The sequence below is a fragment of the Pseudonaja textilis genome, chromosome 3 (genome assembly GCF_049901715.1).
Source record: "Pseudonaja textilis isolate UNSWEBS1 chromosome 3, rPseTex1.2, whole genome shotgun sequence".
Lineage (NCBI taxonomy): Eukaryota > Metazoa > Chordata > Lepidosauria > Squamata > Elapidae > Pseudonaja > Pseudonaja textilis.
In genome coordinates, this window is record NC_141992.1 from 101,642,623 (window position 1) to 101,907,693 (window position 265,071).

The 265,071-nt window shown below is 38.7% G+C and overlaps 5 protein-coding genes across 11 annotated transcripts; 3 read left to right on the forward strand and 2 right to left on the reverse strand.

Annotated features, from left to right (window-relative positions):
- The first annotated feature begins 34,297 nt into the window (after positions 1–34,297).
- LOC113438027 (P-selectin-like) lies at positions 34,298–70,000 on the forward strand. 3 transcript variants are annotated; one of them, XM_087930487.1, is made up of 20 exons: positions 34,298–34,404; positions 36,767–36,836; positions 38,775–39,158; positions 43,589–43,696; positions 44,796–44,984; positions 46,829–47,014; positions 49,417–49,602; positions 50,706–50,891; positions 52,193–52,378; positions 53,008–53,193; positions 53,469–53,654; positions 55,728–55,913; positions 56,151–56,336; positions 59,030–59,215; positions 61,233–61,418; positions 62,737–62,922; positions 63,746–63,868; positions 65,175–65,205; positions 66,364–66,419; positions 68,187–70,000. In XM_087930487.1, exons 1-19 carry the CDS (start codon positions 34,402–34,404, stop codon positions 66,416–66,418), a joined length of 3,009 nt encoding a protein of 1,002 aa, XP_087786613.1. In that variant the 5' UTR covers positions 34,298–34,401; the 3' UTR covers position 66,419; positions 68,187–70,000. The 3 variants fall into 3 exon arrangements, with proteins under 3 accessions (XP_087786613.1, XP_087786614.1, XP_087786615.1); XM_087930488.1 differs by lacking the exon at positions 55,728–55,913; XM_087930489.1 differs by lacking the exons at positions 55,728–55,913; positions 56,151–56,336.
- Positions 70,001–85,875: 15,875 nt separating this feature from the next.
- ATF6 (activating transcription factor 6) lies at positions 85,876–171,306 on the forward strand. 2 transcript variants are annotated; one of them, XM_026703372.2, is made up of 16 exons: positions 85,876–85,960; positions 88,980–89,056; positions 91,551–91,638; positions 93,794–93,888; positions 94,666–94,792; positions 95,803–96,003; positions 97,638–97,858; positions 99,749–99,934; positions 104,704–104,795; positions 113,363–113,482; positions 120,491–120,604; positions 121,795–121,897; positions 123,961–124,019; positions 124,819–124,933; positions 136,953–137,037; positions 167,289–171,306. In XM_026703372.2, the coding sequence occupies exons 1-16, from the start codon at positions 85,897–85,899 to the stop codon at positions 167,495–167,497; spliced, it is 1,956 nt and encodes a 651-aa protein (XP_026559157.1). In that variant the 5' UTR covers positions 85,876–85,896; the 3' UTR covers positions 167,498–171,306. The 2 variants fall into 2 exon arrangements, with proteins under 2 accessions (XP_026559157.1, XP_026559158.1); XM_026703373.2 differs by having other exon boundaries at positions 124,822–124,933.
- A 2,899-nt stretch (positions 171,307–174,205) lies between these two features.
- Positions 174,206–203,689, reverse strand: OLFML2B (olfactomedin like 2B). Of its 3 annotated transcripts, none has more exons than XM_026703376.2 (8): positions 203,082–203,689; positions 200,580–200,843; positions 191,291–191,398; positions 187,050–187,214; positions 183,915–184,140; positions 181,596–182,189; positions 176,458–176,634; positions 174,206–175,167 (listed from the first exon to the last, which is right to left on the reverse strand). In XM_026703376.2, exons 1-8 carry the CDS (start codon positions 203,226–203,228, stop codon positions 174,566–174,568), a joined length of 2,283 nt encoding a protein of 760 aa, XP_026559161.2. In that variant the 5' UTR covers positions 203,229–203,689; the 3' UTR covers positions 174,206–174,565. The 3 variants fall into 3 exon arrangements, with proteins under 3 accessions (XP_026559161.2, XP_087786616.1, XP_026559160.2); XM_087930490.1 differs by having other exon boundaries at positions 181,596–182,186; positions 203,082–203,550; XM_026703375.2 differs by having other exon boundaries at positions 181,596–182,192; positions 203,082–203,550.
- A 22,932-nt stretch (positions 203,690–226,621) lies between these two features.
- Positions 226,622–236,033, forward strand: CCDC190 (coiled-coil domain containing 190). 2 transcript variants are annotated; one of them, XM_026703379.2, is made up of 4 exons: positions 226,624–226,972; positions 229,690–229,906; positions 231,784–231,901; positions 233,371–236,033. In XM_026703379.2, the coding sequence occupies exons 2-4, from the start codon at positions 229,732–229,734 to the stop codon at positions 233,960–233,962; spliced, it is 885 nt and encodes a 294-aa protein (XP_026559164.1). In that variant the 5' UTR covers positions 226,624–226,972; positions 229,690–229,731; the 3' UTR covers positions 233,963–236,033. The 2 variants fall into 2 exon arrangements, with proteins under 2 accessions (XP_087786618.1, XP_026559164.1); XM_087930492.1 differs by lacking the exon at positions 229,690–229,906 and having other exon boundaries at positions 226,622–226,972.
- Positions 236,034–238,614: 2,581 nt separating this feature from the next.
- Positions 238,615–254,905, reverse strand: HSD17B7 (hydroxysteroid 17-beta dehydrogenase 7). Its single transcript, XM_026703377.2, has 9 exons — positions 254,614–254,905; positions 251,439–251,642; positions 246,932–247,024; positions 244,716–244,830; positions 244,372–244,566; positions 243,187–243,291; positions 242,479–242,535; positions 241,312–241,410; positions 238,615–239,378 (listed from the first exon to the last, which is right to left on the reverse strand). The coding sequence occupies exons 1-9, from the start codon at positions 254,646–254,648 to the stop codon at positions 239,286–239,288; spliced, it is 996 nt and encodes a 331-aa protein (XP_026559162.2). The 5' UTR covers positions 254,649–254,905; the 3' UTR covers positions 238,615–239,285.
- Positions 254,906–265,071: the final 10,166 nt, after the last annotated feature.

Below are 265,071 nucleotides of genomic sequence, written 5' to 3' on the forward strand. Positions count from 1 at the left end.
CCCTGACCCCACAGACAATCTGATCCAAGAGCATGTCTTCTAGGTAGTCTCTGAACCCACACTGTAAGGCAGCTGACCTCAGGGCTGCCATATACTCACTAATTGACTCCCCCTCAGCCTGCCTTCTGGTTCTGAAGGCATGCCTCCTAGCTATCTGGGAGGGTTTAGGTGAGTAGTGATTGGAAAGAATCTCTTGGAGCTCTTCCCAAGGGATGGCTCTTACAGAGCGAGGGGCAACTAGTGCTGTAGCGGTGTCAAAAACCGCAGCCCCACAGTAACTGAAGAAAAAAGATTTTTTCCTATGCTCAGCAGCGTCTGTGAGGTCGATAGCATCCAGGAAGTAGATAAACCAGTTTTTGTATGACTCCCACGTTTCTTCGGCTGGCTTGAAGGGTGGGAATGTCGGGTTGGTGTTAATCTTGAGGCGGCAGTGCCTGTCACCTCAGCTGCTGCGGCTTCGAAAATCGCACTCTTAGAAGAGCGTTTCGTGGCTGCGCCTGTCAGGCGGCGTCTGTCTCCTCGGCTGAGGAGGCTTTAAATTTCGCGCTCTTGGTGAGCGTTGGCGGTTGTGGCTTCAGCGCCCAGTGGCTTCGCTCTTTTTTCAGTGACCAGCTCTGCGATCAGACGTCTGGTAGCCTCTTATTGTATCCCGCCCTCGTCGCCAGTGTTGTGGAGCGGCGGAGATACGAGGCTGAGCCAAAGCGTCGTTTGAAAAGGCTTTATTCAGATGAATAAAGGGTTGCCGCATCTGCCAGGCTAACTCGGCAGATCAGCTGGCGGCAACAGCTGATGCCGTTTGACAGCTCCCTTTTATAGCCGGCTGTCAAACGGCATCAGCCAATGGGAGCGGTCGGCGCTCCCACTCGAACGGCGGACCTGGTTGGGAACTCCAGCCAGTTCTATAGACACAACAGAATATATTGAAAATATTGGGTTACCAATGTAATTTTGACCCACTTAACCATGAAAACCATATTTTATAGAAAACATTATTTTAAAATGGATGTTCTGAGGGCACAAGCTGAGCCTCTCAGAATATTACTACTTTGGATCAGCTGTGTTATGAGGGAGCCATTTTAAAAACATTGTCGCAGAATTAAAGTATGGGTTTGATTAATTACAGAGTGCATTCTGTCTGTTTACAAGACTTGGCTTATATCTGCTCCAGACGTTATTTCTATTTTTGGAGTCTAAAAATGGGTGGAAGTTTTAAAGACTTGCTGTGGCTCCTAATAGTAACATTTTTTTTAAAAAAAGGAAGTAAATAAAGCTGATATTAGTTATTAACATAATCTTTTGATTAATTGGATTGAATGTCCTTTGATTAAGGCAGAATTAATTTCCTATGCTCTTAAAATGAGGTTAACACAACAACCACAGTTGGGGTGGGTTGCAATCATACAGTGTGAGACATGATTTATAAGTTGGAATATTCATTTATGTATCTTATTTAATTATTATTACTACTAGAAGAGAATATTTTCAGCTTAGGTTGAACTGTGTGGTTCTTGGTGCTCTCTGAACTTGGCTATTTTCTTGCAGATGTTTCATTATCCAATTAGGTAATATCAGTGCTAGAAGCGAGTATATATACTAATTAGTATATACCAGTGGCTTCCCCTGTCAATGTTGGGGGAATGTTCTTGGTGGTTTCTTGCTCAAACTGTTGTTTATGGTTAGCTTGTTTGTCTGCAAGAAAAAAACCAAGATGAGAGTACACCAAGGACTCCACAATTATTGTTGTCCTTTGGCTTGACATCAACAGAATTGTCATTAGGATTCTGACTGATTGCTGTGCACTAAAAGTCCCCAGGAATAGGAGCCTATCAGGCTATAGAAATAGGGGTGGCTAGAGTGGGGATAAACTGTAGATGTTTAACTGTGGAGTTTTAAAGTTGTGTGGAGTCACTGTGTGTGAGTTGGGAAGCTATATAAATCTGTTTAATAAATTTTTAAAAAGAAAGAGTTGTGGATTTTTAAAATTTAGAGACTATGAAACTACTCTGAAAAAAATTACTCCTGATTTATAGTAATAGAGTGTTGATATCTGTTGTTTGGCAACATATATAATACGTTTTTTAAAAAATAGCATAAAATGGCTACGATTTATTTTCCTTTTCCCCCTTTTTATCATCGTTATTAATTCTGGAGTTTTATTGTTAAATTTTCGCATGAATTTATACTTTCCCTGTTAATCTGTTTAACAATTAAAAAAACCTAAACCTAGAACTTCCTAATGTATCTGAGGGAGGTGGGTGGTTTAGAAATAGGGAAAAGAAATAAAATAAAATGAATGAATAAACAAACAAATAAACAAACAATGACCTAATTCTCATTACCATTCAATGCCCCATCACACTAGCTTAATGGTTGTTTACCTAAACATAACACAGTACTGAAAAAGCTGCTGGATTAAACTGTGTAGCTCAGCTGATCTAGTTATGAAACTATGCATAGCCAATTAAAATTGGGCTTTGCAAAAAGGATAAATAATTAGTGATGAGATTTCAAATTCTTTTCAGCTATGCATAATGGTTACTGTTCTATGACTTTCCTCACGTACAGTAGCTCTGTTGAAATTTAATGATGTCATGGCCTTTGCTGGGAAGCAGTTTGATTTTAAATCGTGTCTTATTCCCTAAAAATTAGCATTTACTTTGCTATGCACTGATAATAGTCTAACCTAATGAGGAAACATTCGTTTTACATTTGCTTTATTCATATATTGTTTTATTATAGAATTAATTTCATTTTCTTTCCTCAAGACAAAAGCCTTTCAACATTCCAATTAAGTGATGAGAACTAGGCAGATCCTTGATGATCACAGTCTAATTTCTTCATCACAAAAATAGAAAAACTGAAAGAGACAAATGTCTGACTCTGGATTACAAAGGACGTTCAGAAGAAAGTAGTTTATTCTAATGGGCAGTTGGCTGCTTTTTTCATTGTTGGAAAAAATATGCAATAGGAATTTCACAGAAAAACAAAAAAGAAAAACCATAGAAAATTAGTATTTTTTTCCTTCCAATCATATTATATTATTTCATTATTGCATAACATATGATTTTTTATTCTTTTGAGTTAGCAGTATTTTGGTATCCAATTACTTAACTGGTTAAATGGACTGATGCTTGAATTGTGTATAAATAAGACGTTACTATTTTACAGCTATATAGTGTAAAGTTAAAGAAACCTACCATAGTACCATTGCCATGTTTCTTCTAATGTTACATTGAACATGTCCGTTTTTCTTTTGTTTCAAGATGGTTGGTGTATCTCCATTTGAAACTTGTTGGGAGCTTGGAAGACTCACTAAATTCTTTGAAACCTTATTGGCACTCTTGTTTCTACAGCATCCTTGGTTCTATGGTCTTATTTTGTCATGCCAGGAATACTGATATCTAGGAAACTGTTGAGTGAGACACTATGATACTGTATTGTTTTTTCCGATTCAGTTGAAATTCTTTTTTAGTTATGGATTTCAATATGACCAATGCACCAATGCAGCATTCAAGACTATGAGGCTTAGCTGTTATGAGATGAACCATGATGTTCTCACATTCTTGTATTTATTGTGTATTCCAAGAAAATGGTTTAAAATTAAGCTGAGCAATCTTCTAATATTCTAGAGAATGTTCTGTCAGTTTAATGTTTGTCCTTAGCATCCTGTACACTATTTCCAGACTTATTCAAAGTGGCAAAGGTTTCGTCATCAGATCATTATTAATTGAATTCCTTTCAACATCATTGTTTCATTTGGGTTTGTTACAGTTTCATCCTTGAAAGCCACCCTGCTAAATCATTCATTTTCTTTCAGTGCCAACAGCTTTGATTTTTCTACCCTGTCATCTTCTCTATATCATGGCTGGTAATCCTGTCTCTATACCGATTCTGGTACTAAGAATGTTGAACAGAACATTGTCAAAAAAGCAGAGAAAAGTTTATCTTTGTTAAAGACAAATGTAAGAAGCTTTCTTTAGATTTCTTCATAATGAAGACACTGGAATTTAATGCATGAATGACAAAGGAAATTATTTTTACAGATAGTCCTCAACTTACAGCCATTTCTTTAGTGACCATTCAAAGTTACGGTGACACTGAAAACTTATGACCATTTTTCACATTTATAATCATTGCAGCATCCCATTGGTCACATGATCCACATTCAGACACTTGACAACTGACTCATATTTATGATGCCTGGAGTGTCCCGTGTTCTTGTGATCACCTTTAATGGTCTTCTGACAAGCAAAGCCAATCAGGAAACCAGATTCACTTTGCAGCCAGATTCTTAACTTAACAATGAAGTGATTCACTTAACTGTGGCGAGAAGGTTCATAAAATGTGGCAAAATTCACTTAACAACTGTATTGCTTAACTACCAAAATTTTGGGCTCAATTGTGATCATAAGTCAAGGACTACCTGTATCTCAAATGTATTTTATGGAAGGAAAGTTGTCTTATCCATTATTTCCAAGACACCGGTGTTTTCCTTCCTTGCCAATGTCTTCCCTCCTTCTCATCTTCTTTTCCCCTGTAATTTAAATATTTGCTTGTTATTTATGCCTTTGTTCTCTTTTTCATTTTGAAACCACTTGGAAGGTATCTGGGAATTGTACTGAGAAGGAGAACTATACTATCTATGTGTGTGTCTGTGTGTGTGTGTGAGAGAGAGAGAGAGAGAGAGAAAGAGGGAGGGAGGGAGGGAGAGAGGGAGGGAGAGAGAATAAAAAATCCACCAAAGTTTAGGTCCAATAGACTTTAACGGATAAATTGAATTGTTCATTTATTTACTAGGCAAAATAGTCAGATGCTTTGGTTCTCTGCATATTAAAATGATAGAGGTAAAGTATTATTCTGTACTAGTAATCTATAATAATAAAGAAGATGACTAGAAGGTTTACCATAATAGAAACACAATACAATACGTAAGAGTTATGCTAAATCTGTTTCATTCTTAATAGCAGTCAACTTCTGCCAAAATTTACAAGCTGCTTTGCAAAATGTAGTAACATGTTAGGTTACACTGTGATTACAGTCAGAGGGCCAACTACCAAGACATCATGCTGGGAAGATGAGGAATCTCCCAATGCTTCAAAGGTTTCCATCAGGGAGGAAGAGCATTCTACTATGCTAAGATGAAGGCTCATGCTGGGGAATTTCTAGCTGCCCAACATAAGCTGAGGGGCTATGTTCCTTTTCCAATTGGTAAAAGGTGAACTGAAAGCCTTCTTACAACATTTTCATGCTCTACATCCTTTATTTGCTGTTTTTAAAGAGATCTACTCATCTTCCTACTCCTAAACAGATAGGAAGAAAATGTGATAATGTTGATAGTGATGGCTTCCAGGAAGCCAACTCTAGTGTTAAAGGAGCTAAGCCTGTTGGGAAAAATATTTAACTAGAACCACTAGATTTGGTCCATCAAACTCTATCCTCCACCATTGGTCAGATCCAGCCTCATAAATGGGCAGTAAGAAACAGGGGGAATGATAGGACAAAGCCAAATTAACTATCCCTAGTCTACCTTCTTACTTGTCCTGGGCCAAAACTCCTGCCTCCTGCCTATAACCTTCCTGGGAAAGAGCCGCAGAAACTGGGGTTTTCCCACCTTGCTCTGTTTCTCTGGCTTTTCCGGAATGTTGGCAAGTTCTGATGAAAGTATGGCTTCAAGTTAAGTTTCTTAAATTTGTTTATCAAAATATAAAACTGCCCATCTCCCTCACAGAGGGAATCTGTACTATATATATAGTACTTTAGTCGATGGCATTTAAAAATGTTATGTTACATGCGATAAAAATCTTTTTTATGGATCAACTGGGATTACTTGTGAATTACATAAAGTTACATCTGCAAAATATAATGAATCTCTTCTAGAATATTGAAAGAAGCATTTCAGTCAGAACGTCTCCTTAGGCACTGGAGTTCAGATAAAGTAAAATAAAATTAGCAACTCATGCATTGGCTTATTTGCTCACATAATCCTGCTGCTTGTCAGATTAATGCAGACACCATTGTTAATAAGATTACCTCTCATTTGCTAGGCTCTTTTGATTTAGTTCTTCAGGGAAAAAGCAGTTAATGTAATAAAAGAAGAGTAAACCAAGTTTGCCTTACCAGCCTCTTCTTGACAATCAAAAACCTCACAAATACAAAACAAAACAAATAACAAAATGGACATCCATAAAACCAGTCAGTTGAATTTTGTTTTTTTGCTATCTAGTGGTAAGCATAAATGAGAAGCAATTAATTCCCACTTTGCTGATGTAATTTCCTGTATTTTTTCCTGTCTATTTTCCTCCCACCTCGTTGTCTGCCTGGCTTTTTAAACCAAATAATGATACAAAATGCACCTACTTATAAGAATAAAATATAAAAAATAGTAAAAGGACAATTATATATAAAAATTAAACACAAATACAGTCTCATTCAGTTGAATAGCTAGACCAGCATGTTCTCAAAAAAACCAACCCATAAAGTTGAAAAAAAGGTGATAAGAATCTGCTTAACTTGCCTTGCTGGGAATTTTCAGAGCCAGAGAGCAGCTATTAAAAATATTACGTTTTGTTCCCTCCAAATAACTTTTTCAGAAAACATAGGGCACTATAGACAGACTCTCAAGTATCCAGATCCCATCCCTTTTACGAATTGATAAATATTAATAGTACCTCTGATAGGATGAAACTAATCTAGTCTGGGCAAACATATCAACTAAATAAGGATTTGTATGTTTGTTTATTAGTTTCTTTCTTTAAATAAGACTAAATAAGAGAGGCGCATTACCTTCGGCTGTGCAATTTCGTACTTGGCCGTCATCAACTAAGAGAAGCAGAAAACATTGCTGAGTTTAGCAGATCACAAATCTGAATCTTCAAAAAGTGTTTAACATACTTCGTATTATTGATGCAACCCTATTGTGTGTGTCTTTGTTGAACCAGGAACATCTTGGACTTATCTGGATTTTTTTGTTTGCCTTTCACAACTCATCCACATCCAATATGAGACAGTGATTTAAAATTTGAATTCTGATTTTGATGGAAGGAAACAAGATTTGGGCATCAACCATCCCAGCAGTTATGTGTATCTATTAAAAAGCATGAAGGACGCTATAGGCTTGTAATAGAGAATGGAACAAGATGCCCCTCAGAATCTTTTTTTGATATTGCATTTCAGGAAGAGCGCTATAAAAGAGTGTTCAAGTCCAATCTCATAGATAACTCAGACCTGATTTCTTATAATTCACAGGTTTATTTGCAAAGTACAATGTGACATACATGTATATTGTTGTGCATGGCTTACTGCATATCAACCACATATGAATTCTACAAGCTACATATGTAAATTTTGCATCAGCAAAGCTATCTAAATGTATCAACAACCTAAAAAGAATGAAGGTACATATAGGAGGTTCTGTGGGAGATCATTGCAAGGTCATGCAAAGAAGAGATTCAATGGAAGAGCACAGATAGCACATATATATGGGAAATTCCATGGGGAGTTCCAAGAAAGATCAATCCTTTACTGTCTGTCAACTCAAAGAAATAGACAGCAAATATTTCCTGAAAGAGCTAGAGAAAGGGACTGGGAAGAGCTTCCAAAAGAAACTGACTAAACAGTAGAACATCAAGCATCTTCCCCCCCCCCCAATTATTCTTTAGAAATACTACCTCACTGACATTTTTGCTGTTTCACCTCCCCCCACCCCCATAGAATCCTAGGGGGATTCTAGGTCCTAGAATTTAACACTGTTAGTGCATGTGAAATGTACTGGTATTTCTTTTTCTGATCACTTTTTTTTCCTATTTTGAATTTCCCAGAGTGCCTCTACATCAAGATACAGTTCTGGAATAACTACACCCCAGATTGATATGCCACATTCATATCCTAAACAATTACCATTCTTTTTTAATTGCAACAGATTATATGCAGATATTGCCTTATGTTCTAAGTATACAAGGTACAGCTGCAAGGCTGTATATGGTCCATCAAAAATTTGGGTATGGTTTCCTAAACCTTTCAAAAGTTGCTGATTAATTTTGTTCAATGTGGCAGAAGAATAATAATCATGTGAACTATTTATGCAATGTAATTAAGTGCCAATTTAAATAAAACCATTTTTATTTCTGTAATGCAATCCTTGGTATACCGTCAAGGCAAGTGCAGCTCTTGCCCTAAAATAAAAAGCTAATCTCTTTAAAAACCTTACATTAACTCTTGATGATGTCCTGATTCAGAGTAACCTGATTGGTTATGTGCCATCAAGTCAGTTTGGACTCCTGGTGACCACATAGAGTACATTTTCTTCATGATGATTTATCCCTAACCTATTCTTTCAAGTGTCCCAGTGATGTACTCATTGCCACTGTAGCTGAGCCAGTCCACCTTGCTGCTGATTGTCCTCTTCCTCTTTTCCCCCACACCTTCCCTGTAGAGTCTTTGGCAGAGAGACGGATCTTCACATAATGTGTCCAAAGTAGGACAATTTGAGCCTGATCATTTGTGCCTCAAGTGAGAACTCTGGACTGATTTCTTTGATGATCTCTTGGCTTGTTTTTTGGCTGTCCATGATGTTCTCCAGAGTCTTCACAAAGATATTTTACTTTTTTCACTGAGAAGAAGTTCCTTGTGGATTAGAGCCTCCTTAAAGATTGCTGAACACCTGTATCTGAAAAATGGTGTACTTTTATCTGGAATATCTCGTGCCACATACACGGTATCAAATATACTTTCCCAACAATCAGTAGCTTTGCTACCATTATTACTCCTAAAAATAGAGTAGGAAATGAAAAGTTTAAGGTGATAAGATAGCAGTGATTCCTGACATACTCTTGTATGAGTAGCAGATTTATTTTCTCCTTACATGGTCTTTGAATGCACTGCAATGTGTTGGTTAAAGTACGCAACCTTGTAAGGAGGGTGGTATGCAGGAACTCATAAAAACATCAAAACACCAGCAAGTAGGTTCCCTGCACTGACAGCGTAATGGAAATTCTTCACTCTGTTCTATTAATTATTCTCTCTTGTAAACACTTTGAGAAATAGGATTTGTTTTGGCAGTGGAAAATAGTCTGGAACGTGTTTCTATATATAATTGTAAGTTTCATTTTCAGCTGTTAGGAGGAAAACCCAGCTCATATTTCAAAGGTCTATTTTTCGCAGCTTTAGTTCCTATCCGTAGTTTGTTAATTTTTTAAATTTATATTACACTTTTACCAAAGAGAATCAAACAGCTACAAAAAGAAATAAATTAGCAAAATTAAACTATTGGTATAAATCTTTAAAACTTCATTAATATATTCAACAGACTTTGAACAGATGAGAGTTAAATCTTTCTCTGAAGACAGAATCCATGCAAATACAATTACTTTTTAAAAGAATTATATTAAAGTTACCATAGTGTACAATACAAATGAAAATAAAGATGATAGGGAAATAGGAAAGGGGAGAAAATGGAGAAGAGATTTGTAGATAAAAGAGGAAAGAAAAGTATTGATTTCCAACTTTTTTAGCACAATAAGGTACAATTTCAGCTGTTTACTTTACTAACTTAATAAACACTAGCCACTTCTAGGACAACAAACCATATTAATCAGCAAAACCCAACATCAAAAAGTTCATTTTTTTCTATGTCAAGCACGAAGTCCAAAAGCAGTTTCCAAGTAGAAACAAAGCTTAATACAGTCTTTTTTTCTAATTAAAACAGTCAATTTTGCCACTTCTGCTAGCTCCTTCACTTTTTCCGTCCATTTCTCTGTTGCGGGGATTGAAGTATTTTTCCATTTCTGTACCTGCAGAACTCTTGCCACAGTCAACATGCAGACTAACAAAGTTCCAAATCTTTTTGCCAACCCTTTATCTAGTTGTCCTTAAAAAACCCTTCGGGTTTCAATTTTAGGTTAATCTTAAGAATCTTCTGCACTATTACCTGAATCTGAGCCCAATACTTCTTTACTTTGTCACAAGTCCATTAAAAATAATAACAATTACTTTCTTTAGGAAACAAGTGGAAATGCAATTTCCAAGAGAGTATATTCTAATAAATAGGAGCAGTGCCTTTTCAAAAATTAGAAACAGCAGGAATACTTGGACATGTAACTCACTTGGTCTGTAGTCATGATTGAAATGCACAAGTAATGCAACTTGGAGAATTTTAGACTCGATGAAATGTGCTCAGGTTATTATTACTGAGTTATTATCTTAAAAATGAGTTAATAAATGCCCAAACAAAAACAATACCACAGAGAAAGAAAAAAAAGAGACTCCCAGACAAAACCAGTGTGGTTGAATGAAGAATTCTCTGACAAACCAAGACAAATACAAAAAAATGGAACGAGTTTACAATATGTTCCTTTCCTTTTGGTGTAGGTTGGCTGAAGAGATTTTGAAGTTGAAGTTCATGTATGGAGTGTCCTTTGTTTTTGTACTTTCACACTGGTCAGCTGGAAAAAAACACCAAGTGATTCATGGTGTTCTCAATCTAAGGTTAACAAAAGTGAATTAGACTGGGATTTTCTGAGGGATTAGAGAGCTTAATTTTCTCAGCTTAATTTTCCTCTTGGTTCTTTCTCTCTATATTTGATTTGTGATAGCAGCAAGTATGATGCAGCCCAGATCTTAGCAGTCAATTCCACCTATCTGCAAGCTGCTACCTCAGAACAAGGTGTTGATTGAGCACTGTCATCAGAATCCATACACTCTACATTCCAGATTTTCAAAAGCTGCATGACTGGAAAGCCACTAAACCCAAAATTATCCACTTCCATGTTCACTGCAAAATAACATTTAAGATCAAGTTTGCCAATAATTTGGTCAGGGCAACAAAAAATTGATCCTCTGTGCCCTTATTATGGCCAAAAGACTGATACTGCAGGATTGGAAAGATAAATGTATGACCCAGTGGTGGGATTCAAATTTTTTTACTACTGATTTTGTGGGTGTGGCTTGGCAGGCGTGACCTGGCCTGGCAGACGTGGCAGAGGAAAGATACTGTAAAATCTTCATTCCTACCCCACTTCCAACTCTGTTCTCCTGAGCAAGGCAACAAAAGAAGACCCAGCTAATCAGCTGGGACTCGGAAGGCAGAGAATAGATGCGGGCAGGGGCAGTCAGAGGTAGTATTTGCTGGTTCTCCAAACTACCCAAAATTTCCACTATTGGTTCTCCAGAACTGGTCAGAACCTGCTGAATACCACCTATAATATTGTCCCTTTTACTCAATGGGTTGAGAACCTGACTGATTTTTCCACCTATGAACAGATTGCCAATAGACTTATGGATAAATATAATGAAATATGATACAGAGTACAGTAGGTTAAAAAACAAGTTCGTTATATAAATATACTAGTTATATATGCATATATAATAAATTATACTTATATAAAATACATTAGATTAAAACATGATAATTATATAAAGATTATGTACTGTATTTGAATAATAATATAAATCTGTAACTATTTTACAGCTAAAATACTATATCTTTTTTCTTTTACTGTATTTTGCACTTTTTAAAAATAATGACAGCTTTCTTTTTTTCCTCTCTTTTCTTTGCAATGTATTTATTTTTATTTTGGGGGTTTGCTCCCCCCCTCTATTTCTCTGTCATTACTTTAAAAACAATTGAAGAAAAAATTAAAAAGTCTGTTGTTGATCATTTTAGGGACTATATACCATGAGGCTTATATAGTTCAGTTTCATTCCATTATTCATTCACCACAAGTTTTTATAGGGGATCCAGATAAGGTTGAGAAATGCTGGTCCAACCATTTAAAACTTTTCTGTGTTTCCCAGGTTTTTCCTTTCCTCACCACTTAGCAAAGAACAAAAATCAGAGGGTTAAGACATGATGGCTGATCCGTGGAACTAAGAGCACACTATTTAGAATTACTCTTAAAGAGCTCTCATCTCACATGAGGAGCCTGCATCTCGCCCTCACCCATACTCTCCTTATGCAAAATTAATTAAAATTAATTAATTGCCACCCCCCTTTATTGGGATGTTAACTGATGTAGTATTTTTATGAGTACAGTACCTTACCAAATTCAATCATCAAACTCAAGATAAATCACATCCATCATCTTACTTATGTTTTTTTATTTATTTCTGGAATAAATTCAGTTGCAACCATCTGTAATAAATTTATATTGCAAAATCCTAGCTGTTAACTTTTCTCCTAGAGTAAATAAAGGTAAACAACTAATTGAAATAATCCCATTGCTAGCATTTCTACCATTGATGTTTACTAATTATTTATGTCCCCTAAATCTAATTGGTTGGTTAAGAGAAAAATGATGCACCCTGAAGCAGCATTTTAATTGGATTTTAACAAACAGGAAACATGTAAATAGCAGAGAGAAAAATGATAGTATCAACCAATGGCCAGAATTATACCTTCATAAATAGCATTTATGGTTTTTGAGAGGGGTAGCTTCTACTTGTGACTGCAGGCAGAAACAAAAGGTTAAACTCTGCAGTAGCAACTCATCAGCTCATAACTGCAAACTAACAAAGTGCTATCAGGGTTTGTTTTTTTTCAAAATAAAACATGTCTAGTTATAAAATGTCAGTTTAGATGGATTAGATTGCAGCTGTTCAATGAAACCAGACATTTTATTTTCTCTCTCTGTGTGTGGGGGCTACATTTTATCTTTCTGTAGTGTGAGAACTGAATATTCAAAAAGTAAGCGAAGATAGGTCATGAAATACTCTGGGATCAGGAGGAAACTATATTTGTTTTGAATTATTCTTAATTAAAATTAGATACTACTACTATGGTTAATCCATTATTAGTAGGAAAGAGTAAAATAACATAGCAGAAACAGTGAGATGGATTTGGATCAGATGGAGATGTTATGAGAATATGTTACTGAAATAAAGTAAAGTAACTTCACTGAGATATTTTTAAAATTCTGATTTACTGGGGAAACGTTTAGAATTACTGTATTTAGGCCACCATTGTGAATGATTGTGAATAATTATTTGACTTCTAGTCCATCTGATTTTATCTTGTCTGTCTTGGACTGGTTTTATATCATAAATGTTTATGTGTGCATACAGTATATATAGAGCTTGATTTATTGTGTGTATTGATTTATATTAGAATTTTATCTAACTGATCTTTAGCTATAATAAGAAATTTTCATTTCATATATTTATATGTTTAATTGATATGGTATTAAGTAGATTTCAGTTTGTGTGAATAGCTTGGTCCTACAGTATATGCATCATACTTTGCAATTAAATTGCACATATCCTATGCTACACACTCTGCATTTATGATTGTATAATTCTGCAATTATTTATTCCTAAATTTTAGTATTTCTATTTTACAAGCTATTTAAATCAATTCCCAGGCTTATTGTGAAATGGCTATTTGGGGAAAACAACTGACAGCAATTCTGGTTCATGGCTGCTCTTCCACCACGGTAACCTACTATGTAACAAGTATTTTACAATATTCATGGAACACTCCTGCACAGTTTGTACTCTCCCAACTGGGTATACCCTGTAAATCGAATCTATTAATTCAACAGAAAGGAGAGCAGAGTTAGCAATGGTGCCACTTAATATTTAAAGAACTTTATTAATGGCAAAGTTTATTTAAGTGCTAGTCCTGGACTTAATGACCAGAAATTCAAATCAAGGGAAGAGGAGCAATACCAAAGTATCTTCCACAGGTACAACTACTTTATTTTGTTATTTCCCTCCTTTCCATATCTCAGTTTTGTCCCAGGTGTCTCTGTCCGAAAACAACATTATTGATACTTGAAGTCACCCATTGTGCCGTGTTTCAAAATTCGAAATACTCTGATTTTCCAACAGCCCAAAACAGTTTTATGTTGAACTTTCACATTAATGGCGTTCTCATTAATCCATCCTACATTTATGGGTTTTTCATTTCCCAAGGACTTTCCACCCCTCAACTGTGTTTCAGTTAGCAGAGCCTGGGGATAAGCATCATAAAGCGGCTCTGCTAGCATGAAGTTTGAGTTTGTAGCTATGGAGGACATACCACCCCTGTATCTGTGATCTGGTACCATGAAAACGATGGCTTCCCAGCTTCCACCACCAATCTTTCTTGTCACTATCCTGTTTATAGCTTAATGTACAGTTGGGTGTTATGCTGATTTGCCTCTTTCCTTCAGGGCTGAATTCAGTCAGTGATGATTGAGGGGAGGTCCCATCCTTGGGTCCTATTAAGTCCACCGGGTTAGATATCATTGGTATGCTAATGATAGCCAATGTACATCTCTACCCCCAGTGAATTAAGCATTGTCATGAACATCTTATCCCAGGGAAGGCTGTAAGGGTCTGGATGGGGGACAACAGACTTCAGCTGACCCCTGTCATAACTAAATGGTTTTGGCTTTGGGAGCCTACTGATTGAGGACTATGCCATCTTTGAGGCTGCATGGGGTTGCACTACTCCAGTTACATCCGATGCAGAATTTGGGGGTCTTTTAGACTCACAACTCCTATTCAAGGAGCAGGTGGCAGTTGTGGCTACAAGGGCTTTTCCACAGATTTGTCATGTGTGCCAGTTGTGCTCATTCTTGGATCAGCAGATCCTGTTTATAGTCACTCATGTCCTAGTGACTTCCAGATTGGACTACTGCAATGGACTACCCTTGAAAAGTATCTGAAAGCTTCAGATGGTCCAGAATGCAACAGTATGAATAGTTATGTGCACTCATAAGGTAACACATATTAGATCTCAGTACTGGGAGTTGCATTGGTTGCCAGTTGCCTTGGGGTCCAATTCAAGGTGCATCTGGTAGGTCTCAGGAAACATGCCTGCCTTGCTGTGATGCCTGCCTTATGAAATATTCTTCAACCTCAAATTATATTGTCCTCATTGATTTTGATATTCTGGAAGGCTCTTAACACTTCATTATGTGATAAGGTTTGGGGCTCCCATGGAATCAGAGACCTATGTAGATTGGCTCCATTGTTGAAGGGACCATTTTTATTTCCTTCAACGATGGGATTTCCAGTTTTTGTAGGATATTTATTATTATATCTGTTAAATTTGTGTTTGCTATTTTTATGTTCACACTTTTTATTTATTGCTGTGTATTGCCCAGAATTGCCTTGGTTAAGATGGGCAGCTACTTGATTAATAATAGCAATATTGGGAGGAATATTGTGCAAATGATAAGGCAATTGTACACGCGCACAAATGCATTGACTGGGAAAAGGAATGAAGGAAGAATTAGAATCATATTTGCTTCTCATTCTACAAAGGATGAAGAAGGGCTGCTGTTATTGCAGGGGGCTCTGGAAACCAACTGGAGATCAGTCAACTCAATAATTGACTCCATGGCTGGCTGAAAATGTTTTCTGCAAATTCCAGAATCACAAGGTTTCACATTAATTGCTCAGTGCAATTCTGATGGCTACATATGATGAAGACAAAGATAAAGTACTGGACATTTTAAAGTCTACTAGGAATGATATGTAGGTAGAATGATATGAGATATGCTGGCAGTCCAGTATGAAAATGTTCTTGCTGAGAAAGAAGATAGGAAAACCATTATAGTTTTTACAACTTGATGAAGAAGTCTATGGAATTTCTGTAAAAGTCCTGAAGGAAGCAGAACAATAATTCTATGGAAACCTTGCCTGGAAGTTTTCTCTGTAGCACTTATCTATCTCAGAGCATAAGCAAATAAAAGGATATTAATAAATTACATAGAAGTGCTATGTGAGAGAAGCAAGCAGTGGTGTGCAGTTGCTGAACTTAACTTCACCACTAGATGGCAAAGAAGAAACAACTTGGCTCATACTTCATTTAGAGAAGTATGTTAAAGGTAGAGACAAAAAACAGGATCCTCATCTACAATGTGAAATGAACTTCCTTCCAGCTTATAAAGTGAATGATACAAATTGTATTAATAAAATAAATGTTAGATCTTCTCATGGCTTAGTTGACACTTTTTCTCTAACAAGCGAAAGGGACCACATATACATTTAGTGTTCATGTATATTGCTCATTGAAATTTTTTGAGATGGCTTCTATAAAGTCCATTAACTGCTCCAAAGATTTCAGCCCAGGTTAAAGGCAGCACAAGTTTGCATTACTAACATGTATGTAATCGTCTTTCACAATTTAATTTGCACAACTCTTTCCCATCTTCAGTCTGCAAGAGTACATTTAGATGTTCTTCCAAATCATGTTATCCTTGTGAAAGTGTTACATCCACTTTTTCTCTTATTCTAATTCTGTTCTATGTTTCTGCAATATACAGTTATCATGGTGCCATCTTGTTATACAACAGCAGATACAGTTGTCACTGAAATTCAGTAACATATTCCTATTTTGGGTGATATAGATTCAAAACTCTAAGTCAGTAATAATGGACTGCTCTTCTGATAACCTTTTCCAGCTTTTTTGAAAGACTATATAGACAAAATAAATAATTACAAACTAGTTGGAATTTAACTCTGTACATCATTGCATTTGTTTGGGGCTAAATTTAATTCCATGGGATTGGTGAACTAAATCAACTGATCTACACTTGGTGTTCCCAGAATACCCACCCACCCCCATATCACCCCATGTTAACCATTTTTAAGAACAGGTCCATTATGTTGCTTGTTAAAATGCAGCTGTTTTTCTAAGGCAAACCACTATTGCATAAATTACTTCAAGTGCAATTAAAATTAAAAACAGGTCTACTGTTTTCTAGAAATATGAAGTGTGAGACAGTAACATCTGACCACCATTTAGGAAATTTATGGACTTCATGTTTCATATGCACACCCTATAACATAGATCAGGGATGTTAAATTGGTGGCCCACAGCCTGGATGTGTTATGTACAGGCCACGCCCACCCCAGTTCCGCAAAGGGGAAAAACATCATGATACATCACATGATGGCAACGTGATGCTGTGAGTTTGACACCTGTGACATAGATGATATCAATGCCTTTTCTATGATAAAGATTTTAGTCCTTCCATTAATATTTATATCACACATTTATTTCCCTGCATGAACAATGGATCCTATCCAACAAAATAAAATGTAATGTAGAGAAAAGCAAGGTTTTACACCTGAGCAGGAAAAACCAAAGGTACAAACACAGATTAAGCAAAACCTGGCTCAAAAACAGTAACTGTGAGAGGGACCTTGGAGTCATAGTGGACAATCACTTAAACATGAGTTAGCAGTGTGCGGCAGCAGCCAAAAAAGCTAATACAATCCTTGGTGGTATAAACAGAGGCACAGAATCAAAATGGCATGAAGCATTAGTACCGCTTTATACATCCTTAGCAAGGCCACACCTGGAATACTATGTCTAAATGTCAGATGATGCTCCATTCAAAATCCAAGAAAGAAATACTTGGACTCCATTAATTAGAGAATATATCTTTTACTGGAAGTCAAGTGGTAGCAACAAAAGAATTCGGAATCTGGGAAAATGAGCACATAAATCACATATACAAAGTGATGGCAACGTTCCCACCCACAATAGTTCAATTGGTTCATCCAATAAAAAGTTATGTACGACATCTTGTGGGCATCTCTAGGTGGTGATGAGGCCTCTGTCCATTGACCTTGACATATTTTGATAAAGAGCTACAGCTGTGCCTAGCATAGAATAGAAGCCTAAGCAAGAAACCCCCCCCAAACTTATACAGTTCTGTTTTGTATAACCTCCAGCTTGCTTCCCATAACCATGTCCCTCCTCCTTCCCCTGTTACTTATGACAGCCAAAAGATGCAAAGCAAAGGAAGAAAATATTGAAAATCTTGAAGGCTGACACTAGTTTTGGTCACCACATTACAAAATAGATATTGAGACTTTGGAATAAGTTCAAGGAAGAGCAATTAAGATGATTGAAGATCTGGAGACTTAAAACATATGAAGAATGGATGCAGGATTTGGCTAGTCTAGAAAAAAAGGACTGGGGGTGCATGATAGCAATATTCCAGTATTTGAGGGGCTGCCACAAAGAAGAGGGGGTCAAAGCACCAGAAAGCAAGACAAGAAACAATGGATAGAAACTAATCAAGGAGAGAAGCAACCTGGAATTAAGGAGAAACTTCCAAACAGTGAGGACAATTAACCAGTGGAATAGTTTGATGTCAGAAGTTGTAGGTGCTTCATCACTGGAGGCTTTTAAGAAGAGACTGGACAGTCACCTGTCTGAAATGGTATATGGCAGAGGTGATATTCATCAGGCTCTGACCAGTTCTGGAGAACCGGTAGTGGAAATTTTGAGTAGTTTGGAGAACCGGCAAATCCCACCTCTGACTGGCCATTTTACAGTATCCTTCCCCTGCCACGCCCACCAAACCATGCCCACAGAACTGGTAGTAAAAAAAAATTGAATCCCACCACTGGTATAAGGTCTCCTGCTTGACAGGGCGGGGGATTGGACTAGAAGACCTCCAAGGTTCCTTCCAGCTCTGTTCTGATTGATTGATTGACTTACCCACTTCACAGGCCCAGTGTTCATAAAAATTACTACCTACTGCCTGTTTGATTTAGTTTCACAGATACACATCATCTCTCCTTTTGGTAATTTACATTTTTCATCTTTTACCCAGTTTACATCTGAAATCACAAACTTCCAAGTTGCTCATAAATATTGGCCTTCACTGCTAGTGAGTCAGTGATTAGGAAGTCAAGCAGAGACTGTTATTAAAGTTGCTTATATTTGTTCATAACAGATTTTAAATGCACTTCTCTCAGGATGTCAGATAATAAGTTGCAAAGATGCTTTCAATTTCCTGCTTGTTCACCACAATCACTGGGCTTAAAACCTATCATAGAAGCATATACTGTAATTATACTGTTAGAAGGAATCTTGGAAGTCTTCTTATCCAACCTGCTGGTCAAGACAGGAGTCTTCATATATCTGGGACAGATGTTTGCCAGATCTTTACTTGAAAATCTCCAGTGTTAGAGCAGCCACAACTCTAGGAGCCAAGTTGTCCCACTGCTTAATAGTTCTATCAGGAAATTCCTCCTTCCTTTCAGATTGGATCTCTCTCTGATGAGCTTCCACCCATTGCTTCTTGTCATATCCTCAGGTGCTTTGGAGAATAAATTGACACCCTCTTTCCTGTGACAGTCTCTGAAGTACTGGAAGACAGCTATCACATCTCCTTTCAGGCTTCTATTAATTAATCTAAACGCACTTCGTTCCTTTAGCCCTTCTTTACAGGGTTCAGCCTACAGACCTCTTATCATATTTATTGTTTTTCTCTGCACTTGTTTTAGGGCCTCAGCATCTTTTACTGTGATGATGAGAACTGGACACAGTATTCCAAATGTGACCTCACCAGTGCACTGTAGAGCAGTACAATTACTACTCGTGACCTTGGTGCTATCCCTTTTATTGATAGTGCCGAGGACTGGTTGGTTTTGGGCAGATGCATAATACTGCTGACTCATACTTAAATGATGGTCAACCGGGACACCTAGATAGAATAGAATAGTATATTCTTTATTGACTAAATATTATTGGATACACAAGGAATGAGTAGTACCATACTACTAATGAGATCTTTCTCATGAGTACCACTGTTGAGCCAGGTACCGCCTATTCTATACCTGTGCATTTGGTTTTTCCTGCCTAAGTGCAGAACGTACTTTTCTCACCACTGAATTGCACCTTGTTGGATAAGACCCAAGGCTCAAGTCTGTCCAGTGTCAACTCATAAATCATTCCTATGCCTGTTCCGAGTTGACATCCAGATCCTTCTGAATTTTGAGTCTACCTTCCAAAATGTGAGCAATTTCCCCCAACTTTATGGCAACTGTAAATTTGGTGAGCACCCCTTTAATCCCCTCATCTATATCATTTATGAAGATGAAGATCTGGGCCCAAGGCAGAAATGTAAGCAATCTGCATACTTTCATTCACTTAGATGTAGTTCAATTAAGGAAAATCCACCTGGCTGCAGTACAATCTACCTTGCATTATCCTATCTTACCAGGAAGTGGTCTGAAATCTAAGTATACAATATCCGCATAATTTCCTTAGTCCATTATTTTTCCAAGGAGACAAAGTCCATTTCACTATTGCTTGTGGTGAACTCTTTACTCTTCCAGAATTCTCTAATGGTGTACAACATGTAGTTTGATCCAATGAGACAAAGTCCCACTTCTCTGTTGTTGTTCACGGTGAGTTCCTCTCCCAGAATCCTCCAGTGGTATGCAAGCACCCCTAGTGAGGCAGTTCCTGGACCACTAGCTACTTCTGATGAGATGAAGAAGTCTTGCTTCTTTTTTGCTTGCAGTAAGCAAAAGAATAGCACCCCGAGAATAAGCATACACTCCTCTGGTAATATGCAAATGCTTCCAGATGCAGTACTGCGCCCTACAAAAAAAGAAAAGAAAGAAAAGAAAAAGACAGGAGCTCTCAGACTGCACAACACCATGCTGGAAGCTATTCCTTAGATTCTGTGAGCTCGTTCTGGCATATATCTGGCCAACAGATCTCTTTAATCAAATGAAACAACTGAATGGTTTAAACTAAGGAAAGGAAAAGAAATAGGCAACACTGGCCCACAGTGCAGCAAGGGAAGTTCTAGAAAACATGAAAAGAAGTTACCATAGAAGCTCCAGTCCCTTTTGAGGTAAACGTACAATTATGCTAAGAATTTATGCCAGAAAACAGAAAAGAAAAATTGTAACCAGAGATTTTACAGGCTTTGAAAGAAGGAATGGAAAGGATTGGCCAGGCAAGAGCAACCCCTTATTCTGTTTGGAGAATTGAAAGGAAAGTGTCCAGCCAGTGTATGGTAAGGTTGGGGGAGGTTTTCCTCACTCTTGGCTGAACTCATGAACTCGTGGTAACTCTTCTACTTCTATTGCTACAACATGAGGGAAAAAGGATAGAAGATAAATCATCTTTTTACCTACAAGACAGATATGCAAAGGATTGGTCATTAAAGAAGAACTTTGTCACAAATGTGAGATATGAGGATACCTGATGAACCAATAAAAGTACTTTGTTATGGATGTTTTGTGGAGTTATCTATCAGCATCATCTGTACAGGATACAGAATAGAAAGTCTTTGATTGTTTACCATGCTTGGAAGTGGACTTGTTTCAGAACTGCTTTGTTTTCCTGGCTAACGTGCAATAGTGATGAAATTGTACTAATGCATCAAAGTACCATATCTGACTTTAGCAGAAAAAAATATAGGTACTGGGTTATGAGAAAATAATTTTATCAACTCTTGTTTTCAGTATCACACAAGCCTTGCCCAATTACTAAGCCAGGGTGACTGGCTTCCTGTGCGGTTTGCTACACCCTGTTTTGCCTTGTTTTGCTATATGGCATTTGTTTCATTTCCTCCTTTTTGTAGGATCTTTCCATTTCTATTAGCCTATGACTGCTACTTCACCATACGTAAGTTCTCCTAGAATTTTCTATAGCCTAAATAGGAAGAGGAATATTTGAATTCAGGTATTTTTCATTCCCTTTGGTCCTTTATAACAAAGAAAGAGAAGGAGAAGGGCTTTCACAATCAAAAACTATAAGAACCAAATAGATCACATTACACCAAACTTTTCAGCACTGTTAAAAAAAAAAGCATTGCTTTGTTGTCCTGCTTTTTTCTGCAGGACCACATGAGAAGTTTTTGCCCTGAATTTCTCCTTTTAATACAGATGTCAAAGTTCTGACTGACAAACCCAACCAAGCCAGCATGTTCGGACGACCAGATCTCTTTAAGCATAACTTTATTGAGTACATCATTTTGGCACGCATGAAACAAAACCAACTCTAGCTAGTTGCTGTGATGTTCATCTCATTAAAGAATCAATTATTTCCTCCCCTCCGTTGGCCAAATCACATTGTCCAATTAGGCATTATGGTGTCTCTATGGCAACTCCAAGTCCTTGCCAAACATCTATTGAGATGACCTTGGCTCCCATGTGATGATTTCTTGTTTTTGTCTGGGCTAGCATTCCAAATCTTTCCCTCCCCGCATAGTCTGTGGCAAGCTGAGAAACGAAAAGATGGCTGCGACAGCATAGGCACATTTCAAAGTTGACAACAAATATGTAGACAATATTTTCAGACAAGGAGCCACACAGAGGTGGTATTCAGCAGGTTCTGACCCGTTCTGGAGAACCGGTAGCAGAAATTTTGAGTAGTTCAGAGAACTGACAAATACCATCTCTGACTGGCCCCTCCCCTATCTATTCTCTGCCTCCCGAGTCCCAGCTGATTGGCTGGGTCTTCTTTTGTTGCCCTGCACAGGAGAATGGAGCTGGAAAGCAGGTTAGTGGGGTGGGGAGGGAATGGGATTTTGCAGTAACCTTCCTCCAGGAGTGGGGAGGGAATGGGGATTTTACAGTATCCTTCCTCTGCCATGCCCACCAAGCCACACCACGCCCACCAAACCACACCCATAGAACCAGTGGTATTTTTGTTTTAATCCTACCTTGGAGCCACATGTAGATAGACCTGCTTTTCTCTTGCTTTGACCACCAATCTCCCTTGCCAAGGCCCCTCTCTCAGGCCGTTCTTAATTCTCCCCCCCCCCGCAGTGGGAATTTCAAATGGAAAGAAAATATTCTGGGTAAAAAAATAGATATATTACTTTTTTTTTCTGAGCTGGCTTGGATTTTCTGAGTTTTCATCAAACTTAAAGCAGGTTTCAATGCAACCCTTTAAAACTATTTACATGCTTTTCAATGTCAAAACTTACAAAACAAAAAGCAAAGTATAAAACAGATAATGGAGTAAATATATTGGTAATCATTTGATATTCCAGGTGGCTCTATTTATGGGGTTGATAATAGTGAAAAATAATTTGATGACACATAATCTACCCACCCATCCATCCATCTATGGGACATAGCTGGGACCTGTTCCTGTTTTACATCCTATGAAGAAGGGCAGCCCGCGTTTTGAGACCTTCATTACCAATACATTACCCAAATGTGTGCTTAGGGCAGTTGTGAGTGGCAGCAGGGTTCCCTAGAGTGGAGGCGAGACTATGGCAATCCTCTTTAGTCATGAGGAACCTGGTTATGTCCAAGCCGATTTTTCTAATAATACATAATAATTTAGGTATACAGGCAGGGGTGGGTTTCTACCAGTTCGCACCTATTCACTAGAACCGGTTGTTAACATTCTAAGCAGTTTGGAGAGCTGGTTGTTAGAAGAAATTACTGGCCTAATCCTGTAAGGAAGGCAGGAAGGAAGCATTCTGGTGTTGCTTACAGAAACTGCCTCTCCGTTAACCCTTTTTACATTCTTGGCAGGACTAGACTTCCTGTCTCAGGAATGTCTCTGGAGTTTTTCCCCCCTCCTTTGCTGGTACTTTGCTTGTGTGGAGTGACCATTCAAAGTTACAATGGCACAGAAAAAGTGACTTATTACCATTTTACACACGTACGACTTTGTTACAGCATCCCACAGTCATGAGAGGCCAGGTGAGGAGTTGCATGCCTCGATGTGAGTGATATTGAGTTGGCAACACCCAGCCAATAACATGACTATCAAGCCACGTCCACCCAGTCACATGACCACCAAGCCATGCCCACCACCTAAGCCACGCCCACAGAACCGGTTGTTAAAAAATTTGAATCCCACCCCTGTATATAGGGCTGATGTACAGAAGTAAAATGTACCTAACTTTCTGCTAGGGACTTCCTTTGCCACCTTGGAGAGCAGATTCCCCCAAGAAATCAGTATTACAGTGGCAATGCCCATGTAGATCATATTGGGGTGTGATTTTTAAAATGTGTCTTTTACTCTTTTTACTCTCTTACTGCAGCCTTTATGAAAGAAATTTGGCATTATACTTTTACAAGAGTTACCTTATATCTGATAGGAATCCTAAGATCGCTTAAGTTGTGGCAATATTTGTTGGGAAATTGCTGTGTGTGATTTCTAGTTGCAAAAGTTGTAGTTGGGTGAGCTCACTCCCAATTATTCCTTATATCCAGATCAGAGCAAGCACACATGCCTCTCACCTCTGTTGTGGAGCGGCGGAATAACCTGAGGCAAACATGGAGCGAACTTCAGCTTTTACTTTATTGTAGCAATAAAGGGTTGCCACAGCTGCTGCACTAACAAGGTAGCCAGCCGGCAGACAACAGCTGATGCCGTTTGACAGCTCCCTTTTATAGCCGGCTGTCAAACGGCATCAACCAATAGGAACGGTCCGTGTTCCCGCTGGAAACACGGACCGGAGTGAAGACTTCAGCTCAGTCTTTTCTGAACGCCACAACCTCAGTGAGCAAAAATGTAGCTTAACACTTAATTATTACAAATCAGCAAACATCAAAATAGTTAACTGGCAAAATGGGACAAAAGACAGACAAAACCAATGAGAGAAAGAGAAATGAATGCCAAGCAACAATTTACATTATCAAAAGGCACCCTGGGACCACTGCAAGCAACAATTGGCATGGACAATCGCAAAGTGGTGAAATGACATCAAGAGTTGCAAGTTTGAAGAAAGATGTAGATAAAATGAGGAGCAAGGAGCACTTCTATAATATCTAAGTGGGAGGTGGGACTATTGTAACTGTGGAAAAGAAGGTCATAAGTCATATTTCATAACTTTATTTTCTTTTGATTTGTCTATCTGTGTAGGCCTTTTAAAAATAAAATAAACATTTTTTAAAAGAGAGCGAGTCCCAAAGTGGGCCTTAACCTTTTTATGTATGAAAGAGCAGCAGTATAAAGATGGAAAATAGAATATCAGATGAATATCAGATGAAAGAAACAGTTCTGTGAATGGAAGTGATGTACAGGTAAACTTTGTCTTATAACCAGAATTGAGACCAGAATTTCTACCACTAAGCAATGCGATCCCTGAGATCCTGCCAATTTTATGGCCTTTTTTTTTGCTGTAGTTGCACTGCAGTCATTAAGTGAATTTGGCTTTCCCAACTCTTGTTTGTTACACAAAGAGAGAGAGTATGAGCAGGCAAGGTAAATAGTCAGCTTTCATTTAGAACCTAAATTTACAGAAAAGAGCAAAAGTTCATTTCCTCAAATTGTGAGATAGCACTGACAGTTCTAAAATAGATGGGTGCCACCTTCTTTTGTCCTGTGCAATCGTTTTTATGCAATTTTTTAAACTTCCTCTCTGCCAATTCCAGGTTTCTTGGCAACTCTTGCTAATTCCACCCCCTCCCAACCATTGCATGTATGTGTTCATACTCTATAGTTTAAATGGCTCTCTATAGAAATTTTTGAGTAGGCAAGTGTTAGCTGATAGCAAACTATCAGCATTACATATTGGAAGCAAAGCAAAGACTTGGAACTGCCTCTCTGCGTTGAAGAAACTTTCATTCGTAGTTGCTTACAAATAAAAAGATATTACAGCAAAGTCATAGAAGAGATTGCAAACAGCTTCTCCAAGCCATCTAGCAATTGGGCAAGAGGAGAAAAACAAAATGCAGTTTAGCAGAGGATTTTTTTTTTTTTTTAAATGACTTTGTTGCTGTCCAGCTCCAAACTGACTCTGGAGAGCAAACAAAATTAAAATAAACAAGACAAAAGCCCAATAATGAAAATAAAAATGTATTTTCTTATAAAGAAAATAAAGAAGTTGGGAAATCTGGGCAGCCAAGTCCGTGATACATGCAACAGACGTCAAACATATCTAACAAGGGTTCCACTCACTCTACCCCAAGGCCATCAGGGTCAGCATTTCGGAGGGGACCCTGTTCTGGAAGGCAGAGGCTGCAGAAGAGGAGGAGTGCTTCCCAGGTTGCGAAAGATGATGGTTTTTAACTGAGGGGACTTGCAGCACCCTGATTCTATCAGCTTGTACCCGATCAGCAGAAATTACAGGAGATAAAGTGGACCCTTAAACAAATAGGCCCATGTGGCAACTAGTGCAGCTTGTATTCTTCATTCTGAAGCATGTAAAAAAAAAAGTCAAACTACAGAAATATGTTTGCAAATGTTTACTTCAGTTATAAAGTTTAGCTCTATTTAATGAGACTTACTCCGAAGAAAGATTACATTGAATTTGAAGCTTTTTTTTTGCATGTCTCTATACACTAGGTCTCCCCAGGTAGTACCTTTTGAGTAAGGCTGATTTCAACTCCTATCATTTCCAGCAGATCTATGTGTTCTGTACTTCTTGAAATGCAAAGACTAATTGCATGCATAGTAGCTATTTTTAAAGAAAACTAAGGATAATTTGAATGCTGCCCAGGACTTTATATTTATGTGGCTATTACTTCTGATCAAGTACAGTTTGAGGTTTTATAACAATAAAGATGTACATACAGTACATTCAATACAGTACAATAGAAGACTAAATAAGTGTATTAACTTACATACCTAATTTATAGATTAACAAACTCATGGCAGTTTCAAGCATTAAAAAAAACCATCAAATAGAAATAAATTATCCCAAATATAAAGCTATATCCTAGTGTCTGAAATATGGACATCAAAGGCACTACAAAATGTTTGAGCTTTCTTTACTGCTTTCTAGAATGAAATTTGGGATCTAAGCAGCATCTTGTTTCATACATGTGGGCATAACACAAAACCCAGTGTACTCTACCCACCCACGCTTCCTCCAGGCTTCTTAGCATCTCCTTGTAACTGGATCACACCAGACAGCATGGTTGTCCCTGAAGAGGCAGTAGTCAAGCAGATACCTAAGCCATAACTTTAAAGAGAGTCTCTACTATCTCCATCCCTTCCTTCTTCTCTGTAATCCCAGCCTACTCAGATATAAAAAACGAACCAGTGTGAAAAAAGTCCCTGAACTGATAGACTTCAGGAGATGAGAATTCAAAGGCCTTCAACCATACTCATCCTGAGCATTACAAAATATTTCACATTTGTTGCATCACATTTTGATTCCTTATCACATATAATATGCTGCTGGAAACAACTGAGTGTATAATTCCCAAATCCATTTGAATGCCCCCATCACTTATAACTGTTTGTTTTCATTCTCTGTCTTTCATCCGCTTTTTTTTTTCTGTTCTTGTTGGGGGGGGGGGGGGGGGGCTTTTTTTTTCTTTTGCTTCTTATACTTTTTTTTTTTTTTTTCTTTTTTTTTTTTTTTTTTTTTTTTTTTTTTTTTTTTTTTTTTTGTTTTTTTTTTTTTGCTTTATTTTTTTTTTTTTTTTTTTTTTTACTTTTTTTTTTTTTTTGCTTTTTGCCCTTTTTTTTTTTTTTTTTTTTTTTTTTTTTTTTTTTTTTTTTTTTTTTTTTTTTTTTTTTTTTTTTTTTTTTTTTTTTTTTTTTTTTTTTTTTTTTTTTTTTTTTTTTTTTTTTTTTTTTTTTTTGGCCAGCTATAAAAGCAGGCTGCGGGGTCCAACTGGCTTTTTGATTGCTGCGAGCCAGTTCCAGGCTTGGCAAGCACGGTCAGCCCTTTATTTGTAAATAAAGTACTGTTGCACTCATGCTCTGGTTCAGCCTCTCATTGCTCAAACTTAACACTGGCGGCGAGGATGGGATGGCTACCAGAAGCACCTTGCAACCGCTGAGTCACTAGCCACCGATCTACAGCCCAGAGAGAGCGATCGGCTGGCAACAGGGAAACGCTGATCCGCAGCCAGAGAGAGCGGTCAGCTAAGCGAAGCAGCGATCAAAAAGAGCAAACGCAGATCCGCAGCCAGAGAAAGCGGTCTGAGTCAAATAGTTAGAAAGCGTCTGTGGCCGCTTGTTAGCCTCGCTACGGGGAAAGTGAGCGCTGCGAGCTGCAGCCGCTCTGCATTTGGGCGCGAAATTCAAGCGGGTGTCATTTGAATTTCGGGCCAGTAGGAATCACAGCACAGCGCTGTGAGAGTCACTAACGCCCACTTTTTTGGCGCGAATCAAGACACCTCCAACGGCTAGCAGCCAACGTGGTAACCCAGAGAGAGAGAAAGAGAGGGTAGCAAAAACCTCTCCAGAGCTGATATCACTAGTAACTCACGGCGTTCGTAGTCCCAGAGAGATTTCTCGCATGGTAGCCCAGCCGTTCCAGCACCATGAGTTCCAATCCAGTATTCCCGGCGTTTAAACCAGACGAAGAGAAGTGGGAATCGTATAAGAACCGTTTCAATCATTACATCGATGCGGTCGGCCTGTCGGATGCGGAGAGCATCGGAAAAAATCCTATTTCCTAATCTACTGCGGAGCCACCATTTACTGATACCGCTGCAGCACTCGTGGTGCCGAGAGAATTAAAAAAGCGTTCCGTGGTCCGAGTTGCTTGAGATCCTCACAAACCACTACGCTCCCAGGCCTTCACAAATCGCCAGGAGGTTCACGTTCCGAATGAGGAAGCAATCAAGTAAGGAGACCATCAGCAATATATGGCCGCCCTCAGAACAGCAGCCCTGCACTGCGGGTTTTGGAACATACCTGGAGGACATGCTCCTCGATCAATTGGTTTGTGGGGTCAAGGATCTCAACCTACAGAGCGACTGCTAGCTAAAAAGACCTCAACCTCGCGCAAGCGTAGAGAGAGCCCTAGCAGCCGAGCTAGCTACGAACTCAGCCACCGAAATTCAGGGCCCAAGCGCCAAGCTAGCAGCGTTCCCAGTCCATTCCGAAGAGGTGGAAGCGGAGGAAGGCCACAACGATGAGCGATGTCCATCGCCTCACCAATGACAGACGGTCGCAGGTAGGGGCCAAACAAGAATACACGGTCCACCCAAGCACATCACCCTGTGCCTAGCCTGTGGGGATCACATCAAAGGGCCACCTGCAAGTTTAAAGGAGCCGTTTGCAACAACTGCCATAAGAGGGGCACATTGCGAGAGTCTGCCAAGCCCCCAAAGCGCTGCACAAAGACCCCGTCCTCGCACTCCGGGACCACAGAGGCAAGTATTAAACTGTCGCACGCACCGCCTTGCCAGGCGTACTTGCCACTCTGTTAGTAAAATTTCTCTCTCCGTTTCCCTAGAAGGTAAACCGTGCCACATGGAGGTTGACACAGGGTCAGCGCTCTCAATAATCTCGTGGAACACCCTCAAGAGACTCCACCCCAGCCTATCTACTACCCGGCTTCAGAGATGCCAGTTCGGTCTGAAGGACTACCAGGGAAGGCCATTCCCGTGATCGGCAGAGGCAAGTTCTTTGTCAGTTTTAGAGCTTTTAAGGCCACCTACCTCTAGTGGTAGTTAACGGCAATCTACCCACCTTATTGGGGCTCGATTGGTTTCCCCACCTCGGCCTAGGGTTAACAGGAGTCCATGCTGTCTCAACCTCAGACACTGACTCCTTATTAGCTGACTACGCAGATGTGTTCAGCGAGGAGCTGGGTGTTATAATGGAACCCCCATCTCGTTCACCGTTGACCCCAGGCAGTCCCAATCAGATTAAAACCACGTAGAGTTCCATTTGCTATTAGAGCCAAAACTAGACGCTGAATTGGATAAACTACTAAAACAAGGGGTCATTGAGCCAACAGATTTAGCCAAGTGGGAGACGCCCATTGTCACACCCCTCAAAAAAGATGGTAGCCTGAGAATTTGCTTGGACTACAAGACAACAATCAATAAATATTTACAAGTTAGCGCCTACCCCGTGCCCGTCATTCAGCACTTATTGCACACATTCGAACCGGGCAGTATTTTTGCTAAATTGGACATGTCTCAAGCATATCAACAGTTCCCTGTTGATAACCAAACAGCGGAACTTCAGACCATCGTCACTCACAGGGGTGCCTTCCGATGCAAGCGTCTCCAATTTGGCGTAAGTGTTGCCCGGGCATTTTCAATCCCTCATGGGCGGATTTTACAGGGCCTCCCTGGTGTAGTACCCTACTTCGACGACATCTTGGTCTCGGCCAGGGACAGACCCCAACTCTTCCAGAGAGTGCGAGCAGTGTTAGAGAGGTTCAGACAGCATGGCCTCAAGTTAAAAAAAAAAGAAAAATGCGCCATTGCCACTAGACAGGTGGACTTTCTGGGTTATAAAATTAGCGCCTCTGGCATTCACCCCCTGGAGTCCAAGGTCAGGGCGATCCACGAAGCTCCCACCAACCTCCAAAGCGGAGCTACAAGCTTTCTTGGGACTCCTAAACTTTTATGCATCCTTCTTGCCCCATAAAGCCTCAGTAGCCGAACCCCTACACAGATTACTAGACAAAAAGTCACCGTGGCACTGGGGGCACAAAGAAGACCAGGCGTTTAACGCCGTCAAATCACTACTTACGTCAGAGGCAGTGCTCATCCAATTCGACCCCAACCTTCCTTTAGTACTGGCAGCAGACGCATCCCCTTTTGGAATTGGGGCGGTCCTTAGTCACCGACTCGCCAATGGCGCCGAGGCCCCCATCGCTTTTTCTCCAGGGACGCTCTCGGCCACGGGCGAAATACAGCCAAATAGACAAGGAAGCCCTAGCAGCTGTTGCAGCCGTGAAAAAGTTTCACGAATTCCTTTTGGCCACTTCTTGAACTGGTCACCGACCATAAGCCCCTCCTGGGCCTACTGGCCGGCGACAAACAGACACCTCAAGTCCTCTCCCCTCGGATGACACGGTGGACGCTTTTTAGCAGCCTACTCATACAAACTTATCCACCGCCCGGGCAAAACTCTATCACGCTGGCGCACTCAGTCGCTGCCCCTTACCCGCTCCGGCTGAAGACCCAGCTCCTGTCAATGCCATTTTGAAATCACCCAGTTGGACCTGCCCATCACCGCCCTTGACATCGCCGCCAAAACCAAGGCAGACCAAACACTCGCCCAGGTGCTCGACTGGGTGAGGAGGGGTGGCCGGGAGGCAATGTTGATAACAAATTCGCACCCTTTAAGACTCGCATGCAGGAGCTGTCCAGTTTGCAGGGTTGTCTACTGTGGGGCACTCGGTGATCATTCCGACCTCGCTGCGTACCCAAGTCCTGGAGGCGTTGCACGAGGACACCCGGCATTGTGAGAATGAAGGTGTTGGCACGCAGCTCGTATGGTGGCGGGTCTAGGCGAGGACATTGTCAATTGGGTAAGTTCCTGCAGCATTTGCCAGGAATCCCGTCCTGCTCCCCCCATCGCCACCCCTACCAGATGGGAGCGCCAGCGCCCCTTGGTCTAGAATCCATATCGATCTGGCCGGCCCGTGCATGGAAAGATGTTCCTGGTGGTCGTGGATGCTTATTCCAAGTGGATAGGCGTGGCGCAGCTATCCACGACAACCACACTAGCAATCACCAACGTGTTAACGCGCCTGTTGTTACCATGGACTACCCGACTCCTTGGTCTCCGATAATGGCCCACAGTTCGCATCAGTAGAATTCAGCCGTTTTGCAGCCAACCTAGGCATTCGCCACATTTTAACAGCCCCATTCCACCCTGCGAGTAATGGGTTGGCTGAAAGGGCCGTCAGGACCACCAAAGAGGCCCTCGCTAGGTTTGGCAGAGATGACTGGCACCACAAACTCTCACGGTTCCTGATGAGCCAGCACTCAACCCCTGTGCAGTCACCAATAAGTCCCCAGCGGAACTTCTGATGGGCCGCGCCTGAGGACTGTATTAGATAGACTGCACCCACAATACTGCCCTGACTCTCCCCTCGCTTCCCTTCGGGGTTAGACATTTTATGTTACAGGAGCCGATATTCGCCAGGAATTTCGCTGGGGACCCACTTTGGATTCCGGGCGAGTCATCGCCGTCACCGGGCCGAGATCATATAGAGTCAGGCTGGAGGATGGTCGCGTCTGGAGGAGACACATAGACCAACTCAGAAGGCGCCTCAGCAACCTCGCAAACAAGGATCCAGAGTCTCCAGTCGAAGGGGAACCGTCCCATCCGCCACCCAGCCACATCGCACCCAGTGACCAGTCTGCGCCAGCGGTCGTCCCGGTCAGCCCAAACCGGACAACAGCGCCCAGAGGTTGATCAACCGGATCCAACCCACGAGAGTTTGACTCCAGAAACCAACCCGGTGGTTTCCGAGGATGCCAGTCAGAGAGAGTGTTGGTGACACTATGCCAGCTCGACCGTCACAGACTGATGCCGAACAGTCAGACAATGTTCCCGAGTTGCGCCGCTCCGAGCGCCAACACAAACCCCCATCTACCTCAAGGACTATGCGTGTTCACATCTGGGGGAAGGGGTGTTATGTCCTGAGGACTCAAGGAGTTCTCACTCAGGTCCACTCACTTGTGTGGGCGTTATTCCCCCCATTCCCATTGCAGTCAGTTCTCCCCAGCAGCCAGCTATAAAAGCAGGCTGCGGGGTCCACACTGAACTGCTGTTTTTTCCCCCTTCCCTTTTTTTTTTTCTTTTTTTTTTTTTTTTTTTTTTTTCTTTTTTTTTTTTTTTTTTTTTTTTTTCTTTTTCTTTCTGTCTCTAGTGTAGTCCAGCACTCTTCTTCCTCTTGTCTTTGGATCATTAGGTCTTCTTAAGTCTTAGTTCTTCTTGCTGAAGGTTGGGGGGAAAGGTTCGTGGTGTAGATCAGAATCAGCTGGATCCCAGTGCATGTATGCATATTGTTACAGTCTGCTGAATCAATGGCAGGGACAACAGGCCTGCTTCCTGGTTTGTATAATGTGGCAGTGCAGCGTCCAAATTCTTGCAGTGAATCTTTCTGTTTCTCTTCTTCATCAGAGGAGATCCCTTGAGATCAGCCCATTAGACATTAAAAGAGATTGCCACCATATTAGAAAGAAAGGAAAGTAAGAAGAGGTTGACCTATCTAAGTCATCTATTAGGTCTTGCCAGAATCACAGAAATTGCAAAACCATTTGCCAAAGCTGTACCAATATGACTCAGAGGAATTTTTTTGGTAATGTCTTTGGCTTATGCTGTATTGGATTTTGTTTCTATTTTAATCCTGTTTTATGTGTATGTGTGTATGGGGGGGTGTTGTATGCATGTATAATATATATTGATGTTTCCTATGGGTTGCAATAGCATAATAGTTTGCAAAGAAGTACAAGTGATCAGATCTAATTTGCAGAAATCTCAATCAAATACAGATACAGATTAACAGAGTTGAAAGGGACCTTGTAGGTCATCTAGTCCAACCTTCCCACCCAAACAGGAGACCCTACACCATTTTTGACAGATGGCAGTCCAATCTCTTCTTGAAAACTGTTGATGAAGCTCCCACAACTTCTGAAGGCAAGTGGTTCCATTAGTTGATCTCACTGTCAGAAAATTTCTCGTTATTTCTAGGTTGGATCTCTACATGCTCAGTTTCCATCCATTATTCCTTGTCTGGCCTTCAGGTGCTTTGGAAAAAAATTTGATCTCCTCCTCTCTGTGGCAGCCCCTCAAATATTGGAATACCGCTATCATGTCTCCCCTGGTCCTTCTCTTCACTAGACTAGCCATGCCGAGTTCCTGCAACCGTTCATCGAAGGTTTTAGCTTCCAGTCCCCTAATCATCCTGGTTGCCCTTCTCTGCACTTTTTCTAGAGTCTCAACATCTTTTTTATATGTGGTGACCAAAACTGGATGCAGTACTCTCGGTGTGGTTTTACTAAGGCTTTATAGAATGGTATTAGTACCTCCCTTGATCTTGATTGTATCCCTCTGATAGGTAGTGAAGAGTTTGTTTCCTCTATGCCTTTACTGTCCTCTAAGCGTCAGTCAGATGTATGCAATCTATATATGTAAGCTGTAACAAATGTAGGAATCAAACACAATATAGAATGGAAGATTTGTAAAATAGTATTGAATTAAAGATCTTAGTATGAGAACATTTAGCACAGTTTCAAGGTGACAAATGCAAGCCAAAATAAAGTGACATTGTTGCACTCTTAGTTTTTTTAATCAGAATATTTTCTGATAAATATTTTCTTCCTACAGCAGTTGTAAAAGTCTGTACCATCCTTATCACAACATGGAACTGTAGGTCAATATAGAATTATATTTAATTTAGGTCTGGGCCTAACATTCAAAGCATATTTAGGATTGATTGCATGCCTTGATATAGCTGATATTTAAGCATAGAATAATGAAGAATGCAAGGCAGTGGTGGGATTCACATTTTTTTACTACCGGTTCTGTGGGCGTAGCTTGGTGGACATGGCAGGGGAAGGATACTGTAAACTCTCCAGTCAGAGGTGGCACTTGCTGGTTCTCTGAACTACTCAAAATTTCCGCTACCGGTTCTCCAGAACTGGTCAGAACCTGCTGAATATCACCACTGGTGCAAGGTCCAGATTGAGAAAAACAAAATTTATTTACAAACATACAAGCATACTAACTCAGCATTTAGTTCTAGAAACGGCAAAGAGCCCTAATAAAAATATTACTTTGAAAAACAAGTTTGAAGTATATTACCATGTAGCTGGATTTATGCCCCACTCTGAGAAAAGCAGGGCTTAAATATTCAGACCAATAGCTGGCAAGGAGTTAACTGCATGTGGCTGTGGCAGGGCGGTCCAGTGAAGAAGGCAATAGGAAAAGGATGCAATCAGCTTCTAGGCACTTTTGGAGGAAGTGCTGGTATAAGAAGCTGCATAAGGAAAAGTGTGTAAGAAGAAATCAAAATAATTTCCATTGAAATGGTAAGTACTCTTTTTTCCTAGCTATGTGACATAGCCCAAAGACTATGGTTAAATAGTCAAGGGATGGTGTAAGCTCCTCTCTGCAATAGCACTGCAATTGGGAAAAATCAGTGTATCCACTTTAAAGGACTCATTGTTCTCATTAGAAGAATGCATTAAAGCATTTTGTCTAGATCTAGGGTCTTCAAACTTGGCAAATTTAAGACTTGTGGACTTCAACTCCCAGAATTCCTGAGCTAACATGATTGGAGGAGGAGTTCTGGGAGTTGAAGTCCACAAGTCATAAAGCTGTCAAGTTTGAAGACCCCTGGTCTAGATACATGCAGTCAATTCTGCAGCTATGATTCTAAGTATGTGAAATAGGGGCTGGGGAGAAATGTGACTGAACTAGGACTATCCTGAACAGCACAGAATACAATTATAATTAGACAGATGTGTATTGTTATGCACCTCTAGGTTATACAGTTGGATGGTAATCAATATGACTTATGTATTTATATGCATAACCAAATTGGAATGATCTGATCCAACTGGAAAATATTATATTAGATTTAACTCTGATTTAAGTTTAAAAACCATATTCAAATTCATTAATAACAAATATAGGAGTAGTAACTAGAAAAGCCTGAAAATTTGGCTCTGCTGCTGCCTTGCCTGTGACATTGGGGATGGCTGATGGTGTAGAAAAGTTCCTCACAGATCTGCAGAAGGAAAACAGCAAGTTCTCAGAGAGAACTAAAACGTTTAACAATCTGGATTATGAATGCCAGATACCATAGATAGTACAAAGATCAGTATAACAATACATGAGATACTGACTCAACCTTTATATTGGAGCAAACATATGATTACTTTATAGGAAATACATAGCCTACCATCTTCATAATATGGATCAAGTTGAGCTAGAATAAACAAATTTTTTTCTTAAACTTGATTCTATAACTTAAGATACTATAAACTATGAATTGTCCATGATGAACCTGCAATCACACAATAATAAGGTGGGTTATTCTGGTCCTATAATTTTAATCCCGAATCCTCTAAGTTATATTAATGATCTAGCTGGGTTAGGTGATGATGTTGCAAGAAACACAAAGCTATAAGAAACCAGAGTGGAGTCAATCTTTTGAGAGATGGGAAAATTTATCCAGCAGATTAAAGTGAACAAGGGGCTCAGTGTGCAAAATTTGTTTCAGTCAAAATCTGAGCTAGCAGTGCTTCAGGCAGGCCTTAGGAGAGATGTGGCTAAGATGTTAACTGAATATGGACTTTTGAAGTTGATTGAGGCACACTAAGTATGACTTCTTGAGATCTAATAGAACTCACTCAATGTATTATTCCAAGAGATATTAGAAGTCAGTGCTTAGATACTTTAAGTCCTTAACAGACTCTGCATCACAGAGGTTTGATATAATGAAATTATCAAGCTGAGAAGATCAATGGACTTGGTCAATAGATATTCTGGCTAATTTATTGCAGAACCTGCCATGAGGGATGGAGTGAAAGACCACCTTTAAATCAATAAAGGCAACATAGGCCACTTTAGAAGTGCTAAAGTATTTTTCAGCTAAATAGTATAGAATTGGACATTGCTCCTTGGCAGTGGTGGGATTCAAATTTTTTTACTGCTGGTTCTGTGGGCGTGGCCATGTGACTGAGTGGACATGGGGTGTATTTTTTTGCTATTTGCTTTTTGCAGCACCATCATCACCCCAGTTTTTTGGGGCTTCTGGGCCTCAGAGAAGCCTCCTGGGAGGGAGCGTTTTTGCTCCCAGAAGGCTTCCCTTGGGCTCAGGAAGGCAGAAAATGGAGCATGGGGGAGCACAGCATCCCCCGATTCATTTTGGGGCCTCCCTGGGCCTCAGGGAGCCTCACGCTTCGTTTTTGCCTTCCTATGCTTCAGGGAAGCCTCCTGGGCAAAGCAGTAAGTAAGTGAGGGGAATCCTGACACAGTTGATCTTAGGAACAGCTGATTGTCAGGAGAGAGAAAAAAAGAAATACCTTAAGGAGTGACTAGGCGGGCGAGCATCAGGCGGATGAGGCAGGGTGAGCAAACATCGGGTGGGTGGGGCAAGTGAACAAGCATGATTGAGTGACCGGCTTGGGGGCATGGCCAGCCAGAAGTTACTACCCGTTCAGCAACCCAGTGCAAACCGGCTGAATACCACCACTGCTCCTCGGTAAAGCATCCTGATCTAAAGCTTGTTTGTTCAGTAGTCAAGATATTCTCTGAGTGTATCTAATCAATGAATGTTGTAGAAATCTATAATTTATTAATAAAAACGGAGGCTGCTGGACTTCCATTAATTTATTTGGACCTAAAGAACATGACTGAATAGTAATGTTTATTTTTCATCCACAGTCTTTGGTCAATGGGCAGTTCTGGTACAGATGGGGAAATGACTGCTTTTTGCTTACTATTATTAGTTGGGGTAAGTAAGTTATCTTTAAACTTAGAGAAAATAACATTTTCATTTTATGCAACGAAATGTACAAACTATGCAGTAAAAAGAGAACCAACTCTAGGTTAGAAGTTGTGTAACCAAAATGTATTTGTGGCTGGCTTGATTATGATATGGGCACCATTCCAGAAAAAAATAGTATATTGCGCTGGAAATCATTTTAAACCAGATGTTTTACTTCTTATTATCAGGGACAATTTCCTGAAATGGTCACAAGTAGCATGCAATCTTTTAGAAAGCAAAGTCTTCTTTCCCATAATTATCAGAAAAAAATTCATTAATACAAAATCTTATGTGCTATTTTCTGAGTTCAAAGTGGTTTTGATCAGAATAAAATGATATTTAAATTTTAAAAATTAAAAGTTTACAAAGAAGTAGCTGTTACTGTTTTGATTTTAAAAAATCAAATATAAGGCTCCTTGGTGCTCTCTGAGCTTGGTGGCTTTCTTGCAGGTATTTCATTACCCGAACTATCTAACATCATCAGTGCAAATAAAGCATTTTTTAAAAAATGCTAATGCCTAACAGTGGTTTCATAGGAGTGTTAAAAATCTATACACTAATTTAAAAAAAACCTTTCCTATAACTTTTAAGTGGGAAAAAAAATGCAACACAGGGCAAAACATTTTGAATCAAGGGATGTCAAATGAGCTAACTTACAGAATGCCAAAATGTCAAAAATGTCAAAAATCTGAGTTCGGGGATTCCTGTGGAATTGAAATCTGACAAATACAGAAAACATTTTATGACATAAAAATGATCCTAAAACAGTTTTTGATGTAATACAAGATGTCATAAAAGATTTTCCTGCACTGATGTTTTACTGTGTGCTGTATAATTCAACATGGGATATTTTAAAGGCAGCTACACCTCTAAATGTCTCGTAGCTTTTCCAGTGGTTCCCAGTACATTGAAGGCATTGAGGAGAGAGGAAATATATCTGAAAGGATGACCCAAAGAATGGATCACGGTTGTCTAGTTGAATAATAAAAATAGAATGCTTATTTATTTTATTCAGAGACAAATTGATCTCTGTTTTCTAATAAACTAAGGATAGTCATTTTACTTTATTAAAATAATATTTAAAACCAGGGGTGGGATTCAAATTTTTTAACAACGGGTTCTGTGGGCATGGCTTAGGTGGTGGGCATGGCTTGGTGGTCATGTGACTGGGTGGATGTGGCTTGGTGGTCATGTTATTGGCTAGGTGTGGCCAATTCATTATCACTCACGTTGAGGCACGCTTCTCCTCGCCTGGCCTCTCATGACTGTGGGGATTAACAGAGAGGCAGTTTCTGTAAGCAACACCAGAATGCTTCCTTCCTGCCTTCCTTACAGGAGTAGGCCAGTAATTTCTTCTAACAACCAGTTCTCCAAACTGCTTAGAATGTTAACAACCGGTTCTAACGAATAGGTGCAAACTGGTAGAATCCCACTCTTGTTTAAAATCATATAAAACAATTGATTGTAGATTTCATAGATTTTGACTTGCCTAGTTACATACATTGCATACTAGATTTTTTTCAAATCTAAGGAAGGTTATGAAGAACAGATATAAGGCACGAAACTGAAACATTACACAAGTCTGATCTATTCACATTTGAGTAAAGAATTGTTAATTAGAGATAATTCCTTTGTAAGTGATGTGTTCCTCCCTTAAGAAGTTTTAATTGCCAGAAACTATTAACAGCAATTGTTTTATATTATTTCAGAAAAATTTCACTTGTTGAACTCCTGTCATTTAGCAATTATTAGGATCAAAAAAGTACTAAATCGCTCTGCGCTTTTCAGGGTAAAGATAGCCTTGCGGTCTTTAAATGGCCTGGTATATTATTATTTTCAATAATATTAATACAGTTGTATTAAAAGAAGCTTCTTCTTTCCTGATGCTATTTATTCCTCTGGCAGGACTCCTCTTTCATGTGGATGCCTGGACTTACCACTATGGGGCTGAATCAGACCTATCCTGGAAAGACGCTCGGACATTTTGCCAGACCTGGTATACTGACCTGGTAGCAATCCAGAACAAAGAAGAAATTGCCTATCTCAATGACAACTTACCAAAACATTCAAAGTACTACTGGATTGGGATCCGGAAAATAAACAATATCTGGACATGGGTAGGAACCAGAAAAGCCCTGACCAAAGAGGCAGAAAACTGGGCTTATCGGGAACCTAACAACAGGCTGTCCAACCAAGACTGTGTTGAGATTTATATTAAGAGGGACTTCGAAGCTGGAAAATGGAATGATGAGCCTTGTGGGAAGAAGAAACGGGCACTCTGCTATAAAGGTAGTGAAATATTCCTTATCGAGTAGTTATAAGAGTTTCTATATACTCCTCGCAACTGGCTGACAAACCATACTCAACAAATAGTCCTTAATGAGTCTAAGTCTACATGGAGGGAAGTAAGCAGTAGAGTGCCACAAGGTTCTGTCTTAGGCCCAGTAGTCTTCAATACCTTCATTAATGATTTAGATGAGGGAATAGAAGGGGAACTTACCAAATTTGCAGATGATACTAAGCTGGCAGGGATAGCTAACACCCAAGAAGATAGGTTTAAGATCCAGATGGATCTTGAGAGACTAGAACACTGGGCCGTATCTAACAAAATGAAATTCAATGTAGAGAAAAGTAAAGTCCTACACTTAGGCAAGAAAGTACCCATATAGACTGGGTGAAACCAGGCTCAATAGCAGTAACTGTGAGAGGGATCTTGGAGTCTTAGTGAACAACCAGCTAAATATGAGCCAGCAGTGTGCAGCAGCAGCAGCCAAAAAAGCTAATGCAATCCTAAGTTTATTAACAGAGGGATACAATCAAGATCAAGGGAGGTACGAATACCACTCTATAAAGCCTTAGTACACCTAGAGTACTGCATCCAGTTTTGGTTACTACACTATAAAAAAGATGCTGAGACTCTAGAAAAGGTGCAGAGAAGAGCAACCAGGATGATTAGGGAACTGGAGACTAAGGCATATAAAGAACAGTTACAGGAACTGGGCTTGGCTAGTCTAGTGAAGAGAAGGACCAGGGGAGACATGATAGCTGTCTTCCAATATTTGAGGGGCTGCTGCAGAGAGGAGCGGGGCGTCAAGCTATTTTCTAAAGCACCCTAAGACCAGACAAGGAATAATGGATTGAAACTGAGCAAGGAGAGATTTAACCTGGAAATAAGGAGAAACTTTCTGACAGTGAGAACAATCAACCATTGGAACAGCTTGCCCTTGAAAGTTGTGGGAGCGCCATCACTTGAGACTTTCAAGAAGAGATTGGACTGCCATTTGTCAGAAATGGTGTAGTGTCTCCCGCTTGGGCAGGGGGTTGGACTAGATGACCTATAAGACCCCTTCCAACTCTGATTATCTGTTATATGTTATCCGTTTGCCTGATGTACTAGCTTGGGATTAGTTTGGGCATGATTGACCCAAGTCAGTTTTCTGGGATTGTTTGATGTGTTGAACTATAAATTGACAGCATAAGCTGAGTTCCCCAAAATGCTAGGTCAACATTTGTTTGGGTAAATTTGTGGTGCACTGTCTTGCATGAATATAATCTTAGCTAATGTTAGGCACAGGGAGATAGACTGCAATGAAATTTAAAGTATTTTGATTTTAAGTTTGTCCATAGTTGGAACTGCAGCTTCAAATAATCCACCAAGATAAGATTAAACAGATATGATCTTAGAACATTACAATTGTTCATATCCAAGTAACTTTTTTTTTCAATGAAAGAGATGCAGAGTTTCCTGCTATCAGAATTATAATGAGTCCCATGCTTGTCCGGTTCCTCATGGTGCAGAAAATCCAATTACAGGCAACAAGATAATAACTGGGAAATTAGAATTTGCACCTCTAAAGTCATAGAACCCTGGGGAAAAAATACTAGGGATCCAGAAATCAACTTTGCATTCTCTTAAACTATAAAAATGATCATATGAAGATAATCCATAATTATTATACACCTTTGCTCTTAGGGCATATTTGCATTTATGATTGAAGTTATTCCTGTGTTGTGCTTATGGCTACTTAAATTTAAGCTGGATCAAGAAACTTGTCAAGACTAAAAGGCTCTAAAACAGCTTGCAAACCATTCAGACCAGTTGCAGGCTGTCACATCCTTCTAAAGGGCAATTCTTTGGCTGCTGTGTTATCTTCCTTTCGTTTCAGGAAAATATTCCTTTCTGGGCATATTTTTATGTGTTCATAAATATCAATCGAAAAAGATGCACAGATATAAAATGTATATGCCTGAATATATAAAAATTCAAAATTAAAAGGTAGTGCTGAGTTTCAAAACAGCAACTTTTTCATACTAGGCAATGCTCTTAGCTATTGTGCTATTTTAATAGTGATTGTGAAGGTGAGAATACTCCTTGATTAGGCAGGGGTATCAAACTCAATCCCAACTCAATGTGGGCTGTATCAGGATTTTGTTTGCTCTTGGGGGCTGGGGTGGGCGTGGCCTGGTCATTGCAGCTGACTTGCCATGATGGCCCCACGGGACAACTCTGAGCCTATCGTTGGCTGGGCCGCCTGTTTGTCATGTCTGGATTAGAGCAACTATTGCTTCAGTTGAAGGAGCCTTTCTTCCTCTGGAAGGGCACTAGCCAATGGACTATTGAATTTAACCTGTAAGGAAGAAAAAGTCTCCACTAAAGAGAACAAAAGCAATCAAGGGGACCTTACGAGGAAAAGACTACTTTTCAGAGGAAAAGTTTGCTTGGTATGAAATTTGAAGTGGGAGATAGGTAATCCCTGGCACTGTTCATTTCTGCCCTCAAAAAATGGTCATTGTCTTTTCTGGGAAGAGCACAACTAGACAATGTAGATAGTATTCTGGTAACTCTGGTAACTAATAGAATGGTAACTCTGCCCATTAACAATCAAAACAAACAATTCATAAGGGTCATAAGAAAATCAATATCAAAATCAATATCAAAATCAATCACAACCAAACTACGTTGAACTTTCTTTTGTGGTTACTTCCAGATAAATATTGCAATCTCTACAGAAATGCTAGCAACACTATCTCATCACCAGCCATTCCATCTTCAAATAATTCCTGAATATATTTTGTCTAGTAGTTTTCGAAGCATTCTTTTTGATGTGGTTACATGGAATAGTTTGCAAGGGAAGAGTGATATTTGAAACTGTTACCAACTGTTAACACATTGACAATTCAACTTCTAAAAGGCTAGATTGGGATTGTGGGCAGGCTCTGTTATTCAAATCTGCAAACCCATTGAAGATTTTGCACGAAATTTATTTCAGGGTTTCTTCTACAATAGGCCAATAGAGATGGATCTGGAGGTGATGAGAAATGGAAAGTACTCTTCCAAAGAGAAAACAAATGTTCATGAGCATAGGTTAGGCTACTGGAATCCAATATACATATAGAACTGAAGTGAGGGAAGAAAAAAATACAGATTTATGAACTTTGGATTTACTTGGATTTAGTTGTTATAATGCAATCAAAAGAAAAAAGAGGAAATGATCCATCAAAGGACTCTAATATTCTTTGCTTTTTGTTTCATGGGTCTTGGTCCGTGTTTTAATAGAAGCTTGTCTCTCTTAGGAACTGAATTTGTTGTATCCATTAATAAGCATGGTGTTGAAAATTATTTCTGTAAAAGTAAACAATAAAACAAAAGGCACTTTTGAGTCAAAGAAAAAATTAACATTGAGAATTATCTGAAATATATAACAAAATATATATTGCATTTATTGAATGTATGATAAAGTTGACATCTAAAGAAATAGAAGTACTACAATATTGTACAAAGATGAAAGTTTTTTCGGTGTTAAGGTTTAAATAGGTGTATTCTTAGCATGAAAATTATAGACATAATTTGTCTATAATTTTAGGTGCTTCTGACACAAATAAAGAAGCATGAAAATGCTAGCAAGAGTTCAGTTGCTAATGGAATTTTCTAAAGAATGTTCTTGAACAAACATTCTGTTCTCAGGACAGAGAAATTAGAGAGGGTTGAAAACAGTAACATATTTTACTTGTTGTGATAGCCATGTCAAATATTGTCTTTTATACCATAGTTATGTATTCATATAGCACATTAATCTTTGATAGATGCAAGACTAGTAGTTCCACAATCTGATAGGAGTGAGTGGAAATGAAACAAAAAAATTGTCACCTTTTGATTTTCAGAAGTTACTAATTGAGAATGATTATTTTTATGGGTAAAATACTGATAATACATGCCAAAGCCCCCTGTTTATCTTAGTTTACCATCACTTTGATATGGTAGAATTACAATGGATCCCATTTGTGAATGATCACCTGTTGGATTGTATGCAAGAGAAATTAGTCATAAGATTCTTGTATCTGTCTTACAGTCCGATATAAGTTATTTCCCTTTTATTGACATGACTTTTTCTTCCAAAAGAAATCTTGTAATTGAAAGAAATCAAAAATGTTTTAAATCTCTAGTATGTTCATGACAAGAGACAGTTTGGTGTAGTAGTTAAGGCATCAAACTAGAGACTGGGAGACTGTGAATTCTCGTCCCTACTTAGGCACGAAGCCATCTGGGAGACCATTGGCCAATCATTTTATCTCAGCCCTAGGAAGGAGGCAATGGCAAATCATTTCTGATAAATCTTGCTAAGAAAGCTTCAGGGACATGTCCAGGAATTGGACATGATTGAATGGAACAATAAAAAATCTCACTATGTAATGCTAATCCAATTCTATGTTTTATACAGCTTCTTGTCAACCTTACTCCTGCAACAAACGTAGTGAATGCGTGGAGACCATTGGGAACTATACCTGCCAATGCTACCCTGGTTTCTATGGCCCTTTGTGTGAAAATGGTGAGTCTGTTGGAACCAATGACATTTTCTTTCTATTGTGATTAGGTGGTATAGAGGCAGTGATCATAAGGGGTGGGGGGAGGCATATTCTCAGCAAGGATAACAGAAATAAGTATTTTGGTTTCCATGACACAGTACAGATACAATCAATATGATTCCCTCGTGCAAGATCAAACTACATGAAAAATGTCACGTCCACTTTGGTCCTCAGTCTTTAAAGCATTACAAGCATTCTATTTCAGCTCTATTATTTCCTCTGGGGGATAGGCTGAACAGCCTCCCAGTTATTTTTCCAAGAAGACCTTGGTCACAAAGGGAAAAAAAAAATGTTTTCTCTTTGGTGAGTGGGAACTCCTATGTTATGGTTTTTGTTTAGTGTTGATGAAGCCTATTGCTTTTATTTGAAACAATATTTAAAGGAATTCACTGTGCTAACATTCTGAAAAACCCTGCAAATAGCATCAGTCAAGCTGTATCAGTTATATCATAGGGGTGCAGTGGGGGAAGAGAACATGGATTTCTATGGTTGGCACTGAATAATCAGTTGAATTTCTTTTTAGGGATCTTCAAGTCTGATAATACATCAGAACTTTAAATTATTAAATGTAACAACAACATATATTTTTCTATTAAGTTATTTGCAAGCTTAATGAAAAAATCAGTGTCTTAAAGAAATGTCATTCTAGCCACACTGAAAACAGGACAGGACACCTCAAGCAGTTTTTCCTTAGCAACATGGATTGTGCTTCCTCATACTGCAGGTTGGGTTTATAGGCCTAGGCCTTAGGGTAAAGATTGTCAAGAAGTGCCCCAAGATATTTTAGATCATAAGTGGTCTTTCTTTCAGCAATTTTATTCAATAGAGGAAGAGATGAGCCCATGTTTCCATAAAATTAAATCTCTTGCTATTAAAATAATTATCAAATTCTTTTGGGAGTTTTTAAACTACTTGAGATTTTGTATTAATAGACAATTTAGATGTTAAACCCTTGAATTCATCAGAATTTCAAGAATATTCCTATCTTTGTTGCAATATAGAAAAAATAGTTTTGTCAGTGATGTTGATAGTTTAACGTTATCTTTTCATGTCTTTGTTTAGTTGTAAAATGCAACACGTTTGGCCGTCTCCATCAAGCCCTGCTCATGAATTGCATTCATCCGCTGGAGCAGTTCAGTTACAGATCTCATTGCAGCTTCAGGTGTGACAAAGGTTTTACATTGACTGGCCTGGACAACTTGCAATGTTTGTCATCTGGGCAATGGACAGCAGAAGTACCTCAGTGTGCAGGTATGACCCAACATAATTGGTGCCAAGTATTGGCATAATGGACAGGGGTGGGCTGCTGGGGGTTTGCAGGGATTCAGGAGAGCCCCTAGCTAAGATTCTTCGCAGTTTGGAGAACCCTCAAATCCCACTCCTGGCTGGCACCTCCCACCCCCACCCCACCTCTCCCAGGATTCCCCACGTAGCCTATTTTAGATGCAGATAAGTGCAGGGTGTGTGCGGAGGCTTGGGGATGGCAGGAATGGGTCGGTTTCCAGCTTCCAGAGAGACTCCAGAGCCTGGGGAGGCCATTTTCACCCTCCCAGAGGCTCAAGGAAAGCAGGAGGCCAACTAGGCCACGTCATCATGGCCACATCCACCCATCAACCAGGCAGAGAACCTCTTGTTAAAATTTTTGAAGGATCCTTGCCAAGACCATTAATTGATTGTAGGTTAGCTGAGCAAAAATGGATGGAGGCTTTTACAACCTTGCTATGTTGGGGAATCAGGTAAAATTCTCATCTGACAATTATTTTTTTTATTGTATTATTTAGAAAATAAGAAGGGATAAAAACAAAATTTATACAGATTGTATTTTAATGTGAAAATTTAAATCTTAACCATATTTCCCAAACTACTATGTGAATTAAATTGCTGTTATCTTCTAGATCTGTACTGAATTCGGTATTAAACTATAAATAGAAAGAGATATAGCAGCGCAAAAATAATTCCATAGATAGGGCCATTTGCTGATCAAAATGGATTTCAAAGGAAAACTGTATATAAAGACACATGTAATAGAAGAAATATATTGACCATGTATTTTGATTTTGGCAATGGGCCTTAAAATTACATATCAATGCATAAATGAAATAAAATATTCTTTAAAAAATTGCTATTTATTTATTTCTCTTTCTCATTTTCCACCTGTTTTGCAATTCATCTTTATTTCCTGTTTTTCTAGCTCAGAATGCTAGTTTTTATGTCATGCCATATTCATAGATGTGTGAGAAATCCAGTGTTAACTGTTTACCTACCTACCTTTGCTAAACAGGCTGTACTGGATTCTGGATTCTGTAAAATTCAACAGCTTGTAGCCTCATTTGTGACAACAATAACAAATAATTATATTTATAAAGCTAAACTTATACTAAATATACTTTTACACAATAATATTGTATAAAGTAATAATGTATATGTAAAATGTGCTAAAATAAGTACTCTATATTGTTGTAAGAAATAGCCTTCTGGGTTCAGTTCCAAGCGGGGGAAAAAGACACTAGAAACATGGTGACTGCTTGGAAAGATGGTTTAATGGTGGACAGGATCACATGCCTTGGGTGAAGAAAGAAAGGCAGAGATGTTGAGAGTCCCTTGATTTTTTACCCTCTGTTGCAATTTGAGTTTGTATTCTGTTTGATTGTCAGACTCCCATGGGGCCATACAGGGGCAACTCTATAGGCTGTCCTGAGTCCCAGGTTTGGTTGAGCCTTGCTGGATGATGATGATGTAATGAAAGAGCTTTGGGCAATTTCTATAATAGCTCTACCTGGAGTAGATCTTTGTTATGTAAAATAGACTGGCCTAAGCTGGAGTAATGGTCTATTAGCAAAGGTGGTGGTGGGGGGACTGAGTTTCTGTCTCTCTGAGTTTCTACTTTCCTTTTTAGGGGAAATATTCTGCCTTTTTAGTATATTATAAAATATTTCATTTTCCTAGGAGAGGGGTGGGCTTTAACTTCCAACAGTATATTTCAGTTTGTCCCCAGTTTTCTATATTTTCTAAACATGATTTTTCAGCATTTCAAATTTTCCAGAATGTTTACATCTTTCGTGGTGAATGATGATTTCTTTCTTTCCTGCCCTTAGCTATCCCGTGCCAGCCGTTAAATAGCCCTGTAAATGGAAACGTCAGCTGCATTCATATCCACGGGGAATTTCATTACCAGTCTAGTTGCAACTTTAAGTGCAGAGAAGGCTTTCTGATCAACGGAGCGGAGACCACTATGTGTGAAGCCTCTGGAGAATGGACTGCTTCAGAGCCAACCTGCCAAGGTTTGGGGCTTTCTATTTCTCCTCAATTCCAAGATTCTGGTGTTAGTGATGAGAACTGAGCACTATTTAGTAGATGTACAGCAAGAAGACAAGGAAGCCTTCTGAGTGATTTATCACCTCCCCATTGTTACAAAATTTACGAGTTCTGATTTAAAAGCCAAGAAAGACATGTTGCAATTCTTTTAGAACCTGGAGCCTAGAAGTATACAGCATTACACTATAGTGTTACAGATAAACAAATAGTGGGTATATTAAGTTTTGAAAAGACCCTTTTAATAGAGGAGAACTATGCTTTGAGAAGTCAATCGATTGGTGCAATAATTTTTGCTTCCAGGAAAATGTGTGGCTATCCACTGGATTAAATTAGATTTGAAAGATGTTAATTTGTGACCTGATGAATGATGAAGAAATATTACAAATTTTGGTTCATTGAGAAATTATCATGCTGGTATGAGGAAAGGCTAGGAACGTTAGGAAATGTAGTAATAATTTATCATTCCCATTTATTAAACATATAATTATAAGAAAATGTATTTTGCATAGTCAAATTAAATGATGTAGGGGACCCTCGGTACTTGCCTAGCTTCCCGTCGAATACGTCCTGGAACTCCTTCATCAGGCTCTCCTCCCAGTCCGCCTCGGTGACGCTGTTGATTCCGATCACTCCGATTCCCAGGGGTGCTAACCATTCGAGTCCAAGAAGACTAGGGTGATCCCGGTCGACGATCGTTAATGGGACGATTTCCGTGTGTCTCTTGAATTTGACTTTGAAATGTCCGAGTCCAACTACAGGGATCCTGTTTCCCTGGTAGTCTTTCAGGGTTAGTTTTTGCTTTTCCAATTCTTGTCTTTGCATGTCTGGTATCAAGCTCTTTATAGTATTCCATGATACCATGGACAGATATGAACCGGAATCCACCTCCATCTCGCATGGCTGTCCCTCTATGTTGCCTTGGAGCATCAGTTGCGCTCGAATGGCCAATGATGATCGTTTGGTGTGTTTCCTCCTTCTCATTGAACCACTTACTTCTGTTTTCTCGGCTCCAACGACTCCCAGTCTGTCTCTCTCTTGTTCTGGGGGGAGTGCTGCCTCATCTTTTAGGGCTGTAGCTCTTTCTGTTCCGGCAGACTCTAGCGATGTGCCCCCGTTTCTTGCAGTGTCTGCAAACGGCATCGAGGAAACGGCACTCGGAATGTGGGTGATCTCCGTACCCGGCACAATGGAATTCCAATTTCCTTTCCCTCCTCTCTCACCTATTCCATTCCGACTGGAGTCTATGAATTTCTTCTTCCTCGTCGTTGGTGTCGGGCAAGGAATCGATGTCCTCATGGTGGGTGGTTGTGGTGGTGGGCTTCTGGGTGCCCTCTGGTTTCTTGTCTCGGGCTTGACTCGGTTCCCCTGGAGTTTCTTGGTTTGCTGTATTCATTAGCTACATGGTGGCTGCTGATTTTTTCGCTGCTTCAGCGGCGGTGGCTTCAGCGATGGCCTCGGTCATGGTGATGTTGGGTCGGGTCAGCAGTCGGCTCTGCAGTGTGAGATCTCTCAGTTCAAGGACCATGCGGTCCCTCATGGCTTCGTCCATGTTGAGGAACTCACACGCCCCTCCAATGTCTCTTAGGGCTGCCACGAAGTCCCCGATGCTCTCACCTTCTCTTTGGTCTCGCTTATAGAATTTGTGTCTCTGGATAAGGTTGGAGACGGTCGGCGCATAATGGGCTCTCAGTAGCCGGTTCAAATCTGGCCACACCATCTGTTTAACATCCTGGGGTTTGGCCAATGCCTTGGCCATTTTGAAGACTGCGGGCCCACAGTGCGTCAGGAACATGGCTCTCTTCCTTTGATCGGTTATCCCCTGTAACTCGTTGCTCTCGAGGAACATGAGGAATCTGTCGAAGTACGATTCCCAGTCCTCTGCCGCTGGGTTGAACGGTGCGGGTGGCAAGTTGCTGCCAGCCATACCGTCGGTTGCTCGGTTCTCGTTGCCACGTGCTCCACTGGTCTCCTTTGTCTCAGAATCCCACCTTCGTCGCCAGTGTTCTGTCATGGGAAAAGACTTGGCTCAAGAGCAGTGTGACTTCAGCTCTTTATCTGCTCTCAGTAACTTCAACAAGACCGGAGCCACGGCAGCCCCTTTTATAGCGGCTGCTCGTGTCTCGCGGCCAGTGATGGCTCCTTAAACTTCCTGCCGTCAGACGGACCAATTAAAAGACAGAATTACAAGTATTCAGATGGACCAATCAGAAACAGTATTTAGGACCAATCACAAGGTAGCATTGACGGACCAATCACAATGCAGTATTTCAAGTATGCAAATATGTAACAGTCTTTTTGCATGTTTTGCTTTTATGTATTCTATATATTCTAATTCCATCCCCATTCTTTCTTATTTATTTATTTTTAGTTAAGCAGTGTCCGCCAATTCATCCACTTGAAGGAGGAATGATGGATTGTGTAAACCCAATTGGTGATTATAGTTACAACTCCACTTGCAGCTTTGCTTGTGAAGTAGGCTTTGAACTTAATGATTCCCAGCCTTTGATTTGCAACGCATCTGGTCAGTGGACTTCTCCCGTACCAACATGTCAGGGTATGGTATCTAATGGAATTGTATGGGCCTTTTCTGAAATCTGACGTCTAAATTTCTGTTCAGTCTATTTATTCATCACTTGAGTTATGTCTGAAGATTTTTTATAAGATCCATGCAAATCAATGAGATTTAGATTAGTCATGAATAATTGCTCTCAGGAATTTCAGTAGATTTCAGTAGATATAATTCAAGTACAACGAATATTCAGTTAACTCATTTTTGTTCAGAATTAAACAAACCCTAAGTCCTATTACACTTTAATATTAAGAATTCCCAGATTACAGTTCATTTAAAGTGTATTAACCTTGTGCAGCTATTTACATTATAGTTAAATGGTGGAACTGATGTTGTGAACTAATTGGTGAGAAGGAGAAGGCCAACATGAACTCATTACTGAACCTAAAAAAACATGTTTGTGTTTAAGGAAATCCAGGTCCTGTTAGCACAAGTACTTAAAATATACAGAAGTTGGTTACTTGGATAAAAATGATATCAGTTTTAAATCAAGTCCTTCCAATCACATATACAGTAGAATAGGTGTAACTTCATGTGATAGGATTGATTTAAAGTGCAAATGAGTTGGCTGAAAGGCAGAGAATCAGAAATCATCTGGTGGCACCTTTTCTGACCCATGAATTCTATTAAAATGAATACATTTTTGTGAGCTACACTCACTTCAAATGCTTTAAGTGCCTAAAATAATGTATGACTTAAATTGGGGTGAATAGGGATAGGGTGGGGAAAGGTGAATACAGGTTGTTATGCAGGTGCAAGTTAAAACTTGCTCTTTGAAAGCTTATGCCTTTTAATATTTGCTAGCCAGAAGAGCTGCTGCTATGCTTCTGAATTTTTCCACCATAGACTAACATGGCTGTCCTCCTGCAATGAAAAACAAAGATGAATTCTTTGGTTGATGCAGGATCCATTTTGCTACCGGTATCATGTGACTCGTCTTAAGCTCCAGATGAAACAATGTGACTAGGGACAGTATACAAGTGCATAAATGAATAAACAAACAAAGAAGCAAATAAATACCATCTTCAATGCTCTTTAAACTTGTTGTCTGTATTCATCCTGACTGACTTTTCTGTTCCCCTTTTTAGCTATTCAGTGCCAGTCCCTAGAGGCACCTGCTCATGGAAATACCACCTGTGTTCATCTCCATGGGGGATTTCAGTACCAATCCAGCTGCACTTTTCTTTGCACCAAAGGTTTTCAGTTACTTGGAAAAGAGGTCACCGAGTGCACAGCTTCTGGAGAATGGACAGCCCCAGCCCCAGTTTGCCAAGGTTGGGAGTTTCCTTTTAAGGCCCTTCTTGTCCATGTAGAAATTATTTAGAAAAAACAGAAACAACTGATCTTTCAACATTTAGAGAAAGGAATGGATTCTCTTTCATCCATTAGCATTTGCATTGAAAGAAAAAAAGAAAATTAGGAATGCAAGAAAGAGGTAGGAAGGAGATTTGTGTGAATAGAATTTTTATTACAGTCGTAGATCAGAATTACAGACAGGAGTCTTGTGTATGCTGCATAGATGGTGTAACATCAAGTTTACTATCTCAGTGAATAACAGTGAGCCGTTTAAAGGTAGATTTGGAGAATAAGTTAGAATTGTTATAGGCTGATTCTCAGTATCCTTCCTTCTTCTAGTCATTCATTAATATAAGCAGGGCTCTCTTTGCTTAAGGTATTGGAAATAATAGTCCTGGCAACCTGATCCTAGAACCTGATATATCTTCAGGGAGAACCAGAGGTGACAATTTTTGGGGTGGTGAAAGTGTTTTTCTCTTAGCTAATGATCATTAACTGATAGCCAATACATATCCTTGAGCTCATTTCTATGCATATTAGGAGAGAGCAACAGACTGATCTAGTAATTGATATCAGGGGAGAGCAATTGACTGATCTAGTAGTTGAAATGTTTTTTTACTTTAGATAATTAAAAAAATCACTTCTTGAATAATTTTCAGATCAAAATGGTGCATTGAATGCTATGATAGAGCAGTATGCTTTTGTGCCAATGCTTATATGTCTTACAACCCGTCTTATTTCCTTCTCTACGTACCATGAGTATGATCCCAAGCTTTACAACAGACGTATCTTTCCCAACATAGTTGAAATGATGCTGTATAATGTAAAATTCAGCAGCTTGCAGTTCCATTTGTGACAAACATAAAATATATTTATAACAATAAAGCTATACTTTTGTGTTATAGGCTAAATATATGAAATAATATTTTTATAAGAACATAATATATGTATGAAAAATAAGTTCTTTGTATATTCCTGTTTTGTCTCCAGTGTTCTATGTTTTCAACATAATAAAAGTATTGTTGATTATTTCAAATTTTCAAAATGTTTACATCTTTAGTGGTATTAAACCATTGTATCTCTTTTATGCCCTTAATGTATTTTACATATAAGGTATATGTAAAATGTGCTAAAAGTAAGTGTTCTGTATATTTCAGTTTGTCCCCAGTTTTCTATATTTTCTAAACATGGTTTTTCAGCATTTCAAATTTTCCAGAACGTTTACATCTTTTGTGGTGTATGATGCATTGTACCTGATTTCTTTCTATCCTGCCCTTAGCTATCCCGTGCCAGCCGTTAAATATCCCTGTAAATGGAAACATCAGCTGCATTCATATCCATGGGGAATTTCATTACCAGTCTAGTTGCAACTTTAAGTGCAGAGAAGGCTTTCTGATCAACGGAGCGGAGACCACTATGTGTGAAGCCTCTGGAGAATGGACTGCTTCAGAGCCAACCTGCCAAGGTTTGGGGCTTTCTATTTCTCCTCAATTCCAAGATTCTGGTGTTAGTGATGAGAACTGAGCACTATTTAGTAGATGTACAGCAAGAAGACAAGGAAGCCTTCTGAGTGATTTATCACCTCCCCATCGTTACAAAATTTACGAGTTCTGATGTCAGGTTTTAAAAGCCAAGAAAGACATGTTGCAATTCTTTTAGAACCTGGAGCCTAGAAGTATACAGCATTACGCTATAGTGTTACAGATAAACAAATAGTGGGTATATTAAGTTTTGAAAAGACCCTTTTAATAGAGGAGAACTATGCTTTGAGAAGTCAATCGATTGGTGCAATAATTTTTGCTTCCAGGAAAATGTGTGGCTATCCACTGGATTAAATTAGATTTGAAAGATGTTAATTTGTGACCTGATGAATGATGAAGAAATATTACAAATTTGGGTTCATTGAGAAATTATCATGCTGGTATGAGGAAAGGCTAGGAATGTTAGGAAATGTAGTAATAATTTATCATTCCCATTTATTAAACATATAATTATAAGAAAATGTATTTTGCATAGTCTTTTTACATGTTTTGCTTTTATGTATTCTATCTATTCTAATTCCATCCCCATTCTTTCTTATTTATTTATTTTTAGTTAAGCAATGTCCGCCAATCCATCCACTTGAAAGAGGAAGGATGGGTTGTGTAAACCCAATTGGTGATTATAGTTACAACTCCACTTGCAGCTTTGCTTGTGAAGTAGGCTTTGAACTTAATGATTCCCAGCCTTTGATTTGCAACGCATCTGGTCAGTGGACTTCTCCCGTACCAACATGTCAGGGTATGGTATCTAATGGAATTGTATGGGCCTTTTCTGAAATCTGATGTCTAAATTTCTGTTCAGTCTATTTATTCATCACTTGAGTTATGTCTGAAGATTTTTTATAAGATCCATGCAAATCAATGAGATTTAGATTAGTCATGAATAATTGCTCTCAGGAATTTCAGTAGATTTCAGTAGATATAATTCAAGTACAACGAATATTCAGTTAACCCATTTTTGTTTAGAATTATGTATGATGCACTGTACCTGATTTCCTTCTATCCTGCCCTTAGCTATCCCGTGCCAGCCGTTAAATATCCCTGTAAATGGAAACGTCAGCTGCATTCATATCCACGGGGAATTTCATTACCAGTCTAGTTGCAACTTTAAGTGCAGAGAAGGCTTTCTGATCAACGGAGCGGAGACCACTATGTGTGAAGCCTCTGGAGAATGGACTGCTTCAGAGCCAACCTGCCAAGGTTTGGGGCTTTCTATTTCTCCTCAATTCCAAGATTCTGGTGTTAGTGATGAGAATTGAGTAATATTTAGTAGGTACAGCAAGAAGACAAGGAAGCCTTCTGACTGATTTATCACATCCCCATTGTTACAAAATGTACTAGTTTAATGACAATGCCAATTCTGTCCACTGTATTTGTAATAGCATATTTCTCCCATGCATTGGAGATAATCTGTTTTAAAAGAAAACTGTCATCCCTGGCAATTTTCAGAGTTCCAGACATCCCAGAAGGTTTCTCCCTTCCAAAAAAGATGCTTCTCACGTTACAGCATTTCAAAGGTTCTCATTTCATTTTACTTCTTCTCTCTGGTGAGAACATACTAGCCACTTAACTACTCTCAAAGGTCTTGTGTTTTGCACACAAATTAGGGATCCTGCAAAGTTATTTTGTTCTCTTTTTATTAAGAAATCTTTGTCTTTTTTTATGCCCATGACATTCATGCAATTAAGGAGGAGGAATCTATTGTTAGGTAGAAGTTGTAGACTGGCAATCATGAATTGACTTGCTTCATCAGCCTCCCAGCATTTCCCATCCACTGAACTAGACAGAACATAATGTTATAAAAGTAATCCAAAAATTAATCCAAGCACAGACAAGGGCATACACAGATCATCCAATTTGTGATGCTTGAACTGGTTATTTATCATTCAACATAGACCACAACTACTTCTTGATAAATTAGAAAAAAGTGTGATAGCATCACCACTAGATGGATTTGTAACTGGCTGACAAACCGTACTCACAAGTAGTACTTAATGGGTCTACATCTACATGGAAGGAAGGAAGCAGTGTGGTACCTCAAGGTTCCATCTTAAGTCCTGTACTCTTCAATATTTTCATAAATGACTTAGAGGGGGGAATAGAAGGGGAACTCATCAAATTTGCAGATGATACTAAGCTGGCAGGAATAGCCAACACCCTGGATGATAGGCTTAAGATCCAGATGGATCTTGACAGATGTGAACACTGGGTCCTATCTAACAAAACTAAATTCAATGTAGAGAAAAATAAAGTCCTACACTTAGGCAAGAAAATATACATACAAATTAGGTGAAACCTGGCTTAATAGCAGTAATTATGAGAGGGTTTTGGAGTCTTAGTGGACAATCAGTTAAATATGAGCCAGCAGTATGTGATGGCAGCCAAAAAAACCAGTGCAAACCTAAATTGCATTAACAGAGGGATTGAATCAAGATTCCTAATACCATTCTATAAAACCTTAGTAAGACCACACCTAGAGTACTGCATCCAGTTTTGGTCACCACACTATAAAAAAGATGTTGAGACTCTACAAAGAGTGCAGAGAAGAGCAATCAAGATGATTAGGGAACTATAGGTTAAAACATACAATGAATGTTTGCAGGAACTGGGCATGGCTAGTCTATTAAAGAGAAGGACCAGGAGTGACATGATAGCAATACTCCTATATTTGTGGGGTTGCCGCTGCCACAGAGAAGAAGGGATCAAGCTATTTTCCAAAGCATCCAAAGGCCAGACAAGAAACAATGGATGGAAACTGATCAAGGAGAGATTCTAATATAGCTGTGCTTTCTGAAATCTCTTATTGTATTCATTGAATGCCAAAAAACTTGGTCCCTAAGAAAAAATTAAGCTATTCCCATCCACATGCGCAAATTTGCTTATTAATTCACCTGTGCCTTTTCCTGTAATAAGGGTTTTGTGAAAGATCGAACAGTACAATTTTTGTGCACAGCTCTGGGAAAATGGACTACAATATCACCCTTCTGTGAAAGTTTATTTATTTATTTATTTATTATTTGGCTTGTCAATTGCTTACAAAATAATAGGTATAAGTAAAAACATAGTTATGAATACATGGATACATATAAGAAAAATAAAAGAAACAATAGGACAGGGACGGTAGGCATGTTGGTCAAAGCCAGTGCTCAGACATCAGTAAAGATTAGAAATGAATCTTGGTCAAACAAGGGTAATTAAATGAGTATTTAAGCATGATTTCTTTTAAGAAAAATCCATCAGTGTCTTTATAAAAGCTATGTTTTTTAATTTCAGTTATGCAGTGCGACCATTTGCAGAATCCTAAAAATGGGGAGATGGCCTGCTCTCACCCATTTGCAGAGTTTGCTTACCAATCCACCTGTCAGTTTGCATGTCAACCTGGCTTTCTCTTGACTGGAGCAAACACAACCTTCTGTTTGGCAACCAGGCATTGGAGTTCTCCATTACCAGCATGCCAGGGTAATGTTCCTTCTCCTCACCTTAATTTTTGTTGCTGTTTTCTGCAATGAAATGTAGTGTCTTTCTAACATTAGTCAGTTCTTTCAACTTTGGACAATTTCAACTTAGCCATAATATTGTAATCTGGAATAGTTGCTTCCACTTTCTAAGCACTGCTTTCATTCTTGGACTTTCTTTTGGAATGATTGGGCTGGCTGTTAAAATTCTTTCTTTCACCAACAATCTCTCTCATTCTAGCTATTGAATGCCCAAACTTGGATATTCCTAAGAATGGAGAATTAAACTGTTCTCATCCACATGGACGTTTTGCTTATAATTCCAGTTGTGCGTTCTCCTGTGATATAGGCTTTGTACGCATTGGGACAAGTCAACTTCAGTGCACAGATTTGGGAAAGTGGAGTGCAGCCACACCTAGTTGTGAAGGTAAATAAAGAATACAAACTTGGCAGTTAGATAGAGAATCCAGTGCTGTTTATATGGTATGTAGAACAAGAAACAGACTAAACTAGAAACAAACAATTATTTTATTTAGTATATACTTTTATTAGTGGAGGAGGGGGAGATGGAAAAGGGATGTTTGTGACTTCAGACTTGTCTGATGTCTGCCCTTCCAGGTAAACCAGACAGGAAACATAACTAAATTATATTTTATCATAAGGCATTATTACATTAACAGAATTTTGAAAGTCTGAAGGTACAAACTTCTCTCCTCTACTTTTAACTATTTGATCTATAAAGATGGGTCCTCTCTTCATTTCCTTCTCTGACCACTGGAGGCCCTTTTTCCGCACGATCATCCATAATTACATTACACCTCTCATGCAAACCCAATAAGAAAAAAATACCCAGGTCATTGTATGGACTTGACATTTCTATGTTCCCTTTTGAGTTTTAAAACATCAGCTAGTTTATTTTGCATACACAGTGAGACATCCTTTTCCAAGTTGTTCTTTTGCTCTGTCGTTTGTAAATCCACTTTCACTACCATCTCTATCTTGTTAGGTAAAATTTGTTCCATATCTGTGATTCAATAACATCTTTTGGACAGAGTCTATCCATGGAGACAGACATAATGACAGACACTGTGGACATTGTGTCAATGTTCCCAATCTCTAAAAAAGATCTATTTATCCCAAGAAGCTGTTTGTTCTTTATAATTAATTTCAAAATATTATTATAAAAGTTTCGATACTCCAAACTTACCTGACCCTTAGTCTGTTTATAACTTTGTAAGATCAAACCTTATCTATAGTTTTGAGATGTTTATTTTAAATTCTTTAAATTCTTAAGATTATGATTAATATTTTCTTTAATTCAGAATTGAAGGTGAACTTATTGGGTGTTTTTCTGAAGGTCTCTAATAGTCTAAAAGTTTTCTAGATTGTCCTTCAAACATATAATGTGGACCTCTGTTCATCCTGACTGTGGCAAGGAATAAGTAGAAAGGTGATCACTTATCTAATGTTAGTATGCTAATTCCTTCCTAAGGAAAGGGGAGCTGCCTGAAGCTCTGAAGGAGCCTATGAAGTGCTCTCTTTTGAAAAGGCCACATTATTTCCTGTGATCCTAGAAAGCCCTCCTTCTTGGAAAAGGTTGTTGAGACAATGGTGATGGATTAAGTACATAACACTCTAAAAGAAGCAGATTATCTGTATTCTTTTCAATCAGGGTTCAGGCTCAGATAGGAGACAAAGAAGACTTCTAAATGACCTTGTTGGAGTTAGTGTTCCTCTTCTGGTCTTTTAGGGCTCTTTATGGCTTTTCATTTGATCTGCCATGATGATACCCAATTATATATTGCTACCCCAGACGATAGGAGAGACACTGATGCTTTATCCTGGTGTCTAGAGACTGCAAAGGTTTGGATGGGAGTAAATGGGCAAACGTTGAATGGAAGCAAGACAGAGTTGCTGTTTGTACATTGGCTTCTCCACCAATTCCAGTGGTGCCTCTGGATGGGCAGGTGCCACCACTATGAAACAATAGATTCTCAGTTTGTGGATTCTTCTCGACTTATGGGCAGATGCATGAGGGGGAAATGTAAACTCTGTCTAGAGGGATTTTGCCTAGCTACAACTGGAGTATCACCCAAAACCTTACATGGTACAGGAGGACTTAGGTGTAGTAAATTATGCTTTCACCACCACCCATACAGACTACTTCAGTGTGCTTTATTTGGGGATGTCTTTAAAGACCACCTATAAATTATGTCTGATCCTGAATGCAGCAGCCCACTTGTTAATAGTCTCCAAATGCTGGGAACATTTAACTCTCATACTACAGGCCTTGCTGTTATTACTGATTCAGTTTGAAGTATAACTGAATTGTTGGTTTTAATCTATTAAGCGTTTAAAGTCTTGGCACCAGTTTCTTTCAATAAATAATATACTTCAAAGTTTATTTCAACCAGAGTAGTCAGCTTAGCCAATTTTCATTATGTTTACTAAATCATATTTGCTCTTGTATACTAAGAGATCAAACTTATTATATTTCCATGCTAGAAGCATTCATGTCTAGACAATGAAACCCATGAAGTTTATGAGCCAATTTTCTTTCCCGTTTTCACTGAATGCTTTGGGAGGAAAGGAGGAGGTCCCATTTCAACAACATTCCATCTCCTATCGTGTGCATATCTTAGTGGCTTTAACAGCTAGTGTTGTCCGGTGATTGAATGAATTGCCATCTATCCAGGTGGGAGATGGAATAATTCATTTAATGGAAGACAAAAAAAAAAAGATGATAGAGTTGACCACCTGACTGAGAAGCATTAGAAAGCTTTGTGAGCCTTCAAGCACTGTATGGGGTTTATTTTCAGAAGAGGTGATAAAACTTTAATAATTAGTCTAAATTTGTCCTTCTACTCAACTTGCAAATTAATAAAAATAGTTAAAATACAGTAAGCCTGCAATGCTGTATCTTCAAAAGAAAACTGACTCTATAAAAGTGTGATTCTGAAAACACTTATTGTAAAAGACAGGGGCAGAAAGTAGCATAACTGCTACTTACTGGTATAAGAACTGATTGATTACCTGTGAAAACATAATTGAACAATATGCATTATTTGATTCATCCAAGATGATATAGTTTATTTTAATTTGTACTTGTACCTGTTTTAGCTGTCCAATGCCCACCACTGAAAACCCCAGAAAATGGCAAAGAAAATTGCTCTAATCCTTATGGACATTTTGCATATTACTCCAGCTGCACCTTCTCCTGCAACTCTGGGTTTCAGTTAGCTGGGTCAGAGAAGCTGAATTGCACAGATCAGGGAAACTGGACTGGACAGACACCCATCTGTGAAGGTAGGTTTTAGGAAACAATGTGGGTTGGAGGCTCGAAATTCTCTATCTCTATCATGGTGGCTTATCTCCAAATCAGGGGTGGGATTCAAACTTTTTAACAACCTGTGGGTGTTTCTTAGTTGGTGGGCATGGCTTGGAGGTCATGTTATTGGCTGGGCGTGGCCAACTCAATATCACTCACATCGAGGCATGCATCTCCTTGCCTGGCCTCTCATGACTGTGGGGATGCTGCAACAGTCATAAGTGTGAAAAAGGGTCATAAGTCACTTTTTTCCATGCCATTGTAACTTTGAATGGTCACTCCATATAAGCAAAGTACCAGCAAAGGAGGGGAAAAAAACTCCAGAGACGTTCCTGAGACAGGAAGTCTAGTCCTGCCAAGAACGTAATAAGGATTAACAGAGAGGCAGTTTCTGTAAGCAACACCAAAATGTTTCCTTCCTGCCTTCCTTAAAGGATTAGGCCAGTAATTTCTTCTAACAACCGGTTCTCTGAACTGCTTTGAATGTTAACACCTGGTTCTAGCAAATAGGTGTGAACCTGTAGAATCCCACCCCTGCTCCAAATCAAATGTAGCTTTATTTTTAGAGCTGGTAAAGTCATACAATTTGTTGAGGATTTCAAAAAAATGAAATAAGTATCTAATTTTCAGTAAGTCAATTTTCCTGATTTCTATAATGCCTCTGGTCTTATTTTTGTAGGCATTATATGACGGATAGAAAGATACATTACATAGCTTACTCTTACAGCACACTGTCTGTTTGAATAAGCTTCTTGGTTTATAATTCCAAACAAGTAGCACAGAGGTGGTATTCAGCAGGTTCTGACCAGTTCTGGAGAACTGGTAGTGGAAATTTTGAGTAGTTTGGAGAACCGGCAAATACCAATTCTGACTGGAGATTTTACAGTATCCTTCCCCTGCCACGCCCATCAAGCCACGGCCACAGAACCGGTAGTAAAAAAAATTGAATCCCACTACTGAAGTAGCAGAAATAACAAATTTGATAGCACTCCACATCTTAGCAACAAAAATGCTTTCTGTATGTTTGGTTTATTACAAGCATATACTGTATAACAGTATATACAGACATGATGGCTCAGGAGCTAAGATGCTGGGCTTTCGACCAAAAGGTCAGCAGTTCAGCGGTTCGAATCCCTAGTGCCCTGTAATGGGGTGAGCTTACTTGTCCCAGATTCTGCCAACCTAGCAGTTTGAAAGCACATAAAAAATGCAAGTAGAAAAATAGAGACCACCTTTGGTGGCAACGTAACAGTATTCTGCGCGCCTTCGGCGTTTAGTCATGCCGGCTAAATGACCACAGAGATGTGGTCTTTGGACAGCGCTGGTTCTTCGGCTTTGAAATGGAGATGAGCACTGACCCCTAGAGTTTGGAAAGACTAGCACATATGTGCGAGGGGAACCTTTACCTTTATACAAAAGCTTTTTTTTTTTATTTTGTTGAACTTAGAATCTACCCACCTCCCAGTGACTCTGGGCTCCTGACATAATAAAATAATCAAAATTAAAATACAATCTGAAGTACTCTATGCTCTATGCAGAACACAACATTTATTTTTCATTGATTGTTCTCCCCCTCTTTTTTCCCCCCTCTCTCCCATAAAGAAACAATCCTAAGCTACAGATATACTAATTGAGACTTAAGCATTTAGCACCAAAGAAGCAGTGCTCTTCTAAAATCAAATTAAATAATACATTCCAGTGATAAATGATAGGTAGAATATGAACATTCTGCAGAAATGACGCAAATAATTCAAAAAGCTTAAAATAAAGAGCAACTTTCATACAAGCTTAGTGTTATTTTTTTTTGGCCTAGTGTCTAATATTCCCAGATGTCTCTAGTTTGTGAATTTATTATGCAGTAGCTCATCAGTCACTAACAACCTTCTCTTTCATTTGCTGTTCCTATTATTAATTGCTTAATATTTTCTTCCTCCTGCTTCTTTCTGCACCATTTGTAGATCTTTCTCCTAAAGGTTTCAATTTGTTTTTCACCAGCAATCAAGTGCCCTGAATTGCAGGCTCCAAAGAACGGACAGTTCAAATGCTCTCAATCTTATGGAAACTTCACATATAACTCCAGCTGCGTCTTCTCCTGTGAGAGGGGTTTTAAAAGAATTGGATCCAAAAGGCTGAACTGTACGGCCACAGGAGAGTGGGCAGGATTTGCACAGTTTTGTGAAGGTCAGAGAACTTATCACATTGAGTGCTATGTAATGCTTGAAATGCAGGAGGGAAACATCTGCAAGCAAATAACTAAGCTCAGAGAGCACAAAGAATTCCACAGTTCAACATACATTCTCTTCAATTGGAAAAATTGTTTAATAAATGAATGTACATGAACAAAATATATTAGGATGATTTCCTATTTCACTTTCTGTGATTTATGGGAGACCTTCTGCTCCTTGGTTTCATGCCACATGGCTGTAACTGTGAAGGCAAAAAACAGGCGTCTGGTAGCACTTTTTCCAATTACAAATATGATTAACAGCCACATGATTTTGTGAGCTCGAGCTTACTTTATCAGAAGCACAAAGTGGCCAGACGGATGTAGGATTTAAACTGGGCTAAGTCTGGGGTGGGTGAAAGGAAGACAGATTAGATGTAAAACAGATTACAGGCAATTTATCATCGTTGTACTGTGTTAAAAACCTAATATGTTAACAACCCATTCTGAAAATGGCTGAAACTTTTTGGTATCTGTGAGTACAACACTTTCTCACTCAATGGTTTTATAGAATAGCAGACCTCAAAATGACTATTTTAGAAAAGCTTTGCTTAGTTTAAATCCTATATCAGTGGGCATCTGATAAAATGAGCTGTAGTCCATGAGAAAAGTGCTATCAGGCTCCTGATTGTTTTGCCACCATAGACCAACGTGGTTCTCCTCCTATATTAATTGTGGAGGAGAATCTAACACTTTTCAACTTCACCTTGCAGTGTAAGACTATCTGCAAAAGCCCTCCTTCAATAACGTGCCCGTCTTAGGTAGGGTAGACAACACTGAAGAAGTATTGAGAGGTTTCTTTTTTCCCCTGCAATAACATCCCAACTATCAAATGCCCTTTCCAAAAAGCTTGTCTAATTACATGTACTTTTAGGTAAAACTGTAAAAAGAGCCATCTTGGGTGAAGCAAAATGCCACAACCACCCAGCAGTCTGTTCCTATATTTGATCAACTGGACATTAACATGGTAGGGATACTTTAGGCTCTGTGGCTGCAGGTGGTCCCTGGATGCAATTTGAAGGGATTGGTGGCATTGTTTCCTGAAATACATATCCATCCATCCATTTGTTCACCCCAAATCTGCCAGCAATCAGGGTCATAGGATGATCTTGGAATCCGGCAAGAGGGAGAATTATTCTCTCTTTCAATAATAGAATCCAAGGTCTGTACACCAAGTGTGTGACGTTTCTTCACAATGTGAAGAATGCCTTTGTCCAGCTCTAAATGACCCTGTGATGTACTTTTATTAATTTTAATTCCTGTCTGTCTCCACAGCCATAAAGTGTCCCCCGCTTAAAGAGACGGAAAACATGAAAAAGAACTGCTCCCATCCCTGGGGCCTCTTCAGTTACAGCTCCACATGTCACTTCTACTGCACTGAGGGCTTCCTTCTCAATGGAACGAGTAAGATGCAATGCCAGCCTGATGGCCAGTGGTCTACTGAGATGCCTGTTTGTCAAGGTACCATGATCTCTTTCTATGCAAATTGCAATCATCATCTGTATCCATTTAAGCTAACACTGGATCAGCGGCTGCTGCCATTTCCTCAATGATTTTGTTTTGGTATCCACTGAATTATTATTTTTTAAGGATCATAGTACAGTAGTCCAATATCTATTCTTTAAAAAAAAATCTTAGTAAAATAATTTCGAAAAACAATTGCAAAACAGTTCTGTAGTGAGGAGGGTAGGACTTTTGCCAAAGATGTGTGTATTAGTGCTGCTCTCTGCTGGTTTACTCATATTTTTTTCAGAGAAAAAGTAATTTATATTTACTTTCTTTACAGTCTCTATGCTTTACAGCTATTGTTATTATGTCCTATATTAGAAATATAATGAAGCACCAAGACAACATTTCAAAATGGAAATCTTTAATTTATAGGAATTTAACATGTTTCTTTTGACATAGCGATCACAAAGAATAACTTAGAAAGCACTTACTAATTAATATGTTTAAAAGCATTATTTTGCTGTAATATATATTTCTCCAAAATGACTCATAATGATAAGAAATGCTGAAGATTTGTAAAAGGTCATATTCTCCCCACTTATCCACCCCCGTTTTCTTCGAAAATTTATTTTGGCACATTTCCTCATAATGTTATTTCCAAATATAGAAAGTACGTGAGAGATTGTTCAGAGTCTCAGGTCAAGGGTGTTTAGTTCTGATATAAATGGATGGAGATCTGTAGAGCTACAGAGTTAATATTAAGATTTTGGAGTCTTACAAGAGAAGAATGTACTTCTTAGTCGACTTATTTCATTTCCAATATATTGAATTTCAGAAAACGCTGCCATTTACCTAAAGCAAGTTTTGCTTTATACTGGTGGAGTCACAGCATCCCTTGTTCTTTTTATGATCTTTGGGGGCCTGATAGCTCTAGCAATTAAGCGTCTCAGCAAAAGAGGTAAGGAGTTTCACACCATCCAATTGGGGAATCCCACAGTTACCTGTGTTCTCATCCTCATTAGGGTTCACATTTTTAGCAGATATAATAGTTAAAACTGAATACAACTTCCCATTCCCTCCAATTTAAATGCCTTTCCAAAGTACATTTTTATCCAAAACAGGTAGTCCTCAATTTACAGCCATTCATTTAGTGGCCATTTGAAGTTACAACTGCACTGAAACAGTGTTGCAGAATTCTACGGTCACGTGATTAAAATTCGGAACTGACTCATACTTATGACAGCTGCAATGTCCTGGGGTCATGTAATCACTGTTTAGACCTTATGATAAGCAAAGTCAATGAGGAAGCTATTTAACGGCTGTGTTACTAAATCAGTAACTGCAGTGATTCGCTTAACAATGGTGGCAAGAAAAATTATAAACTGGTGCAAAACTCACTTAACAACTATCTCAGCAACCAAAATTTTGGGCTCAGTTGTAGTCGTAAGTCGAGGACAATCTGTAGTTCAAAACCACATAATTTTAACTTCACAAAAACAGCATTGCATTGACCATAAAAAAAAATAATCCAGCATTGACATTAGAATAACACTTTTAATGGACCAAAACAATGTATTCAAATGGTCAGCCAGAATTCTTCAGAATTTGGGTTTCCTGTAAACAAGCAGCATAAAGTTGCTTAGAGAGCTGTGGTGGCACAGTGGTTTGAATGGAGTATGGCACACTAACTCTGTCCACTGCTAGGAGTTCGATCCTGACCAGTTCAAAGTTTACTCAGCCATTCATCCTTCCAAGGTCAGTAAAATGAGGAGCCAGATTGTTGGGGGAATATGCTGTAAACCACTCAGAGAGGACTATAAACCATAATGGAGTGGTATATGAATCTAAGTGCTATTGCGATTAAATGACTCTCTAGTCAATGGGAATGGCTAAATTTAAACCAAATGTGATGACTCTACCATGTTCAGTTTATTGATATGGGTCAATCTGAAAGTCTGTCTGATTCCTTCCTAACACAGATTGGCTTTTTAGGAGAGCAGCAATTGTCACAATTAATCAAATCTTCTGAAAAATTATGTGTTACCCAGCCGAGAGGAATAATAAGACTTATTAGAGGAATAACAAAGAAAAGTTCCCTGATATAAATACATTAATGTATTTTGTATTCTGACTCTTGCGTCAGAATCACTGCTGCTATTTTTACTAATGCTTACATTAATAATTTAATTGTAATATTGTAATCCGTTGGAATAAATTATCTTTTTGTCTTTTTACAACCATCCAATGGGAACTGACTCCATCAGAAGAGAAAAAGAAGCTGTTAAGTCATACCAGGTACTGACTGCAATATGAAATTACATCAAATTTCCTACATGAAGCTGCAAAACAACGCAAATTTCCATAAAGATTCAAAGACTAATTCACTTATCATTGCATAAGATTTTATAGATTTATCCTACTTTGTTAAACATATGAAATACTAAGTTAGTAAAATTGCTTGCCTGCAAAATGAAAGATAGGAGATAGAGGGGGACTTCCCCTCCCAAAAAACATGTAAAGATGAACAAATATATATGAAAAGCAGATATTTCATTTGTGAATTGAACAATTTAAGGTAGTCAGACACATAGCATGAATCTATATAGAAATATGTACCTTATTTAAAATAGAACTTTTATTCTTATTATAAATAGAACTTGCTGTGTACTCTATCTGCTTAGGACCGAGAGGCTTCTTCCAACACTTTGCAAATTGGCTTTTTATTTATGTATCATCACAGTAAAGAAAAGGGATTTGGAAATATCCTGGAGCAATTGGGGGTATCTTTGGGAATAGATGAGTGACAAGTGGATAAGGAGATATCTTGCTGTGTGATGGGTATCTTATGTGTAAAAGGTGTCCTCAACCTTTTTGATTCTGTGGACTGGCAGCAGCTTTGTGTGTGCAACCTAAATCCTGTGCATTAGCAAATGAAGCTTTGCAAGCTCACTCATGGCTTCAACAGTCCAGTTCCCAATGGGTCGCGGCCCGGGACCTCTACTCTAGATGACCACCTTGCTGCCCAAATTAATGCATAACATCTATTCACAAGCTAAGCCAATAGTCAATGCTCTGGATGGTCTTATTTGTAGGAGCTGCACTTGTCAACTACTAACTTTTCAGTGGATTTTGATTAAGCAAATGTTACATGATATGAATGCGTTAGTTTTTAACGTGTCAGAAAATTTGTTCTTGTTTTTGTCTAAAATGTTGTTCCTGGAAGCTCAGTACAAAAGATGTTGCACTACTGAGAATAGCAGCAAATTACAGGATGGTTGTTTTTTCCTCACTCCATATTTCAAAAAGCAATTTCAAGCACTAGGATCATTACATATTAAATTAATTCTGAGATTTTCAGAACCCTAACTGTAAAGTGTGCCTTGAGGCATTCAGCTCTATTTTCCTAAGTGACATGAATTGTACAATGATAACTATTTATCTGTTGCCTTTTAGTGAGTTGGGGGTACCTGGTACATATTCCAATTCAGCATTTGACTCAGTATCCTAAGGTGAGATCAAAGATGCTTTTTTTTGTCATGTTGATTTCCAAAGCCTTTACTGTCCTTCTCCATTCTCCATCAGAACCTTTCACAATTATCTGTAACACAATTGGCCTTTGGATGGGGAGCAGAAGGAGTGAGTTCAAGGCTGACTCCTGTCCCATCCTTCCCCTGGCAACTAGATATGGCTATTTGGCTATGAGCCTGATCCTGTGCAAAATAGTTCACAGCTGTGAACTTGCAAACAATGAGGTAAGGAAGTTGAGCCACAGTCAAAATGTCTAAGCCAGATGGTAGATGAGAAGCTATGAGGTAAACTGCTCTGAATCACCTATAAGAGTTCATGAACAAAGTTGGTGCAAATATGAGATATGTTAGCCTGAAATCAAAGCCAAAAATCCAAGAGAAGGAAGGCGCTGGTCAAGGAAAACAGGTTTGTTATTACAAAGTTTGAATCTGTTCTTTAATCAAGTGTCAACCGCCTGGACACTTCCTTTAGCCTAATGTCTTACCCTTTCTAACAGCTGCAAGATTGTTGGATTATTCTATGACTTGATACTTGCTCAAGGTCTGTGAATGACTCTTGACTATCAAAACTCTTAGTTGTGCAAGTTTCTATTCAACAGCATCAACCTCTATTGACTGAGAGCTTTCCCACAATAGCAATCCACTGGCTTTATGTCTTTCCCATTGCATCTGAAAAATCCATAACCTACTTGGAATCACCATGACACTCTACGTGGATCAGCTGCTTCAAAGATCAATATTAGCTTTTAAAATGGGCTTTAACTATTTATTTATTTTACTTTATTTCCATAGCTCCCTATCTCAGCAAATGATATTTTGCACTGTTTCCATTGCCAATTATCTTGAATGCCCATTTCGCTGTCCAATATATGGAAACATATTACATGAATAAAATAATAATATAAATTATCGCATGGAAAAACAAATTACTGATTTAATTTCTCACAATATATACCTTAGACAAGGCATATATTTTATACAAAGAAAATGCATCCATATCCATAAACAAATATATCTCGACAGCCTGACAATTTCTGTCTATGGAGATTCTCAGTCATCTAGGTCATGGTTGTCCCAAAGGTGCTCGAGGCCTTCAGGGCATGAGACCAAGTGGTTTCAACAACTCTCAGATAACAGATAACAGATAATCAGATAACAGTTGGAAGGGTTCTTGTAGGTCATCTAGTCCAACTTGTAGGTCATCTAGTCCCAAGCAGGAGACCCTACTCTCAGAAACAGTGCTAATGACCAGATGACTGCAAAAAATATAAATCCGTCTCTTCTCCACCATTCAGTCAGAACTGAAGAAGCTTCTTGGATGAGAAATGAAACGTCTTCAAGAAAAAACAAAGAAAGTCCACTTGCCTTTTGAAAAAGCACGTTTGAGTCTGATAACTTCTGTGTTCCCAAATATGTTTCCTTAAACAATTATTTCAACATTAAATCCAGCAATTTAAGTATTTCTTCTAGTCCTACAAAATTAGTTTTAATTATAACATATTCTATTTACCTGAACTGGTGCTGCCCAATGGGTTGGATTTCACTTTCCATAAATCTCAGCCAGCATGCCCCAACCTTTAATTCCAGAAAGCATGAATGTAAATTGAAATTCAACCTACCTAGAATGTGCCACATTAGGGAAGCCTGATCATTTGAGTCCATGTCAGATGCAATTGCTTTCTTAACATCACTTGCTTGCTTATTTTTTCATATTAATAAACAAGTTATTTTTTTCTTTATATCCCACAGAACTCATCTGGAACATGCTATGAAGAAAAACGCTGATGCAATGGAATATTCATACACCTCAGTTCAGTTCTGTTAATATTAGGATTTGGGCTCACTGAAAGTCAGAGAAAATAAATTAATATTTGAAACATGTAGCTTTAAAAGATATGTTGCATGGAGCAGATAACAGATAATCAGAGTTGGAAGGGACCTTGTAGGTCATCTAGTCCAACCCCCCCGCCCAAGTGGGAGACCCTACACCATTTCTGACGAATGGCAGTCCAATCTCTTCTTGAAAGTCTCAAGTGATGACGCTCCTACAACTTCCGAGGGCTAAGCTGTTCCATTGGTTGATTGATCTCACTGTCAGAAAGTTTCTCCTTATTTCCAGGTTAAATCTTTCCTTCCATTCACCATCCAGCTACAGCACTTAAAGGATCTCAAAATTTCCCAAAATTCATTGTCATTTATCTTCTGGCAAAATGTCCTGAAATGACCTATGTTCCTCTCATGTTATTGGACTTTTAACTACTCAAAACATTGCTAACCATTTTTGTTAAAACATGCTGTAGATATGCCTTTTGGGGAAATTGATTTTCCAAGATATTCTGATTTTAATATTGACTTTAAAAAACAAACAGAAATGTAGATTTAAAAATTGTTTCTACCTATTTTCTTGTATCAAGATACAGATGTAAAGACTTAATAAATCTTGCTTCTTTCAAAGCTTGCTTTTCATAATACAAAAATGTATATAAAAATACATAGAAGACATCTGTGCTCCATATTTTTGAAAGACAATATCCAGCTTTTGCAGTCACCCTTGTGGCTTTTGAGACTTTACTAGAAATTGTTCACATACTGGAATTTAAATAATGGCTAGAATCTTGTTTTCAAAGGCAAATGAAAGAGGACAACTTTAGGGAAATGTAAGCTGCAATCAATGACACATTCTGCACATGTAGCAAATACTAAGTCAAAAGTGCTGATCATATACTGTTCATTTTCAGGAGTCAAACATGCTTTATATTTTAAATGAGCAATCTCTTATTATAATTAACATGGCTAGTTATCAAATGCTCTAAAATCAATACTACCTTAAAAGTACAGTTTGGTCAACTATCTGGTTAGGTATTGTTAGTGGACCTATTGCTCCAACACAGCCAAATATTTCAGACTCGAACAAGTGTTGCTAGATTGCATTGCTTCTTTCATTGTCTACTACTATTTACAACTAGAAAAAGCAACTTTCCTAGCATGCTAAAATAATAATATAACAGACTGAAATCTTCACAAAATTAATTAGATATTGTCAAATCTCAGCCCAATTCATCTCATAGTGATGAAAGATATATTATGATTATAATGGGAGGAGGTAAATGTAATAAAATTCATTCTTTTCAAATTAAAGTTATTGTTTCATAAAAGCCATATTTTTGTAACTTGAAAGAAAATAGGGGACAATATTATAAATTATATGATTGTGATAGGAAGATAGAGATTGATTTCTTTTTGTTTAAAACAAGCTAAAACAGCAGCAGTAGGAAATTGTAATGTTTAAGGATTAAAATATGTAATACTTTAAACTCTTCTCATGCATGTAAAATATTATTTACCAATATGTGTATTGTGTTGTACTGAGTAGCAACTCTGTTTTTAACAAACTGTACAAAATGAATATTCCCACACAGAAAAGGCTCTAGTATAGATCCTGCATTGATCACCAAAGTTTTCCATAATGTTGCAAAAGATTTCTGGACATTTATTCATTTCTTGCTATTTGTCAAAGAGATGTTAGACTATAAAATAGTTTGAATGGAATCTATTCATTTTTCAAGAACTGTTGTGATCTTTTTTTCTTAGTTTGAACCAATTTAGATTCTTTAAGGGTTATCTAGTCTTCTGAAGGGTTTATCTCAAATGCTAATAACTGATTTTATAATTTATATGTGTTTCTTGTGGCTTGGACAACTTCTCTTTGCATTTGGCTTCCAGCTAGCCCTTGCCTAGACTTCCCTTAAATTTCATTGTTTTTCATAGCCTTTCTTACATGTCTAATATTGTCAAACCAATGAGTTTTTTTATGCACATTTCTATTCATCACATGATACTCTTTTGAAATGAGCAATGTTACACAAAATTCATAAAAAATAGGAAAAAGAATTTGGAAGAAAGACAGAAAAGGAACTCTAGATATAGTTTACACTAATATATCACTATATGTCTTTATATATTTGCAAACCATCTTTTCTTTCCATACTGTATCAATTAATACACTGCATTTGCTTTTTTAAAGGTTGCATTATCTAAAGTAAGCACATCCATAATATAGAGCAAATAATTAATGTAGAGATTTTAACTAAGATCATACATCAAAGCAGCTGATTTCACCTTATGGTTCTTCAAACCATCTACTCTGGCCCCAGGATAGTTATCATTGTTTCTCATCTTTTCCCTACAGATTTAACACCTGTGTGTGCCTTTTCTTTACCACTTTCTCTTTCTTCTCTCTATGAACTGAACTACCAAAAAAACCCAAAAAAGCCTTTTCCAGAAGAAACTGATTTTGACTTGATTCACACAGCACCCAACTCCAGTTTTCCTTCAGCACTATTTTCCTTGTATTGATTTTGCATCAGTTTTCTTCATTGTTGTTGACCTGTTATATATTAGAAGTCTGAAAGTTCAGGCCACCTCACCTGCATAATTTCTGATGCAGTTAAATCTAACGTCAAGATTTCAAAGACCGTGTTTCTGCTTCCAGAATTTTTGATTTGGGGCTAAGAATACAGCACTCGGGCACCACTACTAACTGTAACATACCCTAAGTAGGATTGTACAAAAGTATCTAAAGCAATGGTAAACCACTGTTGGAAGAAATATCCTTCTGGGTTCAGTTCCAAGTGGGGAAGAAAGACACTGGAAACATGGTGACTGCTTGGAAAGATGATTTAATGGTGGACAGGACCACATGGCTTGGAGCTCCAAAGTGAAAAGGATGATCACATACTTGAAGATGTTGGGTGAAGGAAAAGAAGAAAGGGAAGAGATGCTGAGAGTCCCTTAGTTTTAGGTCGTCTGTTGGGATTTGAATTTGAGCTTGTATTCTGATTGGTTGTCAGACTCTCATGGGGCCATGCAGGAGCTGTTCAGAATCCCAGGCTTAGTTGAACCTTGCTGGACAATGATGATGTAATGAAAGGGCTTTGGGCAAATCCTATTATAGCTCTACCTGGAGTAGATCTTTGTTATGTAAAATAGACTGGCCCAGGCCAGAGTAATAGTCCATTAGCAAAGGTGGGGAGAGAGGGGCTGAGTTTCTGCCTCTCTGAGTTTCTACTTTTCTTTTTAGGGGAAATATTCTGCCTTTTTAGTATATTCTAAAATATTTCATTTTCCTAGGAGAGGGGTGGATTTTAACTTCCAACATCACTTCTGAAATCTTGCCAAGAAAACTGCAGGGAATCATCATGCACTGATGATGTTTACTAGTCGGATAATGAAACGTCTTCAAGCAAACAACCAAGTTCAGAGGCTCAGAGAGCACCAAGGATTCTTTCCACAATCAAGACTGGCTCAAGCACAAAACAGGACAAAAAACTTTAAAGCGGGGAACCCAGTCTTGCCTTGAAATGTACAAGGCTGCACATAATTCGACTAAGTTCTTTGAAAAAGTTCCCAGCCTGTCTTTTAAAAATGGTGAAAAACCTGGAGGGCGGAGCTGGCGTCACGACGAAACGGCATGCGATCTTGGAGGTCTGAGATCGCTGCTGATATATTTGCTCCTGGACCGTCCTATCGGATCTAAACCGTCCCGAAGAGACGGTGAAAGTGAAGAGCGCATCCTGTCGATCCCAGGGATACCGCAAAGTCCCTGGTAGATCCAGGAGAAGCTCTTCTTGCCAACAGCAAAGAGGCAGCCATTAAAGCTGCTGAAATTGGGACAGCTCCGAAACGGAATAGAGCAGAAAGAGAGAGTGTGCCGGTTTGGTGAGAACTTTTTTTTTACTCTAAGATCTGAAAGGACACCCTAAGGAAAAGAAAGAATCTGTAAAAGTTTTGACAGAAGTGATTAAGCGGCAATTTTAAACAGGAATGTCAAAGTAATGTGTTGTTTTTTTCTCATTGCTGGATTTTCTATATATGATCTTGTATTTTGAAACTGGACTGGTTTTTTTTCGTTTATATCTATTTTTTCTTCTCCTTTTTGATTTTGTAATATTTTAGGCTAGAGGCTCCCTTTAGTTATTTCATTTTTTAAAAATACCTTTTTCTTTTTTTATTAATTCTTATTATATCCTGCTCGGAAAAGGAGGGGGAAAGTGAGAGCAAAGAAACTTTGTAACACTGCCAACTAGAGGCTTGAAAATATTCTATTTCCCTGTGACCAGACAAAGCTGAGAAAGAAAGAACTGAGACTCTTTTTCAAGGGCATTGCTATTTGATAAGATAGAGAGAAGAGCATGAGAGAGTATTATTGCAGGTGCTCTTCTGGGTTTCTATCAACAGCTGGAGTCTGGTGTTGAAACGTAGGGGGGGAAAAGGTGATAAGTTTTTGGAGAAGAGAGTCATAATAAGAGCCTTGGATAATTAAACAAAGTGCAGTGTGCCCTTTTTACTTTTCCTAAGTTGTGTTATCCCTCCTCACCAGCTTTATTGTATTTTTTTTAATCTTTTTTTTTGTAATAACTATTTGGGTTTTTGGCTTTGTTGGAGCTTGTCTTTGTTTTTCTTTCTTTCTTTCTTTCTTTCTTTCTTTCTTTCTTTCTTTCTTTCTTTCTTTCTTTCTTTCTTTCTTTCTTTCTGAAGTCCAATCTCTATGTTTGCTTTTTATTTTAAAGGGAAAGCCTTAAAAGCCTCTTTTTTTCCTTTCCTGGTATTTTTGTTTTTTCATCTACCTTTCTGGTTTATTCTTATGCACTTTTTCTATTTGAGACCTTTCAATTGGATTAAGGTGTTGAAGAACCTGAAGAATTTTTCCTTTTTCTTTTTTTCCCTTTTTTTAAAGCTCTTTTTCTTTATCCTACTATTGATTGGATTAAGGTATACAAGAACTGTCGCGTTGAGCGACCGGTCTGTTGTTTCGCCTTTCCTGTTGATTGCTGAATTCCTCTCAGAGAATAATCCTCACAAGGGTGAGATTTAAAGTAGCCCTCGCAAGGGCGAGACAGTGGGACCCTCGCAAGGGTGAATTAGTCCTCGCAAGGACGAAGTTTAAAGTAACCCTCGCAAGGGTGAGAAAATAGCCCTCGCAAGGGCGAGATAGAGTGGGACCCTCGCAAGGGTGAGGCTAGGCAAGACTCTCACAAGAGTGATTGCCAAGCAAACACAAGAAATAAAACACACAAAACACAAGAGATCTTAAAATGAGGCAACACTTTGAGCCTGGGGAGATGGGATTCCCTGGCTGCCCTGGAACAGATGGAAATGTTGGGCTTCTGGCTTTCTTGCTCCTTCCTTCCCCCAGGCTTTTGCTGTCCTCTTTTATTGTGCTAATTCAAGGGAGGGGGTGAAAGAGGAAATTTACAGAAAGGTAAAGAGATACAATGTTAATCTTTTTAGACCAGTTTACGTGACATGAGTCACATACTCTATAGCTGCTATTTTGTAACTGCTATAGACAGGCATATCTCCTTGGAATACACATTCTTGTCTGGGGTTATTCTTTTATTTAACTTCCTTCTTGTCAGTGCTTTCCTGCTGAGCTGAATACGTGCTTTCCAGAAAGATTTCTTCTTGTGGAAAAATACAAGACAGAACCAATGTAAAATAGTCACAATTCCTCCTTTTCTTTATTTTTTTTGTGCTCATGACTCTAGGTAGAGTTCTTTCTCCTCCAGAGTAGTCTCACAAGGTGGCAACAAGCCCTTCGGTTTATTGATGCCTTGCAGAACCAGCTCATACGAGGAGAAGTCCTCATCCCCCGAGTCGTGGCTGGACCTAGTTAAGAAATTTTCTTTGGGAGAAAAGAAGTTATTAATGTCTATTTCCTCCTCTGACTCTTGGCCAGAGTACCATTCCAACAGCGGTTTTTTGACCAGATCTTTTGATTCAATGCTGGATGTAAGAAAGCTAACTGTTTTTGAGTATTGTTAATTTCATTGTCAAGTGTTTTCAAACGATCCTTCAATAATTTTAGTAAACGTCCTATTACACATGGACCAATAGTACATGCAAGAAGCAATAACACAAGAGGACCTATTAAGGCTGATAATAGTGTTGTTAACCAGGGAGAAAAATTAAACATGCTTTGATACCATGACTGTCCTTGAAATATCATAATTAGACATAGATATAGAAAGCAATTGTAAAAATATTCCCTTCATCTCCTAGACCATCCCACTGACGTCCTTCCCAAGTAAACCCAACCATCCATTGTTTTTTTGTAAGTGTCTTTCCTTTTGCAGTAAATGTGATTCTGAGTGGATTTAGTCTCTGTCCACAACAAGGCATTGAAGAGCAGGGAAGATGTTCTTGAGCACGGGTAATATGAATATAGTCATTTTTGGTAGGTGCTTCCCACCAGATATGACCTGTGGATACACAACTCCATTTTTACAATATCTGTCAACTACCCCACCGCAGGCAGCACGAGAAGCACCAGTACTGTGAGCAGGACAAAAATATAGTCTAAAGTTGTGAGCAGGTGCTGGAGAACAGGAGCCTTGCTTGTCCCATATATCAGCTTGTAGTTCTTTATCTGCAAATTTTTCTACTCCTGTCCCCATTTCAGCAAAATCCATGAAAAGCTGAGGAAACCATGGCCATCTAGTATAATTAGTGGTGGTGTTTAAAATATTTCCTTGAAAATCAAGGATAGTCCAGGTATATTTTTGAGGTTGATGTTCATTTGTAGAAGGTTGTATGCTTCGAGGAATGCGATGATAGCCAAATCTTGGAACAGCACGAGATGCAGACCGCTTAGAGATGGAGTTGTCAGCGATGAAGACAGGATACCCAAGATGGCGAGCTCGAATGGGAGCTGTAGTCTTACGATGAGTGTCATCAGGGATGAGGTGGGCGTCGCACGACAGGTGTTTTGTAGTGAACAGGAACCCAGGAAGATGAATGATGCAATATGCATTTGGTGACATCACAGGGTGGAAAGCAGCAACGAAGATGCCATTGCAGTTTGTTTCCAGGAAAAGTTGTCTCAGAATTAGCTTGAGATGGCAATGTAGGAAAAGCAGAGGATAGTGGAGGAAATGCCACTGAAGGAGTGGAAAGTAATAGAACAGTGTGATTAAAGTATGTGTGATTGTGAAAAAATCCTAAGCAAGAATAAGATCCTATAGTAGATAGAGTAACATGTATAGTTAAAATTATTAAACAAGGAGAATAGTAATAGTGAACAGTAATGTCAGAAGTAGGCGAAAGAAAGCTACCATTGTGTTGTAAAACATAATTACATGCAGAAAGGAGATTATCTTTAAAAATAAAGGTAACAGTGTCAGCAAGAAAAGTAAAAATAGCATCAGGAGATGCCCTGAATTGAGAAAAGACAGGAGATATTGATATCAGAAGAAAAATTAGAGTTAGAGTCAGGTTTGCCATGGTAAGGTCTGACACAGCGAGCAGGAACCCAAAGCACTCGATCAGGAAGTTGGACAGCAGCGTAACCTTTTCCCCAGGTGATGAGCTGTGCAGGACCTTTCCACGCAGGATCTGGAAGCTGTCTGAAATAAACAAGAGGACGGGAAGAGGGAACTACTGGCTTGGTGAAGTGGCGAGAAGCCGCTGTGGAAGAAGGAGAGCCAGTAAGATTAAGAAAGTTAAGAGAATAGAGAGTAATGTTCAAGATGTTTTGTAACGCCGGGAGCTTCGGGGGGCCAAAGCCTTTTTTCCCTATTTGCCGATCAAGGGCATTTTTCAGAGTTTGGTTTGCCCTTTCCACAATAGCCTGACCTTGGCTATTGAAAGGTATGCCAAATTTATGTGTGATGGCCCACTTATGGCAAAACTCAGCAAAGGGAGAACTGACATAAGCAGGACCATTATCTGTTTTGAGAATTTTTTGGACATCCCAACGTTACGAATGACCGAATACAGTGATTAATAACATTTTTAGTAGCCTCTCCTCTTTGTAATGTTGCCATAATAAACCCTGAATATGTATCAACTGATACATGAAGGTATTTCCAGGGAGCAAACGGAGGATAATGAGTTACATCCATTTGCCATGTATCACAGGCATGAGTACCCCTAGGATTAACACCTTCAGGGATACCTTTGGCCTGCAAGCTACATGTTGGACATTGTTGAGTTATTGCTATGGCTTCTTGATACGTAATCCCAAATTGCTGTACCAAGGCCTTCTTATTTTGATGGAAATAGTCATGACTCTCCCCAGCTGAAAGCTGTTGTGGAAGAGGAGAGGAGGCCATAATTTTACAAGCCTCATCTGCCATATGATTGCCTTCTGCCAGGAATCCAGGCAATTGCTGATGACTTCTGATATGAGCTACAAATAAAGGTTTCCCTCGCTTTTTCAGCAGTGTCTGAAGCTGTAAAAAAAAGTGTCATGAGAGAAGGAGGGGTAACAGGAGAAATATATGCATCGAAAATATGAGCAGCCATCTGAGTAACATACATGCTATCAGATATTACATTTAAAGATTCCTGTGGAAAAAGAGACAAGGCCAAAGAAAAGCAGCTAACTCAGCTTGTTGTGCTGAGTTCTGTGGGAGCAGTTAAACGTTTGTTCCATTGAGCATTTTACACCATGCACATGCTCCAATATTTTTTGAACCATCAGTAAAGACAGTTAGGCCTTCCTTCAATGGCTGTTGGACAAAAGGTGATTGTAAAACAAAAGGAACTGTCTTCAACACCTGCAGTCTTGAATCAGATGGAAGGTGGCATGACACTTGGCCACACCAATCTTCCAATGCATCCTGCAGTGTTGTGGAAGTCTGAAAAAGAGGTTCCCATTGACTAATCTTAAAAGGAATATACAATGTAAAAATATCCATTCCCATCAGGGCTTTGGTTCTCTTGCGCCCTTTTTGTATAAGAAAAGCCATTTGTGCTGCTTTAGTAAAAATAGAGGTTTTTGGAGTATGTGGTAGGTGTAACCATTCCAAGAAATGAAGATTTTTTGCATTAGACACTTGAACAATTATTGCAGTCAGTAATTGATGAGTGGAAATAATAGCAAGAGAAGGTGGTGTGTCTGCAAGTGCACGGTTTACCCATTGAGTTGCTAGGGCTGTGTTTACTTGCTTTAAAGCTTCTAGATGCTGAGCTGAAAGATAGACCTTATCTGCAGGATTTTTTAATCCTACTAGTGCTTGAAAAAGCGGTGATAGCATCTGTGTGGTTAGAGCAAGATATGGTCTAGCCCAGTTAATAATTCCCAAGTACTGCTGTAATTGAACCAATGTGGTTGGCTGTGGAAGTGTGAGTGAAGGAATATGTGGAGATGCTGAGGAAGCTAAAACCTTGTGACCTAAATATTGCATTGGGTAGTGAGACTGGATTTTTTCAGGTGCTATATGTAACCCTGCTTTTGCTAATGTGGTCAAGAGGATCGGAAAAGTTTTTTGTACCGTCCCTTTGGCCCATCAGCTGCAATTAAGATATCATCCATGTAATGATATACAAGAAAATTAGGAAATTGAGATCTATAAGGATGCAGAGCCTCATTGACAAAATATTGACACATAGTTGGTGAATTAAGCATACCTTGTGGAAGAACTTTCCATTGATACCTAGATGTGGGTTTAGAGTTATTGAGTTCTGGCACTGTAAATGCAAAGATGATTCTATCCTTTTGTGCCAGAGGTATAGAAAAGAAACAGTCCTTTAAATCTATTATTATGAGATCAAATCCAGATGGGATCAAATTAGGATTAGGCAGACCATTGAGTGTAACAGAAAGAGTTGGTTTTGAAGCTTGAACAGGTTGCTGCCATGCAAACCAAGAAAGAGGTTCAAAAAGAGGAAGTGTAGCAACTACTGTCCCCTTTTTTAAAGAAAAGCAACGATCTCCTATTGCAGCCAATGCAAGATTATTAAGAGCAGAAGAATCATATAAGTAAGGAGCTGCAACCACACCCTCTATTGTAAGAGAAGAATTGGGAATAAGCAAGACAGGTGTGGAAGGAGGAAGAGGTTTGAAAAGCGTTGTAGTTAAAGGAAGAGTAAAAACAGCACCAGGATCATCATACACAAGATCCTCTAACAATACCACAGGAAACGTTGTGGCAGTTAGTTCAGCCTTTGTGGCGGGGCTAGCTGAAGACCCCTCAATTAGTTTCCCGAAGGCTGTGAAGGAGAAGGATTAGAATAACAATTTGAAGCCCAATGATAGCCTTTCCTGCAGCGAGGAAGATAGTTTTTGGTTTAATTGAAGAGGGTGGACCTCTGGTTTGGCCACGAAAAGCAGCTCCTCCCCCTGGCTTACGACATTGATTTTTAAAATGTCCTGGCTTGCCACAGTTAAAACAATTGCCATTGCGTGTTAAAGCAAAAGCATCAGGAGGAGAAGTGGTAGCAGAATTAGGATTTGGTAATGAAGCTGTGATTGCAGTAAGCATAGAAAAAAGCATTTTCCACCATACAATAACATAACTGTATTAGCTGTAACCAAAGAATCAAGTATTCCCCTAGTAAAAGGAGAATGCAATCCATAAGTTGTAACTGCATCTTTTATATTTTTCAAAACTTTAAACTCAATGTTACTATGAACATTGCCTCCTCCCCCAGGGATGATAGTCATAGGATAAGCAGAAGGTTCTCCTGTTTCTAAAGATAGAGGTGATGACAAAAGATTAGTTATGATTCCTCCCATAGGATTCATAATAGGAGAATCAGAAAGAGCAGAAGGAGGAGGGGAAGAAATATCTGAATAAGGAGGTGGTAAGGAAGAATTTGATTTCAAATGAGCTTCAAGAGGCTTAGAAGTTTTTGAATTAGAAGAGTGGGAGTCAGAAGAAACAGGAGAAAAGGAATTTTCAGGAAGACTAGAAGGAGGATAAATAGTTGTTATAGCAGCCATTATTGCTCTCCAAGAAATAAGTATATCCATGGGAGCTCTGGGAACTTTATGTAAATATTTTCCTAATTTTTCCTAGTCAGAATGGTTAAGAGTTCCAGCAGATGGATAGGCTGGACAGTGTGCCTCAATATAAATTATAAATTTATTTAAAGATTTTTTTAGAAATAGGGTACACAGTGGTACCATTGGTTTTTTGAAAGGAATTAGCTTTCTTCACTAGATTATAAAGTTCGTCCCTATGCCCTGACGAAACTTGAGAAATCGAGGAGCCCATACTTACTTTTTGTCGACGTAGCCTATTCCAGGCGAAGAAGAATGAGGTGAAGAAGATGCACTTCTAGACAAAAGTCACACCTTGGAACCTGAAAGGCGAAGGGATCCCAGACGATTAGAGATCCCGGACGAGCCCCCAGCTGTCGCGTTGAGCGACCGGTCTGTTGTTTCGCCTTTCCTGTTGATTGCTGAATTCCTCTCAGAGAATAACCCTTGCAAGGGTGAGATTTAAAGTAGCCCTCGCAAGGGCGAGACAGTGGGACCCTCGCAAGGGTGAATTAGTCCTCGCAAGGACGAAGTTTAAAGTAACCCTTGCAAGGGTGAGAAAATAGCCCTCGCAAGGGCGAGATAGAGTGGGACCCTCGCAAGGGTGAGGCTAGGCAAGACTCTCACAAGAGTGATTGCCAAGCAAGCACAAGAAATAAAACACACAAAACACAAGAGATCTTAAAATGAGGCAACACTTTGAGCCTGGGGGAGATGGGATTCCCTGGCTGCCCTGGAACAGATGGAAATGTTCGGGCTTCTGGCTTTCTTGCTCCTTCCTCCCCCCCCAGGCTTTTTGCTGTCCTCTTTTATTGTGCTAATTCAAGGGAGGGGGTGAAAGAGGAAATTTACAGAAAGGTAAAGAGATACAATGTTAATCTTTTTAGACCAGTTTACGTGACATGAGTCACATACTCTATAGCTGCTATTTTGTAACTGCTATAGACAGGCATATCTCCTTGGAATACACATTCTTGTCTGGGGTTATTCTTTTATTTAACTTCCTTCTTGTCAGTGCTTTCCTGCTGAGCTGAATACGTGCTTTCCAGCAAGATTTCTTCTTGTGGAAAAATACAAGACAGAACCAATGTAAAATAGTCACAAAGAACCTGAAGAAATTTTGTCGTCTCTTTTTTCCCCCTTTTTTATTATTATTATTGGGCTTCTTTTTTCTACTATTTTTATTTTGAACTATAATTAGTTACTTCATAATTGAATTAAGGTTTAGAAGAACCTGAAGATTTTGAATTGCTTAAAATGAGTAGGATATTTACAGCTCCTGCTTCTTCAACTTCTACTTCTTCCTCTCCACCATCTGGAGGACAATGTTCAATATAGACAATGTTAAAGCAAGAAAAAGAACAAGAAAAAGTGACTCTGCAGATGATTATGCAAGGAGTTCAAAATATTCAAGCAAGATCAGAGAATATTGAAAAGAGAATAGAGAACACCGAACAAAGAACAGAGAACATTGAACAAAGAACAGAGAACACTGAACAAAGAACAGGGAAAACCGATGAAAAAGTGGAGAACATCCAACAAATGATGTTGAAGTATGATGAGAGATTCCAAAAAATTGAAGAAGAAGATAAACAAAGAGACAAGAAGATTGGAGATATTGATAATAGATTAACGGTGGTTGAACAAGATAAAAGTGGTATGTTGAGATGGGAGATGGATAGATCAGAATTCTATCTTAGATTCCAAAACGTAGAGGAAGAAAAAGGACAAAACCTAGCTGAGATAATGATAGAAATACTGGCTGAAGCTCTGGAAATAACTCAAGAGAAGATGATGGATGGAATAGATGAGGTTTATCGAGTTTTCACAAGATATGCGATGAGAAATAGCTTACCAAGAGAAGTTCACATTAGATTTATAAAGAAAGCCATTAAAACGCAAATATTGCAAGTGGCAAAAGAGAAAACATTGAAATACAAAGACAAGGAGATTGTGGTCTTGAAACAAATACCCAGAAGAGTGAGAGAGATGAGAAGAGAATACTGATTCCTGACTAAAATGCTACTTAAAAAAGAGGTGAATTATAGATGGCTGATTCCAGAAGGTTTAATGTTCACATGGCAAGAACAGAGACACAGAATTGACTCAATTGAGAAAGCGGAATTATTTTATACAGAATTTTTTGGAAGGAAAGAGGAAGAGGCAGAAAAAGAGATCTCATTAATTGAATTCCAAGAGGACTGTCAAATGGCGACTGAAAAAGAAGAAGGCGCAGTAGGTGGAAGGCGGAAGCCAAAGAACAATGTGAATTAAGATCTACGAGAGCTGCTAAACCTAACTATAAAATATAACCATGGAAGAGAAAAAAATGATTACAATTAATATAAATGGACTTAACCGTTAAAAGAAGGAAAACCTTTCATAAATTAGAGAAATTAAAATTTGATATAATCTGTCTACAAGAAGTACGTATTAAAAAACAATATGAACAATTGTTGGTACAGCCAAAATTAGGGAAAATATTTACTTCCTTGACCCAATGTAAGAAAAGAGGAGTGGTTTTATATATTAAAGAGACCACCCCAGCAAAATTGATCTATACCGATGATGATGGAAGAATACTAATGGTGGAAATAATGGACAATAATATGATAACACTCCTGATTGCAATTTATGCTCCGAATGACAAACAAGAAGAATTCTACAAAAAACTACATATGAAAATAATTGAACTGGACTATGCTAATATAGTTATGATGGGAGATTTTAATGGAATTGTAGACAACAAATTGGAATATACAGCACAGAAAACAACAAAGCAAACAGAAAGACTCTCCCTAAATCTTTTTTTTTTTAATGGTAGATGAAATAAACTTAAAAGATACATGGAGAGAAAGAAATGCTAAAACTAAACCATACACCTTCTATTCAAATAGACACTTATCATGGTCCAGAATAGATATGATATGGATGTCAACAGAATTAATATCTAACATTCAAGAAATAAATATTGAAACAAGTACTTGGGCAGATCACAATCCAATGACAATTAAATGGAAAGGACAAAAAAGTAGAAGAAGATCCAGATGGACGTTAAATAATACTATTTTAAAGGAAGAAGACTTCACACAGTGGATGGAGAAAGAATTGGCCTTTTTCTTTAGAGAAAACAAAAAAGAAGATACATCAATTCAGAATGTATGGGATACAATGAAGGCATATGCCAGAGATAATAGACTATACAAGGAAAAGGAATACTATGAAAAAATTAGCCTCTAAGGCATTAGAAGATGAATATAAAGGACTTGAAAAAGAGCTACAGAAAATGCCACAGAGAAAGGACATTAAGCTAAAAATGGATATAACCAAAGATAAAATGGGTCTAATAGAAAATGAAGAATTAGCACAAAAAATTAGAGGTACTAAACAGAACTACTTTGAAGACGCAAACAAACCAGGTAGATGGTTAGCATATAAATTGAGAAAGGAGAAAGAATCAAGGAAAATATTGCAATTAATAGATGACCAAGGCCAAGTTTGCGATGGTAGCAAAGAGAAGAAGGAAATCATTCGAGATTTCTATGGGAAATTATATATGCAAGAGAATATTGATGAAGAAAGAGTCAAGCAGTACTTACATAATGCTAATTTACCTCAGATACCTAAAGAGAAGGAAAAAATGTTAGAAAGCAATATAACAATGATGGAGTTAACTGAAGCACTCAAGAAGCAAAATAATGGAAAGTCACCAGGCCCAGATGGACTTACGGCAGAATTTTATAAAACATTACAACAATCGTTGAATTTTCCATTGCTAAAAGTTATGAATGAAGTTATGTTAAAGAAGAAGATGCCTAAATATGGTCAGAAGCCTATATTACACTTATTCCAAAAGAGGAGGCCGACCCATTACAAATTAAGAACTATAGACCCATTTCTCTACTAAATGCAGATTACAAAATTTTTGCTTCAATATTGGCAGAAAGACTTAAAAAATATTTAAATAATTTTATCCATCCTGATCAAAATGGATTTCTGCCAGAGACAAATTAAAGACGATATGAGAGTAATCTTGGACACCTTGGAATACTATGAGGCACATCCTGAAAAACAAATGGCTCTGATATTTCTAGATGCACAGAAGGCATTTGATAATGTGAATTGGCGATTCATGTTATTACTGTTGGAACAGATGGGTTTTGCTAGAAAATTTATTCAAGCAATAGAAGCTATATACTATAAGCAAACGGCAAAGGTAATGATAGAGGGAGAACTGACAGACTCTATTAATATAAGAAAAGGAACAAGACAAGGGTGCCCACTATCACCTTTGTTATTTGTGTTAACTTTGGAAGTGTTAAACAGAAATATTAGAGATGAAAAGAATATAAAAGGAATGAAAATCAAAAAGGAAGAATTTAAGCTGCAAGCATTTGCGGATGATCTGGTTTTCATCTTAGAAGACCCTTTAGAAACAGCATCAAAATTGACAGAAAAGATAGAGACATATGGAAAGGTGGCTGGTTTGAAAATAAATAAAGACAAAGATTTTGACAAAAAATATGCTATTAAAACAAAAGGAAGAACTGGCAGATCTATTGAAAATTCAAGTCACGAATAAGATCAAGTACTTGGGGATATATTTGACAGCAAGATGTAGTACATTAAAAGAGAATAATTATATTAAACAGCAGATAGCGCTAGATTTGGCGAAATGGGAAAATTTACAATTGTCACTAATAGGGAGAATTTCAACAATCAAGATGAATGTATTACCCAGAATTTTATACAGAATTTCAACAATCAAGATGAATATATTACCCAGAATTTTATATTTGTTTCAAACAATTCCAATTAGCCTTGGAAAAGACTACTTTGAAGATTTAAATAAAATTGTGTTGAAATATATATGGCAAGGTAAGAAAGCGAGAATAAAGTTAAAACTTTTGCAAGATGCTAGAATAAGAGGAGGATTTGATTTGCCTAATTGGGAGTTGTATTGCCAAGCTGCAAATTTGATGTGGGTTAAGGAATGGATAACACTAAGAAATGCTCGATTGTTGACATTAGAAGGATGTGATTTGTTGTTGGGGTGGCATGCTTTTTTATGGTATACAAAGGAACTAAAACCCAGGGGTATTTTAGAAGACATTAGATACAGGAGTCTCTGTGGTTAAACTGGGAGAAGATTAAAAGACAATGTTATTTGAAAATTCCAGTCTGGTTATCGACTATTGAAGCATTTTCGCATCCTATAATATACAAAAAGGAACAAACAGTTAGATATGGTGAAATGCTGAATGAAAAGGGTGAACTTAAATCTATACAAAAACTAGAGGAACAAGGTATAAAGATGAATTGGTTTTCATATGTGCAAATACATTCAAGGTATGATAAAGATTCTAAAACAGAACGTTTCTATGATAAACTGACTGATTTAGATAAGATTTTGACAGGTACTGATGAAAAGGTGATTAAAAAATTGTATGGATATCTATTAGAAATTAAACTAGAAGAACAAGTTAAAGAAACTATGATTGCTTGGGGGAAGAATTTTGGATATGGGATTGATTTAGAGAAATGGCAAAAATTGTGGCCTCAAAATTATAAAATGATAATGTCAACAGCATATAAACAAAATTTGTATAAGATGTTTTACAGGTGGCATTCCCCACCCCACCCCCAAGAATAGCAAGAATGTTCAAGAATAAATCTGAAAAATGTTGGAAATGTCATCAGATACCTGGCTCATATTACCATATGTAGTGGACTTGTGCAGATGCTAAAAAATACTGGACTAAAATCCACATGGTTGGAAAAAATGACAAAAAAACATATAGACTTGAAACCAGAGATATTTTTATTGGGAATTTTACCTGAAATATATAGTAAAGACCTGAAATACCTGATTGTAAATGTATTAACAGCGGCTAGGATTGTATTTGCTAAAAACTGGAAAAATGCGAAAATACCATCACAGGAGGAAATCATAGAAAATATTGGAATGTGCTGAAAGGAGTAGATTGACATTTGAAATTAGAGAACAAGAGGATAAACAATTTTTTAAAATTTGGGATCTATTCTATCAATGGTTAGACAATAAAATATAGCAATGAAATATGTAGACTTAGAAAATACTAAATATATAAAGATGTATTCTTTTCTTATTATATCTACAAAATGATTTTAGGATAGATTTGGGATGATATGAACTGTTATAAAATAAATTAAGTAAATTATGGTTATCTTGTAAAACATGAATGAATAAAAGTATAGTCAAATGATTGATTAATAATGATACTAAGGTATTTAATTTTTGATTGACAATATGAGATTATATGTAATGTAATTGTAATTGAAGACTACGAAATGGAAGCACAAAACAATTTGTAAACCAACCGGCACACTATATGTACACCTATGGAACACAGCTTGATGTTTTTATGTTTTGTTTCTTTATGTTTGTTTTTAAAAACCAATAAAATTAAAAAAAAATGGTGAAAAACCTAACACAGACAACATGATTGACTGTGATGTCTTCCAGCTTCGCCGCTGTCCCTCTCTTCCGCAGAGGAATTGAGAGCGACGGCCAGACCAAAACAGGAAGAAGTTTAGCGTTGTTTTAATGATTTTGGTCCTTCGCGGCCTTCGTACTCAAGGGGCGGGGCTTGCAAGTAGGATGAATGTACACGGTGTTTTTACGATCTTGGTGTGCAATCCCGGAAGACGGCGATGGCGGCTGCAATGACGGCGTCGATCGCCGGCTGGCCCTCTGGAGAGCCTAGTCTCGAATGGGGTAAGGCCGGCCGTGGGAGTGAAGAGCTCGGCGGGAACCTCAAGCGGTACTTGGTCACCGCCAGCAGTAGTGGTGGTGGTGGTGGGGATTGTCCCGGGTAGAAGGGATTTAGTGAGAGTTGCTGGTTTGCCCCTGGTTTGTTCATTGCTACTTCTAGTTGTTTCCCCTTCTTAAGCTCTCTTGGGGCGCTTCCTCTTTTGCTCTTACGATGATCCCCCGATTAAATAAGGTTGGACTTGGAAATGTTTGAACCAGAGCAAGGACTTCTAAAAACACAACACACATTTATTGACTTGACTGATGTTTTTTTTTTAATACTTGGTTCTCCAACTTGAAAGATTTTTTTGGAAGTTTGTAGAATCATGAAAAGCCTTGACAGTTTCAGCCCTCAGATTTATTTTCTTGCAAATGCAGTTGAGAGGAGAAAGAGAAATGGAGGGATATAAAATATCTAAGACAGCAAATATTAATTTTATGGTTAATATAATGGCTAACTTTAATGGAAATGGGCTGCGCAGGAATGCCCAAATGACAATTTTGCCTCTTGTTGCCCTTTTTGGGGGTGGGGAGAATGTGCTTAAAAATGGGAAAATGGCATGAGAGAAAAACGCTGACTGTCCTCCAGTATTGCACCCCTGTTATAATTGTCCACAGGTAGCTTATGACTCCATTTATAGATTCTGCAAAAATCTAATACTTTTGTTTAATTACAAACAAAATACCTTCCGTGTGGCTTCTGTTAGTGGTGGAAGTGATAAAACATTCCATGATATCTGAACCAGATCCTTCTCTAGCTTTTGTTTCCCCAGGATGCTAAGGATTAAATATCTTGAATACATTATGTTTTTTGATGTTGATGTGTTAACAGAGAAACAAACAAAAAACAATTCCTAGTCTTTGAGTTTATGTAGTTTATTTAACTTAGTGAGTGTATCCAAATTAAAATAATCATGCAATTTGCAATAACATGTTGGAATTTTAATATTATTATGACATGCAAATATGCTACAGTATCATCTCATTGGCTGATGTAAGACCAGAGCTTCAAAAGTAATCTAGTTCACTGTGTAACATTGCTGCATATGTCAGCAGTGGTGCTTAAAGCCTACATGAATTTTCAATATTTCTCAATTTTATATGAGATGATTGTTCAAGTTTTAAATTGGTGAAAGTTAAAAAACTGAACTTATGGATTAAGATCAATATGTTTTAATCATTCAAAAGAAAGATAAGAGAACAATAATTCCATTTGTGCTAAGTGAAATCTAACTGCTTTCTCTTGGTAGGTAGTTTGTCCTACTTCTTAGACCACCTTGCCTATTAAGCAGAGCAGCTGGGTCCAGATGGAACTCCTAAAAGTCTAATCTTAGCAAAATGAAAAACCTCATTCTGTCTTCCATTACTTCTTTCCCTGTCCATCGAAACCACAGCTACTTCCCGGAAGATACAAAACCACTATAGTAGGTCTGTCAAACTTGCAGCTCGCGGGCTCGATGCATCATGCGCTAGCTATGCCGATTTAGCGAAGGGGGGAAAAGATGCCACCATGATGAAACGAGCTTGGCACTCCTGCATATTCAATTTCAGATCATAAACATAGCAAGACTCTCTTTTGCAGCACTGGCACTATGCAGGAAGCATGGCTGAACAGTCTGCTGGCCCCGCTGGTGCCAAGTTAGAGTAATGCTTAAACATAGGTCAAATCAATGTCCAGACCCTAATCCTATTAAAATGTTATAGAAGGAGTTGAAACAGGTAATCCATGCAAAGAAGGCCACCAACATCCCTGAATTGAAACTGTTCTTCTATAAGGAGGAATGGGCTAAAATTCCCCCAAACTGATGTGTGGAACTGATCAACATTATTGTAAAAATTTAGCTGCATTTATTGCTGCCCAGAGAGAGCGCACCAATGCACAAATAGGTAGCTTTGGATCATTTTCCTCAAGAAATAAAATGAAGAACTATAATGTTTTTTAACTAATTGGTTTGCCTAAGTTCTCTTTATTTAGTTTTAGAACTTGTTATGGAAAACATTTCACATTTTAGGTCATATTTATGCAGAAGTACTAAAAATTCTAAAAGGGTTCAGAGACTTTAAGCACCATTGAATAGGAACAACTAGGAGAGGTCATCCTTTGGGATACTGATGATATGGATTCTAATCTCCAATCTGAACCCAGCGAGAGACACACTAGATGCCCTATCCCAGGCCTTGGAGACTTCAGGAACTGAATGGGGAAAGGTAGGCTGAGACTTGGCTCAAACAAAACAGAGTTAATTGAAGAACTTTCTGACCATCTTGGACTCTTGAATGGGTTGTGCTCCTTTTAGTTCATAGTTTTATTCATAGCCCTGGGAAACCATGTGATCAGCAGGGGCTTTGCCCAGCTGGGGCTAGTATGCAGGTTGTAACCTTATCTGAAACAGGATATTCCTAATTAGATTTCTGTAATTTGATCTCCTTAATGTTGTCCTTAAAGACCACCTGGAAACTTCAGTTGGTTCAGAATGCAAGAGCTAGCATGTTTGTTGACCAGTCTTGGCATTGTAATGATGCACTATTATTATAATTGGTTGCCAGTGTGTTTGTGAGTGCAATTCAGTATAATGGTTGCTACCTTTAAAGCCCTTAGTGCTTAGGGCCTTGGTATCTAAGATATCATCTTCCTCAGATAGTCTCTAGCTAGCTAGCCTGCATGGCTAGAGAGTATTAAGAGTTCTCATCTATCAGGAGGGGATAACTGAAAAGGTAGATATATATGTAAATAAACAACCACCTAATTTGGAAAAGGGCCCATTTCCTGAAAATTAAATGTGCATTTATATATTTTGGAATGAAAATAATTTGAAATAACATAGAATACAATTATGTTCACTTCATAGTTGACACCTTCTTTGTTTTCATACTATTGCAGAATTTGCCCAGTGGAATGGTCTGTTCCTTATTTCTAGGAAATGAGGAAGGTCTGAATTATTTTGTGTTTTTTATATACCTTATGTCTTTATTTAAATCCTAGAATCTCTTCTCTTCAGTGAAATTGGTGATCTCTTAGGAGAAGATGAACTTCAGCTAGATGTAGAGAATGAAACCTATGTGAGTAAGAGGAAAGCATTCTTAACCTTAATTATTTTATAGTGTTGGTTTTTATTCTTTTCAATCCAATAAAATGCTGCAAAGAATTTTATATCAAGGGATTTAGGATTTTGTTCAACCACAGAAAAGAAAGCAGAACAGAAAATGGCCATATTTAATAGGTGGAGAGAAGTAAGTGATAGAAAGATCAACTAATAAACTGTATCAGCCTTGGTGCTGTGAATTTTTTATGATCTTTCTGAATTTCAGATTTCACTAATCACAAGAATACTATAAAACAAGCCTTTATTTACACTGGGAGCTTATGCACCAAAGACAAATTGCTTGTGTGTCCAATCACACTTGACCAATAAAGAATTCTATTCTTACTTTTTCTGATTAGCAGCAGATGGAACTTGCCGTAGATTTAACATAAGAAATTTGAAACAATCCGGCTATTTAAATAACAGAATAACAGAGTTGGAAGGGATCTTGGAGGTCTTCCAGTCTAACTCCCTGGTCAAGCAGGAGACCCTAGACCAGAATTCCCCAACCTTTCCAGATTGGCGGCCCGGAGCAGGGGGGGGAGGGGAAAGGGGATGATTTTGTAGGAGGGGCAGGTGGATGTGCACATGCTGGTACACGTGTGAATGCTCGTGATGTTCATGGCAACGCTTGGACAAGTGGGACCGCAAGTACCTGCAACGAGGCTCATGCAAGTGGAGCTGCGACTGCCAGTGACGATGCTTGCACAAGTGGAGCTGCAATAATGCTTGTGCAAATGGGGCCATGGCCTTCCACAATGCTTGTGCTGATGCACGAGTGGGGTGTGTACACCAGTCAGCCACTCACATGGCCCGGTAGTGGGACTTGGCCCACAGGTTGGGGTCCCTTGCCCTAGACCATTCTCTGTCTCTTATTATTTAGCAAGCTTTAAAGGACCAAAGGGTACAGGTTGTAGAGGAGCCAATTAAATGTATTTATATCAGAAAGCATAGTTACTATCTCTAAAATTGGCCTGTGACTACTTTCATACTTGCACTTTCAACAGTTTGCTTTCAGGTCACAATACATGCATTTTCAGTTTTTGCATTTTGAATGTTCCATTTATTTGTTTATATGTATTTATGTGTACAAGTAGTCCTTGATTTAAAACCACAGTTGGGACCAACCTGTATTAGATATTTAAAAAGCTTTTTCACTGTCTCTTTCTCCTGCATTACTAATGTATGATGTTAAATTTATATTTCGTTGGCAAGTGACTAGTCAGACAAAACCAATTTTGCAGTAATTCCTGCTAAGTTTCCTAGTCATTAAGTGAGTTGCACCTGATCTTGTGACCTTTTTGCTGCAGTTATTCAATGAGTCATGCAGATCACACAGTTGTTACCCAAATGTGGTTTCCCTCATTGATTTTATCAGAAGCCTACTGTGAAGGTCACAGATGGCAGTCATATGACCTGGGATGCTACAACTGTCATAAATACATGCTGTCTGCCAAGCGGCTGAATTCTGATCACATGACCATATGATGGTTGCTGGTGTGAGGATCAATTGCAAGTCGCTTTTTTCAGCATCATTGATCATTAAGCTAATTGTTGTAAGTCAAGGACAACCTGTATTAGATATTTAAAAAGCTTTTTCACTGTCTCTTTCTCCTGCATTACTAATGTATGATGTTAAATTTACATTTCGTTGGCAAGTGACTAGTCAGACAAAACCAATTTTGCAGTAATTCCTGAAATGGTGATTATTTCCATGTTAAAATATGGACTTGGAATTGGTTAAAGCATCTGATTATTGGGAATTGGGAGAAAGTGAAGTATTAATTTGTAAAATAGTGTTATAGTGCTGTCATGGCTAAGATGAGTTCTTCTGTCTCTGTATAAAACTTAAACTTGTTCTTAAAATTAAAAAAGCTTTTTGAAATTTTAATTTTAAAATTTCAGGCAAGATATATGGAAAGCATATATTGATATGTGAATTCTACTTGTACTAACATATAAGTAATGGACAGTGAATAAAATAGTATAAGCAATTTGTATTCAATAATTACTGTTTAAATACTTATATATCATGACATAATAAATTAAATACCACTGCTATGGATTATTAAGGTCGTGTTTTATGAGGGAACATGCAATATTGATGGTCCAAAGTTTCAGTATTTTATAATACTGAATGCTGGTGAAAAATAAAAGAGAACATTGGTACTGCCATGAGAGATTACAATGTTAAATATTACCTTGGTAAACATTCTGTAGCAATTAGTCTGTGTCCTGGAAGGCATGGCTTGTTTGTGTTGGATATATAAAGCATATAGTTTCAGAATTATAAAAGCAAGAAACAACAGTGAGAAGGTATTACAATTGATCTCTCGATAGTAGCCTACCATTTTTATCCTTTATTTTCAACCTACCTTCGAGGAACTTATTTGATAAAGCAACTGGTCACTTCAGTTTTGCCATTCTTTTGTTGTTTGTCTTTCCATAACCTTGCTTATTGTCATTTATAGGAAAGCAACCTTGGTGACCTTGACTTTGATTTAGATTTGATGTCTTGGGATTCAGATGCATGGGATGTAACGAAGCAGACCCCAGCAGGTAATTTCTGGTTGAGTTTTTTAAGACAGTAAGCAGTTATAAAATTGTATAACTCTTTAACATATATCCTTTTTCTCACAGAACTTAAGCCAGGAGAGGGAAATACTACTTATCAAGAGCAGTTAACCTAGGAAAAATTAAGTTGCTTTGGAGGCAGACCAGGTGATAAGTTGAAGTCAAGTAGTTTGCTCTACTTGTTCTTTTTCATAATTAGAACACATGAAATATGGATTTGTAAAAAAGTTAGCATTGCTAGATGAACCTTATATTATTTTTCAATTGCATGCATTCCTTACAGTAATAGAATATTTTTTTATTTTACAAAGCAATTGACAAAATAGTTTTGACATTCTGTGAATAGGTTATTGATATATGGACAGAGTATTTGGCTATTGGTACACCAAGTTTGTAAACCTGTAGTGAATCAATAATCCCTTGTCAATCTTGAGCGAAGTACAGATATTTCTCAAGTTGATATGACATGATAGCAGTGTTCCAATATTTGAGGGGCTGTCACAGAGAGGAGGGGCTCAGGCTATTTTCCAAAGCACCCGAAGGCCAGACAAGGAATAATGGATGGAAACTGAACAAGGAGAGATTCAACCTGGAAATAAGGAGAAATTTTCTGACAGTGAGAACAATCAACCAATAGAACAGCTTGCCCTCGGAAGTTGTAAGCGCTTCATCACTGGAAGCTTTCAAGAAGAGACTGGACTGCCATTGGTCAGAAATGGTATAGGGTCTCCAGCTTGAGCAAAGGGTTGAACTAGATGACCTACAATATCCCTTCCAACTCTGTTACTCTATTCTATTCTAGCTTCCAAACATAATAGGGACCAGGAAATTCATTGTTACGTGATGCATCCTGAAGTGAGGCATCAGGCAACTGCGCCCATTTTTTTTAAATTATTTTTGCCACTGGCATTAAGTGAATCACCTGCAGTCATTAAACAAGACATTATTACATGAATGTGACTTGCTACCTCCAGCTGGTTTTCCCATTGACGTTGCTTGCCAGAAGTTGGCTCAAAAGGTTGCAAATAGTGACCACAGGGGTCTGCAGCTGTTGTAAATGCAAACTAGTCACAGCAATTGTTGTAAATGCAATCTGTTTCCCAAGAACCCAAATTATGATCCATGTGACTACATAGATGCTACAATGGTTGTAAGTGCAAGGACTGATCATAAGAAACTTTTTTCAGCATCATAACTTTGAACAGATGCTAAACAAATGGTCATTTAGCAAGGCCTACTGCACTGAATATGGAGTTCTCTCCTAGACATTGTACTGTCCATTATTTTTGTTAATACAGAATTGAGGCTATAACTAATCAAAATACTATCAACTGACTAAGAAAATGGGTTTAAAATAACAGCATAGAATTTAATTGCAAAAAAAAAAATCTCTAAAAAACAAAATCAAATGCTAGTTTGTTTATAGTAGGAGAAATTGTATTTTACCAAAGTGAATAAAAGTTAGTAGTATGATGTCTGCAAGAGATACAAACATAATTTTAGTTTGTACTTACAGAAGTATTGTTTTCAAATTTTGGGAAGTAATTTTGCTCCATGTTGAATACCTCAGACTCCATCTCAAGTACTTTTTCTAGTTTTGGACACCCCAAGGTTCTGTTGTGGCGGAGGGAAGAGCAAACAAGCTGTAAGGATGGTTAAGGAAGGGATTGGAAACTAAATTCAAAAGCTGAGAGACTTGAGTATTGTGTTTAAGACATAAAAAGGGTATAGAGACGCATGCATTTTAAAACTGTAAGCCACTCAGAGTTACTTGGTATAGAAAATGAATGAATAAATAAATATTCCTGACTATCTATGGAAGTGTAACTGTTTAATCAACTTCAGATTGAAAAGAGCTAGAAAAAGTTGAAACCTTCCAAGCTGAGGGAAAATGTCAGCTTGTTCAAAAAAGCTAGTAACGTAGTTTTAATCTTTTAGAAGAAAGCTCAGTCCATTCTGTAGGAGAAATAAATTCCAGATCCCCAGTACCCTCTTTATGAGGGGAAGGGGGAGTGGCTGTGAGCTAGAACCCAACTATGAGCACTATGCTTTAGTCCCCAGTGTACTGAATGTGGAATATACCTTTGGATGCCATCCTCGAGAGAAATCTGTTAATTTCCTTTAATTCTTTCTATTAAAGTTACAGAGTGCAAAGCAGAACCTCTCTCACCAACTGCTTCAACAGATTCAGTTCCTTCTCCTTTACCTGTGGACTCTCCAGTACAACATGTACCTGTAAGTAATTTTGGGGGGCTAGTTAGATGCAATAAGGTAATATTTAACCAGATTAATATTCAAAATAATCTTCATTTGTCATAGACTAATCCAGATCCAAAGAAACAATTGCATTGCTGGTTAACTTTTCCTTTATTGGGTTTATTGGGTTTTTTGAAAGTATTTGGGAATCTATTAGTGTTCAGAAGAAATGATACAGAGAGCAAGTGCCAGTTTTGAAATCCAAGGTTAGGAGACTTGCCAGAGTTAGTGAGTGAGCTCTTGATGTCCAAAGATAAATTTACCAAATCTGGAAACTGAGACAATCTGTTAGATCTGCAAGTTTGTGGCCTCAACAGTATTCCACATCTTAATTCTGTCTTTCCGCCCTATCTTTTTATCCACCCCTATCAGCTTCTGTGGTAATTGGTGGACATGCATGTATCCCATTTTCCACCATCCAGCCAGAGCTGAAGAAGCTTCTTGGATGAGAAGCAAAACATCTTCAAAGAAAAACCAGAAAGTCCAGTTGCCTCTTGAAAAAGCACCTTTGGGACAACCATGACCTGGATGATTGAGAATCTCCATAGACATGGACATGCAGAATTTTGGATGGAAATGCAAATGATTTCTTGGCCTAGTTTAGAATTTTTAAGGTCTCCTATGTTATGCAAAAGTGTTTTAAATGCATTGTGACTAAACTATAACTGGGAAAAATAGTTCTGCCGGTGTGTATTTGTCTTTTGCTTGTTTGTTGTAACAAGAAGAATTACAATATAATTTTTTAAATATTGCCAGGAAGATGTGGAATTTGGCACTAATTCTCACTTATCCACTGCGTCTTTATATGACAAATGCAGCTCCAAATCACCATTACCTTTAGAGCAAACTAAGAAGTCTCTACCTAAAACTACGCGTTGTTCAGGTATGATTTTTATTTGCCCATTTTCCAATATGAGAATAATAACACTGATCTAAATTAGTAAGAATAGCTAAGAATTGTGTCTTTCGCTCAGTTAAATATCAAGACTTTTTCATTGGTTTGCTTAGATCTTAAGTACATTAGCATATGCACAAAATAATTGTTGGGAATCATTCCTTGTTTTTAGATTTTGTATACTCATATAATAGGTGGCATTATTATAGAAAAGATACTTCATCATAAAGACATAATCCCCTATTGTTCACATTATTTACAAATAATATGCATGATTTAGAAACTTTTTAAACAAATATACTGCATGATTTAGAAATTGGCACTTTTAAAACTTTTAATTAGCTCAATTAAACAGTGCTGCCATACTCTGTTAGTATTACAATGTAATGTAGAAGTAGTTGAGGATAATTTGTGTTTGCCACTTTTCTTTAGTGTCTTCCTTACTTGCTTGTGATTTTTAAGCAGAGGTGGGCAGTATATCAGCATCTTCTATAGCTAGAACATAAGAAAAAATAGTTACTGTTGTTAAGGCTATTCATTTATTTTCAAGTGTATAGAACAGGGGTGTCAAACTGTTTCATTGAGGGCTACATCAGGTTTGTATTTGTCTTTGGGGGAGCTGAGGTGGGCGTGGCTGGGGTGGGCATGGCCAGCTCGATGTCACTCATGTTGGGGGTGCCTGTGGTGGCCCAAGCACTCTGCCAGCGAAAACAGGCTCCCAAGCTCTGTTTTCAGCTGTGACAGCCTCCTGCAACCCTCTGCCAGTGAAAACGGAGCTTGGGGGGGCCACCTGCAGCCCTCCTGATCTTCATTTTCACTGGCAGAGGCACCACTGGCCAGTTCTTTGCCATTTCCAGGGCAGCCCCGCAGGCCAGATCTAAGTACCCTGTGGGCCTCATCCAGGCCGCAGGCCTTGAGTTTGACACCCCTGGTATAGAGCCACCAGGCTGATTATGACTTTAAAAAAAACTACTTCAAATGCAAATTCTCTTCTACAGCAAATGGATCATCGATGACCCTTAAACGAAGTAATCCAGCAGCTCCCAAACCATTAATTCAGCCCAAGCCTCTGTTGCATGCCTTTTGTGAGACTCAGCCCAATCACCAGGCAAAAGCCATTGTCATTCCAGCTCTTCCCACACTCCTGACATTGCCCAAGCAGCCGCAAGTTGTTACTATTCAGCCGGCACCTTCAAAAGGTATATGAGTTAAGGTTGCAATGGGATGCATGCTAGTTGTCAGGATTTAGCAAATGATGTTGAATGTGCAATATGCAGACACAGCAGTTTCCTAAGTGGATTTCTAAATATTTTTAATGTAGAATTGCTTTAAATGGGTACAATTTTAATAAGTCCAACCTTCAAATTTACATTAGCTTTCTGTCACCATCTATGACAAACATATCAAATTCTGTGTCTGAAAAGGTTTTTGGGGAGCAAATTGTGGTGAAAAAAGTAATTTAATTTCCAAATGGCAGGATTCTTGATCCCTAATTACTGGTAGTCTTTGCTTACCAATTGCTCATTCAATGACTGTTCAGAATTACAATGACATTGAATAATGAGACACAACTGACCCTCGAAGTTGCAGATGTCACAGTACCCAGCAGTCATATGATTGTGTTTTGGGTGTTTGGCAAACTGGCACATATTTATAATGATAGGTACATCCCATAGCCACATAATACCTTTTGCAGCTCTCACACTTGGCTTGCAATAAGCAAAGTGGGAGAAGCGGGCAGGAACTTGCAAGTTACAGTTAAATGATGTTGTGCTTAATGACCTATGGTGATTCACTTAACAATCACAACTGGAACTGTCAAACTGCCATCATAAATTGGGCATGGTCAGGTGATTTTTCACTTTATGATTGCGGATCCCAATTGCGTTGAGTAAGCGAGGACTTGCCTATATTAGCAAGAAATTGAGGATTTTTAATTAAAACATTGGGAGAGGATATTTTTTATTTACTTAAGCATAGGAAGATATGATTGCAATTCTTTAAAGCCTTTTTTATTTTCCCAAGGAATTTGTCTCCAGTGCATAAGCTCTCAGTGTACATACAAATAAAATATAATCATAAGATAGAAGATAATAAGATAATAGAAGATTATAAGAAAGATGAGAAGGGTTCATTATATCTTATATCATTATATCCTTCTGTTATAAATATACCAAAATTAACATTTGTACACTGGAAATGGAATGGCTGGCCACTAACCAGTCCAGGGCAATCTGCGTGATTTTGTCCCCTTGGAAAATGAGTAGAAACTCACCTACACAATAGAAATAAGCTATGTTGAAAAGCAGTATATCTATGAATTTCAATTTTTGTTTACTTATAGCACATTAGTTGATAAGCAGCTCTGTTTAGATGTGTTGCTTAGAAACAATTTGTGGATATTTTATGTAGACGTTATTTGAATTGTTGGTAATGAGTAGCTTGGATTGATGCTATAGAAGTGGCCCTCTGGTCTAATCTGCTCTTTAACTATAATTTACGTGCCACACATAGCAACCATTTTAAAATCTAATTACAGCCTCAAAAGTAGTAAGTGATATATTTGCTTTAGTGTATGGCATTTAAATGAATCTTCAGTGTGCAAATGCAAGCCTTTAGATATGACTAAAAGCAACGTATTTGAATTCTTCAAAAATTCCTGGATGCCTAGGATAGAAATGTTCTAGGCCTATATATGTTTAGCTCTATAAAGTAAAGCAATATTTTGTCTTCTTTGTACAGCTATCCTGAGGCAAAACGTAGCATGCATAGTAATTTAACATTTTTGATAAGTACTAAATCACTATACCAATTTTTTTTGTTCCTGTCTTAGGTCAGCCACTAATGCTATCTCAGCCTGCAGTGGTTCATCTTCAGACATCTGGAATCCTTCCTGCTTCAAATCCAGCCATTGCTGTTAATGGTGGAGTAAAACCATTAACAGGTCACACCATTAGGGTATTACCACAATCAGCAGCAAAGAGTTTGACCAGTGGGAACCTTTCAGAAGCTAAGCCTGTTCTTCACACCACTTCCTCAAACACAAACATGGATGTAAGTTCTTTCCAGCTTGTTTGTAATTAGCCCTTCCACCTGGAAAGCTCATTTGCTGCAGATCTGCTTTCAGGGTCCCAAAAATGTTTTAGCCACAACCACTAGTGTCATAATTGACAGCATGCAGTGTCCAGAGGGGGATTTCACCACTCAGCAATTTAATTTTTTCTATGAACTGGCAATCTTCTAGATTTTCTACTAAAGAGAATATTGGAAGATAAGTAATACCTGCTGAAGGCTTGGAAATTCAAGAGGTGACATTTCAGTTGGTGCTTCTTTGCCCTTTTTATTTCTGCTGGTGGAGATAGTTCCCGGAGTAGCCTCTGAGGGTGTTTGTGTGCACCCACATGCTTTTACATGGCTGGCTGTATTCAGTTAGTGAACTATATATGAAAACTGCCAGATAGGCTGGACTGGGCTAGAAATCCTGTTACATTAATTTTGTGTGTTGGAAGGCTTTTATTTTTGTTGTGGTAGGGGGAATATTCAATCATACAGTCTGAAGGAGTCAGATACCAGTTTTTCTCTTTAACAGAAATTAAACTACTGATCAGCTCTGCCTTTACAACTTGGCATTCTTTTCAATATCAGATGCAGTGCCAAAGAAATGCCTTATCAAACCATCTGGTGAGCATTGGGTCAGTGAGACTGAAATGAGTATAACCTGTACTTTATCCCCCCACCCCACCCCCACAAACAGCTAAATCAACACTGTGCCTAACACATCAATCAATACAAGCAAAATGTGTGCAAATTACTCCTGTTAACCTGGGTAAAAGGTAAAAGCAGAGACCAAAAAGGTTTCTCAACTAATCTATGCATCAAGCAAACAAATTCTGTTTGACCTCTAGTGGCACTACCGTATGGCTGGAAAGGGAGCTTTTAGCAGCTCTGTAAAAGAGGAAGAGATGGTAGAATGCATAAGTTTATTGACTGAACTCAGTGAGGCACAGAGCTACTCACCTAACCTGATTCTTTCATCTGTGTCCATTCCTGGGAGATGCAGGGATTATTCTGGCACTACTACCACCATTCCATTAGTCAGAATAGGGAAAAACTGGAATAATTGGAGCTGAATTTTATTAATGTGATGTGTTCAGGCTGCTTCCTAGGTATTTCTTAACAATGGTCCAGTAATACAATCTAATTTTTCCTTATGCTATTGTGCAATGTCACACGGATATGAGAAAATGCTAGTTTGAAAATAATTTTAAAGGTATCTAATTGCTTCTGGTTGTTTGTATTCTTTCTTTAAGTGTAAGCATCTGAAAAAAGTACTGTCAAATACTCTTTACAAATAGTCTTCAACATATGACCATTTGCTTAGTAACTGTTTGACGTTACAACAGCACTGGAATGGTTACAACCATTTACAACTGATCCTTGCGCTTATGACCGTCACAGCATCCCTGTGGTCACGTGGTCAAAAATCAGGCACTTGGCAACCAGCATGTTACTTACAACAGTTTTAGCATCCTGGTGTCACTTTACTATCACTTTACTGTCAGATTTACTATCTTCCCAATTGGCTTCTAATGAGCAAAGTCAATGGGAGAAGTCATATTCACTAAAAGCTTTTGATTCACTTAATGGCCATGGTGATTAGCTTAGCAAAAAAAGGTCATAAAATTGGGTGCAACTCAGTTAATTACGGCTTTTCTGGTTAACAGACATTCTGGTTGCAATTGTATAAATTCAAGTAGCAAGAGAAATGGGATCTTCTGGAATTCTTAGGAATACTTGTTTTTGTGCATTATAATGACATCTCCCCCCCCCACACTTTTTAAAAGAAAAGCCTTTATTGTTGTCAGTCGCCTGTGTTGGCTGTGTTCGTTGCAAATTTTCTGAGCTTTGAAGTGGTTTCCCCCCCCCATCATCTATTATTCCCAGATGAATGTTCTAAGACGGCAGCAGCGCATGATAAAAAACCGGGAATCTGCTTGTCAGTCACGGAGGAAGAAAAAGGAATATATGCAGGGTTTAGAAGCTAGACTAAAGAGTGCCTTGTTAGAAAACGATCATCTTAAAAGAGAGAATGGTTCACTGAAGAGACAACTAGATGAGCTGGCAGTAGAGGTAAGTGTATTAATTATGAAAAATTGCTTTCTATGGAACTAAGTGTTGCCAAACATTGAAAATGTGATATCGTAGACTGAAAAAGCCATAGAAAATCAAATGAAACAAATTCCACAGACAGCGTATGAAACAATATATGGCCAGGTCAACCAGACGTATAATCCATCTCCCGGAAGATGGATTGTCTATTGTCCTGGCCCAATGCTTGCAGAAAAACTAGGACTTTGAAGCTTTTTAGAAAACTTAATAGGATTATGGTCATCCAAATCTGGGTAGAGAATATTCCTAGCATTAAGTATCATGTGCTATTTGATACTCTGGGAAGAACAGGCTTTGGTTTAACCCTAGTAAGCCCAAGAGGCTATATATTTTGGGTCTCGTCAGAACCTGAATACAGAAATTTTCCATTGTTTCTTTTCCTAATATTCTTTTTTCTTATATAGTCTATTATCAAACCTCTCGCATATGCCTTCATTGTGTCCCAAACATTCTGCGCTGAAGTATCTTCTTTTCTATTTTCTTTAAAAAAAAAGGCCAGTTCTTTCTCGAACCATTGTGTAAAGTCCTTCTCCTTTAAAATAGCATTATTTAACGTCCATCTCGATCTTTTTTTTGTCCCTTCCATTTAATAGTCAATGGGTTGTGATCTGCCCAAGTACTTGCTTCAATGTTTATTTCTTGGATACTAGATGTTAGTTCTGTTGAAATCCAGATCATATCTAATCTGGACCATGATAAGTGTCTATTTGAATAAAAAGTATATTGTTTGGTTTTACCATTTCTTTCTCTCCATATATCTTTTAAAATTAATTCATCTGTCATTTTAAAAAGGATTTAGGAAGTGTCTTTCTATTGTGCTTTGCTGTTGTTGCTATATAGTCCAATTTATTGTCCACAATTCCATTAAAGTCTCCCATCATAATTATATTAGCATAGTCCAGTCCAGTCATTTTCATATGTAATTTTTTATAGAATTCTTCTTGTTTATCATTCAGAGCGTAAATTGCAGTCAAAAGTATTTTTATATATTATCCATCATTTCCACCATTAATATTCTTCCATCTTCATCAGTGTAAATCAATTTTGCGGGGATGGCCTCTTTAATATATAAAACCACTCCTCTTTTCTTACATTGAGTCAAAGAAGTAAATAATTTCCCTAGTTTTGGCTGTACTAACAATTGTTCATGTTGTTTTTTAATATGTACTTCTTGTAAGCAAATTATATCAAACTTTAATTTCCCTAATTTATGAAAAATCTTCCTTCTCTTAGCAGCTGAGTTCAGTCCGTTTATGTTCATTGTAATCAATTTTTTTCTCTTCCATGATGATATTTTATATTTAGGTTTGGCAGGTCTCATACATCTTGGTTCACGTTGGTGTTTGATATCCACCTGTCCGCCTATTACGCCTTCATCTTTTTCAATCTCCATTTGTTCCTCTTGAGATTCAGTTAATAGGACCTCTTTTTCTGCCTCTTCCTTTCTCCTTCCAAAAAATTCTGCGTAGAAGAGTTCTGCTTTCTCAATTGAATCAATTCTATATCTCTGTTCTTGCCATATAAACATCAGTCCTTCTGGGATCAGCCATCTATAATTCACCTCCTTTTTCAATAACACTTTGGTCAGAAATCGATATTCTCCTCTCATCTCTCTCACTCTTCTAGGTATTTGTTTTAAGACCAGGATTTCTTTACCTTTATATTTCAACATCTTCTCTCTTACCGCTTGTAAAATTTGTGTCTTGATGGATTTTTTAGTAAATCTAATGTGAACTTCTCTGGGTAGGTTATTTCTCATCGCATATCTTGTGGAAACTCGATATATCTCATCTACTCCATCCACCATCTTTTCCTCTGTTATTTCCAATGCATCAGCCAAGATTTCTATCATTATCGCAGCCAAGTCTTGCCCTTTTTCTTCCTCTATATTTTGGAATCTGAGATAGAATTCTGACCTCTCCATCTCCCACTTCAGCATCCCACTTTGTTCTTGTTCAACCACTATTAATCTTGTATCAATATTTCCAATCTTCTCCTCTCTTCGTTTACCCTCTTTTTCAACTTTTTGAAGTCTCACATCGTACTTCACCATCATCTGTTGGATATTTTCCACTTTTTCTTCAGTCTTCCCCGTTCTTTGTTCAATGATACCTATTTTTATCTTAAGGTCTTGAATTCCTTGCATAATCGTCTCTAAGGTTACTTTTTCTTGCTCTTTATCTTGCTTTAACATTACCTGCATTGAACATTGTCCTCCAGATGGTGGGGAAGCAGAAGTAAATATAGAAGCACCCGGAGGTATGAGTTTCCTGCTCATTTTAAATGGTTCAAGATCTTCAAATTCTTTCAAATTTTAATCCAATTAAAAACGTAGCCAATTATAATCCAGAGTGGGAAAGTCCAGTAGTAAAAAGCCCAATAGTAAGGAGAGGAAAAAAAAAAAAAAGAAGAAAAAGAAAAATTCTTCAGGTTCTTCCTGACCCTAATCCAATTATGAGGTAGTCCACAATAAAAAATAAAAATAATAATAAGAAAAAAAAACCAGTAATAATAATAATAATAAAAAAAAGAACAATGCAAAAAAAAGATTTCTTCAGGTTCTTCACACCTTAATCCAGCTAAGAAATCTCAATTTAAAAAAAAAAGAAAAGGAGGCCAAAATAATCCAAAAGCATAGATAGAAAAAACAAAAATCCCAATGAAAACGGAAAAAAAGATAAAAATAAAAGTAAAAATAAAAAATTCTAAGGCTTCCCCTTGAAAATAAAAAGTAAAAATAAAGACGTTATTAAAATAAAAATTTACAATAATGCTAGTGGGGGGTAGCAAAACTAAAAAAAGATTAAAAAGAAAGAAACAACACACTGCACTCTGTTTAGTTGTCCAAGGCTCTTGTTATGACTCACTTCCCTTTCCCACAGGCTTCAAAGCCAAGCCATAAATATTTAATTGTTGATAGAAATCCAGAAGAACACCTGTGATAATATTCTACTGCGCTCTTCCCTCTATCTTATCAAATTAGAATGTCCTTGAGAAGGAGTCTTTCACAGTTCTCTCCACTTCAAGTAAAATATTTTCAAGCCTCTAGTTGGCAGTGTTACAAAGTTTCTTAGTTCTCACTTTCCCCCCTCCTCTCAGAAAAGCTTAATTGAAGTTAAAAAAAAAAGAACAAGAAATATATACATATATATATATATACAAAGAGAGAAATAACCAAAGGGAGCCTCTAGCCTAACAATGAAGTCCGGTAGCAAAAAATAAATAAAAATAAAAATAAAGCCTCACTTTTCCATTGTTGTTTCTTGAAGAGGTGGGACTCACAGGATCAGTGTGCAATTTGGGGATTTCCTGAACTTGGTTCCTGTTTGAAGAACAGGTAGCAGTCATGGGCAGGAGGACCTTGGCACGATTCCATCTTGTGTGCCAACTGTATCTCTTACTGGATTGGAAGGCCTCATTTATGCTCCCTCATACCTTAGTTCCCTGCTGGTTGGATTAATGCAATGAGGACAACATGTGGCTACCTTCAAAGACCATGAAGGAGCTGAAATTAGTCCATGATGCAGTGGCACTGGTGATCCATATGTAACATTATTGCACAACCTGCAGAAATTCTCAACAGACTTCCAAATGCAATTCTTAATACTTATTATGCCATCTACCCTGCATGGCACAGGGTCAGATTATCTGTGGGGTCATTTGCTCTATTTCTGCCATAGCTGAATGGGCATGTTCTAGATCCCTTCCCTGAGGATATGATGGGAAGTGTACCTTTTCTGTGGCAGCACCTTCCCTTTGTAATGATCATCTCACTCAGTGGCTTCATGTAGGTATTAAAAATGGGGAAAGAATAGACCCATGAGATACCCACAAGAGCAGGTGTTTAGAACAAGACCTTTCTGTCCCAGAGAAAACAGGAATACCATAATAACGCCCTCTTAACCCTTAGCTGTCCAAAAGGGTGTGATGAAAGATTGGTAAGGGTTCAAGGAGGGTCAGGGTAGATGCACTTCCCTTATTCCAATCCTGTGATCAACAAATGAGACTAAAGGTATTTTAGTACTATATATCAATCTGAAAATGGCCAGATAATCAATTTCCTCCAGAGCTGCCAGCCAATCACCTTCCTCAGGAAAGTTGCTCATCATGGAAAATGCTGCCAAAGCTAAGGCACACACATTCAGTGAGTGCATCTTTCCAATATAATTCATGCTAACTGAATTAAAAGTGGGCAAGCTAAGTTAATAGGCGGTATCCCTCATTGAGCAACCTCTTGATACCAGCAACTTGATCATTAAGTGAAGCAATTATTAAGTGAAACATCACAATTTTATAATTTTATTTTAACTTTGCTTTGCAGACCTGCAAAGCTTGTAAATGTGAGGACTGATATCACCATAGTAACTGTTAGCAATCACTAAATGAATCAGTTACTAAACAGGAATTACCTGTAGATCTTAATAGTCATGAATAAAATAATTTGAGCAACTCCTTCTACCTTTGTCATCCAGTACACATACCTGATTGAGCAATCCTTTGAACATTGATCAGGACATGTATATTTTGTGATTATCATATAGGCATATAATTTATCCTGCTCATTGAGATCTCCAATATGTTTGCAATATTGGGAAAAGGATGAGAAAAACAAACAATAGTAGCTAGTATTATTTTTAACCAAGGCTGCTGCCCCTTGATTGCCCTTTCAATGTTGAAGGTGAAGCTAGTTGATTATTATTTTTTCCTTTAATTTTCCATTTTCTATCTAGAATCAGAATCTCAAAGGCTCCCCACCAAAAAGAAGAGCATTCTGCGTGATGGTTTTGCTTGCTTTTGTAATGCTAAATTATGATCGGCTAAGGTAAGATTCATAGGGAAGAATATATTTTGGGGTAGTTGCAAAATAAGCACAAAATATGAGCTTATAATTTAATTCTCACTTCAGTAGTAGTTTCTTGGGATTAGCTGGTAAAATTCTATTGATTTTATTGACTACTTACCGATCTTCCACTGGAAATGCAATTGTGGGCAAGTAGAATGACAATGACCTCGAGAGTTTTTTAGATATCGCAGCAGAATCTTCTACTACATAGTGATTGTATGATAGACAAATAATATGTGTCCATCATATAATCATTTGTTTTTCAAATGTGTGGTGTTCCTGATTATTATAGTTGAAAACCACTGGTTTAGATTATGACAACATTGGGAATTGCAGGATCTGAATCCAGCAAGGTTGGAAATAAAGTCTGAGATAAGTAAAGATTGTTTTCAAAACACCGTACAGATATTCAACATCCAGGACTGAGAAATGGGCAGCAAAATATCTATTACTATATAAAGATATGAGAAAGTGACATATGATTCAAACACTGGAGTCAATGTTTAAGTATGGCTCTATTTCTGGATTCTGCTATAGCTGTTCTTCATCATTAATAACATTTATTCTATACCTGCAGTAAAGATAACTTATCTAAGTTTCACCTTTGAGTCTTCTGCTCCGTGTTTTTCTATTTCCAGAGAGATTTATTGCTATGCCCAGGCTGAACTGTGACAGGAGCAAACTTTTCTTATAAAAAAGAACTTACCGTATATACTCGAGAGTGTAGCCGAGTTTTTCAGCACATTTTGTGCTGAAAAAAACCCTCGGCTTATACTCAAGTGAGATTCCTCTGAAAAAAATGGTGTGGAGCTCCGGAGCTGGGCAGCTGCTTCCTGCTTCCGTGTTTCCTTTGCAACTTGTAAGCATGGGGGTAATCGGAAGCAGAAAAGTCCTTGCATGGGGATATATTGTTTTTTCTTTATTTAACTGTTTTTAGGGAGGGGGGGAAATCCCACCGTCATGTGAGAATGCTCAGACACGAAATCTGTCCGCCTGAAAATAAGTGTGTGTGTGGGGGGGATTTTAACAGAGGGAAGACATAGGGAGAAGGCAAAAGCGACGGAAGATCCTTCAGCCCTAGCTGCTTTCAGTCCGCTCGGGAGGAGGAGGGGGAGGAGGAGGTGGTGGCAGCGGCTCGCGTTGTTTTCTGAGATCGCAGAAAACAACGCGAGCCAAGGTGGCTTCGTTTCCTCAGCCCTAGCTGCTTTCAGTCTGCTCGGGAGGAGGAGGGGGAGGAGGAGGTTTTCTGCGATCTCAGAAACAACGTGAACCGCTGCCACCACCTCCTCCTCCCCTCCTCCTCCCGAGCGGACTGAAAGCAGCTAGGGCTGAAGGATCTTCTGTCGCTTTGCCTTCTCCCTATGTCTTCCTCTGTTAAAATCCCCCCACACACACACTTATTTTCAGGCGGATAGATTTCATGTCTGAGCATTGTCACATGATGGTGGGTCTTTCCCCCTAAAACAGTTAAATAAAGAAAAACAATATATCCTCATGCAACAACTTTTCTGCTTCCGATTACCCCATGCTTACAAGTTGCAAAGGAAACACGAAGCAGGGAAGCGGCTGCCCAGCTCCGGAGCTCCACACCATTTTTTTTTTTTCAGAGGAATCTCACTTGAGTATAAGCCGAGGGTTTTTTCAGCACAAAAAATGTGCTGAAAACTTGCTTATACTCGAGTCAATAAGTTTTCCCAGTTTTTTGAGGCAAAATTAGGTGCCTCGGCTTATATTTGGGTCGACTTATACTCGAGTATATATGGTAAGTATTTGTGAAAGACATAGCAGTGGAATTGAGCGTTACAGAAGAAACATAACATATTCAAAGAATAGGGAGAACATTTTTTTGGCATTCAAGAAATCCATATTCCCAGTGTTACCCCAAGAACTGACTAGAGTTTCCTCAGTGCTTTTGTTGGCCATCCTCAGAAAGTTAAAATTATATGAGCAACATCACCAACATTTATTATGCAGAGGGGTTTTTTTTTGTACTATTCTCTGTATCTTTAGATTCTTTCATTGTTCTTGTTATTCTTTATACAGCATGAATATACTTTATTGAAAAACTTACAACAGTTTCAAAGGCAACTGTAGGTAATAGTAGCACTTCGGCTACCATTGTTTTATAGAAAAACGAAATACCACTCACGCAGTATCATGAAAGCTCCAGAACCGTAAAGCCTACAAACTTGAAATTTGGCACATATGTTCCTCTTGGCTTCTAGGTGCTCGCTAAGAAAGGATTTTTCAGAGCATTAGTATTTCATATATTATTATTAACACACTCTGATGCTAAGGAGTTCTACTCCCTTCCCCACCTGAAAATAACTCTGTTCCAACTGCAAGTTGCCTCACATTCCATTACCTTAGTAACTCTATAGCTATTTGCACCACTCAGGTGACCCAAGGACACAGACAAACCTCCAAGTTGCCTCAACGATTCTCTAAAAGGATGCAAACTACACTTCCAAACAGGAATGTACTTTGCCCTCAAAGGTTGTAGTATTTTTATTACCCACCATCCAGTCAGAGCTGAAGAAGCTCCTTGGATGAGAAGCAAAACATCTTCAAAGAAAAACCAGAAAGTTCAGTTGCCTCCTGAAAAAAAGCATCATTGAGACAACAGTTGGAGGATTGTATTTTACAACACAATAAAATACAATCCTGGTAATCCATCTCTCCATCATCCATCCATCTATCCATCCATATGCTGGATGGATGGATGGATGGAAGGATGATGGAGAGATGGAAAGAAAAGGAATAAGGAAGGAAGGGAAAGGAGGATGGGAAGGGAAAGAAGGAAAGCCCAGGCTCCTGCATAGCCCGATCACATAGTTTTATCGCGAAGCACAGGTATCCAGCTAGTAGTTAAAATATAATTGATTTTTATAATCAATTCAGTTCTTTGTGGTATTGTCCATTTCAAGGCTTTTGTGGAAGGTTTGTCTGGAAAGGGAAAGATCTTTCTCCTGGCATTTGCCTGTGTCATCAGTTTTTCATTTAAACTGCTTAAACTTCCCAGCCCCAATTCAGGATTGTTTTGTCCTTAGAAAACTTTTATAACTAGCATATGTTTAGGATGAGATCATTGTTGGCAGGAGCAAAGCAGTTACTGTACAATTTAAATTGTCTGGTTCTTTTACTTAAACAGAGCTTGTTTTTAGCCAGATGTAGAAATCATATCCAGTTCAGCTAGCTGGAAAGATAGCCTTCCAATTTGTCAAAATAATATGTGCCCCAGAGAAGATAGAGTAGAACTAAGCACTGAATGATGTTGGGCAAACTTGTATGTTGCTGATCAAGTTGTGTGTTCTTCTTTTCCTCTTTCAGTCTACTCATTCTATTTCATTGCTGAGCATTACTCAGTGAACCATATAGCTCAAAAGGAGCCCTGAAGTCAGTCCTTGATTTGCTGAATTTGACTTTCAGGAAGTCATTGTTATCTTTACTGTATGCCAATGTCAGTAGCAGTACAGTTGAACATACTTTTTATGTGCAGTATCTGGGGAAAAATTGTCTCTGCTGCTTGGCTCAAAGTTTGGCTCAAAGCTAACTTCCATGTTTAGCATAATAGAAAGTTTCTTGCTGAAGAGACTACAGCTCTTGTCAGGAACTCTCTTGTGTGGTGAATGAAGTCACTGACTAGGAATCTGGAATCCTGTTTGAGGCTCATGCAAAAGATTTGTTCCATTTCAAGAGGGGCAATAGGTTCTTGACCATATAAGAAATTATTTGTGAATAGTTCCAACTACATTTTCTTTAAAGGACAAGAATATTTTTTCCAATGTACTGCATTATTCAAATTAAGTGCATAATTAAAATTGAGGATAACGCATTGTCTACATACAATAATTGAAGCAATAAATATTATCCTCATAGATTACAAGAACAATTGCTTGCTCTGTTGATTTAATACTTCACATTGGATATGAATTTTGTAAATCTACTTACTATACCGTACCATACCATACCATATGTAGAAAATCAGTTTTGGCACCTCCTAATTGTAAAAAAAAAAGAAGCAAAATAGTGCAATGTCCAGGGCAAAGTCAGAAGTAGCAAGTGTGTTCAAGCCATGAACTGCATAATTAATGCGTTGAGAAAGTATTCAGACCTCCTTCACTTTTGTCAATTTTGTTACACTGCAGCCTGATTCTACAGTTGTTGAAATTCATTTTTTCTCGTTAATCCACACTCAGTTCCTGATAATGACAAAGTGAATTTTAGAATTTTAAAATGTTAGAATTTAAATTTATATTCTAAAATTTTAGAAATGTCTGTACATTTATTAAAAAGAAAAGAATCTGAAATATCACAGTGGCATAAGTATTCAGACCCTTCACTCAGTATTTTGTTGAAGCACTTTTGCAGCAATAACAGCCTTGAGTCTTTTGGGGTATGACGTGACAAACTTTGCACACCTGAATTGGGGGATTTTCTTTCTTGCAAATCCTCCGAAGACTCAATCAGGTTGAATGGCAGCTGTTGGTGGACAACCATATTCAGGTCCCTCCAGAGATGTCCAATAGGGTTCAGGTCAGTGCTCTGACTCTACGACACGCATAGAGTTGTCCCTAAGCCACTCCTATGTTGTCTTGGCTGTGTGTTTATGTGTACTTATGTGTACAGCCCAGTCTGAGGTCCTGAATGCCATGGAACAGGTTTTCATTGAGAATATCCCTGTACTTTGCTCCATTCAGCTTTTCCTTAACACTGACCAGTCTCCCAATCCCTGCTGCTGAAAACCACCCCCACAGCATGATGCTGCCACCACCATGCTTCACTGTTGGGATGATATTGGGCAGGTGATGAATGGTGCCTGTTTCCTCCAGATATAACATTTAGAATTGAGGCCAGTCAGTTCAATCTTGGTTTCATCGGACCAGAAAATCTTGTTCGTCACAGTCTGAGAGTCCTTCAGGCCTTTTTTGCAAACTCCAAGTGGGCTTTCATGTGTTTTGTTTGGGGCTTCTGTCTAGTCCACAGGTGTTAAACACAACTTGTCACGTTGCCATCATGTGATGTATCGTGATTATTTTTCCCTTTGCAGAGCTGGGGTGAGTGTGGCCTGTGTGTGACACATCCAGCCTGTAGGCCGCCAGTTTGACACCGCTGGTCTAGCCACTCTGCCATAAAGCCCAGATCGGTGCAGTGATGGTTGTCCTTCTGGAACTCTATCCCATCTCCATTCAGGACCTCTCTTACTTAAGGCCCTTCTTCCTAGATTGCTCAGTTTGACTGGACAACCAGCTCTTGGAAGAGTCCTGGTTGTGCCAAACTTCTTCCATTTGAGAATTACGGAGGCCACTGTGCTCTTAGCAAACTTCAGTGCAGCAGAAATTTTATTGTAGCCTTCTCCAGATCTCTGCCTTACAATAATCCTGTCTCTGAACTTTGCAGGCAGCTCCTTTGACTTCATGGCTTTTGCAGTATCCCTTGTCAGCTGTGAGGCCTTCTATAGAGAGGTGTGTGCCTTTCCAAATCATGTCCAGTAAATTTAATTTACCACAGGTCGTGTCCAATCAAGGTGTAGAAACATGTCAGCAATGATCAAGAGAAATGGGAAGCACCTGAGCTAAATTTCAAATGTCATTGCAAAGGGTTTGAATACTTATGCCAATGTGATATTTCAGGTTTTTTCTTTACAGACATTTCTTATACCTTCTTTTTTCACTTTGACATTATGGGTACTGATGAGAAGAAAAATGAATTTCAATAACAGTAGAATCAGGCTGCAACATAACAAAATTAACAAAAGTGAAGATGGTCTGAATACTGTATTTTCTGAATGGACTGTAATTCCTAAGTACTTTGTTCCTTTCCTTTCCTTTCGTTTTTTTGCTGCGGTAGCTATGTCATCCTGGAAACAGAGGCAGCTCCCTATTGAATTACAGATAGATAATATGTTTGCACTGCCATAAATGGCAGATAACAGAATAACAGAGTTGGAAAGGACCTTGGAGATCTTCTAGTCCAACCCCCTGCTCAAACAGGAGACCCTAGATCATTCCAGTCAAGGGGCTGTCCAGTCTATTCTTAAAAACCTCCAGTGAAGGAGCCCACAACTTCGGAAAGCAAGCCAGTTAATTGTTCCCACTGTTAGGAATTTTCTCCATAGTTCTAGGTTGCTTCTCTCCTTGATTGGTTTCCACCCATTGTTTCTTGTCTTGCCTTCTGGTGCTTTGGACAATAGATTGAGCCCCTCCCCTCTTCTTTGTGGCAGCTCCTCAAATATCGGAAGACTTCTCCTTTTTTTTTTTCACTAGACTAGATAAACCCAATTCCTTGTTCTTCATTTGAATAGAATAGAATACTTTTATTGGCCAAGTGTGATTGGACACACAAGGAATTGTCTTGGTGTTAATACTCTCAGTATACATTAAAAAAAAGATACATTCATCAGGAGTCAAGAATCAACACTTAATGAGAGTCAAAGGGTACAATAAGCAATCATACTAGGAAACAGTCAATTTAAATCGTAAGGATACAAGCAACAAAGTTACAGTCTTACAATCACAAGTGGGAGGGGATGGGTGATAAGGAGTGATGAGAAGATTAACAGTAATAGTGCAGACTTTGTAATAGCTGAACAGTGTTGAGGGAATTATTTGTTTAGCAGAGTGATGGCTTTGGGGGAAAAAACTGTTCTTGTGCCTGGTTGTTCTGGTGTGCGGTGTTCTGTAGCGTCAATTTGAGGGAAGGAGTTGAAACAGTTTATGCCCGGGACGTGAGGGGTCTGTAAATATTTTCACAGCCCTCTTTTTGACTCGTGCAGTATACAGGTCCTCGATTGAAGGCAAGTTGGTAATAATTGTTTTTTGTTTTAGCCTCCAGCCCGCTACTGTAGTATTGGATTCTTACCCCTAGAACAATGATGGCTAACCTTTTCGGCACTGAGGGCCCAAAGCGTGCAAGCATGCACATCCCCAAAATGCAATACGTGTGTGTGCCCCACGTGTGGGCCCTGCCCCCTTGCATGCACGTTCATTCCATGCATGCGTCCCCATGCCTGCATGCGCATCCCCTGTGCATTCATACAACCGGAGGTCCCCCAACATGCAGCCTGCCCCCGCGCATGTGCCACAGAGACCTGAACACCAGCTGGCCGGCGGAAGGTGCACATGTGCATACGTGGCAGAGCTGAGCTGGGGCAACAGCTCATAGAGAGGACCCTGTGCGCCACCCCTGGCATGCGTGCCATAGGTTCGCCATCACGGCCCTTTAAGATATTCAGCTCCATGATAGTACTCGTGGGTATAAATGTAAAGTAATTCCCTTTTAAAATTGTTTTTCCTATGTTTATAAAAGGAAACACGTTATGCTTGCGGTTCTGTATATGACAGATTTTTAAATACGGTGTTCACATTTGTGAATATATCCTAGAAAACTTATGGTCAAATGCCAGCTTTGTCTTCCAAAAATGAAAACAAAAAGCCCTTCTTTGTCTTAAGTCATATGAGTCTCCCAAAGCCTTAATCTAGCTACGTGCCTTTGGTGTTGTTTTAAATAAAAATCACAAAATGTTGCCTCTTTCTGAGCTGCAAGACAGCTAATTGAAATAGTTTGGGCTCAAAACATTGACCTAGGTTCAACAATAGGAGGGGAGGGGAGCTCTCCCTGGGTCTCTCTTTGTTCCAGTGGAAACTTTGAAAGCAATAATATTCTTCCTCAAGGAGCAAGTTCACAGCATGGGGCGTCCTTCTCAACTCACAACGACCCTTTGAATAGGCAGAGGGAAGCTACCGATGAGGCGTGGAGAGCGGTGCCCATTTTCAGATGGTATCTCAGTTACACCCTTTCTGGAGAATCAGGCCCTGGCAACAGTGATGTACATGCGTGTTTCCCCCAGGTTATATTATTGCAATTTATGCTACATAGGTCTGCCTAGGGAAACTACTTGATGGGTCCCCAAAAGGTAGCAGCCCACTTGTTAACAGACAAGCGCCACTGTTCACACATAACTCCAGGGCTTTGAGTGGCCACTGAGAGGCTTCTGAGTAGAATTAAAAGTCTAGGCCAGTGGTGGCTAACCTTTTTTGGTTCCCATGCAGAAAATTGCCCGTGGGCTTGGGTGCCAGCACCCAGAAGGCAATGTGCGCTCCCCCCCATGCCCCCTGCGGATGTGCGTGCGACCCCCCCGTGTTGCATGTCTCTGTACATGCACGTGCGATTCCCCCGTGCACCCCACATGTCTGCACATGTACACATGTCTCCCGCACCCCCCCTTGCATGTGTGCCAGATACCTGACAATCAGCTGTCAGGCTGGCAATGCACGCACATGCGCAGTGGGGCTCTTCCGGGTGACCTCTCGCATGCCGGCAGAAGTGGCTTTGTGCCATTTCCAGCATGTGTGCCATAGGCTTTGAGTTTTAAAATCTTATATGATTGGTACCCTGCTACTTTAAACACCACCCACTTGAAGTGGATCTCACCTGACCAGTACATAAATCTCACATTTTGGTTTTTCATGTGCACCACCATGTATTTATGCGGGATGCAACATGAAGATGTACTGAATGTAAACCACTGTGTCTCTTGCTTTTAGTGGGTTTGAATGGGGACCTGATTCTGCTGAACATCTTGCCAGAACTAGTTACCAAAGTCGACATCTTCTTGAATTTTCTGCAAGCAGGCCTCAGGAAACAGATGGCAAGAATAATGATGGGTAAGCATAAAACTTCATACTTTAATGTCTTCCAGTTTGCAATATTCTACATATGCAAATGTAACAAATGGCTAATGTATTACTTATTTCTACTTAAGGGTCCATAATTGGTTTTTTTTTAAATGATACAAAGCTATTTTGATCTGCTAACATTCCTCTCTGTCTCTGGTGCATGTATTGTGTCTCAGAAATGTTGAAAAAGTAACAAGACACAATTTCCCAACTATTCCTGAGGCTATCAGTACTATGTGTCTTATCCCAAAGTCTGATCTTACAAGTTGGGGAGTATTTGTGCTGCTGTGAAATTCTTGTTCTCACCATTTAGCAGAGAAGTACTGTCTTTTCTAAGCAGAATTGATATCCTACGTAAAGTTGACCTTGCCATAATTCTGTATGTATTTGTCAGACCTAAAATATGTGTTTATAACCTTCAGTTGCTACAAAATGCAGCTACAAGTTTTAACAGGAACTTCTCAATATATAGTTTTAAAATAAAATGAAGTTGCATATTATTTGATATTGTGTTGCTGATTTTGAATGGTTTCTCTGAACATCTGAACTTGCTGCTATCTAGAAAAAAAGATAAAAGGGGAGAGTGTTTCGGTTAATATAGGTAGTCCTTGACTTATGATCCCAATCGAGCCCAAAATTTCTGTAAGACATTTGTTAAGTGAGTTTGCTCTATTTTACAACCTTTCTTGCCACAGTTGTTAAGTGAATCACTGCAGTTGATAAGTTAGTAACTTAATTTATCAACTTATTCACAGATGTTAAGTGAATCTAGGTTTGCTTGTCAAAAGGTCGCAAAATGTTATCACAACAATCATAAATATAAACCAGTTGCCAAGCATCTGAATTTTGATCACATGGTCATGGGGATGCTGCAAAGGTCATAACTGAAAAACAGTCATAAGTCACATTTTTGGAGCCTTGATGGCACAGTGGTTAGAGTGCAGGCCACTTCTGCTGACTATCGGCTGCCTGCAATTTGGCAGTTCAAATCCCACCTGGCTCAAGTTTGACTCAGCCTTCCATCCTCCTGAGGTGGGTAAAATGAGGACCCAAATTTTGGGGAGCAATATGCTGACTCTGTAAAACTGCTTGGAGAGGGCTGTAAAGCACTATAAAGCGGTATATAAGTCTAAGTGCTATTGCTATTTTTCAGTGCTGTGGTAACTTTGAATGGTTACTAAATGAACTGTTGTAAGTCAAGGACTACCTGTGTTTTGTCTGAGGGCTGAAAACTAGTTTGTAAGTACAAAAACTAGCATTCATTCTTCACCTTCAGTATAAAGTAGGGTTTTGGATTCTGTGCTTTTCCAATTGTTGTTGGGTTACAATCATAGAAGTGGTCAGTGGAAAAGTACTTCGAGTCCAGCAGTATCAGGAGGGCCTCCTGTTCCTTATTCTAATGCTTTGTTCTGCAAAAGGACAAATGTATTTCAGCAAAAGTCTCTTCTAGTTTTAGTTCTTGTGTATCTCTTAGAAACAGTTATGTTCCAGTATCTTGCTGTCTCCCTCATTTTTTCTGCAACAACTTTGTTTTTCCCAGATGGATCAGTCTAACATTATTGGAAACTTTTGAAATCTTCTGAGATGTAGGTTTTTCCCATTCCAAATAGGCCTGTTCTGAAGCAGTTTGTTCAAATAACCAAATCCAAACATTGGGGCGGGGGCATTCAAACTGCTGGAACCTTTGTCTGGAAAATAATCTATTATTTTCTTTGGACATAGCAAGCATTCTATGTAGTGAACTTGGAAAAGCATTGGGAGTTTTCTTTCTGTGCTGAGACAGATTCATATCAATTTATAGCCTGGAAAACAGTTCATCTTTTGGTGTTTAGAGCCATGATCTAAGAAGACCTTCTCAGGGCAAGTCTAGGTTTACTGGCATATACCTTTGGAATGGGAATTCATTTTACTTTTATCTTAATACGCTTTTTCTTTGTTAGTAGGACTAGCAGAGAGTTTAAGCTGATTATGGACCAAAAGCCAATGGAAAATCCTGCTCTAGTTTGCCAAGGGAATGGCATGCCGAATATAGAGGCCTTTTATTGTTTGTTTTCTCCAGAGCCTTCCCTTTCTCTGCCTGAGCAAATCGTTCTGAGCAAAGTACCGTATTTATCGGCGTATAACACGCACAGGCGTATAACACGCATTCCCTTTAATATGCGGCGGGTGCAGCGTCACGATGCTGCGCCGCCGCTAGGCACTATTGGGAACGGGACATCGGCGTATAACACGCATACATCATTTGCCCCCTATTTTCAGGGGGGAAAAGTGCGTGTTATACGCCGATAAATACGGTAGTTCAGAAGACTAGGCCTCAGCCTTGGAGGCTGAATTTTCTGTAACATACTGCGGTAGAGAGAAACAACATTGTTTAATTATTTAACTGACCTTAATTAAGTGAAGAAAGAAATTCTCCTCTTGGAAAGTGAATCTATGCTGACTTACTAAGGAATGCTCAGAAAGTGGTTTGGAACAAGGGGTTTCCTCCTTCTATTACATTACTTCACAGAGAATAATAATCCAGTAGCATTAATGCTACAGAGGATCAACGCTGGATATAACAGTGGTGAAAGCAAGATGCAGTCTGTTCATAAGAATTTACATTATATATGAGTACGTGAAACTTGGGTTCATATTTACAAAAATAAAGGAACCCAGCAAAACCTCTTGCAGGAGGAGCGCTTAGCTATTTGTAAGGTGGAAAGCTGTATTTGAACTTTTAGTGACAATTTGGAAGTATACCTCAAAGCATAGTTGGCCTAAGATGAAAACTAAATCTTGTTTAATTTTAAGCCATATTTCAATAAAATTAAATTAATTACCGGTAGTTTATGTTTTAAATCATTTAAAATTTATTACATTGAAAACATTGAAAGTACTTTCTGGAAGGAAGTTTGGTGGATTGGAAATTGTGCACTACTCTATTATAGTGTGGATTAAACAAATACAAAGGAAATGTGTTATAACAGCCATACAAGGAGTATTTACCAGAGAAGGAATATATAAGGAAGTAGTAATATCACCTCATACTCTTTTGGAAAATGAAGAAATGATTGGGGGAAAAGGAAAAACAACAAAAAGCATGCACATATCTTCTAAATAATAAGAATAAGAATAAGAATAAGAAGAAGAAGAAGAAGAAGAAGAAGAAGAAGAAGAAGAAGAAGAAGAAGAAGAAGAAGAAGAAGAAGAAGAAGAAGTAGCAGTAGTAGTCTTTATTGATTAGCCCTTGGGCCATATCAAAGCGCAAAGTTCCAGCAACAAATTGTTACTAAAATTTAACATATGTACTTGAATGCTACCAACAATATTTAATGTTGGTTAAGATCTTAATCCAAAACTTTTTAAACTGTGCATTTCCCTTCCTGGTGCCCCTCAGTGCTATTGAGAGAACACATGTAGCTCAGGTTCTTGGCATTCTTTCAAGCTTGATTGTTTTGCAGATATTTCATTACCTGTCAGCTCTTGGGATGATTATGTTATCCAGTCTGGTTATGGAATGACTGCAAGAAAGCAACCAAGCTCAGAGAGCATCAAGAACGTAATAGTTTTGTTGGTTTCAGGCAATTCAGGTAGTCCTTGACAGTCGTAAATGATAAAAAGTGAATGCTAAGTCACCTTTTTCAGTGCTGTTGTAACTTTGAATGGTCACTAAATGAATGGTAAATTCATTTAGTGACCATTCAAAGTTACAACAGCACTGAAAAAGGTGACTTAGCATTCACCTTTTAGCATTTACGACTGTTGCAGCATCTCCATGGTTATGTGATCAAAAATTGGGCTCTTAGCAACTGGCTCATTTATGACAGCTGCAGTGTCCTGGAGTCATTTGTTCACCTTTTGTGACCTTCTGTTAAGCAAAATTAGTAGGGAAGCCAGATTCACTTAGCAACCATGTTTCTAGCTTAACAACTATAATGATTCACTTAAAAACTGTGGCAAGAAAAGTTGTAAAATAGGGCAAAAGTCACTTAACAACTGTCTTGCTTAACAACAGACATTTTGGGGCTGAATTGTTGTAAGTCAATGACTCCTGTATTACCCCAGAGACGTCAGTGTGACACTAGAGTGCAAATTCCCCTTGCAGCTCAGAAGAAGATCCCTTCCTCTGGGTGGCTACGTGAACATTTCTAGAAGTATAACTCTTCTGATCTTGACATTTTTAAGTGTGCCTGTGGTTGCTGTCTGGTCGCTCAAATGCCTAGAATGATTTCCATTGATTGTTTGCAAATGTTATGGTTGGCTTGTTGCAGAAGTGTATTTTAGGCATTAAGTAAATGTGCACTTAATCATCTTCTGATTGAAATTTGGCTTTTTCAGCTAATAGGTGATTCAAACCTAACAGGTTTGAATTTCATTTCCAAGATAGCCACAGATGTGCCAAAAGCATAAATAGTTGAAAATGTTTTGAAAGCAGGCAGTAAAATGAGACTCTTTGTAATGTCTTTACAATTAAAATTCTGTATCATAAACTATGCACAGTCATGACCGTTGAAAGAAAGCCAATATTGTTTGTGTTTGAACTTTCTGAAACGGAGGCCCTTTGGGGTAGAAAAATAGAATTTCCCATTCTGTCTTCTTCACACGTGTAATATCAGCCTACTTCATTGCTGAATTTATAATACTTTGGTTCATTTGATTTGATTATCTACTCCCTGGCCTACATCTTAGATTCCAGGTGCTGGTGGAGATAAGGATTAGTACTTCACCACAGCTACTCTTCTGTTTAGAATAGTCAGCTCACTCTTCTGTTAATGCCTCATCTGTTTTGCATCTTTTTCTTCTTCTTTCTATGCTTGATTCTTAAAGCTCATATTGCACTGTTGTGATGTATTTATTTTACACTCACTGCCTCATTCTTTTCTTGACTATGTTCCACCTAATCCCAGCTCTGATTCCCCCATGTTCTGTTTGACTGAGCCTGCCCTTCTTAATGTTCCAAGAATTCTTGTGTGGTCATACACGTGGCTGATTCTCAGTCCAATTTTTTAGCCAGGCATTGTCCTTGCCTTTTCTTGTTCTTCCCTTTGAGCTTTTGCATCCTTGTCTTGTTATTCTCAGTTATTTCAGACTTGTATATTTGCTTCTGGTAAACTGTAGGAATTGCCCTTGCCTTGCTCATACTTCTTTCTTCCAAACTTCTCGCTTTTCAAGTAAAAGTGAAATACATTTCAAAATCTATTTTTCAGGGTTGGTTGGTTTGCTTGCCAGTTTCAAGTGCTGGATTCTTGAAATAGAGATAGTTGGAAAGGAGAGTAATAACTCTCTTGTAGGATTTTCAGCTGCAAGGATTTGTGCAATGAACATAGATGCATACTTTGCATAATCATAATGTTAGAAATGGGCTCAGATATCACCTTCTCCAACAATGCAGAATCTGTTAGAGCAGGGGTCCCCAACCTTTTTTGTGCCGCGGCCCGGTACCGGCATCACAAAATCATCTGCGGCCCGGTACCGGCATCAGCACGCATGGCAAGGCAAGCCGAGTGACCGGCCAGCCAGCCGTCCCCCGCTTCTCCCCGCCACCTTCAACTCCTCCTTTGTACCTGTGTCGATGGGCTTCGCGACGGCTTCGGGATGGTCGCTCAACTCGCCTTGCCATGCATGCTGAAAGAATCCTCGCGCCTTAGTTTTGTTCGAAGCCGCCCCCCCCCCCTCCATGAAACTAAGGCACGAGGATTCTTTCAGCACCTAAACGCCGCTTTCTACCCGGAAAAGCTCACCGGAAGCACTTTTTCATCAAAACAAGATGGCGGCACCCAGCAAACCAGCGGCCCAGTAGAAATTGTTTCACGGACCGGTACCGGTCCGCGGACTGGTGGTTGGGGACCCCTGTGTTAGAGCATTTCTGACAGACAGACATTAAAGGCTCTGTTTGAATATCTCCAATGAAGAATTCTGCACTTTGTATAGCATCCTGTTCCACTAGTTGATACCTTGTATATTCACAAAGTTGTAACCTGAACCTACTTCCCTAGAGATTTTTAACCAATTGGTTCTTGGCCTGCCTCCTGCAGAAATAAAGAATAAGTTCACTCCTTCTTGTGTGACTGTCTTTCAGGTATTTGAAGACTACTGTCATATTTCCCTCCAATGTTCTATTCTATAGGCTAAACATACCCAGATGTTTTAAAGGTTCCTCATAGCGCCTGTTTTGAAATCCCTCATCTTAGTAGCCTTCCTCTGAACTTGTTCCTATTTGTCATGATCCTTTTCAAGTGATAGTGCGTTGAACTAGATACAGTGCCCTTAGTGGGGTTGACCAGGGCAGAGTAGTCTGGAACAATTAGTTTTTGTGATCTGGATTCCCTTCTCCTTTAATGCATCCCAAGATATCATTTACTTTTTTAACAGCTATAATGCATTGCTGCTTCATAGTTAACTTGTGAGTACCAACGGTATGTGGAATCTTTTCACATGTGCTATTGCCAAGGTAGGCCTTCCCCATGTGTTCCTTTTTGATCCAGTTGCAGAATTGTATCCTCTTCCCTGTTGAAATCCATCATTTTTTTCAGGCCAATTCTTTATTTTATTTTCCTAAACTTATGTCTTATATCAATAGCGTTACTCCCATCCCAGTTTGTGTCATTTCTAAACTTGATATGAAATCTCTTAATCAAGTCAGTGATAAAAATCTTAAGCTTTGAGACTTCACTCAGTATTTCCCTCACAGCCAAGTGGGGCGATTAATGCACATTCTTTTGTTGTGGTAATTCAGTCAACAGTGAATTCGTTTAACAGTGATATCAACTGGTTCATATCTTATCATTTTATGAAAGAAAATATTATACTCAGCCACGTTTTTATTGAATGAACAAAAGATTTTGTATCCTACTTGATTTTAATCTATTTTACCTTTACCTTGATTTCATTTGTTGAATTATTTTATTAGTTTCACAGATGCCATTCTGTTTTTTTAATTTACTGCTTGTCTGTATAATACATTTATTTTAAAATAATGTACAATGTTAAATATTTTAAAAAATTATTTCCTAGATATAAGCCATCGGTTTCGGATAACAAAGCACTCATGGTAGTTACTGAGGAACCAATAATATATGTTCCTCCCCGACCTTGCCAGCCATTTATCAACCGGACAGAATCACTCAGGTAAGCTGTTTGCTTATAAATAGTAGAGATGTTAGATGCCAGATAAGCATTAGGACCTAATGTTTGACTTCCTCAGTATTCAGTTCATTGGATGTATAAATGAAACTGGCTGGTGTCTTAATGATTAAAAGGAACATGTAAGTAACAAGCCAAAAGAGCAACCTGGATAATTTTCCTATATTGGATTTATAAGAGAGACTTGTTAAAGTTTTGAACAATTTTGTGACAAGGGACAAAGAAAAAATGAAAAGAAATCAAGTGCTAGGGCATTATTTAAAGACATCAAGATTGTTAAAAGTAAAAGAAAGAAATATCAAGTTAGTTTATTGATTAAGCATAAAGTAGACATGTTGTTATCTCTGGTAATCTTTAATGGACTTTTGCTAATGAGTACTGAACAACAAGCTTTTAAGGATTTGTTTATAGAAAGATCAGATATGAGAAGAGATCAGTGTTGTATATTAAGAGAAGACAAGTTACTAAAATTGTTTATACTGTACTGTGATGAAGTTATTTATATATTTCTTTTTCTTTAGTATATTCATATTGTTTCTTTTCTATTTCTATTTTTTATTTCCCTTAGTATATTCTTATTGTTTCTTTTTTTCTTACTTCTATTTTCTGAACTTTTTATTTTTTTCTCTATTGTATCTTTCTTAATTTTCATTTTTATATTTTTAATTGTAATATTGAATAAAATTACCATATTAAAAAGTATCCTCTCATGCATTTTATGCATTTCAAATAAATTCTGTAATATTGACAGAATATTTAGTCAACACAATGAGTTAGGATGGCAATTTATTGGATGATTATAAGAGAGCTTGCAACTCCATGTCCATTTCAGTGTCATAGTTCAAAGCAAATGTGTTTGATTGGCAGCTGTTCTGGAGTTTATGTAGTACATTCCAAATATCATTCAGGAATAAGAAATCTACTTATATCTTACCAATCTTCCCCTATCCGAAGCAGCCACAAACTGATTAAGAGATCCAAATTCAAATATTGAAATCTGATGTAGATAAAGTGAGACATTATTTCTGAGATTCTTTTTTGAGGGTATAAACAAGAGACTAACCTGAATATGAGTTCAAAATCAGTACTTTTAAGTTATTATGGAGAATGTTGTCCTTGAATATATTTTTTAATTACTATCATTATTCTGTTTAATTTTCATGTTATTTGTAAAGGTTAAGTCATGAACTAAGAGGTTGGGTACATAGACATGAAGCAGAAAGAACAAGATCAAGAAGGCTGTCAAATAATCAGCAGCAAAAAGAGCAGACTGTCCAGGTAGGTTTGTGGAATCATTTATAATTTATGACAGCAGGAGAAGAGAAGGAGGAAAAATACGGTCCTCGGGCCCAGATCAAAAAAGAGAATGCATGTCCTGGGGAATGAACAAAATTCTGATATTGTATTCCAGGGTCTCTATCTCTGTTCCTTTGTCATTTAGGTGATTCTGGAATATGAAATTACTCTTTTTTAAAAAAAATATCTGCATTTCTGGATTATGATTTACGGTTTATGATGTTTTTTGGATAGGCCATTGGTTTTATGATATTTTATGCTAACTGCTATGCAAATATTGTTATATTTAAATAAATACTGGTAGTCTTTAAGTGAAAAGCATACGCTTTTTACAATTTGGTGCTGTTTGGATGGGGATTGTGAATTTTCTTTCATGCTTACAATGTATGCCTACAATGACTATGAAAACAGACTAACTGATACATACCCAGAGGCATACGTGTTGCAATTACTAAGGCCTATGTTAGTGTTTTGTTAACATTTTCATTGTTTGTGGCCCTGAAAAGGACCGTTAGGTAACCAAACATGGTTGCTAATATGAAATTGGCTAGCCCTTATTGCTTATCGCTAGATGGCGTCACATCGGCATAAACCGTATAAGCCTTTACATGTGATCTTTGGTGACAATGTGGTGCCAGGCTGCAATAATGGATTCAGTCAGCTCCTGCTTGGTCTTTGGATGCTTCTTGATTATTTTGTAACCAATCTTGGCCCACAAGTTCTCAATTGGGTTCAAATCCGGGCTCTGAACTGGCCAATCCAGGAGTCGAACACATGCTTCTCTATCCACTGCTGGATGGACTTGGCTTTATGACAAGGAGTTGTCATCTTGGAAGTAAAAGTCCTTCCCTACAAGTTGCTGAGCTGAAGGAAGCATGGTCTTTTCCAGGACGTCAACATATTGCTTGGAATTCATGATTCCCTGCATGATTTGTATCCGACAATACCAGAAGCAGCAATACAGCCCCAGATCATCACATGCAATGGATGCTTCACAGATAGATTCAGGCAGTACAGCCTAAATTCTTCAGCTGGAAATCTTCTGACATACTTATTGCATTGATTCCCGGTCAAGTAGAAATTGCTTTTGTCACTGAAGATGAACTTGCATATTTCTTGGCCCACACACGTCGAGGAGAGTGGTGAGCGTCTGTGAGCAAAGGTTTACTTCGAGCCCTGTAGCCCTTGAGCCCTTTGGCAAGCAGTCTGCGATGCACTGTGCTTGTACCCACTTTTACATCACATGTTTCACCCCAAATTCTTGTAATCTGATGTCAGCCATCTAAATGCATTGCAGAGCCAGATCTTGCCATTTTTGTTGACTTTCTTGGTCTTCCAAGAGCGGAGTCTGTCATCAACTGAACCAATTATTTGGTATTTTTCAACCATTCTGCTCACTGTGGTGCAATGACATTTCACTCTCTTGGTTATTTCTGTATAGGAGTAACCCTCTTCATGAAGCACAATGATGCAATACCGCTGCTCAGTACTTATGAAAGCAAAGGCCTTCATCCTTGCCCGCTGCCAGAGCTAAATTAAATTTCTCAATGCTTTTCATGCCTATTTATAGTCAGAGAGTATGACAACATTGATTGGCTCATAGATTTAGCCTGTTTGGTCAGCCAAAGCTCGCTGCTGATTGGCTACCTTCTCGAAAATGCAAGTTGTGTTTATTCTAGCACATAAGCTCATTCAAAACCCTAAAAAGACTTTAGTTATATTAATAAAAATTATGCATCTCAATCCAACTACATAAATTTTCATCAAAGTACTAATTTTGCCTGGTTTCTATGAGTGAAAAGTTGATTAAACATGTAAATACAGCTTAAAACTGAAAGCTGAAAAACTGAAAACACACAGAGCTGTGTGGAAAAAGTCCTGAACGCTTAAATAAAATAAATAAAATTATATTTTTTCCTGCATATTGATATATCTTCTGTAGAACTTCAGTAATGCTAAATCAAAATTGTCTTTAAGTGATACTTACTTTTTATATTTAATTTGGTGATAAGTTATTTTCTTGTTCATTTTTTTTCTATCCCCAGAGTTCTTCAGGAAAAAATTCTGAACTAATGGCTCTTTCTTATACAGACAATAGTGTTGGGTAAGTCAAAATAGAATCTTCTCATCAGTATAATATTATATAGTTTAAAATGTTGCCTTATGTAGGAAATATTTAATTGTTTTACTGAAAAGAGTCAGATGCATTTATTGGCAATCCCCTGTTAACCCAGTTTTCATTCAAGCTCTTTAAAGATTCATCTAGTATTCCGTTTCCTACAGTGGCCAGATATATTTTTCTAGAAAATTCACAAATGTACACAAGAATGTTAATATTCCCCTTGCATTAGTTCTGGAACCCAGGATACAGAAAATATTGAATATGTCTAATACCCAAGGCCTAACTGTCATGCATGAGCAATTTTTCCTACTGTTTCTACTCTGAAACAATTGTCTTGCTGCCATCAGCATATAAATTCCTTGATGCCTAAATATTATGATACTGTAGGTAAATATTATGATACTGTGTACTGATTTCTGGCTTTGTACAGTGATACCACAAATGCATTAAAGCATGCTATTCCTGATAATTTGGAGAGCAAATGATAGCAATAGCACTTAGACTTATATACCAATTTATAGCGCTTTAAGAGTCAGCCTATTGCCCCCAACAATCTGGGTTCTCATTTTACCCACCTCGGAAAGATGAAAGTCTGAGTCAACCTTGAGTCTGGTGAGATTCTATCTGCCAAATTGTAGGCAGCTGGTTGCAGCAGAAGTAGCCTGCAGTACTAACCACTGCGCCACTGAGGCTCTATTGGATGCTATTGGATGTTTGGCTTATGATATATTCAGGTGCTTTATGTATGCTAGTTCCAATAGTATCTTCTCATGTATTTCAGTAGGAATTCAGGAAGTGAGCTACAGGTTTATTATGCTTCACCACGAAATTATCAAGATTTTTTTGATGCAATTCACAGAAGGGGAGATACATTTTATGTGGTGTCATTCCGTAGGGTAAGTATATTAAATCGTTCAGCAAAAAAAAAAAAGGAAATATTGTCCTTTTTTATAACATTCTATTCAATAATTTTTGAAAATTGTTGTTTTTTGCTGAGGCTAGTATATCTTTTTAAGTCCCTGAGCATTCTTGAGAAAAATTGTAAAATCTTGATTGTGAAATTATATTATAGCCTATTATAAAAGTGTTTCCCTATGAAGAAGGAAAAAACATTCCCCATGAATTTGATCATAATTTTTTGTTCCCCTGAGAAAAATGAGGACCATTATTCTTTATTGGGAGAAGAAAATGAGCGTAAATGAGATTTATATCTGAAAGATATCAGTACATGTTCAAAAAATGAAATCATATAGTTTTCTCTTGTGCAAATGGATCTGTTCTGTTCAGGTGTTTTTCTTAATTGATGCTAAATAAATACATTTATTGGCATCACATCTTCTAGGTATTTGCAGTGGTTTTGCAGGGATATCAGGGATAGCAGTTTTTGCAGCAAAATATCACAATGGAATAGGGAGTGAAAATATAATCAGGGTCTTGACAGCTTATAGAAACCAATTTCTATGTGAAAGGACAGCCATTGGAAACATCTATTTTTACATTATATCTCCCAACCTAGTAATACTTCCTAGAAGGATAAAAGGATCTATTTACATTGTGGAGTTATTCCCATATCTATCAGCAGATGGAGGTAACGTTTAATTTTATTTTAAGAAAGTTGTTTTTCAAACATTCTACTCCATCAGTTTGCCTTCTGAGAAATCTCTGTATATTATTATGGATTCTGGAAAATATTCAAATATGCTCATTGTTGTCCCATGTGTGGACATGTGTTGGTTCTCTTTTCATCCAATAATTGCATGTTGCAGTGAATAAAATGGTATAAATGAGAGAGCTTTTAGGAAAACTTATCCTACATCATTATCGTTTCTAGCAACTCTTGTACTTTTGCACAATGATTGATTAGCCCTTTAATCTCCCACTTCTGAAAAAGATTGTTGAATGAATGGTGGCATCATGGATAAGCCATACAGATGGTTTCTTTGGATGCTGACGATGATCTGCACCATTATCACTGGCACTGCGTTAAATTTATTTTTCACTTTTCTTCTGGGAGACCCAGAGGTGGGATTTTGCGTCACAGTACTTCCACTTGCCTGAGCAACCTGGTCGTAGGGAATCGTTACTTAGCCTTCAGCAATGGGGTTTTCAGACCTATATTTGCCATATTTTTAATTTGAAGGCAGAAAGACCATAGATTTGAAGGAAAGCTGCCATTTGCACTTAGTAGCACTAAGCTAGAGGCACTTTGGTGAAGTCTTAAAACATCAGCCTGGAAACAGGAAGATCATGAATTTTAGACACATACAGCCTATTGAATCACCTTGGACCAATGACACTCAGCTTTAGGAAGGAGCCAATGACAAACAACTTCAAAAATATTACCAAGAAAATTGCAGGGACCTGTTTAGGCAGTTGCTGGAGTCAAAAACTTATTTGAAGGCATTTAAACTAAGATATTAAGCTAGGTAGACATTGTCTCTGTGATTGGTGGTCTGGTGTTTGGAGCTGGGTCTCTTTATGCAAATTTCCATTTCTCTCCCCTCTCTAATCCTTTTGACTTCAAGCTAAGGAAGCTATGTAAGTCCTCTACCACTGTTGAATAGAGTAAAGGACTAATAAGGTAAATCAACTGGGATTCCAGGAAACAACAAAATTCTTCTATTCAGTAGATGAGACAACAAAGGATAGGGTTACAGTTCTATTTCAACTAAAGGATAAAGTATGCCCTTTAGAGATCCTTTGTCTTGAATTTTTCAAGAACAGAGAAAACAAGTATTTGGTTTAACTAAGAGCATCTGTTAAAAGTAATAAATAGATACAAGTAATCAATAGATGAAATATTGAAATAGAATGTTTTAGCAATAGTCTTTATTTTGCTTTTATGCAGTATATAAATTACACATTTTAATAGACTGTATGAAGTTGCATATTGTGGAATATGTCATCAATGTCTTAATGTAAAGTTAATATTCAGCCTATTTCAATGTTTGTTTGATATTTAGTAAATGATAAAGATCATTTTTATAGAATTGTAGAAGTGGAATGGAACCATTTAGCCTTTTGAATCAAAACCATTGCTAAGTTAGGAATCCAATGGAAAACGTACTATAATACATTTGGTAAAGGGAAATTATCTCTAATTCCAATGTCAAATTGTTGTTCTAATTAGAATGTTTATTATATAACATAAAACTTCTTCTTTTCCCTGGTGTAAAAGTATATGCAGAATTACATTAACTTTCTACATTTTAAAAGATGTGGTCATATTTAGTATATTACTACACATATGCAGACATATATAATCAGTCAATCAAATCTTTATTATGCTCATAGATCAGTATAAATTAACTAAATTGCACTATAAGTAAAAATTCACTAGCATATACAAACTTAGTGTTTTTTGTTTGTATGTGTATATTTTGAGACCCAGACAGAATTAGTTGATTTTTATGACTGAAATGTATGCATGTGCTGTATGTAGGTAGAACTTACTTAGGATTTTACTTAGTCTGGCACATACACTTGGAATTTTGAATGTATGTATGATTTGAGCACTCTCAAAATGACTGATGAGATGTTTATTCAGAAAGGGTTATCATGGCCAATTACAAAACGCATTTATTAAAATATAAAATGAGGAAATTTTTTGCCTACTGTTTCTTCTTGTTCTTCCAAGATTTTTCCTACCACTCCCAGCATGAAGTTAGATAAAATCTCTTTCATCTTGAGCTTCATTTCTGATGATTTGAAAGATATATTCATGCATCAAATCTTTATTATGATCAAAGATTAGCATAATGAGGGTGGGTATAGTCAATTAAAAAGGATTAAAAAATACACTGTCTAAATTTTTTTTAAAAAAGCTAAAAACAAATAAATATAAAAAAGAAAACATCCAAAAGGAATATAAAAGGGGCGCGGTAGGAGTATTAGATGAGTGTAGGAAGACTATAAAGGTTAGTATATCACAACATAGAGCACTCTTAGAATGACCAACTATATGCTCATTAATTCTAGCTTATCATCTGATAGATTTTAAATGCTTCTGTGCAGAACCTGACAACATGATAGGTTGTAACCGGGTTAGTATCTGAAAGCAGTAGAGACTGTAAAATTGTCATGTGCATCCTGGATATTTATGCAGTAATGACGAGAAGAAGCTTAGTATGAATATGTTTGTAATGAAGATACTGGGAGAATACATGCTCTGTTGTTTCTGTATGACAATGTCCAGAAGCATTGTCTCTCCAGGTAGGAAAACTTTTGGGTATTGGAAGACAGCAGAGGGGAGGGCATGGCATCATACCAGAATAAAGCTCTACCAGGAGTACTTCAAGATTAGTTAAGTATACCGTAGGGGAGGCAGAGGGTTCACTGGCTAGGTCCAATTGGTGCTCTTGTGTTTGCTATGTGCTGTTGAATGAGTGCCTTGGCCTAGTTATATTCTATGCTGAGTAAAAGGCCTGGAGAGAAGCCCAACTGTGAGATTTTATTTGCCATTGCCTTTTCCCATGTGGACTGAAAAATCATCCTTCATAGTTAAATTGTATTTATGCAATTTTCTTGAAAACACTTTAAGAAATGATTTGCTATTGCCAGAAAAAGAGAGAGAGAGGGAGGGAGAGAAACTTTCTAGGTTCCAGTCCTTTTGAGGGTAAAAGACTTAACATGTGTTGCCTTTGATTCCCTGAAGGAACAGAATAATATTTCCTTATTGATCACATTTTATTGTGATCATTATATTTCAGTTTTGTGGTAAAAAAAAAAAGTATATCAGGTTTCTTGGGGGGGGGGGAATTTGTTTATTCATATATTCCCTGCTGTTATTTTTACATAGAAGACAGCAAGCATACGAAGTAATCCTTTCTCCTTTGATTTCTCCCAACAACAATAACCCATGAGGTGGATTGGGCTGAGAGAGAGTGATTGGCCCAAAGTCAACTAGATGTTTTTCATGCCTCAAGCAGGACTAGACTTCACAGTCTCCTGTGTTTAGGCAACACCTTCATCATTGCAACTCAGGAAAGATCAATATGTGTACTCCAAGGTTCATTTTTGCAATTCTTAATGGCTATCTAGAAACTACTTGAAATTAAAGAGCCCAAATATGTAACTTCTCTTTTATAGTCTCTTATTGAGCCTTAATCTTGGTTTAAATAGAGTTGGTAAAACTGGAATATGTGTTGGTAAGAATAATAAAAAACTTAATCTTTTCCCAAATCTTACTTCCAAAATTAGGCCCTCATTTTAAAATTGAAGTTGTTTAATAGTTGCAGAACAGGGAGTTTATGCAGGAGAACAGAACATTTATGAAGAGTTATGCTGTTTTTCCGACAATGTAAAATTATTCTTTTCTTCCCAATCAGAAGTTAATCAGTCCCTTGAACTGACTTTCTGCCTTGAATTTATAAAGTCACAATTGTACTTTGGGCCATTTTCAGCTGCATTTTATTTCTCTCCAAAGTGCGCAATTGCAATTACTGATTTTATTGTATTGGTGTTAAATGCCCTTAACGCCAGGCAAGTTCCACTGATGTACTAGGCTTCTGTTTCATATAACTCTTTTTTTCCCGAGGTAATTCCATACAGATGAAACCTTTTTCCCTCCTTGGCTCTTTGTGTTTAGCCAAGTTTGCAATTATACAACAGACAATGTCTAGTGTGTTCTAAAGTCCAGGTGCAACAACAGTGAAATATCAGGTGCCAATAGATCACAACACCACCTGTTGGTTAAGAATCATAGTAGCTTTGCTGATATTTAGTATCCCTGTATTATAATTAGTTAGAAGTTTTTTCTTCTATTATCTATGCAGAGGACATAAAGCATATTCAGATTTATAAGAAACTATTTCTAGACTGGAAAGAAGATTGGGCTGCATCAGAAATAAAGTACCATGTTTCTTTGTAGTGGATTGTACCTAATTTTAAATGTGTAAAGTAATAGGGTGGCATAAAATTCTTATGAGGATAAACAAAAAGAATATACTCTTAAAATGTAAAATAGTAGTAATTGTTTCCTTTGCTTTGCATCTGACAGATAGTAACAGCAAATAATAAAATACTACCTTTTCAGATTAAGTATTCTGTGCCATTTTAAATTAATATGAGTAGAAATCTCTTTTCTGTCCAGAAGATTACTTTTTGAATAGTAATCCTCTGGCTTTTATATCTGCATGCTAGAGATCTTCTTGATGGGAAACACGGTTATTATTGATGGATTACTGGGTGGCATAGTCATTGGCAATCTGTTATTAGGTGCTTTAAAATTCTATGGCTAAATATTTAAAAATTTGCATCCAGTGATCCCGCATATTTATTTTCTGTCCCTCTTTCTCTGGATGTAGATATATACAAAATCTCCATACCAGTGATGGCGAACATTTTGGGCTCAACATATAAGAAATTCAGAAAATGATTTCCTTGATTCTGCTGTCACACCCCACCCCAGGCAAATGAGACTCTACTTTCCTCCCAGCTCTCCTCTCCAAACCCTCTAGAAGTTGCATGACAGGGCCTTATTCTTGCATTTTCCGGCACCTCAGAAAATTGCAGGAGAATTCTCGTGATTTTGGGGGGCAGAGACTATACAAGAGCAAGACCTTCTTGTGCAACTTCCAGAGCTTCTGGAAGGCCTGGCATGTCACCAAAAATGGCATGATGTATCACCTATGACCCATATGTCACAGATTCACCATCACTGCCCTAGGCTTTGGAATAGTCTATTTGGATATTTTCTTACCATACTCCAAGAAAAAGTTGGTTTCAGGATTGCAAAGGAACTTTAGGACTGTTGTTTTCTTTAGATTTTCCTTTTCCTGTGTCCTTTATTTTTACAGAAAAAATAAAATGTGTGAAATGCCAGAATTTAAAATGAAGTGGTACTCTGATGTTGTAAGTTTTTCCTCTTTTGCCACTTCCTTCCTGTTTTGACTCAATTTGAAAGAAAAGACACTTGCCAAATGGTGCTTCAGGGGTCTTAATTCTGTATTGTAAATTCTTATCATAAGCCATAGTCAAAGTGACCATGCAAGAAACAACTAGAAAAAGGTTCACACAGCTTTTTCTAGGATTGTTAGAAGGAAGCGATCTAATATATTACGGTGTAATTATGGACAGGACAGTGTCTGCTACAATGCTTAAATAAGAAGGCTCTGTTTCTGTTTCTTCATTATTATAGAAATAAAGAGTAGAAAAAGAGTGTGGGTAGATTAGCTATGTAACTGGACAATCAGTACTGTAGCAAGTCATATCTGAAAAATAAATTTAATGACCCTGGGAAAATGTGAAACTTTTAATAGAAACTATAAGCAATAAACTTATGTTAACAATAAACATATCACACTTTAAGATTTTTTTTAAAAAAAAAACATAAAAATGCTGAGACTCTAATTCTGTTTGGTTGATTATATTATCAGAAAAAGATACAAATTAGATGCTTTAGAGTTTAGACCAAGTAGAATGGATGTGAGATTTCCCATAGCCGTGATTCTTGCTCTCTATTGGCTTTTTACTTGCAAAAAACAAACAAACCCCTGAACATTTTTTGGGAGCCTGTGACTATGAATAGATGTTCTAGGAAACTGCATAGATTGCCTCTTCTGAAATTCTTTGGTTTCAGTTGATTTAAGTTCTATGTCAGAACGTTGGTCATCAAAATTTCTTCTTTGGGATAAGTATTACCTAGGAGGTGAACAGTCGTAGCTCATTTGTGTGTCAGTGAAATTGCTATATTTAGGCTGTGATTAAAATTCCCTGCTCTATGACTGTGGTAAATATGAATTTGTTGATGATAATTACATAGAAGGGGAAATCTTTTTCTCTATTTTTAGTGTTATTTTTTAGCATAACTAATAATAGTGAATATTGCTAGCATTAAAAAAGTAAAAACTTTATTTCCTGGGTTTCTAAGGACCAGTGCTGAGTTCTAATTACTATTTTAAATGGCATGGTCATGTTGCAATTTGAATTTACAAAAAGCTACCATTTTTGGATCCAAAAAAATTCTATGATATTGTGGGCGGAAATTTCCTATAATCCAGTTCATCTCAAATAGACACGTAGACTCTCGGAATGCTCCACAACGATCATTCTTGCTAACTAATCCTGAAAATTGAAGTCTGTAAATCTGTAGGGTACCCATATTGGGGAATGCACCCTAATCTCTGTGGAAGAAATAATAGAAAGAACAAACAGGAAGCCTGGCAGAGTTGTCATACTTTCATAAATTGAATAATTGCTTACCTCAACAGATACTTCATTAATTTGCTGCTGCTGTATTTGAACATTAATAATAAAACTATACATCATTTCCAAAACAGAATTAGGATCATAGGAGATACATGATGTCTTTATTCCACTTAAGGTGCCTTTCTGCTAACACATTGAAAAACTAGTTACAATTGCCTGAAGATTTTGAATAGTAGTTCAAATAGTTCAAATGAAAATAGATTTCTCCTGTTTTATTGCAAGAAGTTTTTGCCATGTTCTGATTTGTTATCACATTAGTGAAGCTAGTGTTCCCTTTCTCCTGCAATTATGAAATTATGTGGATTAATTACATGTTTAACTAGCCCCTTGGAATCAGCTGGAATCATTCTGGAAATATAAAAGGCCCTAAAATACATCATCATGAAAGCCTGGTCTCCTGGCTAGCCACAGAAGAAGGCATTTTCAGAACATATAGAGCCTTCCAACTCTTGGAATATTTATTTGATTTATATCTCATATTTCTACAAGGCTACTAGGAAAGCAAAATAAAAAATGGGATATAAAAGTGAAAAACATAAATTGAAGTCAATAGTGACCTTGTAAACTAAAATCATAATAGTTAAACATTTGCTAAAAGACATTCTTGTATAGATTCTTTATAGATTCTCTATATGCTAAATGAATTTTTGTAGCATGGGAGAAGGATATTCTGTACGCTTCTGCATTTTGAATTGTGATTCAGGGCTTGGAAGAGAATTTCTGTCAAAATGATAATTGACCAGTGAGATTGTCGTAGGGATGGCGTTTCACATTGTTTGACACACGTAGGAGCTGAATTTGTTTTACTTTTGACTGGATTTTGATTGGTATCATTTGGAAAAAACAAGATACAAGAAGTGTCGTGGTTTAAGAAATAGAAACCATACATTTATGCAAGCAGATATGCTTAAAATGATTAAAGTATTTATGAATCCCTCAGTATACATGCTAAGTTTATCCTTGACTGATGATTGATTATGTGTCATCAGGTCATAATTGACTTTTAATGACCTCATAGTTTTTCTCTATGACAATCTGTTCCTAACCTGGTCTTTCAGATCTTCCAACGGTGCCCCTGTCGCCACTAAGTGCTGCTGGTCATTGTCTGCTCTTTCCTTCTATCTTTCCCATGCTTAAAGCTTTCTCCAGAGAAATAGATCTTCACATAATGTGTCTGAAATAGGATAATTTGAGGGCCGGTTTGGTGCAGTGATTAATGTGCTGACTTAGAAATCAGAATACTGTCAGCTCTAGGCTTTCCTTCAGTACAAAAGCCAACTGGATGACTTTGAGCCAGTCACTCTCTCTTAGCTTAATCTTCCTCACAGGGTTGTTGCTGTAAGGGAAAACAAGAGGCAGGAATAGTAAGTATGTTCCCTGCCTTGAGTGGTCATTTTGTGCCTCAGCTGAGAACTCTGGATTAATTTGTTTGATGATTAATTTTGATGATTAAATTGTTTGGTTTCTTGGCTGTCCAACGGTATTATAGTCATTCTAAATCTGACATCCACCAAACAGGTTAAGAATATATTTCATATGAAACATTCAATCATGCTGATTGAGAATTATGGGAGTTGACAGCTTCAATACATTTTTAAAAAACTAAGTTAGGGGATTATAGTATTCCTAGACAAAGTACAGACCCTGTAGTGAGGTGAAAATATTTGAGATTAGAAGTACTTACCTCCAATATTTTCAGATTTGTTTATAAAGCAAATAGAATTATATGGATTTTTTTTTACAAAAATTGAGAAGGTATTTGTGAATCTGCATTTAAATAATAACTGAGGAACAGAATAGTTAGCACAGTAGGACTGCTAGGAATAATGGAGAGGAACAATACATGGAAATGGAATAATATGAAATATTGTTGAACAATCTATGTAATGCAAAGAAAGTTGATTTTGTAAGTACTGGCACATAGAGCTTTTACTTGGCTTCCTCATAAACTGGAAGGGAAAATGTCTAATCTCTAGAGTGGGTAAATTCCTTGCTAATGAAGTCAAACTTCCCGACTAGCTCCCTTACTAGTTCCTCTTTCTATGCATACTTTTTCAAAACATATTTTTCACAAGACCTCATAGATAAAATGTGGATAACTTTGAAATTAAGTTGGAAATCTGAAATTCTAGGATTTTTTTTATCTTTTCTGTCCATCTACACAAATGAGAAATGTGGTTTTAATGCAACACAATATTAATTTCCAACTTCAATAAATAATAGGAAGTGGCCAGTAGAAGATTTGTAAAAGCTACCCTTAAACAGTTTACCATTTTTCTCATTCATGCAGTTTTTATTGTGCCACCTCCTAACGCTAAAGGGAAATTGTTGAGGGAAGCATCTGCCTTCCTAAATATTAAAGAGATGATTATGTACCATCGTCATTTTTAGCTTGACCCACATAGATAGATTTTCTCCATAATGATCTGTTAGGAGGAAGTCATTAAATGCTTTTTGTGTCTTTTATAGTTATTTTTACTAAGTGATTCTAAAAATGTTGTGTCAAGCAATTTGATGTTCGAGTAGAGAAAGAAAGGATGTCACATTGCAGCTGTAGGTAACAATGGTATCTCCGAGTCTCTGTCAGATTAAAATAAACAGACTCATTTAAGTAACTGAATTTGTCAAAATAAAATATATTACTGTCTCCATAATTTTATGCATTTTGATGTGGCATATTTGATAGTTAATGTGGCCTAATTTATCAGAAATATACCATTTGTCAAAAATGGTGTAGGCTCTCCCGCTTGGGCAGGAGGTTGGACTAGATGACCTGCAAGGTCCCTTCCAACTCTGATTATCTGTATCTATCTATATGTGTGAATTTAACTACAGTATCTGGGGAAAAAAATTAAATCCTTTCTTCATCCATGGTTTTGGATTGTAAGAAAAAAGACTCCTATTTCATTGAGCTCCTCAGTTATGGCCAAAGTAGTATGAAAAAGAAAGTAAAGCATTATTAATTGGCAGTTTATCATTTGAGATACAAAATGCCTAAATTTATTGTTAATAATAATAAAATACATGGTAAAAATTGAAATATGACCCTTAAAAACCCACCATCTGCTCTTTTCATGAGAAGTGTCATCTAAAGACAAAATAAATCAAAGAAAGTTAGACTCCAGAGCTTTGTAGTTCTGAGCCAACACATTTAATGTGTTGGAATGGCAATCCAAGAGAAAGCCTAGAACTCAGTGCCTGGCATAATGGCTGGAAAACTATCTGACTGGAAAGATGATGTTGCCAAATTAGACTGTGCTCCAATTTTTGTTATGGCTATCCTCTAGTTCAGTAATCTTCTGAGCATGATGCTCTATACATTCTAAATTCAGTCCAAGGCAGTATGTTTCTTTAATCAAGTTGAAGTACAGATTTTGTTAGCTGCTGAAGGACGCTAGCAAAGGCTACAACATTGTAGACCTTTTTCCACAGCAGCATCTAAACAAGGAAGAGCAACAGACAGTTCCTATTAAGCAAGGCTCCGTTAAATTTCATGCCACATTTGTTTTCAAGATTGGCACTCCTTCTTTTGATCAATTAGCTTCAAAGATTCTTGAGGCTAAATAATCATTGTTTTGTAGCATGGTTTTTTAAAATTAACCACATTTTTAGTTAAAATAACTCTTATAAACCACCTGGAAAGCTTAAGATGACTGCTAATATAAATTAATGTATAATTATAACAATTTATGGATTGATATAAGTTTCAAGTTAAAATTAATAATTTAGTACATTATAAGGTAACAGAATAGCATGGTGGCTCAGCAGTTAAGATACTAGGCTTGTCGGCTGGAAAGCCAGCACCCCAGGTTCGAATACCCTGTGATGGGGTAAGCTTCCATCCTGCCCCAGCTCCTGCCAACATAGCAGTTTGAAAGCATGCAAATGAAATAGATAAATAGGTGCCACCTTGTTGGGAAGGTAACAGAGCTCCATGATGTCATACTGGCCACATGACTGCAGAAATATCTTTGGATAGCACTCCCTCAATTGCCTTGAAATGGAGATGAGCACCGCACTCCTGTAGCTTACCTTTTTATAATGGAGCAGTAAAAGAAGCAGAGAATAAAGAATATTGAATAAACTGCAATTAATTCAAAAGTGAGAGGTAGTTAAAAATTAAATGCTAACTTCTCATATCAACATGGAAGCCAGAAATCACGATAGAGCTATTGTTTCAATTAAAAACAAATAGAACTGTGAATTAATAGTAATGATGGGTGAAGATTTGGTGGATAAAATGGACAATCTGAATGGTGGGCATTCAGATTGTGAACTATTTTTAGCAAGAGTTTTGTTTTGTAAATTCAAATGGGAATGTGACACTCATAATATTAGGATTGGTTTTAAAAATACAAGAACACTTCACTAATATGATAATTCAAAAAAATAATCCAAAGGAGGCAGAAATAAACTGGTTCAGTCTTTCCTGATGGCTATATTCAACTATGGTATTTTTATGGAAACAGCTACACAAGTTTCAATTCTTGTCTCAAGATAAGAACGTGCTGACTTGGTCTGGGGTTTATTTTTAATGCTAGCTTCCGAAAATACATGTATCTGGAATCTATAAGGTGATACAGCAGTGTGTCAAAGGTTCTTTAGATTGGGACTTGTATTGGTTTTAATTTTGCATTTTATTCTTCCTATTTTTTTCACATTTTAAAAGTCATCAGTACAACTTAATATCTGTAACATATTTTTTAGGATCACCTGTTGTTACCTGCCACTACGCACAATAAGACCAGGCGACCAAAGATGTCAATAGTGTTACCTGCAATAAATATCAGTGGTGAGTATGGAAGTTAACAAATTGTCAAAAAATCTGTTTGTTTCATTACAGTCAAATTGTATGAATATTTCATGGACATTTTAAAATTATATCTGTTCAAGTTCAGTCTCTTCTGGTGAGCTGTGGTTCAAATAGTAATATGGCTGTAATTTTGAATTTTATTTATTTTGGTTATACATCACAAAAATCATATGATTCATTCCAGTTTACATTCATAAGGGATATTAAAACAGAAACAGTAAAAACTAGTGCTGCTGATTATAGCAGAAGTAAGAGTAAAGAAACAATAATCATAACACTTACCAGCAGCATCAATCTAGCAATGGACAATGTGAGTTTTCAAAGAAACTGCAGAATAGATGGATGGATGGGAGGAAGGAAGGAAGGGAAGGAATGAGAAAGAAAGAAAGAAAGAAAGAAAGAAAGAAAGAAAGAAAGAAAGAAAGAAAGAAAGAAAGAAAGAAAGAAAGAAAGAAAGAATTCTTTATTGGCCAAGTGTGATTGGACACACAAGGAATTTGAATCTCAGTGTACATAAAAGTAAAGATACATTTGTCAAGAGTTAAGAATCATAAGGTACTTAATAATAGTCATAGAGTACAATGACTCCATTCTGGCAGGTTTCCAAAAAGAAATCAGGGTTTCTGCTAATTTGACTTCTGATGGGAGACTGCTATTCAAAGCCACCACAGGAAAGCACCATTTTGGAGTCTATAAGAACTCAGGAGCCAAGGTATTTATGGCCATAAAAATAAAAACCAGCATTTCAAGTTTTATACAGAAACCCATTGAAAGCTAGTGCAGTGCCCCCAGTTCACTATAGGCCCCCCAGCAATAGTTGCTTCCACTCATCACTGCGCAGGCAGCTGTGTTTGGCAACAGTTGCAGCTTCTGGGTAACCTTGAAATTACAGCCCCATATAAAATACACCACAGTAATCTAATGATCTTTTCATGAACACTATTGTAGGACCTTCCACCTCAGGTAGAAGTTGTACCAGACAAAGTTAGGCAAAGTCTTCTTAACCATTCCTTGTAGCAGTAGCATGAATCAATAAGAACACTCTAGTTATAGATCAGATGTTTCTGATGGAGTGCCATCCCGTGTAGAGTAACATTTGCACCAGCATGACGGCTTGTGGACAAACACAGCTTCATCTGGTTCGAGTTCCCTCTCCAGACCTTCAAAGTCATGACAAATCCAGTTCAGTCCAAGGGTGACAATGAACAATCAGCATATTGATGATGCCTTACCCAAACTGATTGATGACTTTTTTAATGGCTTCATATAGATACAGAGGAGAAGAGGATTTAGTCCTATAGGACTCCAAAAGGGAGCCTCCTGGTAGCTGACTTCTCCTTCCCCACTTACATGGATTGGAATTGCCCACTTAGGGAAGAGCAGAGCAAATAATCTAATTTTGCTCTTATGTTTTGCTCTAAATCAAACACAGAAAGATACTGTGTTTGATAGTATCAAGAGCAACCAAGAACTCCTCAGGGAGGACCGCAGTGAGTGTTCTTCCACCATCCATATCCTGGCAGAGAGTGTCTACCACAGTGAGTGACCGTTCCTGTTTTAGATGTCATACCCTGACTTGAAACCTAACTGAAAATGATCCAGAACATATTTTTTTTCTGAAGCAATGTCAACTTCTCAGAAATAGGTAGGAACTATACATTAGGTAGCCAGTATAGCTGAGCCCTGGGGGCAGACTGGTTAGAATACAGTATTGCAGGCAAACTTTGCCCTTACCCTGTAGTTTGATTCTGACAGGGCTTGAGGTTGATTCATCCTTTCATCCTTCCAAGGTTGGTAAAATGAGGACCCAGATGGTTGGGGGCAATAGGCTGACATTGTAAACTGCCCAGAGTGTGCTGTAAAGCAGCAGTCCCCAACCTTTCTGGTTCTGGACTGGCGCCAATGGCGGTGGTTGGAGGTGGGGGGAAGAGGGGATGGTTTTGCACAGGTGTGCGCCAGTTCCACAAATGCAGCTTCACATGCTCACCCATTCCTTCTGGGCCACAGCTTAGCACCAGGCCGTGGGTTGGGGACCCCTGCTATAAAGCACAATGAGGTGGTATATGAGTAAATGCTATTGCTATAGCTGAGTCCAGGGAGTCTCTTCAAGAATAAAAATCACTTTATGCATTTAAATATTTAAAACAATTCTTTTTCTAGATTAGTTCACTTCAAGATACTGATATGAGGAATCACATGATGGAATGCTTATAAAAACAAGCAAAGGAAGAGAAAAGTTGGAAAATCAATACTTTCTATTTCATTGAGAGGCTCATAAATGCATTCATGCACACACTCAACAATAGGGAAAGTTTGGGTGCATTTAAAGTGTTTTTAAATATCGGTATAACTTTGATTTCTTAGAATTTTTATTGATACTGCTCCTGTTTTCTACTTTAATATTAATTTAATTTGGTCTTTTATACCATATTTTTATTCAGTAAAGCACATAAAAAGTATTTTCTGATTAAAGATCTTGCGCAAAGAAAAGGACTAAAACTACAGCTTAAGCATTTTAACTATTGTATTTTCATAAACAGTATGGAAAAATGTAGATGATATTAGAAAGAAAAATGCTTAAATAAAATCTCAGTTTAGCAGTCTTTATATTGATATTTTACAGCATTCTGTATTTATAGAGAACTTTTCCTCTAATTATTCAAGGGTTTACTCTATTAGTTAAATCATAATTTGATTTTGGCATTTGTTTGCAAAATATGTGCAGTAGAAGCAATTTCTAAGCAGACTTAGGCTTTCACACCTGCTGCAAGTAACTTATCACTTGCTGTTTGTACATCTGCTCTCGAGACATGTGATGCTATAGAAGCTCTCATGTTTCCATTGGAAATGTGTTTGCTGTCCCTTTCATTCCAAGATGAAGTTTGCCAAAAAGAATCAAATGGTGCTTTTGTTCCACCAAAAAAAACATAAAAAGGGATCCTGGTGAACGTGCCCACAGGATCTTATGATAGATCAAAAAGGGTTATAGATTTGCTTTCTGATGCACTGATTGCTAAAGTAAGTATATTAGAAAAATTAGATAATAAAGTATGTTTTACAAACTAAAGAGAAACCTTGCAAAGACATAAGTGATTGTGGTTTTATTTGCTGAAATTTGATGGCTCACTAGCTCTCTATCTTATTTTCATTTTTGAAATCCAGAGCCAGATTATATATCTTATTATATATGAGGCTTCATGTTCTTTCATCCATTATAAGTATGCACACATGTACTATAACTCTCTGCTCTAGTCAGTAGTTTGCAGCCTGGGGAATTATCTGTTCATAGATAGCCTACCCAGCATAAATCTAAAGGATTTAAAATGTTCCTTATAACATTTATCTTATAGGAAAAAAACATTTATTGTATTTAATCTGCAAGAGAAATTTAATGGATCTCTACAATAACTGAGATTGGGCATGAAAACATACATATGGTCCAACATATGTCAGCAAGCATGAGTAATATCTGTAAATCTGAATGGTTCTTTAATGTTGTTTAGGGTGTGGTATTATAATTCTAAGTAAGATTGTTTAAATCAGGAATGAGTGAACCTCCTCTGAATCACCTCTTCTGAATTCTATCTGAGCAGAAAAATCTATTTGGATGGTCTCCATAATGTTCAAAAGCAAGTCTTGGAAGCTTTTTCAGTATCATCTCTAAGTACTTGAAGTGTTCCTGTAATTATCATATGAATTAACTATTGTTTTCTCTAATCTTTTTTATGGTCTCTGTAGAAAGGCACTGAAAACTTTCGAATATTTTTTTCTGTTGAATGTTGAGATAGTTACTGAAGAACAGGTTTAATTTTTGTTATAGGATTATTTTGCTTTATGCTATTACTAAGATACGGATCCAGAAAAACTAATACTGGTGCCATAAAAATACAGTATATATTTCAGTAGTATGGTATTAATGTGTGACATCTTGATAATTGAAAGCATTCTTCCAAGATATCAATAAACTGAACTACTTTCATTCTTAGTATGATGTCCTGAGCTGTCTTGAGTTAATTAGATCATTAATACAGACAGTCCCGGAGTTAAGAATTCAAATTTGTATGTAAGTCAGAAGTCACACTTACGCATAGACTGCCTATTACTAAAAATGGCAGATGGCTTTCTTTTTCCCCTGCATCAGTAGTTCATGGAAATACTGTGCAGTTACAGCAGTTCGTTGGCTCAAGGAAGGAGAAGGCCATCTGCCATTTTTAGTAACAGGCAGTACGAGTTGTCTACAAGTCAGATGTTCTCAATCTGGGGACTGCCTCTACTTAAAGTTTGTGTGAGTTATTAATAATGATTTAGATGTAGTGTTAAAGTACATTAATGAAATCGCATTACCAGTTTGCTACATAGATCCCAGTTCAGAGTGATCATGTGTTAGCAACAATATATGGCAGAGATGGTGAAATGTTCTTAAGTTTCCCAGAAATCCTGCTAATTGGTAAATATAACTTCTTGGTTCTTATAGAATATCTATGTATTAAAATGTAAAAAACAGATAGTCCTCAACTGTTTGGGACCAGAATTTCTAAGCAAGGCAGTTGCTAAGTGAGTGGCCCTCGATTTTATTACCTTTTTTTTTGCAATGGTTGCTAAATGAATCACTGTGGTTGTTAAGCAAATCATGTGGTTGTTAAGCGAATCTGGCTTCTCACATTGACTTTGCTTGTTAGAAGCCATCTGGGAAGATCACAGATGGCGATCTTACAACTCAAGAGCACTGCAGCCATCATAAATACCTGTCACTTGCCAAGTGCCTGAATTGGATCACTACCTCTATAAGTCATGTTACTTATATTGTGGAATGCCATATTGAAAGTGACCTCCAAAATCTAATCTCAAACGTAAATGATTTCAATCATAAAGATATTCTTTAAAATGTCCAGGTATCGGTTACATAACTTCAGTTTGGTTGCTGTTCATCTTTCATGGTTCCTGGACACAAAACTCTTTCTTTTCTTTCATTGCCCATAGCTTCTTGTTAACATAAGGATTCTTGCCTCCAAATCTGAATATCTGGAAAAGTATTCACAGAGAGCATCATGTTTGTTTTGGAGTGTATTCATACTTTAATCTATATTTGGAGCACTTGCACTGATTCAGATAACATATTCGTAAAGCAAGAATAAAAGAAAATGAAATTTAACTTCTAAATAAATAATTTTATAAATATCAGTTAGGTTTACAGTACTTTTATCATAAATAACATTTAATTTCTTTAAAAATGTTTTATAAAATGAATCAGTTATTCTGACATGTTCACAGATTAAGTTGCCATTAATGCACATTAATTTGATATGAGTTTCCCATGTGCAATTAATCTTCCTGTCTGCCACATTTCCCAGAGTAACTTAAACATCTGCTGTCTTAATTTCTTGGTCTATAAAAAGTTTTATGATTTTAAAACCTTGCTTATAGTAAAGAGACTGACATCTGCAGTTTAACCTTTTTTGGAAACAGAATCAAACCAAAACCTGCAGCTTTTAAACTATTCAAGATGAAAATAATTTTCAATTTACAACCACAATTGGGACTGGAACTTCCATTGGTAAGCGATGCTGTCATTAAGTGAATTGTGCCCAATTGTACCATCTTTTTTTTTGGGGGGGGGGTGTTATTAAGCAAATCACCAAGCAAATTATGCAGTCATTAAGGGGATAGGCTCCTCCTACAGGCTTTGCTTGTCAGAAAGTCACAAATGGCTTTCATGTGAACCCAGGAGCATTGTAAATGCCAGCTGATTGCCAAGCACCTAATTTGTGATCATATGATTATGGGGACAGTATGATGATCATAAGTGCAAGGATCGTTCATAAGTATTTTTTTTCAATGCTGTTGCAACTTCAAATGATTGCTAAATGAATGGTTGTAAATCAAGGATTGCTTGTAATAGCCCTTCTAAGCTCTTAGAAATCTGTGTACATATAGAAAGAGCTGTTCTTTTATCACACTGCAACCCAAATAACCAAGTTTGATTAAAAAGATATATATAATTCATCTACAGGCAAATTCTTATAAAAATAAATAGCTTCGAAAAGTTATTTCATATAAAATGTATTTTATATGCACTTTAATGGCAAAATATTTTCAACAACTGTATTGTCTAGTGATCCCATTATACAGTTAAGGTTACCAAGGCACCTTACTTCCAATGAACAAATCGTGACTAAAAAAGAATATTGGATTGTAAAATAAGCCAGATAACTAAACTCTACTGGAAAGGGTTTATTTATTTTATTACTTCATAATATAAAATACAAAAATAGAAAAGAAAATAGTAGGAAAAATAAGGAAGGGGAAAGTGTAAGAAAAAAAGTGGGGTGAGAAAAGGTGTTTACTCCCTGCTCCCTTTGGTGCAGTAGAATAAGATAATAACATCAAACCTCAACTTTTTAATTTTACATAATAGTATAAACTAGCCATTTCTATAACAACAAACCTATCCAATTGCTAAAACCCAAAATCAAAGTTCATTTTTTTTCTACTCAAGCACAAACTCCAGAACCGGTTTCCAAGCAGAAACAAAAGTAATTGTGTCTTTTTTTCTTTAATCAAAGCAGTCAAGTTTAGCCATCTCTGCTAACTCCATCAGTTTTTGCAGCCATTCATCCATTGTGGGAATCAAAGTGTCCTTTCGTTTTTGTGCATAAAGTAATTTTGCTGCCATCAACATATATAGCACCAAAGTTCCAAAAGTCTTTTTCCATTAAACCCCAAATCTTAAGTTTATGGTTTTATCTTTATATTCACTTTTAATATCTTATGCATTAGGATGTGAATTCTACTCCAGTATTTCTTTGCTTTGTCACATGTCCACCATAAATTATAAAACATCCCTTCTTTACTTTTGCATTTCCAACATTCATTTGAAATACCTTTACACATTCTGAACAACTTACCTGATGTTAAATACCAATGCTACATCATCTTATACCATGTTTCTCACAAAATAAGGCCAGGCCTTATTTTGTTTTTTGAGCCCTGAAGAAACAGCTAGGCAGTCTTTTTGGGGGTGACTTAATTTCCTCCCCCACCTAGAGCGGCCCATATGCACGTATCTCTCCATGAGGCCGTTTCTATCGGCCGATGAAAACTCCCCGAAGGCAGAGTCCCCAGCCTCTTTGGGGCGAGGCAGGGCTGCCTGTGTCCCCTCGCAATTAGGCAGTGCCTTTCAGGCGATGGAAACTCCCCAAGGGCAGTCATCAGCCACTTCGATCAGCCGGTAGAAGCAGCCTCAGGGCGAGCACACACACACACTCCCCTTGCCACAAGGCCGCTTCTATCAGCCGATTGAAGTGGCTGGTGACTGCCCTTGGGGAGCTTCCATCGCCCGAAAGACACTACCTAATGGCAAGGGGACACGGGCAGCCACGCCATGCCCCGAAGCGGCTGGGGACTCTGCCTTCAAGGGAGCTTTCACTGACCAATAGAAGCAGTCTCACGGGAAGGGGAGTGTTTGCGTGCACTCGCCCTGAGGCCGCTTCTACCAGCCGAAGTGGCTGGTGACTGCCCTTGGGGAACTTCCATCGCCTGAAAGACACTGCCTAATGACGAGGGGACATGGGCAGCCATGCCTCGCACCAAAGCGGCTGGGGACTCTGCCTTTGGGGAGCTTCTATTGGCTGATGTTCTATCGGTAGATTGGGGTATTCTAGCCTAGGCTACCTGCAGGGCACCCCTAAAGGCAAGTTTTCTCCCCACCCCACCCCGCCCTTCCCCCCCATTTCTCTTCACTTCATGTAGTTCTAACGAACGATGTGAGAAATGGTGGGGAAACGCATGGATTAAATAGGCCTAATTTTTGGGGGTGGGGCTTAATTTCACCTCATGCCTAGAAATCATGCTGGGCCTTCCTATTGGTGGAGGCCGTATTGTTGGAGAAACACGGTAGTTGTCTTTTAAGTTATAATTTAGTGTAAATTTTAATCTTTCATCCACATATTCTTCCATTGTTTAAGCATTACATTATATCCAATCATTCAATGCTTCACATATTCATTTTCCAAATACAGATTCAATAACAATTTATAGACCATAGCAATAATATGTTCATCACTACCATACAGTAGGATTTCCAGTTCAGTTTTCACAAAATCAAATCCATATTTTTTGATGGATTTAAATCTTTCAATTATAAATATGTTAACTAATGGTAGACATGTCCTTCTGATTCTAACTCCTCCTTAGACTTAAAGATAGGATCACCAAAATTAAAAAAATATTTGACAATAAGTTCACCACTCCGGCTTTACCATCATTTCTTTTCTAAAAAAAGCTAAAAAGGCGGAGGGGGCACCCAAAGAGGCAAGTTCACAGAAAACCTTGTTTTATATTTATTCCAAGCTCTTAGGATGGCATGTCTAACAAAATAATTATTAAAATCAACATTTATTTTAACCTTGTCATATCATAAATAGCCATGCCACCTCAATCTTTTTCTAACAGACATGTGCAAATCTACTATTCTGGGAAGGGAACGTTCTGGATAACAGCTAGACTAATCCCAAAATGGCCAGGCGGTATAATGCAGTGCACTGGTGCAATGCTGTATCCACACCAGCTACTGACTTAGCCTCTACTCTAAATATCTGGGAGAGCCCACTATTTCCTGACCTAAGACAATCTATTGTAATAGTTTTTTCACAACTGTAGGAGATATACCTTTCTCTTAACATTTAGGCAACATCTTGTTTTGGTTTTGTTCTAATTTTCACCCTTTCCCTTTAGGTTTTTTTCCTCTGGTGTAATAGGAAATGAATCATTTTCTTCATAACAAATCTTTAGAATTTCATTGATATTTGCATTGTCTTCGCTTAATCCTATTCTTTCTTAGCTAAATATATCTAATTCTTAGGCCTTCATTTTTCCATGCCTTTGCCAAGTTATGACCAGTTTAAAATACCTGAAATATACCTGCATTGCTTTTGCTGTCAAAACTTTGTATGTGTAATTACTGACTCCAAGCTGTTGTAGAACCATAAATGAGCACTATTGATTACATAGCTTAAGAGGAAAAAAGTCATTAGATAGATAGATAGATAGATAGATAGATAGATAGATAGATAGATAGATAGATAGATAGACAGACAGACAGACAGACAGACAGACAGACAGACAGACAGGGAGAAGTTGAGGAAGAAGGAGAGAGTTGTTCTAGATAAGGAATTAACAAAATGCCTAGAGGAATAAATGCAGATACCCAGTACAATCCCTGTTATTTTTTAAAGTTTTCTTAATGGCAGTATTTAATCAGCTATGAATCCATCTTCGAGGAATAGTCATGCCACAAGTTATTATATGTCAACAAAGATGTTGCAGAAGTTTGTGGCAGAGTTCATCCTCATGGATTCTATTTTTGGTTCTTGCTAAAACATTGAGGTCTACCAACTAGCGCCAGACAGAAAATGATTTGAATCTAAAGGCATAATCTGATATCACATGAGCCATATCCTCATATGTGTGTGTGTGTGTGTGTGTGTATTAATTACCAGAGAATAAAAATTCTTTTTACATACTTTAGCAGATTAAACACAATGCTTTATAAAGGAAAACAATCAGAATGAGAAACAATAAAATTATGATATTCTCATTAAAAAAAACTACAAGACATATCTTAGACATACAGTATATGGCAATTTATTCCAGTCTACTTTCAGTTCACCATATACTGTATATCATAGGAGACCTGGTACATGATAAAATCAAAGTGTACTGTATTGAGAGCTTTTGAACAGTTTTTTATGTTTGAGATAGGGTTGGCTCAAAATGGTTTATTCATGATAAAAGTAGTAATTGTTATAAATATAAAAATAATACTTAATAGTATTTTTATAAATATTCAAAAACAGTTTAATCATCAATTCTAATTTTTTGGCAAAAATCTAGGACAAAATCTAGGACAGTTTCCTAGAATCTCACTTGTTGAACAGTTTACTCAGATTAAAAGTAATCCTTTTTGCCAGGGAGAAATGTCACAGAGTTATCTTTACAGGATTTATTAAAGTGAAATGAATAGACTTTTCAGAATGTCAGCAGCTGAATTATTGTCTATAAGAACCAATTTATTTACTAAGACATTAGACAAAGCCTTTTTTTTCATTTCTTTCCAACAGCTTTCATGAGAATTGGTGAGGAGATGGGATTTTCTTTTAATGATAAGGGGATGAGGTTGCAGGTGTCTATTTACTCAACCCAATCTCCTGAATCTTATCAGTCTGAGAATGGACACTTGATTTCCAAGAATTTTCAAAAGAGCTCATTTTATTCTTTCATGTTTTTCTAAATCTCATATTCTATCAGTTTTACTCCAGGAACGTTAGAAGCACATTTGTAACATTTTTATGTTTATGTTAACTAGCAGCAGTCTTATTACTACTGTAGTAAACTGTCTAGAATTGGCTCACTTTGTCCCTGTATCTAACAAACATAGCCTTGCAATGGTGGTGAATATCTGTAGCTCGGATGTAGGATGAGGGTTGGAGGTTCATTCTCCAAGCTTGTGGGTTGGTTTCCAAATGTTTTGTTACCAGGCTACCAGCAGAGTTTAGGAGTTGTCAGTGTCAGTGTTCTTTTGTTTATAAGGGGTTCTTGTGGTCAGTAGGTCTTGTGATGAGGTCACGTCAGGTGAAGGTCTTGTGATCGGTCAGGTGTAGGTTGTATTAAGTGAAGGTCTTGTGATGGGTTAGGTATGGGTCACGTCAGGTGAGGGTCTTGTGTTGGGTCTTGTGATGGGGAGGTCACATCCAGTGAGGGACATTGGGAGGTGAAGTGCTGGTTGGAGGGGATTGCATGGGTTGGTTGACAGTTGGTGCCAACCTTACTAGAAAAAAATCTTGGCAAGCTTCTAGGTGACGAAGCTTGCCTGTTTTTAATAGTTACAACCATACAAAAATTCTCCACCCCCAAAACAAGCTTGTAATAAAGAAGGAAAGCAAGATTCTGGCAGTCTTCAAAAAACTCAGAAGAAATAGGACATCTCTCCCCCACTCCCTTTTTCAGTTCTGTTGTAACTTTGAATGATCACTAAAGAAATGGTTATAAGTTGAAGACTATCTGCAATGCTAACCCTTTAGAAACAGGTACTAGGATAAAGTGCAGCAGTGTATACATGCATTCCTTCCCTTGCTGGAGCACTTGTAACATTTTAATGGTGATTCTTCAAGTGTTTGTTTCCAGTGCCTTGTGAATATGAATTGAGTGTTATTTCATTTGGTATATCAACTTCCCTTCCAAGCCATTTTTCAGAATATTGAAAGCTCTGGTGTCTTGCCATCCACTGTTGGCTGTTGGTCAACTGGGTCGGGAGACTGAAAGACAGAATTGAGAATGTTCCTTGGAAAGCTGGGCTTGAGCAGATTGGAAGATGCTGTGGAGGAAAGTGCAGCTGGGCTTTTGGACTCTGAAGAAAGCTCTGGGAAGAGAGAGTTGAAAAATCAGGAAATGGAGCGGGGATGGTGCCTTTGGATGAAGAGGGCTTGATTTCAGCACTAACCTTCCCTTTTTAAAAAAATGTGCCTAAATTTCAGTGTATTATAGATGCAAACCAAGCAGTATTTTCTCCTCAGTGAGTGAGAGCAACTTGTAAAACAGAACAAAAAAATGATTAAGTTATTTTTGTGTATAAAGATTACTAAATCTGTATAACTTAAAAATTCATAAGTGTTTAGTCATTTGGACAGGAAACAGCAGAGAAATGAAATAATAAAGCAAATTCTGCAGGGAATTTTCATCCTGTCTTGTTTTTCTAACTTGCCGCCTTATGTATTAAAGCAGCAGGAAAGCAATTTTAGAGGTAATAGAAGTAGCCTGACATGTTAACATATATAGAAAGAACTGGTAATGAGCCTCTGTTTTGGACAGGGTCTCTTTTTCCTTTCTCCCATGCAAGATATTGTAATAGCGTTAATCCAAACACATTTGGTAGAAAGGTTGAAGCATAAATTAATCAGCTAGGTTGCAGATTCATGCAGTTGGCCCACCTCAGAACTTCACATAAACATTTATTCCAGGCTGTGTATATAGCTATGTATGCACTGCCAGTTTCTTGCCAAAAATGGGGATGAAAACTAGTTTGAGAACTGAATTAAAACTGAGGAGCTTTATAAACAATTTTCTTGATAGGGTATGTTATTTGATTTTTTTTGTATTGTGATTTCCTTGTCATTCAATTTAACAACTGACAAGATTAACATCTGACAAGATGTTGGTAAAAATTTAGTTTGAAGCTCATAGTATAGCTGTGAGAATGCCTGGTAGCCACATATTAATTAGGCTTTTCATTAGCATAACCAATTAACGTATTTGTGCATCTGTTTTTTCTAGGGAGCATCATCTTTATTTTAATTCAGGCTTGTATCCATTCTTGTTTGCTTGTTCGTTTGTTTTTCAATAGGTGCAACAGATCCTTGTGATCTGTATTTGAATCAATCTATTTCAAACAAGAATCAGAATCCAAAAGGAAAGGGAAGGGAAGGGAAGGAGGAATTACAATACAGATAAAAGCCATAATAAAACACACCCTAAGATAATACTGTTTTTAACAATGCCATTTTATTATTACAGCATAGCACTTTGGTGCCAAAAAATATATAACCCCACAACCTCCTTGTGATCTGACATCAGAGCAATGAAATTCTTCCTGACATTTTAGGAGAGAAATGTCTGTACCTGGCTCTGCCAAGTTTGGGTAGAAGGGGTAGTGTAGTTTGTTGTTCATGTTTATTGATGTCTCAGTTTCTCCAAATACTTCAGCTTTGAGGAAGTTACTGTTCAAAAACACAAGGTAAGGCATTGCATTGAGCTAGTCAGCTGGACAGTTAATATATCTCTGTACTAGTAGTGGATTTGTTTCTAAAGCAAGATAAAGTGTATTTCGGCAGGATTGTTTTATAACTGGAAGAACAGTGTTACATGCTTTGCTTTCCTTTCCTTTGCTTTGCTTTGCTTTGCTTTGCTTTGGAATTCTATGCGTAGATTGTTCAGTTTTCCACTCTTGCTGTATTAAAGTGAATGCTTGGAAGAACTCTGCTCCAAATGTCATCCCTTGAGTTTTAGTCTATCTTTAACATATTTTTTACAATGGAAGTGAAAACGTATTTCGTCAGCCAATCCATCTTACAGTCCATCTTTTCTCCCTCTTGTGCTGCTGCAAAACAAAAGTACCATTTTAAGGAGACCATGAAGGGGGGTATCTAGTTCATATACTGTGGACAGCTATTTTCTTGTCAAAAAATCTATTTTCGACACAGTTGAAAATGTAAATAAATTACATAATGCTAAAAATCAAAATTAAACAGGTTAGAAATGTGTCAAATCCTCTGATGCTGTTCTATGCATTAACTTTTTTCTGAAAAGAGTCTGTTTCTGCCCCTTTTTCGCCTCTGCAGGCGTGGCTGCAGGTCTGCAGGCCAAGGAGCATGACAGATATTGCATGGCAGTGGCCTGCTAGTAAGGGTGCTTCTATTACCACCCAGTACACTTAGCTACATTCCTTACTCAGTTGGGATTTGGGCTCCACAATCCCATTCTTAGCTCATGGGCTGTACAAAACCAGGCGGTGGGCCAGCCTTAGCCCTGGGCTTTGCCAAACTTGTTTAGTGACTCTTCAAGAACAGCTAGCAGGGCTGGCAATAGGAACTGATTGTTTTGTTGTGGTTTTTAATGTCAGTTTATTTGCTGGAACTTTTCTTTGTTCCAAGATCTACCTGTAATAATTATACTGCTGACAGAGTGGTTCTCAGAGTGGCTTATTTTTTAAGCTATTGTTTACATAAGAAATGATAAGGATACGTGGTATGAGGGCACTGAATATTATTTCATCTCTGAAACTAATTTATTTTTGCATCAAAATAAATCAAAATTTAAATGTTCATTTTGATTTATAGCAGAAAAGGTAATATAACATTTTATATAAAATTTTAATGCAGTATGAGTTGTTATCAGCTATTGGAAACAGTACATGGCAAATATATATCCAAGTGCTTATTATATTCACAGTACCTATCAATGCACATATACACCCCCGTATTCTGAAATTTATTTATGGAAAAGTTTTATATGGTTGCCCATTTCCCATGCAGCCCATAAGTTTGTTCCATGCCAGTCTCATCCCAGCATTTGTTAGAAACGCCAAGCCTTCAGCATTTTTTTAAGGTCAAAGAGGACTTCCGAAGCTTGGCTGAAACAGAAAAGGCAGGCTTCCTAGCTCCCTTTAAGCTCCCTTAAATGACAGCATGCCTGTCTGTTCTGTGCCATGTAGGGCTTTAAAAATGATAACCAGCATCTTGAATTGCACATAGAAGAAAATTAGGAGCCCGCCCCGCTCATACTTCAGGGATGTCATCTGTACACCCAACACTGGACATGCCACCACATTGTGGACCACTTGTAGGTTCTGGGTAGTCTTCAATGGCAGCCCCATATGTAGCTTGTTGCAGTAATCCAAAGGAAAGGAGCAAGGCCTCTTGCTCCAGAAATGGGGCACAAGATGAATCTTTGCAAAGACACACCCCTCTCCCTAACACAGCTACTACGTGTTCTTTGAGCAAGAGCTGTGGGTTTAGGAGAACCCCCAAAATTATAATGATAATAATTCAGTAAATGGCTGTTTAATCTCTTCTCCATGGGTGCAGGGATGTAATAAATAATCTTGACAACCACAGTGCCTTTGCCCAAGAATCCCAAATCCTTCAGATATGAAAGCTTGCACAAGGTATCTTAGGCACCTTATAAGTAAAGAGATGGATAGCTCCTGAAATGTCTAAATTGGCAGGAAAGATTCTACAGGGACATAAGGAGTTGTCCTGGTAAGGCTGTAAAAGAGAAAATAAATTCAAAATCACACCTGTCCATGGGTTTCCTGAAAAGCACAAATAAACAGGGCCCAACTTCAAATCATTGATTGCTAATATATCAGCATTGTGTCGAAAGTTTGCAAGCAGGAGTGCAGGTTGTAAAAATAGCTAGTGAAAGTAATAGTCTATTCAGATTTTTTTCTTAAATGCCAATCCCAAAACAACCAGGCTCTAGGTTCAAGGAATATTAGAAAGGTGCTCAAAGAAAGGGTTCAAAGAATTCCTACACTTTGTAACTGTTTCATCTTTGCTAGGTTATTGAATAAGATAGCAAAGGCAGTTAAGGCTTAATGCAGCCAAAGAATGCCTAGATTAACTTCAAGGTCTCATACTCTTTTCCACAAATAACTTCTAATTTGGCATATTGGTAAAATTGCACTCTTATTCACATATTACTATAAGGTTTAAAGTTTACATGTCCTTTATGTGCATATTTGTTAACTCACATGATTCTATAAAACATTTTTGTTTGGATTATTCATTTGTTTGATTAAATAAATACAAAGAGATAAAGAAAGAGATATATATCTCTATACAAAGATACTCTGGGCTGCTTGCAACAGGTACAAAACATAAACACATATATTACATGTTTTGTCAGTTGTAATTGAGCAGAGATCATAATGAAGAACTGAACTGAACTATTAAACACTGACTTTCAGCTGGTGTGCTGACATTTTACTAAATAAATGATAGAAATTTGAAAAGTGAGTCACCAAGTACATCCTTGAACCAAAAGTGCATGGCTGTTCTGAAAATACTGGAGACCGCTGGTTAAAAGCAATTTGAAAGCAAACAAAAGCCAGTCGCTTATGAGATCATCATTCTGTTTTGTCTTGATGGTGTTTCTTGTGGTTGCTGCTGTTGTTTTTTAATCCCATGGGTAGCAGTTTGTTTAATTTGCTGGGATAATGAGGTTTTTGGTCAAGATTTTATTCCCTTAGTATCCCTTTTATTGTCTTGACTTGAATCTCATGTCTAGCATTTTCTGGGAATTGAGCTTTCTCCTCTTTTCCCATCACATTCCATTTTCCAGAGCGTGGGATTCTAACTGGGCACTGCAAATGAAACAGGATTGTTCTTAGTTTTAAAAATAATCTCTTTGGAGCTTTCCCATCTCTAAATAACAGTTACATATTTCAAATTTCTTTCTTAATTATACATTTCTTTTCGCAACAAGGAGATTGTAACTTGTAGCATCTGTCCTGAAAGACCACTGTTTGTACAGATGTCTTCACCAAAGTTATTTCCCCTTTTACATCTCAAGCCTCTTCGATATACTCAACTGGTATCTAGTCCCAGGTATTATGAGCTATTAAAAAAGATCTGCTGGAAGGAGAAGTTGGACCTCTATGTAACCTATTTGTACTTTCCAATTACCTGATGTACAAAGCAGTATGAAATAAATGTGTAATGAAAATTGCAATATATAAAACATGTAAAAAAAAGTTGCAATAAAGTTGAGAGCAATTTACACAGAATAAAACAATCTTTTAATCCTCTAAAATAGGGGTGTCAAACTCACATTGTCATGGTGGCGTCATGTGACGTATCTGAACTTTTTCTCCCTTTACTAAACCGGGCGGGGTGGGACCAGCATGTGGCACATCTGGCCCATGGGCTGCGAGTTTGACAGCCCTGCTGTAAAACATTAAATATGAATTATTCTAATTTCCGTGGCTAAATCAAGCTGCTGAAAATGACCTGTTTTATGAATTCACCAACAAGATCTTTCTACTATGCAAAATTGTTGTTTCTCCAATGTTGATGATAAACTTTAAATATATTTATGAATTATAGAGCTAAATATATAGGCTTATAGGTCAAAATGAGTGGTTTGAATTTATATGTTATGATATATGGTTACAATAAACTTACTTAAGTGGTTTAAATTGAATCTGAAAACAAAATGGAAATAATTGAAGTTGAAATCCAAATTTATTCTACTCGTAGTTCTCAAATAACTTCAAGAAAATCCTCACAATGATCAGGATTCTGTTTTGCACCTGGTATTGGGTGAAGCAGGGTGTTACTGCAGAGTTTTACTCAGAATATTCCACAACAGTTATGAGAATTTTACCTAATTAAAAGGAACAATGTGTTATAAAATGAGTTATAATTAAAGTGTTGATCTAAAATGGCTTTAAAGCAGGTTCTTGCATTGAAATAAAGCCCCTGGACTCAAAAAGATGCTTTTTCTTTAAGTTCAATAAATATAGTACCAAAAGAAGATCTCTCAAATTCTGATGGTATGTGGTTGGAGAGGAGTGTATTTTTAGCAACTTTTTGCTGTAATAGTAATTGGTGTTTATAGACATATTTGGTAACGCTTAGCAACTCTTTTGATGGAAATATTGTCCAGACAGAGGTGGAACAGCTCAGTTTAGTCTGAGTCACAGCATCTGCAAGAAGTGAGTTATGGGATGAGTTACAGCTGTGCCACTCACGTGCAACTAATCTAATGTAAACCCTTTTTGGATTTGCTTTGGAGTTCCCTCATTCCTGCGCAGTCTTTGAGGGAAAAATAAAAACTGTGTTTTAGATTTTACTCCTATAGTGTTTAGTTGGATAAGCTGCATTTCCATTCATCTTCTGGCTTATCTGTCCTTGAGTAAACAAGAAAGACAAAACTTTCTTTTAATTCATATTTTAATTAGTTACTTTTTAATGGAAGAAAAAGAGAACAAGGATATGTGGTATCAATAACTAGACAAAAGAAATTACCAGGGTTCTACCAGATTTAATGCTCAGATATTATTGAGGGAAAATTACCATAAAAAAGAATACTTTAAGTTATTTCATAGTTAGAAAAATAACGTGTCTCCTATATTTTGTTATTTAATGATATAAAACATACACAAAACAAGGTAGAAAGAAGAAAAACTTCTAAATATATTATATGTAATTAGTTTCTAAATTCTTTTTTATACTGCAGCTAATATACATTATTTATAAATATTTAAAATATAAACATTTAAAATGTTTATATATTTCTGATTTCATTTCTTTTGGACAAATTAATTTTACCCTTAGAAACCATACCCTGGATGCTTGAATTGTCTGCATAACATATAAGATATAGAAGCCGTTCTCATTTGAATAAGAAAGTGAAAAGTTGATAGCGATGAAAACATAAGACTATGACTTTTCAGTAGTTTTTAAAATTGTATTTTAATTATCATATTTTAATTACCTTTACAATTCTGATTTGGGACCTTCTAAATTGCAGCTTGATGTCTTAGTTCATTCCTTCAGTTTATTTATGTGTGTTTTTGTGCCCATGATGAAGAGTTGATTTTGATGTTATTAGTGATTCCACACTTATGCAGAAGTGTCACTGAAACATCTGTGATAAAGATGGAATGCCACTTCCATCCAAATGGTGCCATAGGATGTTCCTTAGAGCAACCAATGTGGTTTCTTTCCCATGACCACATTTGAATCCAGATGGCTACGGGTCCAGTAATCTATATCCTTCTGTCTCCTCTGCAACTGCAGTCACATCACCTTCTCAATAATCTTTTTACCCAAGAGAAGTTTAATGATAAAACCACAGTTAATTCAGTTTTATTAGATCTCTGAAGTGGGGAGTGGTCACATTAGTTCCTTTTTAAGAACCTCTCACATCTCCCCTTCTTTCAAAGAGGCATTAAACTCCACATCTTTTCCCTGCCTGCTTTAACTAGCCAATTGAGGCATGGATTGAATCTGCAAGGGGCAGAACCAAAGTAACAGTGGACTCTGCTGATTTCCTCAGAATTGACAGGTCAAAAGCCTCCTAGATGACACCACCACACCACACTTCTGTCATTTCAAATTCTGTTTGTCCAGATTCCAACTTAGAGCAAATGTGAGTCATTCAAAAAAAATTTTTTTTGGCTAGGAGATCACAACTTACATTGACTAGTCTTTTAGCCTATTCTTCCCCAAAAGGATCATGGACATTTTAAATGTAGAAGCTGCCCAGCATTTCACAGCTGCAATAAGGGCAGAGAAGTACTATACTTTGCCACCTTTAGTACTGAATAGGCTTGTACCTGAACTCTAATTCATATTTGCTTCTTGTTTTCCACCAGCATTGCTCCTGGCATCTCTATCTGCTTCGTTTCTTAGATCTCCTTAGTAAACCAAGGAGATGCATGGGATAAGTAGACCCCTCCTAAAAATAATCCTGTCAAGCACTTTAATTGCCTCTAGCAAATCACTTCAAAATATGTTGCCAAGACTGCAGGGACTTGACCAAGCAATTATGAAAAGACAAGACTGATGGGAAGTCTATTTGTGTCTAAAACTATGAAACCATTCCTTTCACTTTGTTCATTCATTCATGCTCTTCACCATATATCTTGTTTATATTAGTTGTCACTTAGTGAGTTTTTGAATATTGACTTCAGTCAAGAATCATGACTTGATTAATTGGTTAATCCACGTAAATGTTTTTTTAGAAAAATAGAAAGGCAAACATTAGATTGCAGACTCATTGTCAGATATAGTGTTCCCTGCTAGCAATTAGGAAAGTAATTGGTCATTTTGTCCACTACTTCATAAGTGTAATCAAGGCCCAGTTTTATCACAGGCATGTTCGTGCTCTTCTGTTGCAGGCTTGGATCTCTATAGACTGTCTTGAAAATCAATATATTGCTGCTAACATACCACCAGTTGGGAGGTATCTGCATTGTATTTGCACATTCAGGATTCATAAACAACTACTGGCATATTTATAAATCAGGATATCTAGATAGAAGGAGGAAGGAAGTAATTTCCTTAATTATCTTATGTAATTCTGCAAAACAATTACAGCATAAGTAACCCACAGGACTAAAATATTTTTTAAAAATGTGTGCTCTTAGCCAGCTTTTCACTGAACATCATGTAATTGAGCAGCTGTCATGTACAGCCGGGTAATACTACACAAATATCCTGCAGAAAGTTTCACTCCAGCTAGTTTCAAAGTTAACTAAATAATTAAGAGGAAAGAAAACACTAATGCTATTAAATTACTCTTCTCCATTCTGGAACTCTTGATAATCCTCAGAAGTCTTAACCAGAATGATCAATAACCTTCCTGGCTGGGAACCCTGAGAGTTGCAGTCCTAATCCATTGGAAGGATTCCAGATTGGGCAATGTTGGGTTAAATAAAATAATAAATGTATCAGGAATCTTCAACAATTTTTTTTTAAATTTAGTCAACACTTTGAAAGCAAGCTGTGGGTACTCAATTTCTATGGTGGGTGGGTGGGTGCCTATTCACAAATTTCCAACTTAACAGAAAGGCTCATTATCAATTGTTAGTTTGCTTTTTGTCTCGAACTGGGCAATATATATTAACAAATAAATCCTGCCCTGAAACCTCTTTCATTTCTTCTTCATTCAAAAAACTCTATAATAAGTCCAATGGGATTCTTGGAAATGAAATGGATTCTGGAGATTGATATTATATGAACTTCCTTTTAAATTTTTGTTTAAAAATGCGTTTTAGACAAGCACTTTGGTATCCATCCACAGGTTCAATAATGAGGATGTCTACAATAGACAGTTCTTGCCCATTCTCTACAAATATGACTGGTCTTGTCTTTTTGTTGGGATGCTTGCCATGGACTGCACCTGACTTGAGGGCCTGGGAAAGCTGCGTTACTCCTAGAGCATCCTTAAGTTGGATTTTAAAAATTCAATAGCAAAATCCAGTACCAAATACCAGCATTTAGGGCCAAAATAAAGTCCAACGCATCATTTTTTCTTTTTCAAGACCTTTCCCTCCATCTGGCTGAAAAACTACCCAGTCATTAATCCTTCCACTTTTAGCATTAATTTATTTCCTAGATATAAAAAGCAAAGTGAAGCAGTAGCCTTGGAATACATTTTACATTCCAGTAGTCTTTCAAGACAAGGATATCACACCACCTTAATTGTGCAGATAGTTTTCTAACCATTAGCTTTAGTTTTCATTAATTTGTATTTTGCTGAAAAGAATTTGATATAATTTGATCTCTTGGAATATTTATGGGATTTGATCAATAAGCAACTTTATTTTAAATACTGCAGCAATGTCAAGTATGTCTTTATTAGTTTACTTCAAAAAAGGAGACATAATAACCAGCAAACCAAAATATCAAATAAAATAACTAGAATCAAACCAACTGCAAGTTAACCAGTTTATGCATTGCCCTCCCTCTAAACCTTTCACATAATTAAACTATGTTCTGATGCTACCAAAGGAGAGAAGGAAAAGTAATCTGTACTGCAAAAAAAGATGTTAACCATTATCTCTTCTTATTTATCTTATGATAGCAGAACTCAAATGGCCCATTCAGTAGAGATCTCAAAAGTCAGCAGTCTTGTCTTCCTATCATGGAGACATCCTGTTTGCTCTGTCAAGCATCTTTTAGACTTTTTAAGGAGTTGTATCAACTTCAGAAAAATTGGGTACTTTTCTGAAATAACAAGTTGCTTTCTACTGTCTTCCATTTATCCATGAGCTCTGATGATCTGTACAAGTGGTTTAAGCTATGGCTGGTATAGAGGTTAACCTGGAATCCTAATGTATCCTGGAACATAACAATAAATAAAGCACCAATGGAAGAGGAAACTGTATATGTAGCTCAGGACTGAATTGTGGAGTCCTTGGTACTCTGAACTTGGTTGTTTGCAGATTCAAAAAGTAAAAAATCTTCCCAATCAAGAAACTACAACTCAGACAAACAATTAGTAAACAACAGCCTAATCAAGGAACTACCTTGATTAGGGAGAAAATAATATATAAATAAAGAGCAAGTCCCAAAGCTGTCTAGCACCAAAAATGTTAAGTTTCATGTCTGTCCCATATTTTATAATTTCATCTGTCCAAAGGCTAAGACAACAATTTGCACAGATTATGACGGATATGCCTTCTGTTTGAAAGAAGATATTTGCCTGCTGCCAGTGGCATCCCATCTGCTTTTGTCTCCCTAAGCACCTTAGAAGGTCTCAAATGAAGCCCTTACCAAGGCTGTCTCTCACTTGGGGTCTTCTTTGTTTAATCCTTGCTTTTACCTAACAAGAAACATGAAGACAAAAGGAACTCCTAAGAAAGCCAGTATTTCAAAGTACTTTAAAATGAGTGGACTTCCTGTCCCCCACAATTAATATCATGGGCTCCTGTAAGGAGGCCAGTCTAGTTCTTGGTCAGAACATTCTGCTTTGGGTTTCATGTGAGGCAAATTACATCTTATATTTTAATATCTATTGTGTTAGGATTATTAAATTATGGGCTTCATGATTGGGAGATAATTAGTCATGGAGATGAAATTTAGGGCTAAACTCATTTTCTATGTATGTAGAGGAGAAATGACGTTTTGTAATTGAGTTCATGTACTAAAAGTGGAAAAGTCAATATTCAAAAAGGCTGAGAAAGATTGGATTGAGAAACAGAGGTCCTATAAAAGAGAATTACTAAATGAAATTGACCCATGCCTGGCTTAGTACAGGGCAGAGCCCCCAGTCTTTTTGGATCATGAGCAAATGTCGACAAGGACAACATTGAAATGGAATTTTGTCACACCCTGAGGCTCCCTTTTCCTATCCCTCATATTTTTGCTTTCTCTCTTTTTTTAAAAAAAAAAAAGATGGCCACCCTTCCCAAAGCAATGTTGAATTTCAGCTGCATATCTGTTTTATTTTCTTTGAAAGCTTTTGAGTCCCAAAAGAATACTTGGAAGTAAAGAAGAATGCCAGAGATACATATTTTGCAATACAGCATACTAACTTTTCATTTTTTAAAATAAAACTCAGAGTAACACCATTTATTGTACACCTCCATATACTTTTATCTTTCATCTTATTCAATAATTTATATTTTTTACTGTGTGGTCTTCCTACATTCCAAGTTGCAGTCTTCCACATATGCCTTAGGATACAAATTCCTTTGAATCTGTGTTTTTCAACTTTAACAACTTTATGCATTTCAGTTCCATGAATTCTTTAGATAATTGCTTATAGCAGGAGTGGGAGTATAGTAAAGTTTCAGGCTAGGCATGATCAGGGTGGTATTTTCTTCCCTTAGTATGTTTTCTGTTTCACTACATCCTTGTTATTAAATTTTCATGAAAGAGAATCAAACTTTTCTGGATACCAGTGAAGAGTACTGTTTCACTACAGACATTTAGCTCATTCAGAAACAAATAGCAAGAACAAAAATTACCAAGGGCAGTTCAGGCTGCAGAATTTTTTGGAGTGAACCTCCCATGAATGTAGGAAGCTGGCCACCTACTGAGAGGTACTGGGATGGTGCAAGTTTGAAGGCCAGCTGGCATGTATGCAAAAATGTTAGGAGGGAAGACTGATTGATTACTTAAGTTATGAGAAAAGCTTCAGAAAAGCTTCATTAGTCTTAATGAAGAATTAGATTATTCAGGGGAATCCTACATAATCTACCTTAATTAAATGAGGTGGTTTTAATTATAAAATTAAATCTCATCACTTGAGACTTTCAAGAAGAGATTGGACTGCCATTTGTCAGAAATGATGTAGGGCCTCCTGTTTGGATGGGGGGTTGGACTAGATGATCTACAAGGTCCCTTCCAACTCTGTTCATCTGTTGATCTGTATAGTTTCCAAACTAAGAAAGGGGGTGGGAGTTGAAATAGTTCCTATTGCAATTTTGCCCATTTTCCTGCCAGAAATGGTGTTTTAAATGGCTAGCAGTAGTTAAGCATGCATCAGGAAAGATAAATTTAATTCACAGTGAATTAAAAATGCATCAGACTAAATAACAACCAACCAGTAAAAGCTTATTTCTTAAATAAATCAACTTAAATGCCAAAGTTAAAGAAAACTGTCTTTGTAAGAAAAAAGATGCTACAGAGAATACTCATCTGGCCTCCATTAGTCCAGAGACAAAAAAACTCTCTTGTTTTTCTTTTCATATTCCTTGTGATTATGGGGGATAAAAAAGGGAGCCTTGCTCAAGGCCAAGCTCACTTGGATGAATGTGAGCCTTCTGATTGCAATTTGTTTAGGACTTTGTCTATGATAACTTCACTTACATTGTGCTCAAATGCACCAAAAAACCATCAAAGCCCCTCAGATTAAGAAATCAGTTGTTCCCTGGAAAGGATTATCTTAGGTTTCCAAATACTTGTGAAGGCATAGGTAAATGTGTTACAATAGTCAAATGGAATAATACAGCCAAGAATTAGGGGTTTATCATCACATCCAGTATGATATACTTCTCAAAATAGGATACCATTTGTAACTGTGGCAGCAATCTTGGTCACCTAGTTCAGGTCTGAATACAGGAATATATATAAGGCGTAGCGGTGTATTTCCTAGTCTGATCTGTTATGAGAAGGGACAGAGGAACAGATCCAAGAATCTAGTTTTCAGTTCACTCTTCTTAGCTACCTATGTAGGTGTGAGTTTTTTGTGCAATTGCCACCACCATTGACCAACAGAGCAATAGTTGAAAGACATAACTTGGCACTAGAGGAACCAGTAGACTGCTTCAGCCATGTGTTCTGACACAGTGCAATTGCTGTAAAAGAGAGAGCCTTGCTATGTTGGTAATCTAAAGCTGAGTGTCCTTCCAGTAGTCCTGTATCTTCCAGGAGGCAGCCATGTACCTAATCTGGGTGCATAGGGAAGCACAGAGGAAGAAGCAGTGAAAGAGAAGAGGAAGCTTTTCATAACTAAGACTAGGCCCTTGGGAGTTCTAACTGGTCCCAGTTGCTCTGCTCACCAGGCAAGTTGGTTTAGGAGGCAGGACAAAACTTCCTCTGCCCACAAGTCCCAGGAGGAGAGAAATCAGATTTCACAGATAGTGGAATCACAGCTGTCTCCACTTTCTTTTGAATTATTAAAAACAACTGGGTTCATTTGAATTAAGTTCGGTTTCTTAGCTTCTAACTTAAAATTAATTTAAAACTTCCATCAATTTAAAACTTGTACAACAACTTCAGATAAAATTAAGGGAGAAAATTATTTGCATATTGGTACTTGAACTCTTTTTTAATAGATTCCAATTGCCGATGCTTATTTTCTAGAAGGCAAATCAATAAAGCTTTAAAAAAGCTAAGTACATGGTAGAAGTGAGGTGTTTATTCCCAAAAGATGCAGCTTCTCTTTTCAGTTCAGTTTTCTGCTCCTTTTTTCACTCTTTTCGCATAAGACAAATTCATCTGGCTCAAAGTAAATAGCTTTGCCAAGTAATTGGCTGGATCTGAACCATAAATCCCCACTCAACATTATGTAAAGCTGGTGCCTAAAGGCCCTCCCAGCTTAAATGAGCAGCTTTGGTAAAACTTCCTTCATTTGCGCCACTCCTTCCCCAGAGGGAAAGAAAAGCAAAAAAAAAAGAGCAAGTAACTTTCTAGTTATTACAGTGTTCTGTATGAGGTGACAAAATGCGGCAGATGTTAAGAAGTGCCTTGAGTAAAGTTCTGCAGCCCTGATATTGTCCTAAGAGGCCAGATTACTTTTATAGACTGGTTATCCATCTCTGGTTTAGCTAAATCTGAGGAGGGCAATGTTTCAGAGGTCTGGAGCTACTGTGACCTTGAAGAAATGTACTTCTAGTCCTAAATGTAACAATTTCACCCAAATAAATATGCCCCAAAATAAAGACTATCCTGTACGATAATGACTTTATTCTCAAAATAGTATATTGTTGCTCTTTTTACTCAAGCTTATCTTCTTTGCATATGTTAACTGTTGTAATCATTCTGGAACACAACAGAGAAAAGAATGAGGAAATTGGAGGTCATTTGGAGGGAAATTCCAGATTGCATGGTTTCTATCATTTTGGTATAGATGGGTGTAGGGAAGAACTTCATGTTGTTTAATGGGCTTGACAGGTTGGTCACTAAACAGGGATAAAATTGAGAATTACAAAACCAGCTTTAGCTTTCATTTCTAAACCCTTATGGGAAAATCATCAAACTAGGACACATTTTAAATGCTTTCTCTTTAATTGAATATGGATGCCAGTTGAGTTTAGATAAGGAAGTATCATCAGAAATAGGACTCTCATTAATGCTGCCAAAAAAAGCCAATGTAGTCCTAGACTACATCAACAGAGGGATCAAAGTCCCTCTTTATTAACCTGAAGTGTTAGTACCGTGTTTCTCCAACAATACGGCCTCCACCAATAGGAAGGCCCAGCATGATTTCTAGGCATGAGGTGAAATTAAGCCCCATCTCCAAATTTTAGGCCTATTTAAACCATGCGTTTCCCCACCATTTGTCACATTGTTCTTTAGAACTACACGAGGTGAAGAGAAATGGGGGGAAGGGCGGGGGGGTGGGGAGAAAACTTGCTTGTAGGAGTGCCCTGCAGGTAGCCTAGGCTAGAATACCCCGATAGCAGCTCCCCGAAGGCAGAGCCCCAGCCGCTTCAGGGCGTGGCGTGGCTGCCCATGTCCCCTCGCCTTTAGGCAGTCTTTTTCAGGTGATGGAAGCTCCCCAAGGGCAGTCCCCAGCCACTTCGATTGGCCGGTAGAAGCGGCCTCACGGCGAGGGGAGTTTGTGTGTGTGCGCTCACCCCGAGGCCGCTTCTACCAGCCGATTGAAGTGACTGGTGACTGCCCTTGGGGAGCTTCCATCACTTGAAAGAGACTGCCTAAAGGCAAGGGGACACAGGCAGCCACACCACACCCTGAAGCAGCTAGGGACTCTGCCTTCGGGGAGCTTTCGTTGGCCAGTAGAAGCGGCCTCGCGGCGAGATATGTGCATATGGACCACTCTAGGTGGGGGAGGAAATTAAGTCACCCCCGAAAAGACGGCCTAGCCGTTTTTTCGGGGGTCAAAAAAAAATAAGGCCCGGCCTTATTTTGTGAGAAACATGGTACCACTTTATACTGCTTTGATAAGTATAGTATAGTATGATGAAATGGAATACACCATCCATTTCTGGTCACCATGATACAAAAAAGATGTTGAGACTCTAGAACAGAGGTTGCCAACCGGTGTGGGCTGCAAGAAAATTTTGGTGGGCTGCAGCATGCTGAGGCGGGGAGTTGGGGCAATCCTGCAGTCTCCCATGTCATGGCTACTGCCTCCTGCCTCAGCGCATCGAGGAGGCCGAGCAGCAGCAGGAAGAGCGCGGACTTCCTGAGCCGCAGGAAGCAGCTGCCCTCAGGTGAAGATGTTGCGAGGGGGAAGCTCTACCCCCTCTTCCTCCTCGCCAGAAGCACTCGCATGTTCAGCGGGAAGGAGGTGGCTTGTCAGGGGCCAGAGGGGCAGTGAGGGCTTTGCGTGTGAGCTCTTCTCGTGAGGAGGAAGAGAAGCTCTTGGGGGGTGCAGGAGATCGCGACCTCCCCTCGCAGACCAGGAATCACCCGGGAAGAGTTCCGATGCCATGATCTCCCATGCCCCTGCCCTCAGGAGCTTCTCTTCTTCCTCGCCAGAAGCACTCACGCTCAGCGGGAAGGAGGAGGCTTGTCGGGGGCCAGAGGGACGGTGAGCACTTTGCACGTGAGCGCTTCTGTCCAGGAGGAAGAGAAGCTTCTGGGAGGGGGTCAAGCCTCCCCCTTGCAACATCTTCCCTTGAGGCTATCGCTGGCAGCCACTCAACCTCCTCAATGCACGGAGGCAAGAGGCAGGAGTTGACTCCAATTCAGAGGATCCTTTCCCCTCACCCCCACCCCCTCGCAGGCCAGGCCTATGCCACGAACTCCCATGTGTATGAGTCCATCCGCCGCCAGTATCACCCGTTTCCCCACCTTCTCGACAACCATTTGGTCTTCAGCACATGGCTCGTCAGCTCAGAGTGGAGGTTGCCCGTTGTGCTGAAATGTGCACGCCTGTACCTGCCATTCTTCCCGGCAGGGGCAAGAGATCCCTCTCGGCTTGAACTCTGGGTTTGTGGCTGGTATGTCTTAACTGGGACCGGACTGACTTCGCCTCACCCACAGGAACACCGAATAGCAGCTGCCAGCTCCTTTCTCCACACACCACGTCTTACCACAGGAAAGAGAGCAGCTGGGGTATCAGTGTAGCCGCTCAGTTCATAATCGTCCTACCCAGAGAAGGAGGTGCAGGAGGAGGAGGAGGCAGTGGAGAAGCAAGCCAGGTGTTAAAGACCCGGGAGAGGCTTCTAGCTCGGCCCTCCTTTCCTCCCCCAACTCCAGGCAGCCACACCTGGCAAAAGAGGGAGAGGTTTCCTCTGACTTGGAGGAAGATAGGAAATGACAGGAGACCATATATATATTTTTTTTTTGGGGCGCTCTGCTTTTCTTATATATATATATATATTGTTATAATTAAATAAGCATTTTTATATTTAAAATATATATTTATGTATTACAAAATTAATTTTTTAAATAGTACATTTATATTTAATATAAAAAATAAAAAAATATTAAATATATTATCTTTTTTAAAAAAATTCATATTAGTGGTCCTCCAGATTTAAAAGTATGAGTTTGGTGATCCCTGAGGCCCAAAAGATTGGCAACCCCTGCTCTAGAAGGAGTGCAGAGAAGAGCAACCAAGAGGATTAGGGGACTGGAGGCTAAAACATACAATAAACAGTTGCAGGAATTGGGTATGTCTAACAAAGAGAAGGGCTAGGAGTAACATGATAATAGCCCTTGCAATATTTGACAGTATAGTCATAGTAAAGAAGGGGTCATTTTAATCTCCAAAGCATCTGGGGGCAGGAGAAGAAGTAACGGAAGGAAATTTATCAGAGAGAGATCCAATCTAGCATTAAGGAGAAATTTTCTGACAGAACAATTAACTCAATTCTGTTATTCTGTATTGTGATATATTTTTGGTCTCCATTGCTTTTTATATCGCTCTGATTCCACTGATGTTTATTTTGAATCAAATGCCATCAGGCTACTGTAGGACTTACCCAAGCAAAAGGGAAAAATCACTTTTGCACTACAGAAATGATTTGGAATAATGAAGGAAAATACAACTTCTTTTAAATATGGTTTAGTGATGACAACAACATGGAATTTTGATTAGATAAGTGCATAGCATTGACAATAAAAAATAAGGAAAAAATTGAATGCCTAGATGGACAATGGAAGAAAGTTTAAAATATTTGGGCATTTTAGAAGCAAATAAAACGTTGCAAACTCAAATGAAAAAAGAAAAACATATCTCAATATATTAAACAAATAAGAAAAGTTTTAAATTGAAGCAGAATGGTATTAATATAATCAAAGCCAGTAATGCCTAGTTACTGGAATATGCTGCCAGCAGTAAGACTCAACACAAGCCAAACTGAATGCTTTGGATTGCAAGTCCTGAAAATTTACAATAGTACAGTGTGTGCTACATTCAAAGAGTGATTGTGTGGAAACAAGCAATAGAGGATGACATCAAAGATTTAAATGATTACCTAAAATCAGAAAAAGAGAAAATGATAATTGATGTGTTCAAAGAAAATATTTTGATTGTGACAGCATTAAGGGCAGCATGCAAAAATCAAAACAGTTAAAACAGTGAATGAAAAATTGGAAAAAGAAAACCTTTGCGCAGTCAAAAGAAATAAAAAACAATTGCTTCATATTGCATCCATCAGGAGTAATAGTAAGACTAATATTTCAGCTCCAGAATAGGTACTAGCAAAAAACAAACAAACATTTTAAAAAAACTTGAAAAACTGTAAGCAACTTATTGGGAAAAAAATGAAGCTGTTAACCATTCAATAAGCACATGTAGCAAAATTGTCCTGTCATTTTTTATAAAATAAAAAAATGTGTGGCAGAAATAATATACAGGATGTATCTTAAAGGTATGAATTTGATATCTCAAAGTATAGGTATGCTGATAACATTGAAAAAGTGACTCAGAATGATCATATCAAAATGTTATGAGACTTCCAAATTCAATTAAAAAAATCTGGAAAAAGATGTTGCTTATAGCTTGATAACCAAGTGGCACTAGGGTATCCCAAAAGGAACTGAAAGGATTGAGAACTATTGTGGCTTAACCATGGAATAAACCGGCAAACGTTTTTCCATAGTTGTTGGAGTATTAGAAGTTACAACAATAAAATTATCAAAACAACTGAAAAATTAGAAGTATTCAGCCTTGCAAATTCAGCTATCAAAAACACTTGTAACATTCTCAGACTTTTAGATACTGCTTGAATTGATCCTAAACCATCATTATTTGCTGAGCATTCTTCAAAATAGGATAAGTAACAATATATCTAAATCTGAAAGATTTATTATAAACTGGAAGTTTTGAAGTATGACTTTTCTTTTAGAAGTAGGTTGATTATTTGTCCTAAATCATTTCCTTGCGTTTAAAGCCTGCCTGCCATTTTTCTAAATAAATTACAGGCACCATTGCTTCTGTGAAGTCATTTTAGTTTTTTTTTCCTTTTATATCCCCAATAGTTTTATTTCTGATTAATTCTTCCTTCTTCTGTCCTTTTGTAGAGAAAATAATTAATGGGCAAGACTATGAAGTTATGATGCAGATAGACACTGAAGTACTGGACACCAGGATCCTGCATATCAAAAGCTCATCCATCCCACCTTACCTTCGAGAACAGCAGAGGAACCATACAACGTCCTTCTATCATTCTCCTCCAACTGTTCCAGAGGCAGCTTCTGCTGTGAGAACAATCAGTGAATCTCCCCAATAGGCTCTCCAAATGAGGCCTTCACATGTGCCCTGGGACAGGCAACCTATGCAGGTTTGCCATGGTATTGTCAGGGGCAGCAGTATCCTGCCTTAGACAACAGCTTGAGGTTTTTGGATCTCAGGATTCTGTCTGCTTTTAGACCTAGCCAAAAATAGTTTCTCACCCACTCTGTCTAGATTATCTGCCATCTTTATAAGACAATATTTAAGGGCCTAAAAACTTCACTTTGTTGAAAGGAATGCTAACATTGCAATGGGTAAAATAGTGTTATTGGTGGAAGTGAGGCTTCTGTGGGGTTAACTAATTCCTGGGATAGGGGGTTGGGCACTAAATGTCATTTCTTTCCCTTACCTTCTTAGAAATAAATATCAATTTCTTGGCAGTTTCTGAAGAAGAAAGGAGCCACATATAAATTACAGGGTATTTGTCGCTAATTGTTTGTATTCTATTTTTTATTTTAGTTGGTCTGTAGAGTTTATACTTTGCATTCTTTATTCAATCTTATCCTGGGTTCTCTTTCCTGCTTCTTTTTACCAGTGGGGGAAGGTGGAAGAAAATAAGGAACTACGGGCTTTTGTTTACCAAATTAGAGTTTAAGCCATTCTTTGCTACACTCTCTATTTTCTGTATTTTTTTATTATTTTATTCAGTCTCTAGACAAAGCCCTATGTCCTACACTGCCCTTTTCTTGTACTTTATTATACAACAAATGCCCAGTCCAGCTATTTGGCATTTGTTACACAAGATACAGATGTTTTGTTGATACCACCCTTTAACTATGTGCAAATTTGTAAAGTATTGTTACTGGGGAAATGTTTCTAGTACTATTACAGAAATTAAAATTCTGCCAGAATGTATCTGAACCAGTTTCATGGGCACCTATTGACCGAACCTTGCAACATTATTAATGAAGAGCTTTGTTTTGAACACACTCTTATTACTTTGGGCTAAATATTAAGTGAATATACTGGAATTGGGGCAAGTGGTGCTTGTCTATTGGCCCAGGTTCTGTGTGCATCTTCATGAGCTTCCTACATGAATTTGCTCATAAGAATAATTTATGTCCTCTGGTTTGGCAACAGGGAAGGATCAAAAAGGGTAGGTTCTCGTGGAAAGGCCCCCATTCATACTGAGAGCGCTAGATCAGTGAGAACAGATTCTCTGCTTTTTCCACTCCACCTCTTCCATTGACATAGTTCATGCCCACATTGGGCATATAGAATACCCACATTGGGATATACTTCAAGATTGGGATAGGGGAGGATGTGTTGCCCAATGCATAGATCTTTACAGGGGATACAAATTAGAGCATAGTACTGCATAAGCTACGGTATTTATTTCTTATCAAATACCTAAGCCTCCTTTAGATGTAAATATCCTCAGGGCAGATTTCATAGCAAAGTTAAGACTAGTGAGGAAAGAGGAGCACTAGGCTAAGCATCTGTGAAGTGGGAAAAATAAGCTCTGAATGTAAAAGGCTGCTTCAAATAAGTGGAGAACGTATGCCTCACAAGCAAAGGTTTGTGTGCCTCTCAGCAAAGAAAACCTCCATTGGCTCACTCCCATTGCATAGTCATCATCTACTTTTCTTCCCTTCTGTATGTGTGTGATTTTGTTTGACCTCCAAAATTCCACTTCCACATCTTGCACTCTTCTTTTATTAAAGATTATCACAATTTCCACAAAAATTCACTTCAGGCATTGAACAGATATTTATGCAAATGTATGAGCAATGTATACATATGATCAATATAACAACAGATTTGAAAGGGTAAGCAATAGAGTCTTCCCTGAAAAGGGGTAGGCAAAATTCTTGTCTGTAACTGTTGTGTTGTGGGTTGAATCGTTGATACATTAACTCTTCTGGATAACAGATTGAGTAGGAGTTGTAATATTACATGTGTATACTCTAACCTGAAAATCTATCAGCTTTATTTATTTTCTGTGCTGTTAATATACACATGAACTGATGGATGTAACCAAGGTAAAGTCAATGATATGTACATCTGAATTTCTTTTAAGTCTTTCTTCAGAAGCATAAAAAGTGACCTGGACAAAACCTAACAAAATTAAACAAAGGTAATAATCCACCGTAAACAGTAGCAAAATAATCGAACAGCATAAAACTAAAATCCTTACAGAACAAGAAAAGAAACTGGCCGCAAAATTAGGCCAAGTCAGCTTCACTCCCATATTTTCCACCTGCTCTGCCACAATTCTTGTTTGTGTTGTGTATTATAAGCTCACAAGGCAAGAATCCTTTTTTATTAGTTATTCTGTAGAGTGCTATGAACATTGATATATCAGAAGCACAGTGCATAACCCTGTCTTGAGAGGAGCATGAAATTACTTGTTAAAAATTCTGTCATCAGAATTGCATTGTACATGGAGCTGAGGATCTCAGAGCATTCAGTCTTGAGGGACAAAACAATTCTGTTATTTTATTTTATTTTTTTGAGAAAATTTGTCTGGCTCTTACTGGAAATTAAGTAATGTTTTGTAAACATTATTTGATTAAAGAAGGCGTTGTTCACTTGGATGCTGATGTTCCTTCGTGCCACAATCAGGAGAACGCTTTTCCCTGTTAACTGTTCCCTATACACATCCATATTATGTGCAATTTGACGCTATAAAAATAAACAAAAAGATGTTTGAATGTGCACTTAAAAAAAAAACAGTAGGGAACAGATCAGTGAGCAATTTACTTTTTTGGGGTATCTTGAAGATAAACCTTGGTAGTTATCCTGGTTTTCAGATTAATTTCACCCAAGATCACAATTTTCCAGATGAGAGCATTTTTAGTTCAGCTAATTTTTTTCCTGCATCTTAAAGTTAGTGTTATAATAAAAATCTTTTGCAATCAAACTAAGTTGTATATGTAGCTTGTATGAAGCTAATTGCCAACTAAAATCTAGCAGTGGTTTTGAATATCAAAATATCCCAGATCCAATTTTGCTAAATATATTATCTTGAGAAAAAGTATCTGCTGGTAGAAAAGTATACCTTTTGAAAAGACCAATCAGTGGGCTGGGGAAAAGAGAATTCAAGACTTTGAGTCAATCAGACCGAAGTTTGTTTTTAGTTTTCTGTCTGCCTTAAGCATCCTTCCTTGTTTGAAAAACTTCCCCTTCTTGAGGGCCCTTGTTCAACTCTAGTCTGGCCAACTGTAGAAATCAGTTTCGAGCTGTTCTTCTGCCAGCCTCAGCATTTCTTTAATATTGCCTGTCCAAAATTAGCCAACTACTTTTGGCTGAGTAAATGTCCCGTGTTGCTTTTTCATTACTGTGCTGGAAATACAACTTTTTGCAGAACACTTTATTAAAAACAAACAAGCCTTCCTCCTCTGAGAAAGTATATGGACAACACTTTCACAAAAGCCTAAAATTTCTTGAGTGTTTTCTTTAGACTGTAACATCTTTAAAAAATGTTAAATTTGTATCTTGCACATTAGGTTGGGTCTGTGCTTTGAGTAATGCTGTAAAGTAGGTTCAGTTAATTTGAGACACTTAATTCAATGGCCTACTTTTAACAATTGTTAGGTTTGTATTTAATGTGCTGTTTTGGTTTGTTTGTTTTGCTAATTAAGTTATTTCCTTGTTTCAATATTGTGCTTATTTTTTTTGAAACATCTGAATAAGAAATTATTTTTGTTATCTGAAATTACTGTTGGAAGAGCGATTGCATTGTCTTTTTTGTTGGTCTTTAAACAAGATACCTAGAATTGAAATCAAACTACAGGGACATCACAGTCAAGAATTACTATTATGTTTACATTCTCTTCTAAAAGATAAATAAAATATACCTGTAGAGCTGTGGTATTTATTTTTATATCTGCATATCATCAAATTCACCTGTTACAAGATGCCATAATATTACCTAGGGTACCAAGGAATCAGTTCCTTAGCACACTAGGCCAGTGGTGGCTAACCTTTTTTGGCTCCCGTGCCAGAAGGCAATGCGCACACAATCCTCCTCACGCACTGTGCAACTTTGTGCATGCACATGCAATTCCCCTTGCGCGCCATGCATCTGTGCATGCATGCACAATTCCCCTCACGTGCAGTGCATCCCTGTGCATGCGCGCACGTCACACACACACACCCTCTGCCCCCTGCACATGCATGCCAGATACCTGACAATCAGCTGTTGGGTGGCGACGCGCACACGCATGCAGTGTGGCTCTTCTGGGCAACCTCTTGCGTGCCGGGGAAAATGGCTCTGCATGCCACTTCCGGCACGCGTGGCATAGGTTCGCCATCACAGCTCTAGGCAAAACAGGAACATTGGCAGGATTACGAGTAAACAACGTATTTAGGGAATGTGCTCAGATAACTTTTGTGAAAGTGTTAAAAATATAAAACTCGGATAAGGATCATTCCCTATCAATCACTGGAACATCTGGGAAATCATTTTAACTTCACCCTGGCAGGCCCCTTGTTCCTTCACAAGAAATATGCATTATAACTCTCCCAATATCTAGATGTCCCTTCATCTCTTGGCTAAAGAATTCTTAGCCCATCTACCAACTACTTGTTTCTCCTTTTTTCCTTTCCTGTCCTCTGAGCACTATCCTCAGTTGCAGAATATGAACGTGATTGAAGGCATCCCTCTTTGGGGAGACTGTTGCTGTTCTCAGTTGAACAAAGAGCTCCTGATGTTTTACGATTACCCAGCAAATCAGAAATAGCCTTCCTAACAACACTGTTAGAATGTTCAAAGCACAAACATAGTTTTCACCTGTTGTGTCATTATATAATGGGATTGAATGGAAGTTGCATTTTGTAGAGTGCTATTCATGCCTTTCAAAAGATACTAGAGTGCCACCCCAAAATATGAAATAAAAACACTCTAAAACCCAAACAGAGCATTGGTTATGGACAGGGGGATTGACCCTGTTTGATCCCATTGCAGCTGGAAAGGGCATGGCTTCCACAGAAGAGCTTCTCTTTGTCTCAATGGCTTCATCAGCATTGGAGGGAATGTGCTGCCAGCTCAGGAAGGTGCAATTTCTTTCACTTAGTGAACAGCCACCTTTCATTGCCAAGTGCTAAAACAAGAACCAGGCAGAGGAAAGAATCAAGAGATGAGGCATCACAGACCAGGAAACCAAGGCAAACAGCTGTTGTGGAGCAGGATAAAATAGCTGAAATTATCAATAATTCATCCACAGATGTGTGCGTGTGTGTGCACATGCCCAAATTTGCAGTCACATTCTCCTATCTCCACTATCTGTTGGTTTATTTAGTATGATAAAAACACATTTCAGAGGCATCATGATTTGCAGCTGCCCTCCTTGTATCTATTTATCCAGGGAAAGTCACTGTTCTTGCCAAATGTAAAGATACCTTTAAATATATGCTTCCCCCAAATTCCCTGGGTACGTTTCTTGTTTTCCAGGATGCCTGTGGTAACCTTTCAATAATGTAACTGCAGAATACTAGCAAAAGTGAGCAGGAAACAATTTCAACAAATGATATAGGATGTTTTTATTGACAAAAGCTGTAATACTGGGAGTGTGTAGACATAAATTCAGTTGACCACGAGATGATTGAGGTTATGCTTGCTGAAGCATCTTACCCTGGCTGGATTGTGTCTTGAAAATGTACTTATTATGAAGGGAGTTTGCAGGAAGGCTTCAACAATCTATTCCCATTGGCTCACTTTTATATTCAGCCAGTTAAGGTTTTGGGAGAAGATGTTACATGAGATGAATAATCCTTGGATTTTATTTATTTATTTTTTGCATACTTGGATATACATCATTTGCTTCATTTCCGGTCTTTAACATTCTCACCCAAACCTCTAAAATACTCCTTTCCACATTCCCTCATTTTAGTTTCATCCCAGACCATTTCATCACTTTTATTTTTAATATTCACATTGTTGGTAATGGTTTGTTTAATCTATTTCATCCATTTCCAAACCAATTCTTTTGTTTCCATCAAAATCACTCTATCTTATTTTTGATTCTTTTAATTTAATCATTTTTAACTTTTATCTTCTGCAGCTTTTTCTTTATATATTTCAAATAGCTTTCCTCATTGTTTTTTTTTTTGCAGCAATCATGCTGTGAAATGTGCTTTTCCTCATCCACAGCATTTTTGTCTGCATTTCTTCTATCAAATGACTCATTGGAAATAAATTATGCAAAGAGCCTCAGGACTCTGTCTATTTGCTTTATCTGTCAACAGGATAACACTCCAGAAATGAAACCGACCAGTACCGAGCTAAGCATGACATTAAGTTAGCATTCATTCAGTTATTTACACTTGCTTTTCTTCCATATGCATTTTCCTCCAAGATCTATTCTGGATGCTGCCAAAGGTTGCCTTTTTAACATTCCGTACCTCTCACCATTATGTCCTTGTATTGTTCAATTAATTTTTCATCACAAACAACCAACTCATCTCTATTAAACAATTGGAGGAGAAGAGTCCACATTTCATGCTGGTTCAGTTTTTTGCCAACTCCTGGGTGTTGAATCCAGCCACTACCCCAGCAGTGAGGCAAGGCAGTGTAGGGGCTAAAAGATGTGCATCTATCATCAAGAACAGGCTTCTATGAATTAAAAAATGCCTCCAAAATACCATAGGATTGCAATCTGAACTAAAATGTGAATATAAAAATCCACAGCAGTTTAGACAAGCTGATCAGCAAAAAAGAGAAGCACACAGTAACAGCAGAAATGTGAATAAGACGCTGGTTTACTGAGTTTCAACACTGATATTTTATTATAAAAATGTTAACTTTAGAAGGTTTTCTCATCCAAACCAAGTTTTCTATTACAATAATAAAGACAAAAGCCCTCTGGTTTTCCCCTTTGGGGTGTCTGCACTTGGCAGAGTTAATGAAGACATAGGTCCCATTGTCTCAGGGTAAGCAGTATATTCCATATAAAAAGTTATGCCCAAAATAAAAGGGTTGATTTGGTATATGGACTGTTCTACAGTCCAATTTTATTTTTAAAAAACTTTTAAACCCACACATTTACTCTGATTTATAGAATTAAAAGCAAACGTGTTTATATAAAAAGGTGCTGTGACCCATTAAAATCACCCCCTTGTGTCCTTAATAAGCAAAAATGACATTGTAAGTAACCTGGTGGCCGTTGTCCCAAGCATAAAGGAGCCGATCCTTGGGGTTGTAGTCTATCTGAGTGGTGTAGGAATACTCATTCTCAAAGAGCAGGCGAGGGATAATCTGGGTATTGGTGTGCGTGTCGAATGCATATGAAATATTGGCATTTCTCTTGTTGTAGCTGTCAACAGCATAGAGGACACCGCAGATGACAAAGGAGTTGCCATAGAAGTTCTTCCGTAGACCCGTCTGCCAGGTGGTCTCCTTACGGGTGCTCAGATCCATGGCATTGAGTTTGCTGAGGACAATCACCTCTTGGTTGAAGCTATCATAATTAATGGCGGGATAAATGATCCATAGGCCATTTTCATCCACAGCAAAATCTACATCTGAATGGCCGCGCCACCGCCAAGGGGTCTCCTCCTCATAGGCTACATCATGCAACATGGCCCAGGCAGCCACGTAGCGCTGCTTTAGGTCATACTTAATGAGGTTGCGGGTGAAGGCTCGGTTGTAGTAGAGAGAACCATTAAAGACAGCATGGCCTGTTCCCATCCAACTGTAGGGCAACTTGTACGAGTTACTCCATCGGCCTAGGAAACAGATGGTATAATAATTTAAACAGCACAGTTGATCCTAATCCTACTTGCACATATGTTTCCTGTGAAGATTCCAACAGAGACATTCTACCCACTGCTTAGTGGCAGCTGTTCAGGATTTAGGCAGATGTCAAAGATTAAATCTGGAGATTTACTCATGTGTTACTGAACTCTTAATCTGGAACATACTAACTAGATGTGAAATTTATTCTCCCACATTTTCTTCTGTAGATTTTATCATTCGAGTTTCAGTATTTCTTTTTTCAGTATTCTGTACATCTGCAGTGTATCTGCTATTTTGTATGCTTTCAGTTTTTAAAAATCTGTTAACAGTAAGCATATCCGCCTTGTGGCATACAAAGTATTTTAATATATAGCCATGGATAGTTTATATGACTCTTGCCAAAAGTGAAGACATCACCATATGCAAATAAATCTAAAGCACTTAAAATTAAAGATAAAGCACCACAAATTTTGCATTCAAAATTTAACAGATTTCAAACAGTTTGTCCATTAATAGAAAATCCATTTAGCTCCCCTATGTTTGTTATAGGGGGAAACTGGATTGATGCCGAAGTGCTGTATTTGGCATATACCCATTGTGGGCTTAATTTTCTACAAGTAGTTCTGGGACAGGGATTTATGTTGCTAAGCACCGTGGTCATAAGGCACAATGTCACATGACCACATCATTTAACAATGGCAATCCTGGCACTCCCCATGGCCATCATTACCTGAATTCCACCCACCCTGAGCCAAGCCATTCTGGGTTTGGTCCCTCCTACTCCTGAGCCTGGGTAGAATAATGGACTGCATCCTCTGGAACTCTCCCCACCTGCTTATCTCCCCACCATATCTTAGTGCTTTTGGCTGCCTGCCTGCCCAATGCTGGTAGCTGGAAGCTGCCCCAACCCTGTTTGTACACCAGCCAGGGCCGCCATCTTTGCACCAGGTAGAGGTTGTTGTTGTTTTTCTGCAAAAGAGGCCCAGCCCATGAAAGACAGCTCCAGCACAAAAAAGCACCAACTGAGGAGCCCTAGCTGGTGTTCAAAGTGAGAACTACCTGTAATGTATTTTTTATTTCACAGATTTCTAAGACTTTTGATCCCAAGCTCATTTTAATTGCCCTTTCTCCAAATGCTTGTGCTTGTAATAATTCAATTTTCCATCTAAACCATTCAACAGATGCATCAAATCTCCCCTGACCTCCCAACCCAGTATTCTTCTCTTCCGTAAGTTATCTTCTCTGGCAATTCACCCCATAGTACAAAGCAAACATAAAACCTTGTCTGAAGCTGTCCAGATTCCGGAATTCCACCAAGGTATTGCCATAGTAATAGTTGGTGACATAGATTCGCTCATCTTTGGCAACTGGATCCTTCATCCAAGCACCTTCATTCCGCCCATAAGTATTCTGAATTACTGGCCCAGTAATAGTGGACAAAGTGTCCTTGCATTGACCTGAAAAACAAAGAATGTTTAGAACTTCCTAGGTATATGAAAAGGCTTTAAGGTGCGCTAGCTTTTCTCTTTACACACACACACACACACACACACACACACACACACACACACAACACACACACAGAGGGAGGGACGGAGGGAGGGAGGGAGAGAGAGAGAATATAGAGATTGCTCCACTATAAACAAGTCTGGGTGGCTGACACTTTAAAGGCAACAGTAACAAAGATAACAATCATGTGTGTCCAGAAGTAAACCATTCAAAAACAAGCCATCCTGTAGGGGCTTAATAACTGCTTTAACTCCAAGATGTCTGATGCTATCCTTTCCAGAGGTAGGTGCTGCTTCCCAAGACCCACATATGACATTATTTAATCAAGGGGACCTGGAAATATCTGATCTGCCTGATTTTCCTAAGTGTTTCCTTGAATAACCAGGCTATGACATGTGGAACTTAATAGGTGATAACCAGAACCTTGAACTGCATCCAGAAGCAACTGATGTGACATGGATACGCCATGGAATGACCATTACTGTCTGTACTGCTACTAGTGTAGTTTCTGAGTGGTCTTAATGGCAGCCGCACGTGGGATACATTGCAATAATCCATTCATGAGATGACTAGGATCTTGTGTGATCTTCTTGAACAGCCTCCCAATCCAGGGATGGATTTCAGTAATGCACTAGTTTGCTCTTTGCAGAGGCCCCCTAGGCCAGGGGTCACCAACCTTTTGGACCTCAGAGACCACCAAACTCATAATTTTAAATCCCACAGACCACTAATATGCATTTTGACTGATGGTGGCTTGCTGACGCTGGTGAGAAAGTCAGTCCCATATTCCAGAGCTGTAGCAGTCACAAGACTGGCCATCATTTGGTCATCCTGGAACAGTTGCTCCTCCACCCGGGTGCACCGGCCTGCTGTGGACTGGAGGAACTGCTCCGGGATGACCAAAGGGCCAGTCCTGGGACTACTGCAGCTCTGGAATATGGGACCGACTTTTTCACCAACAGCAGAAAGCCACCCCAGGGTGGATTTCCCTCCCCCACCAATGGTTTTAGCTTCCAGTTCTAGCTCGTATGGCTCTATTCAAGGTAAGATTTGCACTCAGCCGAAGGTTGGGGGCCAGGGGTGAGTGGGCCATGGCCATGTGGGCGGCACAGCCTTGTGTTCCTGTGCAGCTTGGATTAATTGCTTTGGGGGGAGTGCTTTGGCGGGGACATTTATCTGCAGACTACCAAAATTTTCTCACGGACCATCAGTGGTCCCTGGCCCACTGGTTGGTGAGCACTGTTCTAGGCCACAGCCGGCATCTGCTCTTTGAGCAGGACCTTAAAGTCCAAGACCAGATCAGACTTGACTGAAGAAACATACCCACCAAACTTAAAAGATGGAAAGTCCCCAAGACTAAAGGGCCAAAATATACACAGCTACTCAGTCCAGTCAGGACTGAGCCTGAGGCTGTCCTCATGCAGCCTCTAGATACTGGGACACACATAGACAGTATCACTTGGATCTCCCAGGGTCAAAATATATAATTGGGTGTCATCAGCATACTGATGACCTTGTGAATCAACAAATGATCTCATTCAGTGATTTCATGTAGATGTGTATTTATTTATTGAACTTTTATGGATTACTATCATGCACAATAAGCCTATGCATAACAAAACAAATAAAAAAGCAATAAAACAACTGTATCAAACTTACAAAGGAGCACACCATACTTCCCACTATTGTGCCATCACATCCCATCAAACCTAAATATGCTGGAACAATCCCAGAAAACTGAGGAGAACCACTACAATATGGCATCACTCTACTCTCCATCCCCACAGCCACTTCAGAAAGAGACTTTGATCAATAGAATCAAAAGCACTGAGGATCAAGGAGAACAAGAAAGAACATATTGTTCCCACCCCAGCTCTGCCAAAGATCATAAAAAAGCATGATGCTGCTTGAAACCTGACTGAAATGGGTCAGATAATTGATCTGATTGATCCAAGATCCTCTGGGGCTGTTGCCCAATCATATCAACAGCTTTTCCAAAAGAGGGAAGATTTGAGATTGGACAAAATTGTCCAGGACTGTTGGGTTCAGCAATAACTTCTTGAGGAGGAGCCCACAATCATTTCTTTCATGGTTGAAGGAATCACTCTGTCTCTCAAAGAAACTCATCACTGTATGAACCATATGGACCCAATTTCAGGTCATTCCCCGCTGCCCACAGGCAGCCTTAACAATCTGGGGGTGAGCCTGGATGACAGGTAATCAAGTGCATAGTTTGAAAGACCCTATCCATATCACAGTATCCAATCCACTCAACGCAAAACTGTGCCCGAGCATCTCAGCCAGACTTACCCAAATGATAGCCACCTCTGAGTGGATTTGAGAAATGTTATCTGCCAGAAAGCTTAAATATACCTTACAGTGCTTATATAAATTTCCAGTATTTGTCCTTCTCCAGCAAGGAATTAGTCATCTTAAACAGAGTCACTAGACTCTGTCAGTGGATTCAATAAAATGGCAAAACAAAAAAAACCATTTCACCTCTTTCCATCATTCTGTAATCTAGCCCAAACTGAATATTGCTTGGTGATCAATTGCAATCCCTGGAATTAACAATCTCCAGATCTCTTGCCGTGAAATCAAGTAGATTAGGCAAGGATGGTGCTGGGCAGCAGGGAATGCAGTACATCAGCAGCGATTACTATTGTACCTTATAACCTGATTTCAACCAAGGATGCGGCATTCAGTTATCTGCAGCACAGACTTTAGTAGATAAGTATTAATAACGTGCCCTCCAGCCAGCTCTAGGATAGAAATCCTGAAAACTGGGTGCACACATTTCAGGAGAAATGGTGGGCAGAGACAGTCTACCATCTTTTCTCTGCAGTCCCAACCTGTAACCATTTCTTCCCATAAATAAACATACCAAAGGTATGGGAACTGATTAATAATACATTTTAGTGATAAGTGCCTAAGCAAGAATATATTAATAAACAGAACGATGATGGCACAAAAGATAGTCAAAGACAATGTCTAGACTCTAAATCTTTTAAAGTAGAGGCATCACAAGTTGCTAGTACCAAATTCTAGGACTGACTAATAGAACAAAAGGGTAGTGAGCAACAGCGGTCTTGAACCAGACATTTTGCCTTTTGATAATTTATATGTTTATTTTAGTTCTGGCCAATTAAAAAAAAAATGACTTTCCTCATATAATACGGGGTTTCCCCACACAGTAAGGGAAATTTTTAAAATAAGTAGGGCCACCTAATTCTCAGAATAAGGAGAACTATAGTATGATGGTTTTTGGTAGTGTCCATGGGGTTTGGAGTGGGTTGTCATTTCCTTCTCCAGTCGATCACATTTTGTCAGAACTCTCTGCTATGACCTGTCCGTCTTGGGTGGCCCTGCACAGCATAGCTCATAGCTTCATTGAGCTATGCAAGCCCCTTCACCACGACAAAGCAGTAACCCATGAAGGGGCTGAAACTCAAATACTTTGGTCACCTAATGAGAAGGAAGGACTCGCTGGAGAAGAGCCTAATGGGAAAGATTGAGGGCAATAGAAGAAGGGGACAACAGAGAATGAGGTGGCTGGATGGAGTCACTGAAGCAGTCGGCGTGAACTTAAATGGACTCCAGGGGTGGTAGAGGACAGGAAGGCCTGAAGGAACACTGTCCATGGGGTCGTGATGGGTCACACATGACTTCGCAACTAACAACAACATAGTATGATGCACAGATAAATCTCTAGCCCTGTTTTTTGAAAACCTGGGGCAATCAACCGGGCCCACTGATTTCATGAATAGAAATAAAAGGCCAAAAAACAAACAAACCCCAGATAGTTCCAGGTTACGTCAACCTCTGCCCAATTCATTCATCTATTCCTCTAGAAAACAAACTTTATCTCGCAAAGATAAAGTAAAAACAAACATTCAGTATAAGTCTGGATTTCATAAACTACAATAAGAAAGCAGAAAAATGTGATTTAAGACCAGCAGAGACCCAAACATAATAGAGGGCAACTATTTAGATTTCATGGAAACAATACTGTATTAAGGAGAAAAGCCTCTGATCTTCCGGGGCAGCACTTGTGTTCTTGTGTCATAACAGGGGCCTCTTTAACCCTGTCCCTGGGACACCGAGTCTGCTTCAGATTCTTCCTCTGATTCATCAGGCTCTGTCCCAATGCTGTCTCTACCCATCATGCTTTTTAACCCAAGAATTCGTCTCTGCAGTCCTTGACATCATCCATTCAATAGAGAATTTAATACTGTTTTACTTATAATTTATTTAAGTCCCCTTCTATTGATTTGGCCCAAAGTAAGAGCTTTCTTTATACCTGTTGTGGTTAGCCAGCAGTAGTGCAGATGGCTGAGGAGAGCGAGGACTCATATGAGGGGCCAGGACCATTAGGGAGTGGACTGCTACCTTCAGAGATTGTGGGGGCTGGCAGCGGTGATGAGGAGGTTCCCGAGGAACCTGTGCCAAGTGCGCGTGCATGCAGGATTGCTTGCAGGAAAGAGCAGCTGCAACAGCACGGGCAACTCCGGAGTAAGGCTGCAAGGTAATGGCCCCTCCTTCAAGAAGATAAAAGCCAGCTGTGAACGAACATACTTTGCAGATGGCAAAGACGTTTTGAACACAGCCTCGTGGACATTAAGTTGATATTTGAAGACTCTTGTAAACTATTTCTTATCTGTTGTGTTTTTGGCAGCCTTGAAAAAACTTTGCAAGACTCTTTCTTGTCGGAGCTAATTAGTTGGAAGCAGCCTTTTATCTGTGAAGAAACAGGATTCTTAGCTGAAACATAAAAAAGTTATATTGCTACCTTTGTCTTGTGTTTGCTCTCTTGGAACCAGGTTTGGGTCAGAACAATACCATTCTAATGTTATCCAAGTTACTAGTAATGAAATATGATAAATGGGAAGGGAAAAGAAAACAAACTCACCAATGCTGTTTCTGATATCTTCCTCATCGAGGTTATATTTCGGTGTGACAGTAAGGTTAGGATTCACAGAGGCTGGAGAGGTCACAGTTTTGCTCATGGTAGGCTCAGACGTCATTTGTATGTGGAAATCTTTTGTGGTTATGCTAATTATGGGTGCCCCTATAGTAGCTGTGTCCTGTTCTGCTGTAGTTGTGATTGTGGGAGCCTGAGTGGCAATCTGAGACAGTGTTTTCAAGGTCCACGTGGTATTTTTATATGCTGCCGCAGTTACTGGAAATTCAGCTGTTGCTGTGGTCTCTGGGATTTGGGTAGTAGAAATAACTGATGAGGTAGTGACTGTGGTTGATTCTAGAGGAAGCACCCTGTCTGTGGAAGACATTGGTGATTCTGTTATTGTGCTAATGTTCGCAGGCATTTCTTTTCCATGGGGTGCAGTGCTTGTAACATGCGCCTTCAGGAGTTGAATATCATCGTGTAAAAGCAGATCTTCCATAGGTGGTGGTTTCCTTGAAGGGACATTTGACAGGTAGTTGTGATGCAAAAGCTGGTCCTCAATCAGCAAATCTATAGTATCACCACTGAAGGACTCTTCTTCTGCTAAAACACATATTTTTTAAGTATTACATTTTTATCAATTATACAGTTATAATTGATAATAAAATGTGAAATATACAATATTTTTAAAACTCTACATATGTTACATTAAAATCATTTTGATATATTTATTCCCTGGAATTAAATACTTTATAATGAGATGACCACTTTACTGAATTTGGTTTGATTTATTATTCCTAATTTACCAGCTACAGTTAGACAGTCAGAAACTTTAATACCTGGAAATATTACAGAAAAATAGATCTCTCTGTCCTCCTCAAATCCATTCACAAACCAAAAGGGCAAGACACCCTGTCACCACTAAATTAGTTAAACTGAAGATTTAACTGCACTTAATCTCCCCCTGAGGGATAGGAATGGATGTGTTGCAAAATCATTTTTCCCAAACTTTCCAGGCATTGCCAGTCTCCAAGCAAAAGTCATCCATCAGTTTGATCACTCTGGATTCAATTTCAAATGGAAAGACATCATTGTGTTCTTCGGGACTTCTGGAGAAGCCACCAACATCATCATCTCCTTTTTCAAACATGAAAGGTTAAAAATTGGTCTGTAATTGCCCATCTTTGAAACATCCAATACAAATTTCATAAGACAGGTGTTGTAACTGTCAGCTTTATACAAAGAGGCATTTTACCCACTCCCTCGCAGAGGTGTTTGTAATACTAATGAAATCAAGACTGGAGGAATGAACATATGTGAGCTAGTAAAAGCAAATGTCATCTTTCGGATCAGTTGCTTGGCAGAGAAGAGGAAGTTAAGAAGCAGGATCCAGCTTTCCTTCAACAGCTGATTGGCAGCCTTCCAGCTTTGTTTAGTAGACAAAAACACTTGTCCACTAAACACAGCTGGAGAATTATTGCATAGATAATTGATTGCAAAATCTCCTTCAGGATATATTTAAAGCAACTGAGTTGGGTCATGTATGAATATATGCTTAATTCTCTGAATTCTGAATTGCATTTAAAATATAGAGACACAAGTAGATAAAGCCAAAATAGGATCTGGGATGAAATGTGGAGGCCACATAATCCAACTCCAAGTTACGAAGCAAAAACACCTGCTTGCTCCAAGCTGCCTGCAGTCTAGTCCACAGAGTGACAGCGACAAAGAGCAGATGCACTGAAAAAGGGACTTTGCAGAGTAGAAAGCACCATATGTTCAACAGCAAATGATTCATGTCAGGGACATGAACATGCAGTCATGCACACCAAACATTCTCACCCTCTAACTGGGATAATTGACCAAATGGAAAGGTTAATCTCTAAATCCCAGGCTCTAAATTGGACGGAAGCCCTAGCAGCGCAATTCATACCACATAATATAATCTATACTGCATCAACAACTGAATAAGTCTGAGATCACAACTTAGGAAGTGAAGACAGTGGCTGATTTCAAAAGCCCACCCTGAGACTCATTTACATGTGTTCATTTGTTTAGTAAAACTGTTTCTAAGAATATAATTTTCAAGCCATATGGTATTTTAGGCCCATTCCTTGGCTCATACACACAAACTTTTCTTATCAGTCTTGAACACTTTAGTCTTGCCAAAAAGTTTTTAACTATTATATTTTTTTAAAAAATGTATCAGTGATATCAAATTAAAATAATTTAAGAATTAGGAAAAGCTATCTAACAAAATTTTATTAAAGTGCAGTTTCCAAAATTATAAAAATTATGATTTTTTTAAAAAAAACATTAACTCACGTTCTTCAAGGTCATTTTCTGTTTCAGCATCTTTGGCCTTATAGTATGTGATTTCTCGGACAACATTCTGTTGGGTGGGAGGCCTGCTCCTCACGTGAAGTTTTCTTGCTGAAACTGCCTGTGGATTCATTGCCCCTGTAGCTGGGAGGGCATAATGCAACGACTCAGCAGAGCTTATATGCCGAGAAGCCTTTTCATCATGTACAAAAACTTCTTCATATTTTTCCTTTAAGAAACCAAAATTGTTAAAATTATAACCTTCTTAAACTTATCTCAGGGGACACATCCATGAATTGGAAAACCTCCAAAAGTCCTTCCCATCAGTGGTAGGATTCAATTATTTTTACTACCGGTTCTGTGGATGTGGCTTGGTGGGCATGGTGTGGCTTGGTGGACGTGGCAGGGGAAGGATACTGCATAATCTCCATTCCCTCCCCACCTTAATAACATGCTTTCCAGCTCCGTTCTCCTGTGCAGGGCAACAAAAGAAGTCCCAACCGATCAGCTGGGACTCGGGAGGCAGAGCCAGTCAGAGGTGGTATTTGCCAGTTCTCTGAACTACTCAAAATTTCCACTACCGGTTCTCCAGAACTGGTCAAAACCTGCTGAATACCACCTCTCCTTCCCACCCATTATCCTCTTTTGGTGGCAACCCAAATTGCCTAAAGGCCACCAGAATAGGTTTAAACTAACTTCTCTTTGGAAGGAACATGAAGACAGTCTGTTTGGCATTTCCACCAAGCAAATTTTGTAATGGTTTAACATACCGGGATTTCTGAAGCATCCTATGACCACATTAAAAAGGATGCTTTTAGATATCTATCAATACCAATTAGTCCTAGAAATATAGTAATGCAGGTGGTATTACATCAGTGGTGGGAGGCTACTGGTTCTGACTGGTTCTAGCAAACTGGTAGTTCTGACCATCAGCTGACCCCACCCACCTGCCCCCTTTATTTCCTTCTTTCTGGCTCAGTTGATTCATGCAACACAGCTGATTTCCACGCCTCAGCTGTTCTACTTACTGGGGCTACTCTAAAAGGTAAGCATTTTGAGCTTCAAATTGGTGTATTTTGAATACTGTGCGCTCACACAAAGCATGTGCTTGCAAAAACGGTTGTTAAACCGGTTGCAGCCCACCACTGATTACACCAAAATAAAAAATCTAGTATTATTCTCCAGCTGCAGTTTCCCAGAACTCTTTAACAATACTGTGTTGCGGTAATCCAGCAGAACTATTCTTGAGGCTAGTTTCTCCTGTACTTTCCTATGTATGCATTTGATGAGAAAAGTATCACTGTGTATCATATAAGTTAAGGAAACCAGAGCTGTACCAATGAATTGATTTGAACAACTTATTTCTCTTTTCTCTTAGAAATCAGCAAAGACATAGACGTTGATTAGATAAGGCTAAATAAAATGAAATCCAACTAAAGCAAGAGTGAGGTAAATTTGTTGCAGATCCTTCTGACTTGCCAGTTGCAAGTTGCTTTAACAACCACACAGCATCTGTATTAGACTTTACTCTTATCAGTTTAACATGGTGCACAAATTCTATTCTCCTAGGCAAAAGCAGCTTGTCAACGTCATGCCCTAAAAATAATAAGGTTTGTTGGTATCCTCTTTTCATTATTAATATTTTAGGTTTGGGTTTTTTTGAATTTTAAATTTTCTATTTGTGTTTCATAGGTCTGGAATCATAAATAAGTCAAAGGGTTTGGGAATTAAATGCCTGTTGTCTAATTTTCTGATAAGCTGACAGCATCTGTGACCAACATCTTCAAAAGCTAAGGGAACTGCTCGGTATTAGAATTCTGCTGTTTGATCTTTCATCCAAACTAATCTGTAATTGGATTATTTCGTGGGAATCAGAGAAAAGTTATTCTAGACTGATTCTTTGTCTGGGTGATTTTTCAAATTCCCTTTTGTGAAGAAATCTGAAAGGAAACTGATTTTTGTTTGCCTGATTTTGAGACAGACTATAGCTATGTGTTTCTCTGGGTTAGGCTGCTGAAAAAAATCCCTTTGTTGATGGTTAATTAAAGATTGTTTGATATTGGTACAATGTAAAGCCACAATCCAGGTTTGGTTGATTGATCCTTAAACTCTCTTCCTTCTTGTTAAAGTTGTTAGAATATTTGTAAATCTCAATGGCTTTTCTATGCAACCATATAGCATCATGGTTGCTAGTACCTGTGTATGGCTTTAAACTGGATTTTATGTCCTTTATGTAGTAATGCATATTCTGATTTGTCAGGTTGTTCTAATTGGCAATCCTTTCATGTTACTTTAATTGGGTATTAATACCATGTTTTGCGGATCCAAGATAAATCTGGCAAAAATTGCAAGGGATAAAGTAAAGTAATGACAAGAGTAGACCTCTACTTTCCTGAAGTAATTGAAATAATTTTTTGGACTTTTTGTTGGTTTATAAATGGTTATTTAAAAAGTTACAATGATTTACCAGTTTGATCTGTAACTTTCTCAGTTTTAAGGAAGAAAGACATTTCCCAGCGGGAGTGGGTTGTCCTTAGATGTATATTCAATGTTATTTTTATTGCTGGAGCACACAGCTTGCCTGATTCCCCTGGAACAATATCCATTACCGTGTAAGCATTGGCAAGATGGCTAAACCCATCTGACAATCTGCCAGCTCAGGGATATGTCTGGCAGAGGCACTAACATTTTTGATTATGGTTGTCTTTTGGCGGGACCAATGGTTAGAATTTTTATGTAGATAGAAATATGTGTTCATTGTCTTTTGATATACTGTAAGCCCTACTTTTCCTTGACTGATCAAAATATTAAAAAATGCAAGTTGCCTATATTGTCCAATCTCCATAGTAAACTGAATATTATAGGTGATAATATTTAGATGGTCTAGAAATTCACTGTGTTTTTTCTCACCCTGACTCTAAATCACATCCACCTACAGAAATCCAAAGGGTGGGTTCAAAAGCACAGAATCCAGTTCCCATTGCTCAAAAAAAAAATGCCTGTAATTGGACTTAGTGGGCTCCTCACAGAACTGTATATTTTTAAATGAGGGCAACAGAATTCTGACTTCATTTGTAAGGGATATTTCTAATGTTTGGAGGGGGTGGAATAGAAATCTGATTGAGTTGTGCGCCTTACCTCTGTGAGTGTATAAGCTGCTGCAGCATCCCTCTGCAATGAACTCTGGCTATCAGCATGGTTGTTGGAAGAATTAATTGTGCTATCAATATCCACCTCCTGAAAACTTTCTTCTGCATTCTGTCTCTTCTGTTTATTGTCTTTGGTGAGGTTTCTAGACACTTTCTGGAATAAGTTTCAAAAGTGAGAAAGTAAACATCATTTATACCTGGAACATATTCAATACTTTATAATTCGTGTTGGGCAGGGAGGCAATGTAATATCAAAGATCCTCTTGTTTCTGGGTTTTCCTTCTGCCTTCAATGGTCAGTTGTTCCCTTGAATTTCCAGAAACAGGGGGAAAGAGCCCAGTCCAGTCAGTAGCCAGAAAAAGAAGGCATGTAATCACTTTCGTGTTTTAAAAATACACAAAGGTATTAATGTCACAGAAACAAAGCAGGCAGGACCAATTCAGTTCTACTCAACAACACCTGCTGGTATATTATCCTCCTCCTGCTCAAATTGTAACAGCAGCAGTTCAATACAATATACGGTTAGACCTGGCCCAGTTTAGCAGTAAATGGCACATAATCATCTGTAATTATAATTACAATTATCATATGAACAATAGCAGTTTGAAGTTAATAATTGGCAAAACAGTATAGATCACCCAGAAAGCTAACTTTTTTAGTATGCTTCCTGAAAGTTTAAGCTCACATCAATAACCATAGCCTATTATTTCCAAAAAGAATCAAGCTCTATTTCTAAAAGGACACCAGATCTATCGATAGTTCTTTTAATTGTTCCCATGGGTCAAACAATGCAATGCCAGGATGTGGCATAGCATTCCTGACAACTGAAGCATCTCTGCATGCTATTGCTTCCTAAATTCAGCATGCAATAACTGCCTAAAATCTTTCAACACATGTTCTCCCTAGGTCTCGGGGACTAGGAAGCCAAACTAATTAACTATTGGTGCATCTCCTGCTACAAAGGAAACGCAGCACAAACAACTTTGCAGCACTTGCCCTGGAGCTGCAGGGTAGGTGGTAATTTTCTATTGGCAGGATTTCCCATTTAACCCCTTCCTGGGATTTCCCTTGGCTCATTTCTAGTGGCCAACTGGAGTTCTTACATTCGGACAGGCTGTGGTGGGTGATTGTTATTCCCTCCCCCTTTGGCCAGTGGGCTGGCAACATGGGATGGTAGAATCCAGCCATGGGTTCATTCACCCAACATTTAAAAAGTCCGCTATTAAAAGGCATAAACCCAATGACTGTGTAGAATTACCTGAAGGCTCAAACACACCCCATTATATTGTATATAACTAAACATCTACCCCTCCTACTACATAATTTAACTGCAAAAACTTGATTGTGGCCTTAAAATAATCAAGGACCCTTATGGCATTTTAACCAACAACAGCAATACTTTATCATGAAAGTGTGTGTTTTCTATTTTGTTATGTGGAAATGGATATTTTATTGTCGATGGGATGAAATGGCTTCTCTAAAAGGCTGCGGTTCCTCCAATTCTAATGGAAGGCAGCAGAAAAATTACTTTTAGATGTGAAAAAAAATATGCAGTTAATCCACAACAGCCATCCTACAGTCAAAAATTAACTCTTAAGAGAACTTTGGGGGGGCGGGGGGAGAGACACCTGAAAAATAACCAACAATTCTCTCCTGGAAATCTGGCCTATTCTTTAAACTCCAAGCTCTTCAGGAAACACTATATATCTTCAACTCCAGCTGCAGTGTAAGACTGGAATACTGTACTGGTCTTCCTTATTGTAACAACTAAGTTAAACTAAATTATTGTAACAACTAAACTAAACAGTCTATCTTATATTGTTGCTGTGATTTTTTTAAAAATAAACATGCTGATACATAAGCCACTTTTCCGTTTGATGTAGAAAACAGTGCCCAAAGAGACTCACCTTAAATTCTGCTCCCAACCCAGACAGGACTCCAAAAACTGTTTTCTATTGCAAGTCACTCTGTCTCTGGCTCCTCTTAGCCCAAAAAGTGCAATTTGCAGTAAGCACTACTTTCAGGAACAAAAAGTTTTAGAATCATAGGGCTGGAAGGGATCTTGGAGGTCTTCTAGACTAACCTGCTGCCCGAGGCAGATCTTATTGTATTCTGGACAAATAGCTGTTCAATCTTTTTTTTAAGGCTTCCAGTGATGGACCATCCACTACTCTGGATGTGATGCTGCAATTCAGCATATTGTTCCTCTACTAAAGATCCAGGTTACAATTCAGTTTTACTAGGCTATGGGCTTACCAAAACTGCGTATAAAGTTGGAACTGAGTTTTACAGAGTCAGACTGTGGGTCTATCTAATTCATCTCCTATTCTTGCCATCATCTTTTCCCAGGAGTCTTGCCTGTAGCTAGCAGCAAGAGCAAATACAAATATGACAATAAAATATCGAAGTTCAAATTAAAAATAAACAAATATCAATGACAGGAAAATTGCCAAAATACTTTTAAGCAGTGAAAGGAAGCATAATAGCTCCAAGGCTGGACTTGGTGCAGTTCATATAGGGCTCAAAAGCCATCCATGCAGGGACCAGATAAAGATACTTAGGAAGAGAACTCCACAGTCAGCAATTCTTCGGACTTTACTCAGCACAGAAATTGCCTAAAAAGCCGTAAGTGCTTCCCTAGAAGATCATAATAACTAGGCAAGCTCATATGGAAGCCAGCAATTTTCCACAGTGGCTTTGGGCTTTAAGGGGCATAAATAACACTTTGAATTAAACTGAGAAATGGAATGCATGTCCGTGTAGTTATTTTAATAATGGAGTAACATGATCCTCAAAGACATTTCCAGCTAACAATCTGGCTGCTACATTCTGCACCGATTGTAAATTTCCAGATACTTTGTCAGAGCAAATTGTGCACAGTGCACATTACAATAACCCAACCCAGGTGTACGTTAAGGTATGAGTCACTGTGATTAGATCAGACATCGCTGGGAAAACACACATGCTCCCATCTAAATTGGGCACAAGCATTTTCAACTGTAGCCAGCATCTCTGAACATTGCGGCATTGCCAGTCTGGTGCCCTCTAGATAAATGGACCATTATCTCTGTGAATTGTGAGTATTGGTCCAACACATCTGGTGGATGCCAGACTGGGGAAGACTGGCAAAAAAGTTCAAGGCCCATTTCCACCATAACAGATTGGATTGAGATTCCATTAGGCTTCCATCTTAACTTAACATCCATATATTCTCTGCAGCCAATTGCTATGCAGTGTGTCCAAAACTCAATTCAATCATATGATTCAAATAATCAAAAGATGCCAAATATCAAAAGTCTACCTAGTTCTCATAGTAGGTCCAAATAAAACTATAACTGAGGACAACATAAATTAAAAGGCAGGTGCGCCCATACCCAGCATTGAAAAAAAACCTTGCATTTTCTTATGTCCCACATATCCATCCATAATTGCACCACTGAAAAGTAGCAGTCAATCATTTCCCACCCATTTTCATCATGAAAGAAGACATATAGTAAAGCTCACATAACTTATACATACTTCATCACTTTTTTTGTAAAAGGTAAATCCTCTCAGAGGAAAAATAAGCCCAAACTGTCCTCTCTAAAATGCACTGTCCAGTCACCATCCAAGTGCCCTGCAGACCTCTAGTGCTTTTTTTTTTTTTTAGATTCTCACTCCAAGATATGAGAAGATGTAAAACTAGAATTTGATGTCAAATTTGAAATGGTTTCCCATTGTTAAATGCAGGCTATTGTAGCAGCCTTTTATTTATGGTTGTTACTTGATGAAAAAACAGTTGTTTCATATTTATAGAGTTGTAAAATATGCTTTTAATAACCATGCAGTCAGCAAAACTTCACCTGCTGAATTATTTCCAGATACTCTGGTATTGAAACCCACCCAGCCGTTTACAGAGATAGTCACCTGTTTAAATTCTCACACTGATGGAGAAGAACTTTTAAGTGGTCAACCTTGACTTGGTCACATTCCGTATTTTGACTGTGAAATATATTTGTATTTATTTCTTTATTTCTTTCTCACATTAGTTTTCAGTAGTTTCTATTACTAATAGCCTTGATTCTCAACATGTTAACCTACATAATTCCCCAACTCAGCACAGTCTTACATACAGTATATCGTTTTTTCAGTCCACAATGTAAATAATTAGTCAGAGGAAGTTTGATTTCTGCATGTCAGCCGTAAAGAGAGGGTTAAAATAATCACTAAAGGAGATGGAATTCATCTTACCTCTTCCAGTTTCTCCACACGACCCACAAGTTTCGTTGTAACAGAATGCAGTTTTAGCAAGTCTAAACCATAGAAAGCATTTTCTAGCATCTCAATGACAGCTGCAAGCTGCAAAACAGATAGTAATACTATGATGATGTAACAGTTATATACTTTAGATTTGCTTTCCATTAATTAGCACACTTTACATACAATTTTAATGAAAGCAGTAAATATAATAGCTCAACTATGACAGTCACTGGACAAGTAACCATAACTTAATCTAACTAGTTGCAGTGGATCTGAGCATCTGAGCAACTGGTACTCTAAACATCAGTAAAGGAACTATATTATTTATTTCAATGTCTTTAACAGTAATATGATCCATAACATAAAAATCACATTTCTTGCTTTTCACGTAGAATATTTCTATCCATTATCTACCATAGCACCACTCTGCTGCTACTGCTTCAGTGCCACCGCAATGCCACAATCAGTCATGGTCACACGGTCATCCTTTTCAAAGCTCCCTTCCAGTTTTCCATAAGCAAAGTCTTTGCTTGTGGATGATGAGAGGGAGTGTTGGCAATGGGGAAGGGTCACAAATTGCTTAGGTAAGTCTTCTCCACCTATGCAATTTCCCCAACTTTCACTGTGCCAGCTACTCATGCTTCCCAGCGCACACTGCCTGATCAGTGCTACACCTCTCGCATGCTCCTGCACCCTTCCTGACCACATCGCAACCCCGAATGCCTTCCATAACCCATACAGTATCTTTTGCACATTCCCACACACTCTTCTTGACCCACACTGCAACCCCATGTGCCTTCCCTGACCTGTGTGGGACCCCTCACACATCTCCGTGCACCCTGCCTGGCCTGCACGGCATCTCTTGCACATTCCCGCATAAACTTTCCAACCTGCATTGCGCCTCTGCAAACCCTTCCCAACCCATACCACACCTCCACACACATGGTTTTATACCAGTGGTGGCTAACCTTTTTGGGCTCCTGTGCCAAAAATTGTGAGCGCGCCAGCACGCCAGTACTTGCGTGCCAGCACCCAGAATGCAATGTGTGCTCCCCCTCCACACGCCCCCTGCACATGCCTGCGCAATCCCCACCCCCACACTGTGCCTTACAGCTGATTTTTTGGCTGGTTTGAGGCCTTCTTCAGCCTCCCAGAGGCTTGGAAAAAGCATCTGCAAGGCTTCTCAGGCCAAATTATAGGCCTGTTTCATCACTTCCGGTATTACAGGAAGTGACGAAACGGGCCTATAATTTGTCCTGAGAAGCCTTGCAGATGCTTTTTCCAAGCCTCTGGGAGGCTGAAAAAGGCCTCAAACCAACCAAAAAAAAATCAGCTGTGAGGCACGGGCATTGCGCAGTGAGGTAAGTTTGCCTGCAGCTCCCGTCCCAGCACAAATGGCTCTGCGTGCCACTTGTGGCACGTGTGCCATAGGTTCACCATATCGGTTTTAAACGCTTATAAAAATAGAGAAAAGTATATTTCTGTGTTTTTTAAATACATACTTGATCTACTTGGTCACCCTATGAGAGAGAAAAAGACCAGATCAAGGAACTGACTCCATAGGAACACTAGAACAATAACATTTTGACATATAGAGAATCCTGCAAATCTGAAAGGTAAAGTATTTTATCTTTCCTCCCTTTTATAACCTTCTGAGTCAAAGAGGAGCCAGTCTGAGCTCCTTCCTAGTATTAACTTCTCTGCCAGGGTTCAACAAATGGCTCTGCCCTTATTGTTTCTATGATGGTTTTTGAATAACCCCTTCAGGGCCATTTCCATGGCTCTCACCCTCCATCTCCACATTTCTGATCTGGTAGAGCATATGTGCATCTTGTTTTCCAGATATTTAATTAGTTTTGATTAATCCAATCTATTCTAAAATTCTTGGGTTTGTACATAATTCATACATTAATCTTCCAGTGTTATAACTGATCGTTTTCTTTTCAATGCAGACTTGATCCAGCTATGACAATTTAAAATTTCCAAATCAGAAAATATTGCACAGTAACTTTTCTTGTTACTAAATATTTGGAGTACAATAAGAGGCTCTTTTATGCACATGCAGTTTACACAACAGCTGGAAAACATTATATTAAAAGAAGAACAAGCTCTTCTTTGCCACCTCCACCAATTCCTTCTTTAGGCTAGACAAATTAATAAAGATATTAAATGGCATTGAGAAGTGTTGATGATAAATTGCCTTGAACTGGGTTTGGCAGAAGTACATCCTGAATGGCCTAGTTCTTTGAGTCCTCAGCTTGAGTTCTAGAGCCAAGGATGTTTGCATAACCCTCTTTAAGGAGTTTTTTGAATTGGCCCATTGAAAATTGAAGGAGGCAATCTGAAAATTACAGCTGAACAAAAAAAAAGTTGCCAGCTATTGTGACCTATATAATATTGCACCTGAAACAGCTGCTTTGGTTGCCTTTTCCTTTCTAGCCATGATTGGATGTGCCGGATACAAAGCTCTAAACAACTTGGGAATCAAGATTTGAAGGGAGATACCTGCTCACGCTGATAGAATAGAGAAACCCCTGTCATCATTCCACCATCAGAGGAAGTATATGTTGTGAATTATACTGTGTGAAAAAAATTAGGGACCCATCACCTTATTCTTAACAATACACAAAACTCACCTTTCAACGATCTAGACTGCTCACCACAGGAAGCAGTGGGACCAGTACAGTCAATAAAGGGATAATGACAGGGAGAAGTGAAGTGGTATTTTAAAGAGCGGAAAGTAGTTCAGGAAAAGCTCATAGCAACATGTTCCACACCCAGAGGCTCCAGATTCAGTCATTGCTGAACCCTTGACTAGTAAAGGCCTCTCTCTGGGACTTGAGCAGTGGATAAAGTTGGTAGGATCAGCAAAAGGTAGGTGAAAAAAAAGAAATGCAGAGCTAATGAAAAGGAAAGGCTTGAAGGCAGATTAAAAAAAATATGAAAGAAAAGTCACTGTGAACCATTTTGGTCCATCTAATTCTGAATTCAAAATACATGTTCTATGCACAAAATGATAATATTACTTCCACATACACACACAACTTTTCATGCTTTATTATATTATCAGTGGAAGATTCAAATCAAGAACAACCATATTCATAGTTCAGGATAATCACTATGCCATATGTTGTACCATAAAACCAAAGCATCTCCATTGTCACACTGAAATGTTTTTGGACCAAGTGAAAATTTAATTATATAATTTCAAATAATACATGCTGATTTCACAAGTCACTGTAGAATGTAACAAGCTGCTATCCCAGCACAAATTCTCCAGTGTACTGTTCTTCTGGTGTATAAAGACAATAATTCAGTTGTGACCCTCTCAATCATCCATAACATGAAAGTGTAATAGTCACACATTATAAATGTATTGCTTTGAACACTTGCAAAAGCAACAATACTGCTGTCTGCAGCTTTTTGTTCAGTCTGTACAGTCTAAAATCAAATTGCATAATACATTGACAGGCAGGAAAAGTACCATGCTTTTTAAAATCCTCTGGTCTACTATGGCAACAACAGCTTAGTGAAATCATTTTTCTTGCACAAAATGCCTTTTGTTTCACATAGTTCTAAGGATTAGAAGGAGAACTGGTCAGCAATGCTAGACTATCATTTGAAGCAACAGGTACACTTACTAATTTTAAATTCCCAGAACAAATAGGAAGAAACAGGCACTCTTCAACCCTCCAAACTCCTATGTTCTTAAGCTCAATTTCTTCTCTTGGTTGTCAATGCAACCTACTACCAAGTTTAAAAAAAAGGTGGGGTGGCTCAATGGTTGCATTCCAGTTCTAAACGTGTTATGTAAGGAGCCAATATTTTTGACAGATGTTTTTCATTTAAATGAAACAAGTAATGTGTTTAAAACTAAGTGGACTTCTACAAACACAGGAAAGAAAGAATATGTTGCTGACCGAGGTTGATTATAATGCATCTAACAGCATGTGTCCACAACTGGCTTTCTAAAGAAGAGATTTCCAAATTCCGCTCCAGGTTCCCAAAAGGCCAAAATACTGCACTGGCAACTTGAAAGGCAGCTACTATTGCCAATCTTCTTTTGAATGGATGTAAGCCTTCCAGAGTTTGCTTTCTTTTCATACAAGTAATCATGAGGTCCACCTTCTGGTCAATGCCTCTAAGTGTGCTATTGAATAGGGTGATTCCTGTTTTCTTTTGAGAAGTCTTTTCTCTGTGGAGAGCTTACTGTTTTGCCATTAACTATACAGGCTCTGAAGCAGGACAAGATAGGATAGGATTACAGTTTTGAAATTAGAAATAAATTGAAACAGAAACCACCATAGAAATAAAGTTTCTATAGCAGGTAAGCAAGGGTTTCTTAGAAGCAAGTGAATTGAAACACGGTTAACTTCTCTCAAGCTCAGAAGTGCAAAGATTACACACCACCATGAGCATAGATGGAGAAAGCAAAACCCAAGCCTGCCATTGCCTCTTCTATCTGGTATGGAGACTTCCCCGGATTCTCTGTAGCAGTGACCCATTCAGAAGGTTCTAAGAAGCAGAATATAATTCTATTTCTTTTGCTGCGGAGAGACATTTATTCCATTGGAAAATGTGGAGAAGAGCATCTAGGATCAAGGGGAGACTCTTTCTCAAACTTGGGAATCCAGCAAGTGCTGGCCTCAGTCCATATAATGCACAGGGGATAGCTTATCATTGCTTTAATCAAGAGAAAACCATCCTTCCAAATGTTTATATTTTTAGTTCTAAAGAGGCTCTTTCTGAGGAATATACAACTGACAAATGAGGAAAACGGTTTAAAAATAGATGGATTAAGTGTGAAATAAATTATTTTTGCATTAACAGATCATTGCTGTAGGGAAAGGCATAATTATGCCTTAAAGTAACTACAAATAATTAAAGACTCACCAAAAGTTTGGGGGATTTATATCATTTGCCAACAGAATGGTAAAGTAAGGAAAGGACGTTGGAGTAGGTTTTCATAATGTCCTTCTAGTGACTCTTTCTGAGATGGAATATTGTCCCATGTCACCTGGCTACTCTATTGAAACAGAAGTTAGCTGGTCAAATTGTTAAACGGGTTACAGTTTATTTGAGGCTGCTCACATTTGGAAGGGCTGATGGCTCAAGTTTCGTCATGCCCTTCAAGGACAATGTTGCTGGAGAAACTGTAACAATGATCTCCAGTTACATTTTGGACAGCTAAACATTTATAAGCAGAAAATAAAGAAATACAGCCATGGCCAGAACAAGTACGTGAAGTTGGTTGCTGCCTGCATTTTTGGCTCAGCCTCGCAGAACAGGCTTTCTTTTCCCTAACAGGATAAGCCAAGTAAACATAAGCAGTCACCTGGAGGATCTGTGGTCCCAAGGTGACAGCAACTGGACTCTGCAAACCAAATAAAGCAGAACACTAAACGAACCCTCTGTTTCAGAGTCTGTACCAGATGGGGAGAATAAGAGCTCAAGGGACTGTCCCTGCTTTTATGCTGTGCTTTAGATTTCCCTAAATGGGGCTGTTGCCTCCTAATGCCAATAGCAATTCAATAGGTTCCACTGATGTGATCCAGTAACACAATTCTTAGACTTGTAATATTTCCAAGTTTATAGCTGTTAGGAAAAACATGCTAGTATAGTATCTGATTTTGCAAACCAAGACTAGAGAGAAGAATGTTGAGATGCTTCTTGGCCAGTTCTTTTTTAAAATCAGTTTTTTATTTCCAGCTGAGAAAGGCAGGGAATATTAAAAATGCATTCTGATTTTTTTTTCCGGAAAGATTTTTTTCTTCCCTTTCCCCTTGCTGTTCATCACAGACCTGCTGCATCAATGACACACTGCCACGTACATGATCTCCTTTAGCAGATAATTTCCCACAAGAAATGCAAAATATAAATGATATAAATCTGTTGAGGAAATCAAGTGTAAGGTAAACTGAGCTGAATCTGTAGTGAAACCTTTTGCAGCCAAGAAGTATAAAATGTTTAGATAGCAAGAAGCATATTCACAGAACTGATCAGCACATAATTCGTATTCGTTAATAATATATCTTGGATAATTCAAAGCTCAATATTTATATATACATATATTTAAATAATAATTTAGCTCAGATATAGGAATGCTCCACACTTGAGCATGAAAAAGGATATACAATCATGACTTATCTTTGGATGGCACTTCAACTCAAGATCTTATGAGAGCCAATGTACTGGAATGGTTGCAATGTTGAACTGCAAGTGAAGAGACCAACTTTTTGGGTGCAAATAAATTAGGGAAAGATATATCATACTGATCTCCTTTAGAAACAAAGCAGGGTAATTGTCATAAACTCTGGGATTCATATCTCAGTTTAATATACCATTTTTCCTCATCTGCCATGTTCAGGATATTTTGGACTACAGATGTCCTCAACCAGCACATTTTCAGGCCACGTTGGCCAGGAATTCTGGTCCGCAGTATCAATTCAGATTGGAAAAGAGGGTAATATGTAATAGCAGTTCTTAGAATGAAGCCCCTTACTTATTTGTTTGCAGTGTACCCATCTCTCTTGTCCTTCCCTCAGAAATAAGTTTATGCAGTTTGAAAATAATTCTTTGGAGGGCCATGTCTAAAAATGGCAGTACTTATTCAACTGTGACATTGAAGCTGCCACAATCACTCTCTGACAGATGATTTTTGCAAGCAGAAATTACAGGGAGTAACACTCTGCTAATTCTGCTGGATTTCTCAGCCACTTTTACTACTATTGTCCATGGTATCCTTCTGGACCATCTGCTCTTGGCTGTGGGTTGGAGTCACTGTGCTCAATTTTTTTGTTCCTGTTGGATGGCTAATTCCGGAAAGAACTGCTGCTAGACTGACTTTTGAGCTAGGGGGCTTTTCGGGATTTTGATTTTTTTTATCTATTGTTTTCTTTCTGGCAATATGAAATGTGATCAATAAGCTCAATTTCTCCGTTTCAACTGATCCAGCCAAGGTTTGGCATCGGAAGGGATAATATTAATGTTTATGACCAATAATGAGGATTAAGAAATGAAGCTCGATCCAATGGGCAGATTCTGAATATTGGTTCTGATCTATCTGCTCCTTTTATTTTTTTACAGAGTTGAATCTTGATCCTCAAACTAATGTTTCACAAAGACATAAAATAATTACATCCAGTTTGAAATGGTAGCAATTATCTTTAAAGCGTGAGAATTGGATGCTAAAGAACATCGTCTGATGTCCTGATATTTTGGAGTTTGCATCTCAAGAAATGTTTGAAATTCTGGGATTCTCCCCTTTTAATGCTAATTTTAACTTTTAGTTTTATGTCATTTGTATATTTATAGGAACCAGCCTGAAGATTTTTATCTGAAAGACAGAGTACAAACTCCACATTCCCATCAGTGTTTGTATTTATATTCCATTTTATACCTTCCAATTTGCACTCGATTTATTGAACTGCTTAAGCCAAGGACACTGATTTAACCAGAGATTTCTGAATCTGCAGCCTTAGGACTAATGTCAAAAACCCTCTGCGAGCCATAATTGAAACCCATCACTGGCAAGAATGGCCTGGAGGAGCAAGGGAGAAAAACAAGCAACAATGGTAGAAAAGGAGCAGATGGGAAAGTATCTATTCTGGCATCCAGTGAACAGATAGTTTCCTGGGAATTACACCTTCCCTCCCTCTTCTCTAGATCAATGTAAAATCTATCCTTTCAGTCTATCACATCTCCACTTAAACTGCTAAACACCCAAGAATGCACATTTTTGTAAGAAATAAGATTGTTCCATGATGGAATCTTTCCTTGCATATTCAACAAAGGTAAAACATTCATGACTGGAGTGTCTTTTGGGGTCATTATGTAGCATATATCTGTTAGGTCCCCATCCTACTGCACGTGGGAGAATTCAGAGGTACATATTTATTAAGACTGTTGCTCTTCCTGCTCCCAGTAGGCAGAGAGCTGGGAAGGCCAAGGGTCTGTTCACTTCCTGCTAGGTAAGAACAGAACTTCACCATGCAATCTCCACAGCAATAAACTTTGGAGTGCATTTAAAGAGCCACATTCAGAACTAGTTGCTAAGCCCACTGCCAGAGTTTGGTCCCTTGATATTAAGGGATGAGCTGGCTGCAATTATGAAGCTGCAGTCCAACAGCTGAAAGAACAGGTTGGAGAAAGCTGCTCTTCTCACCTGCTGGACAACCAAGCCAAGAGGAAGTACTGCGGCTGCCACTCTAGTTAACCTGATCTTACTGTTTCACAGTTTACGGTTTATAAAATTAACTTGACATTATAATGCTATGCATCTCATATTATTTTTAATAATTGTTGTTTTAATAGCTAGTGATAGCTACATTATGAGCATAAATGGACTTAAGTGCCATTGGCTTCTTGCTTCCAGGTGTTCCCTGTCCTGCTGAGACTGCATGAACAGACAGACTGGGGCTCTCACACCTCGCCAAGCATTTTATGTGGATTGTTTGGCCTTGACATGGGCTCTCTGAACTGAATCACCCTTGGTTTTATACCAGGGTAATTTAGTAAACAAGCCACATTTTTGAACCGTGGTTTAGCATATAAGCCAGATCACAACTTAGGATTTGGACTGCGATTAGGGGAAGCATCTCCAGTTTGCAACTTGCTGGGACAAAATTGGGGAGGAGATTCTTTCATGGCCATGCTGCATGCTTTGGTGTGGACCGGGGGAGGATTGCTACTATGGTACAGGTAGTCGTCAACTTATGTTCATTCAGTGACTATCTGAAATTACAACAGCATTGAAAAAAATAACCTATAGCCATTGTTCACATGTACAATGTTGCAGAATCCCCACGTAATCAAAATTCAAATGCTTGGCAACTGACCAGTATTTTTGACGGTTGCAATGTCCCAGGATCATGTAATCCCCTTTTGCAACCTTCTGACAAGCAAAGTCAATGGGGAAACCAGATTCACTTAACAACTGTGTTATTAACCTAATAACTGTAGTGATTCACAACTGTGGCAAGAAAGGTTGCAAAATGGAGCAATTCACTTAACAACCATCTTGCTTAACCACAAAAATGTTGGGCTCAATTGTGGTCATAAGTTGAGGATACCTGTCCCCTGGTATCTCAGCCTTGTACCTCTGCAAAGAAGCACCAAATCTCCAGATGAATCTCCTGTTAAAACCTGCCTTAATTTTCCCATTTACTTGGGAGAGGAAAACCCTCATGGCTGCCCTTTGGGTAGAAAGGTGTGGCATCAACTGAAATCATCAAAATAACATTTTTGTCAACTGCAGTAAAAACTCAGGAAAGGCAAATACCTTGAAGTCCTTGTTGTCTGCTTCCTGCAGTTTTTTCAGCCTGAAGTCCCCTTCGCAGGGATTGAGAGCAGAAGGTGGAGCCACGCAGGAGCACTTGCATTCTGGTCCAGAAGTAATTGTTTCCACCATGTAAAAATCCTCAGCTTTGAAAGAGCCTTCGTTGATCCTCTGACATGCTCCTCTGCCCAGGGGTCTCACCACGCACTTGCACTGGCAGTTTGAGCCTTGGGACACCGCCTTCACCTTGTCATAGTCACCTAGCAACTAATCAAGGAAAGGCGGGGGAGAGGAGGGAAAGGAAGTCAGTCAATTTGTCCTGGAATTTTTGGTGGGTTTGCTTTGGACAAATGTTTGGGAGAAACTCTGACATTCTGAATCCTTGAAGAAATGGCTGTCTGGCTTAAAAGGTTGCTGACACTTCATGTTCGCTATTCCTTGGTTATCTGAAAAAGTAATTTTCTTCTACCACCTAAAAGAATCGGAAAGCCAAACCTCAAACTAGTCAACTTGCCCCCAAACAACTTTGGTTTCTCTTGGGTTTAGGGAAATTAAAAGGTTGCTGTGCTCAACGCAGACATTCTCCAGAATGATCTCATTTAAATATAATGGGAACAATCTGTTGGGAAATTCTCTGATTTCTTCAAATTTCATTGAAGTGAACAGAGGAGCTCCACATGAGATCTTTGCATCTCTCCTTTATTTTCATGTATCCTGTACATGAAATCCTGCTGGGAAGACAGGCTATCCTATGTTAGGTATATTTAAGAAGAGTTGCCCTCAGAAAAAAGGAGAAGATACGTTTTTTAAAAAGCCAAAGCTATTACATTTGATAGGAAGCTAGAGTTTCCAATGTGTAATGCTAGTCCTACATAAATAGGACATTTTTCTGGTTGGATTCAAGAGCAAGGCAAAAGTTGTGAAACAGACTGGCACATCCTGCCTAGCTAACACAAGGTTTCAACAAACATTAAACGCAATTCAAAGAATTTCCTTTAAGGGAATATGCCTGGATCAGATACAACCTTGGATAATAAAAGTAGTCAAACGTATGTTTTTCTGATTGCACAGTTCATGCAGATATTTTTCAAGGGATTTTGGCCTCCATCATCCAGGCAGATATGTGCCAAGGGCATTTTAAGCCTTTTTCCTCAGCATCAAACCCAACACAATTTCAATTTACATTGCACAATTACTTCAATATAAATGCATGCAACTGATTTTGCTCATGACAAAGAGGAGGCCCAGCCACCACAGACTGTACAAATGTTGCCATTTGCAGCACTTCTCTCTTTTAGCTGGCTTTAGCTACAAAGGAAAACCAAGAGGAGCTAAGTGAAAGCTGCTGTAGGCTCTACGCACCAGAGGAATTGACAGATAGCATTGCTCCCCCAGCACAATTATTTATGTATATACTCAGCTCTGTTCAATTAGTTGACTAGAAATAACTAATACGTTGTGGGCAGAGGGAGAAGGGAATTGTTGCTTTTAGAAAGGCAACAATCCCAAACCTGGTCTACTAAATGGAGAGACCAGAGATCTACTTCAGAAGGCCTTTTGTCCCAGATATCTGGAGTAGTCAAATGCATAAGGGTGCTGCTTCTGTGTATTTCACAGTTCACAAAGAACACACAGAGAGATAGATTTTAGCAGATGCCCCTTTTCCATATGTCTGCTTCTTCTCCGTGCACTAAAACTACATCTGCTTTCCCTTTTTCTGCATTGATCGACACCCCTGGGTCTAACAGGTACTAGATGAGGACAAAGCAAATTGTGTACAGGTGGAGTATAACACTATAATGCAAAGCTTGCTGATTCTACCCAATAGAAACCCTTGTAGATTGTTACTGAGTGCAAGGACCCAGCTTTCCTGAAATGAATTTAAGAAGGGTTGATTTAATGCAACATATTCAATTCAAGACATAAACCAGCCTACAATTTTAGGCATAGCCGTTTGGGTGTTAGCCTTCAGCAAGTCCTGCTAAGTTCAAATATTCTTTTAAGTGAAAAAGCTCTTTATTTGGAAGCCTACCTGTAGATTCCTTGCTCTGTTCTTCACTGCCTCTAAAATCATCCCATAAAATCAAGCTTATGTTGAAGACTTAATTGGGATCCCTTAGCTGTGCCAGATCTGTGCTGTGTCAAATTGCCCTCTACAGCATAAACCTCCCTGGACATCTTCTACTTCATGCAATCCAAGCTTATTGGTAAGCCCATTCCAGGATAGATTTCCCTCCCGCAATGCACACAATATTAATTAGTTGTGGAGGACTGTTTGCACCTGTTCAAGAGGCATTTCTCGTGGCTGTTTGTTTGTTTTTGTGCCAGAAGAGAAGCCGGGGTGAGGGATGAATCTGTGCACTTCAAGAGCAGAGTGCCGGAGCCTTTTAGAACTCCTGCAGTCCATTCCCCATCGTTCCTGATGCGACGCTGGGAAATCACCCCGATTCCCCCGCTCCCTTCCAAGGCACCGACGGCTTGCTGCTCGCACCGGCGACGCCTTACCTGCGAGAGAATGTTCTCCTGGTTCTCCGCTTCGTCCTCCAGCGGGGGGCCGGTCGGAGGCGAGCTCAGGCTGGCGTTGGCGGTGCCCCACCACGCCGCCAGCAGCGCCGCGGCGCAGCAGCAGAGCAGCATCCCGGGCCGCGCCATGGACGGCTAGCGGGCGCCGCTGGGGGGAGAGCCGGGCATGGGGCGGGCGCGGCGGCGGCGGCGGCGCACGAGCGGTCGAAGTTTCTCCTCTGCCCGGTTGGAAAGCCAAGTGGACGGGGCGCGCCGGGGGAGGCTGCGAGGGGGAAGGTGGGCTGAATCGGGCGGCGTTGCTACCCGGCTGAGGGAAAGCGAGGCGGGCCAGAAGGAGGAGTCTCCCTCTTGCCCCCGCTTCTCCTCTGCGGCTATTGTGTCCTCCCGTCTGTCCGCCGCAGGAGCTGCTGTGGGGGAAAAGAGGGCGAAAATACCAGGCTCCTCGTCCTCTGGGGGTGCACTGCCCGAGGCCCAACCCAAAGGCGGCTCTCAAAAGAGTTGAAATCTGCGGCGAAACCCCGGAGAAGCAGATGCTCAGCCGAGGACAGGTTGAAGGCGCTAGAAAGTTAAAATGTTCTACATCCATATGCAGGGAATATGTGGATATGTGCATAGACAATACTCTAGGGACGCTAGAGCCAAAAGTAAGGCTTCCAGATGTACGTAGAATTGGCGCCTTTCTGCTCAGTTTCAATGGCACCATCAACTGAATCATTATTGGATCCGAGTGGAGGAACCGGCCGCTCATCTCTGAGTTCACAAAAATTCCCTGGTTGAAACTTTTGTTTCATGGCTGGCCAAAATAAAGGAAAGGCGGAAATTGTTTTGTGGAACAGTCTTGGTGGCAACGATTATTTGGATAAGGCCAATTAACTGCAGTTGATTCTCCTCTCCAAAAGAAATGCTGGGAATAGAGCCCTTTCTGGAAACTGGGTAAACTGGCCTTGTTCTGGATAGGTTGCACCCCAATGTAATGTGGAGGTCTCCCTTGATTCAGAATTTTCATTAGAGGGACAGGTGGCTTCAAGGATGAGAAAAGGCACACAGCCAGTTCACTGACCCTGATTATTCCTGGAGGCTTAGCTTGTATTGGCACATACTGTATCTTAATAACCTAATCAATCCATGACATGAAGCCTGGAATTTCCTCCTTGGAGAAGCACACTTTTTTCTTCTGTTTTTGATATCTAATCTGGCACTTTGATTTGAGAAGATTTGCCCTTCTCCTAAGGCTGAGAAAGAAAGAATGTCCCAAAGTCATCCAGCTGCCTTCGTGCATAAGGAGGGACTTGAATTCACTGCCTCTCATTTTCTAGCCTGGTATCTTAACCATTGCAGCATACTGGTTCATGATCTGCAGCATACTGGTTCATGATCCACCCATTTAGTCAGGAGAAATTGTGTTCTAACTCACATGTGAATGATGGTGATCTGATTAGACATCCGTTGGCTGTGTGAAGGACAGTGTCTGGTTGACTGCTCCAGCTTTGGAATCTTTGCTAAATATCACCAGTTGGCAGGAAAATACACAACCATCATGGCAGTAACCTTAGAATGGGGCAAAATCCGATTGTGAACATTTTCACCCTTTCTTTTGATAAATAAAAACACTGGGAAGTGAATGGAATCATGAAGAGATTTGAGTCACACACAGACATAATATTATGCTTAAATACATGAGACCAGATAAAGGAAAAGGAAAAAGTAGGTCTAGTACTCTTGTGCACTTTCACAATTAGGCAAATCCACTTGATCTCTTCCCAGTGTGTCAGAGCCCCAGAAATCTACAGAGAGACAATGTATCTGTCCTTATCATTTCAATACCTACTTGTGCAACAACACAGACCAGAGGCTCAGAGAGAAGTCCATGCCACTTTGCACTTACACACCACTATGTCTGGAATATATTTTACATACCAGGCTGGGCTCTATTCTTTCAGAGAGACCAAGAGAATGGTGGCTAAAGAAGCAGGTGGTCTGGGAATCAGAAAGGCAGAAACATGCCTGTATTGGCCTGAATTGGCTGATCATCTCCCTTCAGGCCATCTAACCTCACTACTGATGGAAGGGGAAGGGACAGGCATCGGATTTTACAAACCTTTGTACTGGTGTTGGATGCTATTGACACAAGGGGAAAACTAAGTCCTAAAATCCAGGCTGAGGTCAGCCTGTCTCAACCATTGGGAATAAGATGAAGACAACGTCGGGAGTCAGAGCAGAAAAAAAGACCTTGCCAATGCATATTTGTGCCATGGTTAAGTGCCAATTGGGAAAGTATCTATGCTTACTGTGTTTTTTCTTTAGGTTTTTTCCTGGCTTTTTAATTATGAAGCAACTATCTTCTGTTTTAATTACACTGTACAGCTTCATAGGCAGGTCTGGGAGAAACATCAGGTTGTGCAGTCCCAAGAAAAGATGCAGCTATTTTAAAGAGCTGCAGGCAGGTACACCCCAACCTGCTTGCAATCTCAAACACTGCAGCGCATATTAGTGTTGGAGAGAGAAGGAAACAGACAGACAGATTGTGTCTGGGACAATTTCTTTAACCATCCAGTCTATTCAATTTAGGAAGACATATTTCCAATCCCTGCGCTTCAAGAAGTGAAGTGGGCAAAACTCAGAGGCAGCCAGTAGAATAGCTTAACCAGTGAATTCCAAGTGGACTTCCACATCTTAGACTTTACAAAAGTATGTTTGCCACACCTTTGGGCTTAAACAGTTTTATCCATATTTTGCTGTTAACATTTAAGGAAAATGTTATTTTGCTTAAATTTTAAGCAACACATTATTATTATTATTATTATTATTATTATTATTATTATTATTATTATTATTATTATTATTATTATTATTATTATTACCTGCCTTATTCCTATCCCATATAGAGCTACTAAGATAAATAATTATAACAATGGCAAGTTATGTTGAATATTAATGGTATACAAGTACAAAGAAGAGAAATAAAGAAAAACATTCAGAAGCTTTCACTGGTGCAAAATGTGGTACTACAGACAGTTATACATGCTCCTAGAACAACACACATTACACCTCTGTTTCGCAGTGGGATTCAAATTTTTTTACTACCGGTTCTGTGGGCGTGGCTTGGTGGGTGTGGCAGGGGAAAGATACTGTAAAATCTCCAGTCAGAGGTGGTATTTGCCGGTTCTCCGAACTACTCAAAATGTCCGCTACCGGTTCTCCAGAACTGCTGAATATCACTGTTAGGAATGTAAGTCACCTAACAGCTATTTGGGTTGGACAATATATAAACCAGGATAAACATTTTAAAACTGTATCTTTAAGAGAATCCAAAAATTGTAATTGGATGTGGTTTCTCAAACAGCCATAAGATGGAGCCAGAAACCTGGGTTGTCTTAGTCTCAGAAGAGAGTGTGTCTCAGTCTCTGTTCTTCCTTCTGTTGGAGGGTATTGTCGTTCCTTCTAATTGACTGTTATTCTTGGATTTGATGTAAGTCTGATACTGAACTGTTTTTGACACTGGACTTTGTTATTGGATTATCCCTGGACTAAAAACTGACTGATCTTACCTGTGAATGACTTTGGACTGCCTATTTTGAACTTTGCTTAAACTTTCTGGAAGTAAAAACCTACATTTACTGTACAGTGTATCTGTGTATTGTGTGTGTATTATTCAAATACTACTCTCAAATACGTCTCCCTGTATGTGCTCATTCTCCTAACGGGGAATTACCTCAACAATCACCCGTGCCTCTGTTCCACAAACTGCATCAGTTGCCTGTTGCTTTCTGGGTTCAATTCAAGACGCTAGTTTTGATCTTTAAATCCCTTCATGGCATGGGATCAGGTTTTCTGAAGGGCTACCTTTTCCCAGGTATATCTACTCACCCAATCAGGTCTAGCAGGAAGGGCATGTTATGGGACCCATCTGCTAAACTAAAGAACTTCATCAGGTGGGACACAGGAGATGGGCCTTTTCTGCATGGCACCTAGACCTGATCCCACTGGCATTTATGAAATCCCTGAATTGTTCTTTTCGGCAGGCTTGGAGATCCCAGAGAAATGGGGAGCCTGTAAGATGATTATTTTGTAAGTTGGATGTTGATCTGTTCTCCTGCGGTTTTATTTTTATTCTATATTTATTTATGATAGTGTTTAATAATGTTTAATAGTTGTTTTAAACTATATTTTAACTGTTATTTTAGGTTGCCCAGAGTTACATTTGTGAGATGGGCAGCTTTATAAATTTGGTGAACAAACAAACAAACAAATGAGGATGTGGGCTAGCTAATTTGCAAAAATACTATGATGATTTTAATTGGTTAAAATATCTGAATTTAGGCAAAATTCAAACAGAACTGACACTTCCTAGGACATTATCATGACATAGTTCTTTATTTTTTGCCAAATATATCAACAGTAAAGAATGGGATGAAGCATAGGCTATAAAAATATGGGAGGAAAGGGGGAAAAAAGTCAGCAATGTATTACTTGTTTCACTTTCTAGCAATAGGCCATTCCTTCTTTTATAGCCAAGATAAACTAATAAAGGCAGTCCCTGGGTTAAGAATGAATTCCATCTGCCTTTGACTTTGTTAACTTTGTACATAAGTTGGGCATTATACATAGGAATGAGTTGTCTATAGCATTCTCCTTAACTCCAGCTGATAAAGGCACCCAATGTTGTTGTGAACCATTGAAACCACTGTAAACAGGCTTTATACTGTATTAAAAATGCATGGCTTCTGAGGTTCATGAAAGCATCCCAGGGCTAACAGTCCATTGGATCAAGGACAATAGGCAGTCCATCTGTAAATATGAGTTGTATGTAAATCAGACGTCCTTAACTGCCTGTATCCAAGGCATAAGTGGAATGCAGTGTTTTGGCATTAGATTTCTATGCCAATTAAAAAACAAATATCCAGAAGGCAGCTTGGAAACAGGAAAAAAGGAAACATTAAGAGGCTACATGCAAATGTATCCAGCTGAAACTATGCATCAAATAATATGATGAAAATATTAGATATTAAAGAAATCACAGTTTTTGGAGAATTATTAGACAACATTACCACCTCTCCACAAGACATCAAGAATCTATGTCAAATATTTGTCAGCTTCTGTTAAAAAATTGGTGAGCTCCTTAGAAAGATTAAAAAAAACATGGGTAAAAAATTTAAATGTAAAAATTAAAAGAGACAAAAGTTACTATAATGTTGATTGTGATGATCAATGTATACTGTATACTGCACCAGTCAGAAAGAGCTGTGAAAATATTTAGAGACCCCTCACATCCCAGACATAAACTGTTTCCACTCCTTCCCTCAAAACAACGCTATAGAGCATTGCGCACCAGAACAGCTAGACACAAGGGCAGATTTTTCCCGAGTACCACCACTCTGCTAAAGAAATAATTCCCTCAACACCGCCCAACTATTTACAAAGCCTGCACTACTATTACTATTAATCTTCTCATCACTCTTTATCACCCATTCCCTCCCACTTTTGACTGTATTACTGTAACTTTGCCACTTGTATCCTTACGATTTATATTGACTGTTTCCTAGTATGATTTGATTGCTTATTGTATCCTAAGACTATTATTAAGTGTTGTACCTTATGATTCTTGACTCTTGACGAATGTATCTTTCATGTACACTAAGAGCATATGTACCAAGACAAATTCCTTGTGCATTCAATAACACTTGGCCAGTAAAGAATTCATTCTATCTATCTATCTATCTATCTATCTATCTATCTATCTATCTATCTATCTATCTATCTATCTATCTATCTATCAAAAATGTTCTAGTATGGAAGCAGAAGGACACAATATCTTTATTTTAATGGGGGGAGATTCAATACTAAGAGCACATGCACCAAGACAAATTCCTTGTGTGTCCAATCACACTTGGCCAATAAAGAATTCTCTCTCTCTCTCTCTCTCTCTCTCTCTCTCTCTCTCTCTCTCTATCTATCAAAAATGTTCTAGTATGGAAGCAGAAGGACACAATAACTTTATTTTAATGGAGGAGATTCAACATTTTACATATTAAACAATCACCATGATCAGAATAGTTTACATAAGTGTGGAAAAGCATATAAAATAAACAGATTTGCAAGTTGAGAAATAGCAAATTAACAAAACTATTTCTGGGATAATTCTCATACCTGTGAAGTCTCTGTATAGGGAGAAAAAAGGAATGTAATTATAATAATATTTGAAATAATAATCTTTCTCTGTCTTGAACATACATTCTAAAACCTGCAGAGCAGATATTACAAAGAAAGAAAAACACAGAACAGTTAAAATAGCCAAGGATCTGAATGTGGTCCATTTTCTGTATATAGTCCATTACTACTGTAATGCATTCTACATGGGGCTATTCTTGAAAAGCACCCAGAAGCTGTTACCAGTCTGCTTCTGGGTGCAATTCAAGATGTTGGTGATCACTTTTAAAGCCCTTCATGGCATGGGTCCAGGTTACCTGAGGGACCATTTCACCCCACTGGGATTGGCCCGTACCACTTGTGCCGGCAGAGGAGACATGCTGCAGTTCCGTGAGCCAGATGATTCTGGCTTGCAGGGTTCAGCAGGAGAGTCTTCTCTGCTGTGGCTCCTACCCTTTGGAATACCCTGCCCCACCTCCACCCATGTGAGGTTGGCCCCAACTTCCTATCCTTTCATAAGGGCCTAAAGATGTGAATTTGCCAGTTGGTCTGGGGCTCCAGTAAGGGATCAGCGCAATGGAGGTGGTTGATTCAATGAACACACTTCCCACCCACTCCGCCCCCACCCTCTCCATGTGTCTTTAGTTTTTAATGTTTGTTTTTAACTTTTTATGTTTTAACTTATATGCAACTGTAAACTGTCCAGATTTTCCTTTGGAAAGATTGGCAGCCAATACATTTTATAAATAAGTAAATAAATGTAAGGAAAGAGATAACAATTTGAGCCTTTTCAATATAAAGTTGGAACTCGATGATTGCTAAATTTGCTAAAATTGATGTGTCAATTTTCTTTTATTTTAAATCAATTTTCCTTAAGAGGCTGTTCAATCAAAAATGCACTGTGTGCTTCAGAGTATAGTAATATCAGTTTAATGTATGGCTTCTGTCTATTGAAAAGTTTGTGCAACTTAGAAAAAAGAAATTCGCACCAGGAAATTTTCCATTTTTATTTATAAAATTGTTAATTTATCCTTATTTAAAATGATTACATTAGGTTCCCAGAGTATGAAATTGACTAGCAACTGGGCAAAAGGCAAAGGGGATTATTAAAGGAGGGTGCTCTTTTTTTCTCATTCCCAAATGGATTGCTAGCAATATGAATCCATTCCTCTCCCTTCCTTTTTCCATTTTTAGGCAAAAAATCTGAACTAAACTATATAAACAGGTAATCTTAACAACAATTTATATCTTCAGGTGCAATAATATAAATCACACAAAACATGTGGCACCTTCTCCTTCACTTAACCCTAGTTACCTAATGTGTATCTAGTGCTCATAATCTCAGCAAATCAGATATTTGCTATGTAATTTATCATATGCTTACTCAGCAGAAATTGTATTTTAGAAAACCACACCATTGCTGTGTTTCACACCCAAAAGAGACTCCAGTTTAGATCATGCTGAGATATCCCTGACACATTATCACATTCACAACTGTGAAGGACATCAGGCCTGGAGGAGGAAACCCCCCCCATACAACCAGTACCACATTTTGAGTACTGAAGAAACCTGATGACCCCTATAAAAATGTCTCTTCGACTGAAAAATTTCTAGATGTCTGCTGCAAACAATTAACAATTGCTCTTTTACTGGGAAAATATATTGCCTGAAAGTGCCTAACTAATTCCAGCATGGGATTTTACAAGGAACAGCTTACTTCTGCAGATAGCTGATATGGATTAAGAAAATGGCATAATATATCTGCATCAGATGCATTAAAGCTGTGTGAAAACTGGAATCAAGAACACCACCATTATTAAATCTAAGCAGAGTACTTTCTATATTAAGAGACCCAAAACAGTCTTTTATGCCTCACTTCAGAATTCATTCAAATTCTAGTGAAATGGATGGGTGGATAACTTTTGATGGAAATAGAAAAGGACTCTTCCACATCTCGGACAACATCTCATTAATAGTCTGCCTACAATTTTAATGAAGTGAAGGTCAAGTGTTTCTAACTGGCATCGTATGTTAAAGTGGATGAGGTGAACTGTGGTGATCATCTTTATCAGATCACCATCAATCTATATGATTTTGAGAAGAGGAAGGTCACAATCAGGGACCACGTGATCAATGACTACTAATCCTGATGACAGTTCACTATTTGTGCCATCATGAGTGGCATGTTTTAAATACAAGCTGTAAAGAAGCAGCAGTGAGAGAAAACTATTGCTCTGACTACATGCAGTTTTTCCTGTACTGCTATGTTAGAACAATAGTTGTCATACAGAGCAGATGGAGTGGTTGAGCCTGTGCCTTTGAGACTGTAGGGGGTGCTTCCATGAAATGAAATTTCGCATACCGTAATCTCATTTCATATAGACATGTAGCTTTGATCGCAGGAATCATCTAACAGAGAGCAAGTTTGGTGTAGTGGTTAAGGCATCAGGCTAGAAACCGTGAGATTCTAAGTACTAGTCCTGTCTTAGGTACAAAGTCAATCACTTTCTCAATCTTAGGAAGGAGGCAAGAGCAAACCATTTCAGAAAAACCTTGCCAAGAAAACTGCAAAGACATGTCCGGCCAATTTCTGAGGATTGAACAGAAGGTGGGGGGAATCATCTATCTAAGAAGATTATTGCTTAATGATAGGATGGCTCTTGGTTGGAAGATGTAAAGATAGCAGGGAAATAATTGTGGTTTGATTGATAGCCATTAAAAAAGGATGCTAATAGTAATTGTGTTTGTACAATGACAAATTGAAGCGAAGCAGAAGGAAACTCAGGTTGGGATAGGATGGGGATATTATATAAACCCAAGATTTATTACAGCTCTTTCACGTCACTGTGGTTTAGCAGATATCTGTCCAATATGGACAGATAGAATGGTTTCTGCATGAGACACTAGAGTTTTAGGGCCTTTTGCATGAGTCTTATCCAGGGGTGGGATTCAAATTTTTTAATAACCGGTTCTGTGGGTGTGGCTTAGTTGGTGGGCATGGCTTGGTGGTCATGTAACTTTGAATGGTCATTACACACAAGCAAAGTACCAGCAAAGGAGGGGAAAAAAACTTCCTGAGAAAGGAAGTCTAGTCCTGCCAAGAAGGTAATAAGGGTTAACGGAGGGGCAGTTTCTGTAAGCAACACCAGAATGCTTCCTTCCTGCCTTCCTTACAGGATTAGGCCAGTAATTTCTTCTAACAACCGGTTCTTCGAACTGCTTAGAATGTTAACAACCGGTTCTAGGGAATAGGTGCAAACTGGTAGAATCCCACCCCTGGTCTTATCCCAGAGGCTTGCTAAATTGCAAATGATTGTGTTGAATACATGATCACTATCATTTCATTATGTGGATAGCATGTTCCAGAAGACATTATTTCCTTGGAACTTTCAAAAGACTTACAAGAAAATCTGAAAATCTCTCCCCATCTGTTCCTGAGCAAGGTTAGCATCATACCATAATGGCCAGTGGTTGTTGGTTGGGATTCCCACCCCTGCACATTGAAAACACTCTTTATGTAATTTGGTAACTGGATAACTTATTACAGTGACACAGTGTGGATCCATTTTTCAATGATGTTTGTGGGAAGGCTTCTTCTGTGTCTGTTTTATGCAAATAAAATTCTAATGTACATACCAGGGGCAGCTGGATATTTCATTTCAGCCCAGTACTGTGAGTTATAAAGAGTTTATAGGTCATTGTATATACTCCCTTTACTAGAGAGATTGCCAGGGAGGGCAGACAATTTTTATGTAGAATCTTCCGGGATTCAAACCCAGCTATTACATGTGCAGTAGCAAAATTCTGTGTTGCTGCAATGTCTACTAGAAAAAAAAATGGTTACAGAATTATAGCTGTCAATTTGTGACAATTTTTGAAGATAGAACAAACTTTGGAAAATGATATTTACACACATACTTATTGGCTCTCCACTCATATAAACCAGGGAGTGCCCCTAACTGTTTGAGAACATGTATTTTCTTAACGGATGTTTTTACCCATTATTAATGTATTATAATGTGTCAGTATTTTTTATATATATATTGTAAATAGTGACGTCTATTGCTGGTCTAAGACCGTAATAAAGTTATATTCTTTTCATTCCAGCCCTCTTTGGTTACATTATTTGTCTAAGCACCAAACTGGGAATGACACTCCTTTGGTAACTATATTTATTTTCCCAGAGATTAGTCCATGAATTCATTGGGAAATTTGGGGTAGATGATTTGCTGAGAGAGTGGAAATTCCATCATGTATTTTGCCCACTGGCTAAATACAGCTTTTACAGCTGAGTACAGTAGTAAATTACAGGTTCCCTTCCCATCTGCTCTAAAATAGTAAATTCCTTCTCAGCAACTTCTTAGACATAATTAATCATCCCATTCCTTCATCATAGATGAATGTCTTAATTTAGATCTCAAATAAAACATTTTTCCACCCAAAAACTTCATAGCCAATTTAGAGCAATTTTTTACTCCACAGGTAGGCATTTCCACCGCCCCCAACATCACATACCCTTGTCTTTTGAGAGATCAGTACCAAGATATTCATTAGGTTTGTTTGCAGTTGTTTTGTTCCATGTCCCAGTGATGCTTCCTTAATGAGCAGAATAAGTCTGTTTGCATTTCTGAACAAAAGGAAAATTAACCATGTAAAAGTATTTAAAGAATTTTAATAAATAAATGGCAAAAAGCAAAATAAAATTTTGAGCCAAGTAAGTTATAAATTAATTAAGGGTCCAGGCAAGTTTAGAATATTGAAATTTTGTTATAAGATTTTGGAACTAACTATATACAATAGCCTGTTTGAGTTGGGTGGCCATAGAACCTGAACAAATAAATAAATAAAATAAAATATGAGGTTTGGTTTGGTCTAGTGGTTAAGGCATCAAGCTAGAAACTGAGAGACTGAGTTTTAGTTCCACCTTGAGGACAAAGCCAGCTTGCAGACCTTGGGCTAGTCCCTTTCTTTTAGTTGTAAGAAAGAAGAAAATGCAAACCATTTCTGAATACATATTATAGGGACTCTTTCTGGCACTATAACTGCAAAGCTGTAGAAGATCTTTTTTTTTTTCCTCCAAAAAAGCAAACAAGTAAATGAGAAGCTTAGGTTGTCAATTATAGATCAAACTTCAGATTTCATGCTTCAGTTAGAATAGCATTCATACTGAGATAATATCCATCAAGGAGAAAATAATTGATATTGAGAACCTGAATTGTAAGGGGGAAGAAAAGGCTGCTGGCAGATGGCCAGTAACAATAGTATTCCAAATATCTCATGAAATTTGAGAACTTTCTATAGGCACTTTGAACCTTACAGGTGCTAAACCTGCTGCCATAACCATCTAATTTTCTTCGATTGTATGCTTGCAAATGTAGTAAAGATCCTGAGCAAAAACCTCTGACAGGGCTCTCAGCCATTCCAGGGGTCATCTGTGTCACTGAATCTGAAACTAAGATTGGGACTATGCACTGCAAACGTTCTGCCCTGGCCTGACTCCCTTGAAGCAAGTCTGCTCACTGTAGTACCTGAGTTTAGGAACCAACAGAGATTAAGAGAGGATGGGATCTGAGAGTGCTTAATAGATTGCATTAGAAAGCTGCTGGACACCAAGTAAGAATGATAAATTTGATCTTTGGGCTACAGTTATAGCATATTGACCAAAATGTGCCCAATTTGACTGCTATCAAATTATTATTATTAACAGAAAATGTTAGTATATGGTTGGATGCAGAGGACAGGGGTGTTGCTCTAGCTGAATGATTCTTGAAGTACGCTCTAGTCTTCCATCATTTTAAGCCTGTGCTCCTTTTTATGATCTCAAATAGCACAAGGGGATAGCCTTTTCCTTTACTTCAGATTTTGAAACTAGGGAGCAAGTTGGATAATAATAAGAAAAACAGAGCAAAAAAAAGTAGCAGCATTCCTGGGTGGGCAATAGAGCACACTGGCCAACATTAAACCATCTTGCTGATTGCTGTACCTGAAGGATAAAGAAAAGTCTGTTGTTGTTTTTTTTGGAAATGTCCCCACTAAATTCATTTAATTAAATGAAGAAGTTAAAGAAGTTACCCAGGCCTTATTATGCCAAGATAACACTACAGGTAGCCCTTGTGTTACAATAGCAATTGGTATCAGAATTGCCATCAATAAGCAATGTGATTGTAAAGCACGATAGTGCATGATTGCACCACATACTAATGACAATCGTGGCAGTCCTGGCTGTCATTGTAACCCCAAGACATGCAGGTTATTCAATGAGAGAGACCTTCAATGTGCCAGCCACAGCAGGGGGCATGCCTAATGCAATAAAAGATGTCCCAACAAGTGCTAAATAGTCCTGAAGTTATTCAACAAATTAAAAAAGACCTTTTTCAAAAGAAAAAAAGGGAAAAAAACATGCATGTTATAGATGTAAACTGCTTGTTGATAAAATTCAAGGGTGTCAAACTCATATCGTCACAGCGACGTTACATGATGTATCGGAACTTCACCCCACTTCATTAAACCGGGCATGGGCATGGCCAGCGTGTGATGCATCCAGTCCGCGGGCCGGGAGTTTGAGATTAATGAATGAATGAGTGAATTCTTTATTGGCCAAGTGTGATTAGACACACAAGGAATTTGTCTTGGTGCATATGCTCTCAATGTACATAAAAAGAAAAGATTCATTCATCAAGAATCATCAGGTACAACATTTAATAATAGTCATAGGGTACAATAAGCAATCAAATCATACTAGGAAATAGTCAATACAAATCATAAGGATACAAGCAGCAAAGTTACAGTCATACAGTCACAAGTGGGAGGGGATGGGTGATAGGAATGATGAGAGGATTGATAGTAATAGTAATGCAGACTTTGTAAATAGTTCGACAATGTTGAGGGAATTATTTGTTTAGCAGAGTGATGGCATTTGGAGAAAACTGTCCTTGTGTCTAGTTGTTCTAGTGTGCAATGCTCTATAGCGTCATTTTGAGGGAAGGAGTTGAAACAGTTTATATCCAGGATTTGAGGGGTCTGTAAATATTTTCACAGCCCTCTTTTTGACTTAAGCAGTATACAAGTCCTTAATAGAAGGCAGGTTGGTAGTCATTATTTTTTCTGCAGTCCTAATTATCCTCTGAAGCCTGTGTCTGTCTTGTTCGGTTGCAGAACCAAACCAGACAGTTATAGAGGTGTAGATGACAGACTCAATCATTCCTCTGTAGAACTGTATCAGAAACTCCTTGGGCAGTTTGAGCTTTCTGAGTTGCACAGAAAGAATATTCCTTGTTGTGCTTTTTTGATGACGTTTTTGATGTTAGGTGTCCATTTTAGGCCTTATGATATAATAGAACCTAGAAATTTGAAGGTCTTTATTATTGATAATGTGTTGTTTAGTATTGTAAGAGGTGGTAGTATGGGAGGTTTTCTGAGACATCCCTGAAATAATTATTCCCTCCTTACATACCTACTACATTTTAAGAAGAAAGGTGTTTTTAATCATCATCATTATTATCATAATCGCTACTGAAGCAGAAGTTAATAACTATAAGCCAATCTTTGGCAATGATGATATAAGAAATATTGCAACTTGGAATAAAGAAAGAATAAATTGTACAGCTCATCCATTAATGAATGAAATGAAAGAGAAAAACATGGAATTTCAGATCACAAATGCAAGTACATATTTGAAGGCAAGTTATAACTATCAGTTCAGACTGAGGAAACATGTTGTGGAAATCTCCCTCTGCTGTCTTAGCCAATCTCTGATTTTCACCTGTTTCTGTTTTTCACTTTAAAAATTCAATTCAGTGTGGACTAATTTCTATTTTTTCTTTTAGTTTGCAAAATTATGAACAATTTGATTTTGTTTTCATACCTTTCTGGATTGGTATTCTTTTACATGTCATCCATAGTATTCTATAACATAATTTCAAAACAAATAATATACAGCAAAAAAGACCAAAAAAGAAACAATTAAGAAGTCAAGAAGAAAGAGGAGGAGGTAGAAGGAAAAGAAAAAGCAAGAATATATAATTTGGGAACTAATGGAAAGGCACAAGTTTTAATTTATTCCTTAATCTGGTCATGAATTAACATGACAAATGTCAGTACATATTTTATTTAACTCAGTTACTATTTTTTCAGGTATATTTGTTTCCAATAACACTTGCTGAACATATGAAAGCATATTTGAAAAGCCTCCTGAAACACTAGTTCTAGCTTGTAAATAAGTGCTTAACAAATATGTAACTTTTCTACACTAACATTTTCTAATATATTTGACACAGTTATTTTGTTCGAAAAGTGCAGAGAAATCTATGCTCATAGCTACAAAGGTAAATTATGTTTTCAGTCTTTAAAGATGCCTTAATCAAGGACACAAGACGTTCAGTTTTCCAATGTGGATTGTCCATGTGAAGTCTGAGGCATCTCTGAGAGGTTAACTTCCTGACTTGGTTCCCGGACCTAGCTCCTAAAAAGTTAGGTGGGAATACAGTGACACCTTGTGGTAGATATGGAACACTATCTTATTCTTGTCAGGATTGCCCTATAGAGCAAGAAAAAGATTAGAACTCTTTCACTTTCTGCATTGACAGTAGTAATCTATCATTGCTCCTCCTGGAACCGGCCTTCCAGCACAGGGGTCTTGAACCGTGGCAACTTTAAGACTTGTGGACAACAACTCCCAGAATTCCTCAGCCAGCAAAGCCAGCAAAGCAATTCTGGGAGTTGAAGTCCCCAAGTCTTAAAGTTGGAGACCCCTGAGCATTCCTTTTTACCCTGCTTGTCTTACTTAAATATAATACAGAAAATAGAATATCACAGGGCAGAAATGTAAGAACTTCAACTTTCTTGCTATTTGGAGAATTCTACTTCTGCATTTTTAAATAATCAAACAGTGCACTTGTGTAATTTAATAGTTAATTGTCAAGTGTTGGTAGTACAGTGGGAATGGGGTTGAGGTGGCTGGCATTGTTCCAGAATGCACAAACATGTTGCAGGTTCATGTGTTATCTCTTCTCAACATTTCCACTATTTCTAGTACTCCCTAGAAACTAGGAAGGTGTCATGCCCCTGGTGGAGGAGTTGGCCGCATTGCAGGATTTTATTTATACCGTGATGCCTGTTGGATTAACCAATGCCCCAGCTGTGTTCATGCATTTTATGCACAACGTTTTCCATGATTTGTGTGGATCAATTCGTGGTCATTTATTTCGATGGCATTTTAATTTACTTAGACTCCCTGCAGAAACATTGGCAACATGTGCAGCTGGTGTTGCAACGTTTGCGTGATAACCACTTGTTTGCTAAACGTGAGAAGTGTCAGTTTGCACAAACCACGACTGACTTCTTGGGACATTGTATTTTACCTGCTGGGGTGGAAATGGACCCGGAAAAAATACAATTGTTGCAGGCATGGGAACCTCCACAGCGGGTTAAGGATGTGCAATGACTGTTGGGGTTTGCGAACTACTACCGCACATTTATTCCCCGCTTTGCTGCCTTGACTGCTCCCCTTTCTAATCTGCTCTAGAAGGGGGAGAAGTTCCATTGGGGAGCTGAGGAGCAGGCAGCTTTCGAGGCATTTAAAGTCACCTTTGCTTCCAAGCCTATCCTCAAACACCCTGATCCAGGCCAGCCATTTGTGGTGGAAACAGATGCTTCCAATGTGGCTGCTGGTGCGGTGCTTCTCCAAACCTATTCTCCCGCAGGCACCTTGTTCCCTTGTGCTTATTATTCCTGGAAGTTGTTAGCTCCAGAGCGCAACTATACGATTTGGGACAAGGAGCTATTGGTGGTTAAGGTCACTTTTGAGACATGGTGGCACCACCTGGAGGGTGCTCGTCACCAAATCGAGGTTCAGACGGATCATCGCAATTTGGAACACCTACGTACAGCTTGGACATTGAACCAGCCTCAGATGAGATGGTCCTTATTCTTTGCTCGATTTGATCTCCGAGTGACCTATGTTCTGAGTGGAGGGAATCGATGCACCGACACCCTATCTCGGAAACCCAAGTATACCCAAAGAGAGGATAAAATCTTGTCCCGGATTGTGATTCCATTGGAGCGGTTTGCGGCCACCGAGGAACCTGTGGACTTCCGAGTGAGGATTCAGGAGGCGCAGCAGCAGGGCCCATTTGTGGCAGCTCGACGTTGAGAATTGGATGAGAATAGGAGACAAGAGACTCTTTGGGCGTATATTGGGGACCTATTGTGATTCCGTGATCGCATTTATGTGCCTGGAGGTCCTCTTCATGGCCTTATCCTACGTCAATGTCATGATAGTCCGGCGGCAGGACACTTTGGGGTGTTCAAAACACTGCACCTCATCTCTAGGACATTTTGGTGGCTGAGACTTAAACATGATGTGTCAGGATATGTGGTGTCCTGTGGGATCTGTCACCAAGCCAAGTATGCTTCTAGTGAGCCCCCTGATCTCTTGTAGCCCTTGCCCACACCAGAACAACCATGTGGGGCAGTTTCATTGGATTTCATCATTGAGTTACCACCATCGAATGGTGCCACAACCATTTTGGTGGTGGTAGAGATGTTGACTAAAATGGCCCACTTTATTCCGTGTGTGGGTCTTCCATCGGCCAAGATAACGGCTCAATTGTTTATCTCCCATGTTTTCCGGTTGCATGGGTTACCAGACTACATGGTATCAGATTGGGGGGGTACAATTTACGGCATGCTTCTGGCAACCCTACTCGCGAAACTGCAGGTTCAGGCATGTCTGTTGTCTGCTCATCACCCTGAAACTGATGGGGGAACAGAGAGAGTGAATGCTATTTTGGAGCAGTACCTCTGCTGTTTCAGCAATACGCAACAAGACAATTGGGTGGAAGTGCTGCCGGTCGCAGAATTCACTTATAACAATGCTCAACATGCATCCACCTGTGTGTCCCCTTTCTTTGCTAACTATGGGTTTCATCCACAACTTTTCCCTTTAGCCCCATCTGATTCCTCAGTTCCGGCAGTGGATACATTCTTGCAAGAGTTAAAAGCCATGCACCACATGGTCCGCGATCAACTAGAGAGAGCCAAGGAAGACTATAAACAGTTTGCAGACCAACATCATTGCGATGTTCCACCTTTAGTGGTAGGCGATCAGGTTTGGCTCTCTACTCGATACTTACCAACAACACGACCATCAAAAAAGCTTGATCACCGTTACTTGAGACCTTTTCCAGTCGAAATCGTTATCAATCCTGTGTCTTATCGTCTCTCCCTGCCACAGACCATGCATATCCGTCCTGTTTTTCATCAGTCCTTGTTAGTCCCTGCCTCGGCCAACAGTCCGCATAGACCAGCTCCATGACAGCCAGCCCCAGTAGCCCCTCTGGGAGAGAAGGAGTATGAAGTGGATAGCATCCGAGATTCACACCAGTTGCAAGGCTGATTTCAGTATTTGGTGGCATGGAAAGGTTATGGACCAGAGGACTTCACCTGGGTTGATGTCACTGATGTTCATGCTCCTCGTTTGGTCCAGGACTTTCACACTCGGTTTCCTCAACGTCCTCGTCCACCTGGTCCTGGGAGAGGGGGTCCTGCCCCTGGTGGAGACTGACTCTGAGGAAGAGGAGGAACAGCCAACAGGGAGTGGGAGTGTGGCTCCAGAGGTGGTGGAGGAGGCTGGGGAAGGGCAGAGGCTGGCTGAGCAGTCAGAGGAGGATCCAGGCCCATCCCCTATCCATCCTAAGTCATGCAGGGAGGAGAGGATCAGGGAAAAGTGAAGTCTACTCAAGAGGAGATTACCATGATCCTCCTCGTGGCTTGCAGCTGGGAGCTATATATATAAGTTTGTAACTACGCAGTTAGAATTGCTGGAGTCAAAGTTTAATGTTTACTTTGAAAGAGGTTTATCTTTGCTGGTGTTCTTCCCATGGACTCTCCTCAGTTATTTTCCTGGAGTTTATGATTAGTTATCTTGGCTTGCTTCAGAACTCTCTCGTCAATGAGGTTTGTTTCTTTTTGCCTCATTATTTACTTTTGTGACTTTAAACTGTGCCTAATAAAACAGTGAAGTTAAGTTGAAGGCCTTACTGGATTTTAATGTATGTTTTGGGTTTTGGGTTATTTTGAAAGACTACGGGTCATCACAGAAGGTAGGAATTGAGGCTATAGAAAGTCAAATCCTTCCTATTTTTACAATAACTATCTGTTCCTCTTCAGGATTTCAGTTCTATTTTTCCTGGCCTTTTTTAGAGTTGCCAAGACCTGTAATAGGATTTTCTGCACGCTGTGGGGGTATATATGGAACGTATACAATCCCGTGAACTACGCTCTGAGCTCAAAAGACTACACAAATTAGGTAATACTAATCTATACATTGACTATTGTGCAGATTGTATCAAAAGCAAAAGCCACAACCTACATCCCAATAACCATCACCCATATATCCAACGTTAGGGATGCACGCCCCTTACTTCCTCCAGACCCACTACTTCATATCTTAAATGCAAACTACTCAATGCAAGAAGCCTCACAAATAAAATGCATGAATTCCTCATCTTCTAAGCACAGCCACATTTGACATATTTGTCTGTGAGAAATGGTTGACTGCATCTTTTCCTGATTCCATTACCACTGTAAGAGAATATCATGTTTATCGGTCTGATCACGAAATCCATAGTGGAGTTGCTATATTCTATAAAAAGTCTCTAAATCTAAAAAAGATTCAAATTATACAAAGAGCTACCTCTTCCTGAGACTGTCTGTGAACTGTCTATAAATACCTCGATATGCTTCTTACTATGCTATCAAGGCCCTGACTATGACATAATTCATGCAAACAAGCTAACTTCACTACTGATGTGGACTGCCTCTTGTCCACACCCTCTTATTTTTCTTGGTGACCCCAACTTACATCTTATAAATTGCACACTAAATGAATGTACATCTGAACCCATTCATGCAACTCTGTACAATGGTAAGTCCGTTACCTCACTGGGACTGGATCAATTAGCATATAACAACACTAGACTAAACAACTGCCTTGATCTCAACTTCTGCAACAGTTCAAACTCAATTTATGACCTACAAATTCAGGAACCATTTTCAAACAGTGACCATAGCATGATTGACTTTTGTCTAAATTTACACCATCTCATAGAGGATCATAATGATGGATCCCCAAAATACAATTTAAAAAAGCCAATTATGAATTCATTGCCGCCGACTTATCTCTTGATTGGCACATTCGGTCCCCTGGCTGTAATACTACAGAAGAACATTATAACGCTTTCTTGCTTGAACTTAAAGAGTCATTAAACTATATGATCCATTAATAACCTCCCAAAACAAAACAAAAAAACAATTTACCCAAAATAATAAGAAAACTTCAATCTAAAAAAAAATCCTTATGGTGTAAAAACAAAACTAAATACGTAACTAACTTTAAAACCTGATACAACACCTTATGCTGACAGATAAAGGCAGAATGCACCAATTACCACTGCAAGCAAGAGGAAAACCTTCTACACACAAAATCCACCCCACGCCTTCTATAACTTTGTAAACACAAAACTTAAAGACTCAAAAACATCCCATCCCTAAAAGGACCAAATGGGAAAGACTATAGTGATGAAGCCATTAAGGCAAACCTCTTCAACACGTTCTTCAATTCAGTCTTTGTTAACAGTAATGCCTCATGCCTGTCATTTCCTAATCATATGACAACTAACTGCAACGATCTACAAATTGACTTTACTGAAGATAATGTAGAAAATGCACTACATCACCTTAAACCATCCTTATCTATTGGCCATGATGGGTTATGTGCATTCTTCTTAAAAAAGCTCTCCACTGCCATAGAAGAACCCCTAAGCATAATATATAAGATATCATTCAGAACCAGCTCATTACCAAACCTATGGTCTTTAGCAACGATCATCCCTATCTTCAAGAAAGGTGACCCCTGCCTGGTTGAAAACTACAGACCAATCTCATTATGTTGTGACATGTGCAAAGTTATGGAATCAATTATTAATGCATTACTTCCACCTAGAGTCAAACAACCTATTCTCCAACAAACAATTTGGTTTCGGAAAAAAATTGTCCTGCAATTTGCAACTTCTACACTGCAAAAACATATGGACTACATTACTTGACCAGGGCAATAGATGTAATTTACATAGACTTTTGCAAAGCATTTGATTCAGTGGTACAGGACAAACTACTATTAAAATTAAACTCTTACAGCATTTCCGGATCCCTTCATAAGTCAATTACTGCCTTCCTGTCAAGCAGGCAACAATTAGTAAAAATAGGAAACGTCTTATCAAACTGTGCACCAGTTAACAGCGGTGTTCCTCCAAGGGTGCGTTCTAGGACCCACACTCTTTACACTCTATATAAATGACCTTTGTGATCACCTTATAAGTAACTGCATTCTCTTCGCTGATGATGTAAAACTATTCAACACCACCGACAATGCTACTGTCCTTCAAAGCAACCTTGATTATGTGTTTGAATGGTCAAACAGTTGGCAAATCTTCACCAATAAATGCTCTGTCCTACATATTGGTAAAAAAAAAATCAATACACCAAATACAAGTTAGGCGGATATGACCTCGTTGATGACCCTCACTTTGTCAAAGACCTTACAGTTCTCATATCGAATGACCTAAGCACCAGAGTTCACTGCAACAACATTGCAAACAAGGCTTTAAGAGTTGTCAATCTGATCTTACAAAACTTCTCCTCTGGTAATACTGATTTGCAAACTAGGGCATACACAACGTTTGCTAGACCAATACTTGAATACAGCTCCACTGTCTGGAATCCACACAGAGTATCATACAACTGAGCAAGTCCAGAAGTATTTTACAAGAAACATTCTGTTCGCAACAGAATACCCTACACCACCAGACTTGAGATTCTAGGCTTAGACAACCTTGAACTACGCCAGCTAAGATTGGACTTAAGCATAGTACCTAAAATCATATGTTACAATGTCTTACCAGTTAATGAATATTTCAGCTTTAACCACAACAACACAAGAGCACACAACAGATATAAACTAAATGTAAACAAGCTAAATAGTCAAGACCTTGTTGAGGATCCAAACTCTGTCAAGGACCTTGGAGTACTCATCTCTAATGATCTAAGTGCTAGAGCCCACTGTAACTACATAGCCAAAAAGGCATTAAGAGTTGTTAATCTAATCCTACATAGCTTCTTCTGTAGTAATATCACGCTACTAACTAGAGCATACAAACCATTTGCTAGACCTATACTTGAATACAGCTCATCAGTCTGGAACCCATATCATGTATCTGATATTAACACAATTGAGAAAGTCCAGAAATATTTCACAAGAAGAGTTCTCCTCTCCTCTACTCATTGCAGAATACCTTATGCCACCAGACTTGAAACTCTAGACCTAGAAAACCTAGAACTATGCCGCTTTTGGTCCGATCTAAATATAGTATATAAAATCATACATTGCAATGTCCTACCTGCAAATGAATACTTCAGCTTCAGTCATAACAATACAAGAGACTACAATAGATACAAACTCAAGGTTAACCGCACCAAACTTGATTGCAGAAAATACGACTTCAGCAACAGAGTTGTCAGTGTTTGGAATACTCTACCTGACTCTGTGGTTTCTTCCCCAAACCCCAAAAACTTTAACCTTAGACTGTCTACTATTGACCTCACCTAGGCCTGTAGGGGACGTGCATAAACGCACCAATCGTGCCTACCATCCCTGACCTATTGTTTCTTTTTATTTTTTTTTATAAGTATCCGTCTCATGTATTCAAAACTATGTTTATTCTTATACCTGTATTTTGTAAGCAATTACCAAATCAAATCAAATCAAATCAAATAAATAAACAAACCACTCCAAACTTGATTGCAGGAAGTACGATTTCAGCAACAGATTGGTCAATGTCTGGAATTTACTACCTGATTCTGTTGTCACATGCTCAAACCCTAACTCCTTTACCCTCAAACTAACCTCTATTGACCTCACCACATTCCTAAGAGGTCTGTAAGGGGCGTGCATAAGCGCACAATCATGCCTACCGCACCTGTCCTATTGTCCCCAATTATTAATTCCTATTTCATGTATTTAAACTTATGTTTATTCTTATTTCTATTATATTGTAAGCATTTGACTAAATAAATAAATGAATGAATGAATAAATAAATGAATGAATAAATAAATAAATAACATAAATATACAGGGCTAGCATCCTTCCATACTTCTAAAGTACTCAAAATGTTAGCAATATTCATTCAGAAGTGTTTAATCTTCTTCGTCAATATGTTGCTGCCTGAACCATAGTAATATTACCCTTGGCTACAGGCAACACTGGGGGGAAAAGCATGCTGCACCATTCAGAATATCTGGTGTTTTTCCCTGAGCAATTATGCCATCCAAAACCATTTTGAAATGGTTTTCATTCTGTTGTATGGCTGGGGGCTTTGGGATGCTTTTCTAGGAGCACTCAGAGGTGCATCATATGCTCAGGAGGAAACAGACAACAGCCTGAGAGTCAACAAATCTCTTAGTTTCTTGTTGCTAGGATTTTGACATAAGAGCAGCCTTTGTGGCACTGTTCATATTTGTCTTTTGCTTGATTATACATACCAGGAAAACTCCACAAAGAATGAAAAGAAGTTGTCCAGTGCCTCTTTAAGTCCCCTCCTTGGGGTTTTGGCATGCAGAAAAAGATTGGAAAAAGATTACCTAATACAAAGCTGCCCTGAAAGCCTTGGATGAACTCCCCAACATATTGTTACTACATTACTAGAGTATAGGGGATATGGTTAAATATAGTCTTGGAAAGCAATCGTATGAATTAATTTAGATATCATTCAAATGAAATCATATATACGGCCTTCCCCACAAATGTTTGGAGTGTGCCTCTGGCCAGAAACAAGTGCAGCCCTCAGCCTGAAACAAACATTTCCAAACCCTGAATCTTGGGGTTTAAGAAAAAGTCCCCACTTTCTTTGCCATTTGTTTTTATGCGTATTGATTTTTAACAGTCTAAAGTTTTGCTACTGTACAATAAGAAAGTTTATTTGGTGTTTGCGAAGTCTTTCCTGAGAAACTGGCACACTCAGCAAGGCTGTTCTCAGTATGACAGGATTTGACAGGCTGCTTGCTTTGTGAACCTTTTATGAATTTCTGGAAGAAATGAGGATGGTTCTAATGGGAAGGAGGAAGGAAGGGGAAAGGGAAAGGAAGGAAAACCACTTTTCTTAATGATTTGTCAGCAAATGTGTAGATTTCAATTGCATTGCATGAAGACAAATTTTTAAGAGGATTGGCTTAAGTGTGTGCGTTGAGAGAGAGAGCGAGGGAGGGAGGGAGAGAGCTGCAAAATTGGCACATTTTCTAATTGTGTTCAGTCTAAAGATTTCTTTTTTCTGGACTGCTCATTTGAGTCAAGCAGCAGCTGAAGTTCCATAATCTCCGCCTTCCAGGCAACAAGCAACAATAGCTACAAAGGGATTTTCAAGAAAGGCTCAGAATGCTCTGATTTCGTTTGCTCTGTGGGCAGCCGGAGCTGCTGAAAGATTTTGCTTTTGCTTTCCTTGCTTCTGGCACTTCCTTCATTTGCTCCCCACCACCCCCAAGAGGACCGGAGACAGGCAAATGGCAGCCTTTCTTGTCCCTTTGGATCTTGCTGGGATGATAATTTCCTCACCCAGCTCATTCCTCATTCATCTTGTGCAAAAGCATTCTTCACTTCAGCAAGAATTCTGCAACTGTAAGTGCTATTGCTGTTTGTCGGTATTATTCCTATCTGCATTTGAGGCAGTGATGTAATAGAGTGGTGGTCAGTGGTATTTGTGTAACATGTATGGCTAGATTTGCCAGGTTCACGCACGCAGGGAGAGCTACTGCATCTGGGCTGTATGTATCTGGATGAACATTTGAGGGCAGCAAACAGAAACTTTGCTTCTATCTTTTTCTATTTTCAGCAAAAAAAAATCCATGAGAATTTTCCAGTCTAAATAAAAGTACTTGTCATATTCCTGATCAGAAGGTCAATTTTGCCACATACGTAATTCCATCATCATACTCTCACTGAAGTTACCATGTACAAAACCAATCTTCCATAGGTCTTTTCTGCTTGGTTACCCATAAATTTCAGTAAAGAAAGTTCTGGGTTCACCCGAATAGTAGTCTTTAAAACTCTTTGTATCCTTATTATCACTCCCCCCCCCTTTTTTTTCTTAAGTCTACCATACATGGTAAAATGAGTCTTTTCTACAGTTTCATCACTGATTACAATACCTTTCTATACCTTGGGTAATTTTTCTGGCATCATACATCATTTTGTAAAAGTTTTACCTTAAATTGTAATAATGTGAATTTTAGTCTTTTAACCACATTCTCTCCCATTGGTCCATCTGAACATTATAACCAAATTCTTAGCCCATTTTATCATTTTAACTTGTTCTTCCTCCATTTTAACTCTCAGCAAAAGTGTGTACATTTTAGCAATCGCAAATTAAAATTTCAAATTCTATTCTATGTTTTTCAATTCCAATTACTTTTTCATTTATCTTTTATTTATCTTTCTCTTCATTGTACATATTTAAGTTCCCCACTTGGTTCTTCTACTAACAAATCTTGATGTGTTAACCATTTTTCTTTGCCCACTGTTTCTTTTTTCATACTGTAAAAAGTTTGGGCTGAAATGTGTTTGTTTGTGCCCATTTTGGGGCACACCTGCGGTCTGTATCTATTCCTTATTCATAGTATGGCACTTCTAACATGATTTTTAAGTCTACATTAATTTTGTCATGCCAATAAAAAATATACCATCCAAACCTGAGATTGTATCCTTCTAATTCTAACATAGAAAATTGTGTTCTGATTTACTGGCCTGAAACACTCTGGTCATGCTACTGATAACTTTGCTACTTGTGCCAGAGTTCTCTACATTCCACCCTATCCCTTCTTTGTTTTTCTCTCTTAGCAAACATGGTACATCTAGGGGGAAAAGCTTCAGAAGAAACCTTAAAACTACCATACTTGCATAGTTTGGAAAGCACCCTTCAAGTTCCTTGTTGCTGCTCTCATAAGTTGAAGAGAGGACATAGTAATAAATAATTTAAGACAGTTAGTACTGGTATAATAGGTTCATTTGAGTTTTAAAAGGAGCAAGTCAACACAAATGTTTATCTTTGAAGTTTACACAACTGAATTAATAAAATATGTTAACTATGTGCTGAGCAACAACTATTTGCATAGCAACTCAATCCCATGAACATAACAGAACCCTGTTCTCTATTCTGAGTTCCACTAGCCCAAGGCTATTTCCTTCTTTTCTCTTCAAATCTTTGGTTAAAGTCAATTTTACTACAAGCAGATTTGTAAATCTATTGACCCAGAAGTGAATATACCGAGTTGATCTTTGGTTAAAATCAGTTTCATTACATGCAGATGGGATTGTGCTCAAATGAGGTGTATATTACATGTATATTAGAAGCTGTAGCACAGGGGTGTCAAACTCATGGCCCATGGGCTGGATGTGTCATGTGCTGGCCATCCCCATGAGCTTGCTGACATAGATTTGTTTTAGACTTTCTGTGATGTAGTAGAGTGAGTGCATCCTGGGCCATGAAGTCCTAGACTCTAAAATTGCTTCATTTAAAATGTTTTAAAATGTTTTTATTTCTAAAAAATCAAATTAAAAAAATAACATTTAATAAAGTTTTTTAAGCCTCTATTCATCCGATTCAAATTTTGCTTACATTGGAGGAAAATACAAAGCTGCAGTTTTGCATTCTGTACATTTGGAAAGGCATGTATCTTCTAGAGTAATGTTTCTTATGTTTTTTTCTCTCAGGGCCCCTATCCCACTTTTAAAAATTATGGAAGTCCCCAAAAGAAGTTTTTCTTTGTATGAATTATATTTATCTGTATTTACTATAATTAAAAATAAAAACTGATGCATTCACCATTGCTACACAGGTCAGAAAAATGATTTGATGTTTGGTGGTATTTGAGGTAGGTTGGCAAATTATTTTGATTCTGTGGACCCCTGAGAGGCTTGGGGGGCACTTTGAGAACATCTGTTCTAAAGAGAAGGAAGAAGAAGGAAGACAGGGTTATGTTTTCCTTCCACATTACCTCAGAGTGAATCTGAATGAGCTATAAAAGAAGCTTTCTACTCATGCGACAAACTACGAGCAACTGTCATAGGGGATGGCAGAGTCTGGCAATTGCTTTCCTATAGAAAATTAACCAACTAGCAATGCCAATGCACTGATGACCCTGACACAGAGTCTTATTTCTGAACGATTTGAAAGTTGATAGACAGAAATGTTCCATTGCCACAGGTCAGAAAAATATTTGGAAAGAGGGTTAAATAATACATTTTTCTATTTCAGGATAATATTATCTCAAGGTAAAAAGGGAGTAGAAGTGAAGGCCCCAGGATGGTCAATACCAGGTGTTTCTTTTTCTTTCTAGGATAACCATCAATAGGTTTTTCTGAAGCCTTTTCAAATAAGCATGACAGAGGGAGGAACTTCAAGGCACTGGGAGGCAAAGAGACGTGATGTCAAGAGGGCAGAGGCCAGGCTCAGCCTGGGGCTGCGCAGTTTAGAAGAAGCCCGGCTCTACTATCTGAATACCATGACCAGGGAACAGCAGCGACTCCAGCAGGAACTCCTAAGGTTACAGAAAAGTGAGGGTTCCTTTGCCTCTTTTCATACAACATTTTGAGATGAAATCTCTACCTTTCAGTTGTTTAGAAACAACAGAGTAGAATTGATTTACAGGAGTTGAAAAATGTTGCCAAAATTGTCTTAAGGAAACTCCATGGTTAGAAATAGTGTAATTCAGCTTGGGAAGAAAATTCCACCTGTACCAACTTACTGGCCCTAATTAGATATAATTAGGGTTTACTCATTATACTGTGTATCATTTGAATGCCAATTTAAACAAAGGTATTTCAGTTTGGTAATTTTTCTAGGAGCCTATTTGGTGCTATGGTTAAGGTTTCAGGCTAAAAAGTAGGAGTTTGTGAGTTCTTGTCCCAAAAGCTAGCTGGGTGACTTTGGACCAATCAATTTTCTTCAGCACTAGTTAAAAGGCAATGGCAAACATTGCTCAGAAAACTGCAGGGATTAGTTTAGGTGGTCTCCAGGAATCAAAAATTGACTTGAAGGCATAAACACCTCCCAAAAATTCCTAAAGAGTTTTCCTTCAAAGTAACACATTAAAAATATCTCAGAAATGAAATGTCATATTTTTAAGTTTTCAAAAGTCTTTTGTCAGAGGCCTTCACAAGAATATCAGTGGAAATTTAACTCAAGTCCTATGATAAAAGAAGATACTTTATTATGGAATAGCATTTAGTGAAAAAGCAATTAGATAGCCAGAATAAACAGTTCTTCCAATAGAGAAATATAAACACTCCCAACAATCTCTAATAAGACCACTAGTTTTAATTTAAATCATCTGAAAGTACTTGGTAAAATACACAGTAAGTTATTCTAAGTCCATAAAAGCAGCAGTGGGATTCTACCGGTTCAAACCGGTTCTATAGAACCGGTTGTTATAATTCTGTGCAGTTTGGAGAACTGGCAAATCGTGCCCCTGGCTGGCCCCGCCCCTCTCTGCCCGCCCCTCCCCTTCCAGTCAGTCCTTATCACGCATGCGCAACATCGCATACATGCCCGATATCACTGACTGCATTCTCCCCCACCCCGTCACTCCTGGAGGTATTTTTTCCTCCTCCCAATCATCAGCTGTTCCAATTATCAGCTGTGCCGGGGATCCCCCTTGCTGTCTTCCTGGGACCCAGGGAAGCTTCCTGGGAGTGGCAAAAACCCCCCCAGGAAGCTTCCCTGAGGCCCAGTAAGCCTAAAAATGGAGTGTGGGGGGTTCTGCATGTGCCCTCTGTTTTTTGCCTTCTTGGGCTCCAGGGAAGCCTTCTGGGAGCAAAAATGCACCCCTAGGAGGCTTCCTGAGGCCCAGAAGACAAAAAATGGGGGGGGGGGAAGTGCTGCCAAAAAAGAAAGAAGCCATGCTTACCCAGGCACATGGCCACGCCCACCTAGCTATGCCCACCAAGCCACGCCCACAGAACCAGTTGTTAAAAAGTTTGAATCCCATCCCTGCATAAAATATATAATTTTAAAAAGTGTGATAGGTTACAGGAATATTAATTTCAGTTGGAGTACAAGGATATGAAAATGTCAAATCTAGTTTAGTATAACCAAATATTAAAAGCCATTATATTGTGTGGTTTCATGGGCTCAAATTCACTTCAACAAATGCATGAAGTACTGTCCCAGCTGAGGAGAAGAGGAAAAAAAAATCTCCTTTGAGGGGGATAAAAGACAGTTGAACAAAAAAAAATGAACATGGACAGATTTAAGCAGATCCTTTCTCTATTCTCAAATTGGCATTCCTTGATGGCTGGATGGCTCTGTTATTTCACTGGAAATAACAGAGGGGGGAAAAATCATCATTCTCAGACAGTTCATGTGTTCTCTTATTATTGTCTGCCTTTAGAGATGAAACTCGATAGCAATTATTTCTTTTCCCCTTCCTTAGGCTGCTCCAAGCAGAAATTCTTATCAGGCCCTGGACATATTCACTTTAAAACAACATTTCCTCTACCTCCTTCTCTGGATGTGCAGAATTCTGGTGGCTTCCATTATACAGGATTACGGTAAAAATTTGTCTCATTTGAGGTTGTCCAGTTGAGTCAGAGTCTTGGCTGTCTAACACCTGCAAATTCCACCTTCTTATTAATTGGCTGCAATGGGCCTTGTAACTTTAAATTGAAAGGCAAAAATGAGGTTCTGCAGTGATGGTACACTCTCAGTGTAGCAGTAAGAAACTAAGACTCAAGTGCTCCAGGTTATACACTTAGAAGGACCAGTCCTTACTGAATCTAGTGAGCCCCTGGCATTCCTGATCAACAGCTGCTGTGTGGCTTTTCAGTCTTTTCCTCTTGCTTAGAATTATCAGAGAGATATCAACTGAGCAACAAGCAGATTAACAGAGTTGGAAGGGACCTTGTAGGTCATCTAGTCCAACCCCCTCCCAAGCAGGAGGCCCTACACCATTTCTGACAGATGGGAGTCCAATCTCTTCTTGAAAGCCTCCAGTGATGAAGCTCCCACAACTTACAAGGCAAGCTGTTCCATTGGTTGATTGTTCTCACTTGTCAGAACATTTCTTCTTATTTTCAGGTTAAATCTCTCCTTGTTCAATTTCCATCCATTATTCCTTGTCTGGCCTACAGGTGCTTTAGAAAATAGCTTGAGCCCCTCCCCTCTGTGGCAGCCACTCAAATATTGGCACACTACTATCATGTCTCCCCGGTCCTTCTCTTCACTAGACTAGCCATGCTTAGTTCCTGTAACTGTTCTTCATATGTTTTAGTCTCCAGTCCCCTAATCATCCTGGTTGCTCTTCTCTGTACTTTTTCTAGAGTCTTAACATCTTTTTTATAGTGTGGTAACAAAACTGGATGCAGTACACCAGGTGTGGTCTTACTAAGGCTTTATAGAGTGGTATTAGTAGCTCGCTTGATCTTGATTTTATTCCTCTGTTAATACAATTTAGGATTGCATTGGCTTTTTTGGCTGCCTCTGCAGCCAAAAATTTCTACTGAGAGAAGAGAAAAGATGGAAGAAACCATGAAAAAACATGTTGGAGGGGGAGGTTACAGAGGGGCTTTTGTAAGCCTCTTACAAAAGTCATGAATGAGCTAACTTGATTGCCTTACAGTGGACATTCCACTCTTTACTGTAATTATGATTGTAAGCCATCCAGAATTACCCTATGATAAGATGGGTGACGAATAAATGTTACAAATAAATAAATTGTGGTTGTAAGCCAAGGACTACCTGTGGGGAGAAGTTGGAAGTGAGAAGCAGTGGGCCACATTCTATAGTCTCCCATAGTATTAACAGGAACTATTTTAAAGACATGCAGGTCAGAAAAGGATTTGTTTCCTATCAATTTTCTTTTCTCTCATGAAGAGAAACACTACCAGGCAAAATAATGATCTCCAGTGGGATGGATTAGATATCTGGGTTTTCCTTGCCTCCTTAGAGAGTACAATCCATTGATTACTTCTGAAAAGAATTATAATGAAAGAAGAGTAGCATTTCTCTCCTCCTTTTGTAGATCTCAAAGAAAAACATTGCCTAAGACTGGGGAAGTTGCATGGACAAAGCAGTCTTCCCTCCATCCATGGAAGCTCAGTGGAGATGTCACTGGTTGCGAAGGAAAGAGAAAAGGGCACTTGCCACCCTTGGAGGCCAAAGAGTCAAATGTTGTTGATGACAGAGACATGAGCAGCCTTAAAGACTCCATGGCTAAACAGCTAAATATTTCAGCAGAGTCTGTGGAGCAGAGAACTGATATCATAGAAGAGAAAGGAAAAGACTCAGTGAAAGAAGAGCCAAGGGATTCTCAAGCCAAAGATGCCATGACTATCACCAAACCCATGAATCTCCCTGAGAATCAAAGATTTTCTCTTGATCGTGAGAGGCTGATCATGGATCCTGAGGCCTATGCTGCTGATGGACGCCTCAGGACGATGTACAACAGGCCTGATTTCCTCAAGTCTTATGGTGAAGTTAGGAAAGCCCGCTATATTCGGCACAAGGGTATTCCAGCCTGGGAAAAGGAACTCAGCCTTCAAGATATATTTGGGCACAAAAAAACCATAGGGCATGCCTCCCAGGAAATGGTGGTTGCCAAAGCTAAGCCCTAAGCAGCAGAGTGAGCAGATCTAGCAAAGTAAAGCACCAAGAGGCCTCTGTTGAAAAGGCTGCAGAGACAAGATCATTTAGCTACTTGCAACAGGAAAGCTAAATGCAGCCTGGTCTCAAGCAGGCAGCAAAAACTGGAATTTTATTGAGCCTCTGGTGGGCTGCTGTGCACAAGGACAAGGTGGGGAAAGGGGGAGGGAAAGGTTCATTGGGAACATACAATTTGAGATCAGTTAATACTTGGTGACTTAGTTTTATCAGAAGTAGTAATCAAGTCACTCACGGCTTAAACCATACTGATATGAAGGAGGTTTGCGGAAGGAATATAAATGATGTCACAATTCCTATTTCAATTTTTTTGCTAGAAACTGGTAATTCTAAGTACATTTTGTGCATTAGATTTCAATTGGTGCATTAAATCCCAATATGTACTACAATTTAAAGTAAATCAAAATAGGTAATACAGCAGGATGTTTTTTAAAGCGGTGTCTTTCAGATCTTGGTTAAAATCCTTTGGTATCCATTATTTTAGCATTTTGGTGTGTAAATCATTCCCCCCCCCCCTTTTTTTAGTTTTTAATGGGGGAAGGGAAGTAAATAGCTATAGAGTGAATCTTCAATTCAGTTTGGCTCCTGGCATTTATCTAGATGAGTCCTGCAATTTTCCTGTCCCTGCAATTTTCTTGGCAAGTTTTCATAAGTGATTTGGCATTGGCTTCTTTCAGCTACACTTATGTAACACCTTCATTAGGTCCAGCCAAAATGGCACAAAAACATGTATAAATTTCCTTGAGAGCAATGTATTAAGCTAAAATTGTTTATAGAAAGTGAACAATTGGGAAAAAAATGCAGGAAAGTCCAAACATTAAGGGCAGATATGGGGCCTATGAGTTCTGTACTTCAAACTCAATCTGAATTCAGAGGATGCAGATTGCAGGTATCAGATTAAAGGCCTGACACTGAAATTTGCAGGTTTCAGATTAAATTTAACATTCTAGGATAAAGAAATGATGAGTTCCTCATTTCTGTAAACAACATAATAATCTATAATTTGTCTTTCTCTTTCCCTAACAAGTTTGCTTTCTGGTTATAGATGATAGACAGTCCAGTTCTTCATAGCAGCCGATGTGTTCTCAGAATTCAAAACATACCTTAAAAACATGTCTCAAAAAGATTAAAGGCACTTATTGCATTGCTTCATTAAAAAAAACCCCAAACAATAATACCAACATGCTTTTATCATCCAAAATGTCATAAATTAGTAAGTAAGCTTCCAAGTTTTGAAGAAACCAGAAGATGGCTCAGTGTTTTGAGGGGTCTCTTTCAAATGGAGCTTCAAGCCAGGGGAGACAGTAAAGCTCTACAAGGGGTTTATCAGACTTGTCCACTGGTGCTAGTCTGCTCAGCTGGCAAGACTCTGGTGTGCTCTAACCGCACAGTCTTTTCTAGTTTCCTGCATGCCTGAAGTAGCAAGAGTGTCATGGCAGGACCAGCTAGGAGGCAAGACACCACTATCCCAGCAGCAGGGAAAGCCCTTCCATTTTCTGACTGGAAATACAGAGTCCTGTGAATGGTTATAACTATTTGGTACCAGTACCATGACATTAATCAAGTAGCACAATACATATCTTCCCCAACCTTGGTTAGAATGTTTGGCTAGTTTCTAAAACTCTTTCTTTTTGGTCTGAATTATAGCTATATATGTATTTGGATTCACATATAATTAATTCTTTTAAAAAGGAAAAAAACACACTCCTCTACCTGAATCCCCACTGATACTACAATTCTGACAAATCCAGCCAGCATGACCTTAAGACTTCCATTCCCCTTACTTAATAATGTTTCATTAGGAGAATCAACTCATTTAGTGCAAATTCATACTGTGAATGATAACATTGGATAACATTCAGTTAAATTCAGTTCCAAATTATCATTTCAATTTTATGTAACAAACAATTACTTTTCATCAGCATTTGGAAACTTGTGTTAGTATGTGGGGGCTTTCAAATGTTAGTAGTCTATCTAGGAAATATAAATGTGGCATCTGTTATTAAAAATGTTCTGGGAAATGGATGGTTCTGATTAAGTGATTCATTCAGTATGCGATACTTTCTTTATTGAATATACCTATGTATGTGATTATGGGTTTACAAAAGAGGTGATACATCTTCTTTTCTAAAACTAAGACAGCCTACACCCAGTCAAAGAGTGGGTGGGGGACCACTTAGAAATACTCCAATACCACATTTGATTTGCAAACTCTATTTAAATAAATACACCTGAAAGACACTTCAGGCTCCCCAAGATCTTTTGACCTTTCATTTTTTCACTAATCTAAAGAGATCTTTTTGACCTTTGCAAGCCCTGGCAAGATTATTTATGTTCACTGTTGCATTGCAGTTATTACATATTTGGAAGATTGTTTTGCCAGGGGGCATTTTTAAACAGGTGTGATAATCTGGTACTCTTTACAGTGCATTGACCGAATTCTCTTGCCCACGGGCTTTCTTGACTAAAATTGATGAGTATTGGTATCCAGAATCCCTAGAAAGTACCAGGCTGTCCGCATCTTCCTCAATACATCCTCAGTATTTATCAGAGACTCCCACTCAAGCTAGTGACTTCTGTATAGACATAAATAAGATTGTACTGTAACTTGCCTGCAATCATTAGAATTTATTTCAAATAAAAACAGTGATGGAAAAAATCAGGATGTCAGACTTTAAGATCATCTTGCTGCTGAAATACAAATTATGAAATACAGTTTATTTGCAATGTCAACCACATACACTGTTATTCAGTGATAAATTCAATTTGCAAATTTGGGACATACTCGGTTGTCAAAAGAGGTCTGCCAACAAAAAGACAAAGATCTTCATTCCAGCAACAGGCATGGTAAATATTCTTAGTTTTTTTCATAGTAGAAATTAAAACAAAAACTGAAGCTGGTGTTCCCTTGAGATATGTGTTGAGAGACCCGGTTCTGCCATTGAGGGCAGATAGATGACTTGTTGAAATTGTGGGAAGAAATATCCATTTGGTTCAGTTCCAAGAAGGAGAAAAGCACTGGAGACAAAATGGAGGCTGACTGGAAAGAGGTTCCATTTATTGATGAACAGGACCACCTTTGTGGTTCTGGACCACATGGAGTTGAGAGTGGAGGGGTGTTATACCTTCTCTTGGGCTTTGCACTTGAGCTTCCTGTTCCTGTGCAATAACGTGTATTCTATTGGCTGTTGTAGGGGTTATGTAAGGGTCATAGCTGGTTTTATAGGTTGTCTGAGCTCCCAGGTTTGGTTGAAGTTTGGTTTGCTGAGATGATGCAATGAAGAGGCTTGTGTTCTGAAAGGGTGTTGGGCAGTGGTGGGATTCAAATTTTTTACTACCGGTTCTGTGGGCATGATATGGCAGGCGTGGTGTGGTGTGGCGGGCATGGCAGGGGAAGGATACTACAAAATCCCATTCCCTTCCCACCCCACTAACCTGCTTTCCAGCTCTGTTCTCATGCACAGGGCAACAAAAGAAGACCTAGCCAATCAACTGGGACTCGGGAGGCAGAGATAGATGGGGGCGGGGCCAGTCAGAGGTGGTATTTGCCGGTTCTCCAAACTACTCAAAATTTCTGCTACCAGTTCTCTAGAACTGGTCAGAACCTGCTGAATACCACCTCTGGTGTTGGGCAATTCCTATTATGGATTAATGGCTTTGTCCTGCTTTGGATCTTGAGTGAGGGCTAATCCTATCACTCTGTCTTTGTTCAGGCTTTGCTGCAGGGAATTTCAAAATATCCTGTCTTGAATGAATTTCTGCCTGCAGTATTTGCTTTGCCTATTTCTTTATCTCTTATAAGTGCTGATATCTGCTGGGGGTTATTAAGGTGGGAGCTGCTTTCTCCTTCCAAGAGTATGTTTCTCCATTTCTCCCTTTGGGAAATACAATATTCTGCCTTTTTAATATTTCTCAAAATATTTCATTCTTTTGGAGTGGGATGGGTGCTAACTTTCTACAAAGGGAACACTATCTTGTTAGAGAAAAGAACAACTTTAAAGAAAAAGTAATATGAGCATCTTTAGATACAGAAATGTTCAACACCACTACCTTGATTATATAGTCTTTTGAAAAAAAGAAAGGATGCCATAGTGTGAGGGTATACATAGAGTGAGGAGGAAGAGTTAAAAGAAAATCATGATGAGAAGTTCAACTATGGGATCAAAACCCTGCACCATTTTTAGATGTTCCCCATTAAAATGAGGCTTTGATCAAGCAGTAATGCCTGTCATCTTGTCCCTTTTGACTTCCCTTACAGACTGAGTAGTTTCAGCCTCCTTGGGGTTTGTCAGCCCAGATTGGTTTGCCAGTCCTGTGTCCAATTTTGGGTCCCAGGAAGGGGTGCTTGGATTTTCTCTCATACAATCTAATGCCAGGACAGTGTTTGGGGGCCCAGCCAAAGTATTTGGAGCCATGAGGCAGAGTTGAGACCCCATTAGGGGTGCCATACGTTGAATGAAAAAGCATCACCATTAGGGTGTTGGCTAAAAAAGTCATTATAAAAATACCTTTGGGAGGAGAAATAAACTCAATCAATCAATCAATCAGAATGGTGTCAGTGTTCCGAGTAATGATCCCAGTCAATTCAGGACTCTGAGGCTGTAGCTTTTCTCAAAAAGCTTTCTTTATTGGATAGATATATCATATTGGCATGTTCAGGTGTGACTCCAACTCTAAATATTTCCTGCGGTTTGGTAAAGTTAAAAGAGTAGATATTCCCCACCCCCCAGTGTCACAGTTCACATTGACCAACCAGGTAAGCGGCAGGCTTCTCAGCTGCTCCCTCCAGCTGTTACCAGCACTGGTTGAGATGACCTTGGTTCCCAAGAGCCCTACTGCCATTATGTCTGGCACTTTAAAAGAAACTATTTTACACTACATTGGTCCCCGCTCCCCAATATGTACATTGGTCCCCATATGTATGGCAACCAAGAAACAAAGAAAAAGAGAATATGGCTTCAGCTAAAGTCGTTTCAAGAGTTGACAAACGGAGTTGGAAGGGACCTTGGAGGTCTTCTACTTCAACTGCCTGCTCTAGCAGGACACCCTATACTAGGGGTCTCCAGCTGGCTGAGGAATTCTGGGAGTTGAAGTCCACAAGTCTTAAAGTTGCCAAGGTTGGAGACCCCTGCCCGATACCATTTCAGACAAGTGGAAGTTACACAATCATCCACAGCAGTCCACTAGGAAAATCTGCTTTGCAAAGGCAAACAATAATAACAAAGAGTGTTCCAAGTGCAAGAAACATTTTCCTGTGAACAGCTGTCTTGCTATTTTTTATCTGGGTGATTTGTTGCTCACTAAAACTTGCTTTTCTAATTCCAACAGCTTCTTGTACAGTTTCTCTGCTGCGTCTTCATTAATATCCATCTGGAAATCAAAGAGGCAGGTAATCATTAAATATGCATATATGTTTAATAAATAAATAAAGGAGGGGGGAGTTGAAGTGCTAGTTCAGCTTCTGTCTCATATGTGAGATCTTTCTCCCCACGAAGTTGCCCAATTAAAAGCCACAGAAGCTGAAAGTATGTGCAATGCAAATCCACTGTCAGAAAAGCTGATGGGCAGGAAGATTCAATGAGACCCTGCATGGTACAGCTGAACCTCTCCCAAACAGCTGTGAATAGAAAAATCCCAGAAACTAGACTGGAGCGAGGAGCGACAAACTCAAAATGCTGGGTTAGTGTATTCCTCAAGATCCAGTCTGGGGTATGACTAAAGAATCCTGCTTTCCCATGTGTCTGCCACATCTGGACAAAGTGATTATTAGTAAAATCAACTCACATATAATATTTAGGATGACAAAATGTGTACAGGCAGTTCTTGAGTTACAACCGTAATTGCACATTAAAGTCAGGAGGACATTAAGTGATTCATGTTAAGTGAATGAGCCTCCACCCCAGCTCTCCTCAATGCATTTGTTAGACAAAGGTGTAGGTCAAATGCTTGGATTGTTAAGTGAGCATGGGGTGAATCAAGGGTGGGGAAGGCCAGGGCAGGGGCTACTGTAGGAATTAGACCACCTGCCTCTGGCCTCCCAATGCCTTCTCCCACTGAGATATTTCATGCCCGCTTCACTTGGGCCTCCTCTACCCAGCCCCAGCACCCACCACTCACTCAGATCATGCACTTACCTTTCAAAGATCTCCAGAGCTCAGGATGTCAGGGTAGGAAAGGAGGGCAGGCTGACCATTACCGGATCCCATGGCAGAAAAGAAGCTTTTTTTGAGATGCTGCCAAAGCTCTGTGTTTTCAGCAAAACTCTTTCCTTGCTAAATGCTACCTCTCTTTCCCAGCAAAGACATGTGGTCACATGCTGCCTCAGCAAGTGCAACCTCTTCCCTTGTTATCGCTCTCCCTCTTTCTGCAGGCAAATGTATGTTCTTCCCAGGGAATGGATGCATGGGGTGCGTGTGTGTGTGTGTGTGTGTGTGTGTGTAAACTATTCCTTGCTGCACGTGTGCATTTGCTAGGAGAAAGAGGCAGGGTGGGCTGAATGCATTTGCAGGGAGAAAAAGGAGAATGGTAGCAAGGGAAGAGATTGCATTTGCTGGGAGAAAGAGGCAATATATGGTTGTGTGCAGGAAGAGAGAGAGGCAGCATATAGCAAGAGAATAGTTTTACTAATAAAACCAGAATCTCAGGAAGACTGCTTTTCTATCACTTGGCTCTGTAATGGAGTGATATGTCCTCTTTTCCTACCCCAACAACCTGAGCTCTGGAAAGGTAAGTGAGCAATCAGTGATAGAGGCGAGCAGGCAGGCAGGAGTGTACATAACTTTCAGGCTCAGTGCCTATGGAGATCTGCGTCAGGATGGGGGGAAATAGGCGGAGGGGGGGAGATATGTTGCAGCGCCTCTGTGGTCAGCGCCGCTTCAGTTGTAAGGGCAAATGACCGCAGAGATGCTGCAACGTACACAATTTCAGAACTGGGTCCTAAGTACTTTTTGGGTATCTGTCATGACTTTGAACTGTTCCTAAGTGACCTTTCATAACTCTAGGACTATCTGTATGTGCCTAGGCTCTAACACAAGAAAATTAGGGGGATTAAAGACTGGGATGGATGGGGTTTATTGCAATGAGTATGGCTTACACAGAAATATCTCTCCAATTTCTAAAATTCTACATTCATTAACTATGTGACTGTTTATAAGATGTACTGGAAAGGACTTTCTGGCAATCCTCAGTGGGAACCCTAATTTATACTGCCTGGTTGTAGAACTATCCATAAATGTATTGCACAGCACTCTATACCTACAGAAACAGTGCTTACGGTATCATTTCATCAAAAGAATTGACTTACCTTGCGGCTCTCAGTGTAATTCTTCCCAAAAACAGTAGTACAACTGTAATATTTCACCAGGGGATCCAGCAACTCTGGCTTCTGCTTAAACAACCAAATCTAGAAGGGATCCGAAACATTTCTTATTCCATGGGCTCTCCATTCAAGACACTCCATGACAGTGCTGAGAACATTTAACATCTCAGCACTGGGAGGCTTTTCACAGAAAACAAGGAACAGGGTGATCTATCTAAGGGATGGCAGGAGGAAAGAAACACCTAAAGAAGATAACAAGCAGGTCAACCCAGAGCACAAGCAATAAAAGAGATGGAAGCATTGCTCAGGTTTTAAGAGAACTTGGCTGATTTCAGAGTGCATGGAAGCAAAGCCATGTTTCCTGGTCACTGCTGAATTCTGCCTCCAATTTCTAACTCTACAAGATCAGTCTGCAGCCCTCAGCTGTGAGGGAAAGAAATATATACATTGTTTCTATAGACTTCTTACCTATTTTTACTGCCTATTCTTTTTTCATTAAAAGGAATGTACTAGGCAAGACCAAACCCACAACATTTGCAAGAGTTTTGCCTTTACCACAATAAAATAGCTATCAGCGTTGAGTCATGCAATCTAGATAGATGTTGTGGTTAGCCGGCAGCAGGTGCGGATGGTGGAAGAGAGCGAGGACTCAAAGGAGGGGGCAGGACCATCAGGGAGTGGACCGCTGCCTTCAGGGATGGTGGGGGCTGGCAGCAGTGATGAGGAGGTTCCAGAAGAGCCCGTGCTAAGTGCGTGTGAGCGCAGGATGATTCGTAGAAGAGAACAGCTAAAGCTGTACAGACGACTCAGGAGTAAGGATGCAACGTAATGGCCCCTCCCTCCAGGGAATATAAGCCTGGTTTCAAACGGTTTTTGCCTTGCAAAAACATTGGAAGGATTCAGTATGTGATTACAGACTCTGATTTATGTGAAGACTTCTGCCAAGGTTTTTTCTACTTGGACTAATTGGCTGCAAGCCATTGGTTATCTACAAAGAGGTTTATTTGTAGATTAAAACCCTGAAAGTTTGAGTTATTGAGTTTATCTGTGTTTGCTCTCGGAGATTTTGACTGGGTCAGAACAATAGGACAGGATAGAACCAAATGGCTATGTGGATACCCTGAGCCATGGATGTATCTAAGAGCATTTTACCTGTGCTTCTGCTCCGTTGTACGGTATCAGAGTGTATGTAGGGGTGCACAGGCGTAGCTAGTAGAGCAAAAAAAAAGCAGAAAGTTAGTTTTCTCTTCCCCCATGAAAAAAACTGAACTAAAAAATCTGTTTCAAATGAATCAGTTTTACAATTTTACTAGCCATTTTAATATTCCTGACAGAAAATTCTCAAATAGGATTTACACTGTGGGTACTACAGGATAGAATGGATGGGCAACTCTTTCTGAGCTAAGAACCTAGCTTGAATTTTAACATCATATAGTGGATGTATTCACAAAATAGCCACCATGGGAACCTTGCCACAATGGACACAGCCATAACAAAACAACCATTTAATGGAAGGTAAGCCAGAAAGGTAGAATTCTTAATAAATATGATTCTAATGACAAGTGCCTCCTTTGGCAATATGCCAGCTTCCATTTAATAGCTTTGCAAAGGATTCCTTTATAGTCAAGCGGGCAGAGAATTTGTTGGGCACCAGTGTTTAGGAACACACTGGCAGGTATGAAATAGTTTGTCTCCGTATAACGAAGTAAGAGATACTTTCAGTACATTTTGTATTTTTCACATTATGCTGAATCCTGAGGTACAAATCAGTTTTTCTTATGATTCTTTATGAAACTGAATCAATCCTTCTCTCCCTCAAGTTTACATTTGTGATGCAATAATACTTCAAAAGGCACTTACCAGCCATAAGAAAGGGAAAAGCAGCTTCCAGAAAAGAGGGGACATCATTTCATATGTCATATTGGTCATTACAATACCTGGACACATGACACTTGAAAATAAACCCTAATGTGGAAAAAAGAGAGAGGGAAGCAATGGGAGGTGGAGAGAAGTTTATCATATAAAATATAATCACACTACACATAGTCATGCTCAGCTATGCCTGTTGACTAATCCACACACAAAAAAGGAAATAAATTCTTTTCTAAGCCTCCTTTTCCAAAACAGTCTCTTCTGCGTTTTATGAATATAAACAGCAGAGGACTAAAATGGTGGTATTTGGCCTTGAGGCCAATAGAAAGGGACCTCCATAGAGTGAAATTGTTCTCCAGGCTTAGGGATCTTTTGGCAATGAAGTTGATTGTTGTTGGTCAAATGAGACAATTCTTCCCATGTCCTGGTGGGTCTTTCAGAATTATATAAGACATTGAAATTTAAGAGACCCACCATTTAAATTTTACAACCTAAACTACATAATAGCACAAGCAGAGAATGAACTGGGTGCAACTTTTATCTTAAAAGCAAACCCCATCTCTAAGATTAGGGCATCTACAGCAACCAGAGATTACATGACGAAGTTCAATGTAGCCAGGAGAATATTTGTTGTTTTTCTACATGGTAGCCTGGCTTTATCTTGCCAGTTCCTCCCAAATCTTGAATCTCAGCCCTTTCATTTGCCTTCTCTCTAAATCAGGCACCTGGCCCATATAGGGAAAAATGGCAGTCAGAAGGACAAAAGATGGAAGACAGGATGGGAGAAATTATGGCAATGTTCTACTTTGATAGTGACAATGCAATATGTAGGTAAACTATTTCTTGAATAATCAGACAGAGTCAGAACAATGACAAATTCTACATCTGCATCAATATGTATCTAAAAAGTTAAAATGTATCTTTATCTGAAATAGGCACATATGGTAATTTGCTTACAATACCTTGCTTGATTCCATTACTTGCTATAAAGGTCAATGCTATAAGATATTGAAATCTATGAAGCTGTCCCTTCTCTGTCTCTGAAGCTTTAGAAATCTCAGCTATGTATTATTTACAAACTTTGAAGCTTATCTTTCCAGCCACAGGGACAGCATACTTATTCTTTGATGTTTCTGCTGCAGTCCTCTGAAAATCAGAAGAGCTGAGCCTCACCTGCTTGTTGAAATGGTTGTTTAAAGCCACACTTGCAAGATCAGTGCAGTATTTAGAGGAACTGTAGGACTGTTTCCCCTGCTTGTGCTGGATGTCATCAAGGCTAAAGTTAGATATATGGGCACTGACTGAAGAAGTCCAGATGAGCTGGGAAGGATTTTCAAGGCAGCAAAGAAGAGGCTCCAGCTGCCGGATCTGAAAGGAAACAAACCAAGGTTTCTAAGATTTCAAGCCTATAGAACTGGGAAACATAGCAGCTTTACAATATCAATGCTATGACGACATGCTTATTTTCAGAAGTCAAAACTACAAGGTGTACATGCATTTGCTCAAAACTTCCCTACCAATACAAAATGTCCAAAGAAGTTGGTTGCAAAGACTTCCTGCAGGCCATCTGGATTGACCCTGTCCTGCTGGGTCATCAGCCCCTCTGCTGTGGTGAGCATTCGAAATGCCTTGCTGAAAAGAAGACATTACATTTAATTTTTCCAAGGAAAGGACTGAAACTTTAATGATTACCAAAAATATCATTTCCTTGCCATTAAGCATTTGTGTAGAGCTCCGATTTTTCTTTTTGTTATTGTGAGAATTGGCAGAATCCTTAACTTGAAATCAAGTTTCATTTGAAAACTGTAGAAGTCTAGAATTCTTAAATTTGACCATCAGCAATCTCCAGTAAAGTTTTAGAAGTTCTCCGAGACCTCAAAGAAAATAACCAAAAGTGAGCCATGAGTTCTAGTTTTTTTCTGTAACATACAATTGGCTAGTGTCCCCTATTGAAATTGCTGTTGAAAAGCAGCACTTTATTATGTTCTGTTTGGCAATATAAATGGTTGATCCTTGACCGCTTTCTCTTAAACCTATGTAAAAAGCAGTGCCTCTATATATTTTTCAATGTGATCCAAGCTTTTTCCTACAGCATAGCTAATTTGGTTGAAAATACTTGGCACTGGCACAATAATGCAGTGGTTTTTTTTTTTTCTGAAGCCTCTTTTTGTCCAAAAACTGGTTTGGACTGAATGTGATAAACTTCGACCAACATATCGGGCAACAATGGTCACCCTGACAAATGAAATTAGAAGAAAGCTACAGTGCGTATGATGTGAAGAACAAAACAGATAGTAGTCTTGGGCTTTCTTTAAGTCAAGGCTTTTAAATTTCTGCCACCAGCATATAAGCAAATTTTATGTCTAAGCTGTGAAAGGTAGAAAGTAATTTTAAAACTTGGAAGGAGAGCTTCTAATTCATGGATGTCCCAAAAATCCTATTGGATATATATTCTCTAGCACTATTGCACAAAAGAAAGGACAAAGAAAAGCATGTGGGTGGCCAGGAATTGGATTCTGCTCTGGACAAAGTAGAAAGGGGTGGCACACCTCATGGATCTGGTTCCAAGAAGGCAAATTCATAACTCTTGTGTGGCTTTAATGTTTTTAACACAGGAGAAAGTCTGCATGGGTAAAGAGTAAGACCAGGCTCTGACCCTGGTTAACTTATCTATTTGCTACTCTTTACTGAAATATCCATTGTATCCATACCTCCATTTTATATGGCACACGTAACACCACTTTTATGAGAGCTGCACTGGTTACTGATATGCTTCTGGCTGCAATTCAAGGGACTAGTTGTCATCTTTAAAGCCCTACATGTCTTGGGACTGGAGTACCTGAGGGATTGCTTTTTTCCAAGAGTCTCCACCCTCCAACTCAATCTATCAGAATGGGCATGCTGCAAATCTCATTAGCCAGAGTGTTGGCTGGTGGGGATTAGATAAAGGTAAAGGAGTCCTTGAGGTTTTTACTTTGCTAATAGCTGCTCTAGGGGGTGGTACTCACCTCCATTTTAGGGGGCATTGAGCCAGAGCTTTCCAAAAGCTTTTCTGCAGTCATGTAGCCAGCTTGATGTCAGAGAGTGCTGTTACTTTCTCACTAAAGTGATACCTATTTATCTATTAGGTTGGCAGGAGCTAGGATGAAGATATGAGCTCACCCCATTGTGTGGTGCTTGGGTCTCAAACCTGGGCTGTCAGCCAAGCCCAGCGTCTTCATTGTTGAGCCACTGCACTGCCATGGAGGTGACTAGATGATGAGCTTTCTCCACAATGCTGCCTGCTCTATGGAACATTCTCCCTTCAGAGGCTAGAATGGCCCCAACCCTGTTAGCCTTTCATCAGGCTCTAAAGATCTGCCCATGTTCCTAAGCTTGTGCTGAATGTGACAAGAGTTCCTGGCTGTATTGCTAATTGGCTAAGTACCTCGGCTGCTATGTATATTTATTTTAGATGTTTGTATTAATTTTTATTTTAAAATGTTTAATGTCTTGTATTGTAATGTATTTTTTAAATTGTAAGCTAAGGGGTAGCTATAGGGAAGGAAGGAAGGAAGGAAGGAAGGAAGGAAGGAAGGAAGGAAGGAAGGAAGGAAGGAAGGAAGGAAGGAAGATTTCTGACATCCACTGCCCATTTCCCACAAGGAAATGCGAATTTGTAAGTAACTCCCACTGATTTTTTTTAATGCCTATGATCATTCTGTTTCTCTGTTTAGGTAGGGAAATGTTATACCTGGAGAAGAGGCCACGTAAAAATGCCCAGAAACTGACACGTGGATTGACCATGATCCCAGCATTCAAGAAGAGATAATCCAATCTATGAAATCTATACAATGAAGGTAACACATGGTTATTGCAAGAAGAAACAGGAACAAAATGTCTTGCCAAAAACAAAAACCCTCTTAGTTGCATAATTTAACTTGAAAGGCTTAAATGCATAACTAATCTAAAAATGTAATATGTCAATATGTAATAACTAATAACACTCTGTCTTCCTCCAAGAGGTAGTTCTGGGCTAAATGTTCATATTTATGAACTGTTAAATGGAGAAACCAGAAGGCTGATCTCAGAATGACCTCTCCCTGAGCAGAAACAAAAAACCACCTCCTTGCTTTGTATTCACATTTAAGAAAATTAATTTTCTTCTCTTAACAGAGTATTTAAACATATATGCCCGAAGAGTCCAGGAAAAGTTTTACTACTTGATTTTGCCAACTGTACAAGGACATGTTTAGCCATTAAGTAGTGGGATTACAATTCTTACGATACCTTACCATTAGATGTTCTTATTGGCATTGATGAGGATGAACTTCAACATTTATGAAGAATACTCAAATTATCTATTTACTCACATAGTATATAAGCACAATGATCTTTGTTATTGGTCCAATACAGACAAAGAAAAACTTGGAGTAATAACTCTGCAGTTATCCTATGGCACAAATTTTTGCATATTCCATAATTCATACTGCATAAGATCTGTAGTGCTCCTCGACAAAATATCCATCACATTGGGTCCAAATGTCCATCAAGAGCTTACACTGGTATAGACCACCCTTTCCTTGAATGGATGGGTGGACTGGACATTAACATTTGAACCACTGTTAAGTCCATGTTTTTGCCATACGCTAAATAAATAAATAAACTGCATAAGAAAAGTGTACCAGTCTTAGAGGTAACTACACCGAGGCCACCCGGCATCGTCCGGATGAAGGCGTTGGCTTGGAGTTATGTCTGGTGGCCTGGATTGGACGATGACATCGTCAAGTGGGTAAGCTCATGCCACCTAGCGGGTCCCATGGCAGAGAGAGCCGTTAGATCCACAAAAGAAGCATTAGCCAGATTCAGCAAGGAAGATTGGCATCACAGACTCTCCCGCTTCTTACTAAGCCAACACTCAACCCCCTTGCACGGTCACCAACAAATCCCCAGCTGAACTTCTGATGGGTAGACGCCTAAGGACTGTATTGGATAGGCTCCACCCTCACTATTGCCCTGATACCCTCTCGCTTCAATGATGGGGGTCAGAGATTTTGTCTTGCAGGAACATGTCTTCGCAAGAAACTACGCCGGAGACCCGCTTTGGATTCCTGGAGTGATAGTAGCCATCACCGGTCCCAGGTCGTACCGCGTCCAGCTGGAAGACGGCCGCATCTGGAGAAGACACCTGGATCAGCTAAGGAAGCGACAGGGCACCTTCGCCAGTGCCGGATCGTGGGCTCAGGTCGACCCCAGGTGCCACACCAAACGCTATATCGAAGACCGTGCCAGGATTCCTTAGCCACCACCACCCGGACCAAGGAGCAGGCAGTAGACCAGGACTGCCCGATGGGTCCTCCACTTGAACCAGCAGACGGGCCACGACATCACCGACCAGTAGCACCGCACCGGTACCAGCGCAAACCGCAGAGCGAGGCTGCACCCCATCACCAACCCTACCGGTTTCCTTGAACACTGAGACACTTGGTAACTCACCTGAGATTCTGACGCTCGGGCGCCAGCACAGACCGCCCGCTTATTTAAATGACTATGCGTGTTCGCATCTGGGGGAAGGGGTGTTATGTCCCTGGAACTTACCAAAGTCCCCACCCAGGTCCGTTCATGCTGCGGGGCGTTTGCTGCCCTCATTGGCTGGCCTTCCCTCGACAGCCGGCTATAAAAGCCAGCTGCAGGGTCCGCCAGCCGCTGTTCGTTGTGAGCCTGCTCCAGGCAAGGCTAACACGTTCAGTCCTTTATTGCTCCAATAAAGTCTTGTTGCATCCATGCCCTGGTCTAGCCTCTCATTGCTCAACTACAACAAAAAGCATCCTAGGTCAGTGGAGTGAGGAAAAAATCAACACCAGTCATTTTACATTAGAACAAACTACTGCTAAAGCTTCTAGACCATAGAAGTAAAATTAGAAGTAGTTGCCACTGCAGGGACCAGCAAAAAGTATGCTTTCTAGCTATGCCCTTCCCTCACAATGCCTTTCTGCCATCTTTCTATTGTTTTTTTTGCTAGTCAAAGGTTCTCAGTTGTTTGTAGAAGAATTAGTGCAAGGCCTCCATTGCCTCCTTTCACTGTTGTTCTGTGCCTGGTTCTCTATTTGTTTCTGCTATCAAATGTTTTGCTCTGCTTTGAAAAAAAAAAAGATTAGTGGTATCCTTAATCAGGAGTGGGATTCTACAGGTTCAGGACAGTTCGGGTGAACCAGATCCCCTCCCCTCTCCGGAGTCCCCACGAGGCCCTTCTGGCTCCCAGGTAACTGTAGGGTAGCCTCCTGGGAGCAAAAACGGGGCATGGGGGGGGGGGGTCCAGCGCTGCCCCCCTGCTTTTGCTCCTAGGAGACTCCAGGGAGGTTTGCTACACCAAAAATACAATGTAGGGGGGTCCGGCGCTGCCCCCCGTTTTTGCTCTCAGGAGGCTCCAGGGAGGCTTGCTAGGCCGAAAACGCCACCCTCCCACTCTGCTTTTGCTCTTAGGAGGCTCCAAGGAGGCTTGCTAGGCCCCATTTTGGGCCTAGGAGGCCTCCCTGCAGCCTCCTGGGAGCATCTAGCCATCCAGTATGCCTGGATTCAGTGTTTAGCCAAAAGAACATTTGGAGCTAATACAGTATTGATTACTGCCTTGGGAGTGTTCCAGGTAAACAAAACTATTTTGTAGTCTCCTAAAACTGTTGGAGCCAATCTTCTTTCTTTATTCCATATCCTCCACTTCAAAGCTAGTAACTTGCTCTGCTTTTTCATGCCAGGCTTAGTGTGGTGAGTTCAGAGTGGATTTTGTAGAGAACAGCTTGCCTTTAGGTCTCAGTCATTTGCTCAATTTCAGAGCATACATTACATAATTTCCAAAGCATAATTCAGACTATTCAGCAGTTTGCCTAGCTGCTGCTTCATTACTTCAATTGCTGTCACAACCTTTATGGAGCGTCCAATGGCCTTTTAAGTTTGACAAGCAAAAAACACAGTAAATATTTCTCACAAATATTTTCCTTCTTCCACTTTGTGTTCGATATTTAACATACCAAATTATGTGCTCTGTTACTATTCAGGTAGTTTGCAAACTTGTGTTTTTGTTGTTGGAAGACAACTATTTAATTTGAAGATGGTGGTAAATTCTTGGTAATAAAATGGCAAGTAGAAAGGCTCACTTCTACTTGCCATTTAGAAAGGGTTAGAAAGAATGAGAAGGTTAACCTTTGCTTTGTTTCCAGTCTCCTTTTCTTGACTTGGTCTTCATAAAAAGTAGCTTTGGAATTGAAGCCATATGTGTTAAAACAAAATTATTTCTGTTTTAAGTACAAGTATGCAAAAAGTTTCAAGATTAATCCAAGATGTTTAATGGCTTTAAATATCTGGGTTTTGTGCTAAATGTTTAACTCAGAGGTCTTCAAACTTGGCAACTTTAAGACTTGTGGACTTCAATTGCCAGAATTCCCAGCCAGCTATGCTGGCTGGAGAATTCTGGGACTTGAAGTCCACAAGTCTTAAAAGTTGCCAAGTTTGGGGACCCCTGGTTTAAGTAGAAAGAGGTTCCAGCTGAAAATATACCATGAATAGCATGGAGATGCATGGTAGCTCTTTCTTTCTTTTTCTTTCTTTCTTTCTTTCTTTCTTTCTTTCTTTCTTTCTTTCTTTCTTTCTCTTAAAAGGAAGAAAAAGAAAGATGGAGGGATGGGAGAAAGTAAGGGAGGGAAGGGAGAAAGAGGGAAGGGAAAGGAATGTGAATGAGATATGGATGGATGGATGAATGGATAGAGGGAGGGAGGGGAAAAAAAAGGAGACGAAGGAAGGACCACAAACCTTGGCACGAAATGCAGCTTCAGAGGATGCTTTGAAACAGTACAGCAATCCCGGGCTGGAAGGAACCTCAGGGGTCATCTAGTCCAACCCCGCTCCAAGAGCATTGTTAAAGTGAGTTTCTATCTTTTGACCCAGCCAGTCACGCAACCACCAAGCCATGCTCAGCCAGTCATGTGACCATCAAAACACACCAGCCAGCAAGCCACGCTACCCAGTCACATGACCAAGTCACACCCACAAATTAGGCCATGCCCAGAACCGGTTGTTAAGAAATTTGAATCCCACCGCTGTCCTTAATATAGCTACTTCTTGAAAAATTATTCAAGATTAACTTGTTGTAGAAATATGCAGTAACAGTATGACTTATAAATCCATTTGAACAGGACTTCCTGAGCTACACATTCTTTCCAATAGACCGCTTCTAGCTACTCATCCAAGTGCCATTCTCCTCCCCATACCTCATCTTTATTTCTTGAGCTGCATGTAGGACAGATTCCAGCCTGCCAACATCTATTTTAACAATGCTGATGTGTGCACGGGGGAAGGATGATAATAAGTTGTCACGGGTGGCATTGGCTTTGTCCATGTTTCTGCAGGCTAAACAAATATGGATGTTTTCATCTTCCTGGAGCAGACGTTCACACAGCGCAGAACCAATCCCACTGCAAGAGTAACAACATACAGTTAAGGCCTGTCATAGAGTATCACCATCAACGCTCTTTGAAGTTCATTATGCAACAGTTGAGAAAATATATTCCCTAGTATCTCTCTGTAAATGTGTGCATTCCATAAATGCCAAAGTGATTTTCCTATAGATGTTAAAAGAGATTTTATAAATTAATTGTACGAAGATACACAAGAGTAGGAACAGTGAACCAGAAGACCCTGAAACATTTCTTCACTGGTGGACAGAAAGTGGCTTTGCTTTGTCTTCAATGACTTCCTTTAGCATGCTGAAGAGGATCTTGGAAAGGGATTCGACTTATAGTGCATCCCTGTTCTTTCCTGTGAAATAATCTCACTACCATTAATTGGATAGATATGATGAATGTTACTGTTGGGAAGATAGGACATCATTATAATGAAAAAAAAAACTTATTTATAAGAGATCACCTGATTTTTTTTAGTACAGATCCAACAGACTTGCACAAAAGATTTATCTGCCATTATATATTCGATAGAAGACTATTGGTTCATTATCCAAACAACTGGATATTATTAGAAATACAGATAGATGCAATAGCATGACAAACATATAGATGGTTAACAAAATGAAATTCAATGTAGAGAAAAATAAAGTCTTACACTTAGGCAAGAAAAAGCAAAATTACACATATAGACTGGGTGAAACCAGGCTCGATAGCAGTAACTGTGAGAGGGATCTTGGAGTCTTAGTGGACAACCAGTTAAATACAAGCCAGCAGTGTGCAGCAGCAGCCAAAAAAGCTAATGCTATCCTAAATTGCATCAACAGAGGGATACAATCAAGATCTAATACCACTCTATAAAGCCTTAGTAAGACCACACCTAAAGTACTGCACCCAGTTTTGTCACCACATTATAAAAAAGATGTCGAGGCTCTAGAAAAAGTACAGGGAAGAGCAACCAGGATGATTAGGGGGACTGGAGACTAAAACATATGAAGAATGGTTACAGGAACTGCGCATGGCTAGTCTAGTAAAGAGAAGGACCAGGGGAGACATGATAGCAGTCTTCCAATATTTGTGGGGCTGCCACAGAGAGGAAGGAGTCAAGCTATTTTCTAAAGCACCCCGAAGGCCAGACAAGGAATAATGGATGGAAACTGAACAAGGAGAGTTTTAACCTGGAAATAAGGAGAAACTTTCTGACAGTGAGAACAATCAACCAATGGAACAGCTTGCCCTCGGAAATTGTGGGAGCGCCATCACTGGAGGCTTTCAAGAAGAGATTGGACTGCCATCTGTCAGAAATGGTGTAAGGTTTCCTGCTTGGGCAGAGGGTTGGACTAGAAGACTTACAAGGTCCCTTCCAATTCTGATTATCTGTTATCTGTTATGGTTGTTAGAGCTAGAGAGGAATAATTAGTTGTGGGATATATTAGCACCAATAATTCCAAAAGAGCTTTTTCCAAAAGGCAGCTGGTCTTTCTTGGCTTTTTCTTCGAAAACATTTCCCTTCTTATCCAAGAAGCTTCTTCAGTTTTAACTTTAGAAGTGAACCTAATAACCTGGATGACTGAGAATCTACACAGACAATTAGCATAGTAATATTCAAGAAAAATAGCTGTGTCATTCCAGAAGCAAAGAAAAAGTTTGATAAGGAGGATGCTAAAATCCAAGATAAAGTCCAAGATAAGCCATCTACCACATTTCACATATAAGTCAACAAAATTTCCTTGCCAAGGAGACTACAATTGAAAAAGCAAATCACCAATCCATATCAGACTGGCATGGATGAGATGAGCAGATTTATGGTGGTTCTGGAAAAGAGGAGCCTGGAATGAGAGTATACAGACAGATCTGCTTTCTTGCTATGCACAGGTCTTGCTCCTTAGTTCAATACACTGTAGGCAAAATGGCTTCAAAACATGCGGCCAAACTGCCTTATTGGTTATGAAATCTTCTAGCAAGGCATCTTCACCTTCTCCAAAGTAGCCTGCATTTATAGAATAAGTTGCAACCATTCTGCCTTGCCCGATTTCAAAACTAAAATTGCAAAGGCTCCAAAATATTGCCCTCTAAAGCATGAAGAGATTTCTTAGGTAGTTTACTGAATCCCCTTATCCCTCACAGAGAGACCGCAGTGAGACTTTTAAGTGCATCCTGGGAAAGAGAACTCTCTGAACCCTTAATTTAACTAGTTGTCTAGGTGGTGGCAAATATGGTAACTGAGTTATGCACTTTGAAAAAGTATTGTTTTATTGGCCTTAAATCGTTTGCTTAAATCGTTTGGCGACTCCAAATTACAGTATTAAGAGAAGTTTTTTTTTACCCAGTTTTTTTAAAAGAAAACTTTTATCATGTAGAAAAACACCCAGATACTTTAATGTTTCTTCACAAAACTGCAACTATCTGATTGTTTCTTTTAAGATCCAGTTATTTATCAAGCTTGACATTTTACTGACTGACAGCTAGAACAGAATGTTCATGTACCTTGCCTTTCCACAAATGAAAGGATTAGATACTTGATCTGCCTTTGCCCTGCTTTTTGTTAAGGGATAAAAAGATATTAGGCTAGCTGACAAGAACGAAAGTTGAGTCTTAAGTAAAAATAGCAAGGCATCCTTTAATTTATTATACTGATATATACAATTCAATTGTTTCACCTGCCCTACAGAGCTCCCTTCACTTTACCGAACTTTCAAGAGGATGGTGAGCACAATGCAGCTTGTTCTTAAAAGTCAGTCAACAAAAATTAAAATATTAAAAGAATGTACAAAATGTAGCCTGGACACAATTCAACAGAGTAGAATATTTTCAAGTTCCCACCGAGCCTACGCTTTTACCCACAAGGTTCATCAATACACCGGATCTAAGCATGCTATTCCTGCCGGATCGTCTTCTATGGGACCGGCACCTCCTTTCAAATTAACTGCATAAACAGATTACATCTCCCCCTTTTCCAGGCTTTATCTCAGCGCTCCGTTCTCACCTGGTGGCGCCGGTGACTATGGCTACCCTTTGCATAGTTGTAAGGATCACAAGTCAAGGGGGTCGATCGAAAATGAAGGCGAGACGCCGGGACCGGCTATTTAATTCAGGGTATGCGCCGCCTCCAAGGCTTCCTTCTCAGCAAGGCCCCGCCCCTTAGCAACTCATCGCTGGCTCAGATTGGCGGCCACCTCCCGGTCCCCAGTCTGGAGGAAGGTGTGAAGCAAATGGGGAAACGGGGCGGTGGCGTGAGAGTAGCCCGACGATGGAAAGGCGGGACCTGGGGAAACTCAGCCACTTCGCTTAGTCACAGGCATTGGGACGACGAAAGAACGTTCCCCGGGTTGTGAGCTTGTCATTGGGTGGAGGCAATGCAAAGGAATATGTAAATAGCTATGGCTCTGCTGTAAGAAGGCGCGAAAGGCGGCTAAGGTAAAGAATGAGGGTGAGGCGTATGAGCTATTAATGAGCCGATTAAGTCGACTTACCTGCTTGTTCCTAGACTTCGGCTTTTCCCAGAGCCATTGAAAGAGATGATTGGCTCTTGAAAACCAATGCTTTAGATAAGAAGGCTTCGAATATAACCCTGTAATATACTCAGAAATTAATACCATTTAATTTAATGACATTCACGGAATTGAACATAGCTTTAAGAGGGCCTGAAGGAATTCGTGGATCGAGGCTACTTGGTAGACCACTCAGTTAAAGATAGCCTCCCTGTTTGGAAGGAACATGTCTCCCTGTACCACTTACAAGGTGCACAAATAAAAGTAAAGGCAGAAGCTTTCCAGAGCCAGCTATAAAGCCAATTGCAAAGATGGTAGGATTGCATGAATGAGCTTATTGGGGACTCATCCGTAATTAAACATTTCTCCCAATACAAGGCTTGATTTGAACAAATTACTTCATTCACAGTCTAGGTTGGTGTTTCATAGAGTTGACAACTTTAAGATGTGTGGGTCTCAACTTTTAGATGTGTGGGTCTCAACTTTGAGAATTCCCCAGTCCAGCTCTGATTAAACGCTACCTTGTTGATGCAGTCAGTGGTTGCCAGTTGTTGAGCTTCTCTTGGTTGTGTGGGCTGTTACACCATGCCCCATCACCTTCAGTCACTTCAAGGCCATTTTGGCCTGGGCTGCAGGGAAAATGGGACCTTTGATTTCCATAGAAGCATCTGCTCACAAACACTGACAAGCTTTATATGGGTTCTTGTTATGTCTCACCTTTCTTCTTTCCAAAAAAGATGAAAGAGTCCAAACTCACACAAACACAGGCAGGCAAGCTGACTCGGCATTCCAACACACTCTGCCTGCCAAGTCCGAAATGATAAGAAGAAGAACTAGTCACTGAAGATTCCAAAGCAGACCACAAGAAACATTCACAATGAAACCTGGTACAAAGTTCCAGCGGACAGCACACCCACTTTTATCCCCTGTGGGGTGTCACTCTTTGATCCTCCCACGCTTTCTAAGTTGCTGCTCATGTTTCACCCTACAACGCTGCCTAGGATCAAGCCAACATTCATCCTCTTGACTCCCTGTCAGGGGCTGCTCCGATATGCCTTCCTCCTGATTAATCTCAGGCTGTTCCTCTCGGTTGTCTGCTGAAACCTGAGGCATTATCAGGGAGAAAGGCATTGCCAGAGAGGAAGGTCCTGGGGAGGAAGGCATTCCCAGTTCCTCATCATCATCTTCCGAGTCCTCTTCCTCTAACAGCACAGGCTCGGGAATCGGAGCCACAACAGGTTCTTATACACACTACTAAACTAACCACACTTGTTGGTTTACAAGGGATAAGGGCAGTGGTGGGATTCAGTTTTTTTTTACTACCGGTTCTGTGGGTGTGGCTTGGTGGGTGTGGCAGGAGAAGGATACTGTAAAATCTCCAGTCAGAGCTGATATTTGCCGGTTCTCCGAACTACTCAAAATGTCCGCTACTGTGTTCTTCTGCTGAATACCACCTCTGGATAAGGGTGAAGGGAAAAGAAGGTTGACAGTCAATTTAAATTGAGAAAGATCTGTATTGTTGGCTTCTATTTATTTGTTAAACATATTAGACTGCCCAGTTGCCAAATTCTCTGTGCTGATTACAATAAAATATATAAAAAATAAATAAAAAAATCACTTTGAATTCAAACATACAAAGTCAAATACAGTGCAAAATGAAAACACCATGCAAACCAGTCAGCAACAAGGGGGGGTTGGGGATTCAATTTTTTTTACTACCAGCTCTGTGGGTGTGGCTTGGTGGGCGTGGCAAGGGAAGGATACTGTAAAATCTCCAGTCAGAGGTGGGATTTGCTGGTTCTCTGAACTACTCAAAATTTCCACTACCGGTTCTCCAGAACTGGTCAGAACCTGCTGAGTACCACCTCTGGCTTTCAGCATATATTCTGAGGGATACATTCTACTGTCGACTAGCCAGTTGCCACCCTGAGTTATTGGGGATTGGAGTTGAAATTGACCAAAGTTCTACTGATTTCCCATTGTTAGCCGGAGTGATGGGAGGACCAGTAAAGAAGAGCCCAAATGGCAGGCTGGTCAGCCAAGGATAAATCCAGTATGAAGTGAAAGGGAATTCTCTGAGGGCACTAAGTGAGAAACTTTAAGTTTCATTCTCTTCCACTCCTTTTGGGACATAGGTTTGTTGGTATCTATCTATCTATCTATCTATCTATCTATCTATCTATCTATCTATCTATCTATCTATCTATCTATCTCCTGGCTTTTAAAACTCAAGGGAGCCAACATACCTTTCTCCTGCTATTTTCCCAACAAACCTGTGAGGTGGATTGGACTGATTAATCCAAAGTCACCTAGCTGGTTTTTATGCCTAAAATGGAACTAAAACACATAGTCTCCTGCTTTCTAGCCTGGTGCATTAACCACCAGACCAAAGTGGCTATGTTAAATTATATTATAAAATAGTACTACTGTATAGGCAGCCAAATCTCTACACTGGACACTTATTGCTCAGAAAACTAAAAAGGTAGCTAAAGTCTCTGTCCCAAATTATGTTGTCTTGTTTTTCTGCTGACTTGTAGAATGGAGGAATGTTCATTAACATGGTTTTGAGAAACAGTCCTGGGAACTGCTATATGTTTATACAAATAAAACCAAGTACAGAGAAAAATCTCCCTTGCATATTGTAAATTACAATTCTCAAACTAGGTAACATTAGTAATCCAACAATTCATCTCTGGGCTATATGCAATATATTCTCCACTATGAATACTAGGGATACTTCTGAATTCTTCTAAACTTTCTTTTTTGTTTTTGGAGGGTGAATACTAGTGGTGGTATTCTACTGGTGGTATTATGTTAGTAGCAGCAATGAGCAGTGGAGACAGAACTGGTTCTCTCCACCGCTCTGCTGTTGGGCCCGCCCACCTGCCCGGGCTCCCATACTCACCTTTATCCTTTGAATTTGAAGCGCAGCTACTTTGCGTGGCACAGAAGATTGTTGCGTAGCAGCTGCTGAAGCTACCGTGATCGTGCAGGCTTGCAGGAGGTGAGTTAGAACGCCTCTGCACCTGCGCAAATGCCTCTGCGCCTGCACAAAGTGCACGTTTGGAGTGCTCATGCACGCAACGTGTGTGCACGCATGCAAAGCGTGCCCATCAAGCCACGCCCACCGAACTGGTAGTAAAAATATTTGAATCCCACCAGTGATGAATACTGTGTGGCCCATAGTATATTCTATGTATTCTTGGCCTGTCAGGAATTAGTTCTGCAGAGATAAACTTCCTTGTACCTGGATTCTACCTGCTTCTGAAGAAATAGATCATGGGAGTAATATGGTAAAAGTGCCCAGGAAAACCTTGACTAGTTGTCATAAATTTAAAATGCTCATTTTTTTTTCCTTTCTTAAATTTGAAGTTGCCTTGGCTGCGATGAAACCAGTACTGTATCAATAAGAAGCAGCCCTTCCTGGTCCAGACTATTTGTAAAATAAGGCCCCTCTGCCCAATTTTCTACTTGTAGCGTCTTTAGAAACAATTTAAAGATTTGGGGCAAGTTTTTGGTCTTTTGATATTTAAGAAATGTGTTTTAAGTATAGGATTTAAAGTATAGGATTTGTTAATTTAGCAATAATCTTACGGCCACTATGATTGCACTATTGATTGCTTGATCCATTTATTGGATAAAAAAATAAGATAGAATCCAAAGAATCCAAGCTCAGTAAAAAAGATTACATTTAATGTCAGGCAGTTTGGTGCAGTGATCAAAGCTAGGAGATTGGTGAAGACTAGTTTACCCTTCTCCTTCATGGATGCCTTCATGCCTTCTCATGGCAAAGGGGCTTGCGTAGCTCAATGAAGCTATGAGCTATGCTGTGCAGGGCCACCCAAGACGGGCAGGTCATAGCAAATAGTTCTGATACCCTATTGAAAAGAAATGTTAAAGATTATAACTAACATTAATAATAGAGCTGAATTGGAATAGAATAAGTATTTTATTTATTATTGTTTTATATATATTCTCTTTAAGAACTTGGTATTTTAAGAATGTACCAAGCAGAATTCAACTGAAAGTTATGTGTTATAATGAATGTTATCATTGTAAAGGCGTAAATTGAAGTTTAAATAAGAGTTGAATGGATAAAAAATAAAAGATACAAAGGTGTCATACTCCAATTAGTAACTACAGGGAAAAAAATTTGTTTAATGAGAAAAGAAAATATGAAATTGAAACAGGATAGACAAAAGTATAAATATAATGACTAGAAAGATATTGAAACTTAGAAAAAGATATATATATAATTGAATTTAAAAAGGAATGAGATAATTAAAAGTAAGATTGAGAAAATGAAGAGAAGGGAAAAGTTATTGAGAAAGTGTTAAAATAGTAATAAGATATGGAATAGAACGATGAATATGAAATTGAATTTGTATCTGTATGGAGAAGTGATAACCCGGGACCATGCTATTCTCAAAAAAAGAAATTGTACTTGTATTATGTTTTGTGAAAACCCAAATAAATTTTTTATAAAAAAAAAGAAAAAGAAATGCAAGAAAGCAAAATGGCTGTCTGAGGAAGCTTTACAAGTAGCTGAGGAAAGAAGGGAAGCGAAAGGCAAGTGAGAAAGAGAAAGATACATGCAGTTGAATGCAGAATTTCAGAGAATAGCTGGAAGAGATAAGAATGCCTTCTTAAATGAACCGTGCAAAGAAATAGAAGAAAACAATAGAATTCTTGACTTGATTTGACTTACACAAAAATTATACCTCAAAATATTGATTTATTTATCCCTGGCTTTACCATTCTATTAACAAACTAGAAGCTCAATAAATCAGTCTTGAATAATTTCACAAAATCTAAATTTATTGATAAAATCCATAGGTATTCAAGACTATTGCTAATTTCAATAGATGGCTTGAGGATAGCAATGGGAAAGCAGCAGTGATTACCACTTTCTTTCGTTCATGTGCTGCATTTATTTTGCAACCCTTATGGGAGTTACTGTAGACAAGAGCATGCTTATTTCCAGGGAAACTTTGTCCCACTGCTTCAATATATGACGGAAATAGACAATACGTTTCCATTAAGCTATCAGGGTGAGTCATTTTAAAAGAAAAAAAACCTTCTCTCGGCTCCAAACTAGTTAATGCTATATAGGACGTTTGGGGAGCATGAGGCCACTATCTCACCCATTCGGCTCCCCTCTGCATTCCTTGAATGGCAGGCAATTCTTTATTTTAACTCCCCCAGTCACAGCCTTGCTTTCCTGAACTCTGTGGTTTCTCTTAGCGATTATCATTCAAGGGAAATCTCTTCCTCCTATTCCAATGGAGAAGAAAAGTAAGAGACACAGCTTTCTTAAAAGCTTCTCTTTAACCAACAGAAGAACAACAACAAAAACTGAATTCAGGACAGAAGGAACAAACACTCTTGTTTACAAGTCAATGATTTGATAGAAATACCATGAAATAGGACTTTCCAGAGAATAAATAAAAGAAAAAACCTATACATTTATTATTAGACATATTCTTTAAAAATACTAAATTTTTAATTGGCAATAAATGCCTGTTATCTACCATTTTCAGCCTAGATTAACCATGACACCTGCACTTCCTAGAAATGAAGGGAACTCCATGATTAGCATCCTCCCGTAGTAGAGAGATTAGTTCAACTTATTCACTTGTCTTATACATATTATGCATTTGTATGTCGGTATGCATCACACACACACACACACAAACACTTCCCTAGCTTCCACCCTGTAAAAAATCATTGCCCTTGAGCTGAGGGTGGCCCCACCCCTTTTGGACCTCAAGAAGACCCTTAAAATGTGGTTTTGTCATCTAGCTTGGGGATCCCATGATAGAGTAGAGCCTGCAGATGGCTGTACGTTGGTGGATGAACTTTCTATATGTTTTGCTGCCGTTCGATTTTGTTTTTACTTTCTTTTTATCTTTAAAGTTCAGTTAAGGGGAGACTTGAGTTTCCTCATACCACACAGAAATTGGTGGGCCAATTGTACAGATTTTACCTCCTTTGAGGCTATAACTGAACAGTCCAAAAAAGAGGGGAAGACTCTTCAATAATGATATTGATAAGGACAAGAATGCAATTCAAGGGGGAGCAAAAAGAACAACAACCTGGCTAGACCTGTATATAGGTAGGCCCCAAGACACGGTTGCTATCTGACCCTGTCCCCTAAATCAAGGGCTCTGTGGAGGAAGGAGGACCTAAAAGAGAGAAACTGCAACTGGTGGTGTACCAGCTAATGGGAACCAGCTTTCCTCCACCCACCCTCCAGAGCTCCAGGCTGTCAGATCACAAAAGAAAAATGTTGTCTTGTGAATTTTGGACAGGTGAACTGTTGGACAGGTCAAAAGTTATTTTGATAGCTCAACACAGATATTAGCAGGGGAACCTGCGACAAGATCCCATATCAAGTTGCCCATAGTAAAACTTGGGCCGTAATAACCTTATCAAAATGTACAGTATAGTAAATGGCCTCATGAATCTAAATCTAATTACAGCGTTTCAAAATAAATAATATAGACTTGAGAAAAGTATGTATTGTGAAAATTTAGCTGTTTAATTTCTAATCAGTTTAATGTTGGGATCTGCAGAAGGGAAGACACGTGTCATAATGTCCACAGGCATCACACAGGCTGACCCCTGACTTACCTAGTAACCTTGAAAAAGTTTTTGGTGATGTGGTAGTGACTTGTGTAAAGGAAAACACTAAAAACCAGTCCTCTATATCATCTTTATTTAAAAACTATTGTTCCTAAACAGATGTGCTGAACTTAACAAAATATTGAGAGAATGAATTTCCATTTCCCCTTGAATTGTAACAGTTTGGCTTGTGTTTTGATTATAAATACAAATGATAAAAATACAAGTATCTCTGACCTGTCTAGAAATTACAATACTGTGCCCTAATATGTGATTCATGTCCCTATTATAAACTCAGTGACTACTATAATCTATTCATTAATTTGTTTCAGCAAGATAATAATTGTAAATGTGAGGGGGGAAATCAGCATAGATTATCTCGTGGTTGTAGAATTCACTGAGCTGTCCACAGCCTTTTGCACAGGATGAATAGCCTTCTCAGTTTGTAAACTGAATTTCTTTAAAAGGCTTTTTTTTTTTTTGCTCTTTAGCTTTTATAGGAGTAGGTATAGGAGGTCTGGAATTTATTTCAAAAAATAAAGAGAAATAATAAAACAAACACATCAAGTCTAATTTAGGCTTAATTTACTTACCTGGAATATTATTATTTTTTAAAAAATACTATTCAAAACTATGCTACCATAATTTGGGGAAAGCCCAGATGTCATAAAAAAGAATGGTAGATGCTTTAGTTTATAGATTGCTGACCTATGCTTCAAGATCTAGTGTGATACTTTACAGAAATTTTGCAAATGAATATTTTAAAAAAATAGGTAAAAACACTGCATTTATTAGTTACTGTAGTAACTTATACAAACTACTGCTTATTTCAAAGTTCTACAATTTGTATTTGCACAGTTTTATTTGAACTGCACTGCAAATACAATTTAAATACAGCTTTATAGATGAATTCATGAAAATATGCTCCTATATTGAGGGCTTGGGGAAAGGGTTACTTACAAAGCTTCAGCTTGATTGTCTATAAAGGGTTGTTTCTTGCCTTATTCTCCTATTTGTGAGCAATGTGAGTTTATTGGCATTTGTTTCTTGAAGAGACAAGTAAAGGACTGATTATTATTGCTTGCGACCCAGTTAGAAGCTCAAGCCCAGCTTCTAATTAGAAGTTCAAGCCCAGCTAGAAGCTCTAGCCAATTCATCTATAAAGTAGGAGAAATATCAATTTTTCAAAGGAGAAGTGTGTGGTCAGGAATATGTGTGGTCAGGACATGAAGATCATTTTCTTCCTACATTTAACCTACATTTAAAATGGAATTTAAATTCCATTTTAATCCCTAGCCTTGTTCTGATTCTACAAGTGAGTTAATTTCGTATGGTTTATGAGCACCCAAAATAAGCACAAGGGGAAGAATTTCCTATGGCTGCATTTTAAATGAGCAATCAAAAAGAAGACATGCTATTGAATTAGTAGCATAAAATTTGCAGAAGAAGCCAGGTTTAGGTACAGAACTTTCCATCTATAAGATAAACATTAATGAGTAAAACAGAAAAGCAGAATTGGAATACATGAGTCTCCCAAGACATTCAAGATAAAAGAACCTGGCTAGTAACTTCACTTTTCTTGTCCTTGACCAATGATCAAAGAAATAGGTAAAGAAGCTGACCATAAAGACCAGCAAAGCTTGAGTTAAAGGTCTTTTGTAGATTAATGCCAGGAAAACAGAGATATATTCCAGCAGCAATCCATTTGTGCAGTATGTGATAAAACTGTGCTGCAAACATAATTTCTCATCTCAGTCAAAACATGTCAGGCCAGGCCAGCCTTGAAGTTCCAGAAAAGAATATCTCCTCCCCGCCATCCTTTGCCTAATCTCTCCAAGGACACTTACTTTATTATTTCTAAACTATACTGTTATAATTATCTGGTACTCAGATAGTTTTCAATGTCACTGAGACAGTCTGGTCTTTGTTCAGGGTCTACTGATCCTACAATCTGTAAAAGAAGCAACTTGCCCATAAATTCCTTATAAATTCCTTGATCTTGTAGCAGTTAACTGATGCGTCCAAGTCATATCTACAGATCATAACTTCTTGGTGTTCTGTCACCAAACAAATAAGGAGCCACTGATTTAATATAAAATCTATAGCATGAAAAGATCTGCATGACCAAATTTTGGAAATTTATATTCACAATGTCTTAGATTCACAATGAAGAAATCCAAGACCTTTGATTGCAAGAAGCACAAATCAACCTATTCTTAGTATGGTCCATAATCTAATGTGAACTATAACTATTGAAATACCACTCAACCTGTGTCAACTGTCAGTTGATAGCCTCTCTTCCATAGATTCCACATACAAAAGAAAAACATAAGAAATCTACTTTAACTGCACATCACAGTGATTTTTGAGGTTTGATCTAGCAGCAGTCCTGTATCAACATTCTTGCTTTTTGTTTAACTGGACATCCTAATTCTACACATTTTTTTAACTCCCATACTATGCATGATGTAATAATGACCATTTTAAAGCCCATGGCCTGCTTGTAATTTACTAGATCCAAATTTCATGCCCTAGCATCCTAAGACTATATTGCAAAATACCAATGGCTTTTTTTAAAGTGATAAAACTGGAACATGGGGATCTTTGGGCATTTTTTCTCTCATACTATATTCCCATATCTCAAACCTTCAAACTAACCTGAAATCGCTTGTTTAGGAATTTGGATAATTGAGAGTGGAAGGTCTCTCCCCACACATATGCAAATAATTTGAAATGTGCTCCACAGATAGCTATTTAGATTATTTCTCTGTGTTGATGTGGAGGAGAAGTTTGCCTCTTGGAGGTGTCCTGCTTCACCAGCATCCCTAAAACCTTGTGGAAGGGCGGCGGCGGGGGGGGGGGGGGAATAACTGGAACAAATTTAGTCCCTTCCCTTACATCACCAAAAGGTTTCTTATAGTCCCCTGGAAGGTCAGGAGCTGAACTGCAGTCTTGGCTGGTTTGTCCCAAGTTGTCCTGAGTAAAGAGCATCACATATGCTGGTTTATTCTCATATGCTCCATTCCTTTGATCATTCTCATTGCATTTCATTGCTCTTTATTGACATATCCTCCTTTCTTTGGGGGCAATCAGAATTATATACAGGCTTCCAAGCATGACATAAAGCGCTTCCAAGAGACATAAAGCCCATGAGAAAGGATAACTAGGACATTCAAAAGCATGATTATAAAGCAGCAGGTATCGCAGCTATCTACCAGGTAAGCAAATCCATCTTTGTGTCTTGAAGTATCTGCTGTAAGCTAAAATCAAGGTCAAATATTCAAGCTAGAAGAGCCAGAAGCCACGAGGGGAAGTAAGCAAGATATACT

Bases quoted from the DNA above. Each gene is read 5' to 3' on its own strand.
- OLFML2B (XM_026703375.2), bottom strand. From the start codon at position 203,228: ATGGCGCGGCCCGGGATGCTGCTCTGCTGCTGCGCCGCGGCGCTGCTG. The intron at 182,193-183,914 runs GTGAGTTAATGT...TATGTGTTTTAG, and splicing joins AGAAAATGACCTTGAAGAAC to CAGAAGAAGAGTCCTTCAGT. The intron at 176,635-181,595 runs GTGAGTTTGTTT...TTTGTTTTTCAG, and splicing joins AGATATCAGAAACAGCATTG to GTCAATGCAAGGACACTTTG.
- CCDC190 (XM_026703379.2), top strand. From the start codon at position 229,732: ATGACAGAGGGAGGAACTTCAAGGCACTGGGAGGCAAAGAGACGTGAT. The intron at 229,907-231,783 runs GTGAGGGTTCCT...CCCCTTCCTTAG, and splicing joins ACTCCTAAGGTTACAGAAAA to GCTGCTCCAAGCAGAAATTC. The intron at 231,902-233,370 runs GTAAAAATTTGT...CTCCTTTTGTAG, and splicing joins TTCCATTATACAGGATTACG to ATCTCAAAGAAAAACATTGC.
- LOC113438027 (XM_087930487.1), top strand. The intron at 53,194-53,468 runs GTATGGTATCTA...TCCTGCCCTTAG, and splicing joins TCCCGTACCAACATGTCAGG to CTATCCCGTGCCAGCCGTTA. The intron at 62,923-63,745 runs GTACCATGATCT...ATTGAATTTCAG, and splicing joins TGAGATGCCTGTTTGTCAAG to AAAACGCTGCCATTTACCTA.
- ATF6 (XM_026703372.2), top strand. From the start codon at position 85,897: ATGGCGGCTGCAATGACGGCGTCGATCGCCGGCTGGCCCTCTGGAGAG. The intron at 124,934-136,952 runs GTAAGTATATTA...CATATTTTTTAG, and splicing joins ATGTGGTGTCATTCCGTAGG to GATCACCTGTTGTTACCTGC. The intron at 137,038-167,288 runs GTGAGTATGGAA...GTCCTTTTGTAG, and splicing joins ACCTGCAATAAATATCAGTG to AGAAAATAATTAATGGGCAA.
- HSD17B7 (XM_026703377.2), bottom strand. From the start codon at position 254,648: ATGCAAAGGGTAGCCATAGTCACCGGCGCCACCAG. The intron at 251,643-254,613 runs GTGAGAACGGAG...TTACTCTTGCAG, and splicing joins ATAGTCACCGGCGCCACCAG to TGGGATTGGTTCTGCGCTGT. The intron at 241,411-242,478 runs GTAAAATGCTCT...GATCCCTTCTAG, and splicing joins ACAACGGAGCAGAAGCACAG to ATTTGGTTGTTTAAGCAGAA.